At 41.1% G+C, this 288,358-nt stretch overlaps 2 protein-coding genes and 4 long non-coding RNA genes across 10 annotated transcripts in view; 3 read left to right on the plus strand and 3 right to left on the minus strand.

Moving 5' to 3' along the window:
* Positions 1–102,075: 102,075 nt before the first annotated feature.
* Positions 102,076–199,156, minus strand: LOC111772961 (uncharacterized). Its single transcript, XM_070264124.1, has 4 exons — positions 198,778–199,156; positions 182,278–182,451; positions 102,805–102,922; positions 102,076–102,271 (listed from the first exon to the last, which is right to left on the minus strand). The coding sequence occupies exons 1-4, from the start codon at positions 199,154–199,156 to the stop codon at positions 102,262–102,264; spliced, it is 681 nt and encodes a 226-aa protein (XP_070120225.1). The 3' UTR covers positions 102,076–102,261.
* LOC138923520 (uncharacterized) lies at positions 160,559–161,186 on the minus strand. The gene is made up of 2 exons (XR_011437213.1): positions 161,067–161,186; positions 160,559–160,970 (listed from the first exon to the last, which is right to left on the minus strand). It is a non-coding gene; the product is annotated as an uncharacterized lncRNA (long non-coding RNA).
* Positions 164,132–171,134, plus strand: LOC111772964 (uncharacterized). Its single transcript, XR_002807165.2, has 4 exons — positions 164,132–164,239; positions 165,028–165,185; positions 168,053–168,543; positions 169,639–171,134. It is a non-coding gene; the product is annotated as an uncharacterized lncRNA (long non-coding RNA).
* LOC111772963 (uncharacterized) lies at positions 165,181–175,672 on the minus strand. The gene is made up of 4 exons (XR_002807163.2): positions 175,414–175,672; positions 173,106–174,425; positions 170,157–170,376; positions 165,181–166,202 (listed from the first exon to the last, which is right to left on the minus strand). It is a non-coding gene; the product is annotated as an uncharacterized lncRNA (long non-coding RNA).
* HS3ST1 (heparan sulfate-glucosamine 3-sulfotransferase 1) lies at positions 197,777–227,722 on the plus strand. 5 transcript variants are annotated; one of them, XM_070262700.1, is made up of 4 exons: positions 198,307–198,476; positions 198,649–198,751; positions 208,378–208,514; positions 226,346–227,722. In XM_070262700.1, exon 4 carries the CDS (start codon positions 226,455–226,457, stop codon positions 227,388–227,390), a length of 936 nt encoding a protein of 311 aa, XP_070118801.1. In that variant the 5' UTR covers positions 198,307–198,476; positions 198,649–198,751; positions 208,378–208,514; positions 226,346–226,454; the 3' UTR covers positions 227,391–227,722. The 5 variants fall into 5 exon arrangements, with proteins under 5 accessions (XP_070118802.1, XP_001501008.2, XP_070118801.1 ...); XM_001500958.7 differs by lacking the exons at positions 198,649–198,751; positions 208,378–208,514 and adding an exon at positions 198,928–199,214 and having other exon boundaries at positions 198,192–198,476; XM_070262699.1 differs by lacking the exons at positions 198,307–198,476; positions 198,649–198,751 and adding an exon at positions 207,116–207,149.
* Positions 227,723–283,372: 55,650 nt separating this feature from the next.
* The window catches only part of LOC111772720 (uncharacterized), a 9,083-nt gene continuing 4,097 nt past the window's right edge, over positions 283,373–288,358 (plus strand). The window contains exons 1-2 of the long non-coding RNA XR_002806727.2: positions 283,373–283,442; positions 287,902–287,998. This is a non-coding gene — a long non-coding RNA (uncharacterized lncRNA). The remainder of the gene's footprint in view (positions 283,443–287,901; positions 287,999–288,358) is intronic.

Below are 288,358 nucleotides of genomic sequence, written 5' to 3' on the forward strand. Positions count from 1 at the left end.
TGAAGCCCGGAGCATGAAGGTGGCATTGTTCAAGATCACGAGAAAGTATAAAGTTTGGACTTGGGCATGGACCAGTTCCTAAGCCTGAAGTTGTTCCTCTCTAGCGATCCAACCACTTTGGACCTCGTGCTGGAAACCGGAGTTGGAATTTCAACCCTTCCACCAAACTGCCATGTCCCAATAGATTTGTCACACCTACCACCACACACACCACTTATTTGAGCCTCCATTTCCTCAGGAAGGAAATGGGAAAGATCATAAGTAGCTCCCAAGATTGCAGAGGGAATTGCATGGAGTCACATCTATGAAGTCACTTTTTCCCAAAATTTCATTATGAAATTTTCAAACATACAGCAAAGCTGAAAGAAATTTACACGAAATACCTGTATACTGAAAGTCTGTGATTAGTATGTTACTATTCTTGCTTCATTACATAGTGGTCCATCTACCCATCATGCTATTCAGTGTGTTACTTTTTTGATGCGTTTTCAAGTAATTTGCATACATCGATACACTTCCTTATATATCTAAAGTTGGTTTTAAATTGCCAAAGAACTTTACAAATGCGTGGATTATCATTCTTAAAATTATGCTTCTTATTGTAATAGCTTCCTCCCATTAACTCTGTCAAATCGAATGGTAACCTAGACCAACTGCCTACTTCCGTTATGATCTTATTTGGCTATTCTGCTCTGTTATTGGATGGCCATCCCTAACAGGTAACAAACAAACACAAAAAAACACAGTTCATGCTGGTCCTTCCTCTTGGCCTGCTGAGGTACAAGCTCTCTTTGGAAGACACATCTACTTTTTGATTTCAGCACCCCCAATCCAGTCTGCCTCCCCTTCACTTCAGCTTCTTGTTCCATATCTGACCATTTCCCCAAATATGGTGAAAATAATATGTGCTCCATGTGGAGAATTTATCAAAACATTCCTATTTATTCAAACAGGGTGGGGCAGAAGAGGAGGAGAACCAAGTATTTGCCATGTATTGTGTCAGTTGCTTTATATTTTATTCTATAAAATATGAGCAAATAATACATTCACACATCTTATATACAATATGCAATATAATTTTTATAATTATTTATTATATTGTAGAATATATAATTATATGTACTTACATATTGTATTTATATTGTCTAATATAAAGGTATGCAATATTTATATATTATAGAATATATTTATAATAATATTATGTAGCTACTAAATAAATATTAAATAAATAAATGTATATATTTACCTTTAATTTATATATAAATAAATATATTTCTTTTTTGAAGAAGAAGATGATTAGCCCTGAGCTAACTGCTGCCAATCCTCTTCTTTTTGCTGAGGAAGGCTTGCTCTGAGCTAACATCCTTGCCCATCTTCCTCTACTTTATATGCGGGATGCCTGCCACAGCATGGCATGCCAAGCGGTGCCATGTCCGCACCCGGGATCAGAACCGGCAAAACCTGGGCTGCCGAAGTGGAACATGTGCTCTGCCACTGGCCCGGCCCCTAAATATATTTTTTTACATGACAGTCAATAAATTCAGAGATTACCTTTATTTCAGTGAAATGTTGAAAAAGTAAAAAGGAAAAACAGACAATTGCCAAATCTTGAAAACAGCAGGATAGAATAGACCAAGGCCTTTGACTTCGTTGGGAAAATTGAAACTACTTACATCAGGAAGGTGGAAGAAAGTCCAGGAAGGTGGAGGAAGGTCCTGAACCTTAAGAAGGCAATTGGCGTGATGTGGGAGTTTCACCGTAGCTAGCCAGAGAAAGTAATCATTGACTGCCATCATCATCCACATGTCACATTATATTGTTATCCGAGGACAAGAATGCAAATATAATTCTTTCTTTCTAAACATACATATTTTAGCTTCTATGTAGTTGCTAAAGAATAAAGTGAACAGTCACGAATTCTAGAGAAGCACTCTGATTCACACATTGACATCTGGCCTCGCTCCATGCAGTTTTCACAAAATGTACAGCAAACTCCCCAAAAGCTTTCTTAGTGTTGGCAGTGGCACCAGGAGCCAAGCACGAAGTAAAATATTAACATTTCACACAGTGAGTAGGTCACACCATGCGAGTTTCGGAAACAAAGTGCCTCTATTTCCCCAGAGTTTATGCTGATGACAGAGCCTTTTGCATAGCTCATTACCAATGCTCTGATGACTTCTCCCAGAAGAATAAATTGACTTTTGTTGGCATTGAAAAGATGTTCAAAAGATCAAAATAATAAAATCAAGTGACAACAGTCTCTGCAGGAATGAAATGCTTCTGCCCAATGACGCCTGAGCTGGTTGCACAGTGAAGAGGTGTTTCCCACGGAGAGGTCTATGTGTGTTGCCTTTTGCTGGGGGGGCACGGCATCTGAGACAGAGAAGAGGTGTTGGCACAACATATGCCAGATCGCAGGGGTGGCTACATGTCTCCAAAGGAAGGCTGGTGGTACAGGAAAACTTGAAGAATTCCTCTTAAGGATATTGGCACAGTCATAATGAGCATCAAATCTGTCTAGCCCTTCAAGTCATAAGGTACTTCCTCCAGGAGGAAATCCACAAATAAAAGTCCTTGAATTCCTTTGAGATCCCTGACTTCCTTGGAAAATCTGATTTCTTTCTCTATAGTGATTAACCAGAAATGAACTGCCAGAATGGGCACTTCTTAGCAATGCAGAATCCTGGGCATTTTTTTGAGTACTGATATATGTCTATTGTTTTCTATACATTATCTCTAGTCTTCTTCTGGAGCCATCAAGTTAAATGCTATTATCCCCCTTTTACAAGCTAGGAGACAGAGGCATCACAGAGAAAATCAACCTGTTCAAGGTCACACCATATTAAGTAACTACATGGTGGATATGGGATTAAACATCAGATCTGTCAAACTCTAAAGCTTGGGCTTTTCCAATATGGTATGTCACGGTTGAAAGAATGCTTACTAATTACTATATTTCTATATGTTCTAGGAATATGAGGTATACAGGAGATGTATTTTAGAGCAATTCTCAAAGCTTAACATGCATGCAAACCACCTGGAGATCTTGTTAAATGCAGACTCCGATTCAGCAAGTCTGGGGTGGGGCCTCAGATTCTGCATTTCTAGCAAGTGTCCTAGTGACATGGATGCTGCTGATCAAAGGACCACACTTTTAGAGCAAGCAATCTGAACAAATAAGATCTTAAGCCCTTTTAGACACTGCACTTGGGAGTATTTGCATAAAATAGGCTTTATGGCAGGAGGGGTTTGGGGCGGTGGTTCTTCTCAGGATCAGTGTTTTTTGGGTCATCATTAAAGATAGTGTCTAAATATATTTTCACACCAGGCACATTGAATTTCCCTTTATTAAACCCATCTACAGAGATTCATTGGCTGTCTACAAAAATAGTCATGGCTAACATTTGTCAGGTGCTTTACAGCTTAAAAAATGTCTTGACATGTGTCATCTTATTTAATTCTCACAAAAAGAAAAAAAATAAAGTAGGCCTTATTACTGATATAATCTTAAGGTGATAATATTAAGGTTCAGAAAGATGAGGTGACATGGAGCTGACTTGTGTCACAGATTTTATTAGGATATTCAGTTTTTCTGAATCCCAAAATTATACCAAAGCATAATTTGCAAGACCTTGATGGTAGCTGTATTAATAGGGCAGCTAGGGCTGGAGTCACAAAATATCACAAACTGAGTGGCTTAAACAATAGAAATGTATTGTCTCTCAGTTCTGGAGGCTAGAAATCTGAGATTAGGGTGCTGGCAGGGTTGATTCCTTCTGAGGACTGTGAGGGAGAAACTGTTCCATCCCCTCTCTTAGTTTCTGGTGGTTTACTGGCAATGTTTGGTCTTGCTTAGCTTATAGACTCCTCACATCCATCTCTGCCTTCATGTCCAAATGGCATTCTCCTCCTGTGTGTGTCTGTTTCCAAATTTCCCCTTTTTATAAGGACATCAATCAGCCTGTTGGATCAGGGGCTCACTCTACTCCAGCATGACCTCATCTTAATTTAGCTAATTACATCTTCAACGACTGACCCTACTTCCAAGTAAGGTTGCATTTGGAGGTACTGGGGGGTAGGACTTCAATATAAGAATTTGGGAGGGCACAATTCAACCCATATCAGTAGATGTTGCCTGGTCCCTGTTTGAGAGTTGTTCATGATCCATCCAGGCAGACAACTGTGCACATGTCCAAATCATTACACCCAAAACGCAGGAAAGAACAGGTCTCCAGTGATTCTTGAAGAGTCTGGAGGCGAAGGAGACAGTGTTCTCCTGGGTAGACAAAGACAGCTTTTCTAAGGTGGTAACCCAGGCTACCCTTCACGTATGAGTAAGATTCAGAAAGACAGAGAAGTGTAGAGGATTCCAGGCATGAAGAACAGTGTTTGCAAAAGAAAGCAGGAAAGTCAATCCCCAAACATGCTCTGAGAACAGGAAGTAGAGACATTTGTTCCTATAAATTATAAAACAAGAAAATAAGATGAGAATTAAGTAACATTGATTTTATATTTATTTCTGGAGATAAAAATAAAACAGTTCCAAGGTCTGGTCTTAGTCTTTACTATAGGAAAACTAATTCCAGTATCAGAGGGGTAGACTTTTTTCGTTCCTTTCTTTTAAACATAAAAAGAATGTTTGTAGAAACATGTGTACTAATGTCTTAATAGATGTCTGTGTTATGCTGGTAAAAATAGAGAACAAGCTACTGTCTGAGGCAAGAAAGAACAATTGTTATTATTGCATTCTAGAACCGTGCTGACTTTTACATTGAGAAAGGATAGCTAATCTTTTGTTGGATTAAAACAAACCCAGTCATTGTTTACAAGCCTGTGGATTTAAGAGCAGAGGTTGTCATTTTAATTGACAGAGGATTCTGAAACTCCAGCAAGAGGATTTATTTAAAATCTTCTGGACAGTCTCAGAACTTACAGTCCAGTGTGTGAAAACAACCCTTTCTCAGTTCAGAGAATGACATCTTTGGGGAGTTGTCTTTGAAAGGATGTAGTCACCAACATTGACAAAGAAAGAAATGTTCACACCCTGAACAGAGATTATCTCACAAGATAAATAGCCATGCCTCGATTCAGACAGAAATGCATTTTGACAGGGTCAGAGACTCTCTTCTCAGTCCTCAGGCTGCAGTTCCCTGGGACACATGAGGTTCCTTGTTTGAGTCGAAGAGCTAAGGGACTGGTGGAGAGAGAACTCATTAATTCTGTCAATACCCATTCCTCCCCTCTTAGCTTTTACAGACTGTCTTAAGTAAAAGATGAGCTTTTCTCCATCTTCTTATTCTCTTCACAGAATGATTTAAAAACGGACCTTTCTATTTTCAGCTAATATCATCCTCTTTATCTAATATTCATAGGCCCCATAAATCTACCCCTTCTCCACTCCTCCCAATGTATAATCAATTTTTTCCCAGCATACAGCCTCTCTATAATCAAATTGGTTGTAGATCTCTCATCACTTTGAATGCAATATGCTTTCTTGACTTTTCACAATTGTTTTTAAGTTCTCCTCAATTGAAACCTCTATTCATGATCTCTCTCCCCGTTTCCCTTTACATCCATCTTACCCTAGTCTAGGATGGCCCATGTGTTGCACACGTTCCAGCACTACCTAGGCCAGGCCGGTGACAGGCATTACCAAAGGATCACAGCATTCTATCCTGCTAAGGTCAGATGGGTGCCAACGAGATTTTTTTTCATTAATACAATTCTCCAGTCCCTCTCTTCCCACTAAAAGAAGCAGGAAGATTTGGAGTTGACAGAAAGACAGAAGTGAAAGAATGGTGAGGGTGGGAGTAGGGGTTAAGATGATTAATGTGAACACGATTTTGTAGAACATTAAGGAAGACATTATGGGTAGAGTGAGCACATATGTCAAATTTGTGAGAAACACAATGAGGGTTAAATTGAATGACAGGAAACTGACACTCAAATCCAGAAGCAGCATTCACTAGCATTTTTAACTATTAATTACATACCATATGGTGCACCAGGAGTTTCATATATGTATTCTCAGTTATCCCACCCAGTAACTTGAAGGGCTATTATTGCCCCCAATTTGCAGACAAGGAGCCTGGGTCCTAAATAATTTAATTACCTTGCCCAATTAATAACAAGTGAATCAAATGCAATGCTCTTTCTACTATTTAGGAAAGTGGAGACTGTCAACAGTTAACTTAGTTTCCTTTAGCAGCTTGTTAACCTTCTTGCTAACATTTGGAGAATTTTATTTTGGTCAAGTTCTACTAAATTGTTTAAAGAACTCCTTAGTCAAACTAAATAAAATGAAGTATGCACTTGAAAGAAGGGAAGAAAGAAGAGTGATAATTTATGGTAGAATTATATTAATGTGAACTTGAAATTTTCTAAACTAGAGACACTATTTTACTGCTACTCAAATCTCAGGAAGGAAAAGACACCATTTATACAGAGTAGAATTTTCCTGTTCATTTATAGGCAAGTCTACACAAGTCGTGTCTGATTAATCATCCACTATTCAATTTAAGGTCCTTCCAATAGGCTTTGAGAATTGCAGACATTCATTATTTTACTCAATATAGCGGAGAAATTTGACATAAAATTTTATCACACATGGTTTCTAGTCATGTTCTCGAGCATCAGTTTCTATAAGGAAACTCACAAACTTCAAAGAAGAAAAAGAAGTCACCATTTAGCTCAGTAAGAAAGATGTGGACCAAAACTCTAGACATGGTGTTCAATCATTGAACAAATATTTATTGTCTGACTGTTGTGTGTCAGGCATTATTCTAAATTCTTGGAATACGAGAGTGAGCCTGGCCCTCATGGCATTATATTCCATCAGGATAGGACAGACAATTAAAAAATGACACAATAAATACTTAAAGTTATATTAGAACACAATAAATACTGTGGGAGAAAGAAAATGTGAACCAAAGTAAAGGTGATCAGGAGTGCTGAGGTGGGGAGATCTTTGCGATTTTAAATAGGATAGTTGGGGTAGGTCCATCAAGAAGACGCTGTTTGAATGATGTCTTAAAGCTCATTTGAGTTAACCATGCTTGGAGGAAATATTGTTAAAGTTTCTCTTATAGGCTAAGATGGACTGTCTTGAATCTATCAGGAAGACATCTGGGTTTAGGGATGGTCATTGAAGGGAATTCAGTTAAAGTTTGGTGAACAGACTGGCCTGATGGGCAGACTGAGCTAGTAATCTACACTAACAGGCATAAAGAAGCACAATCAAGTGGTGACAAATGAATTGTAGACAAGAAGAGAGTTAAAGGTCAGAGCTGGAGCAGCAGTACCAAATATCAGGCCTACAGGGTCGCCTGGCTTTAAACAGTAACAAATGACCTAAGATCAGAAGCTAAAAGAATTAGGAATAGGTCATAAATTAAAATTCGTAATGAATTGGAGAGTTCAAGGAGTCTGATTTTATCCTGAAATTGTTGGGCTGGCAAAGGTGAATTGATGAGGTTAATTGGTGGCAAAATAACCCAAGACACCCTAGATAGCTAGCTGCCTTTCATTTGTCTACAGTAGCAGTACAGGAAGGACAAGTTGATGGATGAAAGTTGGCACATGCAAAGGGATCCAGGGCAAGGAATGAGTATGCTTGAGAGAGTAACGTGCTAGGCAAATGTCACAAAGTTAGGTATGAGCCTAAAACTATGATCCTGTTTCCCTGAGGCATATGATGATGATCCAGTTTCCTCTTTTAAAGATACTTGGTCTTATAAAATGAGGTTGAATATCAAAGAAAAAGAGACAGACAGAGAGACAGAGAGATTTCAGTAGAGAGGACCAGACCACATAAAGGCAGGGGCTTGACTCAGGCACAGGGTTGAGGTAAGGAGAGCAGAAGGGTGGCTGAGAGATAGAAACATGCAGCTCAGCAGGGCAGGATGCTCAACTGAAGTTCTGCAACGTGAACAGTGTTAGAAGATAAAACAGGTACCACAGAGCCCCTGAGAAGTAGAGAATTTTGACATCGCCATAATTAGTTCCTTACGATGTAAATCCAACCACTTTCCTAAGGTAGACTTTTTTTCTTTTAATCCTACATTTCCTCATCTCCCTCTCCATCTCTCTGGTGAGGGAAGTGATGCATCCTAGCCTTAGTTATAACAGCAACTTTCTGATCCAGCAGCCTCTGGATTCTGGCGAGTGCAGCCCTTTCCTTGGTGAGCCAGTTCTGCAAGAATGGCTCTGGATGCCCTCTTGGAAGCTCAGCCTAGAGCCTACTTCTTCAGCTCCCTTAATAATTCAGTGAGCTGTCCATATCCCTTCGTAGACAATCTTGCTGTTTAAACAACCTGAAGTGAATTCTGTTTCCTGAAACCAAGAACTCTGACCAATCCAATGGTCATAAAATCTCAGAAAAGAAACTATAGCGCAAGACAATATTGACTCAATTTTCTTTTATCTGCACTTGGTCCCTGTGCAGCAAGCTTAGTCTGATAGTTAAGTTATTTGATTTGTGACCAAGTCAAGACATAGGTCTCTCCTAAAAATAAAATGCCTGTGTAGGTGCTTTAAATTATAGAACTAGTAATCAAAGTGATACATAGGATCCAGAAGGAAAGGAGTGTAGAAAGAAATATGTGTGGGTATTGAAAAATTACTTCTTGGTCACATAATTCCAAATCACAAATACCCTTATGAGCATATTATAGATTTCTGGATTATTGTACTATTAACCAAACGAGATCATTTACTGTCTGACTAGACTGTTAAAATTTTAGAATAAGAAAAGGAATATAAAAAAGGAGAAGGATCTAGAATAAGAGAAGGGGAAGAGAAAGAGGAAGAGGAGACAGAGGAGAAGGGGAAGAAATCGTAGCAGCCATGTAATCAAATTTAGCAACTGGAAAATGGGCCCCACTGTTTATCGCAGCAGCCGCTGCAATTTTCACTTTTGCATACAAGGCAACCAAGGCCCAAAGCACACAGTTAAGTAGAGGTAGAAGATAGTGTCTTTTTGTAGGAGAGGAAACAGTTCTGTTCAGTTCAGTAACTATTTACTGAGTACCTGGTGAATCCCTGTCACTGTGCGGAGTGCCAGCAAACAGGGTCCCTAAAGAACTTGCAAGTGGTAGGGACTATGGTTACCATTTTGGGTATAAGTAGAGGGAGCACAGGGCTCTTGAGATTGTGAAAGATATCAGAGTAAGGTGGCAACATCCTAGTCTGCTAAAAAACACTTCGTTTTTTTGTGCATTGCCCTAGCTTTATTAACATTAGTGCTCCATTTCACTCCCAAATTGTTTTGATTTGGAGGATAAATGACGTGTCTCCTCAAATCAGATATGCCCCATAAGGAAGGAAGAAGCATGACCACATAAGTGATTCAGAAGATGTTGGAGAGAGTAACCATGGTCCTTGTATCCACCAGTCCCATACTAGCGACTTGCACTTGAGGAGGAAGCGTAAATGTTTGATGTCCTCCAAATTACACTTGATGAGTAGAGAGGGTGACCACTTTGTCTGTAATACGTCCATAAGCATGGTCTCCTCTATGTCAAAGCAGAACAAGGAAGGGTCTGCCTTCTTAGAGCATCTTCTCATCCTCTTTGTTTATCTGGTATACCTGTGCAGGAAGGACTAACCTTTCCAAAGCAGTAAGCACACCTAGATAGGGTCCAAAATGTGCCTTCCCAATGGAAGTCTGCCACTGTGACAATCTCTGAGTTCCAAATTTTCTTTGAGTTCCAGAGCCACTCCACAACATCACTGTAGTCATTTGACCCACAGACTTGCACAGCTCTTTCTTTCTTCTCAAGTCACCTGAGTGTGTAGGTGCAAAGATTTATATTTGAGCTGGGAAGTAAGAGCAATATTTCAACCACAGTCAGGAGCCATGTTATCTCTTCTAGTTTTTAGCAAACTTTGTCCAAAGGGCTGCAAATTTATAGTTGTTGTACTTATTAGACTTACCTCTTTGTTCCCATTGATTGACATCAAAATAAGCAAACACTCTGAATTTTATTAAATCAATTTTATTAGTAAAATACTAGCTCTCTTCATTTTACTCATTGCAATTCCACTTCTCATTAAAAGATAAAGAGGTTCTGCTGCTATGCTTTGAACATCAGTGATCCAACCTGCTAATTTTAATATTAAAAATGTAAAACCCCAACAGTTGAAGAGACTTCTACAATGTCACACAAGATATAGTTTAAGTTGGTTCCCAGAGGAAACTGTTTTTGTTTTTCCTCTTTTTCTTTATTTCTCAAAAAAGAAAAAAAATCTGTGCTTATTTACACTGCATGGGAAAAGCGTCATTAGCATTTTGCATTTTTTGGTAGCTTTTCTTCTTTCCTGGGGATTATTCTACATCTGAAAGGGCATTATTCATCAATGAATAATGAGAAAGTTTTCAGGAAACCTCTCCATTACAGCCCTGCTCCCATCGCATCATCTTTACCCAACCCGCATAGGCATGGAGTGTATGACTGAGGCCAAGGAGTAACTGCAGACTCTGCAGGCATTTTCTTATTGGCCTCAAAGTCACATACACACCAATAGTGACAGCCATTCCTGCCTGCCATGGCTCAAAGAGATGGCTGTCGTCATTGACTCCAAAAACTAACACGGCAACTTTTATTCAAGAGCACTCTTCAAATGGATGTAATTGAACATGTAAATTGGATTTACACACTCAGATTTTTGGGAACAGGGACTATAAACAAAGCGTCCCACTTGCATTCACAAAATTACGCTGGACTGTACATACAAATCAGCTCGCATTGAATCTTTGAAAATGACATCACATTTCTTCCGGATTTACCACGCACTCCATGCTGGATAACTAGAACAAATTGTAGTCACCAGGCTCAGCTGAAAAAATATGAAATGCCCCAATGGTGATTTCTCCTCCCTCCTCACGAGGGGCTTGGCAGGTAATGTATTTACAGACTGTTTAAAATGTGATGCCAACCAGGTCCCTAAATTCTCCTCCCATCGGTGGTGTAGTCGGGATAAATCACACCCTTTGGCATTTGCATTGATACAACAAGAACATACCATGCAGCACAAATAACCTCATTTCCATAAAACGGCCTTTTAAAATTAGAAAATGTATAATTCATTTGGGGTAGTTATTACCGCTTTTGGACTAGAGGGATTTAGACTTGTATTTAAATGCAAATAACTGTATTTTTTCCCAGTTACACATAGGAAGCCACAAAACTTAGGAAATCTGAGATATATCCTTGTCCTTAACTATAAATTCAGGATTACAATATAGATAACAAAAGATATTTATGTGATCCATTATGGTTTGCAGCAAACTTTCACATCTCAGATGGGGTCCTCCACACTCCATGAGACAGACTTCCCATTTTACATATGAGGAAACTGAGGCCCAGAGAAGTTAAGTGACTGCCCAGGCCCACACACTCAGGAAGTGGCAGATTCAGTGCTTAAACCTTGATTGGAAGACAGAAGGGACAAAAATAGACACCCAGAGAGATTCAAGAATGGGAACAAGATAGCCAGAAAGAAGGTGGAAGTGAGAGAGAGCGAGGAGGAGGAAAAATTTTAAAAGGGCAGAAAACACCCAGGTCAGAAGAGGCCAGGCAAAGGATCTTAAAGAAGGCATCACTTGGACGGCCGCCCATCACCAACCCGCTCTGTGCTGTGCTCCAGCTCCCAGGTATTTAAGGAATGAAGGGGAGCAGAATCCTGTGGTGATTCACCACCAACACGTCTGACCCTAGAGCCCTGGCTCTTTCTATTCAACCATGCTACCTGTGTCTCCTTTATTCCAGAAGGCTGTTTCTCCTGTAGTCACCTAGACAGGGAAAAGTATGTCCAGGTACTCCCTGGAAACATTGGGCTCCTGTGTCAGGCATTAAGGCTGTAGTTCCACAAAGGAGCTTTGTTTCTGGCTTCTGGGTCTTTGCATATCCTAAGAAGTTCTGGATTCTTCCCTGTGCTAACTCCTCACCGCCCTAATTCCTCCTTCCTCTGACAAATTTCTTCTTGTTCTTCAAGTCTAAGCTAATGCAGGAGTCCGCTAGGAAAACTTTCCTGAGATCTCCTTCCACCAACCAATTTAGATGACAGCTTTTCTTTCTCAGCCCTCATAATTCAGTGAGAGCCCTCTGAATTTTCTCGAAAAATGCCTGCTTCATAGTAGCCTTCCCCAAGGGTCAAGCTCCTCAAAAGCAAGGCTCTTTTCTTGTTGATCTGTATGTCTCCAACAGGTGTTACAGAGAATGACATATAAAAAGAATTCTATACATATTGTTGAATCCCAATTCTGTTGATGCTATCTGAATGATTCTGGACAACTACTGAATTTCCCTGAACCTCACTTTTCCCATCTGAAAAATGGAGCTGTAATATGGATAAAGCGAAGATTATACACACTATTAAAGGTAATATGCCTGCTACGCAGAAGGGTATCAACAACTGACAGCTACCATAAATACTACTGCTAATATTAAGTCAATGAATGTATGTTTGAATACCAGAGATCCTGCACTTGGATTCTTTTCTTTTACCTTTGGTTATCAATTTGGTATCAACTGTACTTCTTTCTGTGCAAAATGCCCCCTCCAACCACATCCTCAATTATGCCACTATTACCAACACTGTCCTCCAGGATAGAATCACATCGTCACCCAGGACCTTTTTTTCTCTAGCCTCAATGTCAATTCCAACATTAACATTTTATAATAAATGGATTTCACGGAGGTATCCAGTTGTCAGTAATGACTTCAGTTACCATCATTCTCCTAGAGCCTGAATTTAACCCACCAGGTTATCCTTTTCTCTGTTCTTCATTTTCTCATTGCCCAAATGAAGAGGTTGGATTAGATAGGTTCAGGTTCTTTTCCAATTCTACCTTCTTATTCTGAAAAAGAAATTGGGTTTGATCAAAGAATTTAATAATTCAAAAGGTAGTGACTAATACTTGATGTAGCAGTGAAATCGAAAAGCTTCCTGGTCCAAAAATTAAGAGCAAGAGGAAATACCTGCTTTAACGTGAATAAGACACTTTCTGAATCTTCTTTCCTCATCTGAAAAATGGGAGTGAGAGAAAGCATGATCCTCATACGGGTGTGCTGCTGACCTCCAGGGGGCTACAGAAATTAGGTAGGCATTTTTCTTGTTACAGTGACACTTAGTGGGTGAAGCTAGGGACAGTAAACGTCCTTCAATGTATGGAACACCCTGGGATATTGAAGAATTATCCCACTAAAATTGTCAGGAGTGTCCCAACTGAGCCACCTTAGCAATGTTTGGATGATCTCTATAGGATATTCCTATATTTTAATATTTTGTGAAAGGCTAATTGAAATAATAAACACAATAAATTTGTGTTTAGAGAGGATTTAGTTTTGCAGTACCCTGACTTTCATGATATAGCATATCACTCTAATTAACCTTGAAATTCCACTCTTGGTCTATATCAAAAAGCACTGACTTTTTCGCCTTTCAGCATGTGGTTTCCAGAAAATGTTGTGCACCTTCATTTCCTGTAACTTTCCCCTCATTTGCCTACATCAAAGCCTGATCACATCCTGGAGCGTCAAATATTAGAACTGGGAAAAGTGTAACAGCATCTATCTCAGACTCACTCAGTGTTTTCATTCTATCATTAGGCTGCTTGTGGCCTCAGTTCTAGGAATAAAAACTGGAAATGGATCATTTCCACCTCTGAAATTGCTGATTCTCACCTTTACACCTTTGTCTTTTTTAAAACTAGGATTGAATTTTCTGAGTATCTGCTCCATGCCAGACACTGTGCCAATAGCTTTGCAAGCATTATTGTTAATATAATGACACTTTAGTTGTAGGTTATTCCTCCATTCTCAGGATGAGGAAGATAAGTTTTGGTGAGGTTTCTAAATTTTCTCAAGGATACAGAGATACTAGTGGGGGAACTAAGTTTGAACAGCTCTGCTTGATTCAAAATCCATGATTTCCAAGTACATGGCATTCTACTCTATAATTGGGACAGTTGGTACAACTTCTCTCTATTGGAAGAGGCATAATGTCTACCTAAAAGTAACCATGTAAAATATTGATGCCCAAGGAAGAGCTGGGCTGAAGCTATGCAGGGAGCAGCGGGGCAGCACATGTGCTGTGTGTATGCCACTTCCTCATTTATATCACCAGCCACTTTGTATCTTCAGGAATTCTCCACTCCCAAGTTAAGAATATAGTCTCTCATTCTGAAAAATTGCCTCTTGTCTGAGGAGGGGAACAAAAAGAAAAAAACTTCCTAGAAGTTAGAGAAATTCAGCTTTCAGATCAATATAAGAAACAACTTTCTGACAGTCAGAGTTGGTGTTGTGGAGTTAAAATAGCTTGACAAATGAAAATACAAAGACTGCTGTTGTTGTTGTTGTTGTTTTGTTGACAGCAGGGGTAAAAATCAGCTCTACTGTTTACTAGCTTTATGACCCTGAGCAAGTCCCATAAGATTTTTGAGGCAATATTTTCTCATCTATGAATTGGTTCACGGTACTTATTTGAACACATTTGTAACTAAATAAGATACAAAAAAGGCATTAAATGCCTTGATCACCTGTCATGGGATGCCTCTCTCTCTGCTCTTGAAGGGTTGGCAGTTCCCAGAATTCTACCCACTCACTTCCATTCTTTTTTTTTTTTTTAAAGATTTTATTTTTTCTCTTTTCTCTCCCCAAAGCCCCCCGGTACATAGTTGTATATTTCGTTGTGGGTCCTTCTAGTTGTGGCATGTGGGACACTGCCTCAGCGTGGTCTGATGAGCAGTGCCATGTCCACCCCCAGGATTCAAACCAACAAAACACTGGGCTGCCTGCAGCAGAGTACACGAACTTAACCACTCAGCCACGGGGCCAGCCTCTTACTTCCATTCTTTTGTTTTCACGTGCTACCTCTGAGTGATCCCATTGCTTTCTGATATTCCTTATCTCCAGCCTTGAACTTGAGAATTGTGTATCCAGTTGCCAGCTAGACCTTTCCATTTGGTTACCCCCAAGTACTTCAAATGTGAAATGTCATTATGTGAACAAATCGTATTCACTCTTCCTTTGTCTACGCCCATACCTTAATCCCAAGAGTGGCAAAACCATTCAGCCCAATCCTAATTCTGGAATCATAGGGTCTTTTTCCATTCCAAATTTTTGTTCCTTATGGACGTAGACTCCTACAACAAGGTATCCAGCATGAGTAAACCTGAATACCTCCAACGGTAGAGAAAACAGACATTCACAATAAAGTGTGAGTGCTGGGGATGCAGGCACAATACAGAGCAAAACTGTGCATGGAGTTCTAGAAAATACTAGTTGTTCAATGGGCTAAACTGAATTGATCTCAACAAATAAAAGTCCTTTAACTGTTTTCAAAAGTAGTGTTTTCTTTAATACTGGAGGAATTCTAACCTCAAAATACATGTTAAATTTGTCTACGGCTGACCATCTCCACTCTAAACAATACACTACCATCTCCCCTGTGGACTTCAGTCATTGCTTCCTCAATGAATTGTCTCCTAAGTGACTAAGTCACCTGGCCAACTCTACTGGAGGCCAGGACCCCTCAATGCAGACTTGGGCAAAGGATCACTGTTTTAGTCAGCTTGGGCTGCTATAACAAGATACTGTGGACTGAAGCACTTAAAGAACAGAAATTTGTTTTCTCTAAGCTCTGGAGGCTGGACAGTTCAAGATCAGGGCACCCTCATGGTTGGGATTTTGAGGATCCTCATCCTGGCTTGCCGACTGCTGCCTATTGTTGGAGTCCTCACATGGTGGAGAGAGAGCTCTGGTCTCTATTCACCTTCTTATAAGGACACTAATCCCATCACGGGCACCAACCTTCATGACCTCATCTAAACTAATTTCCTCCCTAAGGTCCCATCTCCAAATGCTATCACATTGTGAGTTAAAACTTCAATGTATGAATCAGGGGGGTGGGCACAAACATTCAGTCCATACTAATCACTTTCTCACATTCACTCCATACCAATCATTTTCTCCCAGGCTGTTGAGAAGAGCAAGGTAACACAGCAGGTTCTTGAGAACGAATATCCAAGACTGTCTGTTCACCCAGTGAAACTATTGATCTCAAAGACTTTGCAGACAGTTGGAATCCAAGTAGAAGATAGGAGTCAGAGAGAGTCAGAGAAAGAGATGTCAGTAGGGCTTGGAGGAATATTTAGAAGAGAAGATGATGCTTACTATAGAGCTCAGAAAAACCCCTATAGCATTGGGAGTGAATGGAATGAGAACTCTCGGGTGTATTTCCTATCTCAGAGAAATGCTGACAATATTTAACAACAAGAAAAAAGAAGAGCCCTGATTAGTAGCGTTTGCTAATTTCCTGGTGTAGATTTCCACCACTCCTGCCAGTCTCCACTCACTGGCCTGTGCCACTCCTGAAGACCTGGTTTTCCTAAGAGAACCTTAAGGAAGAGCATGAACCACAATACTAAAAACATAGGTTCAATGTGATGGAGAGAAAAGCAAGCTTCTCATTCCTAATCTATAAAATAATAATTTTATGAATTATAAGAATAATAGGAATAATTTATTATTAAAAATCATAATCCATAATTATTAGGCATTTAGAATGTGTTCAGCACTATGAAAAAGACTTTCTATGCATTATGTTACTTAATCTTCACAACAGTTCAGTTAGGCAAGAATTATCATTAACTCATTTTACAAAAGGTGAAAAAAGTCCTACAAAGGTGAAAGAACCGACACTGCTTTCCAGTTGGCAGCAGAGCTAGGGTAGGAATTAATTTTCCTCTGGGTCTGGAGCCCTTACTCTCCCCACCACACTCAGTGTCTTCCCCAGAAGGCCATGTTGGAACACCTCCCATGACCCAGCTGCCTGCTTTCCAGTCTGCTTCATCGGTAAGACTGCTATCTCCCCGGTTCCTGCATTTCCTGGAAGAATTCTGAGTTGCTGCTGATGCTCTCTTGTTATTGCTGCCCCAGAAAGAGATCAGAGCCTTGTATGTTTTCACATAACTCTGTATCATGGGCTGAATTGTGTCCTCCTGCTAAATTCATACGTCAATGACCATGTTTGGAGATAAAGCTATTAAACAGGTAATTAAGTTAAAATGAGTTCATTGAGATGGGCCCTAATCCAATACAACCGGTATCCTTACAAGAAGAGGAAATTAGGACACAGAAACACACAGAGGGAAGACCATGTGAGGCCATAGGGAGAAGACGGCCATCTGCAACGCAAGAAGAGAGGCCTCAGAGGAAACCAACCTGCCAATGCCTTGACCTTGAACTTCCAGCCTCCAGAACTGTGAGAGAATAAATTTCTGTTGTGTAAGCCACCCTGTTTGTGGGCACTTTGTTTTGGCAGCTCAAGCAAACTAATGCAGCCTGGGTTATCCATACTTACATCAAATTCCTTGATAACAGAGTCTGTTCCAGATGGGAAACTTCTGGTGGCACGTTGCACTCAATTCAACCAAAATGTATATAACCCTCTCAGATTGATACTGGGATAGCCTAAGAGGACCACATAAAAGTGTAGTGAGGTGCCCTGAGCTGGGGGTAAACCAAAGTGCACAAGGGAGGTGGGGTCAAGAGGAGGGTAACGGACTCACATATTGTACAAGTCACATCTGCACTGTCTGTGCCAAGCACTAACCTAAGCGCTGAAGGTGCATTATCTCATCTAGCTCCTACTTTAGAGACAAGGAAACTGAGGCATAGCAGGGGCAAAGCACTCATGTAGTTAATGTAAGAAGTGACATATGCCTGGTAATATCCCAAGTCTATCGAGAAACCCGGGTTTGGCCATGACTCCAGGCTTCCCCGAAAGCACAGGATGGAGGCAGAGTTTTGTAGGAGTGATTGCAGTACAGTGGAAGGTGAAGAAGGAGGGGAGCACAGCATGTCTGTGGGACAGATGAGACTGAGGGTACTTCTGCTTTGTGGATCTGAGAAGGACTCAAGATGAGTGTAGCTTGGGATCTGGGCCTTACAGTGAAAGTTCACTTTGACTGACTTAGAAAGAGAAAGAGCATTTCTGTGAGTCAAAACTCAGTGGCTTTCCAGGGAATGTTCAGCATCCGGTGGGGCTGGCTTGGACAGTGGGGTGGGAAATAGTCAATGGAATGACATGGCGAAAATTGTGAAGATTCTACTCACTCACCTTCTCCTCTGCCTGAGCATCTACCTTTATCACCTGTTCTGTGAGCAGGCAGAGCATAATTTTAGGCCCAGTGTCACCCCCTCCCTGACAAGTGACTTTGCTTATAGCTTTTGCACTCCTGGCCTTTATCTGATCTGGGGACTTGTGCCTGCTGATTTGCTTTCAAGCCTCCCCAACAAGTGCCTTAATTTCTGTTGGGGTCTCCACCCCCCTTTAAATGCTCTGACCCAGAAGTCTGTGTTGAGCTGTATGTGCCTCTCAGAGCAGGACATTGTCTTACCGACATTGTAATAAGGCCATTCTGATGCAACGAATAATTTGGTGTGGTCTTTACAATGCTTCTCCGACCTTCACTGCAGCCCTGTTGAGGCTCATGGGTGGGATGAAGGATGGGAGGAAGTGAGGAGAGCTGCCAGAGATGGTTGGGGGTTAAAGATGGGCTGGAAACGGAGTGGCTGCCAGGATGTCTATTGGGTATAGGAGTAATTATTATTTCTGAAATTCCAAATGCTTAATGGTTTGCTTTTTAGGCTAAATCACAGTGTTCTTCCATTATGATGGCTTTCTTAAAATCCTATGCAGTTCTTATTACCTCTGTTGGGGCATTCTGTGACCACTTGCTTGGATAATTCATTTTTTTTCTCTCATACTCTGGTTACAGAACTATCAAGTTCACCTACCAATTTAGGAAACACCCTCCTGAAAAATGTCATTTTAAAGTCTAACTTATGAGGCCAATTGTCCCCATGAGTAGTGGCTTGCAGCTCTTGATTTCCATTTCTCACACACACCCTTGGGCAGGAAGGTGGCTCATTGGTACCAGGGTGTTGTCTTTGAGCTGTAAGAGGAAAGCGGTGACTAACTAACTAACTAACCAGACACTTCCCCCTATTGAGGCCACTTCCTGGTTCATTCCAGCTCTCATACTTCTGCAGAAAATGCTACATCCACCAATGAGAAATGATGAGCTCCTCGCCTTAAGGATTTCAGGAATAAGTGTAATCCTGTAAAGCAGAATGGGCTTTGCCACACCTGTTCTATAATCACATTTTCTATCTCTTCTTGCCTCGCCCATATCTGTAGTGCAATCATTCAGTTTGGGGCAGCCTGGAGTAATAGCAAAAACAAGTTTTCTGGACAGACCTGCGATGTTATCAGGTTGAGGTTGATGTCATTAGCTTGTAGGATTTGGGCACATCCCTTAGGCTCGCTGAGTCTCAGTTTCCTCTCCTATAAAATGATATTAACCATACACACTCCACAGGGTGATTGGAAGTGTTAGACAAGATAATGCACGTCAAGGCTTTAGGTGATATTGTCTCAACACATGACTATGGTTCCAGGATGATTAATATGAGCAATCAGCCTAAAATGGCTACAAGAGAACTCATGTAACATTAGGCCACAGTAATAGAATTGAAGCGACCAGGAAAAAGGCAATGAGAGTTATGTTTAATGCAAGCTGCTCAGCTCAAACCTGGATCCATGTGTCACCTCCAAGAATCACACATCAAAAATGATGTTGGCAGACAGATACATGGTCAGAGGAGAATGGCAAAAGTTGTGGAGGGTCTAGAAGTGAAAATAAAGAACGAATATTTGAAAAAAATGCAGATGGTTAACCTGAAGCAGACAAAACATGGGAGCACGTGAAAGTTGTCATGGATCACAGAAAGTGCCACCACGAGGCAAATGAAGGAAGAATCGGGCTCAGTGGGTAACTAATACAGAACAGATTACAACTCAAAATGTGAAAGGAGTTTCCTAATTTGCTGATCCAGTAAACTCAGAACAAAGCCTCTTAGCCCAAGAGTTTTCCTTATACTACTGAGTCATGCATCTGCATATTTTACTTGTATCTTCCTAGGCAAATGAAGGCATACATCTTTTTACTCAGCAAAAATATCCCTGAATAGCTGTATATACATCAAAAGTGGATATGAATCATCTTTTATCATTGACCTACATTAATCTGCTGAGAAGGCTGTAAATAATTTAACTCTGATTTTCCTGGGACCAGTTCAATGAGCCTGGTGCTCTATTGCCCAATGTTAACGTCTCCTCATTTTTCCTACTCAAGAATATAACTAGCAATTGTTCCCTTTGTTTTCTGCATCACTAATTTCCCCTTTATTCTAGATCAGTCTGATTAAAATTATGTATAATATATTTTTTCCATTCAAAAAATAAAACCCTCACTTGATTCTACATCTTAACCTCCAGTTGTCACCCCCTTTCTTTGTCCCCATTTACAGATAAATTGTCAATGAGTGCTGGACATTCACTCTCTCCAAATCCTTTCCTCCTGTTCCCTCTTGAACTCAACCCATCATTTTGATCACCCCACTACTCCACAGATACTACTCTTGTTTCATGTTCCAAGAACCTCCATATTGCTAATTGAATGCTCAATTCTCAGTCCATCTGGCTTGAATTATCAGCACTCAGTATATTAGACTCCTCCTTCCTCTTGGTCATATTTTCTTTACCTGACCTCCAGGACACCACACTCTCTTGGTTTCTTCCTGGGCAATGTTTCACAGTTGACTTGGCTTGTTCCTCCTCATTCTCAAGATATCTAAACAAGCCTCAGATCTTGTGCACTCTTCATATGGACTTGCTTTCTAGGGAATAACACCCAGATGCATGGCTTCATATGCCATCCCTGTACTGGCAAACCTCAAATGTGCAACTCTAGCCAGGATCTCTCCTTTGAGGCCTGACTTGTAGGTCCAACTGCCTATTTGACATCTCCACTTGGAGGCTGAGGGACATTTTTAATCTTACTTATCTATGACTTACTCCCTGCTATTTCCCAACTCCCACCTCATCTGTGCCTACTAAAACATCTTCATTTTAGTTAATAGCAACTTTGTTTTTCCAATTTTCTAGATCAAAAATTTCAGAGCCATTCTTAACCCTTCTGTTTCACCCTTCCGATTCTCTCTGCCTGACTGTTTTTGAGCTGGGACATCAGTCTTCCCCTCCACTCAGAGAGAAACTTATATCATCTGCTCTTCTGGTTCTCAGGCCTTTGGAACTTCCCACATGGGTTCTCAGGCCTTTAGACTCAGATTGAAGCTGTACCACCTGCTCTCCTGGACCCCCAACTTGCAGATGGCAGATCATGGAATTTCTTAGCCTCCATAATCATGTGAGTCAATTCCTAATAATAAACATCTCTATTGATAGATAGATAGATAGATAGACAGATAGATAGATCCTATTTGTTCTGTTTGTCTAGAGAACCCTAACTAATATATAAAATTTTGTTGGCTCCTCCTTCTTCATAAAGCCAGATTCTGACCATTTTTCACGACCTCCACTCCTTGACCCAAGCCATCATGGGCTCTCTCTGGATTATGGCAATAATCCTAACTATTCTCCCTTTTTTGCACATGAACCAAGAATGCTCTGTAGACAAAAACAAGAGTGATTATTTAAAAAGGTAAATGAAATCCCATAATTCCTCAGCACAAATTCTCCAAGAGGTTCTCCTCTCATTCAAAATAAAAGCCAAATTCCTTTGAATGATCTATAAGTCCCTACATGAACTGCCCCCATGACCTCTCTGACCTCCACTGTCGCCTCCTTCACTCCTCTCCAGCCACACTGGTTCCTTTCTGTTTTGTGGACACACCAAGAATGCTCTTATCATTGAGTTTTACGTAACCTTCCTTCCACCAAAACTGTTGTTCTCTCCCATATTTTCATGGCTTCATCTTCACCACTTTCAAGTCTTTATTCAAATATCAGTAATGCTTTGCCTGAACATCTTTTGGAGATAGATCCACCCTTCCCTAACCCAGCACTCAGTAGCCCACTTAGCTCCTTTATTTTAACTTATATTAGTTTTGGGCACCATCTGGCATATTTTATTTTTTCTTTATTAATCTTCTGTCTCTTTCCCATTATATTATAAACTCAGTGAAGGAGGAAATTTTCCCCCCTTTTGCTCTCTACTCCATCTCTTGCACCTAGAATAAGCCTAGATTAGAGTAAGTACTTCAGGGTACACCTGGGGGAAGAGGAGAAGGCGGTTATGGGAACCCATTGAAAGCTGAAGCTATCAGAGAGGGCTTCCCACAGGAGCAGCTGTATTCCAAAGAGGAATATGATCATTATCAAGCTGCTACTGGGCAGAGAGAGAACCAGAGCAATAAATAGCCCCCCGCTACTTCTCTTCATTTTTATCTCTGTTTTCTTACAGGGGCATCAGATTCAGCAAATCCAATGAGAAGCCAGAGGATAAGGAGCCGGTGTGACACAGTCCACACAAGACTGTTTCCTGGGCTACTTACAAGAGTGGACAAGGTTGGAAAGAGAATCCAGAGGGGCAAGTGGAATGGACCCCAAACTGTCATTCAATAAGCAGTGAAGCAGAAAGAGAAGCAATGCCTTGATTTTAATTATAGAAGTCATTCCTGATTGGATGTTCTTCACTGGAATGCATTCCAGGTGCTTCTGTGATGATGAGGAGAACTTGGTAGGAGACATTGACTCAGGGAGTTTTTTTTTCTTCTTTCATTTCTTTTCATCAGTATCTTTCCAACAAGAGTGATGTTGAGGAGTACGCATTTGACTTGGAACATGTGTTCCAAAGGAATTTTTGATGGTTTGCCCAAATTCACACAGTGCAATAAGTAGAAACATAAATTGGCATTGGGGATGTATATTGCACTCAGACAAAGAAGTGCTGGGAAAAAGAAGTCCCTTACTGAACTCCTGCTGGGCAATTTAGTTAAATGTTCAAATTAAACAAAGACCCAGCATTTCTCCAGCTTCACATTCCCCTTACTAAATAGTTTTCAAGAAATGCTATTGCTGATGGTCATTTACTCAAGTTTATATTTTTCGTACTAAAAACTGCAGGAACTTCTAAATGTTAGCCTATAGTTGAGTATTCATTGAGTCCCGTTCAGTTTGTCACTGGATGCGGTGAGTGTGAAAAACACTCCAAGGAGAGATGAATGTCTGAAATTTTGTTTTGGGACTCACCCCATCACTTTCTAATTGGTAAACTTGAGTGAGTTATAAACTTCTCTGGACCTCATTTCTCATCTGTAAAATGGGAATAATAATACTGTACTTAATTTGCTGTGCTGTTACACGAAGAGTAAATGAGTTAACATCTATGAAGTACTTAGAATAGCACATACCACAGAGTAAGCACTATGTAAATGTTTGTTGACTAGAATAAGTAGATGTCTTTTCAGCTTTCACTTTACATCTTTTTCCAACTGATTCTGCTAATAAAGGTCAAAGTTTCATGGCAGCTTTTGGGAATAATATGGTATGTTATATGAGGATATTTATATTATATTATAAGATTGCATTGCATTCAGAGAATCAAAGCTTTTTAAAATCTAATTCATAAAATAAAAAAACTAATAGGCGTGACAGGCAGAATAATACACTTTCCCAAAGATATTCAGGCCCTAAAGCCCAGAACATGTGAATATGTTTCTTTTCATGGCATAAAGTGCTTTGAAGATGTGAATAAATTAGGATCATGAGATAGGAAAAGTATCCTGGATTATCCAGGTGGACCACAGGTAAGCTTTAAAAGGGGAGAAGCTTTCCCAGCTACTGTCAGAGGGAGAAGTGACTATATGGGAATGGTCAGAAAGATGTAACATTACTGGTTCTGAAGATGGAAAAAGAGGGCCATGAGCCCAGGTATGTGGGTGGCCTCTAGACGCTGCATAGGGCAAGGAAACAGATTGTCCCCGAGAACCTCCAGACATCTTGATTTTAGCTCAACGAGAACTGTGTTGACTTTCTGACCCGTAACTGTAAGAAAATAAATGTGTGTTCCTTTAAGCCACAAAGTTTGTGATAATTTGTTACAGCAGTGAGTAAAAAACTAAAACAGGAGGTAAGGCTTGACTTATCAAGGGGTTCTCACTTTATACAATGTTTCCAGCAGTGCTTGTATATCCATATTAATTTACTTTTATTACAAGGTGTCTGTGGATGATGTTTGTAGTAATGAGTTTGCCCTATCTAAATTTCACTGATCTTTCAAAACTGGGAAAGGTAAGTACCATAATATAGTTAAAAGACAAGGGGCTTTGGTGTTACAGACATCGGGACTCAGAGATTTGCCAAATAATTTTTGAGCATGTGTTCAGTGCAATAATTGCAATAAATAGTAACCAAAAAAGAAAGTATTCACTTTTTTATCTGAAATTCAAACTTAACAGGATGTCCTGTATTTTATCTGGAAACTTTACCAGGGCTGGAACAATAGCTGTCACAGATATAAGTGGACTCTAGGGGTGAGTTTCAAACCAGGCTGAATATTGGAATGTCTTGTAGAGCCTCTACAAATGCCGATGATTTAATGACAATTTAATTATAATCTCTGGGGGTAGGGCACAGGTATGAGTTTGTCTTAAGGTCCTCAGGCAACTCTCAAAGTGCAGCTAATAACGCACACAGTGGTTCTCTAACTTTCTTGTACGTAAAAATCACCCCGGGAACTTAAAAGTTGCAAATTCCTGGTTTCATCCCAAGAAATTGTGATTCAGTAGGACTGGAGGGGAATTCAAGATCCGTTAACAAGTATCTCAGGTGATTTTGGTAAAAGATCTATGACTCACACTTTGAGAAACTTAGTCTTTGCCTCTCTGAACCTGTGGCAATAACGTTAAGCATAGCGAAACTTTGCTGCACAAGTTTTATGAGGATTATATGACTTATGTACACATGCTGTGGAAATTTGCTTAACACGAATTGCTGAAAATATAGTCATCTGATTCATTCTCTTCTCCTTAAGTTTCACCATTGCCTTGAAGTTCTTCTGTATTTCTTTAGCTGTTTTGAGCCCTACCTTTTACCTCTATCTTCCTATAGGACCAGGAGTTTATGGCACTTAGCTTAGTCTAAATTAACATCTTCTTAAGCTATTCTTTGAGACTTCAGGAGTGTTGATCTTGGCTTCCCAATGGGTCCTGAGTTTTCTATTCATAGGTAGAAGCATCAAGGATCGACCCACTTTGGTGTTCTGTTTAACCATCCCAATGAGCCAAAGGCTTGGTATTTTTTTTTTTTTTAATATTTTTTTTATTTTTTCCTTTTTCTCCCCAAAGCCCCCCGGTACATAGTTGTGTATTCTTCGTTGTGGGTTCTTCTAGTTGTGGCATGTGGGACGCTGCCTCAGCGTGGTCTGACGAGCAGTGCCATGTCCGCGCCCAGGATTCGAACCAACGAAACACTGGGCCGCCTGCAGCGGAGCGCACGAACTTAACCACTCGGCCATGGGGCCAGCCCCAAAGGCTTGGTATTTTTATCTCCATTGTCCAAGACAATGCCCTGTCTCCATGTCATTCCCAAGAGCAATGTAAAGCTCGGAGAGAGTTTTCATAGCAGGCTCAAACACATGAAACTCTGCCTTTCTGGCTCCAGGCCTGATGTGCTTTCCATAACCTGCCCTGCCGCTCCTGAAAACAAACCTGAGGCAGATCCTGTTTCTCTAAACGTTTGATGCACTTCCCCCACCCCAGCCCCACTGTCAGTACACATGCCAGGCCAGCAGCATGTTCCTGTGGGCTGAATGACCAATATATTATGGAAAACACACTGAGCACGAAAGAAAGACTTCTTCCTCTTCCTTCATTCTTGGCGCCGGCACTTGCATAATTCCTGCTTGGAAGGACTTGAATCCAAGCAGACAGGCATCCGTCCTTCCATCCCAGGGCCTTCTGGGGCTTGCCTAAATGGCCCAGGCCCACTGCATTGGAGAGTCAGGAAATTACTGGCTGCAAGGTCAACTGGGCCCTTAGAAAAATAGCTCACATTGTTCTGGCCACAGGGGATAATATCTACACGTAGTCTAAGGCTGCTCTGAGGAACAAGAGCAGCACTTATCACCCTCTTTCCCACTCCCACCAAGCAGATATGGTTTCACAGAGTATAGGCAACCAACTAAAGTTTTCCAGTTGATATAAGGGATATTTAATAAGTGAAACATCCTGGATTCTATGTGTGGTTTCCATTTCCCCAGTGTTCTTGTGTCAACATGCATTGTGTATGGACAAGGGCAGAGATTTTGAAGTTGCAAAGATCTAGGTTTGAGCTCTAGCTCTGGCACTTAATAGATGTAAGACTGTAGGTAAGTGTCTTCAACTTTTTTGAGTTTCTATACTATAGGGTGTACTCTGGAGAATGCATTGCCTGGTATTTAGTCCTTACCTAGAAACTAATTCTGAGAAGTGTATTTCTACTGCTCACCATGAAGAAGATTTAGTGGTTTCCAAGGATTCTGACACAGAGAAGCCCACAGCTAACCAAACACCCACAGGTCTAGGAGACACAAGGCCACCTATGGTACCAACCTTGGCAAGCTGAGGCTGGCTGGCACAGGCATGAGCCCTCCTGACACACCTAACCAGCATGCTTCATTTTCAATGAGCCACCAGCTAAGTCATCTGGAATTGTGTGGAGAATGTGACAGTCACGCTTTGTCTGCATCTGACGTCAACTCTATGTCCTCAGGGCACACTCCTGAAACAAGAAGAGTATGAAATATGCTGAATGTAGCAACCAGTACCTGGGAGGCTGTCTATTGAAGGGTGATGAATCTGGACCCAGAGGAGATAAGCCTTGGACCACAGAAACTCAAGGAGAGCAACTTGGAAAAATATAATTCAAAGCCAACACTGGCCGATCCCTAGGGCACTCTCTTATCATCTCTGTATCTCTCAATTTCATTATCTTAAATAAATAAATAATTTTGCATCACCAGGTGGTTGTTATAAAAGAGCACAGGACATTTTTCTATAATCACTAAAGTCTTGTCCAAATGTTTCTTCTCTAAGAATATCCTGGGATGATTATGAATAGAGGCAGAATTACCTACCAAGGCATGGACTGAGTTAGTAATAAGAAAACCTAGTCTCAGTTTTCTCATCTCTGAACTAGTGATAAAATCACAATATTCATAGTAAATATTAAATGAGATTGGATGTCAAAAACCACCTTGTAAGCTATAAAGGACATAAGAATGTTCATTTTTGTTTGTTTGTTTGTTTGTTTTATTATTTTTGTTGCTTGTTTTCTGTCTTCTGTCCTACTACCCAGAGACTAAGGCAGACACACTGGGTCAAAGAATGTAATGCCTGTAGCTTTCTACAGTCTGAGGAGGCCTGGTTGGGCAGGTAGGTGGAGCTAATTAGAATCAGGATTAGGTAACAGAAGCAAGTCTCAACAAGTGGGCTTAATATTTAACTTCCCAAGCTGGCAGAAGGTGTAGGGCCGGTTTGGCAACTGGATCACAAGAGTCAGGGACCCAGTTTCTGTTATGTCAGCACAACACAGGGGTTTTCTAATTAAGAAAAATCAATATGGCACATTGTCATAAATGGTTAAATGTATTTCTTTGAAAAATTTATTGTTTCCAATGTGCGTTAGGCAGTGTGCTAGGCACTTGCAATATAGGAGTGAGCAACACCACCAGTCCTTTCCCTCATAGAACTAGCATAGGAAACACTAGGAAGACAGACATAGAAAACAAAATAACAAAAATGTGGGATAAATGTTTATTGTGGGCATATTGTTTTGCTCAGCATTTCTTTCCTGCAGCCTTCACCATTGCATGAAGTTTGAATGGGTCTGATCCCTCCGCTGTCCCCAGGGTTTATACATGAACAGTAGGAATCAGAATATGTTTGGTTTATGCATGCATATATTGCTTTTCTCTTGAATCAATTGATTCCTCAGGGATTATAAGTTTCAGAGACAAGAAAGACCTAGGACTGCCAGTTGCCCTCTTTCCTTCCACATGGAGAAAGCCTGTCTGATAATGGAACCAATACACAGAGGGAACCATTGCTACAGAGAAAGGAAGAAACCTCACACTATCATTTGAGCCCCTGGATCCAGCAATGCCTGAAGCCAGAAAAACTCCAGGACATTCCTCCTAAACTAGTTGGAATTGGGTTTCTGTATTTTACAACAAAAAGAGATCTGACTGATAAGGGTTATAGTAGTGGAAATGCAAAGTTCTTTGAGACTAAAGTGATTCTGGGTCAGAGAAAATGCCAGAGAAAGTAAGCTTTAAGAGGAGGGCTAGTTTCCCAGGAGATGAAGTGAGGGAACACTGAAGATCCAGATCTGAGGCAGAGCATGGAGAATTTAAGGACCTTAAAAGTTGTCATTGTGGTTGGAACAAAGTTTGCATGTAGTGTGCACATGTGTGTGTGTGTGCATGCATGCCAGGGAAGGGAGGAGTGAGGCCAGGGACATAAATGAGGATTGACTTTCACCACTGTCACTTCCTGGCCTTGAGCATGTTACAATTTTATTCATCTGTGAGTCAAAAATCCTTATACCTAATTTATAGTGATGATATGAGGTTTAAATAAGAGTAATATGATAATACATGTAAAAACATCTGTCCACTTAGGGGATAGGTTAAGCAAAGAGCCTGAAGCCCCTCCCATGCAGCTGTCTGCTGAATTATGTATAAATGGAGGACAGACGCCCCTGAATGTGGGCCCCAGCTCTGCAAGCTGCCTCTGCTCACTGCAAGAGTCCCTGGGAAGGACCCCCAGTCTCCCAGTATAGAAAAACAGCATCCAAGCTGACCACCAAGCTCAGGCCAGGTAATGGGCAACCCGGGCTGCTGAACAGAAGGACAGCCCAGCATCAATAGAGTGGGAGTATCAGTCACTCAGGAACTTGAGGTACACAGATAGAACCCGTGACGCAAGGTTGACCAGGGAAGTCTCCAAAGGGCTTTCCTGTATCAATAATACCAGGTGGAAGAAGTGACATGTCATGCCACTCCCATTTCTTTCAACCAGGGTGATTGTCCCTTCTCTCCAGAGTGAAACAGTCTGTCCCACATATCAAATAATGCTGATGAAAGTCCTTAGCACGTGCCTGACATAGTGTAAGCACATAATAAAGGCTAACTCTTACCATCATATGACAATCATATGAGAGAACAGTTTAGAAAGGTCATAAGCAATATACAAATATAAGGACTCAGTGCAAAGAAATTCATTGGTTCAACATATTTATTGAGTATCAATGTATGTCAGGTCCATTTCTAGGCATTGGCAAAATAGCTGCACACACAATTATATAAGGTCTGTGTAAATGGAAAGAATAAGCCAATAAAACAAAATCCAAGTTCTAATAAATCTTACCTTCACTAGGAGAGAGAGAGAGACAATAAAAAGTAAATAAATAAATATACCACACAATTCCAGATGGAGGTTAGTGCTATGAAGAAAAATAAAACAGAGCAAAATGACTAAGAGTGAGAGGAGGTCACACTGGGGGAATCTCTTTTAGAAATGGCTATCAAAGGAGGTCCCTGAGGATGTGCAATCTCTGACTGTGGCAAGCGTGAGCTCTAGTGACGTTGGCATGATGAGAATTCACAGAACCAATAGAAAATGCAAAGACCCTAAGACTGGAGTAATCTTGATGTATTGGATAGACTTGAGAGGTGGCAAAAGAGGTGGTGAAAGGCAGTCAGACTTCTACTATATTTTGAAGTTTGAGCTAACAAAACTTACAAATAGATTGATAGCATCATGTGAGGAAAGGAGAAGAGAAATGGAGTCAATATGATTGGTTACCAAGGTGAGGAAGATTAGAGGAGGAGAAATCTTGAAACCAAAGAGTCAAGAGTTTTATTTTGGACATGGTAAAGTTGACAAGCTTATTAGAGGTCAAGGGGAGATGTTGAACTTGAAGTCCAAGGAAAAGGTCAGAGTTCAGGTCATTGGCACAAAGTAGGTCTGTAACACTACAGGGTTGGATAAAATCTCCAAGGGAGAAAGTCTAGATAGAAAGGAGGGCTGGCTATAGAGCCCTGAAAACTCTAGGTCTCAAGGGAAGAGAGAGGAAGAGAACCAAGTAAAGGAGACAGAGAAGTGGCCACTGAAGGAGAAGGAGAAGCATGAGTGTGGGATCCTGAAGGCCAAGTGATGAATATTTTAGACAAAGACTGGCTAAGTGTGCCACATGCTGCTGAGAGGCTGACTACAAAGGGAGCTGGAGAACTGACCTTTGGATCCGGCAAGATAGAGATGGTTAATGACCTTTACAAGAGCGGCTTTAGATAATGGTGGTGGTGAGCTACAGAGAGAACAGGAAGTGAGAAAATGAATTCAGCAAATAAATTTGCTAAAGACCTTTGCTATGAGATGAAGTAGAAAAATGGGGCAGTGTCTGGAGGAAGTTATGAAAGGCAAAGGTTGTTTGGGGAGTATTTTGCTTTTTAAGATGAACGATATAGAGCATATTAATAATTCAGTAAACAAGGATAAATCATGATGAAGGAAGACAGGAGAGAATTTCAGAGGGAAAAAAAGTCCTTGAATAGCAAAGGCAAGTGAAGCCCGATGTACAAGTCATAGGCTTGGCCTCCGATAGGATCCAGGACAGCCCACGTCCTGTTGAAGGTATAGGGTGTGAAAGTGTGGATGACTTCATGTGAGTAGAATCTTACTCTATTGCCTGGATCTGAGTGGACACTGTACACGTCAGTTTCCTCCCATTGTCTAGGTGTAAGCAGAACCTCTTGAATTCTCTAACTCTGTCTACAGCACTCACAATAAATAGCTAGAATTAGGAACTTGTTCTGTAACCCAAGAATGAGTAATCAGAAGAATCATTGACCTTGCTCTGCTCTACAAAGGAGATTTCTATGAGTTCTTTTTCTTTGCCAAGTATAGTATATTTTAGCTGGTAAGTTTCCTGGTAGGCTTGTGCACTCATTGAAAGAAATAATGGAAGTATACCAATCCTGCCTTCCATTTGGGTTCTATCAAAGGGCTGATCAGAAGCACAGTGAAATAGCTGGCTGGGACTAAGTGAGGAGTTCTAAAAATCCCCTGAGTGAAGAGGGAAACAAGGAGAGGAGCATAACAAACTAATTTTTATGAGTGCCCTTCCTTGAAACCCAAGTCTTGGGAAGTTAGCTTAGTAATTACAAAAGTATATTCTTCTTCAAAGAGTTCATGCTTTGGAGAGAAAGGTCAGTGTCTGGATGCAGTTCCACTCCTATGACCTGTGTGTCAATGACTTAACCTCTCTGAGATTCTGTCTCTCTGTAGGGAAAATGCTACTAACAAACATCCATCAGGGGCAGGCTATGAGGGGTTTAAAATGTCCATAAGTAGAAGTCTGGGCCTACAGCTGGTGCTCAATTAAGGTCTATTTCCTTTGAATTCATCTTTTTTTTTTTAAGTTAATTAAGTGTCTCGACCCATTGCTAAATGAGTCAATAAACGGCACTTCAGCTGGCACTCACTGTATTTCAGACAGTTTGGAGATACTACGTGTAATACGGAAACCACAAAATTGTCCCTGCCCTCCAAGGCATGTATGTATATGTACATTATGTCATATATACACATTATATCATAGAAATGTATATATATACATATAATATACAAGCAGACCATGTTTTATTGTACTTCCCTTTATTGTGATTTGCAGATAGCGCGTTTTTTACAAATTGAAGGTTTGTGGCAACCCTGTGTCAAGCAAGTCTATAGGGGTCATTTTTCCAACAGCGTTTTCCTACTTGGTGTCTCTGTGTCACAGTTTGGTAATGCTCATAATATTTAAAGCTTTTTCATTATTATTATATTTGTTATGCGATCTGTGACCAACGGTCTTTGATGTTACTATTGTAATTGTTTCGGGGCACCATGAACTGTGTGTCAAACTTAATTGACAAGTGTTTTTGTGTTCTGAGTGCTCCAACTGTCTCCTTCCTCTCCTTCGCCCTCCCTATTCCCTGAGACACAACAATATTGAAAATAGGCCAACTAATAACCCTACAATGACCTCTAAATGTTCAAGTGAAAGGAAAAGTCACATATCTCTCACGTTAAATCAGAAGCTAGACATAATTATGCTTAGTGAGGAAGGCACATAGGAGCCAAGATTGGCTGAAAGCTAGGCTCTTGTGCCAAAAAGTTAGCAAGGTTGTGAATGCAAAGGAAAAGTTCTTGAAGGAAATTAAAAGTGCTACTCCAGTGAACACATGAATGATAGGAAAGCTAAACAGCCTTATTGCTGACATGGAGAAAGTTTTAGTGGTGAGGATAGAAGATCAAACTAGCCGCAACATTCCCCTAAGACAAAGCTAATCCAGAGCAAGGCTTTAATTCTCCTTAATTCTATGAAGGCTGAGAGACGTGAAGAAGCTTCAGAAGAAAAGTTTGAAGATAGCAGAGATTAGTTCATGAGGTTTAAGGAAAGAAGCCCTCTTCATAACATCAAAGTGCCGGGTGAGGCAGCAACTGCTGATGCAGAAGCTGCAGCAAGTTCTCCAGAAGATCTAGCTAAGATCATTAATGAAGGTGGCCACACTAAACAACAGATGTTCAATATAGACAAAACAGCTTTCTATTGGAAAAAGATGCCATCAAGGACTTCCACAGCTAGAGAGGAGAAGTCAATGCCTGGCTGCAAAGCTTCAAAGGACAGGCTGACTTTCTTGTTAGGGAGTCATGCAACTGGTGACTGCCAGTGCTCACTTATCATTCTGAAAATTCTAGGGCCCTTAGGAATTACGGTAAATCTACTCTGCCTGTGTTTTATAAATGCAACAACAAACAATCATCATATCTGTTTACAACATGATTTTCTGAACATTTAAGCCCATTGTTGAGACCGACTACTCAGAAAAAAAAAGATTTCTTTCAAAATGCTACCACTCACTGACAATGCAGAAATACAGAGCCAGCCCTGATGGCGCAGTGGCTAAAGTTCGGTGCTCACCACTTCGGTGGCCTGAGTTCCCTTCCCAGTCTCAGAACCACACCACCTATCTGTCAGTAGCCATGCTGTGGTGGCAGCTCACATAGAAGAATTAGAATGACTTACAACTAGCATATACAACCATGTACTGGGGCTTTGGGGAGGAAAGAAAAATAGGATGATTGACAACAGATGTTAGCTGAGGGGGAATCTCTCCCTACAAAGAAAGAAATAAATACATTTTGTAAAGCTATTGCTGCCATAAATAGTGATTTCTCTAACAGATCTGGGCAAAGTCAACCGAAAACCTTCTGGACAGGATTCACCATTCTAGATGCCATTAAAAATATTAATGATTCACGGGAAGAGGTCAAAATATCAACATTAACAGGAGTTTGGAAGAAGTTGACTCCAACCTTCATGAGTGACTTTGAAGGGTTCAAGACTTCGGTGGAAGAAATAATTGCAGATGTGGTAGAAATAGCAAGAGAACTAGAATTAGAAGGGGAGCCAGAAGATATGACTGAATTGCTGCAGCCTCATGATAAAACTTTAACTGATGAGGACTTTCTCCTTGTAGATGAGCAAAGAAAGTGGTTTCTTGAGAAGGAAACTACTCCAGGTGAAGATGCCATAAAGACTGTTGAAATGACAACAAAGGATTTAGTTGATAAAGCAATGGCAGGGTTTGAGAGGACTGACTATTTTGAAAGAAGTTCTACTGTGGGTAAAATGCTATAAAACAGCATCATATGCTACAGAGAAATCATTTGTGAAAGGAAACTTCATCTCCGCCTTATTTTAAAAAATTGCCACAGCTACCCCAGCCTTTGGCAACCACCACCCTGACTGGTCAGCAGCCATCAACACTGAAGCAAGACACTCCACCAGCAAAAAGATTATGATTCACTGAAGGCTCAGATGATGATTAGCATTTTTTAGCAATAAATTACTTTTTAATTAAGGACTGTACATTGTGTTTTTTAGACATAATGCTATACACACTTAACAGACTATATTATAGTATACACATAACTTTTATATGCACTGTAAAACCAAAAAACTCTTGGAACTCACTTTATTGAAATATTTGCTTTATTGCAGTGGTCTGGAACTGAATGGGCAATTTCCCCAAGGTATGCCTATATATGTGACTAAAGTACTAGTACAGTTAATGTCATTACCCGTAGCATTTACCTGGACGGCAGGTAGCTGAAATTTTGATATTTGTGGCAATAGACTAAAGAAGACTATATTAATTATGCAATCAGTTACTTGCATGGAGTTTTTTGTGTGAAAGTCCCTATTATGGTGCTATGGTGACGAAGATGCAGTCCCTCTCCCTTTGCAGGATTAGTAACATAAAAATCTTGATCACACATAATTTATTAAGTCATTCAACACTCTTCTAAGCATTGGCGTATAGCAGTAGATAAGAGAAGCAAGACCATTCCTTTATGTATCTTACATGCTAATGGGCAAGATGGATAACATAAACAACTAAATATACGCAATTCACATGCTTAAATATATACCGTAAAACATAGCAAGAATAACAGGACTGGGTTTCAGGTAAATTTTGTCTAACTCCAAAATCCATGGACTTTCCATTATACCAGGGGTAGGGAAACTACTGTCTGCAGGCCACATCCAGCCCAGGCCTTGTTTTTGTAGAGTTTACTGGAACACAGTCACGCCCATCGTTTGCATGTGATCTGTGGTTGCTTTCCAGCTTCGATAGCAGAGTTGAGTAGATGTGAGAGAGACCACAAGATCCATAAACCCAAAAGTGTTTATTATGTGACCCTTCATGGACAAAGGTTCTTGAATCTTGTGTTGTACTATGCTGGGCACAATACAAACAGAGTTTTATTACCAACTACATCAGTGTGGTCGGTTTTGGGGTAAGCAACAGAAAGTCAACTGAACAATGAGAAATTATATGCTCTCATAAAACGAAAAGTTGATGAGCCCCAGATTAAGTAATGTTAGAAGTCAAATGTCATCACCAGGAGCATAAATTCTTTCTTTCCTTCTGTTCTGATATGTTCAGCATGGTTTGTGCTCACTGTCCCAGGATGGCTGTTCATGTTCCAGATGTCACATGGAATGATGAGGAAAAATAAGCGTCCATGTCTTGTGTCCCAATTTAGGAATGAGACAAGCCTTCCCAGATGCTCCTGGCAGAACTCTCCTTACTGTGCCATTGGCCAGAATTGTGTAACATGCCCATTTCCAAACCAATCTCTTACCAAGAAGATAGGATGGACAAGAGCAGGCTGAGTTCAAGCCTGATTCACTCCCTGGGGCTGAGGAGAGACCTACTTCCTCCTGAAACAGAAGACTACCCACTACCTGATGAAAATGGGGAAACTTGTCTTTTAAAATGAAAACAGGGGCAGTAAGGACACCAATGATATCTGCTACATCAACTGAAATAATAAATTATAAAACATCTCTACTAAATATTTCAAGTTGAAATAAGCAGTAAAATGTAAGCTCCATGCAGGCAAGGGTTCTTCTGTGTTGTTCTCTGCTGTAGCAGCACTGTTAGAATAGTGCTTAGCATGCAGTAGGTACTCAACAAATATTTGCTGAATTAATTTTTGATTGAGATATGAATGTGTTTTGCAGAGTTGGGTAAGGAACCAAGAGAAGACTAAACGAAAGGCCATTAAATGATGAAAAGCCAACAATGGCAACGTCACATTGCTAAACACTTTGGTTTGAGTGATCTTAGCTATCTACACAAGGCATAGCGAGAAAAGTGAGCACAGGCAAAGAAAAGTTCTAGGTGCTCAGAATGATAATCTAGCTCTAGAGTCATGGAGCTCAAGTCCAGTTAAGTCCATTTAAGTCAGGAAAACTTTTCCCTACTTTTGTCACTGTGTCTAGAATAACACAGTCGATCTGATAGGAGGGTTAATTTATTGTGATTGCTTAGTTCTCTTCTCACATTATATACTGGCAGCAGCCTGGAAAAAGCACAAGAGACCCCCTGGTATAGGTACAGTTGCAGAATAGACCACTTTCAACGAGTATTTATCATGGCCAGCTCTATGCATGGTTAGTTGGTTGTACAGAATTAAAGAATTCAATAACTTGAGGGCTATTACTGCACATAATTGCTGTGTCAGGTATTAGGATAGAGGGGTGAACAAAACAGACAAGGTCCCTGACCTCAGGGAACACATAAGCCAAAAGGAAGGAAAGAGGCCTCTGGGAGGGGTTCCTGGAAAAGGTTACCCCTCAGCTGAGACCTGCAGGATGACTAGGAAGCTATCCGAGTTAAGAAGGGCGGAGGAGTGAGTCATGCAGAAAGAGCCACACACTCAGGCTCAGGGAAGAGTGTGGCATGCTGAGTCTTAGCACATGCCCTCCAAATATTCGGAATCTGGATTAGGAGCCAGGAGAGCTGGGTATGAAGCTTGGCTCTGAGTGAGAGACAAAGTCACTTCATGCAGTCATTCATTGACATAATCTCTCTGAGGTTGAGAGATGCCCCAGCCACCTTAATATTTCGATGTTTAATTTTTTGATATTAAAAGTGAAACCAAAAAAAAAAATCCTCAAAAATATTTCCAGTTAACATTGAAGAGAAAAATATCACTATAATAATTATCTCAAGATCAGATTTATAAAAATAATTCATTAAGTCACTATAGCAGGAGTGGTCAGAAAATGGGACATAACTTTAAATTTCTATGAGAAACTTTTTTCCCCAAATCTGTAAGTTTATGTTACTGAATGTGTAATTTCATTTGGAGGCAATAACAAAGGTCTAAATTTGAGGATATTTATTGGAAGACTCAGGTCTAACGGTAATCATTATAGTACACAAGCTATTCACTAATTTAATAACTATTTGCTGTGAACCAGGAATATTCTAGAGGTCAGTAACAGAGACATTGGTGACAAAACAAGTACGGCACTGCCTTGTGCTCCTGGCAGCCCCATGGGAAAGACAAATATTTAAGAAATATGAACAATTCTATTACACTTTATTATGTTAAGTGCTTTGAAGGAGAAACAACCTCTGTCTAGTTCTCATTCCATATTTATAAAAAGAGGGATGAGAAAATTATATCTCTTAGTTAACCCTAACATTAGGGGTTCTATCAGCTAACCAGTCTGTGGAAAAGAACCTGTTCAGAATGAGTTAAGTAAAAGTCATGGGGTGATGGTCATCAAAGGGACAGACTGACTGCTCAGGAGATACACAAGGCAGAGCTAGAAGCATCCATAGAACTATGAAGTCAGAGTTGGAAAAGAACAGAGAAAATTGAGGAGAACACATTTGCGTTACATAACTTCAAAGATCAGAAAACTACAGCTCAGAAGAGGTTAACAGACCCACCCAGCATGAAGAGTAAGGCTATAGTGCTGGAATCCTAGGAATGGCATTTTATGGAATCAGGTAGACTCTTTGATATTTCCAGAAATACAGGCTAACTGATTCAGAAGGGTCATTTCTCCAGGCCAAGCAAGGCCGTGATGTATGAAAATGTTTCTCATCCAAAAAGATGAACAGAAACAGAAGTGGACTCAGCCTTGACCTTTAGAGGTCATGCATCTAAACCCCAGAGAGAAGGGCATGTTTTGTCCATGAATAATGTTAGCAATAAACAGAAACTGGAAAGGGGGCTGGGGTTATGGAGAAGGGAGGAGGAGGAGGACACTTGTTTTCTGGCATGGATTACAAAATTTATGATCTTAAAGGAGGCAAGCTTGCATGGTACAGGGCTCTCATCCACTGAGCAGAGAAGTTGTTTTCTTGAAGCTCACCCTCGCCTGGAGAGGGTCAGGGCATCTCGTGTTTCTTTCCCTCCATGGCCTCTCTGAACCAGATTTTGGGTCTTTAGCTTCTCAGAGCTGAATCCCTGGGAGGAGTTGAGAGCCAAGATGAATGAGGCAGCCCTCCAGGTGGGTTTTCCTGATGCATAACTGGATGACAATCATTTGCACTTTCAGGAAAATGAAGAGACTCTGACTTCTTTTTATCCCCCAACTGATTTAAAAGGAAGATGTGTCATTTCCCTTTGATACTACAGCATAAACTTCCTTAATAAAGATATGCTGCTTGACATTGAAATGAATCTCAGGAAGTAGGTTTGTTCATTAGGCTTCCAAGTGTCTTTTCATTTCTGTCATCAATTTTCACTTTCCTCTTCAGCCTTTCTAAACATTCCTGGTTAGATATTCATCCAAACACACACACACATGCTGACTGGATACTGTCTATTTCTTATCTTATATTTCTACCATCCCAATTTACAACAACACAAACTCTAGATAGATTCTGCACTAGCTAACATTTTCCAAGTTCCTCTTTTAAGAAAAGACATGATCCTGTCATTACAGTTTTCTACCCCACGTCACGAGGTGTGGTGAGAGTTTGCCCTGAAATGTATCTATGCTCTTTCAAAATAAGCGCATGAAGCATCTGTTAAAACGCAAAGCTTTTCTTAGAAGTTTAGACTTCTCAAGTTTCTTTCAGATCCATTATTTCACCTCATTCACTCAATCTAACAGTGGTACATAATTTACCTAGGAGGAAATGGAAGCCCCAAATTTCTAAACAGCTTAGGAACTGAGGCCCAATGTATCTCAATTATTTGCTGAAGGCAATTGATCTAAGTGTGAAGACAGGTAGGCTGTCACTCAGGACCTGGGATAGTGAAGACCACAGCATATATTACACTGCAGCTTATTAGGAAGAAATAAATAAGTTAGTAAATAAATAAATGGTTAAATGAAAACAAACTCAACAACTACCGTAAGGATACCTTCCCTGATTACCGTAAGGATACCTTCCCTGATTACAGAAAATAATCCTGTAATTATTCACATATCTCATTTCAACCTGAAAAAATTCCAATAAACTAGCAAGAGAAAAAAAGCACTTAATTTCAAAAGGATAGAATACAGAATCCAAAGTTAGTATGAAGTGATCACTTGATACTGGAGTTAATACTTTTTGTGTCTTTCTCCTGATTTAAACCACGATTGTCTTGATGTAAAAGATTGTTTTATTAATTTCCGGAGCCCAGGATCAATAAATTGAATAAATTAGAGGATTAATTTAGAATGAGGGAAAAGTTTGGTATTTTGAGGCTATGATAAAGACTGGCTAAGACCCGATTCTTTCCTAGTATCTAGGACTGTGTACCATGAGTCTTTATGGAACTGACCTAACACCATGTCAGAGATAAAAGCAGAAGCTTTAGAGTTCAGAAAGACCTGAACTTAAATCCCAGGTAAGCGACTTGCTAAATGTCTGTGCAGGTTTCTTGACATCAATTAGTACCCAGCCTCAGCTTCATTTTTTAAATAAAGATAATAATACTTCCTTCGTGGAAATGTTATAAGGATTAGGGATAATATATTCAATGTATCTAGCTAACTGATAGGCATTTATATACCCTGCCCCTAGTAGAGAATCACAGGATTAATCTCATTAGCAAACTCCTTTCCAGAATGGAAATCTACCGGGTCTGATTCATTCTGTAAAAGGCATTGACCTGATTTCCTCCTCAGCCATTATTATGAGATCTTAGATAAGTCATCAAAGTCTTCTGGGCCTCCCTTGCTGTATAAGAAGAATAAAGAAATGGAAAAGAGGAATTGGATTTTATGACCTCAACCACCTCTTTCAGCTCCTGACACTCATGGTGATATAATTTTGGTGCATGTCTCTATTTTCACATGTGAAATTTATGGGGTGGAGAAAGTTTTCCTAGTTATTTATACTGTGCTTCTTGGAAGTCTAGACTCCATTTCACATCATCACGTATGATTTCCGACAAGAACTGGACTGTTTAGCTGATCTCTGGAGGTGGAGGGAGATGGTGTTGACAGACTGCCCGGATAAGATACCAAGATGTTAAAGAATAAAGTAGGTGAGGACAGAATCAGGAAACAGGAACAGACCTGGATGAAATCTAACACTGTACCTAAGAGAGTAAATATGGGAAATGGGTGAGGAAACCTGCTGAGTAAATATACTGACGGGCATTACCAAAGAGAATAAGTTAATAAAAGTTGATATTAAAAATGATGGGGAAATTGGCAAATAATCCAACTTGCCCTACCAGGAAGAAGACGTTTTTCGTATTATCCTCTGCACTAGTACTTAATTTTATCTCAATGTTTGGTAGGACCTTGTCAGCAAAAACTTTATGTTGCAAAGGGAATGAGGACCATGGAGCTGGAAAATACACATGGAATTCTACTTCTGTTCTCCATATACTCTTCCTAATTTTGAGTCATCGAATGAAATTTTCATTCAGTGTCTATTTCATTCAGGGCATGCTCTGTGATAGCCACTGCAGGAGATAGTAAAGTAGCCCACTAAGGTTTGTAACATATACACCCAACATAGAATGCCTCTGCAGAATAAAATTTATCAAGGGCAGTTCTAGGTTACAGACAGTCTTGGGGCTGGAGGAATTGGTGTAGGTGTCTGCTTCACACAGTGGATCAGGGACCCAAGATGATAGCAGTTCTGCCACCTCCAGTACGAGGCTTCCCTGAATCGAAGAAGAACAGGAAGGAGCACGGGTGGGAGGTTTCCAGGGACCAGGCCTGGATGCAGCCCACATGCTTCTTCCACATTCCATTAGGGTGAAGTCTGTCTTGTGGCCACACCTAAACGCAAGAAAGGTGGGACGATTTGGCCTGGCTCTGTGAGCAGGAAGAAGATAATGATTGCGGTGAGCCAGCACACTGTGCCAGGGGGCAGAAGGAGATTTAAAGGAAAATTCAGCACGGTTGTGGACACAAGCATGTGAAATTTCTTTTATACACGGCCCAGCGACTCCCACCAAACCAGGGAGACCTATAAGCAAAGGAGACTGAAAACATCAAGTGGGGGATAATTAGTCTGCAATTAATATGCTTATACATTAAGTGTAATCAAGGAAATCCTTTATAGAGTAAGAAGGAATGAAATGGACCTAAGAGATATGTTTGATATAGGAAATTTCACTGAATAGTCCACAGGTGATTTTAGCAAAACACGTCTAAAGTGAATATAGTCTCTCCTGCCCCGCTACAGACTCCTCTATTAAACTTTCAAGAGAGCCAGAGGTGAAAAATAAGTCAATGCAACTCTTTGTTTAATCAAAGAGAGCAAACCTCACATTGGATAAAGTCTTCAGCCTACAAGACCTACTGGGTCCAGCCCCAGCCGAACAGGGTCTCCTGAGGGATGGATGGCATCGGCGAAGGAGGAGGCAGTGAGACAAGGAGTTTGGTGTCCAAGTCTAACTTGATTTTGTGTATGTATGGTTTATATAGGGCTCAGGGTATGCAAGGATGATTTCATGAAACAGTCCCAGTACATATTTTTGGCTCGCGTAAGCGGGTTTTTGCAAGGTAGACAATAGTCCTAAGAGTAATTGATTGCAAAGGTAGACAATAGTCCTAAGAGCAATTGATTGTGTGTAGGCCCGGGGGGAGTTAAGCTTCTGTAATTCTTTACTTCAAGGAGGCCACCCCCAGCGGCCTCCTGACTCAATGGGGCGTGGCAACCACCGTCCTCCCAGAGAGATCTGTGGGGGCCACAGATTTCTTTGTTCTCTCTCCACTCCCATCGCTTCACCTGACCAAAGGACGAGTTAGAATGTTCTTTCCCTAGAAGATGTTTTTTTCCCCAGAACTTTCCCTAGAATATCATATTGTATCATTCTTATTCCCAGGGCCGGGCTGACTTCCCCTGAAATAACCCCAGGTGCAGAACACAGTAAGCAGAAGCAGGAAAGTCAAAAGTACCAGGGAGACTTGGTGCAGGGGCAGCCTGGTAGATTCCCTTGAGGGTCGCCATGAGTCCCCTCATCTCTCTCCCGGACCGTGTCACAAGGCAGAGGCTCAGCTTGTAGGCTGACGGCTCCCAGCAGTGATCCACTCATCAGACAGACTGTCGCTGTCCGCCTGCTTCGGGTAGCATCCCTGTCACTCTCCAGCCCCTGGCCTGCTCTTGGCAGTCACAGACTGCTTCTTTACAGTCTTTCTTCCCTCCACAAATACCAAGGGCAGGAACTTTTCCTGTCCTGTTATTGCTTTGTTTCAATGAATGTTTGTTGAATGCATTTTACAGACTGAAGGTCTCGCTGATTGACTGAGTGAGTGAGATCATTCTTTGTGGAGCTGAACAACATAGATGAACAGAAAGTCAAAGCCGGGATGGGTATGGGATGGGCATTAAAAATAACTAAGTCCAAATCCTCTATATTAAAGAAATGGAGGCTCAGGGGAGGGAACCAATTTTTTAGAGATGACATAACAAATGTCAAAACATGTTTTCAAATACAATATAGTGACTTTCCAACATGTTATCACAAAATTAGATTATCATTTAACTGTGGACAGATTTTGGGGGCTTTTTTTTAAATTACTGTTATTTAATTGTTGTTTAATTGTGTTATTTCCTCTTATTGGTGGAATCTATGTGTTCTTGGTTGCCATGGTACATTATCGGATCATATTTCCTTTTGCAATGCGACGTGTCTAACAGGGGAAACAAATCTGAAAGCTACATGACTGAAAAATATCCTTCAAATATAAAGATAAAATGTAAAGAGTTATCAAAACTAACGAAACAGGTAAACATCTCCCCCTCACTCTCAGGTAGACAAATGGGAAAAGGACACGAGCACAAAACAAGAAATGCAATGGCCCTGGAAGGGGTTCAACTTCCTTGTGAGTCAGAAGCATGTGAAAGTGAGATATTTTTCTTAGTAAACTATATTTATTTTAAAAAGAGAGTGATACAACCCATGTGTTTATATATGGTATAGTTTAATAGTTATATATATGTGTGTGTATATAGTTACTAGTTTTACATATAAATATACCATTTACCCATGATATATTATGACTGGTCCACGAGAAAAGTATTGAAAAGAAGCTTCAAAAGAGCTAAAACTCCAATGAAAAAGCTGGTGGGAATGTTTCCGTGGGAATGGTACCTTAGTTTTAATCCTATTTCAGACACAACTGCACTGCACGGTCCTTAAGGACTCAGATGATTGTAGGCTCTATAAGACAATGAAAACCCTTTGCCCACTTCCTGGTCTGATTTAACTAATAAAAAGATGAGAAAGATTGAGCTTTGAAACCAGCATTTACAATACAATGTGTTAGAAAGAAAATGTGAAATTACGGAGAAGGAGGTTATATTGGATGAAAGAATGAGCTAAATTTTCTGGGCCTCAGTTTCCTAATCTAAAATATGAATATGACTGGCATTTTCCAATGATCTTAGTAACCTTTCAAAATTACACTTCATTTATGGAACACAAAAAGCATTTCAGAGAAAGCAACACACACTTTTTTTTCTTCTAAAGATCGGCCCTGAACTGACATCTGTTGCCAATCTGTTTTTTCTTCTTCTTCTTCTTCTTCTGGCCCAAACCCCCCAGTACATAATTTATACTCTAGTTGCAGGTCCCTCTAGTTCCGCTGTGTGGGACGCTGCCTCAGCATGGCTTGATGAGCAGTGCTACATCCGCTCCCAGGATCCGAATCAGTGAAACCCTGGGCCATCAAAGCTGAGCAGGCAAACTCAACCACTCGGCCACAGGGCCAGCTCCTGCATCCTTTTGATTCAAATTATCTTTTAGCAACAGTTACAAAGGAACAAATTTTCTTAGTATTAAAGTTTAATCTGCAATCAGCATTGAATAATATTACAAATATGAAGTGAAAATATAAGGTAAGCTATACGATTTAGGGATCAGAAACTGTTGGATAGATATTGAACATACTGTGGTTGGCAATGATTGGATGACACTGGATGCTATGTGCTCCTGTATCAGGAGATTCCATGTGACCTTTTGCATTTCTTAGGTATAGCTCAACTTTTGTTAAAGGCAGATAGTCACGTATACCAAGAATTACTCTCTTAGTACATTTAATGCATTTTCTTACATTTATTTTGAAAAATATATTTTATAAGAAAAAAATACTATCACTGATGACTTTTTTTTTTCTCCTAGAGTCCATTAACGTCTCTTGGAATTCAGGTGATCCACATCAGTTTTGTATTGCTGGTCACCAAAATTTCTCATTTCTCTTTTTATTCCAAAATAGAAGATGGCAGGGCCCAAAAAATCTTTTGTAGATATAGAGCTTATAAATAGAAAACTCCACTCATTGGTAGGAGGGATTTGTCAATCAAAGTATGTATCCATCAACCCCTCCAACCATTCATCCATTAAATCCATGAGAAAACAAATATTTACTGAGTCTGTACAAAGTCCAGGCCCTCTCCCATGCTCAGGGATACACACTACAACAATAAAATCTTTGTTCTCTTAGTGCTCACATTCTAGTGGGATATAAAGAATTTAACCAAATAGTTACATGAGTATGTAGTTACAAATTGGGATAGTACTATGAAGGGAGAGAACAAGAACTTACAGCAATGTAAACCAGGAAATCTGATCTCATCTAGAGAGTTCAGGGAAACGTGGTTTGTTTGAGCTGAGATAAGAAGAGAGGAGGAGGGGTCAGCCCGGTGGCACAGCCGTTCAGTTCGTGCGTTCTGCTTCTCGGCGGACCGGGGTTCACGGGTTCGGATCCTGGATGCGCACATGGCACCGCTTGGCAAGCCATGTGTGGTACGCGTCCCACATATAAAGTAGAGGAAGACTGGCACGGATGTTAGCTAAGGGCCCGTCTTCCTCGGCAAAAGGAGGAGGATTGGCAGCAGATGTTAGCTCAGGGCTAATCTTCCTAAAAAAATAAATAAATAAAATAAAATAAAAAAAGAAGAAAAAAAAAAAAGAAGAGAGGAGGAATGACCAGGAATTAATTCTGCTGAGATTTACTAGCCTCCTTGCTGTTCCTCACATTCAAAGGGAACATTCTTGCCTTAAGGAATTTTGCGCCTATTTTTTCCCTTTGCCTGGAATGCCCTTATCTGGATATCTACAAGCCTAATTACTTCAAGTCTTGCTTAAATGTTAACTTCTCAATTAAAACTACCATGATATTTGCTTTTAAAGGGTAATCTGTAGCCCCCCCAACCTCTGAAACTCTTAAGTTCCTCTTACACTACTGTATTTTTTCCCATAGTAACTACTAACATCGTAATTTTACTTTTTTTGCCCAATTCTCTGAATTAACCTACTAACCATAATTATCTTAAGGGAAACTATTTTCTCTGCTTTGCTCATTGATACATTCAAAGTGTTTAGAATGGTGTTTGAATATAGTTGGATATTAAACAAAAGTAAAGTCAATTAATTAATTAACTGTTAAATTAAATAGTTGTACTGAGTCAAGGTGAATAAACAACACAACAAAATGTTTGAGAGCCAGCTACAACAGTATTCAGAAGAAAAGTTACAGCTTTAAATTAATATATTAGGGGAAAAAAGAGTTACAATTAATTATCTTACTTCCTATATGCCAAAGTTTAAAAAGAAGAATAAAATAAACGTAAATTATATTTATAAAAAGGAAATAACTAAGGTATGAGAGGAAATAAATAAAAGTGAAACCTGAAATAAATTGAAAAAATCAGAAAAAGCAAAATTTGCTTCTTTAAAAAGATCAACAAAATTGATGAACTCATAGCTAAACTGACCAGGGGAAAAAAAAAGAGGAACAAAACCAACAAACATCAGTATCAGGAATGAAAAAAATAGATCTCACTGGAGATTTTACAGATATTAAAAAATAGTAAGGGATTATTATGGCCAACATTAAATCAAGAAATTCAACAACTTAGGCAAAATAGACAAATTTTTTAGCAGACTCAAATAACTAAAAGAGCTACAAGAAGAAATAAAAAATCTAAATACTTGTATATATGTTAAGGAAATTGAAAAGCAAAACCCATACCCAGAGGTCTTCACTTGAGAATTCCGTTAAATATTTACAGAAGAAAAAATACAAATTATACACAAACTCTTTCAGAAAATAGAGGAGGAAGGAACACTTCCCAATTCATATTATGAAGACAGTCTAACTTGGTGAGACACTGTAGCAGGCAGAATAATGCCCCCCATTCTAAGTCCACATTTAAATCCCCAGAGCTTGCGAATGTATTACCTTATGTAGCAAAGGGATTTTGCAGATGTGATAAAATGAAGGATTTAGAGACGAGGAGATGAGGAGTTGATCCTGGGTTATCCAGATGGGCCCAAAGTAATCACAAGGCTCCTCGTAAGCGAAAGAGGCGAGACAGGACAGTCAGGATCAGAGAAGGAGATGTGACAAAGGAAGCAGAGGTCAGAGTCATGGGGGGCTAATGACCAGGAAGGTGAGCAGCCTCTAGAAGCTTGAAAAAGCCAGGAAACAGATTCTCCCTGGAGTCTACAGAAAGAATGCAGCCCTGACGACACCTGGATTTTAGCCCAGTGAGGCCTATTTTGAACTTCTGACATTCAGAACTATAAGGTAATAAGTTCATGTTTTAAGGCATAAAATTTGTGGTAATTTGTTACAGCAGCAATATGAAACTTACACAGCCATATCTGTGGTATACTTGCAACCATTCCTGGAGATTAGTCCAGAACCCAGCAATTCTGTAACCGTTCTGTTCCTTATATCCCTTTGTGCTTAGAGTGTTTTCTGTCTCTTGCCCTGAAGCCTGGTTGATTCAGAAATACAGTGGCCAAGGTGTGGGGAAAGCTGGTCTTCTAGGCCCATTTCTATTGTTCCTTTGCTCTGTGCCCTTGAGTATCATGCAACTTCTTTAGATCAACATTTTTAATCCAGAAAACAAGGGTATTACATTAAATGAATATTTTTGAAATGACAATACAGAAGATTAATTTATGTGGACATGAGTTCTTTTTATTTTTACACCTACAAATACGTCTTTGTTTTCCAAGCACAGCGAGTGACGCTGATTTTCCCGATATTGTAGTATCTTGAAATTTCCTTTAAAATAAATAGTCTAGAATTGTTTAAAAGAGAATGATTTAAATAAAATCACTATATAGATATACAGAGTACTTCGAAATGACTAAAATGATGAAAGTGATATGAGATAAACGGAAATTTAAAAAACAGCAGGCTAGGAGCCGACTGGGTGGCGTAGTGGTTGAATTCTCCCACTCCACTTCAGCAGCCCGGTGTTCATGGGTTCAGATCCTGGGCGTGAACCTAGCACCGCTTGTCAAGCCATGCATCCCACAAAAAGTAGAGGAAGATTGGCACAGATGTTACCTCAGGGCCAATCTTCCTTACGAAAAAACCCCAAAAAACAAACAAAAAAAACCAGTGGGCTACAAAACATCTTGCTTCTTTTCTCTACTTACTTAATCAGTAACCAATTTCCTCATTCATTTATTTATTCATTAATTATATAAATATTCATGAGCATCTTTCAAGCACAAGGCCCCAAATAGGAACACATTAGGGTAATAGGAATGAATGTGATAGAGTCCCTGAGCCAAAAGACCTCGGAGTCTGAGACAGGGGACAAACGCAAGTTTAAAATGGTAATGCACTAGGCTTAGAACTTGCATGCGAATAGGCACATGGTCCTGCCAATTTCCACCTTTAGAACCTTCAGTTTCTCTTTGAATTCATCCTCCTCACAAGTTTCCAGAGTGATCAACTTAAAACACAACTCTAACTATGGCATTCCTTTTCTTTATACCAGTACATGACAAACTATGGTTTTAAGACAAGTGACGTCCACTGTTGATTTTTCGTAAATAAAGTTGTATTGAAACACAGCCACACCCATTCATGTAGGCAAAGTCTGTGGCTGCTTTCATGCCACAATGGTGGAGTTAAGTAGTTGTGACAGAGACAGCAGAGAAATCTAAAATATTTACTATCTGGTCCTTTATTTTAATAGAAATTGGCATCCTTACCTTTAAATCTTTCCATTGGTGTCCTCATTATGATCAGCTGAAATTCAAACTCCTTAATATAGCATATGCAAACTTTCCAATATCTCCTAGCATCTTCCTGAATATACCTAACAAGTCATCCATAGTCTAAAACATACCTTTTCAAGATTTCTTGCCTAGGAAAATAGCATTCTTTAGCCTAAGACTCTCTCCTTCCTTCTCTATGTGGACAATTCCTACTCAATCCTTAAAATCCAAAACCAGATTCATTTCCTCAATGAAGCCCTCCCTGACTTTGCAAGGAAAACTGTGATTTCTTTATTTTTGCTTTCTCAACAGTCCATGCCCCTAATATGAATGTTCCAATTATTAGAATGTCCTTAGAATATTCTAATTATTCCTAAATAACTTCATTGCTTTTGTTATAATGTTATATCCCTTAGAATAAAAACTTCAAGCAGACATAGTAGGAATGAAAACCAAAAATGATCCCAAATAACACAAATGTAATTATCTCAGAAATAATCACTATCAACAATTAGTGAACATCATTTTAGCCATCCCTGTATGTGTGCTTGTGGAAATAAGGGTAAATAGAAATGATTTTATGAAAAATGCACATATATGACCTGATCATATTCTAATAAAAAGCTTTGCCTTAACTTTACCTTGTATTTAGCAGAATACAAAAAAATTCATGAAACTGAAGGAATTGTTACATTTCAAAATGTTTTTTCGTGTTGATAAGAATTTATAATACTTAAAGATCACACTGCTATTTTTTTCTTAAATTATAAGATGCTATAAGAGATTAGAGTATTTGTTATGGGCTGAATTGTGTCACCTCAAAATTCATTCATTAGAAGCTTCGCCTGCAGTACCTCAGAATGTGACTGTATTTGGAGACAGGACTCTTAAAGAGGTGATTAAATAAAAATAAGGCCTTTAAGGTGGACCTTAATCCAAGCTGACTGGTGTTCTTATAAGAAGAGGAAATTTGTGCGGTTTCTTTTGTTTTTAAATTCTTTTATTGCGGTCATATTGGCTATAACATTATGTAAATTTCAGGTGTACATTTTTATATTTCAGTTTCTATATAGACTGCATCGTGTTCACCACCAACAGTCTAGTTTTTATCTGTCACCATATTTATGTGCCTCTTTCCCTCTTTCCCTCTCCTCCCACCTCCTTCCCCTCTGGTAAACACCAATCTGTCCTCCTTATCCATGTGTTTGTTTATTTTCTGCATATGAGTGAAATCATATGGTGTGTCTTTCTCTGTCTGATTTATTTCACTTAGCATAATACCCTCAAGGTCCATCCATGTTATCACTAATGGCACAGTTTTGTCGCTTTCTATGGGTGAGTAGTATTCCGTTGTATATACCACAACTTCTTTATCCATGCGTCCATTGCTTGTCATTTCATAAAGTCACTGTTAAGTTTAATTTCTCAAGAAAAAGAGCCAATTTGAACACACAAAGAAATTTCAGAGGTATGCACGCACAGAGGAAAGACCATGTGAAGACACAGCAAGAAGGTAAGCCATCTGCAAGCCAAGAAGAAAGATCTCAGAGGAAATCAAACCTGCTGACACCTTGACCTTGACCTTCCAGCCTCCAGAACTGTGAGAGAATAAATTTCTATTGTTTCAGTCACCCAGTGTGTGGTATTTTGTTATGGAAGCCCTGGAAAACTAGCAAGGTATTTTTACTGCATTTTAACTCCGAATTCCTCTTACTTCTTATAACAACAAAATCTCCTGAATTGTATTTGTTATGATATTTTTTACATTTTCTGGTTTAAACTATGTATGTGTTGTCTTATATCCAACATTCTCACTCTGTTTAGGTAGAGTTTTATATTCAGATAAATTGATTTCACTGTCAGTCATCTGACCATGTGTTCTTCTTTTGAGAGTTCTCCATTTTGGTATGTCTCTTGTTTGACCAGGTTTTGTCATCATTTTGTACCCCTTTTCAAAGAGGGGTAACAGGTGCTATATTCCCTGATTTTTTTCTTTATGATTGAGATTGTCTGTCTGTCGCCTTTATACTTAAAAAATTACAGTGTTGCAATTTCTATCCTTCATTTGGTGTACATAGTCTACCAGCCTCTAGCATTAAATTGTTGAAGAGTCTGAGGTCAGCCAGATGATCCGACCATGTAGGTTACTTGATATTTCTGTATCACACTCTATCCTCTAGCCCGACTCAGGGATACAGCGATCCCTTTTAATGTGTGGATTGTAATCTTTAATTTAGGATAGCTTTCTTTTTATATTATATAGTTGGATATTTGTTGTTGTTCTACATTGTATCATATGGTGATTCAGAGAATGGGATCCATAACCAGGACAGACCACCTGGGGTCACATCTATGCATCTCTACTTACTTGACATGTGACCTCGGAAAAGTACTTAAGCTCTCTATACCTCTATTTCTCTCATCTGTCAAATGAGAATAATATTAGCATCTACTACCTAATGTTGTTGTAAGAATTAGATGAGTTAGTAAATGTAAAATAGTACTAAATAATATTAGTTATTGTAATAATTTATGTATTAATTTTTCCTTAACTTCCATGTCTATAATGTTTTCACTGACATTTAACACTGCTTTTTGCCACTTCATTTTGTGTAATTTTCTTAAACCTATTTGATTGTGTTTCTAGTCATGTTCATTCTTCCAAAAAAAATCCCTTAATTAGAATCTAGTTGTTGGAATCTAGTGTTGGGATCTAGTATCATTGCTCCCTTTCCTCCTATTTAGCCCAAATTTACCCCCATCAGTGTGCTTTAGCATACAGATTAGGTATTAGCAATTCTTTTAAGTTAGAGATAGTAAATATTTTAGACTTTGTAGGATATGTATAGTTTCTGTTTCATACTGTCTTAGTCCGTTCAGGCTGCTGTAACAAAATACCATACGCTGGATGGCTTATAAACTGCAGAAATGTATTTCTCACAGTTCTGGAGACTGGAAGTCTGAGATCAGCATGCCAGGATGGTGGAGTGAGGGCCTTCTTCTTGGCTGCACACTTCTCCTTATATCCTCACATGGTGGAAGGGACCAGGGAGCTCTGTGGGATCTCTTTTATAAGAGCACTAATCCCATTCATGAAAGCTCTGTACTTCCCAAAGGCCCCACCTACTAATACCGTCTCATTTGGCATTAGGATTTCAACATATGAATTTGGTGGGGGGGGGGAGATCCACAATATTCTTTGTTTTTTTAAAACTATTTAAACATTTAAAAACTATTCGTAGCTCAAGGGTTTTATACAAACATGTGGGTAGACGAGATAGGCAGTCATTTGCCCACTCTTGGAGGTCTTAAACAATAATGATGTAGGGCGTCTGTGTGTGGGGGGAGATGTTCCTCTCCCTGCAGAGCACCTCTCTTACAGATCTATACAATGAGATTTGGCTTCAGTTACAATATTCTCTATTTCTCCCTCTGTCTCCTCATTTTTCTAGATCCCGTTAATCTAATCAAAGGGTCATTGGATGGGCATTTTAGGACTGTGGCACTTGCTTTGAAAGAAATCCATCCCCTGCCCAAAACCTCAAGAGGTTACTATCAGTTAGCATTATGTCCACATGTGTCCATATTGGGCACATATTCTTCATAAGATTTATTGTGGAGTGATGGTCATTCGCTCTTATAGAAGTCAGAGTGTTCAGTTTTCGTTGCTGTTCATAGTAAATTTCCAAAGAGATGAAAGCGTAAATATTCCTTCAGACTGACATCCTAAACCAAAAGGAGCATGGCCAGGTCTTTTCAAGTCTGTATCCCGTACAAGGTGATATGGTTTTTGAGTCTAAAAAAGACATAATGTCTTGAATCTGAGTGCTCAATAAAGTTTAGTTGAATGAGTTAATGCACAAATCCCCATCACTTCACAAATGCAGAATCTAAGTGAAATACGTAGATTTGGAGTCTAGTCCAGAAAACACCAATCACTCATTTGACCTCTTATATTTCAGGGACCTCTTAAATAAAACTGGCTCCTGTGGGGCCGTCCCGGTGGCGCAGCGGTTAAGTTCGCACATTCTGCTTCTCCGCGGCCTGGGGTTCGCCGGTTCGGATCCCAGGTGCGGACATGGCATCGCTTGGCATGCCATGCTGTGGTAGGCGTCCCACATATAAAGTAGAGGAAGATGGGCATGAATGCTAGCTCAGGGCCAGGCTTCCTCAGTTAAAAGAAGAGGATTGGCAGTAGTTAGCTCAGGGCTAATCTTCCTCAAAAAAAAAAAAAAAAAAAAAAAAACCTGGCTCCTGCATACATATCCTCCAATGGAATCTCCTTGTGCCAGCCACCCCCACATGTTCACTTCCTTCCTCTGCAGCTAAGCTTTGGATACCCAGAAGCAAAGACAAGCCTGAGAGAAGAAATTAGGTCTCCAAGGGGCAGATGAGGGCTCTAGAGAGACCCAGAGAAGGGCTGCAATTTTCAAACTGGGTCATGGGACCTTAGGGACACGTTGGTGGTGTGGTTCTGCTGACAGACATCCCAGCCCTGAGGAGGTGTGGGCAAACTGGTTTCCATCTCCATTTTAAAACTATGTTATGCTCTAAATGTCTCTCCAAAGTAATAGTCTGCTAAGCTTGTTTTAAACTAGGAAATGATTTGCAACCTGGAAAATAAGCAGGTATATTAAAGTTATAGGCTAGTACTTGAGGTTTAATGAGTCATCTTATCATGTTATACAAATTTCAAGACAACGCCAGATGAGGTGGGTCACTCTCTTAAGATTACCCTCTTATTACTCTGTTCTGATTGAAGAAAATGACAAAAATTCTCTCTTGCAGATGAACGATATCAAACTCTTGTGCAATTATTGCTTTCTCTCTCAGTTTCTGTGTCTGCCTCTATCTGTATCTCTGGGGTTTTTTCTGTGTGTGTAGACATGTGTGTCTCAAACACATCTTATTTGTCACTGTGGAATCAGCTCTTGTCCCATTACCCGACACGTATTTTCATTTTATTTAAGACATTAAAAGTGTTTGGAGAACTAGGAAATGAATGAATGTATAATTATCAGAGAAAAATAGCAGTAACCAAGAGGGAGGAACTTGGAAGGAGAAATAGAGAGCTTCATTCAGTTGCTTGATAGTAGACAGAATTTCCATGCTCGAATAGTATAGAAACATGGCCATGAAGACTGTTACAATCCAGTATTCTTTAAGCCTGTGAACACAGGACTACTGCCATGTGGAAAGACTTCGACTAGTGTCACATGAATGGCTGAGAGAGATGTTGAATAGATGTGTTGTTGCAGACTCTCCCTTCAGTGATTGTCCTGATTTTTTGGTAAATATTGCTAAATATTTCAATTTGCTAAGTACTTCTAGCCACCTCCAGTTAGAAGGAGATCGGAGCTATATATCACCTTTCTAAAAAGTTGACAACAGTGCAATGTATTACAACAGAAACAAATTTTAGGCAAAATTCTTCTGAATGTTCACTTATAGGCACTTGGCACACACACACACACAAAGAGCATCCCAAGGTTGATGCATCAATAATTTGACAGATCAAGCTTTGATCAGATCAAGCAATAGAGATCTTTAATATCTTTAATATGTGGAATGGCCAAAGAAGTCTCTAGATATAAACATCTGAAGATGATTGGCCATGACGTTCTTGAGCTGCTGGATTTCCACCCCTCACTTGGGCAAGGGCACTGCAGCTCATGGTGCCTTTCTGTAAGTTTTTAAAATCTTGAATACTACTCATTTCATCAATGAAAACTTATTTCTAACATATGCTAATTAATGGGCCATCTTGTATAAATTTTGATAATGATATCTGAAGCACTTTTAAACAGCTACTTTGTGATATTGCTTCCTGATCCAGCGCTTCTAAAGCAATTTAATCGCCACTAAATATACATTAAAGTTAATTTCTGTGTATACATATACAATGCATTGTTTATCCTAAAATGTTTTAAAGTAAATTGCCACACGAATGACATAATGTATAAAAATTCAGGGAGGAAAAAGCTCAAACTGAAGCAAAATTCTGAATTAGTTGTGATCTAGTCATCATTCATTCATTCATTCATTCATCCAGTAAATATCAATTATGTGCCAAGACAAAGATTACTGAATTCATCATAGTGGCTCTTTAGCTCTTTAAATATAATATGTTGAGAGTAGTGCCTTTTAAATTCATGCTTCAGTATTTTGATAAACATATTTTTATAGAAAAAATGAAAGGAGGAAAAGTATATTGATGTTTAATTCAAATAGCTACCTCTCAAGGGCCCTGGGAAAACTTTTCTGGTCACTAAGCAAAACCAAGTCATCACTACCTATTGGTTGCACTATACTGGTTTGGAGGACATGAACTTGCCGTTGGATTATTAGACTTCTAAAATTAAGCATATTGTTTGATAGAAAAATCACAGTGGGGGAAGATCTAACCTGTTGGGTGACAATTGTCCCTGGGCTTCCGGCATTTCTGAACATTTGAGCAGAGGCACAAATAGCATTTTTGTTCTAGACTATCATTTCAAGAATATTTGTGTAAAAAACAAGCTTGGAAGAGAGATAGGGTCTCCCTCTGAAGCAGATTTGTTTACTGACCAAGGTAATGAAGATAGTCTTTTTCTATGGCAAACGTTGAACAGGTTCTCTCACAGCCTCCTTACATAAAACTGAGGTTTCCTAATCTCAGCGTTTCTTTTCTGGAACACACCCTACTGCATAACCAGGCAGCACCTTCCCCTTATTTTGTCACCCTCTGGGAACTGGGGCTCAGGAAGCCAGCACAAAAATATTATTCTTGCTACTGATATGGCTGTGAGTAACGCACTCTTTTGTCTCTGACCCAGGAGTTTTGTGCTTTCTGCAAGTTTCCATGAAGGTTAATTTGTTAGTTTGCAAGTAGAGTAACATCTCAGACCTTTCATAGTTCTTGACAGACCCCCTACCCACAATTATCCCAAATATAGGAAAGAGTAGAGGCCATCCACACTGCTGCTTCCTAGTTTCCAAAAACAACTGATGTAAAATTGGCTCAAAATGAAAAGTGTAAAATGACTTGCAAGTCCACTGAAAATTCAAACATCCATTTTACTGCATCCAGAGACACTGTGGAATGGTGCAAAAACCACCATATGACTGAGAATACAACGACCATGAGTTCTAATCCTGATTTTGCCATTCACTAGCCAGATGAACTTGTATAAATCATTTGCCTCATAAGGACTTAATTTATTCTTCTACTTCATAGGGCTTTTGTTAAATTAAATCATAATACCTGTGTAATTGGGTAGCATAGACCCTGATACATACTTAATAATTGATAATTTCCTTTATTCCTAATTATTTTCAAATTTTTGGCACTTGCTTTAAAATCCTCATTATAACAAGTTATACTTTCATACATATATACATACATAGTTATATATTAAACTCTGATTATCTATTCAGCATCTATTCTCCTTTTCTCCTTCTCCTTTCTAATAGAACCCTGTTTTATTCAAAGATTCAATTATCCTTAGTTACAGAGATGGATCCCAATTAGCCTAAAACAATATATGCATCATGTTCCTTGGTGAACATTACTGATCCAAGAGTGGACATTTCACCAAAGATAACCCAATCAAACTGAAGGGAAGAATTTATGTTCTATGGTTAATAAAGATGTTATGGGTTAAACTGTGTCCCCCTAAGACATATTGAAGTCTTAAACCCAGTACCTCAGAATGTGACCTTCTTTGAAAATAGGGTCCTTGCAGATATCATCAGTGAAGAAGAAGTTATACTTCACTAGGGTGGACCCCTAGTCCAATGTGCCTGGTGTCCTTCTGAGAAGACAGGCATGTGAAGAACAAAGACCCACAGGGAGAAAGCCATGTGACAATGAAGTCAGGGGTTGCATTTATGTGGCTGCAAGCCAAGGACACCAAAGTTTGCTGGTGAACCAGTAGAAGATAGGAAGATACAAGAAAGGCTTTCCTTAGAGATTTCAGAGGGACTATGACCTGCTGACACCTTGATTTCAGACTTCTAGTCTGCAGAACTGTGAGACAGCAAATTTCTGTTTTTTTAAAACCATCTAGCTTGTGGTACTTTGTGGTGGCAGCTTTAAGAAGCATACAGAAGATTTCCTCTTTGTCTTGGAGAAGAACAGAAATGGCAGCTATCTTGTAACCTTGAGGGGAGCATGGTTACAAACCTGAGGACCAAGCAGATGTAAGAGGAAGAAGAAAATTGAGAGAATTGTGATGGAGTCCTGACCCTCCAAGCCGGAAATCCTCTCAACTTTTAGGCTTCTTGAATGAAATGATTCACTTCCTTATTGGACAAACCAATTTGAATGATATTTTTCTGATATTTTCAATGGAAAACATGCAAGCACACTCATAGATATACAGATAGTATATTATATATAAATATATTGGTTACACACACAGATCCTGGCCCTTGATTTATTCACTATTTATGGTTGCTTACTATCTGTGTCATTCTCTGTTTTATATAAGAAAATAAAGAAACATTGTTTTCCAACTCACTTTAATTCCTTGAGGATCAGTATTAGGCTTTCTTATTATGCAAGATGCAGAGTTATGAATGTGATTGGTATTGTGTAAACACAGATTCTGTTTTAGCACCTACCACTCTACTTTGTAATTATTCATTAAATTCTCCAGTCTCTCTGTCTGCTCTTGATGCCAGGGAATATGTCTTAATGCTGTATTCAGAGCAGTAGGCTCATAGTATTTAATAAAGCAATGTAGATTGAATTAATGAAGAAAAGTTGCAGTTCTTTTAAAGAATATTGAAATATTATTATTAACTGCTCTCCATTTTTTTGGATTTCTAGTCCTCTACCTTCAGTCTGTCATTCACAGCAACACAAAAACAACAATGACATGCTCCACTTATCTCTGGAGTCTTATGCCTCAAAGTTGCCAGGCAGACTCGGGATCGGAAGAAGGATCCGAAGTTCTTCCTCTACTGGTAGTAGCATTCATGACAATAAATTCGAATTTTTCCATGAGGAAGAACCAATTTCCTTTCTTTTTGAGTTTTATGAATGCTCAGTTATGGATATACAGTGATAATATTGCAAAGCCTTCTTCTGCCTGTCGGGATTTTATTTTATGGAAATCTATAGTAGAGCACACCAGGTCCCTTCTCGTCTAGACCACTTAGATTTTCCTACTTCCCTCATTTCTCCTGTCCTCCAAATTGTCTGTCATCCTAGCTTGCTGCGACTTTCCTGCTTCCAGCAGAGAAAATCCCAGGTCCCAGGAAAACCCTCAGACCCAGGCAAACTGGGACTGTTGATTGCCCCTCTTAGTTACTCGACTTTCCTCTATTTGACTGTGAGAGGCACGAGAGAATTGAGTGTAACATTTATTTCTGCCTGGCACATGGTTGGCATAGTTTTAATAAGTGGATAAATTTCATGGCTGAATAAGTCATCATGACATAGAAGAGCTTTGGCATCAGGAAGATGGGGACTGAAATCTCAGATCAGTGCTGTATTATGATGGAAGGTGACTCCATGTTTTACCTCTCTGAGCCTCAGTTCCACCCTAAGCAAAAGGATGGGAGAAGAGGCGTGATAAGAGCCGCCTCATTAACTTGTGATAGAAATAAGACCAGACTAGCAGCTCACCAGTAGCCTTTAAAATCCTTGAGTGCAGAGGCTGTGCTGTGTGAATTATGGCCAACTTAGTGTCTTAGTCAGCTCAGGCTCTTGTAACAAAAATACGATAAGCTGGGTGGCTGAAACAACAGACATTTACTCCTCACAGTTCTGGAGGGTGGGAAGTCCAAGATCAAGGTGCTGGCCAATTTGGTTCCTGCTGAGGACCCTCTTCCTGGTTTGCAGAAGTGCCTTCTTGCTGTATCCTCACACAGTGGAGAAAGTAATCATTTCTCTATTGTCTCTTCTTATATAAGCACTAATCCCATTCATGGGAGCTGCTCCCTTATGACCTAAACACCCCCTAAAGGTCCCACCTCCAAATATCACCACACTGGAGATAAGAGCTTTAGTATACGAGTTTGGGGAGCACATAAACATCCAGTGCAGAGCACTCAGTATCTGGAACATAACAGGCGCCCAGTAATTGTGCAGTTAATATAATAACATATGCAAAATACCTAGAGCATAGTAGATGTTTGCTAAATGGCAGTTATCATTAATGGTGTTATTATTGTCATTACAATTAATGAAAAGTATGTGTCTTGAGCCCCCTGAATGTACAAGTTGCTGTGATTAGGAAAGTTGAACCTGGGGAAAATAAGTTATGTTTTGGTTATAGAGTAGAAGTCCTACACTCCTACCTATAAGGCAAAGCACAACGCAACTCCCAATTAGAGCATGGAGTTCCCTGCATAGAGTCTGCATCCAATGAGACAAAAATGAGTTAATAGAAAAAATAACTAAGGAAAACCACAACCTCTTGAGCTTGCACAATGAAATGAGCACAGTGAAAAGCTAGAAGGGTCCCAAGTTCAGAGTTCCCATTCCAGTCGTACCCATATTTGTTGAGTGGCCTCTCAGGAGGTTGTTTTTTTTTAACCGTCTCTGGCTTCAATTTCCCTATTTTTCAAACTAGGGTACTCATTCTCACTTTCTTATTTTCTTCTATTATTAATAGTAACCAGATTTTCAGACATCAAATTTCCCAGCTACTAAACTTCTTTCCTTGTCATTCTTAATACTGCTCAAAAAGGTTAAGTGTGTGCTCGTTAGAAAAGCAGTGTATGCAAGTCAGAATCCATGGCTTCCACTGGTTACACAGTGAGAGAAAACAAAAGAAAACCTCAAACAAGAACCAGGCAAACTAGGCCTTCTGTCTTTTTAATACCTGCTTTGGAAAAAACAAAATCAAAACAAAACAAAGCCAAACACTTCCTTGTTAGTGAACAAACTTCCTGTTGCTATGGTTAAGCTGTTCTTTTCTCCAAGGATCACGGAGAGGGTTATTAAGTTAACAGAACTCTAAGTTCCTGGAATTTACTCTCAACAGCCCCAGTGTGTTGAGATAGGTGTACTATGGAAATAATTACAGAAGGACAAGGTCGGTGTAAACTACCAAGCTATCTGCTTGTGAGACAAGAGATGGTAATGAGTACAATTCTTAGGAAATCCTGCTTCTCCTGAAGTATTTCATAACTGTGGTGGTTGCTCTTGGTCCCTGCTGTATTCTTGGTCAAACCTTCTCATGGATAAAAAGCAAAAACAGGAATCTATTACCATGAAAGCGGGTGAAAAAGAAAGCCTGGACCATAGACAGCATCCCCACGTTCTCCCAAGTGCAGTGAATCCTTCTCTTTCTGTTGACCATTCTCTTGTGCATTAACCACTCACTCCACAGATATTTATGGCGCATTATCCACATACAGAGCTGGTGCTGAGATAAAATGGAGAGCAACGTTAGACATGAGTTTTGCCTTTATACAACTTACGAAGTGAAGTAGATCCTCACCAAATAATTATCAAGACAAGTAGGAAAGAGTAAGTGGGGCAACTGCTGCATACAAAAGTCCACTGTTCCTGTGGGGCTTTTACAAGTGGATCCTGCCCAGGTCCTGACCAGTCCAAGAGCTCAGTGAAGATTTCCAGGCAAAGAGCACCTTCGTCTGAGTCCTTAAACAGGAACAGGAATTAGGTCAATGATGAAGAGACAAAGCAGATTTCTGGCACAAAGGAACAACATGTGGAAAGGACTTAGGAGTGGGGAGTAAGCAGAGTACAGAGAGCTGAAAGAAGGCCGTGTGGCTAAGGTCAGGAATGAGGTATGAAATAATAAGAAATAAGGTATGAAATGAGGCTGGCAGAGTGGGTAGATGTCAGAGTAAGAACTAGAACTTTGAGGCCCATTTCAAGGAGCATTAGCACTTATCCTACAACACTAGGAAGAAAATAAAGGGTTTTTACAGAGGGTGCTATACAATAATGGTTACATTTTATAAGTCTACTCAGGCTGTATGGAATTGATTAGCAAAGGACTCAAGTAGATGGCAGTAGACCAGTTAAGAGATCATCATCACCGTTGGTTAGGTTAGTGAAGGGATGGTAGAAATGGAGAGAAGTGGGTGGAATTGAGAGATCTAGAGAGAAAATTTACTGGAGTGAATTTTGACAAATTCACACATTGCAAGACTGTGTGAGGTTTGAAGACTATGCTAGCACCCCTCCAGGCACAACAACGATTCAATTGCTATCTCAGGTCAAATCACATGACATCACCATATTTGTAGGTCAAAGAAATGGTTGAATATTGACAATTTCACTGGGTGTCATTTTTCTCGACAGGCACACTTTGTTTGAAATCCATGGAGATTCAACACAAGTGAAACATAAAATGTGGAAGTAGATGAGGACACAGTCTTTTCCTCTTTTAACACTTGAAGCAGGATTTCTCCTGCCATGGAAGGTTAGGCCTCTAGGGTCACCAAGGGTCATCAGAAAACCTGATTCAACACCTTTCTTGTATGGATTAGAAAATTAAGTTTCAGAAAGGGTAAGAGACCTGAAAACTAAAGAAGATAAAATCATATGATGTGACATAATGAAATATAAAATAAAACGAAAGAGATGCCCTTTAGCAGTAGCTAGTACTAAACCCAGGGATATTGCAGAATGTTTCAAACAGCATACACTGACCTCTAGGAGAGTGGTTTGCAACCTTAGAATGGCAAAGATAGAGTTAACTGTCTTTCTCAATAGCCAGAAGTGGAACGCTTAGACGAGTCAGGATGACTACAGAGCTGAGGTGGATATGGCTGTAGCCAGCGGGTATTTTGAGGTTTTGTCAGTTCGTTCTTATTTTTGTGACAGAGCATCCCAGCATAGCACTCTTTTTTCAGAGCACTGTTGCCACACATCTATTCAAATAAATTAACACTCCCATCTCCACTGACCCATTTGTCAGAAATGCCAAAACGTGGGCTGACCCGTATGACCTTTTTACTGAAAAGTATATATAAAGAGAGTCATTAGGCCTCATGCTGACAAGCCAGGACTAAAAATTATCTTTTCTTTTTCTTTTCCGTGTTTTTCATAATAACAACAATTGAACTACACCTGCCATTCTGGAACATAGACTCGGTTCTGAGAAGAGGAAGTGCACTTAGACGGGGTGTTTCCGATTCTTCAAGCAACCATTAAGACAAGATCTTGGTAAAAGAGGAGAAATGAAATTCATTGCACACTTATTTTACACTAAATTTGGAACATAAGTAATTTCATGTGACATCCATAACCTCTTGTCAGCAAATGAAACTCAAAGCAGTTAACACGCCAGACTCACAAGGCTGAAATGTTACCGTTAAGACTCCAACCAGGTCCCTCTAGTTTAGGGAATAGTGGCTTATCATTCCACCCTGTGCCAGAAGGAATCTAGCTAGCATCCTTCCCTGGAAATCAGTTACTTGTCTCCAGAAATTCACTCTTTTTATAATCCTTTAGACTTAACAGCAGAGCTTCCACATTTGTGGAGACTTTGGTTAGGGATCTTGGAGGACACACACAAACACACACACACACATATACACAAAAGGAAGGAGGCACCATTAACTTAAATAATTAACCAGAAGATGAAGACTCTGTCCTAACAAAGCATGTAGTTTTGGCATCAGGCCAATACTCTTCCAAGCGGGCTGGTTGTGACGAACTTGTAAACACAACCAAGAAACAAAATTGACACAAGTCCTCTGCTAAATTATCCAGTATTGACACTGGAACATCCAGGCTATGAAATATGCAGGAGATGCAAGGTTGAATCAAAGTGCATTCCTTAATTTGCACCACACTAACTGAACAGTAAAATGTGATTTAATTTACTATATAATTTGCTTGTTCAACAAACCTGAAAGATAACTCACTTAGTGCCACTTTGCTTATAAGTAAGTCGGTAACTGGCGGTGTTCTTTCAGCGAATAGCTTTGTTGTTGATGCCAGAGAAAGCTGTTTGAGTGGAAAATACACAAAATTAAGGGTCTGCTGCTATAGTATTTGCAATGCACTCCTTTTGTCCTCATCAAGTTTATTTCTGCAAAGAGGCAATAACAGCCATTTGCTTTTCTAACTTGATGAAGTCGCTAAGTCTTGCTCTGTGGCACACGGCTAGGGAAGATGCATTCAGCCAAATTTAGAACCATTTGGAACTCACGAGTTGTGAATTTTGAACGAAACTTGAATCTTTTAAAAGCTCATCTGTTCCACAGAGCCTGCCAGCTCTGCTCCCAGCCTTGCAGCAGTGCTGAGCAGGGGTCCTCAAGTTCCTCGTGCCTTTCACAAATGTTCGATTGGGGTGCTGTGTGATGCAAAAGCTTTGATGCAGTGAGATGGGTATATGACAAAACCCTGAAACCTACACCATAAGAGGTGAGATTTCCCAAAGTTGAAATAAGGAGTCTCTTTTGTGGTTTGCCAACTTTTAAAATATCTTCTTCATGTCTCTTGAATCCATTTGTCCTTTCTGTGCACTAACATCATTCTAGGGTTGACCTGCATGAACCCATATCCCCCAGAGCCTCAAAACTGGTCTCACTTTCACAGGTTTCTCCCACCTACAATTCGTGGTGCACACTCTAATCAGACTCATTTCCTGGACTCTCTGCTTGCACATGCCCCATGCTCAAAGCCCATTCATTTGTTCATGTGCTCACTGGTTCTCTCATCCCTGAGCCTCTCCTGAGCAGCTCTTGCCCATCAGGTACCATGGCTGCTCTCTGGGGTAGGCAGCCCTGAGTGGACAGAGGAGCAAGGACTAGCTTTGGTTGCATGCACATTAGGAGTGAATTTAAAAACTTACTCATTCTCCCAAGTGATCTGTGCCCGGAGAAGGGAGCTGCAGTGCAGTGCTGGGGGTGCAGGGAGGTCTGATGAAGGACACCCAAGGCATGAATTTCGGAGAAGGGCTGTTCTCAGGGAGATACTGGAGTGCAAGGGAGGCTAGGAGGGCTGTCTCAGCAGAGAAGTGGCCTGTGCAAAGGCCGGGAAGAAGGAGAGGGCAACAGCAGCTCAAGTAACTACATTTGAGTCACAAACTCATCCACGAGGTGGGTGGGTGTGTGGGTGTTAACAAGCAGCAAAGTGGTGTTGACGACCAAGTGCTACAAGGAGAGTGGAAGAAAGTGAAGCTGAGAGGAAAGCAGGTGCCAGTTCATGAAGGACTCATCATAACCTGCTAACGAGTTTGGACTGTGTCCTGAAGACAAGGAGTTATTTTACCCAATGACTCACTCTCTCCTACAAAACACAGTGCAGATACCTTTGCCCAGCATTCAGAGCTCTCTATAATTTGTTTCCAGCTACCTAGAAAACCTCTCATTGTTTCCCTCAGCAAACTTCTTTGCTTATCTAACAAATATATGTTGGACATGTCACAGCCCCCTGACTTCTGGTGTCTACATATTTATTATACACTGACCTCCACGTGGAATCCCTGGCAGCCTCCTTTCATCAGGGATGTGTGGCCTCTCCATGTTTCCTGTGTTTATTCATTAAATAAATACTGTGCATCTAGCCAGGCATAGGGTGAGGAGTTAAGAATTCATTTAATAAATGTTTACCAAGCTTGTACAAGACAGATACTATCCTACGTGCTGAAGTGATGTTGACGAATAAAATAGATGAAGCCACTGCCCTCATGATGCAAGAATGATCTTTTGGTGAGGAGACAAACAAGCGTATGAGCAATTCAAACTGAGTCCAACAGATAGTAATATGATGGGACTGGTACAGGGAGCTATGCCAATCCTCGGAGAGAAACCTAATTTGTACCTGAGCAGTCAAGGGAGGCTTCCTGGAGGAAATATTATCTGATCTGAAACCTAAAGGATTAGTAGGAGGTAGCAGAAGAAGAGGAGAATGAAAAGGAATCCTAAGCTGTGGGAAAACCACACACAAAAATCAGGAGCTAGAGAGATGATGGAACACCTAGACGACAGAGTCAGTCCAATACGGCTAGAGTGTGAAGTGCAGAGGGGAGAGTGCAGGGCTGTAAAAGGAGAGGGAAGAGCAGAGTGGCTGGAGATGATGCTGGAGAACAGTGATACAGGTAAAGTCAGCCTACACGCTAAGTCTTGCATTGTCCTATCTCACTGTGTGTTTATAAAGAGGCTGACTAAACAAGAGATGAGTTGGGAGGTTGGAGTCGAGCATAGAGAAAGAACTCTGTCTGGTTTTTCTCTTTAGGTTATGGATTTTCACTGAAAAGACTGAAGGGCAAATGCTGTAGTGATAGTTTCTATCTGTAAGAAACGCTGTTGACGTCCTGTCCCACGTCCCTCAGTCCACCTGAGCTCACTTGCAGTTGCAGGACAAATTTTTCTTCATGGGGACAGATTCCTACCTCTAGGATCTGCATCTCTGTGGCTCTTAGGCTGTAGCTTTTAGCCTGAGAGTTTTTTCTATAACCAAGGTGACTTTGTCTAATGCATACAGGAGCAACCAAGAAGTAGGGAAGAGGTGAGGGGGGAGCGTCCCTCCAGGGAATCTCATAACCCGTGGAAGGTGAGAGTCAGCAGAGAAGATCCCAGTCTCCTCGAACTCCAGGCTCCAGGTTCCAGATTCTCAGCAAGATCGGGTCGCATTTGCCCACGGCAATAACTGGCTTCTTATTGCACCCCATATTGCTCTCTTCTCTTCCCTTTCTGACTTTGCCATTTCCTCATTTTTGATTCCTGGGACCACTTTCCAAATAAATTACTGATATCCAAATCCTTGTTGAGGGGTCTGATTTCAAGGAAACCCAAACTAAGATACATAAGCTTGGATCCTGTCACAGAATCTACCATAGACATCACTGTGGAATTAAGTTCCTGAGGCTCTTACCATCTTCTAGAACAACCGTCACAGTCTGTAAGGGTGATGAGACTAGGCATGAGTACCATGTTGTGAAACTTTTCTTTCTGTTGTATGTGTGTGTGTAAAGTACTATGATACAAAGTGCATTCATTACTGAAGCTCATGGTCAATTGGGTTTATTACAAAACTGCTATAGAAGATAACACTGCGGACATGGGGACCAAGTGGAGATGGTGACAACCATCCAGAGAGGAGACATCCAAGGCCTCAACAAGGGTAGTAATGGTGATGATAGATAGGAGGCAACAGATTGGAGAGCAAGTTGGGAGGACTTGGTTACTCTCTATCATGGTGGCTTGAAGTCCTACCTCCCTCCAAAATAATATGATTGACATGGTGAGAATGATAATACTGTGGTGAGAGTTACGCCTATGGCCTAATGAACCTGCTCGTGATGTGCCCAGGAAATCAATTTCGTGGGAATAACTCATGCAAAGCAAAACATACAAAGAGTGCTAGGCGCTAAACATGCAATTATAGTATTCTGAGCTTTAGAATTATGTTTGGGTATGTGGTGCACAATCTCTAAAATATAATTACTGAGGAACATCGTTTAATTTGTATCAGTCACAATTTACGGCTTGTCTATGTTTATAGAAATGATTATGGTTTGAAGCTTCTTGTGCCTTCCTTGATGCATAAAAAGTGATTATCAAGCCTTCAGTGGCAGCAGCCTTCCCTGAGAATTGGCAGCAATGGGCCCTTTAATCAGGAACAAGATCATTCAGAGCCAATGTATGCAAATATGCAATCTCCGAACAACAGTTAACTTTTCATAATGAGACTGTTGGAAAGAACTGTAGTGAGCCACAGCAGAAAGTGTCCACCTAACAGAATGCCAGTGATCCATGGTCACTGAGAATGGAATGCTGAATTCACTACCGTGTCATTTTGTCATATCAGAACACAAGCCAGTTTCTGCCATCAACTTGTTGTTTTAACACTATCATTGTTTCAAATAAACCATAACAGAATCCACTGCTAGCCCTTTTTCAAAAGACCTGATGAAAAGGCACCTTAAAAAGCTTTCATGTTGAAGGGACAGGTGACTTCTGTATAGACTACATCGTGCTCACCACCAAAAGTCTGGTTGCCCTCTGTCACCATACACATGTGCCCTTTAAGACAAGAAATAACAAACGTTGGAGAGGATATGGAGACAAGGGAACCCTGTACACTGCTGGTGGGAGTGCAGTTAGTGCAGCCACTATGGAAAACAGGATGGAGATTCCTCAAGAATTTAAAAATAGAAAAACCATATGAGCCAGTGATTCCACTTCTGGGTATTTATCCAAAGAACACAAAAACACTAACTTGAAAAGATCTATGTTCATTTCAGCATTATTTACAACAGCCGAGACTTGGAAGCAACCTAAATGCCTATCAATGGATGAATGGATAAAAAAGATTTGGTCTATAAATATCTTTATATATATGCATATATATATGTATGTGTATATATACAATAGAGTATTACTTAGGTAAGTCTTTTAACTGCTCTGGGCTCTAGGTTTTCTCATCTCTGTAGTAATGGGGTTGAACAAAAAGGCATCAAAAGACCCCACCAGCTCCCATATATGATGACTGTGTATGAAAAGAAGTATGGTAATTCTTTGAAAACCCATTCAGTGTGAGTACACACAATACACACACACACATACACTTGCACGTGCATGCACACATGCACATGTACCAATTTTTGGCTGTGAAATCTCAACTTATATGTGATTTTCTTTATGCATAAGAAAGAAAAAAGAATGTAGACAATGAGCCTGCATGGCCTCACCTTTAATGTATCATTTAGAAAGAGTTTAGCTGTGGAAAATTGTCAAAAACTTTACCAGGATGAAATCTGGTAGAAAAAAACGGGAATCTTAGAAATCTACATATTATAGTGTGGGACTCCCCCACGCCCCTGCTACTCCTTAAAAGCACTCTGTCTGGTCAACTAGCAGGCTCCACGCCCTGTTCTTTGGTGGATAGTTAATGCTTTATTTTTCACAGGAGTAAAGCAGTTGGAGAGAGAGGAGTGTAACTGCTCTTAAAAGGATGCCCATCTCTGAACATTGTGATTATGAGGCATTTAGATAGCACTTCACAGGTACAAAGTGCCCCCCAATCAACTCCTTACTTTTATATGAGCTAAAAGCTATTGAATTTGTCATTCCACGCCCCAAAGTGGGTTTGAAGACAGCAAACACTTTCTTGCAGAATCATTGTGTAAGAAGCCACTTCCCTGTAAGTTTCTGAATAATAATAACTCCCTGGGGTTGGGGTGATAGGACAGGAAATGCAATTTTAAATAGGTGGATCAGGAGGGTCATTAGAAGGTGACATTCTAGCAAAGGCTTGGAGGGGAGAGAAACGTAGCCGTGTAGATACTTGAAGCAAGCACAATCTAAGAAGTGGGAAGACCTAAACAAAGGCCCTAAGATGGAAGCCTACCTGGTGAGTTTGAGGAACTTCAAGGCCAGTGAGGCTGGAGCTGACTAAGTGAGAAAGGAGTAGGAAGATCGTTCAGAAAGGTAACAGGAAAGTCAGATTACAGGGAATCTTGGACATTGTAAGGTTTGGCTTTTACTCTGTGTTACACGAGGAGCCACTGAAGGGTTTTAAACAGCGAGTGATGTAATCTTTAAAAGCATCCCTCTGCAGTCAGTGTTGAGAATGGTCTGCAGGGGGACAAGAATGAAAGGAAGATAAGTTAGGAGGCAGCTGTAGTCATCCCGGCAAGAGGGCATGTGGCTCAGAATGGGTGGAGCAGTGGGTAAGGGGAGAATTTTGAAAGCAGAGTCAACAGGATTCCTTAATGGTTTGAATGTGGGATATGAGAGAAAGAATCTAAATGACCCCAAGATTATTGACCCGAGCACCACAAGAGTGGCACTGCCACCAACTGAGATGGGGAAGAGCATAAATCATGGAGGAGAGGTCAGGGGTCAGGTATGGAAATGATATGTTTGAACAGACAGTTGGATACCCAAGCAGAAATTTCCAGTAGACAGTTGAATATATGAGTCTAGAATTTAAGACTGGGCTTAAGTTGTTCATCACCATAAGCATCCAGGCGGCATTTAAAGCTGCCAGACTGGATGAGAATGACAAGGAAGGAAGTGTGGAAGGAGAAGAACCAAGTGTAAGACTGGAACCCTGAACAGGGTCAAGAGGTGGGGAGAAGACATCAGCAAAGTAAACTGTGGAAGAGTGGCCCCTGGAGGCAGACATGAAACCAGGGGAGGGTTGTGTCAGCGGCCGTGTGAGACAAGAATTTCAAGGAGGAAGAGAGACTGACTGTCAAATGCTGCTGAGAGGTCAGATAGATGCATCCTGAGAACTGATCGTGGAATCAGATTCAATGCGTGTACTAAGGAGTGGAGTGTGGGGCAAAAGGCCGAACAAGAGAGAAGGAAGAGAAGAATCAGACACAGAAGCAAAGACAACTTTTTCCAGTCATTTTACTGCAAAGGGAAAAGGGTTGGTATCTGTCAGGAAGAATGTGATCAGGACAATGTTTTGTTTGTTTTTGTTTTTGCTTTGTTTTTAAGATGAGGTAAATAGTGCATGTTTATCTGCTGATGGGAATGATGGAGATAGAGGGAACATTTATGCAGAAGAGAGAAGAGAGACTCACTGGAGCAATGTCCTTGACTCGGTGATGGGACATGGGACATTGTGTGCATGTAGAAGGACTGGATGTTGATAGGTCCATCTATGGTGATCCCCCAGGAAGTCAAGGCATCTGGATGCAAGAGCTGCTGGGTAGACAGGTGTGGGGAGTGCCACTGGTTGACATTCTTTATCAAATCAGCCATTCATACTCCACTGCCGTACAGTCTCTGTTTATTGTTATTCCACTGATTCTCCAAGGTACGACCCACAAGCTGCTTTATTTGTACCTAGAGTGTCAATTACCTTTTGGAGTGATTAGAAAAATCCTAAAGTCTGGCTGGATTTTTCTATCAATTACAACTAAACATATGCTTAAGGCACAAGCAGAGCAGGCATGAGAGAAGACAGAGAAATTCAAGATCAGGAAACTTCTCTAGATCCATGAACACTCGATATCTTTCCACTTGTTGTTGTTTTCTTCAATAGGCTTTGAAGGCATTAAGCCAAATGAGATCAGACAGAGAAAGACAAGTACTGTCTGATCTCACTTATGAGTAGAATCTAAAAATCCGAGCTCAGAGAAAGAGCAGAATGGTGGTCACCAGGGGCTGGGAGGTGGGGAGGTGGGGACATGTTGTCTAAGGGCACAAACTTGCAGTGAGAAGATGAATCAGTTCTGGGCATCTAATGCACAGCATAGTGATTATAGACAGCAACACTGTATCATAAACGTCAAAGTTAGTAACAGACTAGATCCCAATTGTTCTGACCACAAAAAAGAAATGATAATCATGTGACTTTATAGATGTGCTAGCTAATGCTAAGGCAGTAATCATATTGCAATATATAAAGTATCAAATCGATATGTTGTACACCTTAAACTCACACAATGTTATACGTCAATTATATCTCAATAAAAATAAATAGTAAACAGATAAACTTGTCTAGAACTGTGCAGCTAGGAAATTTATTTTTAAAAAACAATTTTAATTTCGGAAGTTGAAAATAATAAAATTTTATTTTGAATTGCATATACGAAGAGAGTCACCATGTATTTTTAGTTCAGAGAAACTCTGGAAGCCTTAATTTTCCCCTGCCCCAAAGCTGCATGCTCCATTCCCAGAGTGGTAGCCTACAGACAGCACAGGAAGCCACATTGCTGTAGCTGGTGGCAGAAATAACTAGAAGTACAAGTTTGATTCATGTCAGAGGAAAGAAGGTGCAAATGATATCAGAGGAACTGGAGCTCATGCCAAAGGTGAGTGCACAGCTGTGGAGCGGTGGAGCCAGGAGCATCAGCAGCAGATGAGAAAGTCAGGAAAATTCTGACCCTCTCAATCTCCTATGGCAACCCTTCCATAAGATCTGCACATCTGGGATAAAAGTCTAAACCCTCCTCTGACACACAAGACTCATCCCTTGCTTACTTCTCAGGCTCACCCTATCGCAGCATCCTTGAATTCTCCATTTAACCCGAGGGGCGTATTTTCTCACCTTGAGCTGTAAGAACATGCCGCTTTCTCGACCTGGCACGTCCGTCACTCTCTTACCTGCAGGTCGCAGCCCCATAGTGACTTCCTGCCAAAAGTTTCCTTGACACCTCAGCAATCTTGGAACCATTTATGGTTCCATATATTATAAATATTTACATTTATATAGGGCTTACTATCAGTGAGTTAATCCCCCAAGAACTTTACAGAGATTAACACACTGAATCTTCACAAACAACCATATTGTTGTTGTTATTATTATTATAACTACTATTATTGCCTTCATTTTGTAGGTAAGAAAAATTAAGCATAGAGAAGCCACGTAGTTTTCCCAAAGTCACACAGCTTGTGAATGTCAGAGTCAGCATTATCAAGGTCACACCCAGACAGTCTCTCATGAAAGAATGTTTCAATTATAATTTTCAGAATTTTTATTTCATTTTAGTGTTTTCACATGAAAAAAGTCTTGTCACTAGGCTTGTGTTTGGTTGTAAATAATTAAACTCTATCCCCTAAAAGTGGACAAGAGTGGCCCATTTTGTAAGTCAACCTCAATTGGCACCCCACGCCATCTCAGGTCAGGTAAGAAAATAAAATATGTTCAGTTGAAAAATTTAGAGTAATGATAGAAATGTGCACTGATTGCGTTACCCTCCTATCATCCAAAATCACAAATCCACAAGTACTGGTTACTACTACTGTGTTGGCTAAATGGAAAAGTATTTCAAGCATATACCAGTTCATATATACTTTGGTTGGATTTATTTTCCTTTAAGATACATAATTCTACTCATTATTTATTCATGAGTCGTCCAGTTCCTGGCCAAAAGCGCGTGATTTTAAAGGCCCTATCGACTGAGCTAGCCGGGAAGGAACCCTGTCATTTGTGACAACATGGATAAACCCGGAGGACGTCACACTAAGTGAAATAAGTCAGACACCATGAGACAAACACTATATGATCTCACTTATATGTGGAATCTAAGAAAGTCACAGAAGCAGAGAGTGGAATGGTGGTTACTGGCGCCTGGGGGTGGGGAAATGGGGAGATGTTTGTCAAAGGTACAAAGTTTCAGTTATGCAGCATGAACGAGCTCTGGAGACTTAATGTACAGCATGGTGACTGCAGTTAATGACACTATATTATATATTTGAAATTTGCTGAGAGAGTGAATCTTAATCGTTCTCATCAAAAAGAAAAGGTAACAATGTAAGGTGATGGATATGTTAATAACTTGATTGTGGAATCATTTCACAATATATATATATCTCTCAAAACATCGTGTCGCACACGTTAGATATATTCAACTTTTATTTGTCAATTACACCTCAAAAAAGCTGGAAAAGGGGCTGGCCCGGTGGTGCAGCGGTTAAGTTTGCACATTCTGCTTCAGCAGCCTGGGGTTCGCAGGGTCGGATCCTGGGTGTGGACATGGCACCACTTGACAAGCCATGCTATGCCAGGCATGCCACATGTAAAGTAGAGGAGGATGGGCATGGACGTTAGCTCAGAGCCAATCTTCCTCAGCAAAAAGAGAAAGATTGGCAGCAAACGTTGGCTCAGGGCTAATCTTCCTCAAATAAATAAATAAATAAATAAAGCTGGAAGAAAATGAAAGCCTTACAGTTATTAAAAAAATAAAGGCAATTATAAGGGCTTTACCTGGCAGGGCTTAGAGAGGAAAGCTGCCCTCCCCACACAGGACTTGGGGCACAGCCAGGGCAACATGTGCTTGGTCTCAGAAGGGAGTTGCAAAGACTCAGGCCCCTCTGGCTGATCATGCTCTTTGCATATTTGCATTTCCCGCCTGGGATTCATGGTCTTTTTATCTGAGGCCTTCGGCCAAGGTCGCCTTCAAGCACCTCTGCCAAGGCATCCTTATCGGAGAAGGAGGGGAAAACCTTAAAGACACTTTTCCCCAGTCCCCTCAAAACTCAGCACTGTCACTCTTAGCCCTCCCCCTACTCTTCCCCTGGCCCGGGGTCCATGAAACTGTAGAAGCCTTTCCTTTAGGGCTCCCTGGACAAGGAGACAAGCCCTCCTTCTATCTGAGCCACCTGACCTTCCACAGGTTTGCTCTTTCATGAGGGGAGGAAGAAGCAACAGGGGAAGTCAGCACTTACTCTGATTTAGACCCTTGTTTCTACCATCTCAGCAAGTGATTAAAGCCTTGATTGTTACTTCCATTTTGACTTGTTGCTTTAATCAGCCACTCTGACAACCGACAAGTGAGCTCCTGAACATTCTTTAATGAACATCACTGAAGTCCTACTAACAGGTATTATGAATACAAAGATATCTATATAGTCAACATATTCTAGGCTTACACAAGGACAATAATCTAGGACAGGATCTCTCAACGTCAATATCGTTAACATTTTGGACCAAATAATTGTAGAGGGGATGGGGAAGAGGCTGCCTTGTGCTTTGCAGGATGCTTAGTTTAGCAGCATCTCTGGCCACTGCCCACCAGATGCCAACATCAACCCCTTTCCCCAGTTGTGACAACAAAAAATGTCTCCAGCCATTGTCAAATGTCTGCTGAGGGGCAAAATCACCCCAGTTGGGAAGTATGAGTCCAGGAGTTCATGCCAAGCATGGATCTAAGGTACCATATATTTTTTTATATAAATTCTAACTTCACAAATTTCCCATGAAGCAAGTGCCGTTATTCTCCACTTTTCATATGAGATAAATGGAGCATGGGTTTGTTAAACAATTGCCCAGGGTCATAGCTAGGAAGAGGTAGAGGCTGGATTTTAATCCAGGCAATATCCCAGCATCAGAGCTCTTTCTCTAAACTACCATGCTGCAAGGTATGAAAGAATGTGCTGGGCATGTCAACAAGACTTACTCACTAGAGGATCAGGGAAGGCTTCACAGAGGAGCCACCATTGTCCTGGGGTTTGGTAGAATTACAATCCCACAAGCCAAAACATTGTGCACACATTCAGCATCTGGAGCCAACAAAAATTCCCACTGCTCCTCCTTTGTCAAAGTGTTTTCACATCCACTCTTGGCCTGTATACATCTTGCTCACCTATCTTTCTTTCATGCACTAAGTTCCACTTTCCCTACAAGGATGTTCCTGAGACTCCCTAAGAGGAAACTCATGACACATCTTGCTTGAATTATTCATTCAGCAATGACCAAGTTCAGCCTTCTGGCAATTCCCTCATTGTTTTGTATCTCTTGTATAACTTGGCTTGTCATCTCTTATCAAATCCTTTTGGGTCAGGTGCTATGTGTGGGTTGATGGAAAGAACATTTACTGTGAATACGAATGTTGTGGGTTCGAATCTGAGCTCAGCCACTTGTTAGCTGCATTCTCCCTGAGCCACAGTTTTTCACCTATATAATGGAAATGATAATACTCAATTTATTAAATAAGACAAAATACTTACGGTGCAGTATCCAGTATATAGCACATACTAGGTCTTTATTAAAGGGCATGTCCTTTCTCCTTAACATTTGCCTTCCTGTGATATCATGCACAGTACTCAGAAAGGTGCTGCAAACGTCTTGTGAAATGATGAAAGATTTGCTAAGACATTATCAGAGTGATGCAGATGAGCTCAGTGTTAAGAGAAAATAATAGTACAATAAATTTCCTGATCAGGGAAAAGACAGAGGAAGAAATTGCATAGGTGCAACAATCTTTCCGGGTCCTTGTTGTGAAGCCTCATCTAGACACCCACACTTCCAACTGCAGACTTCTCCCGCCTCTGCTAACATGCTCAAGGCACACCCTGTGGAGTTTACCAGGAGGGGAAGAGAGAAACTGGAGGCTCAAAAATATGAGAAACTGAGTTAATTCAGAAGAGAAACAGATATTGCTGGCACTCCTGAAAATTAGTGTGACCCAACAGGAGAGAGAACGGGTGATCTAAGTCTCTGTTGGCATGAATGTTACTGTTGGCACTGTATTTTTGTTGTTCATTTTTTTCCCAGTAATTTTATTGAGATCTTAATGGCTTATACCATTGTGTAATTTCAAGTGTACATTATTATTTATTGATTTCTGATTAGACATCATTGTGCTCACCACTAGTAACCTAATTTTTGTCCGTCACCATACATACATGCCCCTTTACCCTTTTCTCCCACTCCCCAACCCTCTTCCCCTCTGGTAACCACCATTCTGTTTTCTTTATCCGTGTATTTGTTATCTTCCACATATGAGTGAAATCAAGCAGTGTTTGTCTTGCTCTGTCTGGCTTATTTCGCCAACAGTGTTTTTTTTTTTCTTATTAGTTATATGTTCTCAACATTTAAGAGAGTTTTGAGGACAGATCTATTTTAAGTCTTACCATTTGACTAGTCTAGCCATTTGATCTTATGCAAATTACTTAACTGCACAGCCTCAGTTCCTCATTTGTAAAGAGGAGAAAAATGCAGCAGATGCCATTAGTATCCCCCCCGCCACTTCTGCTCAGCCTCAACCTTTAAGAAAGATCTATAGAAACCATCCTGCAACTCCTGCCTGGTCTCTTTCCTGGGCAGAGCAAGCCCCTGGTGAGTGCCCCTGGAAGCCTCCTTACCCAACCGTGGCTGGAGAGTTGGTGGAGGAACATGTGCTCACCTTCCTCCCTTGGCTGAGATAACTGAAGCAATTTACATTGTATCCCAGAAATCTCCAACTGCATTCTCTAGTCCCACAGGGTTAATTTGCTTGATAGAATACCATTTATTGATTGATTGATTGATGAGAAAGACTGGCCCTGAGCTAACAAACATCTGTTGCCAATCTTCCTCTTTTTGCCTTACAAAGATTGTCCCTAAGCTCAAAATCTGTGGCAATCTTCCTTTATTTTGTATGCGGGATGCTGCCACAGTATGACTTGATGAGCAAGCGCACCATTTATTTACTGCCTTCTTTTTCTTGTCTCACTTCCCTCTTCCCTGCTTATACTTCCTGTGATCATTTTTTTAATAAACCACTTGTCTCATGGTCAGCTTTTGGGAGGAACTCAAACCACAACAGAGAATAATAGTGCATAACGCCCGGAGGTGATTGCATATCAAAGGCTTAGCACACTTCCTAGCCCGTTGTATCATCAGGGTGCAACAAGAGAATCAGAAGCAGTAACAGTGACATATACTAAGATTTCTTGCAAGAAATTGGCTATGTGATTGTAGGGACTGGCAAGGCAAGTCCAAAGTCTGTAGGACACACCCACCAGGAAGGGCAGGCTGGAACTCTCAGGCAGGAGCTGAAGCACTCTCCACAGGCAGAATTTCTTCTTCTTCAGGGAAGCTTCAGCTCTGCTGTTAAGAACGTCCAACTAACTAAATGAGGCCCACTCAGATTATCCGGGAAAAACCTCTCTTACTGAAAGTTAATTGATTATGGACTTTACTTAGATCTACAAGCTACTTCAGAGCAATATCTAGATAAGCGTTTGATTGAATAAGTGAGAACTGAAGACTAGACAAGTGGACCCGTTAAAAGACCATCACACCTACGATAAGCGCTCAAAAATGTGAGACTATTAGTTATTCACTTATATCCGATAATAAAAATAACAATAATTCATTATATAACATTTGAAAGAGGAAAATGGTATAAATACAAAATAACGCCCTTCCTTAAGTCCTCCATGGAAAGATCATTATTGGCCATACATTTTACACACACAAACTATACCTCTGTTTTTGCCCCATTAAACTACTTGTATCCTCCCCTTGCCACTATAGCGAGAGCACTTCCTTACCTTATGTAATATTTTATGACTCTATTTTAATTGCTAGGAAGTATTTTATCTATAAGTATCATATTTTATTAATGGCATACCCTTTGGTTGGGTATGTGGGTTCTTCCCACTTTTTAATTCTTTGATGGACCTCCTTGTACATAAATTTTGGCCTGCATATTACGTCTGCATATTATTATTTTAGGATAAGTTTCGAACTACTTAGTAATGAATCTTGCAGTTTCTTGACCTTGATTCTGCAAAAGAATAAGCCTTGACATGCTAAGGCATATCCATCGGACGCAGTGATTACCCTCTCTCCCACACACCTAGGATGGTACTAGTTCTGGACTGTCCCTGGGAGAAATTGGGAAAGAGTATACTTGGTTGGGAAAAGCTGGTAGAAGATTTGCAAAATTGACCTAATTTGTTTAAAAATCTATTCATGCTGGGGGGCCGGCCCGGTGGCACAGCGGTTAAGTTTGCACGTTCTGCTTTGGTGGCTGGGGGTTCCCTGGTTCGGATCCCAGGTGCAGATATGGCACTGTTTGGCAAGCCATGCTGTGGCAGGCAGCCAATATATAAAGTGGAGGAAGATGGGCACAGATGTTAGCTCAAGGCCAGTCTTCCTCAGCAAAAAGAGGAGGATTGGCAGCAGATGTTAGCTCAGGGCTAATCTTCCTCAAAAAACAAATCTATTCATGCTGGAATTTCTAGCCTGTGCCTTTTCTTTACAGAATTTTCTTAACAGAATTTTTAGAAGTATTTTGTGTTATTTGTAAGTCTAGAAAGTAAGGGTAGAGGATAGATCAGTTCTTGTTGGATATCAGGGATGGGGGAGGACCTGACTTTCACCGGGAACACAGGGAGTTTGTCAGGTCCTGGAACTATTCTGAATCCTGATTTTGGTGGTGGGTAAATAAATCTATGTATGTGTTAAAATCCATAGAACTGTACACCAAAATAAGTCAATTTTATTGACTGATTTTTTTAAAAAAAGGAAAAATGGGAAAAGTGGAATGATAGACAAAAAGGGAATGAGGCTGTAGATTTTGTGCACAAAGATCAAGGCATATGCTCTTCTTAAAGTTTAATGCCATAATTTGGAGCACTTTACATTTCAGATCTTCCTTCTGACTCCTTTGATTTAGGGCCAATGGTGGTTTGTATCATCATTTACAACCAAGTAGAAATTATGATTGCACTTTATAAAAAATTTCTTTAAATGAACAAACTGTCTCAGTAAAAAGATGAATCTTTTCTACCTTGATTATTTTCAAGTGAGGATTTGTTTACATTTTCCATATTCATTTGCTAAGCTTTTTCTGAGTTTATAGTTAGATTAAATCTTTTAGCTCGATATTAAATCATACAAAGATATAGTCATCAAGAATTGTGTAAGGAATGTCAGTGTCATGTTAAAAAAATATGGAAACTCAGTAGAAATTTTAATGTTATCGTAATGAAAAGCATGGTCTGTACATTTTACTTGCTTTTGTAAGTCTGGTCGGCAGACACTGAAAGTCTAAGGGGCCTTAGTTTGGACACAAGAGATCTAATCCCTTCGTTGTCCCTGACCATCCCCTTGGAGAGATCCCAAGCAAAGCTGCTACAAAACGACAGCCAATGTTGATGCCTTCATTGAGCCAATGCTCTAATAACCTCCTGAAAGCTGCATTCACATGGTATAAAGTGATCCTCACCTGTTATCAAATGGCAGCTGCTAGTCAATGGCTCTGTTTCTGTTCACCTGTACGCTTATCTCTCCATCATGGACAAAGAATCTTTGAAATTGTTTCTCACCTTTGAAGGTATTGGAATCTGTAAGGTAATGAAACTAATGCTAATGGCTCGTAAGATTCACAATAAGTAGACAGCGGGGTCCTCTTCAAGGCTCTCCATTTTAAGTGTGTGTCTCTGCTCTCTGCCCTCCCTCCCTGCCTGGGACTAACTTCAGAAGGTTCTACTTCAAGCCCTTTCAAAACACTGTCTATCCAGTGATTTGTTTTGGTGGAAGAAGAAGAAAGATGAGCACAATGGCAAGATTTCAAGTTAGCCTTACAGTGATCTTTTAAGAGGCAGAAAGACCCTTCTGTCGCTTGTCTCTGCTCTGTCTCTGCTGCGATGCAAGCCCCCACCACCTTGCAGTAATTGCCTCACGAGTATCTGCCATCCGCTCCTGCCACATGGATGTGATTTCTCCAGGATGGGTGCAGATCATGTGGGCAAAGGCAAATCTGAGACAGAAAACTGCAGCCTCTAGCAGGTCTGACTTAGAGGTGGGGACCCCATGGGAGCTTAAGTGTGTTCCAGATGGTGCAGTTAAGGATAACCTTGACACAAAAGAAGTGAGCAAGACCAGCGTAAGACCCCCAAGCAGAAACAAAATAAGTGTTTGTTATAAAGCCAATTTTCTGATTTAATCATACTCTGTTTATTCTTCTTTGATTCTCCTTGATGCTATAATCAAGGCTCAATAGAGACTTAGGAGCCCACCAGTAATACTCCTCTTTCCTTCCTGAGTTTGGAAACAAGCATAAGAAAGACACAAGAATCAGAGAGATGAAGATCCAAACCATCAGCTGTATTGCTTATTAAACTGGGATTGAGGGACTCAGACTGAGGCCAGGTGAGCTTGCTAATACTTCCTCCTGAATTAGACAGGTTCATGCACATAGCCACCAGCACAGAAGGGCTACTCCAGGCCTCACCTGGAGGGCATGACTGGGATCAGACCAGAACACATGTGTTCAAAACACAGAGGAAAGTGAGCTATGCAAGGATGTTCAGCTCCTCTACCAAACTCACCAATCAGAGAGGCAACCCCTCCTCCCATGGAGAAGAATGAGTGAGGGAAGGAAAAGAAGCCAGGAGCCTTACCTGAGCTGAAGGCCCCCGTATGGTTACCACCACATGAAGGAAATTAACGTACATCCTCCTCCTGCTTAACCAACCAGCTGAGCCAAAGACTTTGTAGGCAAGAGACACACAAGACAACACTTTGGCTAAAAGAGAACATTACTTCTGGAGGGCAGCTCGGTGGTGCCAACAGATGGCAACGCCCTCAAGGACAATGTGAGAATAATGAGAATTTAATTGCTAATTTTGGGGATTCAGAGTTTTATACTGTGACATTGTGGTGGAAATGTTAGTGTGTTAATAGCAGAAAGGAAGAAATCAGCTCTCTATCCTATTACACCCCCAAGGGAGACGGCTTTCGGCCACAGCTGTTTTGATATGCCCCTTGGAGTGTGGGGTAGTCTAGGCAGGAGCTTAGGACTCCCATGGGGTGCCTGCCACCAGTGGATTCTGTATTAATAAGGATGTTGTAGCTCCCCCTTGAGAAGTTTGGGGCAAACTTTTCCTCAAAAATAAAAATCTATTCATGCTGGAAGTCTAGATGGGAGCCAGCTGGTGAGTGTGGAGTGGCGTGTCAGAGGTGAGAACTTTGCCTTGAAAAGTCTGCAACAAAAATGGCATTCTTTGAAGTCCCTTATTTGTTCTGTCTTGAAAACTCATGAGATTTTAACAATCTCTCCCACAATATTTCTGTTTTTGCTTTGATATAAAAATGGGGTTTAAATTACCTACCATTAAGTAAAATTGACGCTTTTTCGAAAAATGTGGTATGTTCTGCCCTTGGAACTGCATATCCCAGGCAGGTTGCTGATAACTTCCCACACCTCATCCCATTGTACACGCTCCTGTTCTGAGAGGCGCTGTTTATATACAATTTTCACTTACCCACCCATCCAACAAATATTTGCTAAACACCATAATGATTTGTAAGACCTTCTATGTCATAAGACGTAGTCCAAGTCTCAAGGAGTCACGACTTCTAATAGAGAAGTTTAAATTTTCATTTATAATAAAATACCAAATGTCAAGTGTTTGTTCCAGTGATTGGTGCCTAGTGGGCATTTTTTTTAAAAAGCTATTTTTTTACTAGTCTCCTGTTCTCTCAACTAACCTCATGATAGTGGTAGCTGGAAGATACATAAGGTCCTTTCAAGTGACGAATTACTGAATTAATTTACTCTATTGTTTGCTTATTCTGGTGTATCATGTTTAAAAATGTTAAGCCTGTGGTCTGAAAACCCATGCAAAACATCACTCCTATGAAAAAAACTCACTTGATTAATAGAGATTTAATTATTTCTCAAAGTATTAATTACTTTTGAATAGAGAAAAGACCTGGGGGATATTTAGAGAGCTTGTTTTCAGAAATAAAATACCCATGGAGGTATTTAGTCCTCCTCTGAGAGTTTTAACATATCGTTTGTGCAATGACGTTATTAACACTGTTAAGAGCAAAGAAAATTTCAAGGGATATAGTAGTTATCCAAAGCACGTCACTCAAAATGAAAGTTAAGTAAAACTGTACAATATTAAGAATCAGAATATACCTCATGTAAGAATAACAATATCATAACAGCTTGTGAAAATATAGCTTTACTTATTCATGATTCTATTAATAATATAATAATCACTTAGTACGTTTTGTGTACATTACTAAATATATTACATTCATTATGTCACCTAGTACTAACACTTACCTACTGAGGGATACATACCTATTCTACAGATGAGGAAACTGAGGCACAGAGATGGATGCTCCTGGACTCATGCAGGGATGGAATTGAAATTAAAGAAAACATGCCTTCTCCAACTCCAGAGCCAAGTTCTTAACAGTCGTGTCACACTATCTCGTTTCATCCAATCTCATTTTCTAGAGGAGCAAATTGAGACCAGAACAAGAAAGTGACCTGTAAAGATTATGAAGCTAATTAGCGTCATAGCCAGACCTAGAACTCAGGTCTTCTCACTTTAGAGCCATGATTACTCAAGAATGATGGTCTGAATTTATCTCCTTATGCAGAGGAATGTTTTTATAAATATTAGTTGTTCTGCAGCAGTGAAGAAACTATTCTTGGGATCATCATTCACATAAAACCCCACTCATTCTGGTACCTGGGCAGAGTCTATGTTCTCTAAACATGGGGCCCCAACAGAATGTTCATCCTGGCTGTTTTCCCAGCCTCACACTTGTGGGCCATCTGCTTCACTTCAGATCCTTCAAAAAGCTGTTTCTATCCACTCCTTTGCCTACTCTTTGGTTACTCTATCCCTTACGTGAATTACTACAGTGGCCTCCTATCTTGTCTTTCATGGATGTGGAATCAGAAGGCCTGGGGTTTACTTCAATTTCTGCCACTTTGCACACTCGAGTTTGCAGCCAACTCCCTGCGAATGTCAGTTTCCTCACCCGTATATGGAGATAAAAGCCCCCCCTTCCAGTGCTTGTCATGGTGTGCCATGGTACGGGAACTCGATCTAGGTTTATTGCACTAATGAATAAACGAAGCAATTCATATTTAGTAATTTGTAAACTATTCATCACTTCATGTTAGTTGTCATCATATGCCTATGCTTATTCCCAATTTTGTTCCTTATCCTTGAGTAACTTTCCTTATCCTCATTTATCAATCGAAATTCTTTCCATCCCTCAAGACTAAGGTGCTATGGTCTGAATGTCTGTGTCCCCCCAGAAATCCACATGTTGAAATCCTAACCTCTAAAGGTGATTGTATTAGTAGGTGAGTCTTTGAGAAGTGAATAGGTCATAAGGGTGGAGCCTTCAAGAATGGAATTAGTGCCCTTATAAAAGAGACTCCAGCAAGCTCCCTATCCCCTTGCGCCATGTAGGGATACAATGAGAAGTCTTCAACCTGGAAGAGGACCCTCCCTCAGCTGGGCTGGCACCCTGATCTTGGACTTCCAGCCTCTAGAACTTAAGAAATAAGTTTCTTTCGTGTATATGCCACCCAGTCTGTGGTATTTTGTTATAGCAGCCTAAACGGGACTAAGACATAAGGTAGCTTTGTTCCCTTTGTCAGCCAATACTAAACAGCCTTCTTCATGCACCTATCATGCCTTATGAAGTGGTCACCTGGGTGCATATCTGTGCTCCTCTCATTAACATGAGCCAAATAGACCTGTCTGTGATGCCAGCACGTGAGCTCAGCCTGATGATTCCAGCCTCATGAATGCTGGCCTCCTGTTGACAGATTGCTAACCAGGTGTGTGACCTTGGGCAGGTACCTTACTTCTGAGACTCAAGCCCCCCAACCATAAAATAAAGGTAATTCCTAAGTAGTAGGGGGGTTAAAGGGGCAGCTGAGGAAAAGGTAGAGAGCAAATGGTTAGCTCCCCAACCCTTCCCTGAGCTCTGCTTCCTCTCATCCATTCCCCTGCCGCACAGCCTATTATCCCTCTGTAACCTTCCTGAGGGAATAGATCACGGCTTATAACTTGGTGCACTATTACATGCACAATAAATTCAGATTAACTGCCGTTTGTGAGGTTGAACAGATTGGACAGAGGAGCACGTCCAGAAGAAGTATTTGATGCTAACCTGGGCATACTTTCAGCAACCCATTGACAGTCATTTATTTCACAGCTATTATGTCATACAAAATGAAAAGATGAAGCCGTTGACCTCAGGGAACCCACTGAGTAATGGAGAGTGGGGTATACATAGTATTGCTCAAGGTCTACTGATGGTGGAACGTACTCCGGCATCTTCGTGAACATGGATGTCACTGTGTCAATGCGGACAAGTTGTCTGCCCAAGACCTTGGTCACTTAATTTGTAAAAACGAATAACAGTGCCTTCTTTACCCAGTGGCTGGGAAGCTTAGATAGACTAATGGCATGCGATCGTTATAAACTGCAAACGTTATATCACAGGCCAGCAAACTAGAGCCCACAGGCTAAATCTGACCGGCCACCTGTTTTGGTAAAGGAAATTTATCAGAACACAGTCACGTCCATCCATTTACATTTTGCCTATGGCTGTATTAGTGCCACGAGGGCAAAATTGAGCATCTGTGACGGGGACCGTATGGCTCACAAAGCCTAAAATATTTGCCATCTGTCCCTTTGTAGAAAAAGATCACTGATCACTGTTTTATATAAAGCTGAGGTATTATTGTAATTATTAATATTGTTCTCATGACCACTTATGGAAAGACACCATGATATAGTGGCAAAAGCATGGGTTTTGTAGTCAATAGTCTTAGGTTACAACGCCTTTGGGAGATAGATGACTTCAGACACGCCCCTTGACCTCTCTGAGTCTGTTTCTGAGTGGTAGTAAGAGCACTTGTCAACTGACTGGATGTGAGGGTGAAGCGAGGCCGTGTTTGTAAGCTATCTGATACGTAATAGCAACTTCTAACCAATTTTAAGTTTTTCTCCCTTTTGAATTCAAAGGCCAACTTTTACATTAACTTTTTTTTTTCTCACCTTGCTTCACTCCTACGAGTGCCTCCTACCTATCACAATATGGATCCTTAGGTCAGTCCTGTTGATTCGGCAACTGATTCTCATAACAGTAAATGACCAAAACACGTATGTTTAGATAACACTGGGTTAAAGGTAAACTGGTTTCTTTGCAGCAGAACTGTCAGAGCCTTTAGCATTCTAATGCATATTGTAAACATCTAAGAATAGGATAAAGTATATTTTGGCTCTGACCTTAGACCTTGGAATAGTTTTTGATGAAGCCCTGGCAGCATCTCGAGGGACTGGTATTCCTGTTCTGCAGAACGGGCACAGGAAATGCCGATCTAGTGTAAACGCTTCCAGTTACTGCATTCTTGAGAGAACAAGGATGAAGTTCTTAGGTCTCTCCTGCTTACTAGTAAGAGCCCTAAGACTAGAAACCAGATGTCTCCATTCCTAGTTCGGCTTTATGACTCACTAGCATTGACTCATTTAGGCAGTAAGTACTGCGGTTACACCCCAGCTCCAGAGTTGGAATTACTGAGTTTGAAGCCCGGGTCCACAATTTACTACTTGAATAACTTTGGAAAAGATGAGTGCTAGCGGCACCTATCATTGGCTTGGTGTTAGAAGTAAACACATCAGTGTGCACATGGAACCCAAGGCCTAGCACACAGTATGTGCCTGACCGATACTAGCTGGATTTTTTCACTGCTTTACTCATTTATTAAAAAGCACTTATTTAGTATCCAGTACTTATAGGAATGGGTAATACAAAAATAATACTTTATGGTTGCAAAATTCCTTAAAGTGTGTTTATGGGCCTCTTGCCTACCTGAGCAGCCACAGCTCCTATATTCCAGTCCACATTTGTGTTTTTGTCTTAATTAATTCTCCACACAGATTAAACGGCCGATGGTCCTCCATACTGTCTGCTGTCTCTCAGCCTTGAGTTTATTCATCTGCTTTTCTTTGCACGAAGTTCCCTTCCCCAGCTGTCTTCCTGACAAGCCCCTTCAATCCTTCAATGTTCACTTCAAGTATCACCTCCTCCATGAAGCCCAACCTGGCTGCCCCTGATTCATGGGCTCTTTTGCTCCTTGTCCTGAGCTTCCCTTGCAGCTATCAAAAGCAATAACTTTCTTTTCTCTCACAGCCCATGTACTGCAGAGCACAAATGTAGGGTAGATATTCTCCTTGCTTCTCATTGCTGCTTCAAGATACCATTCCTTCTGTCTGTCAAAAAATCCATGATGGCTCCATTAAAATACACGTCATCAGATTACACCACACTTACCTCTCTTTGTGCCAACTATCAACCACAATCCAGTCATTCTTCTTCACTTGTTGAAGAATTTGGTATCTGGTCACCTTCTTTCTCTCTATCATTTCTCCTGATTACCATTTCTGTTGATTTCAATATAACTGATGATGGATCCAATGACTGGAGATGTAGAATTACTTGTCTCCTTTCACCTCTTCTATGCTGTCTTGAACCTACTTCGGTGAAGAGTTTGTTCCCACCACTACAATGAAACTATAGTTATCAGAGTGACCAGCAACCCCCGGGTCAGCAGAGCTAATGATCCAAATTCAATCCTCATCTTGGCATCTCGGGACAAAGTGACACGATTGAGCACTCCACCCTTCTTGGAACACTCTCTTACTGCGTGCTCAGGAAATTGCAGCCACTTGATTGTCTCCCATCGTGTGAGCAAGCAGTCTATTCTCATGAGACTCCCTTGCTGTCTACTCCTTCTTTGTCACCTGTAAATCCTGGTGTACTCTGGGCTCGGCCCTTGCACCTCTTCCCTTCTCTAACCATATGCTCTTCCTAAGTAAGAATTCCCATGATTTTAATACCATATATGTGCCCACAACTCTCAAATTTATATCTTCAGCCTTGACTGCTCCCCAAGCTCCAGATTCACGTATCCAACTACCTACCTAATGACTAATTGATCAGATCAAAACCTTGATTACTTTTTTGTACCTTCCACATCCAATCAATTAGCAAGTAACTCCAGTTACTTCCAACATATGCTGTGATGAATTTGACCACTTCTCAATGCTCCACCACTGCTACACTGGTTCAAGCCACAGTCATCCCTCATTGGATGCTGCAACGCCCTCCACGCTTGCTCCCTTTTTATTTATTTTCATTTAACACATAAATCAAATCATGCCACTCCCCTACTTAACACTAATGAAAACACTCAATCACATTGTAAACAGAATTCAAGCTCTATTAGTATGGACAACATCCTACATGGTCAGGACCCTGGCAGTACTTCCAACTTCATTTCATACCATGTAGTCCACTCAATCTATTCTGATTACTGGATTTACTGTGGCCCTGTAATTCACAAATACATTCTTGTCCCAGGACCTTTTCAATCCCTGTTCCCGCTGCCTCCCCCTCATTATTTATAAGTCTCTGACCCTTAGTTTCACCAAACTTGTCACCACCTTCAATTAGTTTCTGTCTCTTTATTCTCATTTATTTTTCTTCCTAGTGTTTATCTCCAAGTACAATCATGTCCTTTATCCATTTGCTTATTTATTGACTATTCATTACACTAAGATAAATAAACTTTATGAAAAATAAAGACTTATCTTTTGAACTAGGTTAACACCAACAACTTGATTAGCTCATAGTGTGTGCTCGAAAAATGTTTGTTGAATAAAAATTAATAACCAACTATGTGCCAATAATATCAACAATACAGATTGATAATAGTTATAACATTTTATCAGGCGTGACCATTCTGTCGCCTGTGTTCCTCATTTTACTGTGAGGGTGGGGGCTCTGACTTATTCATCCTCAGTGCCTTCAGCAGTTTATGCCATACGTTAGATCAGTAAATATTTAATAGATGAAATTATATTTACTGATCGCTACACTTTGTATCATTTGTGTCTCAGCAATCCAATGGAAGAGTCAGGGAAGTTGCTATTTTTTTCCATTTGCAAGAGAAGAAAAATACCAAGAAAAGAGAAATGTTCAGCTCATATCCATGTATACAATAGAGGGAATGGGAAATGCCAGATGAAGCTGGAAATATAGATTGCAGCCAGATGGGGAAGCGCTTTGAATACCATGCTTGGAAATTTGGACTTTATCCTGTAATATATTGCAAAACAGTTGTATAAATTACCAGTATAATAATCACATTCAGTTTCCTATACTATGTAACAGTTCTGAGGCTAAATTCTCCATTTATGACATCTAAACAATCCACTCAACCGAAGAACTGGCAAATCTCTCATCTATCCTGTGCTGTGTGGCTAGCCAAGTACTTCCCTCATTTAATTCACATGAAACTCTCAGGGGTTTCCATCTGTGCAAGGTCTAAAAAATTAAATCAGACCAGAATATCTTCTTTAATAAACATCTAGTAGTCATTTACTTATTCATCCATCCGTTCACCCATTTACGTGATTATTCAAATTTATTGAGCATCTATCATACGCTAGGAACTGTGCTAGAAGTCATGTTAAGATTTAAAAATGGTTTTACATATAAAAATATATATTAATAAATATTTAAATATTTCAGAGAGATAGACTTGATAGCCATCATTCATATAGCAATTTACAATTTATAAATATATTTTTAATATAATTGACTCATTCATTATATAAAATATATGGAATGTTAACTATGACCTAAGCACTGAGTATATAAAGATGAGTAAAAACTCCCTGTCTTCTAGGAGTAGGCTTATCTGTGTCAGCATGGGTGGGAATGCACACAAGGAAAGGGCAGATATTAGCCTGCAGCATTCACAACAGCCTCGGGTGGGAGGCACCTTCATCGTCATCCACACGTTACAGAGGAGGAAACTGAGAGTTTAGCAGGAAGCCAAAGATGACATTGTTTGTAAATGGTAACACTAGAATATGAATATGATTTATCAGCTCCCAAATCTCATTCCTCTTCTTCCGTTCCTCAGCAATTCAATTCGAAAGCTGTGAGATGCGGTAGAGCAACACTGGCATCCACACCTGCTTGGGGAGAGCCATTATGGCCCAGAAAACATCTCTATTCCATGATGTCTGCGGCGTTAACAGAGAACAGATGAACGCTGGGGATGATTCAGTAGCTGAAGGCTGGAATCAGCTGAGTTTGCTCACCTATAAAGGACACTATTGGGACATTGGAAGTTAATGCTTGCTGTCAACTGAGGTCTCATGTGTGGCTCTCAGACAGAATACCTATACATGCCCACTACACCTGGTGTCTCTGCTTCCCCAGGACATGGTGACCAAGTCCCAAGAGTGAGCATCCCAAACCGACCAGGAGGAAGCTGTATTGCTTCTTATGATGTGATCTGAGAAGATGCATAGCATCAGTTCCTCCATAGCCACAGGCCCCCTTGTTTCAAGGGAAGAGAACACAGATCCTGTCTCTCAACAGTAGGCGAGTCAACAACACATTGTAAGAGCAGCACGTGGGGTGGAAGATGTGTCTGGAGCCATCTTGGAGAATAAAAGCTGTCACAGATGCAATGAGAAGAACACAACATCAATTTTGAGATATTCTTGCTAAAAATGTATAATGTGAAACTAAACATGAGGCAACATGAGACAAATCCAAATTAGGGAATATTGTAAAAATTGTAACTGGCCTGCAATCTTCAAAAGTATCAAGGGCATTGGGCAGGTCCAGTGGCCCAGTGGTCAAGTTCACACATTCTGCTTCAGCAGCCAAGGGTTCACCGGTTTGGATCCCGGGTACAGACCTATGCACCACTTGTCAAGCCATGCTGTGGCAGGCTTCCCACATATAAAGTAGAGGAAGACGGGCATGGATATTAGCTCAGGGCCAGTCTTCCTCAGCAAAAAGAGGAGGATTGGCAACAGATGTTAGCTCAGGACTAATCTTCCTCCAAAAAAAAAAAAAGTATCAAGAGCACGAACTTCAAGGAAAGAAGCATGAATTGTTCTAGCATGAAATAGGTTAAAGAGATAGGGGAACTAAAGGCAACATGTGATTCTGAATTATACCCTTTCGCTATAAAGGACATTATTGGAACATTTGGAAAACTTCAATGGAATTAGAAGATGAGACAGTAATAATGTATCAAGGTTAGTTTCATGACTTTGATAAGATTATTATGGTTATGTAGAAGATTGTTCTTGTGTAGGGGAAATTACTAATTACTACACTATTCAGGGAAGATAATGCATCAGGTCAATAACATATCCTCAAAGTTCTTTCTTCTACGTTCACAATTTTTCCATAAGTTTGAGATTACTTAATAAAAAAACGTGTTTTCATTTTTTTGATTAATCAAACAGCAGCTGGATGCCCAAGGTCATTTGCACCAAAATCATAAAGGCAATTGAGTCTATCTTTCTTCAAACCAATGGAAATATGTACCAAATCTCCACTTCCTTTTTGAGTATGCAAAGACCAAAGAGAAGAGGAAAATTAAATCAAAACCTTAATGAGGTATGTTTCCTATCAGATTCTTCCGTTTCGTCTTTTGTTTTTTACTTGGAAGAGAACTAGTGGCTGCCTTGTGCTCCTCTAAGAAAGAACAAAACCTGTTTCCTAAATAATTCACACTTTGTATTGACTGACAGCACAGCAGGTAATTTAGAATAAAAAATTTAGAACAATCAATGTGTCATAATAAGGTTTTGCTGAAGAATACACACAGAGTCAGGAAGTTGTAGCAGTCTCTCTATTTTGTGTGATTCTCTGTTTAGAAGTTCTGCTTTTCAAGTCAGATTGTGTTTAGATTTTTCCAACTCCTGAAAATCACCTTGTTACTATGGATAAATCTTGTTCTTAATTGTTCATTAAATTGTTTGTTCTTATAAAGCCACAAAATCTCATTTTTCAATGTAAAAAATCTCATTTTTTAAAAGAAGAAGAAGACATCATAAATAAAGACAGTTTGAAAAAAGTAACGATTTTAAAGTCTCTGCTCTAACACGGTTATTTATATATTTTTCTCAGTTCTTATCTGCAGTCAATATCTTCTTTGAAGTTGTATAGCATCCACACCATTTTTTATTTTTATTTTTTTACTTAATGTTGTGTCACAAATTGTTATCCATATTGCATATTGTTGTCATAACTGTCATTTTTAGCAGCTAATAACTCATCTCCCTGGTGCAGACTGGTTCACTCAGATTTCTCTCCCAACACAAACCTTACTCTTAAATCAATCCTTGCCTTCTCAAATTACCCCCAATTTCCTGACAGTGGTCTCTCCTTCCTCTAAACATTTGCCTCATTTAATGTGTTTCTCTTAGTCAACACTCCTCAGATATTACTAGTGTTGGAAGATCTTTTCTCTCCATCTAGAGTTCTGCTGTCCAATTTGGTAACCCCTAACCACATGTGGTTATATACATTCAAAATGAAACTAATTAAATGTAAATTAAATTTAGAATTCTGTTCTTCAATTGCACTTACCACATTTCCACTGCTCAGTAGCGTGTGTGACTAGTGCCTACCATCTTGGACAGTGCAGATAAAGCACATTTCCATTATCACAGAAATGTCTAATGGACAGTGTTGCTCCAGACTGTGAGCATCTTAAAGGCATATCTTTTAAGACATAAGTCTTGCAATTCCAGGTGCAGGTAAAGTGTATGGAAAGGACATTCTCATTCAGAGGACAAATTGGTACAAATACTTTTGAGAATAATCTGGTAATACTGAGTGAATTTGAAAATGTACAACATTTACCAATTCTACTTTTCCACGTCCATGTATATACTCTAGAAAAAAACTCACGCTCATATGCATAAAATGACATGTACCAAAAATTCATAGCGGTATTGTTATAAAGGCAATGTTAGAAATAAAATCTAACTGTCCATCAATGGGAGTCTGAATAAATAAAATGCAGGATATTCATCTGAGAGGAAACTACACAGCGCTTGAAATATATAACATAAATACTATTTGTATCAGCCTAGAAGATAGAAAAATATATAATAATGAGTAAAAAAACCAAAATGTTTGCAATGTGATGTCATATTATAAACATTAAAAATATACGCAAACAACACTATAATTTGTGTATGTATATATACAATGCTGTAACAGTATAAAAACATGGACAAGGAGAACATGCAACAAATTCATGATACTACTGCCACTGGTCAAGGTGATGGACAAGCAATGACTAGGGACAAGAATTAAGGGATGTAGTATTTGTAAAAGTAATCATCCATATTATTTATATTAAAAATGTTTAAATATGAAGTACCTATGACAAAATGTTATTATTTGTTAACTATGGGTGGTGAGCAATTAGATATCCTTTAGGTAATTCTCTCAATTGTCTATCCGTGTCTGACCTCCCTACTTCCAGATAGCCTTCTATCTTCTCATAACTAAGAACGGTGGAATAGTCTTCCAACAGAGCAACATCTTTCTCTTTTCTCTAGTCAAAAAAGTATTACTTTCATTCAAAGGGAACAGGATCTCTAAGGTGATAGAAAATAGTAAGTGAGGGACAGCGAAGGCCCAGGTCAATAGTTCTCAAAGTGTGGTCCCTGGACCGGCAGCATCAGTGTGAACTGAGAATTTGTTAGAAATGCAAATGTTCAGCCCTTACTGAAATCTACTGAATCAGAAACTCAGAGTGTAGCTCAGAGCTGTGTACGTTAAGGTCTCTTTGTGATTTTGATTCATGCTTCTGTTTGAGAACCACTCTTCTAGGACAAGGGTAGGCAAACTTTGACTAGAAGGGCCATATAGTAAATATTTTAGGCTTTATGGGCCAAGAGGCATGGGGACCAGAGCCTTCTCCTTGAAAAGAGAGAGGGAGCAGGAGAGGGTCCTGTGTGAGCAAGAGTTTTAATGTATGGCAACATGTTCATTGGTAAACCTGGCTCAATCACAGTTGGGAGAAATTTGATAAGCAATTCTTCCTTCTTTGGGGTAGATGTGTGTGGAGCTCAGAGGGCATGTATTTGGGGGGCTTTCTTTCCTCCCAACAGAATTCTCTCTTCAAAGGAACTCAATGTGGATATGCAATATATAAATGATGCAACACAGAGCCTCAAGTAGGGACAGAGATGATGCCTCTGAACATCTTAATTAATCTTCAATGACAGTGATGGATTTTATTGAGCCCAGTGATCCTGGAAAACAGAGAAGCTTAAGATACCACTCTACCCTTTTGGGTTCCAGGAGAGGACTTACTGCAAAGAATTACTCTTCCTCATACTACTTAGATGAGAATCCCAGATGCTCCCTTTGCTTACCACTGAAAAACTAGACACAAATTCTCTCCAAGTTCTCATTTTGTCTCATAAATAATTAGCAGAAATCTAGCACGAGCAAAGTTGGAATCCAGGACTACCTACAGACCCATGTTCTTCCCCTTCTGTAAACCCTTCATTAAAGTTTTAACATGGGATGTTAGAGATCTCAAGGGATTCTTAATCTAATGTTCCTAAATTCCAGGAATATTAAAGGATTCTCTTGAGTTTTAATGAAAATTTATTTATCTTTGTGATCATGTTTTTCTCTGGGGAAAAGATACAGAGCTTGCATCAGATTTTCCAGAATTTTTAAGACTCTTGATTGAAGCTGAGGGACTTCCAGAGTGGCAAATTAAGAAGTTTCCCACCCTCTAGCAAAGCAACAATTTAACTGATGAAAATTACATTAAAAAATTATTTAAAAGAAGATTCTGGGAAGATGGTAGAGTAGGAAGCACCAAGAATCTCTCTCCTCACCTATAGGACAATTGTGTTGGCAGAATCTGTCTGATATAACTCTTTTGGAGTGCTGAAGTCTGTTACAGGCTTGTAACTTCCAGGGGAAGTCTTGGATGGTAAATTGCAGTTAATTTTGGTCAATTTCAGCTCCTAGCACAATAGCAGCTACCGCTATGGCAGGCAGCCATGCATGCATTCCAGAAAGAGCTTGCACACAACTTGTGAGAACCAGAGTGGGCAGAAGGAGCTCTGTCCTCCAAATATCAGGGTTCTGTGCTCTGATCACTCATTGCTGCTTCTGATAGCAAAGACAGAGAAATAGGCAGTTGGCCATTCATTGCTGTTGCGTCTACCCTCATCGTTGCAAGCCCTTCCCCTCTGGCTAAAGTGATTTCCAGTGGGTTCAAAAGACTGATGCTTTCAAAAGACTTTCCCTTTTCTGTCTTTTGCAAGCCAGACATTAAAGACTAGGACATTCAAAAGCAATTGCACATAAGGGGAAAATTAGAAAATCAATGTGCATGCTTGGGGAAAGGCTCAGCCTCAAAAAAGACTTGGAAAACCTTAAGTTTATACCCTACACTAATCCTTAGCACAAAGATAACCTAAAACAATCAAGAAAACAAAAACAAACACCAAAATATCCCCAGCAAATCTTAGGGAAGGAGAAGAATTTTATTTCCAGAGTTACCATATTATTAGATTCAAATGTCCAGTTTTCAACAAAAAATTACAAGATATACAAAGAAACAGGAAAGTATGGTCCATTGAAGGAAAAAATAAATCATCAAAAACTGTCCCTGAAAAAGAACTGATGGTGGCTCTATTAGACAAAGACTTTAAAACAACTTTCTTAAAAATACTCAAAGAACTAAAGGAAGATGTGGAGAAAGATTTGAAACGGGCAGAAGAAAGAGTTGGAGAATGTGAATATAGGACAATGGGAGTTATCAAAACTGAGGAACAGAAAGAAAAAAGATTGAAGAAAAGTGAACAGAGGCTGAGGGACCTATGTGACAACTTCAAGTGGACCAACATATGCATTGTAGGAATCTCAGAAGCAGAAAAGAGAGGGAAAGGAGGAGAGAAAATATTTGAAAAAATAATGGCTAAAAATTTCCCAAATTTGATGAAAGATATGAATATAAACATCCAAGAAGCTCAGCTAACTCCAAGATGGACTTAAAGAGACTCACCTCAAGACATATTATAGTCAAACTATTGAAAACCAAGATTAACAGAGAATCTTAAAAGCAACAAGAAAGAAGATGCTCAACATCACTTATTGGGGAAATGGAAGTCAAAACTACATTGAGATACCATCTTGTACTCTTTAGGGTGGCTACTATCAAAAAATAGAAAAAAAAAAACCCACCCACAACAAAAAAAATAACAAGTGTTGGCAAGGATGTGGAGAAACTGGAACCCAAGTGTGCTTTTGGTGGGAACACAATCTGTGGAAAAGAGTATGACAGTTCTTCAAAAAATTAAAAATACAATTACCATATTACCCAACAATTTCTCTCATGGATATATACCAAAAAGAATTGAAAGGAGGATTTCGAAGAGATATTTTTACACCCATGTTCATGGTAGCATTATTCATAATAGCTAAAATGTGGATGTAACCCAAGTATCCAGTAAGAGATGAATGGATAGAAGAAATGGGGTATTTACATACAATGCAATATTGTTCAGATTTAAAAAAAAGAAAGTTCTGACATATGCTACAACGTGGATGAACCTTGAGGACACTATGCTAAGTGAAATAAGCCAATAACAAAATATTGTAGGATTCCACTTATATGAGCTACTTAGAATAATCAAAATCATAGAGGTAGAAAGTAGAATGGTGGTTGTCAGGGACTAGGATTGGGGCATGGGGAATTGTTTAATGGGTATGGAGTTTTGGTTTTACAAAATGAAAAGAGTTCTGCAGATGGATAGTGGTGATGGTAGCACAATTTTATAAATGTATTTGATAGTACTGAACTATACACTTAAAAATGGTTGAGGGTAAATTTTATGCTACGTGTATTGTACCGTAATAATAAAATTGGGAAAAAATCATTTGAAATCTCGAACTTGTCTTAAGGGCACACAGCAAATGGAGGAAATATTTAATCAAGAAAATCTACTAAATCTTGATAAGAAAGAGACTCTGACATTAGACAAATAAATACAGCCAAGAATAAAAGTGGGACATTACTAGTGATCTTAAGTAAATAAAATTATTATTAGGGTACTATAAAAAACGTAATGACAACAAATTAGGTCACTTAGATGAAATGGAAAATTCCTAGAAAGACACAAAGTACTAAAACTCAAGAAGAAATTGAAAATCTGAATAGATCATAAAAACAAAGAGATTAAATTAGTACTTTTATAAATTTTCCATTAAAGGAAAGCCCAGACCTAGATGGAGTTACTTCATTTCACTTCTATCAAACATTCAGATAAGATTTAAAACCAATTCTTCACAAACTCTTCCATAAAATACAAGAGATGGGGACACTTATCAACTCATTCTATGAGGCCAATATTATCCTGATTCCAAAACAGAAAAAGATAACAAAGAAAATTGCAGACTAATATTCCTTATGGAAATAGACACAAAGATTCTCAACAAAATACTAAAGCAACCAATCCAGCAACATTTATATATATATACACAAAATTTACACATACACACAAAATATATACATACACAAAAATAATATATATATATTTATATATATATATATATGTAAAATTACACCATGACCAAGTTGGATTTATCCAGGGAACTCAAGTTTGGTTCAACATCTTCAAATTAATTAATGTAATGTACCATATTAATAGAACAAAGGATAAGAACACAAGATCATCTTAATAGGTGCAGAAATAACATTTGAAAAACTCCAATGTCCTTTTCAGGATGAAAATACTCAACAAACTGGAAATAGAAGCTAATTTCCTAACCTACTAAATGGTAGCTAAGAAAAATCCACAGCTAATGTCATACTTCATGGTGAAAGACTGTTTTTCCCTTAAGATCAGGAACAAGACAAAAACAAATATGTCTGCTTTCATCACTTGTATTCAACATTGCCCTGGAGGTTATGGCCAGGATAATTAGTCAAGGAAATAAAATGCAAGACATTCACATTGGAAAGGAAAATCTAAAACTATATTTGAAGATGGCATAATCTTATATATGGAAAACCCTACAAAATCCACTAAAAACACAATTAGAACTATTAAATTAGTTCAGTAAAGCTGCAAGATACAAGAGCAGTATACATACAATAACTGTATCTCTACACGTTGACAAGCATCCCAAAAATAAAATTAGGAAAACCACCCCATTCATAATAGCATCAAAAAGAATAAAATACTTCAGGCACAAATTTAATATTAGATGCAAGATGTGTACTGAAAACTACAAAACATCATCGAAAAAAATTAAAGAAAACAACTTAATGGAAAGACATCCCATTGTCATGGAACAGGAGATTTAATATTGTTAAAATGGCAACACTCTCAATCTAGTCTACATATTCAATCCAATTCCTGTTGAAATCCCAGTCATGCTTCCTTTTTTTTCTGCAGAAACTGACATCTATCCTAAAATTCACATGAAACTGCAAGACATCAAGAATAGCCAAACAAACTTAAAGAAAAAAGTTGGAGGATTAACACTTTCTGACTAAAAAATTTAATACGAAGCTAAAATATGCTAGACAGTGTAGTACAAGCGTAGGATAAGCACATACATCAGTGGAATGGAATTCAAGTCCATAAAGAAATCCTTACATTTATACTCAATTGATTTTCAACAACAGTGGAGAAAAAATTCCGTGGAGAAAAACAGTCATTGCAAGATGTGGTTCTAAGACACACCCAAAAGAAGGAAGTTAGACTCCTACCTCACAACATACACAAAAATTAACTCAAAATTCATCATAGGCCTAAACGAAAAAGCAACAACCACAAAATTATTAGAATAAAACATAAGTATAAAATCTTCATGACTTTAAGTTAAGCTATGGTTTCTCATACTACACCAAAAGCGACAGCATAAAATGAAAGAACAGGCAAATTTCATATCATCACAATTAAAAATTTGTAATGTAAACCATACCATCAGGGATTGAAAAGGCAGCCTGCAGAATGGGAAAAAATATTTACAAACCATATGTCTGATAAGGGACTTTTAAGTAGAATATATAAAGAACTCCTATAACTCAATAATAAAACTACAAGTAAAAGAATTAAAAACTGGGAATGGATTTGAGTTATTTCTCCGAAGAATATATGCAAATATCCAATAACTATAGAAAAATATTCTTTACCTCATAAGTTATTGAAGATGCAAATCAAAACTATAAAGAGATAGCACTTCATACTGATTTGTTGACTATAGTATAAAAGACAAGCTAAGTGTGGCTGACGATATGGAGGAACTGGAACCCCCGTGAATTGCTGGTGGGAATGTAAAATGGTACAGCCACTTTGAAAGAGTTTGGCAGTTCTTAAAAATTTTAAGCATAGAGTTACCATACGATCCAACAATTTTCTCTTAGGTATGCATGCCAGAGAAAGAAGAAAAACTTGTGTGCAACCATTCATAGTAACATAGTTCATGATAGTCAAAAAGTAGAAACAACCCAAATGTCCATCAACTGATGAATGGATATATAAAATGTGGTATGTTCATTCAGTGAGATATTGTTTGACAATAAAAAGAAATCACATACTAATACATGCTACAACATGAATGAACCTTGGAAAAACTGTGCTAAGTGAAAGTAGTGACAAAAGACCACATAATGTATGATTACATTTCTAGGAAATGTCCAGAATAGGTAAGTCTATAAAGACAGAAAATAGATTAGTGTTTGCCTAGGGCTCCGGAGGAGGAAACAGGAAATGACTTAATGGGTGTGGGATTTGTTTCAGGGGGACAAAAATGTTCTAAAATTAGATTGTGGTAATGGTTGCACAGACCTGTGAATACACTAAAATACACTGAATGATACACTTTAAATAGGTAAATTATATGCTTTGTAAGTTATATTTCGATAATACTGTTAAAAAAAATTGCAGTGAGTGGCTGAAATGGATCCTAGACCTTGACGAGGAGTGACGGAGAAGTAGTGCACCCTCATTAACGAGAGATTAGCACAGATTAGTCATTAAGACTAAATTAACCAAATGCAACAATTTGGCAGACTCCTGACAGCTGGACACCCCTTCATCCCCGAAGATTGGTTTAACTCACATGCCACTCCCTTGAGTTAATTTTTTCTTCCCATGTTGCCTCAGGTCCATCTTTCACAAACTCACCACATGGCACCATATGTTAAGCTGCTACCTCCCCCACCAGGTGGACATCAATCATGCCATATGTAGTTCTGTTTCACTTGTGTTCACCAAACACATAGTAGTTTCTCAGTAAATGAAAACGGCAGGTGAGGTCTTCAACCAGTGGTTGAAAATATGTGTCCAGTTGGCTACAACTAGGCAGAAGATATGCGTTGCTTCAGGTACACAAATGTTTAGTAAAATAAACTACATGTTAATATTTAAATATTGCGCATTTCCACATAAAATTCAGATTTCTAGACTGTTAAAAATTTGCAGAGGGGCCGGCCCCATGGCCGAGTGGTTAAGTTCGCGCACTCCTCTGTGGCATCCTGGGGTTTCACTGGTTGGGATCCTGGGCACAGACATGGCAGCGCTTGTCAGGCCACGTTGAGGCGGCATCCCCCATGCCACAACTAGAAGGACCTGCAACAAAGATATACAACTATGTACAGTGGGGATTTGGAGAGATAAAACAGGAAAAAAGAAAAAAGAAGATTGGCAACAGTTGTTAGCTCAGGTGCCAATCTTTAAATAAATAAATAAATAAATTTGCAGAAAACTGAGTCTCCATTCCTGCATGGTAACAGTTGCTGAATCCTAATTTGTCACAAACTCTACCACTCCTGTCTACACACCTAGCCATTTAAATTTATTTACATTTTCTTCCTGGCCTATGCAAGCAGTGGATTATGTGAGTTCTATGTTAACATGTCAAGTGTTATTCAGCTTTTAATGGAGAAGGAATCCTGTTTTACTTTATGGAAATTGCCTCAGAACTAAGACTGGCATTAGAATGTCCCCAGAGTTCCCAGATGACCTATGATTGGGATAAGTGGATGAGTCATCAGAAACTCATGCCTGTTGTTATGCATGCCAATATCAAGGCTGTAACGTGTACCTTCCACCTGTGGTTACCAAATAATTTAGTAAATAATTGATCATACTTTTTTTTACTTAGTAAAATTCCCCTAAAGTAATTTTTTTGTTTGTCTGTTTTAATGCTGTCTGGGTTCTGCCAGGAAGTCCAGAAAATTTCCCTCAGGAGGTGGGCTGCCTCGGAGGCCATTCTCCATTCATAAATTCCCATCCTTCAGGCCGACTCATTCTCTTTCTGCCCCTGACCCTGTGATTCAACCACTTTGTATGAAGAGAGCTAAGAAAAGTGATCCCAGTCAGTCCTGTGGCTTTAAGCACTTTCTGAATTACTTGGTGACTTCTATAGCTGATGACTTTCTAACTGTGCATCTTCCACCTGGAACTCTACCCTAAACTTGGGACATCCTGTGGACATGTCGCACTTGAGCTCTTGATATCCCCCAAACACACTCCTCCTGTAGCCTTTCCCATCTAGGGAATGACAACCCCATTCTTTCAGCTGCTCAGGCAAAACCTTTGGAGTCACCCTTGACTCCTCTCTTGCTCTCACTCTCCACATGTTGCTCATCAGCAAATCATGTTGGCTTTATCTTCAAAATACATCCAGATTTGATCATGTCTCCCACCTCCATTCCTGGTCCATGCCAGCCTGATCTATTAACTGAAATATTGGAAAAGCCCCTGCACTGGTCTTCCTATTTCTGTCCCTGCCTCTGTCCCCCAAGTCCCTTTCAGTGTATTATCAAAACAGCAACCTGAGTGATTCTTTTGCAATGTGTCACATCTCACTCCTCAAGCACTGGCTTCCCCATTTCCCTTCAACTATAAACCAATAAACTTACAGCGACCTTTGAGGCCACAGATTACTCAAACTTCTTTCCCTCTCTGATCTCTTCCTCTGTTATGTTCCCTCCCTCCACTCTAGCCACCCGCCTCCCTGCATGTGATGAAAACCATGGAGTATTCTTTTCTCAGATAAGTGCATGGCTAGTACTCCTCCTGCTTCCCCTCTTTACTCAGATTTCTCTTTCTCTGTGATGCCTCCCTGGACACTCTCTTAAAAATTGTACTTATAAACTGATTCTCCATAATGAATTTACTTTTTTGGCCTACCAGTTATCACTATCTTTATATTTTGTAATATATATATATATATGTACACACACACCCATACATATAAATATTGTTTTGCTTATATTTAGGAAATTATATATAAACATTTGTATTTCATACATATATTTAATACATTATGTATAAATTATATATGAATGCATGGTTATATATTATACTTATTCATATAGTTTACTATACATTTTACTTATTCATCATGTTCACTGTCTGTCCCACCATCTCAGAATATATAAGCACCATGAGTTGTTAGTTGTGTTTCCTACTGAGTCCCCAAGGCTGAGACTGAGAGCTGGCACCTAAGGAGGTGCTCAAGGAATCAAATTAGTCACTTCCATCCACACCCCATTGGCCAGAACCCAGTCACATGAGCCCCAACCTAACTGCAGGGAACTCTGGGAAATACAGAGGGGCAGAGAGAGGTGCGGAACTCCAGCCATCTCTGCCATATCCAGGATTTAAGTATAAGTAGTACTTGTCCAGCCCTTCTCTTTAACTTACCGACCCATACTGCACATTTCATGTGCAATGCTATGCTGCAATGCCCTTTTTTGTGTTCTGGTTCTTTCCTTCTAGTAACATACACTTTTTTACCTTTCATGATCACTTATCTAGGAGGTTCTTAAAGGCTTGGCCTGCATTTTCACGTTTGTTCCTCACCCTAATGACCCTCCAGTCAGAAAGGCAGTGCTGGTAACCACAGCCAGAAGGACAGCCTTTCCTTCCTCTTTTGTGAGGGAAAGAACCATTTCCTTCTTTGAATAAAGGCAAATTCATTTCTTATTAGAAACTTGGCAGCTCCCCAAATGTTCCCACAAAAGAACCCTCCTTGTAATGCTCCCTGTGCTCCTTTCCACCCCAGGACTTCCTCAGGCTTGAAACCACCTCTGTCAACTGCCTGATTTTAAAATAACTGACTTGCCTAGGGCACACTGAGCTTGAAATTCACCTGTGGGCAGAGTACAGACATTAAGAGGCCAAAGCTACCAAAAATTTTAAAGCATTCCCATACAAAGTGATGAAAGAAGAAGGGAAAATTTTCATGTTCTCTAGACACATTATTACATTCCAGCAATTCCAAGTTCCAAGAGAGCAGGGGACCTCTTCTCTGCTGTCATCCCACAGAGCCTACACAGTGCCAGGCATACAGTAGGAGCATAGTTCATATTTGTTGAATGCTTGAAATGAATGCTGGTCACTGTCTTTCGTTCTACAAAGGCACAGTCATATTCATCCATGAATAAGTTTCACAGATAAATCTTATCATTCTATTCTGCAGACAAGAAAATGGAGATCCATAGATGCAATTTCTCAGTGTGGGAAGAGCTTTCCGATGCCTTCACAGGAGATATGGAGAGAAGGGTCTGCAGATCTTCTTCCTGTTCTCTTAGAAAAAGGGAGGTAGGCACCCACTCAACCACGTGTACACCACAGCCGCAGACCTATATCTGTCTGCCCATCTATAGAGAGATTAATAATGACTGTGGTAATCTGAGCAGTCATCTTTGACCCAGCACTTGTGCATGCCAACCGTTATGATTTTCGGTCTTTCTCCTCAATTAATCCTCATCTCAACCCTGTGTGAAAGATACTACTATCATCTCTATTTTTCAGTTGCAGTTAAGTAACTTCCTCTAGGTCACACATATCAAGGTGTTCCAGGGGAAATTTCAACCCAGATCTGTCTGATTACAGAGGCCGAGATTGCAACATCAATGCTGGGCACCATCTCATGGGGACATAGACACAAAGAAACAAACAACAGACACACATGCAGAGATACTCCTTGCACCGAATCCTTGGGGGTTGTTTAGGCAGATTTCTGAGGGTCCTGCAGGTTATGGAAAAAGACTCACTGGTTGTAATTCCCCATCTCACTCCCAGGAGAGTGCCCAGCATAGAGACACCCAGAGGTACAGCAGGAAAGGAAGACCAAGGTCAAAGTTGGAACTCCTACCTGGCAAGTTGGTTCCAAGCCACTCCTTAACTAATCCATCATGTGCATAGCTTACTATAAAGCCATTTCCTTATTAATGCCCCCATTTCCTCCCTCTTCTATTTATTCTACTGGTTTTCCAGTAATGGGGAAAGTGAAAAGGAACTAACATTTACTACACATCTATTTTGTGCCTAAAGCTTCACATGTATTATCTCAATTAAGAGCCTTTGCGAAATATGTACAATTATCACCGTTTTATAGATGAAGCAACTGAGACTCCAAGAAGAGACTCGACAGAAATCACACACGTAGGTAATGGCAGAAGACTGTGTGACTACAGAGCCTGTGGTCTTCCTTACACCTCGTAAAAGTTGTTAGGCTTCTTACAAACTAAAAATGACTATAAGAGATTGAGTACTGACTGTTTTGCAATATTATTCTGAGCTCTCGACCTGAAGAATTGCGTTGTATCCTCGCAAAATCCTCCAAGGTGGTTCCTATTATTTGACAAAGGGTGATGATGAAGATAACATTGCTGAAGTAACTTAGCAAACGCCATGCAGCTGGAAAACTGCAAAACCAGAATTCAAATCCAGGCAGCTAATTCCAGCACCCAGGCTCTTATGCATTAGGATATGTTCCCTCCAGAATTTCATGTGTGCGGTATAACTAGCACAATAGCCTGCAGAACAAAGAAACTAGTTCAAAGCAACATTTAACTCCATTCTCCCTGGACATCAAAGGAGCCATTTCTCTGGAGAAAAAACAATTGTCATAAAATATGCATATTTGTCCATAACCATTTTTACCTTTAAGACGGCCAAATGAAATATAACTCTGAACGGATCCTTTGTAAAAACAACGCTGTCTTTTGAGGGAAAAATAAAAAGCATAATTGTTGTACAGTGAGAAAGATTTTGTTAGTTGTCACTAAGCCTGCCTTTGCCTCAATTATTTTGCTATATCCATATGAATTTTTGGTTAGAGCAAGTCAGGAGTTACTCTAGAAGATTCTTTGCCATCCAGATAACCTGTTGGCTATATGTTTTGCTATTTGTTCAGATCTATGAATGATTTCTGTATTCTTAAATTCTTGTTGATATTAAATTGAGTTAGGGAGGTTCTGTTTTTATCCACGGTGACAATTCTCTCTTATTATCACTAAGAAAAGATTATCTAGAACCGTCCTAGGAAACATGCATGAGAGAGATGCCTCCCAGAACAAAATCCTAAAAGGGGTCAGCTCTGAGCTTGCCAAATGGAGGGGATGTTGCCAGTACCTCTATTCAAGTAAATCTTCTCCAGAAGCAGCAAGCCAAAGCCAGGACAGAGGGAGACAGAGGCAAATGTAACAACTAAGAGCAAAATTTGAGTAGCAGACATTAAGAGACTATGGAGAAATGTGTACCAAGGAGATAATCAGAGCAAAGGTAGCAGGACAGGGACATGCAGGAGAGTTCAGAACAGAGGCTGAGAAACACTGAGATTTATCTTTTTAATTCTTTTGGGAATTACAGACAGGGGCAGAACTCAGCTTGTGCAGCTGATATGTTGAAAAAGCACCAAGGGGACGTAAGGGGCTTGCACAGCTTGTCTTGAGTGAGGGACTGCTTGACCCTGGGGAGGACTCAGCTTGTGCCACGTGCAGTAGAAGCCATTTTAGCAACTTCACGTGATCCTGGAAGATAGAGATGGAAAAAACACAAGGAGGGAAAGGTCAAGCAGGCAGAAGGGAGTAAGAGGGAGATGGATTTGATCAGACTCTATGCTCTAGCTGTCTAGAAACCTGACTGCTGACTGGAAGGAGCTATGCCCTTGATGGCCATGGCCTCTGAAGAACCCAACAGCCTCAGCTGTGCTGAGACAAGCTTTCTCCCAGAGGACAAAAAGTCACCTTTCCTCCCCCTGCCATGTGAGAGTCTTTGCCACGTACAGCCAAGCATTCTTCCCTTCAAGGCCCGATAGAGCAGAGGACCTTGTACCCAAGCAGGATTCACAATCACTGGTAGATAAGGGCTAGCATTCTGTTACTAATCATGTCTCTGACCTGAACAAGCCTCATTTCAAGTTATAGTTCCTAAGTTAATAATTGCTGAAAACAATGCAATGCCCTCTCCAACTCTGTGACCAAATCAGTAGCTATGCAGCTAAGAAACACCATTGATTTAAAAATGAAAAATACTGCTTACCTGCTGACATAAGAGAACTTACTGATTACAGGCCCTGGTCCTGGAGGAACATGAGCGGGCTATCAATTCCCGTTTAGCCATGTACATGCTGTGTGATCCTGGGAAAGTAACTCTTGCTTCCTGAGCCCAACCTTTCTCCTCTGTAAAGCCAGGAAAAAATATCTATATCAGAGACTGGCTTGAAGAGTGAAATATATGATAAGATATATCAGCAAAGTACTTTGCCTCGTGTCTGACATCTGAAGCCTGGAATGAATGATGAGAGGTCTTCGTCTTCTAAGACCAGCTTTGAAAATATCACTAAAGGTGCTTGTTACAGTTATTGTTGATAATGACAATGATGATATTTCGCTTGTTTGTTCCTTTCAATCCATTAATGGAGCAAAACTATTTCCTAGGACAGGAAAAACTGTGGCAAAATCATACACAGTGCTTACTATGAGTCAGAAAGAGCCCACGGTGATGTCGCAGCCCAAAGACCCAAACCCACAAAAAAAGCATCAGCATCTTCCTCAAGAGTTAGAAGTCATTTAAATAAGACCATGCCTGAAGAAGACTATTTGTCTCATGAGGTAGAGAAGGGTCTTACATATCACTCTATATGAAGCATGATGTTTCAAAGAAGTATATAGTATTACCTACTTTTGTTTTCACCTTTCATTTTTAAAAGTGTCCAATTTACACAATAATTATAGGGTCACATAAATTGTGGCCTCCTGTTACAACTAGTTGAGTCAGTCTGGAATAGATTGTGAAAGAGCCAAACGAAGCTGAAGTAAACCTTCAGCACTAAGGGAAAGGCTGCAATTCTGCCACAGTGATTGAGCAGCAAATTTGGTTCTGATCTTCCTGGTAGCCAGGGCAAAAATATCACATGATCAGTTGTTATGGTTCTCATTTCTATAAAGAAAAGAGATATTGAGCCTTTGGTAAAAACAATTTTGTACATGGAGATTCCTGTAGGGGACAGAGAACAATTAAATGGATTATGAAGAAAAGTGGCAATTCGGAAGCAGTATTAGTGAATTTGGGTATTCTGCTCCCCTCTGCTGCTGAGTTTGGGAGCCAGCCCTGATGGCCTAGTGGTTAAGTTTGGTGTGCTCCACTTCAGAGGCCCAGGTTTGGTTCTCAGGTGCAGACTTATACCACTTGTCTGTCAGTGGCCATACTGTGGCCTTATCTATCTTTGTATCTTATCACATACAGAAAAAAGAGGAAGATTGGCAACAGAGGTTAGCTCAAGGAGAATCTTCCTCAGCAAAAAAAGAAAAAGAAAATATTTGGTAGATTGAAGGAACAGACCATGGAATTCTACTTCTATGATGTTTCCTGGGGTTCAGAAATATACAGAAAAATCAAAGACTTGTTCCACGGCCTTCTAAAAGTCAGTATACAACACTATGAGTAAAATGAATATTCAGCCTAAGATAAAAGTGTGTGGAATGGTAAATTTGACTCAAAAGGGAAAAATTGAAAAAAAAAACCCAACAAACCAACCTTCATCCCGAGAGATCTGTGGATGTCTCAGTACCACATGTTTGCTATCTATCCCTTAATCTGAATCTATGCAGGTCCCTGAAAAGTATGTGATTCCTGGATCCTTGAAAGACAGATGTAGGTAAACTCTAAAACTCCAACTTAAACATCCATCAGTGGAAAAGAATTCAGTAATTAAAAGAAACGAACTAGGTTTATATGCACCAACACAGACCTTCAACAAACATTTTGTTGAATGAAATCAAAGCTAATTAAAGAAAGAAAACCATTGTATGATAATATTGGTATAAAATTTTCAAAACTTCAGCATATGGTTTATGGGTTCAACGCATAAACATTTGACTGGTAAATTACACATCAAATTCATCCTAATCGCTGTCTCTTGGGAAGGAAGGGCTGATATGGAACGGGACTAATCAGTGAACTTCAACTTCACAGTCATATTTTATTAACAATGTGTGAGGCAAATCTCATAAAATGTTAATACCTGTTAATTACAAATGGCAGGTACACAGATGGTTGTTAAATTATTCTCTTTTTGCTTCTGTATCTCTCCATTTTTGCTTTTCCAAAGAATAAAAGCATACTTGTCTGATAAGTTCACATTAAGAGCTGAGCACAAGTGCTCTGGGCCACTTGTTAAACTGTAAACCCCAGCTCAGGGAGGCGTTCCTCCACCTGCCGCTGACTACACAGCACTGGCAACCCTCAGGTTCAGAGCAGTCCCAGATAAGACCTCCGTGCCTGGAAGAATGAGAAGAACACCGTGGAAGTAGATGTTTTCTGAGCCTTTGTTTGACCCTCCAGTGACAACCCCAGAAATATTTCAGGGTAATTTGGAAGCAGCCTGGGTTCATGTGATGACTGCATCATAGATCAAGAATTTTTCTGGAAGCTTCTTTTTGTAGAATCTATAGAATAATGTGCAATTATTGGTTCAACTCATGAGTGGGCAAGTATTTAGTAAATTCTTCAAAGTAGTAACTGGTAACAATATCCAGATTTCTCTGATTCTGAACCTAAAATACCTTGTGAGGAGAAATGTATATGTTAAGAAACTAAAATCATTAGGTTGTCATTTGCTTTTTCAAGGAAAACTGGGTGTGGGATGGGGATTCCCATCTTGAACATGTAGGTGTATATCTGCCAACAGTTTGGGCACGTTGGAACACACCATCTTCTCCCTGGAAACTACCGCTGTCCCCATTGTCAAGTGTGTTAATCAGCTAACTTTCACTCACTCTTCAAAGCCCATGTGTTCACCTCTACGAAGCTCCACTCTCTCCCACTCAGTCCCCAGGTTTGGATAAAAGATCCAGAACACTCTGTGAATGTCTTCTTCTTAGTATTTCTCAGACGGCTCTTTTATTTTCTGTTGGCAGTGAATATGCAAGGCAAAAAGAAGTTTTTAGTTTTTGAATATTAATGGATTTTTCCAAAACTATTTGACAGTCATACATGCATATATTGATTTTATTGCATTATCGTTTAACTTTATGTAGAATTAAAGGAAAACGTATCCCGTAATCTCTTGAGTAGATGTAGTTACAGAAAGCTCGGCCTGCTGACACTGTTATCTAAGGGGACAACCCATAGCCTCTGCTGTCCAGTGGCTGTGCCTGATGGGCCAAGGGTGAGCACTTAACAAAAAGACAACCCATTCTTAGGTTGAACTCTGGTCTATGGCCAGAACTGACACTCATAGTAGTTAGCATTTCGTTATGGCTCAATATATACCATGTACTAGACTAAGCACTTGCCAAACATCATCTGATTTACTCCTCACAACAATCCGATGAGGGTGAGAACCATACTTATCCCTATATGACTATGAGAAAATTGAGATTCTGAGAGTTTAGCAACTTTCTTAAGGTCACAGAGTTAATAAATGTTGGAGCTAGATTTTTATCAGCTAGATTTTTGGGACTTCAAAGGTAAATTCATATGACCCAGTGTGAAAAAGATGAGTCTTGACAACAAATTCCTCTGTAACAAATGCTGAATTTGGCAACACGCAGAGATGGTGGCCATTATAATGGGGTCAGAAGCTGAGAGGATGACTTTAGGTAAAGCCATGTCCAGTGAGGCCATAGGAAATCAGGAGAAAGTAGTAAATTGGGGCAAGCAAAGGAAGTTTCATGCTAGAGAGATGAGAACTGAGAAGATGTTCAGGAAGGGGAGCCAATGAGCATTGAGAAGATCCATGAGTTTCTCTGGCTGAGGGTCCTGGGCCATTTTGGAGGAGGACTCTTCCTGCACTGGTCTCCGTGAGGATCTATCCCTGACTTTAAGATTTCTATGACTCTTGCTATCCACATATATGTACCATTCCCAAAACATCGCTTTCAAATAGAACTAAAAGGCTTAGAGGAAACTCATACATCACTACACTTAATGCTCTCATGCCTATGAGGAGTCTTCACTATCTCCATTTTACAATCTAGGAAACTGAGGCTCAGAAAGAGCAAGTCACTTGCCCAAGGTCATAATTCAAATCTAAACATGACTGACTTTGAAACCTACTTTTGTGGCTTCCAAAATGCTTTCTAAGGATGATCTAAAGAATAGGATGCTAGGGCATCCCTGGTTGAGATAAATGCTGTGAGACGGGGAAATCAGGACATTTTTGCCTCTCACTGGTAAAGCAGGCTGGAAACTGACTCAGGAGAGACTCTGGATCACTATGGCCAATGAGAATTGAGTGCATTCAAGAGCAAGCCAAGCATGTGTGTGCAGGTAGCCGGTACACGTGTGAGCACAGGATTGCATGGATCTCTGCGGAAATGTGAATACATGGATGGACCCGGTTGTTTCTGTGGGTGGACGCGTGTACGAACATGTGTGTGCACAAATATGAGTAATGTGATTTTTTTTAATCTATAAGAGGAACTTTATGATTAACAGCAACAAAAAAAACCTATTGAAAAAAATCAAAATCCCCTATCAGTTAGAGATCTGGCCTAAACTCATCTCCCTAAGGTTTTGTAGAATACGTCAACTCTGCATTTGCTCTGCTCTCAGTCTAGATTAGATAGAAGAATTGCTTATTTTACAGACCTGGAACTTTGTAGGGTGTTTTATCTTCTTGCTGAGATATTCAATTGTAAAGAATTAGAAAAATTTCCAGGGACCCTTTATGAACATCTAACAAAATGAATGCAGGAGCATCCCTAGCATACACACAGGACTTTGTGGTTCACAAAGCACTTTCACTCTTATAATTTTATTTAACCTACATAACAAATTTGTGAAAGAGGCATTTAAAATTGAAAAAACTGAGGCTCAGGAATATTAAGTATCCCATATGCAGCCCAAGGGATATATTGAGTGATATGGGGTAGAAATAGAATTTTAAATTAGGCCTTCCTTCTCCCAGGTCCACACTTCTGAAAGTGGGCTCCCAAAATATTATCTTATTTTACTTATTTCTTTCCCAGTCAACCACCTTCTCTTCCTTATTTTTAATTAGTTTCTGCCCCCAAAGTTTGAGTCTTTTGGTAAAGTGAGGCTTTCTATCCTTCATGGTGAGAAAGTCTCCTTTATCTCTTCATTTTATCATTGTGGCCTAAAGAGATGCCTTCAGCTGGCCTATAAACTCTTTCTGAGGGCTCCCTGAGAGCTTTCCCTGGTTTCCGTAAGCCAGAGCAATTGAGCAATGTACAGATTCCATCTGCAAGAAAAACTTTCCCATGGACCCCCTAGTGTTGGCTGGATAATTTCATGATGCTATAACTTAAATATGCATACATATAATCACCTTATGCTTACAGCTCTTATACTAGTATAAAATCTAAAAATATTTACAAGCTAATCACAAACAAAACTATAAAAGCATTATACTCCAAATGATCAACATCAGATTCACATGTCAGTTGATATCATTTTGCTGAAACTAAAAGTGCTATTAAAAGCAAGTATAGTGATGGCTGCTTTGGCGAAGTGTGTGTGTGTGTGTGTGTGTGTATGTGTGTGTTCTGTCTTTATCATTTTGGTGTGATTTAATAATTTAATTCTTTTAACATTTGCCTCTATTCAACTTATTATTGTGAGTTGTGGTGTCGTTTAATTCTTATTTGAAATAAACACATCATTTCCATATTAAGTTCTACTCCGTTTTTTTCCCCCACAATAAAGGTAACACTAGTTGATGACGATACAATAAAAACCACCCACAGATGAGGAAGAAAATTGCTTGGGGTGTGCGGTTATAAAGTAGTCCTCCAAATAATCTAGAACAGACTGAGATTAATTTTGAAAAATTATCTTCAACCTTATCACAAAAATACTTTTTTAACAAAACTGGTAATAATCTTTAGAGAAAACTCAAGAACAACAGTTGAAGAAAAATAGCTCTAGAAAAATGAATATTGACGTGTGTCAATTCCTAGAGTCTAAAACTGTTTGGTTAAATAAGATGGAGACTACAGAAGGTACTTTCCAATAAATTATCGTATGTAATACCCAAAGAGTCTTGTGATGTAGTTAGTTTATCACCACTTGATAATTAGTTTCTGATAAATGCGATAACGTGTCTAACATCAAAAAAACAGTGGATATCAAATCCAGGACTAGAGCCAGTTTTTCTGGCTCGAAGAGCATAGGTCAGGTACGGCTGCTTAACAGAACAGCGTGGGAGCTGGCAGAAAAAGGCTTCCTGGAAAATCTTAGACCCCAAGGCAGTGTCAAGACGAGATTTGTAAGGACTCCTTCCAAAAGAGCTAATGCACCCACCCTCCCAAAGCTTCATCATCCTCAGAGACCAGCGAGACCCAGCTGTGGCCAGGGAAGGTGCTTTACAGCAGGCAGCTATGCCATTTATGCTGTAGCCTCTGGGGAAGGAAGCAGCGTGGCAACAATGAGATCCAGAGCAGTAAATGAGACCTGGGTGGGACTCCTGGAAACAGAGCTCGGAGGTAGGCTGCTCAGATCCACCTTGAGAAAAATATAAGCGTGAAGGGGCTGGGCTTGAGTCCCAGCCTTGATCTGCCAGCTCTCCAGGGTAGAAATTCAGCAAAAGATGGGCTCAACTTCCAGATGGTAGGGGAAGGGCCTCTGAAAATCCCTCCTCTAAAAAGCAATGAGAATGCTGGCAAAAATCGCTAAAATCTACACTTTCAGAACATGAGCTTTTGACAATCAAAGGAGTGTTTATTCAAGAAAAATGGCTGAATCTAGTAAGAACAGAGAGCCTCTGGCATTTTAAATTGCCCTAATACGATCATCCTCTCCCCAGCTCTTGAAAGCCAAGAGCTTCGCAACTATAGCAGCTGTGACAACCAGCAGCCTACGAGACACTGGACGGGGAAGAACAGGTTGGACTGCCCCAAAAGCCCTTCCCTGGGGAAGTATCACTGTTCAACTGTCTGAAAGCTCGCTGAATAGTTCCGTTCTCAGAGCTCGCCTTTGCTTGGCCTGACCAAAGCTAGCTCTGTGCTAAGAGCCCTACCCACAAGGTATTTGGAAAAAACAATTAGCCATAAGCATTTGATATCACAGCTGCACCAGTGACATTACTAGTTGGTGTTAACAAGAGGTTGACCAAAACACTTAAGACTTAGTGGCTTAAAACAACACACATCTATTATCTTACTGTTCTGGAGGTTAAAGTCTGATGTCAGTCTCCCTGGGCTAAAATCAAGGTGTGGGCAGGGCTGTATTCCATCCAGAGGCTCTAAGCAAGAATCCATTTCCTTGCCTTTTCCTGTTTCTAGAGGCTGCCTACATTGTTTGGCTTGTGCTCCCCTCCTCCAACTTCAAATGCAGCAGCTCCGCATCTCCTTGACTATTCGCCCATAGTCAAATCTCCCTCAGACACGCTCACGCTGCCTCCATCTCTCACTTTTGAGAACTCCTGCAATTACAGTGGGCCCACCACCTTAATCCAGGATAATCTCCTTTTCTTAAAGTCAGCTGGTTAGCAACCTTAATTCCATCTGCAAACTTAATTTCCCTTTGCCACAACACATAACTTATTCACAGGTTCAAAGAATTAAGATATGGACAACTTCATGGGGGTATTATTCCTTTTACCACACCCTATGGCCCAGCAATTTCACTCCTAGGTATATCCAAGATAACTGAAAATATATGTCTGTAAAAACAAAAAGGTGTACAGGAATATTCATAGAAGCATTATTTACATAGTCAAGCAGTAGAAATAATCCAAAAGTCCATCAAGTGGTGAATGGATAAATTAAAGTGGTGTAGTCACACATTAGAATATTATTTGGCCACAAAAATGAATGAAGTTTTAACACGTGGTATAAATTAGATGAACCTTGAAAACATTATGAGAATAAAAGACATCAGATACAAAAGGCTGCTTATTGTATAACTCCATTTATATGCAATGTCCAGTAAGGCAAGTCTGTACAGATAGAAAGTAGATTAGTGGTTACCCAGGAATGAGGGGAGGGAGGCATAGGGCTTGGCTGCTAATGGGTGTCGGGTTTCTTTTGGAGGATGATGAAAATACTATGGAATTAGTGATGATTAATGTTCAGCTTTATGAATATATTAAAATCACTTAATTGTACACTTTAAAAAGGAGAACTTTATGGTATGTGATTTAGATCTCAACAAAGATGCAACAGAAAATAAGATTAAAAAAATCCAGATATAGGATCCGGCCCGGTGGCGCAGTGGTTAAGTGCGCATGGTCCACTTTGGCAGCCCGGGGTTCGCGTGTTCGGATCCCAGGTGTCGACATACGCAGCACTTGGCAAGCCATGCTGTGGCAGGCGTCCCACATATAAAGTAGAGGAAGATGGGCACGGATATTAGCTCCGGGCCAGTCTTCCTCAGCAAAAAGAGGAGGATTGGCAGCAGATGTTAGCTCAGGGCTAATCTTCCTCAAAATAAATAAATAAAAAATAAAATAAAATAATAGAAATAAAATTTAAAAATCCAGATACAGATTTAGAGCCAAAGCCTAAATAGGCAATAAAGAGAGTGACTTTTTCTTTGGGTATGGGAAGGGGATTTTCTCAAACCATTTCTCCCTCAGGAACTGATTACAGAAACTTTGAGAATGATGGTCATATGGACTCTCCCCGCGGGTCATTATCTCATCTCCCCACCTCTGTCTCCACTAAACTAGCCTTATTTCCCTTATTTTGCAGGAAGAGAGGTCAGGCAGTTTGCTCATGACCACACTACTAACCGGCAGAGTGTGGCATTTGACAGAGTTGTCTGGTTCCACAGCCTGTGCTGTTTCCACGACAGTAAGCAGCTTCTGAGCAGTGTGCGGTCACCACCTCTTACAGGAACCCAAGCCAAAATGACAGCAACTTCATAAGACAGTTTTGCCACTAAAAGAACACTTCTCCTAGCCACATGTCACTGAGGATATAACCATAATACACATTAATGATAATGCAAGTTACTCACCTGCAACTCCGTTCTGAGTTTAGCCTAAGGTCTTTGACTTGGCTCATGCATCCATGATTATTATCCTGACTGAAGGGGGTTTCTTAGGGCTCTCAGAGACTAAGTCAACAACAGACAATGCCATTGATAAGTTTTTCAACATTTCCCTTTATTATCAATTACTATTCATGAGTTTCTAGAAGGTTCACATCCCAGTATTTGAGAAATGCTTTATGAAATGACTTGTGTAGAAGGCACAGAATGTGTTTGCATGGATGCAACTTTTACTTCTGAGGTTAATTTCTAAATTTATTTGATTCACATTTCATTAACCTACTGGCAGAGTGATATACAAGTATGTGACCTTGGTCCTCAAACCCAACCATTGAGATATTAGTATTCACTTATTATATGGGTAGGTCACCTAGTTGGAATGATTCTGTGTCATTAGGCTGCAGGAATGACAGGCAATAAATGAATAATATGCTGTCCTTCAAGAGAATCCAAAAAGCCTAAAATCTTTCCCTCCAGCAGTAAAAGTGACTTGCCCGTCTTGAGCAAACACGTCATCAATACTTTTGGCATTCTTCCAAAGCTTTTGGGACATGGGCCTTCTGTAATGACTTCTACTTCAAAAGTTAATTGCCCCAGTGTGATAAATCATTAATGGTGCCCTGGATTGTGTGCTCACTATTCTCAACAATATGGGCACAGTGAATCAGTCACCATAATCGAGTAGGCAGAGTTTAGACCTTAAATGGACTTCTGAGGTGACCTGTTCATAAAACATTAGGGATCACAACAATCATCCAAAGTCTGACATCCTAGTTAAATAGATGAGGTCCAGAAAGGTTTGCACATGTGTTTGAGGCCCCATATCTGATTAAAGGCAGAGGCATTTTAGAATCTGTCCGTGAATTTATTTCCCAAACATCGTTGAGTGTCAGCTGTGTGCTAAAGCTGGGGATACTGACCAGCTTCCGGGACCTTCCTGGGGAGACAGCAGGTGGATCAATACCCATGGTGCAGCACTAGAGGGGCCCTGTATCAGTCTGCCTGGGTTCAAATCTCAGCAAGTCCACTTACTAGTTGTGGTACCTTAGTTCTAAGATCTGAAAATTGGGATGAATATTACAGCCACATCTTAAAATTGTTATATGAGTTAACTGATATACCTGTGCAATTTTTAGAGCAGTGCCCAGTATACTGTAAGCAATTGATGTATCTTAGCTATCATCAACATCAACATCATCATCCTCATTCTATGTACCATGATAAAGTTAAATACAAGGTTTTAAATCAATATTCAGATAAGAGACTCATAATCCAGCCTGGAAAGCAGAACCAGAGTTGAAGGGGAAGAACAAGGAAGATATAGCAGGCTGAATAATGTCCCCGCAAGACAGTCCTAATCTCTGGAACCTGTAAATCTTACTTTATTTGGAAAAAAGTTTTGCAGATGGAATTAACGTAGGATCTTTAGAGACGCTGAGATTATTCTGTATTATCCAGGTATGCCCTAAACATAATCACAGGTGTCCTTATAAGAGAGAGGTAAAGGGAGATCTGACACGGAGACACCCAGAAGAGAAGGCAATGTGAAGACAGGACTGAGAGACATTTGAAGAAGCTAGCCTTAAAGATTGAAGTGATGCAGTCACAGGCTAAGGAGTGCTGACAGCCACCAGAAGCTGGAAGAGACGAGGAGCTGATTCTCCTCTAGAGCTCCAGAGGAAGTGCAGTCCTGCTGACACTTGGACTTGGGCTCTGTGACACTGATGTCAGACTTCCGGCCTCCAGAACTGTAAGAGAGTAAGTGTGTTGTTTTAAGTCACCGAGTTTGTGGTATTTATTACAGCAGTCACAGAAAATAAACACAGAAGGCTTCCTGGAAGGAGGGATTTTTGACACGTATACCTCAGGATAAGTAAAAATTACTTGGGCAAATAGGAGAGGAGAGGAAAAAGGAAACCTCTGAAGAGGCTCTGAGCTCACAATTTCATAAAGCTGGAGTGAGAATTGTCTCTAGAAGAGTTGCTGAAGATGAGGCTAGAGGACCTGAAAGAAAGATGATCAAAATCCTTACGTGCTTGAGTTTGAAGTTCATTCTGAAAAAATGCTGTTAGAACACAGTCATTTAACAAAGGATGAGGAATACACAAGCCCAGTTCTTACCAGAGAAGTAGGAAGAGCCCAGTGTTTCTCCTTGAAGAGGGAGCAGGTAACCCCTAGTTTATAATGGGGCACGTGGAGGGATGGGCAAACCCAGTGCATGTAAACATGCTCCTCACCCCAATTCCTGTCTCGGGGAAGTTTCTTAGGAAATGGGGACCGCTTGAGTCTCAGCGATAACAACAGCTACAGAAATAATGCAGTATCCCAGAAATAGCGTCTTTCAGAGCCACGTCTGAGACAAACACCTATCTTGGTGATGCCAAGGTGATAAGCAACAACTTTTGGTGCTCAGGTAAAAGAGGAGGAATACCATCAGGTAAGCACAACTCGACCCTCTGATTAATTAGGAGAAATTGAGTTGATACTTTCCTCAAAGGGCCTATTTTAAACTTTAATAGAAATGAAATATGTGCCCTTTCTGGGTTCTTTTTATTTGTCTCTTATTTTAAATTTCAGTTTGATTAAGAAAGAATAATATCTATAGCATTAGAAAAAGTCCATGGGATATTGTTTATGCTGTTAATAATTTTAGTCTGCTATACGGCAGTGTTGGGACCCTCGATGTGTGTATGTGTGTGTGTGTGTGTGTTTTTTTTTAAATCGATTCCAAAAACAGCATTGATATTTTTAGAGGTTGTAATTCCTTTTAATTTGACAGGAGCCAAGTTTGTTCCCAAAATGACCTTTACTGGACTTGAGGATACATTGCCAAAAGCAGGGTAGATACATATATTTTCAATAAAAGTCATGTGATCTGAAATCAGTGGGCAGTCACTTGTCATGTGGTTGCTTTCTTCAATAACCTGTGTGACTCAGAAGTATCTACGTGTTGGTCATGACTCTGCTGGAAGTGAAGTAAGGCAGGATCACCTGATACACGCCAAGCCCTTCGTGAGTGTTGCGTACACATTACCTCAAAGTTTTCCAGAAACCCTGTACCGTACTCATTTAACGCTTTACGTTATAGGAAGCCTAAGCTTAAAGAAATGAGTCAGTGTTCTCACATGTATCCATGGGGCTAGAATTCAAAGTCAGTTATTGCATTTAAACTTTTGCTGGTTGAAAGAGAGTTATAGTCCTGGATTCCTTGTGTCAGGAGTAATGAAAAGGACATATGGAGATCCAACAAAGTGCCAGGATATAGTCCCTTGAGGTCCCATCACTTCTAAAAGTGCAATACACTCCTGAGTTCATTGCAAAGAGAATAATGGTTCTTCATCCTTTAGGACATAAGAGCAACACTGGAGATTTAACATGACCTGTTTTTTTGAGGTTTGTCAGGAAATATTTAAATGTACACAAAAGTAGAGTGAACTGTTTGGTAAATCTGCATATCTACTACCCAGATTCAACAATTGTCAATTATTCTCCATAATTTATTAATCTGCCCTATTGTGGTAGTATAGCAAATCCAAGCCTCCATTTCATTCCTACATTCTTCAGTATGTATGTCTAACAAACATGGAAACATAATCTCACAAACTATAATACCATTATAACACCTAATAAAGTTATCACTAATTCTTTGGTATGATTAAATACTCAGGGCATACATAATCCAATTTCTCTGCTTGTCTCCACAATGTCTTTTTACACTGTTTTTGTAAAACATATCCACAAAATACATCCACAAAACCAGAAATCAATATCTAGTCATTACATTTATCTACTAAGCCCCTCTTTTTTTTTCTTATACTATTAATTTATGAAAAACAGATCAGTTGCCTTTCAGAATATTTATATTCTGAGTAATAAACTTTACAGTTTACATGGGACTGTTCTAGTTTATACGCCACCCTGCAAAGAAGAATTTAATAGTACTTCCTTTAACTTTCAAGAAAATCTTGGTGTGGGCAATGTGATCATCATATATTCTTTACTCATTTCTTTACTTATTGTGATGGTATTTAACTGGTTTCTTTATGTCCTTTCTGCTTGTAAATGTACGTTAGATCTGGGGCTATGATTAGATTAGGATTCAACTTCCCTTGGCAAGCACATCTCACAGACAGTGCTGTGCCCTTCATATTGCTTCATATTGCCCACAATAATGAGATGAATCAAGTTCCGCATTGCTGAACCTGACCAGTGGGTTCAAGTATTAATTCCTCATTCCTTCTTATAAAGTTCCAGCTCAGCCTTTCATCCAATGGTTTCATCCTGAAGCAATTATTTTATTATAGTTTCTAAATAGTAATTCTCTAATTTCATGCACGTTTTAGTAGTGTACAATAGTTTTGGCGGGATGGTGGGTGTAAGGGGCAGGGGAATGTGGCATTAAGGGAGTAGGATTTCTTTCTTTCTTTCTTTCTTTTGAATGGGAAAAATTGTGTATCTCAAGCGTTTTAAATACTCAATATGTCTCAGTCAGTTGCATTTATTCTTTTGTTTAATGCTTAAATTACCCCATCTTTCACCAGTGGGAACTCTTTTCAGCTTGAATTTTTGGTCCTTCTGAAAGCTCCCGGCACAGTAAAATATCTAGTGCTTGTTATGTTTCTCAACCATTTCTCCAAGGAGCACTGGTTACTTTTAAAAAGGAAATGTAGGGGCCGGCCTGGTGGCACAGCAGTTAAGTGCCCACGTTCGCGTGTTCGGATCCCAGGTGTCGACATACGCAGCACTTGGCAAGCCATGCTGTGGTAGGTGCCCCACATATAAAGTAGAGGAGGATGGGCATGGATGTTAGCTCAGGGCCAGTCTTCCTCAGAAAAAAGAGGAGGATTGACAGCAGTTAGCTCAGGGCTAATCTTCCTCAAAACAAAAAAAAGAACGAAAGAAAAATTAAAAAGGAAATGTAATAGAGAACACAATTTGGAAAGTAAGTGTGCTCGTTGACTGGGATGTCATTGCTTCTAGGTTTTGGAATTGTAAAGAGTTTTCTTTTAACAAACAAACAATTCATGAGTTTATTCTTATATTCCAGTTCAGATGTAATATTTGAACCTTTTTGACTTATCTTTGATTTTTAGATTCATATCCTTTATTTTTTTATGTGGAAAATCTTGGTAACCAACAACATTAAGATAATTACTTATGTGTTATCTTACAATGTATTAAATTTTTTACATAACGATACCAGTATCACTGCCAACAATTAGATCATGTATGTATTCTAAGATTTTTTGGACAATCTCTTTGTCCTTGGAATATATCCCATTAAGTATGCAGAATTAAAATACAGTTTCCTAAAATAACTTGAAATCCTACTTTTTCTGTATGTAGTTATATTACCAACTTGATAATAGTTTCATTTGTCTTAGCTTGCTTTGAATTTTTAGGAATTACTTTTTTTCTTTCTTATTTAGTTTTGTTTTTTGGATCTGTAAAACACATTTTATATTTCCAAAGCCAAAACTATATAATAAGATATATGCAGATAATTTTTACTCCCTTCTCTTTATCGATACCCATATTTTATTAGTTTTTGGCTTATCCTTTCAACATTTAATTTACAAATACAAGATTTTACATACACACACACCCCACATGCATATATATGTAATATTTCATGTTTTATATTACTTAGCTTTCTTACTCAAAAGTTAGCATAGTGTGTATGTCATTCTGCAACTCACACTTTTGTGCTTAACAATATATCATGCAGATCTCTCCATATCAGTATATAGATAGCTTCCTAATTTCTCTTTTATAACTTTATGATGACTGTTCCATTGTCTACATATAACATAGTTTATTCAACTGATATCATATTGATGGACATTTGATTGCTTATTTATTTTTCTTTTTGCAAACAATACTTCAACAAATAATCTTGTACATACATCGATTCATATTTTTTTTCACCCAGATGTATCTCTGGGTGAATTGTGATGTCACCTTTATAATAACTAAATTCCAGATGTTATTTTTGTTTAGGAATAAAAACAGGGCTCATGAAACGTACTCTTTGTATTCTCTAAGGAGTCTATTTTATTCACTTGTTTATTCATTCTTTTATTCCAAAAATCTCTAATGTGTGTTCACTAAGCTCTAGGCATCATTTTAGTCACTGTTGATGTGTCAACAGGCAAAAAGCCCTGCTCTCAAGGAACTTATATTCTAGATTGGGAAGGTAGACATAAATAAAATACACAAATGAGTTATATAATGTACTTGAAGATGATAATTGCTATGGACAAAAATTATTCAAAAAGAGAGAGAAGTGCTAGGGTATATGATTTTACATAGGGTGTTCACGGAGATCTTCAACCTCAGAAGGTGACATTTGAGCAAAGATCTGAAGGAGGTAACGGACCAGTCAATCTTCTAGTCGGAGAGAACAAAGGCCTAGAGACCAAAGCATGCTTGTCATGTTCAAGGGGCGGAGGAAGGCCTGTGTGGCTGCAGTGCCAGGAGTAAGGAGAGGCTGGGGTGTGGTGAGGTCAGGGACTTAACAGTGGCCAGATCACATAGACCTTTCTAAGGAAGGTTCCTAAAGCAGAAACGTGACATGATCAGACTTATTTTGTAACAACATCACTCTGGCTGCTGTGTTGGGAACAGATGATAGGATGGTAAAGATGGAAGCAGAGAGATCAGTTAAGAGACAATTGCAACAACCAAAGCAAGAGCTAATGATGGCCTGGGTCTGGGTAATATGGTGAAAGTGGTGAGAACAAGGCAAATACTGGATATACTATTTTGAAGAAAGGACTAAAGATTTCCTGAAGAACTGATAGAATGTGTGACATGAGAAAAGGAGACAAGTATGACACTAAGAGTTTTTTGATTATTTGTTTGGCCTAAGCTCTTGGAAAGATTGAATTTCCACTGTCTGAGCTGGATGAGATTGCAGAATACCAAGTTGGGGTTTTGGGAGATCAAGAGTTATCTTTGCACAGGTTAGATTTGAGATGTTAATTCTATATCCAAATGGAGATGGCCAGTAGCCAGCTGGGCATACGAATTCAAAGTTCAGGAAATAGGTCTGGCCTCGAGATATAACATTGGGAGTCTGCAGCACACAGTGGGATTTAACACCATTAGACTGACTAAAATCAACAAGTGAGCGAGTATACATAGAAGAGAGAAGAGAATCAGTGACTGAGTACTGGTGTGTTCCAATGTCAGGAACAGAGAAAGAACCAGCAAAGACTGAGGAGGGAGGAAGGAAGAATGGAGGGAAGCCAAGGAATTCTGATATCTTAGAATCTGACGGAAGAAAGTATTCAAGGAGGAGAGGATGATTAACTATACCAAATGCTGTTGGTAGGTCAAATGAGAATGAACCATAGGATATAGCATCCCGGAAGTCATGGGTGACTTTACTAAGAGGAGTTTTGGTGAAACGTAGAGATGAACATGTGATTAGAGCATGTCAATGAAATAATGGGAGGGGAAAAATTAGAACTATTAAGTAAATGTATCAATTTTGAGAAGTTTTCCTATAAAGAGGAGGAGAGGAATGTGACAGCTGGAGGAAGAAGTGGGATCAAGAGAGATTTTTTTTTAAGATGACAGAAATAATAGTGGTTACGTTGTTGATAATGTTCCAGAATAGAAAGAGAAAGATAATGCAGAAGAAAGAAAGGGAAAACCAATGCAGTGCTGTCCTTGAAGAAGCACAGAGAGATGGCATCTAGTACACAAGGGGAAGGCTTAGCCATAGAGAGGAGCAAGGACAATTTATCTCTAGAAATTAGCAGGAGTAAAAATAGAGTTTATGAGTATGAATGATGGTACCTGGATATGAGTTGAGGGAGTTCATTCAAGAGATTCTTCCGATCTTCCCAGTGCTTCCATTTTCTCAGTAAAATTAGAAATGTGATTATTGGCTGAATGTGAAGAAGCAGGTGGAGGTACTGGAGATATGAGGAGAGAGGAACTGGTATGAATGAATTTCAACTGCATTCTTCAGTGCCCTTCACATTCTTATGCTCCAATAAACAATATGTAAGTGAACAAGTTTGTCCCATCCAACTGGAAGTGCCTCTGTTGGGCAGTCTGTTGCAAAGTAACCTCCTAAGTGATTAGTATTGACAATATCAAGCATATTCATGGTCACCTGAGGCTAGAATACTGCCCCACACCATGGTCAGTTATAATCAGAGTAGTGGGATTGTGTGGCACAAAGCTCAAGAATTGCAGGCAGAAGTAATGACGCGCAGCCAAGTCCTCAGAGGGGCAATATGAGCAGGGCCAAAGCCATGCACTGTCCACTTCTGACACAGAACCTGTGCTCTTTCTCTTGCACCACCATGCCTCTCTCTTGTCAGTATCCTTCTTACAGCTTCTATTTTGAGGCTTTTTATTGTAATGAAAGTCAATTTGAGCAGTTCCAAACGAAGCATTCAGCTTCAATGACAATGACTCATTGATCCATGGCCTCTTGTCTGAGGCGTCAGCGAGATGTGGTATGTGAAAAGACGGTTAAGTCATGCTGGCCTCTGAGTTCCTGTCGGCTGGCTAATTAGGAAAAATGTTTAATGCACTAAGAATCTCAGGCGGAGCCCATGCCCGGTTCAAGCGATTTTCATTTGGCCTGCAGGTTGGATGTTGGACTCCCAGGGTTTAGAGTGTGAACTGTCATGGATCCCAGATCATTCACTTTCCTTTTGTTCCAGTTACTTTTGCCAAAGAAGAAAAGCAAACTGCACACCTTCAGTAATAAATGGTACCAACCTATGACCCTGCTTATGGAAATTCCACCACTAATAGTTTCAAGAAAGTGTATTTGCCTGTTAATCTACCAGGCAAAAATAAAGAGATTCCAGATATTTTCAGAGATATGATAATGTACTGGAAATTTCAAAAGAAAACTACATCTTGGGTGGAATGGGGACCAGGAAGATGGGGTGTCCTCCTGAAAAAAGAGTGGGAACTGGAAGATCTGGGATGTGACGTCATGTAATGTATACATGACCTTAGCAAGTCTTGGAACTTTAGTTTTCTCATCTGCAAATGAGGATAACAACATAAAGACTCCCACAGGAATTTGTAAGAATCTGTTGAGATAATGCATGCAATGAAATCTTTAAAATAATACGGTTTTCTATAAATAAGTTTGCTCTCTGGCTCCTATCTAAATTATAATCCTTTCTCTGTAATATCTCTTGAGAAGAAAGGAAAGATGGCAGGGAGGGAGGGAGAGAGAGAATGGAGAAGGGAGAGAGGGAAGAAGGAAAATAATAAATGTGTGCTGTTATAAACCACTAAATTTATAGTAGTTTGTTACAGCAGCGGTAGTAACCTCTTACACCAACCAAAGACGTCAAGACCAGCAACCTACCCCAGGATTTCTGCAAATGCTACACCTGGAGAAGTAAATGTGTCACATGTTCAGACTGGCCAAGAAAAATGGCCAGGCTTCCCTTTGAGTGAAATTCATTCCTTGTCACAGAAAAGCAAACTGTATGTCTAGGGGATTGGAATTGGCCACCCCAAGATGTGTCTCTTTGACATGAGGATTACTTTGAGCTGGTTACCTTTAAAAACTGCAGACATAAGAGAAACTCTGAAAAGTAGAAGTTATCCTTTGTAAGAGACACTTACATTTGTAAGGGAAATCTCCATCTGTAAAGGTGTCTTCCTCTCTGTACCAGGAAGAAGACGGATGAATTTATCTCTAAAAGCTCTTATGACTGCAGAAGGCAAGGACTTCAATCTGCATAATAACCTTACTCTTGTTTATTTTTTTAGTAATCTCCTATAGGTGACTCCCCCCACCCCCGACATCCTCCTTTGTAGCTGAAGATAGTATTTAAGATGAGAACCTCCACCATTTTGGTGAGTTGCTCAGTTTTCCTGAGTCTCTCCCATGTATATATGTTACAAAGCTTTGTTTAATTTTTTCCTGTTATTCTGTCTCATGTGAATTTAATTCGTAGCCCAGCCAGAAGGACCTAGTGGATAGAGGAAATGTGGTCCTCCCGTACATATGCAAACAAACTGAGTCAGGATCTTGAAAGAACTCTGAGGGAAGAGATGCCACACCATGGATGATTTGGAGGGTCACTGGGGAGACAGGGCAGGGCTGCTCATTGGCCATGTGTTAAAGCCACCAAAACCTGAAAGAGGAGGGAGCTGGCCATATCTGAACAGTCAGCCAGTATAAGAGGAATAGAGAAAATAGAAATGATTTCAGCAATTCCATGGAGTTTGCATGTAGAACTTGAGGACAGAGAACAATGATAACAATGGCTAATCACTGACCCTCATGTGTGCCTGGCTCTGGTTAAAGTCTTCTTGGGTGTTATTGCTTTAAACCTTTGGCATCAAATCTTTACATTTGCTGTACCATTAATTCCTCACAATGTCCCCGTGAGGTTAAGTGGAAGCTGATGAGGTCATGTACTGGGCTAGGGACAAATATATGTGCAGTGACACATGCCTTAAGAACACGAGCACAAACAAAGAGTTAATTGTTCAGAGGAGAAGCTGGTTCCCCTTAAGGACACAGAAAACGACCATCTGTTTTTCCCATGGTGGGCAGAGAATGTCTCATCTCCTGGTGCCTGCTCACATTGCTATTACCACCTGGATGTCACCTCGTTTTCACTCTTTTCACATCTACCAGTTCTGCTCTGAGTTCCACTTTCAGATTCTCTGCTGACTGATACTGTGTGTAACCTTCAGAAAGCTAATTAAACCCCATATCTCAATTTCCTTGATTGGCTTAAATAGCAGTTAATTGATCAGAGGTTTCTGGAGATTAAAGAAAACTACCCATTAGTCACAAGGAAAAGGCTCTCTGATTAGTCTGATGACAGGAGGCTTTCTAAATGTAAAGCACGACTAAAGTCCCTGACAGTCTTCCTGTCAGACACCAAGCCAGGCTGTTCCCTTAGCCAACCATCTCAGTTCTGATTTGTGCTGACAGCCCTAAGTGGGAAGCAGATTGAACAGGGAGGTGTCCATTGTGCATCATTTAAAATGCCAGGTCTCTATTTCCATGACTCATTATTTCACCACTGAAAATTGCCTCATGGGAAATCCATCTCTTTCTTCTTGGCTAATCCCTGTGTCTTTTTTTTTTTTTAGAGTTTCTGGCTTGCTTCATTTCAGGACTTATCGTATTTGTGGGGTGCTGTAGAACACATTGACCGCATCACATCATGGATTATTCTCCACTGAAAGTCTGCAGATCCCCTAATTCCAAAAGGCAATGGCAATAGTAAGGAGAAGTTCCAGGGTGAGACAGAGGGTTTCTCAAAAAACAAAACAAAACAAAAAAACCCCAATAAAATAGGATTAGCAAAAATGTGTCAACCAGGCCTGGATGAAGAACCCAGTGTCATGGGAAACCCAATAGCTTTAGGCTAAGTAATCTCTTGCTGCTTATGTCTCCCCACTTATCTTGATGGAGGAGAATGAACATTGAACAAGGACCTGCCACATGCAAGGTCTTGGGCTACAAATTTTATGTGCTATATTTTATTTAAGTTTACTTAGTTCTCCCAACAAGGTCTCAGTGCTGCTCTCAGTAAACCCATGACTCATTATCTCTGTTTTGCATTTGTGAGACTGTGGTTGGAAGAGGTTAAGTCAGCCAGTTGCATTGCTGATAAGAAGTTGGTTTTGAAACCCTATCTGTCTGATACTGAAGTCTGACCTTTGCCAGGACATAAGATTGCCTCTAAAACACTGTATTTGTCTGATTTCAGAGATTCCTAGGGCTTTGAAAAAGAGAGTACATCCCCAGGCCAGGAACCAAGAGAGAAGCTAAGTCATTCTTATGTAAGATCACAAGTAATTCTCAGAAAAACCCTAAAATGACAATGCTATCAATCTCCTAATTTTGGATAGGAGGAGGCCAAGGCTCAGAAGTGAGGTCATCTGCAGGCACAGATGGCAAGAGCTAATGCTGGGTGTTTACCATATCCCCAAACCTGTTTTTTCCACTTTTTAGTTTTACATCACTCTTCATCCATTGCATAGCCAAGACACCCACCTAGATTTGGCCCCATTCTTTCAGCCTTTGAGAATCAATCATCCAAAATACCAGCTATTCATTCCCTGCTTTTGTCAGATGTTCCTTGAGAAATTGAGAGTGAACCATGGAGCTCTGAGTCTTGTGACATTGTCACTAAGTCCAAGCAGCTCAACATTCAAAACTTATCCTAAATCAAGGATGGCTCATGAGTTTTTGTTTTTTCCATCCCCCATCACATAAACTCTCTCTGTAAATCCTTATTGCTTTACCTTCAATGCATCCTGCACCAGCCCTTCCAACCACATCCACCATGATCACCATGCCACAAGTCTCCAGACCCCTCCTTCATCAGAAATGCCTGCCTAATCTCCCTGTTTTCTGATCTTTTCCCCCTCTGGTAGTCAATGCCAGTTACCTATCCAATATCCATCTCTCCTCACTTCTTCTCCACTAACAGAACCCGAATTTTGTTTGAAGCTGTAGCATGTCCGTAAGAAGAAAAACTTCCAAACTCCAATTCACAGCCTTCCTTGATGCTGAGGGCAGACATTTGATACTGTTCTGACCAATGAGATGTGAGCTGTTGTGTCCTTCTGATTTCTAGGAAAGCTTCTTTCCCCCAACCACAGAAACTTCCCTTCTTCCTTATTATCCCTTTCTTCTTTCTAACTGGAGTATGGAACCAACATCTGGGGGCAGAACAATTATCTTATAACCCCTATGATGAGAACTACGTGCTATAGATAGTGGAATAGAAAACAAGAAGAGCCTGCATCCTTCGTGACTTCATTGAGCAATTGCACAAACCTTAGGCTGCTTAGGAAACTCAGGCTTGATTTGCCTTCAGCCTAGAAGAAGGGAGAATAAATACAGTCATGAGTTACTTAATGATGGGGATTATATCTGAAAAATGCATTGTTAGACGATTTCAACGTTGTACGACCATATAGTGTACTTACACAAACCTAGATGGTATAGCCTACTATACACCTAGGTTATATGATACTAATCTCATGGGACCACCATCATATATGCAGTCCATTGTTGACCAAAACATAATGCAGCACATGACTGAAGCAAGATAATTCTGTGGCCTCATGACTCCCACATTAAAGTGTCAGAAACTTTCACATTCTAATATTTCTGTCTTCTAATTCTAATTGTGATTTGATGTCACAATCATCATTTAAATTTACAGGTGATAAGCTTTTAAATTGGGTTTTCATGTACTCAATTAGCTAAAATCATTTGGTCTGTCATCGTAATGGATTTGTCATCTGTCAACTCGGCTAGACTGAATTACGTTTCCCATGTTTCCCTTTCCTGTGTGTTTCCAGTTAGGGTCAGCCACAAGGAAGATTCCTGAGATATTTAGAGGGTAAAAGAAGAGCAGCGGCCATTTTGTAGTTGATACTCAGTTACCAACGTGCTGACTCACTTCATGGGCTTGAAGCAAGAGCTGGGTCTGCAATTTCTCTACCCTCTCTTGGATTCCTCCTTCAGTTTCTCTGACTCGTAGGTCAGGTATGTATGTTTTGCTCTGTGGTGAATGGCCATGGTTTCTGCAGGACACCCTTGTCACAACCCATGTCAGAGGCAACAAGAATAGACACGGGTTTCAGTCCATCCTTGCGGGGTTCCATTTCATGCTGTGGGTTCGAGCTGACTCTTGATCTTCCCTTCCTGGCTATGTTCCTTGTATGCTTCAAGCTCCAGCATCAGATACAGAGACAGCCTTGTACACACTGCTTAACCAGCTACACAGTTGCATACAAGCCTCTCCCTCCTCACCCCTGCCTCCCCTCTCTCTCTCTCTCCATATATATATATATACACTCTAGCAAGTGACAGAGCTAGATTCAAACCCAGAAATGGGGATTCTAGAGACCACACACTAACTATTACCTGAAATCAGTCTTGTGTAAAGTTAACAAATAGAGCCCATCTTCCCACTGAGGGTTATTTCTTGTAATCTTTTCCCATAAGAAAAGTAGGTTTCCTAGGTGAAGCAGGATATTTAGGAGAAAGAGAACAAAATGCAGCATTCATTAAGCACTCTCTGTGTTGTGAGACCTTTGCTAATTTATGTGGCAGATACAAAATAATTATATTTCCCTCTCTCAAGAGTTTACAACCTAGTAAAGAATGCTGACCTGGCACCTGCTGAGATGCTGTTTCCGTCTCAGACTAACCCAGCCTGATACCATCTGGCCGGCCCCAATATAACGGAGTGCTAGTCCTCTTACACCCTGAATGTGAGATACCAAATGCCCCCGCCTTGAATCCTTTTCCATTCTTCCTCCTGCTTTATTCCTATATTTACCTAGCTCCTGATATTTAGCTTCAAGCTTTATTTCTGATTCCACAAACCTGACAATGGGTTTGGCAAATCTCTATGACGCTTGACAGTCTCCCACTGGGTTAGTTTTCTCTTGATCTCCAGATCCACTTGCCCCTGGCTGACCTGTGTAACCAATTAGTGTGTTCAGGCTCTGACCCTCGTGATCCAGTGAAGGAGAACTGCTCTCTCAACCTCCATCCCAACCAGAAAGCTTCAAACCTATCTACTCATGAATAATGCCAGGGAGCAAAACAAGGAAGAGGTGGGTAGAATAGGTAAAGTGCTACATTCAGACTGACTTCAGTAAGCCAGTCTACAGGTTCCCTATCTAAACATTCCCTCTTGAGCTAATTATGAAGTGAGATTTAGGCAAAGAACAAAACCGTGAGTAGATGCTCATAACAGGAGAAACTATGGGTAAATCTCACATAAAATCTAAGGAGCTAGGAGAGAGTCAATAAGAGATAAGCCAGTTGACATGCCAGGTACACAGGTATATTATATAGTTTATAATTATATATATTTACATAAACCCCAAATTGAAGTAACAGGGAGAGACTCAACATAGTACACGGCAGAGTCCAACGTAATTCTGATGGACTGTCTTACTGCCTCAGGATCATTTTTGAAGGGTCAAACACACACTCCCAACTGGGGGGGGGGGGGGGGTGGGCGTGGATCATCTTAAATGACTCATCATGCATCCGCCATTTTGTTTATACTACCTGTTTTAAACTCCATGGCTGTGGTTAGGACGATGGGGAATAACAGCTACTATCTGTGGGTCAGCGTGCTGGTGAAGGCTGAAGGGTCACTTGGACGTCTTGCCACAATGACATGGTAGAGAATTGAGTACCCTACTTGAATTCACAGGATCAGTATAGTAGAGCTTTGTTATTACCTATTCTTCAGAAATATTTTTTTCAAGTTTTTAAGGTTAATTCTATCTCTTTGATCAGCATTTTGTTTCCTTGAAAAAGAATGCATGTCACACAGAGAGAACAGCATCGTTACGGAGATAACGCAGTGGGCCAGGAGTCAGGAGCACATGGAGTCTACTTCCTTCCTTAACCCCTGACTCACAGTGTGACCTTGAGCAAATCGCTTAAATTATCTGTGCTTCTTATTCCTCTCTTTGGAAAGTAAGGAAAACTTAGCCTGTGTTATGAGTAGTGTAAAGGAAAGAGAGATAAGGCTGTAAGGACTTTAAGTTGAGTAGTAAGAAAAGTACTGCAGGGAGAAAATTGCCATGCACACACATAAAATGTAATTTCTGGTTAAGCCTGAGAAAGCTGGGTGAAGTTTCCTTGATCTTATGCACAAAGGTACAAATTAGAGGATTCTTGACCCAATTCAGGATTTCTTTCATTTCTAGATTTAAGTTTTAGCCAAAATGTGATTGAAACATATTTTTACTCAGCCTTATATAATAACTCAATCACAAAAACAAGAGAACTGAAATTTCTCCTTCCTGACTTGAAAGTTAAGTAATGTAGAGGTCAGATTGCACCTTTAGGTCTGAGTTTCCCTAAGCAGAAGAAAGACTTTTATTGTCCTATCTTTCTACATTCACTCTCTTAATATGCATTTGCTGGACACCCATAGTATGGCAAATGTGTCATGAGGGGAAATGTAGCACTGATTCTCATTCTGGCTACTCAAAGAGTAGTCCATGGACCAGCCACATCGGAATCACCTGGGAGTTGGGTAGAAACGCAGACTTTCAGACCCAACACAGATGCCATCTCCGAGCCTCCCACCTCCAGTTGAGGAAGCATCCTCAGTCACTCTTTAACATACAGATTGGCTTTCTCTGTTTCATAGCACTATCAGGACCTAACTTTATCCTCAAAATTTATTTCTGGTTATATGTTTATTTTCTGTTTCTTCCTCTAAAATGTAAGCTCTCTGAAGGCAAAGATGAGGTCTCTCTTATTTGCACCAATACCTAGAACATTGTTTTGCGTGTAGTGGGTACTTACTGTACATCTGTTGTATTGATCTCTTTTCGAATGTGAAGACGCAGCCTACTCTAATTATGTTTTCTTATATCTTAAAGCAGCTGCCCTGTGTGGTTAGCTTGAGAGATAACATTTCTTGGTAATTAGGGAGCACTGTAGCTTCTTTAACAAGAGCTAAATGTTTTTATGAACCATTTGAAATATGAAGACAAGGCTTCTTGTTTACATGCCTTAGTTGTTCTTTTCTTTAAAACATTATACATAAAATTTGCTTGCACAAAAAAAGACGTTGCATCCAAAAATAGATTTTGAAACAACATCGTTATGTATTCATCAAAAACAAGAAACCATGTGTTTCATCTTGTTGGATATTTAAGAATTGTCTCTGCTCAGTGACACCGTTAACGTGAGGAATTGGAATGAGAATTGTTCTTGTAATAAAAGTAGTGAACTGAAAAATATTAAATCTAAACATTCTCATTCTATTTACCAGAATCAGTATAGAGAAACAAGTGTCTGAAACAATCTCTATGGTACCAGTCTGGGAATGGAATGTAAGCTTCATGAAGGCAAGGGCACTAGTCTATTATTCACCACCATTCTATCCCCTTGCTGTAGCTCAGTGCTTGGGAAATAGTAAGAGTTTAGCATATCTTTGTTGAATGAATAAATAAAGTAAAACCCTATTATAAAGGGTACTATTGGTGTTGTTGGCATGGAATCATTCATTTCACAGCACCTGCTATACACCAAGCACTGAGTTAGTGGCTTGTGATAAAGAAAGCAATAAAAGAGTATCACTTCATGATAGAGAATTTGAGGGGCTTTCTGTAGACCTTGACCCTTATGCAAGTCCGGCCTTTGTGTAACCTTGGGCAAGTCACATAACTCCTACGAGCCTCTGCTCCTTCATAGGAACAAGGAGAGCACAGGACTATGAAACAATAGTAGCTACAGTGTAGGTGGCATGAACTGTGAGCCTGACACTTCAATGGGTTCTCTACACATGTGATTCAACTTAGTCTTCACAACAGGTGTACAGAGTGGGTATCATATCCTCATTATTACCGAAGCCTTGGAAAGGTTATGACACTTTCCCACTGCTTCAAGTTCAAGGATTCAGAGATTGAACCCACATCTTCCTGACTACAAAACCCATGCTTTTGACACTGCACCTTATGCCTCTCTACCTAGAATGACTACATACCTAAATTTGCTCAGTAAAGTCCTAGACCTGCCTGGTCACCACACCCCCAGTGGTTTTCTCACTTTGGGACTCAATGGTCCCTCTCCACTAGAGACAATCATCATGTATGCTCTGCTCCCCCTCTGACTTCTGCCATAGCCTAGAGAGAGTGAGGAAGCAGACGGCCATGGAGAAGCTCAAGTGGGGTATGATCACTGCCTTCAGTCAAAGGAATCTGAGTAGTTATCAATTCTTATGCAGAGTCACGTGTCCTGGAGATGAACAAATCCAAATACACTTGCCAAACTGAGAATGAGAGCGCTAAAGTGGTGCCAATGATAATAATAATAACAACAACAATAAACACAACAATTGGAAGATTAAACATAGTCTTCCAATCTGGATTATGTAACTAATTGAGTGTTTATTCAGTAAACAAGCCCTTATTGAGCATTTACTGTTAGTCAGAGAAACTGAGGCACCTTATATACTATCTTTTTACTTGAGTATCCTAATCTCTGAGACTCTTTTTTCTCTCTTATCTGTAAAATGGGACTAACAATTCCAACCTGACAGAGCAAAGTGATTATCATTCAAAGAGAAAATGCCTTGAAGGGATCAGCCCCTAGCTCCGTAAATGTTCACCTCCACCCCCTTAAGCCCAAGTATGTTGACATAGATATTTATTTTTATATTATTTATTTATTTATTTATTTGTGGTAGGAAGATTGGCCCTGAACTAACATTTGTTGCCCATCTTCCTCTTTTTGCTTGAGGAAGATTGTCCCTGAACTAACATCTGTGCCCATCTTCCTCTATTTTGTATGTGGGACGCCGCCACAGAATCGCTTGACAAGCAGTATGTCAGTGCCCACCTGGGATCTGAACCTGTGAACCCCAGGCCACTGAAGTGGAGAATGTGAAATTAACCACCATGCCACAGGGCCAGCCCCTGAAATAGTTATTTATAAAGGTCAGTGTGTTTATGTATTTGTTCATTCAACAAACATTTATAGCATACATACTATGCATTAGGCACTTTTCCATGGCTGGAGATTTAGGGCCAAGTAAAACAAAGGAAATCCTTCCCATTATATTGCTGATACTCTAGTGAGACAAAGCAGGCAAAAATATAGTTAATATATAATACATCAATAAAGGCTGTGAAGACAAATAGAACAGCTGAGAGGATGGGATGTAATGGAGGGGATTTTACTACTTCAGACAGGGTGATGATGTAAGGCTTCTTTAAAGGGGTGACCTCTGAGCAAAGGTGTGAAGCTAGCAAAAGCACCAGCTATGCAGAGACTCTGAGGCAGAGTTCCAGCAGGGAGAAGACACATGCAAATGGGCTGAGGTGGGAGCAGGCTTGTTGAGACCAGGGAACAGCAGGAAGGCCTGTGTTGCTAGAGCTGGATGAAGAAGGAGAAGGGAGATAGAAAGAGAAGTCAAAGAGAAAGTCATCAGGGCTGCCATGCACAGGGCCTGTGGGCCATGGCAAGTATCTGGGGTGTTGTTTGGATATTATTCCAAGTTTAATAGAAATTGGTGGAGTGTTTCACTGAAGATCAGTTTGTAAATGAAGAGCATGAAGCCAGAGCAAGAGGCTGGGTAGATACTGGATACCAGAGAGCATGAACTCAGTGCCAAAAGCTATTCCCCAAAGCAAGATGGATAAGGATAGACCAGAATGAGAAGCCAGAATAGCACAATGGGAGATTCCAAATCCAAAAGTACATTTGAAAATGTGCTTTTATGGGGCAGATATGAGGCCCCAGCTGGCAGACCCATCCAAGATCTAAGACCAGAGACGTGAGGTGTGACATGATCAATCCAGATGAATCTAGCAGTTGTTCCAGAGATTTCCTTTCTAGGCAGGTGTCTTGAGCAGGAGGAAGTCAAAATCTACTGCAGGCTATGAGCCAGGCCTCGGGCTAGTGTTTCACAGACGTGATTTCATTTAAATCTCACAACAGCCCTGTTTCGTAGAGGTTCCAATTCAGACTTTACAAGTGAGGAGCCTAAGATGGGGGCAGGGTAAGTGATTTGCCCAAGGTCAAAGGAAGCCTTGGTTCCCAGACAAGGAAGCCCATCTTCTTCCTACATAGCCCACGACATACTTGGGAACCTGCATACACTTCCTATTTGCCCCTTCCATCATTCAGGGAGAAAACCTGCCAAAGAGTGATTTAACAGCAGTAATAACCACCTCCCAGCTGCAAAGGCCTTTCTTTGCAGTTTACCTGGCTCTTTCACATCCGTTATCTTGTGCTTCCTATGAACCAGTTCACACCCTCACTGACACTTATTTTCACAGGCTTGCCAAGGACAGGATGTGATAAATACCCTGAACAAGGAAACATTTAGCCTAAGCTAACTATTATCGGCAGCGTCTATGACGAATGATTTAATATAATCCTGAAAAGCCCAATGTGATGACGAATTTATGGTTGAAGGTTGTTGGAAATTTCCTTTGTAAAAAATTATGTGGAAGTAACTCGATTAACTTTGAAAGAGAGGAAAAAAAGCCAACAAAAATACGCTCATAAAGACTTACTCCTCCTTGCAGGGGTAGCAATAAAGATAAGAATTACAACCTCAAAAGCAGTTAGAGAGGGAATGAACATGTTTCACTTTGCATACTGCATGCAGACAATGAATCAGTGTGGGAAACATAAACGGGAGGGTTCTGGGACACCTTGAACATGGGCAAACTCTACGTTCAGCTGGCTAGTCCTGTATCTCCAGTTAACAGGTGAGGAAGCTGAGGCAGAGGTATGATGATTTGGGGTCTGCTGAGTCAGGATCTTCTCCTCGGCAGGGAGGGAAATGCACCTTGGTACGAGGAAAGGACATGAGCTCTGGGGTCCAACTGGCCTGGGCTTGGGGCTCCATTCTGGGTTACTTGGGACAAATCACCTAACCCCTCTCAGAGTCTGATTCTTTAGATGAAGAATATGGATAATAATGCCGATTTCCTAGGGTAATAAAAGGTAAATGGCTTACTGTATGTAAAATAGCCAGCATAATGTCCAGTGTACTGTAGGTTCACCCAAAATGTTCATTTCTTCCTTCCTCTGTCTACTTATATTGTCAGCCCCCAAGGAAAGCCACATCAAATCTTTCCCAATTCTCTCCCCAAACCTGTCCCCAACCAAAGAAAGCTATAAGATTGACCTTGACCCCATAGGAAAAGCACGAAGCCTTATACGATATGTTTGTAAATATATAAGCTCCAGGATTCTATTCTGAATTATCCTTAAAAAAAGTGTTAAATGTTCCCCTCCTCGCTATGATTGTTTGGCCCCCATTGCTGTGTTTGTCTCCACTTTCACGAAAAGCAGTTTAATTAGTGGCCTGGTACAAGGCTTCCAGCCCATGGCTGGGGGATGCTGGAGGAAGGGACCTGAAAGATCAGTTAGTGACATTTCTGACAGATGGAAATCCTACCGTATCATTAGCACGTCTGCAAAGATACAGCTGCCTTTTCTCTGTGACTCCGGCTCCAGTTACAAATTCTGATTCTGTGTGGTCAGGACTTTCCCCATACCTAACCTAGAGCTTTTCTTTATCCTTCGCTCCCTTTCAGCATTACTCCTTTTGCCCTTAAGGATAAAACGAAAACTCTGTAACCTGGCCTTCAAGTGCCTGGCAACCGTCTCCAGCCTCCTCATGGACTCTGGCCCCACTCTCCTTTCTCTTCCTTGAACACATCATGCCCTCTCCCACTCAAGGCATTTGTCCCCACTCTCACTTCCTCCTACAGTGTCTCTCCCAGAAGTGCTTTCACCCTGCAGGTGTCTGCTCAAATCTCACCTCCTTAGAGGGACATTCCAAGTGGGGCTCCCTTCCACCTCTTCCTTTATCACGTCCCCAGATTAGTTCTTACACACAGTTTATCAAAGATCTGTACACATCGCCGTTTATTTACTTCCCTATTTGTTGCATCAATTAACTAAAGTGTAAGCTTAAAGGGCGTGTTAGTTTCCTGGGGCAGCTGTAACAAAGTACCACAAACCGGGCGGCTTAGAACAACAGAAGTTTATTGTCTCATGGTTCCGGAGGCCAGGAGTCTGATATCAAGTTGTCACACAGTTGGTTCCATGCCTCCCTCCGTTGGTTCCACGCCTCCCTCCAGCTTCTGGCAGCTGTGGGCAATCCTTTGTGCTCCTCGGCTTGTAGATGCATCACTCCAATCTCTACCCCATCTTCACAGGGTCTTCTCTGTGTCTGTTTGTCTGGCTCAAATCTCCCTCTCCTCTCTCTTGCAAGGATACCAGTTATTGTATTTAGAGCCCACCCTAAATCCATGAGGATCTCATCCTAAGATTTTTAACTTAATTACATCTTCAAAGACCCTATTTCTAACTAATCTCACCTTCATAGGTACCGGAGGTTAGGACTTGGACATCCCTTTTCGAGGGAAGGGCATAGTACACCCACTACAGAGAGCTAGCACCTTCTCTTTGTTAGGGATCACTTGAGTCCCCGAACCCAGCGTAATGCTTGTCCCCTAACAAGCTTTCATTAAACGTGTGTTGAATGAATGAACACTGTCACTTTAAGACTTTCCCTCTCTGATCCTGAATCTTTGCCAGGTGGCCCCCCAATCCTGAGAGCTGCAGCTACCCCACCGCCCAAGCTTCCCACTGCCTCTATCATCATGGAAACTCCACAGGAAGCCAGCCCCCTGGCAGGAGCAGCCCAGCAGGACTGCGTAGCTGTCCCCAGACAAGCTGCATGGCATGGTGCCATGCATGCTGTTCAGAGAGACAGAACAGGCGCTCTTTCTGCTGGGCTCCAGTGACAAATGTCAGGGCTCTTTCTGCTTGCTCAGATGACCTTCCTTCCCTCAAGGACATTGGACATGGTGGACTCATGGTCACAAACACCTCCTCCCATCTCCACGCAAACTTCACCTGTTGAATTTCCCTCTCCTGAATCTTTGTTTCTCCCCATCCTGTGGGAGAAACATCCCTCCTTTATCACAATCATCAAATTCATCCCCATCCTAAAATCCCTCTCTGTAATAACCACCAAACCAGAACCCAATCTACTTCCTTGCCTTATTGTATACTTTCATAAAATTTATATTTCTCCTTCAAAGGACATAACACACAATACATAATTATTAGGGTAGTCACTTGTATAATATCTGACTTCCTGAACAATCTTTAAGCTACACGAGGGCAGACCTCTGTCCATTCTATAAGGAGAATGCAACCCCAATGCCTGGCTGCTAGAAGGCGCTGAACACGTGCAACCGACTACTTGAATACATACTGCACACTCTCCGTCTCGCCTCTACTTTCCTCATTCACTCTCCAACTTCCCAACACTCTGCATCCTGGATTCAGCCCACCACTTACTGTAAACTGTTTTCATGATCCATATTGCCATCCACAACAATCTTTGTTTCCCAATATCCAGTTTATCACCATTCTATTCATGCTACCTATAAATATCTGTTGCCTTCATCCACATCTCTACCTTTCCATCATTCCATTTGGGTGGGTGGATTCCTACCTGTATCAGTCTACTAAAGATGCCATAACAAAGTACCACAGACTGGAGGGCTTAAACAACAGAGATTTATTTTCTCATAATTATAGAGGCCAGAAGTCCATAAAATGGTGGTAGGGTTGGTTTCTTCTGAGGCCTCCCTCCTGTGCGTCTCTCAGTGTCTTCAACAATCTTCTTTCTGTATGTGTCTATGTCTTAATCTCTTCTCCTTATATGGGTGGATTACTGCCCATCCCAAGGAACTTATTTTAACTTAATTATCTCTTTAAAGACCCTGTCTCCAAATATAGTCACATTATAAGGTATCAGGGGTTAGGACTTCAACATATGAATTCAATTTGTTTCCTTTCAATCTACTCCACTTCCTTAGAGAAGTTTTCATTGATATTCCAAATGAGGTCAGAATCCCCCACGACAGTCTATTATAGCATCCTACACTGTGTATTTACAGTATTTACCATGGCAGTAAATTTATAGATGTGAGTGTGTAATTATTTGATTCACGTCTATCTCTCCACTGGACTGTGAACTCCCTGAGGGCAACGAATATGTCTGGTTTTGCTCACCATTAATATCTCCAATTCTCCGGTCATTCTTATCTTCTTCCTTTTGATTTCTGAGATACCACTTGATTTTCCATCTCTTCCTACACCTCAAGCTCTTTCAGAATTCTTCACTCTCCTCTTGCTTTTGACCCACCGCTTAAATTTTGTTCCCTTGAGGTTGTATCTTGGTCACAGTCTCTTCTTGATCAATGAGCTGTATCTAGGAGATTGTTAACCCTCTCAAGGCTTTAGTAAATGTCATATCCTGCCAATGACTTCCAGATTCCTTTCTCCAGTGTGGTTCTTCCTTTATTGTTCCCTTTCTATATTTTCTACTTCCTACAAGTTATATCTAGCTTTACCAACTCCTCAAAGACATATTCAATGCAGAAATAGCTTTACCTTTTAATCCACTCCACCTCTATTCCTTAGTTTAGTAGATGACACCAATATACATGCAGTTTCTCAAGCAATAAAATATATCACAGGAGCCTATTATAAACATAAAATATAAATATATAAAGATTATGACTGAGTCCAGCTTATCTCCCACATCCCAAAAACAACTCTGTTGACTCCTTCTGTATATCCCTTGATTCACTTTTTATGTCTCCATTTCTTATGTCTTAAATCAGCCACCCATTCTACCTCCACTACCACAAGAACATTTAACTAATGAAAATCCAAGTCACTCCTCTGCTTAAAACCTTTCAATAGCACACCATTACAAAAGAATACATATCCATCTGTTTATCCTGACACACAGGACCCTCCATGAACTGAGACTCACTCATTTCTCTAGACTAATTTCATACTAATCTCTATTTTTCCGCATGTCTTCACCTACATTAAATTTTTCACTTATCTTTGAATAGGTTGGACTCCTCTATGCCTCTGTGTGTACCTCTCAGATCCCACTTCAGAAATGTATATTGGGAGAAGCAGTTATTAGTTGTCACCCTTCATTGATAATGGTTTCAGCTACAGAAAACTGCTTTGTCCAAGGTCATACTTCCTTCCATGGGGCAACCTGCCTCTAAGGCTGATCAACACAGGGTATAAATTCCCAGCTACCTTGCCCCAACTCAGGACATCTCTGATGAACCATCACAACTCCAGAGCTCCGCTGGGGTTGGCTCAAAACTTTGTTGGGGCTGAATCACAGTTCAACTTCTCCCTCTGCAGACTTCTGCTTCCCCTCCCTCCCTTCCACAGATGTAGATCCCAAGGGAACTCCCGGAAAACACTCCTGCACACTAATCTCCATGTCTGCTTCCCAAGGAACCAATCTTCGAGACTGACTATTCCAAGATGCTGTGCCCTCTGCCTAGACAGCATTCCTGTTCTATCCTTGCCTGCCAAATTCCTATGCATTCTTCACATGCCAAGTCAAATGTCATCTAGATGCACATTTTGGTTTTCCTTTATATCAACACATATCACACTGCATTATAATTATTACACAGATATTTTCTGTTCCTGATAAACTAATTCTGTGCTCTGCAAGGATATGTAGTAACTATCTACTGTTGTGTAACAAGTTGCCGTAAACTTAGTGGCTTAAAATAACACCTATTTACTATCTGACAGTTCTATAGGTCAGAGATCCAGATGACTTCAACTAAGTTCTCTGCTTAGGGTCTCCTAAGACTGAAATCAAGATGTCAGCCAGCCTGGCTCTTAACTGGAAGCTTTGAGGAAATCCACCTCCAACTCAAGATGGCAGAATTCAGTTGCTTGTGGTTGTAGGACTGAATTCCCTGTTTCCTTGCTGGCAGTCAGCTCAGAGCTACTCTATGCTCTTAAAAACTAACCACATGCCTTCTCACGTGGCTCCTTCCACCTTCAGAGCCAACAGTAGTGCATCAACTCAACTCCTTATATTTTGTAACTCCCTGAGGTCCACCTCTGTCTTCTGTCACCAGCCAGAGAAAGTGCTTTGGAGGGCTCATGTGATCAGATCAGGCCCACCAAGATATCATCCCTTTTTTAGGATCAATGCTGTCATATAATCACGAGTGTGTTATCTCACATTCACAGGTCCTGAAGATTAGAACATGGATTCCTGGTAACCATACCTAAAAATTCTGCCTACTACTGACGGAAAGAACATATTATTCACTGGGTGCGCTTCTCAGAACCTAGCAGAGCTTCTGATATAAAAGATAATTGATGCTTGAGTTAATTTTTAAGTTGAACTGACTTCAGTTTCAATTATTACCATGTTTTTAAATTATCTGTTTTAGTTGCATGCATAGTGAAAAAAATACTTTAAATAGCGAATAAGGAAATAAAATAGCAATACAGAAGTAACTGCAATCCTTTCATGATGAACACTGATCCATAGGAAAAGAGACTAAAAAAGGAAGAAAAAATGCCACAAAATAGAAAGAAAGAAAACCTCTTGAAAAAGGAAAGTGGAGTTTTGCATATTTTACAGCTGAGTCTATCAAATTTCAAGCTCAATAAGTAAATGATAGTTCTAAGTTAGAAAAGTTGCCTTACTATTAAAATGCTTTGATTATGTTAATGACAACAGGTTTTCTAAACCTAAATCTGCTTAAACTTCAAACAGAAATCTGGTTTGGAGCTGTAGAAAAGCAATGCTTGCTAGGGTGCCCTAAAGTGTGCTGTGATGAATTAGCGTTTTTGATTTGGAGGTGAGGCTATTTTCATACATGTATTTGCGCATTTGTTTATGTAAATCATCACAGTGTTTTCAGGGTTGCTGTCTCCCTGTATATATGCCAAGACTCTAATACTTTTTGGCGATTATGGCCTCCTTCCCTTCTGCTGATTGCAGCCTGAGCTTCATTTTGTGCTAAGGCATATAAAGTGATGACAAAGGTGGACAATTGTTTCTGGCTGCAGCTCACCCAAATAAAACTGTTTCAATTGATTCAGAGCACTTATGTCAGCCAAGACCCTATACTTCTTGACACTGCATTTTTCCCAGTGAATAATAAATCACTGTGTTTCCAACAACAGCCTCTCTCCCTCTGCCTTTCTCTCTTCTTCCACCATTAGTCATGCTGGTCTAGCTCACCACCTGTCACTTGGCATGCTTCTGCAAATACTGTTACCCATGTAGAAATGGATTTGGTTTCACTGAAGTTGGGAACACACCTGTGCTTACTTGGGTCTGCAACCCACCAGCTGTAATCCCTTTAAAGGTATTTTTTGGCTGTTCCTATGTATTCCATCTGCTCTTTCTTGGCGTGGATTTTTCAAACATTTCTATCATTAGAATTCTGAATTTCAGGTAATATAAATATGCCTCACAACAAAATGCATAAGTAGATAAATACATGGTGGGTAATCTCGAAAGGAAGATTAATGTTAAGTCATTAACTTGTGTATGATTCATATACCTAAGCTCCTTTAATTCTCCCAACAAATCTAATGAGGGAAAATTATGCATTATCCTCATCAAATAGGTGAGATAGTTAGACTTAGGAGAAGCAACTTACCTAGATCGTTCACCAACTAAGTGAAAGATCCTGGACTCCAAATAAGGAGTCTCTGATTGCAAAGCCCCTGTAATTGTCCCTTTAGAAGTCACATTTTCTGCTTAACCATGCTGCTTTCTTTTATCCATTCATCCAACATTCAAAGGATCCCTACTATGACCCAGACACTGTGCTGTTGGCAAAATATTTGTAGCGGCAAGCACACAGTCCTGTCCCACAGATGCTGGTAGACCAGCAGAATGAATGCTCATGTAAGTGAATAATTATAATGCAGATTTTTAAAGGTGCTGCAAGGAAAGTAGGTCTCAAGGTAGATCTATCTAGAGTTGCTCTTTGAATGTAGTAGTCACTACCTGTGTGTGGTTATTTAAATAAATAAAATTATTCTATAAGTAAAATTAAGAATTCAGTGTCTCAGTTGCACCAATCAAACTTCAAGCCTCAGCAGGTACATGTGGCTAGTGTCTATTGGACTGGACGGTGCAGATTATAGAACATATCCATAGTTGCACAATGTTCTATTGGACAGTGCTAGTCTAGAGGATCAGAAAAGGTTCATTGAAAGTAGTTGCTGAGCTCAGACTTGAAGACTAAATAGGAGTTTCCAGACAAACAGTAGAGGCAGGAAAATTCTGCGCAGAGGAAACCAGATGCGCCAAGGCAAGGCGATGGCATGAGAAGATGGATTGTCCAATAAGCAGAAGGTAAATAAGAACAATTCTAAATGTTTAAGGGGTGTCCTGGAATTTGGAGTATAACATGGATTGACTGGAAGGCAGGGACCTCTTCCTTGATAAGCTTCTATGTTATTGCATGACATAGAATGGAATTTCTTTGTTGTAGGATGGAATGTGGCTTTTCTCCTGCGGGCCAGTAGTTTTCAAATCTTTTCAGTAACTTGCCCTTTTGCTTCTCAAATGAAATATTATTCAGAATCTCTATACATAAGGCAGATAAAAATAGAGCTGCTTCATTAAAATTTGGGTAGAAGCTTTCCTTCTCAGGCACACCTGGGCCTCTGGGACACCCTCACTGAAGCCTGAGGCTCTGCACAGCTCATGGAGACACCACAGAGCCACTGGAGAATTTTGAACACAGGACAGATGATCTGAAACAGTGTGTTGGAAAATTCACTCTGTCCATTGTGGAGGACTGGTGGGCAGAAGTAAGAAGGAAGCAGGGATGGACGACTACAAAGGCAAGGAAATAGATGAAAAAAAAGATGGTAAGTACCATTTTTAATTAGAGAAGAAAGAATGATCTCCGGATCTGAAGGAATCTGGTATACACGGAAGAGAAGAAACAGACCCACTCCCATTTTTTTGTTTTCTTTCTCTCGAGCAATTTGGTGGCTGGTGGTATCATTTTTCATGATGTGGAATTCTAGAAGGACATTTTACTTATTGGATGAGGGGTTTAAATTCTCTATTTTTCAAAAAACAGCAGGGTGGCGAGAATGGTGGTTTGCATTTGGGCCTTGAGTTACTGCTCTGCCATTCTTTCAGCCAGAGGGAATATCACAAAAATCCTCATATTCACTTCAAGGAATAATATATATCTTATATCTTTATCCTTCCCCATAGCAAACACCAATGAGAAACAAACAGGCCGCAGAAACTCAAATCACAACCAGCATTTTGTCAACTGATTATATAGCAGTTAGTTTAATGCTAACATTAATCAAGATCTGATTGCTCCATTGTGAGAAACAAGAACTATGTGCAGAGATTAATACACAAGATCTGGTTCAGAACATTTCTGCAGAAACCCCCACGCAGTCATTAAGAAGAATGCCAAATGAAGGTTATTGATCCGTTGTGTTATTGAGAAACAACATAATTGATATTTTGGATCTTAATCGTTGGTTCCAAAATAAAAGAGACAGTTTGTATAGATCATTAGTAAAAAGTTTTTTGTTTTTAACATTTAAACCAAAACATTGAGTTCAAATGTTACCCTGCTTCAAAAAAACATTGATTTACTTGTCAAGAGATCTTTATTTGTGCTTAACATTATCATCTTTAGACAAATCTGAAGCTATACAGTACAAAGTTTGGAGTCAGACAGTTTCCACTCATGAGCTTTGTGGAATGAGGGCTGTCATTCAACCTGTCTGAGCCTCAAAATTCTCTTTTGTAAAGTGGTGTTAATAATGCCCATCTCACAGATTTGTTGGTAGGATTCAGGGAGAAAACCAATGTTGGAGAGTCAGTGTAGCACATTGTTTAGTAGCAAAGACACTGGATCCAAACTATTGTATTTGAAACACAGCTTTGCTACTTATTAGCTGTGTAAACTTACACACATTAGTTAACCTCTCTGTTCCTCAATTTCCTCATCTTCAAAGAGGGATAACAGTAATAGGCATCTCTGACAGAGTTGTTGTGGAATTAAATGAATATATCAAAAGTTCTTAAAAGAGGCCCCCGAAAATTATAAACATTATGTAACTGTTAACTGTTTTGATTGTTATAATTTAAAAGTGTTTAGGCACATAGTTAATTCCTGATAAATATTAACTGCATCATTTTCCCCTCTAAGCAGTAGAAAACCCAAACTAAATCTCTTGCCTTTGCTTCATATGTAGCATGAGCAGGAAAGGAGGCAACTTGAAGGAAAGATTGTTGGTCTGCATGCCTCGCCTATTTACACACAGAACTTCTGGAAAATATTTCTTGCCTAATTCCTAAATATGACTAGACAACACAGAAACACCAGAAATGTGAAGAAACCACAATGGAGAAAGACCAAGATTAACTAATCGGGAAATAAAGACCCTAAGAGAAATAGATTGTTCTAACCAGGAAACAGATTCCAATTAGCATCCTAACACAAATATAAGGAACTATTGCTTTAAGAAAACAAAAATTAGTTGCATGAAAAAGAAACCATAAGATAACAAAAACAGTTCTTGGAGTTAAAGAATATATATGGAAGATAAAATTAAAGGGAAAAATATACAATGGTTGAAGATAAATTCAAAGAAATAGCACAGAACTTAGAGTGAAAAGGATAGAAAAAAATTTGAGAGAAAAGATGAGAGACAATCTAGTAAGCCCAGCATTGGACTGAAAGGAATTCTGGAAAGGAGTAATAGTGATGAGAGAGGGAATGATACTGCTGAAGAAATAATACAAGAAAAGTTTCCTGAACTGAAGGAAATAGAATCCTCAAAAGAAAAGGGTCCAAATCATGAGATGCAACTACACATACATTAGAGTTGCCAATGTTAGAAAATAAATAAACAAAAATGGAAAATACTACGTGCTGGTGAGGTTGCACACCAACTGGTACTCTCACATATTGTTGGTGGGAAACATAAAGGTAGGTTTACTTTGGAAAACAAGTTGGCAATATCATATAAAGTTAAACATTTAATTACCATCTGACCCAAGAATCTTAATCCTAGTTAATTACCCCAGAAAAGTGAAAAATATGGCCACAGAAAAACATCTAAGTAAATGTTCATAGAAGCTTTATTTATATGATATCAAAAAGCAACCCAAATGACCAGAAATTCCTCAATTGGTAATCGGATAAACAAGTTGTGGCTCATCCAAACAATAGAATATTATAGCAACCAAAGGAACAAATTCCTGATATATTCAACAGCATGGATAAATCTGAAAAGTATTATGCTAACTTAAAAAAGTGACACACAAAAGCCTACATACTATTTGATTCCATTTATGTGACATTCTTAAAAAGGAAAAACAACAGAGACAAAAGCAAAGAGAACCTGGAGACAGAAATACCAAAGGCTGGAGATTAAAGATTGAGGATTAAGAAGGGTCAGAACAGCTATAATTAAGAAGACAGGAAACAGCAAGTGTTGAAGAGGATATGGAGAGAAGAAAACTCTCATACAGTGCTGGTGGGAGTGCAAACTGGTGCAGCCACAATAGAAACAGTATAGATATTCTTCAAAAAATTAAGAATAGAATTACCATCCAATCTGGCTATTCCACTGCTGAGTATTTATCTGAAGAACATGAAAACACGAATGTGTAAAGATACATGTACCCTTATGTTCACTGCAGCATTATTCACAATAGCCAAGACTTGGAAGAAACCTAAGTGCCCATCAAGGAACAAATGGATAAAGAAGATGTGATATATACACAATGGAATACTACTTAGCAAGAAGAAATGATGACATCTGGCCATTTGTGACAATATGGATAGAACTGGAGAGTATTATGCTAAGCAAAATAAGTCAGAGGGAGGAAGTCAAATACCATAGGATCTCACTCATAAGTAGAAGATAAAAATAACAACAAACAATCAAATAGAGACAGAGATTGGATTGTTGGTTACCAGAGGAGAAGAGGTGGGGAGAAGGAGGGTGAAAGGGATGATTAGGCACATGTGTGCGGTGATGGATTATAATTAGTCTTTGGGTGGTGAACATGATGTAATCTACACAGGAATCAAAATATAATGATGTATACCTGAAATTTATATAATGTTATAAACCAATGTTACCACAATAACAACAACAAAAAAATTTTAAAGTGCCATGGGGACTGGTTCACCATAACCAAAAGTGATTTAGGAACATGTCAGCAAAAACAGTCCCAAGAAAACTGAGAATATAGCGAGCTGAACTAGGGAATGATGGAATATTCTATATAGGGTCTACCTACAAAAAAGCACCTAAATTCATTTTATTAAATATTTATTGAATACTTTTACTTTGAATTTATTCCATTATATGTTTATAGTGCTTAATAATGCACTTCATAAGGCACCTGTGATAAAACAATAATTAAAGCCAACATAGTCTCTGCTCTCAAAAAAAAAAAGAGGGACTGGAGACAGAAATGCCAGAAGCTGGAGATGAAGGATTGGAGATTAAGAAGAGCCATGAAGTGCTGGAAGTATCTTATATCTTGATATGGTGGTGAATTTATAATAGTATATGTTTGTGAAAACTTATCTAAATATACTTCAAAAGAATGGATAGAATTACTTGTGAATTCCTCTTCAATAAATCTGAACTCAATAAAAAGAAAAAGGCCTACTCAATGAAAAGCAAGAGAACTCTATAAAAGGCCTACGTTAGATATGTCATTAAGAAACTTCAGGAATGGTGTCAGCAAGATGGTGGAGTAGAAAGCCCTGAATGCTCCTTCCCCTTACAAACACATCAGTTCAGCAACAATTCATAGACAAATTCTCTTTGTGAGAAATCCAGAAACTAATCAAAAGGCTATTGCACCCCAGGAAAATGTTAAACCAGATTCACAGAGGCCAGTAGGGAGAATCAGGACACCCTTTCACCAGAGGCCCTACCCCTGGCACAGCACCATATGATAAGATATTTCTCCAGAATAGATAATGTGTTAGGTCACAAAATAAATCTTCACAAATTTAAGAAGATTGAAATTATACCAAGTATTTTTTCTGACCACGATGGATTAAAAATAGAAATTAATAGCAGAAGGAAAACTGAAAAAATCATAATTATGTGGAAATTAAACTCACACACTTGAACAACCATAGAATCAAAGAATAAATCAAAAAGAAAATAGAAAATACTTTGAGACTGAGGAAAATGAAAACACAACATACCAAAACTTATGGGATGCATCAAAAGGAGTATTAAGAGGGAAGTTCATAGCAATAAATGCCAACATTAAAAAAGAAGAAAGATCTCAAATGAACTACCTAAATTTACATCTAAAGGAATTATAAAAAGAAGAACAAATTAAACCCAAATTTATCAGAAGGAAAGAAACAACAAAACTTCAGGCAGTAATAAGTGAGATAAAAAATAGAAAAACAATAGCAAAAATCAACAAAATGAAGAGTTGGTTTTCTGAAAAGATAAACAGAATTGACAAATCCTTAGCTAGACTAAGGAAAAAAAGGGAGAAGACTCAAATAAACAAAGTTAGAAATGAAAGAAGAGATTATTACAACTGATGCCACAGAAATAAAAAGGATCCCAAGAGACTACTGTGAACAACTACATGCCAACAAACTCAATAACCTAGAAGAAATAAATTCCTAGAAACATACAAGCTACTAAAACTAAATCGTGAAGAAACAGAAAGTCTGAACAAACTTATCAGCAGTGTGGAAATTGAATCTGTAATCGAAAACCTCCCAGGAAAGATAACCCTAGGGCCATGTGGCTTCATGGGTGAATTTTATCAAACATGTAAAGAACTAATGTCAATCCCTCTCAAATTCTTCCAAAAAACTTAAGGGAAAGAAACATTTCTAAAATCATTTTATGGGCCCAGGAATACTCCAATACTAAAGCCAGGAAAAGACACTACAAGAAAAGAAAACTACAGGTCAATATCCCTGATGAATATAGATGCAAAAATCCTCAAACTATATCCAACAGCATATTAAAAGAATCACACACCATGACAAAGTGAAATTTATCACTGGGATGCAAGAATGATTCAACATACAAAAATTAATGTGATATACCACATTAAACAGAAGAAAGAATAGAAATCACCTTATTGTCCCAATAGATGCAGAAAAAGGATCTGACAAAATTCAACCCCCTTTCGTGATAAAAACCCTCAACAAACTAGAAATAGAAGGAAATTACCCCACCAAAATAAAGGCCATATATGACAAGCCCAGAGCTAACATCATACACAATGACAAAAGATTGAAAGCTTTTCCTCTAAGGCCAGGAATGAAGCAAGGATGCCCTCTCCTACCTTGTCTATTCAACATTGTACTGGAAGTCATAGCTGGAAAATTAGACAAGCAAAAGAAAGAAAGGGACAGGAATCAGAAAGGAAGAAATAAAATTGTCCCTCTTTGCAGATGACCTCATCTTATATACAGAAAACTGAAGACTCCATTAAAAAAAAAAAAGACTCTGAGAAGTAATAAACAAATTCAGTAAACTTACTGGATACAAAATCAACGTACAAAAATTAGTTGCATTTCTGTACACTAACAACAGATTTCTGAAAAAAAATTAGGAAAACAATCCCATTTACATTAGTACCAGAAGGATAAAGTACTTAGGAATGACACTCTGTTCATGGATTGGAAGACGTAACATTGTTAACACGTCCATTCTCCCCAAGGTGATCCGCAGATTCAGTGCAATCGCATTATAATCCCAAAAACACTTTTTACAGAATTAGCAAAAACAATTCTAAACTTCCTGTGGAGCAACAAAAGACCATCAACAACTAAACTGATCCTGGGAACAACAAACTTGGAGGCATCATGTTTCTTGATTTCAAAATGTATCACAAAGCTACAGTAACCAAAACAGCATAACACTGGAATAAGGACAGCCATACAGAAGTGTGGAACAGAACAGAGAGGCCAAAATAGATCCATGCATCTATGGTCAACTGATCTTTTACAAGGGTTCCTATAATATACAACGGGGAAAGGATGGTCTCTTCAACAAATAGTTTTGGCAAAACTGGATATCCACATGCAAAACAATTAAATGGGACCCTTACCCTATACCATTCACAAAAAATCAACTGAAAACGGATTAAAGACTTGGAACAGCAAAATTCCTAGAGGAAAACATAGGAGGATTCTTCAAGATATTTGTATTGATTTCATGGTTATGGCACTGAAACCACAGGAACAAAACCAAAAATAAACAAATGGGATTAGTTCAAACTTAAATCTTCGCGGCAAAGGAAAAAATCAGCAGAGTAAAAAGGAAATCTATGGAATGGGAGAAAATATTTGCAAACCGTATGTCTTAGACTGTTCAGGATGCTAAAATGAAATGCCACAGACTGGGTAATTAAATTGATTTCTCACAGTTCTAGAGGCTGGAAGTCTAAGATCATGGTGCCAGCATAGTCAGGTGAGCGCCCTGTTCTTGGTCACAAATTTCTCATTGTATCTTCACATGGCAGAAGGGGCTAGAGAACTCTCTGAGGTCTCTTTTATAAGAGCATTAATGGGATTATATAACCTAATATAACCTCTCATAACCTAAGCATCTCCCAAAGGCCCCACTCCTAAAATCATCACGTTGGGCATTAAGATTTCAATGTAAGAATTTGAAGGGACACCAACAATCAGACCACAGCACATACATCTGATAAGGAGTTAATCTCCAAAATATATGAGGAGCTCCTACAACTTAACTATGAAAAAAAAAAAATCCAAAAAAACCACACCTAATAATTTGATTTTAAAATGGGCTAAGGACTTAACTAGACATTTCTCCAAAGAAGACGTGCAAATGGTCAACAGGTAAGTGAAAAAGATTGCTAATCATCAGGACAATATAAATCAAAACCACCATGAAATAGAACCTAATACCTGTCAGAATGGCTATTATCAAAAAAACAAAGACAAGTGTCAGCAAGTGTGTGGAGAAATTGGAACCCTTGCACACTGTTGATGGGAATGCAAAATGCTGCAGCCTCTATAGAAAACAGTATGGAGGTTCCTCAAAAGATTAAAAGTAGAACTATCATATGATCCAGCAATCTCACTTTGGTATTTATTTGAAAGAACTGAAATCAGGATCTTGAAGGAATATTCACACTCTTATGTTCATTGCAGCACTATTCACAATAGCCAAGATCTAGAAACAGATTCAAAGTGTGTTTATAGACAAATGGATAAAGAAAATATGAGGGGGGGGGTATGTGCGTGTGTATGTACATATATATATATATACACAATGGAATACTATTCATCCTTTAAAAAGAAGGAAATCCTGCAATATGCGATAACACAAATGAACCGTGAAGACATTATGCTAAGTGAAAAAAGCCAGCCACAGAAAGGCAAATGCTGCATGATTCCACTTATAGGACGTATCTAAAATACTCAAATTTATAGAATCAAAGAGTGGAATGGTGGTTGTCAGGAGCTGAGGGGAGGTGGATATAGAAAGTTACTAATCAAGAGGCATAAAATTTCAGTTAAACAAGATGAACAAGCTCTAGAGATGTGCTGTACAACATTGTACCTATGGTCAACAATACTGTATTACATATTTAAAATTTTGTGAATAGAGTAGATCGCATGCTGTGTTCTTACCACAATAAAATAAAATTCAAAAAAAGAAATTTCAGAACACTAATGACTAAACACAGGGCCTGCAAACTTATATAGAGAAAAATAGGTTATCTACAAAGAAATAAAGGTGAGAGCATCCTCAGACACATCAGGAACACTGGATGTCAGAAAACAATAAGGAAAGGATGTTAAAGATAGGAGGGAAAAATAACTTTCCAATTCAGAATTTCATATGTAGCCAAACTGTTAGGACCAATAAGAGTGAATGAAGTTTGTAACCCACATACTCACCCTTTGGAAGTTACTTGAGAACATACAACAGCAAAAATGAAAGTAGAAACTGAGAGGAAGACATGGCTTCCAGGAAGGGGGGAATTTAACCCAAGACAGCAGTAAAGGGAAGCCCAGAGAATAGGTGCTATGAAGCCACTTTAGGGAACAAACAGTCTGGATTCAATGAGGATGACAGAAAGAAAGATCCAGAGGAAAAAAGGATTAATCAGAGTAAGAAGAATGCTTGATAGTATAGAATGAGAGGGGTGACATCACCAGATGGTAACACAGTTCATTCCTGACTTCACCCCCCCTCACAAGAAGAATAACTAAAAACTATTCGCGGACAAGACAACACTGAGAAAACCCTAGAACTTGGGGGTGAGGCTGAAGCACCCCTTCACCAAGAAACTGAGAAGGATTGGGCATAAGCTAAGAGCACAATTTTCAAGAAATCTTTAAAAAGAAAAGCCATTGAAAACTTTCAGAAAAACAAGACTGTATAAGGATATCATGATCCATATTTGAAGCAACTGTGTAATATTGGAACAGAAACTCAGTCAGCTTCAAGAGGAACATTCAAGTGGATTCCAAGCACATGGATATTCTTCATATATATCCATACACAACATCGGGAACAGGACAAGACGGAAGATGCTTCGATTTAGAGAGGTAAATGAAAAATGATGCTGAAATCACATAAAACAAGTGCTCAAATTCACTCAGACAACTCACTGAGTTAGGAAATGAAACTGAGCAGAATTACATGTTTGTAAAACAAAAATTAAATCTGAGTAATTGCTATAGGAAATTGATCTTATGTGTAGGAGTTAACGTTTCTTCTTTTGTTATCAAAATGTAAGCAAGGCGCATAAACTAAATTAAACAAGAAATTGTGTAGAATTAAAACGAGGATTTGCTGGATATGATAAAAACTTTGGAAAGCATAAACATTACACGTTTCCCCACTTCCCCCGTCATTCAAGTTAAATTATTACACAGGAAAAAGGGTCGCGTTTACCCCTGAGCCTGGGTCCTCCCTCACTCCTCCCTACCTCGGCACGCAGCACTGTCCTTCTTAGCATAACACAGTGTGAGACACTCATCTTAGCAAGATCTTCATTTACCGACGTTACTCACTGCCAGCTGGCGCTGATTCTGTGAGTACACATATGCTCTTTTTTCAAAAATGTCTAGCCTGGTCTCAAGGTATCATATTGGCCCACCAGAATGAAGATTATTTTAAGACCAGAGAAAGTTTCCTTTTCTTTATTAAATTCTTTAAGAGAGATCTATTCTACTCGAAAATAAAATTCTTACTGAATTAACTAGGTTTGCTGGTCTACAGTACTTTTCACATGTGTCTAGATCATATATATCATGTTCCTCCATTCACCTGAATAGTGTATATCCCAATAGTCATCTCAGGTAAGGCAGATGAAGGAGAAATTTGCCTAAAATGCCATAGTTCACTTATTCAGCCATCCATCAGTCATGCAACCTTTAGGGATTGAGTACCTAATGTATGCCAGGCATGGTGCTGCATATGGGCACACAGTAGCAAGTGGATCCTTATGTGATGAGATTTGTTTTTGGAAAAACTCACAGTTGGCTGCATGGTCAACAGGCTAGAGGGTAAAAGAGGACACAGTAGAAGGAGATTGGATGCCTAATTGACAGATGATGAAATGTGTAAAACCCATGGGACCTGATGTTGAGGGAGAGGAAGAAGGAGGCATCAAGGACACCTCCTAGGTGTCAAACTTCTTACCTGGATGATGTTCTAAGGAGAGCTTCTAACAACAATCATGTTGGGTACCGAAGAAAATCCTTTTTCAGGAAATCCCCGAAAAGCCTCTCCTTGGGCTGGGGTATTGCCACAGGCACTTGGTTTATCTCAAGAGTTTCCATGCTCATAAATTCATTCAACTTCAAGACTGCCTAATCACACTCTTGTATTTTAAGCTTATTATGGAAGAAATTCAAACCACATGAGTGTTTGTCTATAAGCCAAAATTTGCTCAAGATAAGCCAGTAGTAACAAGTTCACTTCAGGCCTACTTGCTCTTTAACATCTTTGATCTTTGATGATTTAAGGGAGAAGGTGGCTAACAAACATCCAAGAGTTCTTTCCAGATGGAAAACGAGGATTTTTCTTTTTCTGATTTCCCCTTAAACTTGTCATTATTTGGTAGAGGTAGTCAAAATAAACACATTATGCTTCAAAGGAGCCAGCACATAAGAGCCCAGATAACAGTGAGATGAATCTACTTGTCTCAGTAGACACACACTCTGAACACAGACGTTCAGGAAATGAAGAGTGGGCACTAGTGATAATGTATTGCATCATTTCTTTGACCTCAAGATGAAAGCAAACAGGAGAAGCAAAATGTGCCACTCACCAGGCTGTAAAAATGGAACGTGCCACACAGCTCTGATCTATCATATGAATTCTGTCTTTGCCAGAAATATGGAGCATATTCATCAGGACGCCAGCTATTCCTTGCCCTGTCTATGTGTCCTTGTGAAAGAGGGATGAAATTAAGGAATAGGAAAGAAGGGTTTTAAATTTAATTTAATTTAGCTAATATATCAAGTCATATTCATTGAGCTATTCCAATCTTCTGAAAGGACAAAGAAAAATGAACACTTGGTTTTCACTGTGACAAACTTTGGATGTGTCTCTTTACTACTGCTCACAGCAAACTTGAGAGGATGCAACTATGTTCCCCATTTTCAGATGAGGAAAACAGAGTTTGGCAAGGTTATGGAACTTGCCCAAGGTCACATAGGTAGGATTTACTAGGGCCAGGACCTACATCCAAATCTAATTCTAAAGTTCACGTGGTACTCTAAATCTCAGTAGTAGATGCTCTATAAATACAAAGCTGTATGACTACAACAAGTGTAAATAAAACAGTACAAGAATGGTAGAACATGGCTCACATTTGAATGCTAACCCAATGATGCTTAGTGTAAAGCTAGGAGATTTCACAGGTGAAAACCCAGGAATGCATAGTGAAAGGCGTTTGTTCTTTGGAATCAGACAGACCCCAGTCCTAGTCTCAACTCACCTTTACTTGCCCTGTGACCTTGAGCAAAGTGCATACCCTCTTAGCTGTAGATTCCTCACATACAAAGTAAAGTTTTCCCCATTTCAGAGTTTTCGTGAGGATTAAATGAGATGATGTGATTAAATTATCTGACAGTGTGTCTGGTACAAAGCATCTCTCCCCAAATTATCAATTTCATGTCACTAAAGTTAGAGACACTGTGAGATGGAGAAACTGAAAAGGAATTCACCAACCAAGTTAGTATCTAAATGACGAGTTGTAAGAGTTCACGTGATAAAGTTAGTTATAGACCCACCTATATGTATGTACATAAACATACACATATGTGCACATTTGAGTTTTATATTTGCTAAAGAATAAGTTCGTTTCAAAACCCTTCTATAGTTATACCTGTCAGAGACCTAGTTATCTAGTGCTTTACCAGAAAAAAAAATGTAAATTTCCTATTAGTGTCACCAGCTCGATGGGTGATGCACACATGGACATTTCCAGGTCAAGTCCCAGGACAAATGAGTGTAAACTCAGCAACTGGAAAAACATGATAGCCAGCTTCAAAATTCTTGTGATCACAAAATTGACACTCAAACACAGTCTTTCAGGGAAAGAGGTCATCTCTAGTTAGGTAAAAGCTATTCTCCATTTAAAAAGCAATAAATTCCAAAAAAAAAATAACTAAAAGTGATAAATTCTAATTATAAATTTTAGAATATACCAAACAAAGAAAAGGGCAATCCTAGTGCTCCCAAGAAATATTCCCTCTTCCTGTAATGGTTGTTATGCCGAGTTTGTTTACATTGTTATAATTTTATTATAGAGACTCTGCCATTTTACCCAGGCTTTTCCTTCAACAGCACAAAGGAATTTTTAAGATTGGTTAAATCTCTGAAAACAGACTGCACTATACAGAATATCCTACTAACCAGCTCTGTGTCCTTGAGCGGGATGCTCAACTTCTTTAAGCCTCAAATGTTCACACACAAAGTGAGAATAATAACAACTGCCACCTTATTATAGGACTGTGTGAGGATAAAGTGAGATGATCCATGTAAAACTCTTAGCAGAGTACTCGGTAGAAAGTAAGAACTCAATACAATTATTATTAGTTATAGCTAGGAGGACTTTTTGCAATTGCAAATGACAAAAAAAATTTTTTTCCACTGACTTCGGCAAACGGAAGCACATTTACTTTTGAAATGGAAAGTCCAGATGTAGACTTGGCCAGAGGCTCAGTCAATAAGGCGAGCCTTACTCAGAGACAGTCTCTGCCCATCGGGTAGCAAGATGGCTGCAGTGCTGCAGGTGCTAGCCTGGCTCCCCCAACTCCAAGGCCAGCAGACAGAACCTCTTTCTGTTTGCGCCTGCACAGGTCCCAGGATTCCTTTGGATTGGACCAACTTAAGTCACTTACACACTCAAAACAATGATTGCTTCTGGGGGAATTCAACACTTTGATTGGCTAGTTGTGGTAGGCTGATTGATGGCCCTCCAAGGCTGTCCATAATCCCAAGAACCCATGAATGTGATATCTTATGTGGCAAAAAGGACTTCGCAGACATGATTAAATTAAGGATCTTAAGATGGGAAGATTATCCTGCATGACCTGGGTAGGCCCCATGTAATCATAAGGGTCCTTATAAGAGGCAGGCTGGAGGGCCAGAGGTCAGGCAATGTGACAATGGAATCAGAGATTAGAATACTATGGCCGGAAGCCAAGGAGTGCCAGCGGGCTGTACAAGCTGGAAGTGACAAGGAACATATCTCCTCCTAGGGCCTCCCAAAGGAACCAGCCCTGCCTGCTTTTACACTCTGATTTCAACCCCATGAGAACCATTTTGGACTTCTGACCTCCAGAACTGTAAACCATTAAGTTTGTGGTAATTTATTACAGTCACACCAAGAAAACAAATACCTCAGTCTTGGGTCACAATCCCCGCCCCCCTGGGGTGGGGGGTGGGGCTCAGATCGCATGGAGGAGAATGGAGGAGGAATACCTCTCCAAAAGGAAAACAAGGATTCTGTTATTAGATGAGAATGAGTATTGGGGCAAAAGTCCACAACATCCACATATCAAAATTGGCTTTGTTGCTGAAACGTTTTGCTATTGTTATTTTTTTTTAATTCTGCATAAACAACATTACAATATCTAAATACATTCTTTTTTTAAATTTTATTTATTTTTTTTTTTCTTCTTCTTCTCCCCAAAGCCCCCCAGTACGTAGTTGTATATTCTACATGTAGGTCCTTCTGGTTGTGCCATGTGGAACACCACCTCAGCATGGCCTGACGAGCTGTGCCATGTCCATGCCCAGGATCCAAACTGGTGAAACCCCGGGACACCAAAGTGGAGTGCATGAACGTAACCTCTCAGCCATGCAGCTGGCCCTATACAATAGCTGAATACATTCTTGAGTAGCTTTGTCACCTTCTGTACTTGCACATTGGATCCTTGAAAAGAGGTATCTTTTTTGTTCATCCTGAACATGCATGATGTTAGGATAACAATAAGTTGGGGGTGACCTATATAGCAAGTTGGCGTGTTGTTTTCCTATTAGTATCGATCACATCACATAAAGGTATCTGATAATAGTAATGAACATGGTCAGACAAATGCAAAACAAACTCAGTTATGTCACTTTAAGTGCTGGGCCTCCTTCTTTCACTAACAGGCTTGTTTATCTTCAACACTGCTTTCCTCCTTTGCCTCTTGGGCTGCATAGAGGCAGGAATTGAATGAACAAAGTGAGCTTAAAGCCACCTTCTGGTTTCATGATTCTATAGGTCACTCTATGGTAGTGGCACTGATTGCGAGGGAAGCTCAGTGTCTCCTTTGGGACATGAGGAGCTTGCGGGAGGGTTGAAGGGTTCTGAGTTTGGGAGTGTTAGGATAATATTAAAAATAAAGCTTGTCAAGAGGCCAGAAGCACTCAATTTCAGGGCTAACTGCACCATCCCCCAGTTTTCTCTTCTAGGTAGTGAAAGAAGAGTGTGACGGACTCCATAGCTAGCACAGTAGAGGAGGTTCTTAGTGAGGAAATGGGCTGGGAAAAGGTTATCTTTCTGAGAGTGGTGAAAGTTGTATATTAAAATCATCTGGGAGATTTTCTTTAATTGAAAATTGAACAATCTCAGAGCCCCTCATCCAAATTAATTCTGAATATCAGAATTCAAGGTAGAAGGCCTTGGATAATGTGATGAAAAGTCTTGCAGGTGATTTTGATACATCCCCATTCTCCAAGGCCACTCCTGAGAATCAGGGTCTAGATTATATTTAACTTCTTTTTCAGTTCTCTGTCTTGATTCTGACTTACCACTCTATGCACTGTTTTTCCATGTAAAGGAACTCAGTGGACACTGGAGAAAGATGTGGAACTACCACCACCAGCCTACTTTCTACCTACTGCCCTTTTCTAGGCCAGAGTGTAGACAGGGCTCTGTGCCACCAGGCATGTCCAGGATTCAGAGCACTATCCCAGCCCTGAAACAAACTCAGCCTGACAGGCTTAGGTGACAGAGGCTGCCCCAGGCCTCAAAGGTAGAATCCTGAGTTTCCCAGACAAATACATACAAGTGAGAAGTCAAATTCTGCAGCACAACCTGCCGTCTCCCATAGTGAGATCCTGGGCACTACAAAATATGGCAGGTTCAGAAACTCAATTTTCCCTGACAGTTCAGCATCAGGCTCTGACAAGACAAGCTGCTTCATTATCTGCCTGGGAAAGAGGAACAAACAATTTTGTTGAGTCAGTAATAGTTGATGCGGGTAAATGCTTTATCCAGGGAAATGTTTGTCATCTAGCGCCATGTTGGGCCGTTAACAAGTCATTTCCAGGACTGTTCTAGAAATGAAACCATCTTTATTTGACATGGTGTCATTACCACTATTTGTTACCCCAACCAAACATTCAAATCATTGAGGGATTGAGTAATTCAGCAAATGAGAAGAAACTAGAAAGCTAAATATAAAGAGCAATTGGGCCATAGGAAATCTCTGCTTCATCGAAGACATTAACTTTTTAAAGGAAGGATAATTTAAAAATTAGAAGACAATGTCATGATTTTTATAAGAAAAGCAGAGGTCGAAAGAGCTATATTGAGTGATTATGTCAAAAACTGTTCTGGGGCCGGCCCCCTGGCCAAGTAGCTAAGTTCACGCCCTCCACTTCTGCAGCCCAGGGTTTCGCTTGTTTGAATCCTGGGTGCGGACACGGCACCGTTCATCAGGCCAAGCTGAGGTGGCATCCCACATGCCACAACTGGAAGGACCCACAACTAAAAATATACAACTATGTACTGGAGGGCTTTGGGGAGAAAAAAAAGGAAAAACAAAATCTTTAAAAAAAGCCAAACAAACTCTGCTATATCCTATTAATCTTAACAACAAAACTTAGCACTGTGTTGATTTTATAGATGAAAATGTTGAGGACCAAAAAGCCAGAAAGCATTAAGTAAAATGATTTCCCCAAGTTCTCCTGGTGTATAAGTGGGAAGAAGAAACATTTCTTCCCTTTCTAGCACAACCTTGGTATGTCTCTTGGTTTAAACTGAAGAATATTTGCACTCCCATGCAAAACACTCTGTGGGCTCTTTCCTCACAGAGTTGAGGAAATGGTGGTGTCTAGAGCAGAGCCTTAGTCATAACCATAAGACACCCTGTGCCTGACCACAGGCTTATCTGGGACTCTTTGACAAGTCATATACATGATTAGGGACTTTTGCTTCCTTCCCCTTGCAAGAGAGAAATCTACATCAAATTGGGCAAAGTAAAAGAGAATTTGGTGGATGCATTTTGAGGCATATGAAAAGGGATAAATAACCTAATGGGAGAAATGTAGAGTCTTTCAGAAAACTGGAACCAGTGCTCAGAATGCTGCCAGGATACATTCTCTCTCTCAATCTCTACCTTCTTTGTTTCTATGGTCTCTGCATCACCCTCACTGTCTTGCCACAGACTGGTTTACTCCATGTACCAGGAAACCTGTCTCCTAACCTCTGGAGAGCAAGTCGTCCACGTTCATTCCAGTCACAGATTCAGAAATCAGCTCGCCTTGTGTTGGGCACCCACCCTTGGACAATCACCTGAGGCCAGATAGGTAGCTCAGACAGGCAGGGTAGCTCCTATGCTGACAACACAAATCAAGTGGAAAAAGAGAACTTTCCAGAACAGGGAGGCTACTGGGCTGGCAATACCATTGACATCCAGGGCATAATAGAGGTGCACAGCCACAAGGTAAGGGAGAAGCTTCCTGGAAGTCTATTGTAAATATTTCAATGTCCCAGGAACTCTGTTACATTTTCAAACTCCAAGTAGGTGGTTGTCAAGACTTCAGAGCATGCACACACTCACTTACTCATTCCTCAGACATTTACTGGTGCTAAAATAGAAGGAAAAATAAGAATAAGATATGATCCCTACCCTCAGAGTTTACTGCCTGCCGGGGAAACAGACAAGTATACTAATGATGTCAGTATTGTGAGCCGAGTATATTAATGAAGGTCCATAGAGGGCAGTGTTTTTCATGCTGTATGTTGAGACCCATTGGCAGGTCATTAAATCAATTTAGTGGGCCTCAGACAGCATTTTAAAAAAAGAAATAAAACAGACCAGAATATATCAGTGTACATTGCACAGCAGTAAAGATGCAAGGATCTGGTGAAACGATTGGGTTTCAATTGTGTGGGAGGCTGTGTATGTGTAGGTTTATACAACCAAGTCATGATGTAAAATACATTTCTTACTTTGGGCCATTGTCAAGAATCTTTGAAAGACACTGATATGATATGAGCAGGAACACAGAGAAGAGACATCTAAACAAGACTAGGAGGAGGTAGAAGAGGAAGAGGTTTCTGAAGAAGAGAGCTCTTAATCTGAATCTTGGAGAAAAGGCAGTGATTCCAAGAGGGAGGGCAGCTGTGAAAAAGGCACAGAGAATTGAGAAAGCAGGGCAGATTGATGAAGCCTTGTGGCAGAAAGCTGTTGGAAGATGGCTCATGCATTACAGTTTGATTCCTCAAGCCACTATCCCAGGACTGAGAGCTGAGGGTGTAGAATGGAGAGATGGGGCACATTCTTATAATTGAAAATACAAAGTCATGAGTGACAATGCTATTATTAGAATAAAATGCTATAGGGGCCAGCCCTGTGGCAAGTGGTTAAGCTCACGCCCTCCATTTCGGCAGCCCAGGGTTTCCCGGGTTTGGATCCTGGGCACGGACATGGCACCACTCACTACGTCATGCTGAGGTGGCGTCCCACATGGCACAACTAGAAGGACCCACAACTGAAAATACAACTATGTACCAGGGGGCTTTGGGGAAAAAAAAGGAAAAATAAAATCTTAAAAAAAAGAATAAAATGCTATAAAAGTTTAGAAATGTCAAAGGTTGCTTTTGCTTAGAGAAGCAGAGAAAGCTTCATGAAGGAGGGACCATTTTTGAGTCATCTATGAATACCTTATGGGTTTGGCACAGGGATCAATAGTTTGTTTGTGTGGTTGAGTTTGGTGAGTTAGGTGAGGAAAGAAGGAAACCTTCCCAGAAAATTTCAGAACCAAAGAGGAAGAGGAGACAGAATAAGCAATACCCCCACTCCACAAGGAGGCTGACTTAAACCAATTGTAGTAGCTCTTTAAGCGAGTTTGAGATACAATACCAAATAAAATTTAATTCCCTATATGACACTCAAATATGTGCATTGGAGGGAGGCAGTCTAGCATCATAGCTAAGAGGCTAAGACCTGCAATCAGGCTGCCAGGGTTCAAACTTACTTGCTATGTGATGTTGGTATGGTTACCTAACCTTTCTGTGCTTCTGCATTCTCATGGGTAAAACTGATATCTACAGTAGCAGCCATGGACGTGTGTTGCCCAGATCTTCTTCAAGAAAGAACTTGTTCCGCTGAGAGTAGTGTCGTTAGCTACCAGCCTTCTGCTGCAGCATCACTGGGATCCACTGCAGAATACAAGCTGAGGTCATGCTCATCCCAGGAGCTCTTAGTCAATGACAGAGCATGAAGGGAATACTAGGGCCTGGATATTTGTCTAAAGTGAGATTCTGTTAAAAGGCAAGCTTTGCTTTGGATATTCCCCCTTGGGTTTGCCAAGACTTCGTCAAAGCTGCATCGTTGTCAGAGGCTCGCTCTACCCAATCCTGCTTCCTCCAAACTCTTCCCTTTCAGAGGTGTCAGATCTGCTTTGTGGTCCGAAGCCGTTTCTCACGCAATCCTGCTTCCTTACTCTTTATCTTTCACACGCAAAATGCCCAAGAAGCCTTTTGCACTGTCTGACCATCTCTTTCCCTGAATGGACACAATACCTAAGTATTGGCTGCCCAGGTCTCAGTCTTTGAACTGTTACTCTTTCTACACTCATTTCATAGATGAGCTCACTTAGTTTCTAGAGTTTTAATGCCATCTCTTTATTGAAGACTCTCAAATTTGTGACTCCAGCTCTTGAGCAGTCTTCTAAACTCCAAACACTTATATCCAATTTCTATTTAACGTCTCTGTCAGCTTTCCAATGGGAACTGAAGACTTAATGTGTCCAAGTCTAAACTCTTGATCTTTTCTCCTAAATCTGTCCCTTCTTCAGTCTTTTCCATCTCAGTAAATAACAATTCTATATTTATAGTTGCTGAGGGCAAACACTTTGGTGTCATCCTTATTTCTCTTTCCCTCATAGCACGCATCCAATCCATCAGCAAATCCTGTGGGTTCCACCTAAGAATACATACTGAAACTGACCAGTTCTCATCACCTGCACCAGTACAACGCTGTTTCAGGCCACCATGTCCCCTTCTCTGGATTATTACAATAGCCCCGTATTTGGACTTCCTGTCTCTACCTTTGACCCACTCACTCTATTCTCAACACAGAAAACAGAGTACTCTTTTAAAATGTAAACCAGATCATGTCATTTTCATCTCAAAATCCTCCAACAGCATCTCCTGTCACTCAGAATAAAGCCTTAATCCTCAAAATAACCTATAAGACCCCATGTCATCTGGCCCCGCCTTCAGCGTCCCCTTGTTCACTCAGGTCTTTTATTCTCACTACACTGACTTCACTGCTGACCCCCAAATTCTCCAACATGCTCCCACCTTGGAATTTTGTACGCCTTATTCCCTTTGCCTGGAATATCTCTCCCCCAGATATCTGACTCTCTCTCTTACCTCGTTCATGTTTCTGTTCACACATCCCTCATTGGTGATGCCTTCCTTGAGATCTCTGTGCAAAATTGTATGCCCCAGCCTTCCCATTTCCCTTCTCTGCTGTACCTGTTTATAACTCTCTTAACATCTAGCATAATTGATTTTTGTCTTATTTCTCTGCTCTTCTCCACTAGGATATAAGTTCCAGGAGGGTGAAATTTTACACTTATTTTATTCCCTACAGTATCCTTAATACCTATTTGAATGTCTTGTATGTGGCAGAAACCCAATAACTGTCTGGTGTACAAATAAGTGAATTAGGATAATAAAAGTGCTGACATCATACAGGGGTTGTGATCTCTGCTAACTGATGTAAATTACTTAATACAGTGCCTGGCACGTAGAAGCAGTCAACAACTATGAGTTTGTGTTAATAATATTAACAATTCTTAGTCACTGCTGCCTTATGTAAGGTGGACACTTAAATGCTGGTCTCCATGCTGGGGATAAAATTTGACAGCAATGATTAGATGGGGGGCCACGGAATCAAGATGTCTCTCTATAAAACTATTTGTTGAGATTCCTTAAGAGATAACTTTAGGATAATACATCCCATGTAGGTGAAAATTACTACAATTCACCCACAAAATGAGAGCTCTAAATAGTTTACTATATTCCTAACAAACGTTTGTACCATAAAGACTGCACAGTAGATTTCTAGGGTAAATGTCACTCTCTTCTCGATCACGTGAACAATTTTAGCCAGGTGTAACTGAAAGACAAGACTCTGGTTTGGTTTGCCTGGATCTCCTCTTTCATTGCCTAAGTCTTGGGACTATGTCCATTTTTTCAATAAATAGTTTTGGAGTGCCTGCTATGTCAAGGCAGTCTGATTGGCAAGGGAGATTCAGCAGCTAATGAGACAGGTTTCATTCCTGCTTTCATAGAGCTGACACTTTATTAGGGAAGAGGGATAATTAACTAAGGAATTACAGCAGGTAAGTATTAGAATAGTGGAAGTACAGGATGACAGAAGCAAGTAACTTAGCTTGAGTGGGAAAGAAAATGGGGAAGCTCACTCTTTGCTTCTCAGAAGAGGTGATGTTTAAGATGACGTGTGAAATTATCCTGGTAAAGATTTAAAGAAAAGCAACTTCTGGCATAGAAGTTATCCTGGTAAAGAGAAGGATGGTTCCAGGCAGATGGGAAATATGTAAAATGGCTTGGAGCCTGGAGAGAACATGAGGCCTCAAAATCTTGGAAGTTCTGGAAGGTGTTCTTGAAGGCAAAACAAGGCTTATCTGCTGTGTCACATGAGTGGCTTTTCCCTAATGAATAGTTTCTCAGACTCTATTAGTAATTGCAGAAAATCTTTAATCTTTCTTTAATACATGCTCAAAGTTAATTTTAAATATTAATAAAGATTTTATTTTTCTACAGTACACTCTGAATATGTCTCTTGATCACTTCTAGACCCCAGCTAAGATTCTCTCTCTGTCATCATGACCCTGCATTTCTCTGCCTCACTCAATTATTCCAAGAGCCCACAGCTGGCCTTGAGCTTTGTGCTGACGTTGTGGCTGGGCTGAAGTATACGCTTTGTCCTCCTCCTCTTCATGAAAAGAGTAACCTGCTGCTGGAGGCAGAGCTGAACATAGATCCTGAATGTAGGCATGACGTGGGAGCCTCGATGCTTCCTTCCACTACCAAGCCCGAAACAGGCTGCTCTACAGGGCACTGGATACACTGGCCCATCCCAGGAAATCTACAGCACAAATGAAGAGATGAGGCAGGTAAATATAAAAAGACAATTAACAACACAATGGAAAATGTGAACTCCGTGAGATGATAAGTGGGTTACCCAAAGAGTGTAATAGGAAATCAAGAGAGACAGGGGCCATCACAATCAGGAAAGGCATCGCTGAGCAATAACAATTTGAAATGGATCGTGAAGGAGTAGGATTCTGGTAGATGATAACAGCTGGATAGTCCAACACAGAGGGAGGCAGGGTCGGGTAGGGGACAGAGAGGCAGTGGAGAGAGAATAAGTAAGGAAAGATTTTAGAAACTGCTGTTACTGTTCTGGGGCTCAGAAGAGACTCTCTTGAACCCAGCAATCTCTCTGTTTGCAAACTTACACTCATTCATTCACTCAAATGGGCATGCAGTTATTATACACCTAGGATTCTGCAAGCTTATAGGATAAGATTTTAAATCAAACCAAGGAAATAAAAAACATTTAAAGAGTAAAGGCATGATTCATAATAGTCAGCTCTTTTACAGTTTGAGCTATTTAAGTTTGAAACTCAAGAAATTACATGTTTAAGTGCCTAAGCAGTCTTGAGTTGACTTTTAATTAACCTCTTTTGCCTTTTCTCATCTAGGAAAATTGAAAAATATTTTTATAGTCCAACAGAAACTTACCTTATAAAAGAATTACGCAAATTTGAAAGTCACTTATAATAATCTTTCAAAACATGATGTTTGCAGCTAAATGAAGCCAAATTGTATTTATTCCTTATCAGTCTTAGTTATCTTGGTATCTCTCTCTTATTAATAAGATTCAGACAAAGCCTAGCCTCCCAGTGCAAAGAAAAAGTGAAAACCACAGTGATTTAAAAATGATTTTCTCTAATCAAGCCACATCTCATTATTCATGATTCCTTTTTTTAGATTTTAATGTTTGCAGATGCTTTTTGTGGGAAAGATATTTAAAACATGTCCTCCCAAGTGTGCACCCACCTCTTCATGCAGATTATTCTTCCTCTGTCCTTCTGGGTTGGAGGGGAGGATTTATTTATTCAGCTTAACCTGAATCTTAGCAAAGAAAAAGAGGGCATTCCCTTTTCTTTATACCACCCCCTTTTCAAAAGAACAATAATAGGTTTGCCTAAAAACAGATACAGAGGCTGTGCTATTCAATTTTCATTTTTATGATGGTAAGTGGAGTCACCTAGCCTTCTTGGCACCCTAAATAATGAGGTTCTTACACCTCCCATGATGACTGGTCACCAAAAAGGATTCCCTATTGTTTCAGTCTGGGTAGGCTAGGCCGTGCTGCAGTAACAAATAAACTTTATGATCATGGCGGCTTAGCACAGCAGAAGTTGATTTCTTCCACACACTGAGTCTAACGCGGTTTGCCTGGGATGCTCCTCCATCCAGTGACTCAGGGATCCAAGCTCTCTTCATCTTATAATATAGCCTCCTTAACATGTCACTTCTAAGGTCACTTGAGCCTGGCGAGAGAGAGGAAAGAAGCACACCAGCTTGTAACTGCCTCAGCCTGGAAGTAACATGTGTTATTCTGTTTCAGATTCATTGTCCAGAAGGAGTCACTTGGCCTCAACCTAATAGCAAGGCAGAGTGGAAATGAGGGAGAATGCATGGAATATTTGGTGAGAATTAACCATCTCTGCCTCAGTTACATGATTAGCTACATTTTGTTCTATGCTAAGCCAAGTCCAGAAGAAGCACTAGGAGAATGGAGAATTTCAGCATATTAAAATCATTGTCCAGAAGTAACCAGGCATACAAAGTATACACGTTCTGGAGACAGAGCACACTTATTGCCTGGCTTGCCACCTTCCAGCAATAAGAACTTCGGCAAATCCCACCCTCTGAGCCTCAATGTCTTCATCTGTAAAATGGAAAGAATACAAACATAGCAAGGCAGTTGGGAGGATTAGAAGAAATGACTGGGAAAGATCTGGAAAAGTGACTAGCAAAGACTATGTTTTAAAAGTAGCAATTATTATTATTGTGTTTTAGTGATAATAATAAAATGATGATATCATTATCATTATGCAAAATAATTAGTTTGTTATATTCAATTTACCAAAAATAATGAGAACAATTTTGAAATGCAAGCATCTCTGAGACTTCCTAGGGGAGTTCCAAATCAGCTTTGACCCTGCATTTAATTTACTTTTAGCATAGAATGTAGCATATTATTACCTTTAGAATTTCTCATTTCAGATGAAAAAAAAGTCAAGCTTTTAGAGTAATTGCAAATTTTTTAAAGAGACCTCAGTGAAAGCAGAGAGGTGAGTTTCCATGGCAATCTCTGAACAACGCAAAGGGAAGGGAAGAAGAGGGGAGCATTTAATGAGCACTTACATGATGTTAAGCAGTGTGCTTGGCACTTTACGGAAAATATCTGTCTAAAACACGGGAAAATGCTGTGAGGTCATGGTTTTAGGGAAGAACAAGCGGACTCCAAGGTAGAGAGACTTACCTCAGTTAACCGTTTAGAATGTGGCCCAAATGGGGTCTGGCCCTCCTTTGCTGCACCGTTGAGTTTCCTGCGATTGCACCTTCTTTCTGCTGCTCACGCTCTATGCCCCATGTTTCCCAGGCTTATTCCTCTTTGTTCCCAGACTTCCTCAAGGCTTCCCCAGGGTTAATATACAAACCTCCCTCTCCAGCCCGATCTCTCACCAGCACCTCAGGCCCCTATTTCCTTCTGACAATGAGATAAATATCCTTAGATAGATTATCTTTCCTACTCAGAGAGAGTCTTCCTTGTGGCAGAAAGCCTATGAGAAAAGTTGAAAGAGTGATGGCAGGGTGAAACCACCATGCTACAACCAGCCTACTACGGACCAGCTGTGCAAGAATCATCAACGGAAGCCAAATCTGGGGGGAAGTTTGACGAGGGGCAGAATATCTGCGTGGTCTCAAAGGCTCTCTGCACAGATTGCTTGTTAGCTGAAAGGCGAAAAACAGTAACTGCACAATGGAGAAATGGGATGAGACTTGGTGTGATCAAAATTGACCTTAGCAGAGAGGAGCGGATGGACATCACATGCCCCTGGACGTGATGCATTGAGAAGGAAACCCCATCACCTATGAGTAACTTGAATCTAATCACAAGGAAACATCAGACAAACCCACACTGAAGAACAGTCTACAGCCGGCCTCGATTCTTTAAAAACGTCTGGGTATGAAAGTGAGAAGGACTGAGGAACCTTCTAGATTAAAGGAGAGTAAACAGACATGGCCACTAAATGGAGCAGATCCTGTACTGGACATGTAAGTGCTTAAAGGACACTATTGGGACAATTGACAAACATGGGATATTGGAAGGTAAATTAGATGTAAGTATTGGAACAATGTTAAGTTTCCTAAATGTAACAAGATTGTGGTTATTTAAGAGAATATTCTTATTGTTAGGAGTTACACACTGAAATATTAAGAAGTAAAAGGGCAGACTGTATGTAACTTTCAAATGATTCAGAAAAACAAATAATCATTTTAGAATTTATAATTTACACACAGGTAAGTATGTATATGCAGATCTATGTGTCTCTATAAATGTTTGTTTATACATATATAGAGAGAGAGAGATGATAAAACAAATGTGGCAAAATGGTAAAAATTGGTGAATCTGGTAAAAGTACATCCAGAAGTTTTCCAGAGAAAGAGACTATATTTCCAGCAATTAAATGAGCTTTAGAAGTTTAAACAAATTGAAGTTTCTATTAATAGCTAGCAATTACTGTTTGCCCCTTGTTTGCTATGGGTTCTCCTAGGCAGGTTATCGGTATTCTTTCTAAACTTTCTTAAGAGCTCTGGATCTGGAAATTATGTCTTCATTTTCATGTTTAGATATGAGGAAAGTGAAACAGGCTACTCAATGCAAGATGTGGTGGAGTCCTGGATTTGAATTTGTTTTGGGTTCACTTCCTTTCACTGTGATGTCAGGAGCCTTCAGGTACTCATGGGCCATATGGAGAGCGGTGAAGGAAGATAGACAAGCAACTAGATACCGTAGTGTGGTGTTAAATTCTTCCAACCAGTGTTTATTGAACATCTGCTAGGTTCCATGAGTTACACTAAGCTCTCTGGGACCAGAGCTGTGGACAGCAGAGACCCGGGCCTTGCCTCCCAGAACTTCCACTGCAGGGGATGTGATGGACACTAGTGAGCATAAGCGCTACGGAAGCACAAGGAGGGGCATCTCATCCAGACCAAGAGGGTAAGGCAGGCCTCTCAGAGGGGAGGTGACTGCTGCCATCACGGATTTTCAGAGATGGGAGAACCTGTGAAATCTTGCTTATCCCTGTGTTCTAAAGACCTGGCACATAGGCATTTCCCTAACTAGTGAATCTGGAAAAAGGACATACAGGTGTTCTCTCTTGTGTATAGCATGTACTACTCCTAATTGATAGGATGAGTGAGTGAATGAATGAATGAATGAGTGAGTCAGTGAAAGAGTGAACAAATTTCCACCTGTAACTGCAAGGAACCCAGTGGGACGAGCTCTCCCAGGAGGTTATTCTCTCTCTCATCCTTCCAAGGTCACCAGAGTGAGTGGGTCAGCTCCAGCAAGTCTTTCCCTCTTTGATTGGGCAGTGAGAAGGATTTGGGGGCGGCAGCATGGTGACTAACCATAGCCATGGGGGTTCCTGCTGCCCCTGCTTCTGTGTTCTGATTTCAGAGGAGATGAAACGCTTTATTAAGAAAAGCCATTTAGGTCTCTCTCTTTTCCTGAGTTGCTCAACCTTTTTCAGACCCCGATATTCACAGAGGAGAACAAAGCCGCCTTCCCGAAGCTGTACTTTGGGTTTTGTTCTTGCTGAAGCCATGAGAAGCCAGCAGCCCGCGTGCCTCTGTAGGTCAGAAACAAGGGCCCTTTGGCTCTGTCCAAAGATCATAATCTTCGTAGTAACAAAGCAATATGCTTTCAGTTTTACTCAGTGCTTTCTCTTTCATGATCTCATTTCATTTACAGAGCAGACTTACGGAATGTTGGAGACCCTGATGGCTACAATACTTGGGGATTTCCACACCCTCTTTGGTGAAGTCCCAGGAAACTGTGAAGGAGCCAGGGGCCTGCCCTGTCGGGAGGAGCCCCCCTCCTCGGGGCAGGAAGCCGAGCTGGCTCATTTCTCTGCCCTTTGCTCAGCCAACCATGCCAACTGAGCTGCTTGCTTGCGCTTGTCCCATATATTGCAGTTCCAGTGACATTTCTCTTGAAAAGTAGATCTTATAGCTGGAAACAAAAGTTTGGAGACTATTGATCAGTGGCAATACCTTCATATTTTTGGTAAAGAAATGCAGGTCCAGAAAAGGAAATCATTGGTTTAAAATCACAAAGTTAACAAGTAGCAGAGCAGAAACTAAGCTCCTGTCCTGGGTATCATTTCGGTTTCTACTCTAGGGCATTCGATTGCTGCATCTGGCAAAACCAGTCACAGGAAATGGAAAGGTCCAATGTTCTGGCCCAAAAGGAGAGAAAAATGACAATATTTTTTTTTAAATCCCTGAAAGCTGAGGGTTCTGGCATGCCCCTCCTCCCGTGTGCCTATTGGGTCTGTGTTCCCTGATGCTGAGAAGGCCCGGTGAGTCACCCCTCCCTCCCAGAGCCTCACTTTCCTCCCCGGAAACTGACCTGGGGAAGGTGGCTCACCACCATCTCTTCTGGATTCCAAATGTGCTTCAGGTTAGGAAATAACTAGCAACGTTTACCCCCGTCCTGACTAACTAAAGATTGAATACCAGGCTGAACTGAAATCATGGATGGGAACAGTTTCTTTCTAATGTAAAACCATAAGAAGAACTCCTTATGATGTCCAAGTTGCTCCCAGCTGCGGTGCCAGGGAGCACAGAAAGACCTACAATCACCTTCCCGGGAAGGGAGTCCATTCCCACCCCCACCTCTCATGCTTTCAAAAGCCACAGAAGGGAGAAAGACCCTAAGCTTCATGAGGTTCCTTTGAGAAGGGGAACTCAGGTCTATTTTAGCCCCTCCCTGTGAAGAAATGGAGGGCTGAGTGGCACTCCCTGAGACCACTGCCACCAGAGTGACACTGCCTGCCATCTAGAGGCACTAGGGCAGGAAAGGGAGGCCAGCATGGTGGCTGAAGCTGAATCACCAGCTCCAGGAGGGCAAAGGGTCAATTACTTGCAAGCATCAGCAGACTCAACACACTTTCGAACACATCTCTTCCTCCTGTAGAAAAAAATGATGTTGCCTTATAGCTTCCTCACCTCTAACTCCTTGGAATGGATTTCATGCTATCTGTTCCTTCCATGCCAGTAATCTCTCTCTCTCACTCTCTCTCTGGCCAAAAGAATACCACTTTTTCCTGTTCAAACCTTGCAGAGTGCACCAATTATATATGTTAAAAATGATGACAACAGTGAAATTACTGAAAACCATAAAAAGCAATTAAAAACTAAAACCTTGAAGTGCTGATGCTCCATGAAATTATACTGATTTGATAGATTCCACAGTTGGACATTGCCTTCCTCTGTCATGTGAACAAAATGTTATCTTTTCATTTTAAAAGCAGTGATTATATCGGTATTTTTTTAATGACATCTATGGGTTGTTTCCTTTCTGTAAATATAGAATGTTCATTTGCATAGTCACAAAGGAAATTAGGAAATGTCTACTCAATTTTTACAGCTCATGACGTGTACTAATATTCCCAGTTTCTTTTCTACTCTGCCTGGTTGAGCAAAAGATAAATTTGTGTCGCTGTTGTTTGTCATATTGCAAGATGATAATGTTTACCAAATAAGCAAATGAAACGACCTATCAAATTTACAAATGAACTGTAGGTTAGAGTTGACCAAATGCCGTCACATTTTTTTTTTTAATGTACTTGTTTTGAAATTAACCTAGGTTTTACTCTACTCTCTCACAGCTGCTGAATCTGTGAACTTGAGCGTGTTACCTTACCTCTCTGAGCCCCACTTTCCGCATATGTAAAATGGAGATAGTACTAGTATTCATGGGATCGTGGGGTGGACTGAGCAAGAAAATATGCAGTTTAGTGTGATGCATGCACTATAGAGTAGGCCCTCAATAACTGGGATTTCCTTTAATTTCACTAGAACCATGCATTGACCTGATGAGGTTTGGAGTACAGGTGGCAAATGTTGTAATTCCTGCTCTGCAGTGGAGATGACTGAACTCAGAGAAATGAAATGAACTGACCCAGATCTCACAAATGACTAAGTATCACTTTAAACCATTGGTTCTCTGGGCTAGCCCGGTGGCTAAGTGATTAAGTTCACGAACTCTGCTTAGGTGGCCTAAGTTTTGCTGGTTCGGATCCTGGGCATGGACATGGCACCGCTCATCAGGCCATGCTGAGGTGGCATCCCACATGACACAACCAGAGGCACTCACAACTAGAATATGCAACTATGTGCTGGGGGTGCTTTGGGGAGAAGAATAAGAAGAAAAAAGAAGATTGGCAACTGATGTTAGCTTAGGCACCAATCTTTAAAAAAAAAAAAAACACACTGGTTCTTGATCAAGGATAATTTTGCCTCCAGAGGACGGTTGGCAATGTTTGGAGACTGGAGATTGTCACAATGGGGTAAGTACACTATAGGCCTCTAGTGGGCATAGGTCAGAGATGCTGCTAAACATCCTGAAAGGCACAAACTTAACTCCCCACAGCAAAGAATTGTCCAGACAAAACTGTTACTAGTGCCAGGGTTGATAAACCCTGGTTTAGATCCATGTATTCTGACAACAAATCAAGAGTTCTTTTCAGTTCACCTTATATTTCCCAAAATACACCAAAGCACCTTGTAAAACTAAAACACTATTTTTGTTATTTAAAAGACAGAGTAGTATAATAGAAAACTTTAAGATTGACATATCTGGGTCTATTCTCAGCTCTACCACTTACTAACATTTCTTCTGAGTGACCTCAGGCAAAATTAACTCATCTGGGTGCTGTTTTCTCTGTTTGCAAGATGTAACAGGCTACTTCAAAGGTTACAAAAAATTTAAGTAAACAACTGTGTGATGTTAGCACATAGCAAGGGTCCCATTCACGGCAGCTACAATACAATTATTGATATAGTTGACATAACATTTATGGATGTGAGTGTAGACAAAAAGGATAACTTTCATTTTTGCAATAAAATTTATGTGTACCTACTAGGTGCTAAGCACTGAAGATACCAAAATGAGCCAAACAGAAAGGGCCGTACTATGATGGAATTTACATGCTGAGGGGAAGTGGACAACATATAGAGCTAAAGAGAGAAATCTAAGATAAGTACAGATGGTGACCAGGGAGGTCTTCTGGAAGAAGGCAACTGGAGTAGAAATCTGAAGGATAAGAAAGCATAAGAGTGAAGTGAAAAAGATCATTGAAAGAAGGAATAATAAATGCAAAGGCAGCAGGCAGGAGGTGTTTGAAGAAAGTAAGCAAGGAGTGTTGGAGCATAGAGCAGCCAGAGGTGGGTGGGAGAGCAAGGGTCTTTCCACCTTGCAAAGAACCATAGGGACTGTAAGAGAGATAAGGAATTGTCACTTTTCCCTGAATAATGCCCATTTGCAGGCTCCCACCTCCAAGACTGAACCCAGAGTCCTGCCTGGAACAAAAATCAATTAACTTTGAGTTCTGATACAGACTGTCTGTAACGGAACCTTACTAAAGGAAATATAACTTTCTCAGTTCCTATAGGTTCAATGGAGATCAAGATCCAAGCTTGGCCTACTTTCCACACGACTGAGGTAGAGACAACTCAGGGTACGATATATTGAATGTTGAAATATTCCTCTTCCGGCCCCAGCAAAGTTTGGAAAAGAGATCAGTGGCAGAAACAGACTGAGAAAATAAGATGGTGTGGTCCACATTCCTCCCCAGTTTGGGGTTTGGCCCGGGCAAGAGTGAGGGCTTTAAAAACATTCAAAAAGGTTTGGGGGAACTCAAAACATAAGGAAGAAACTGATGACATGATTCTCCAAGCAGAGCTTCAGAAAGCTGTCAGCCCACAGGAGAAATACTTCATGTGGCCACATTCAGCACGGACAGAAGTGAGGTTGAACTATTGGTAGAGGGAGAAAGCAGGACTGTGGGCCTGAGAAAGCATCACTGACTCTCCAAGGCCTGGGAGAAAGTTATAGGGGTCTAGAATTTCACCACTGGTATAAGGAGGGGATGGAATATTACTGAGAGTGCTGATGGCTTACCAGAGTCATGACTTGAAAGAGGACACAGTGTGTGAGAACTCTGGTCCCTCAGTAGAAAAGCCAGGACCTTGAACTCCAGTCATGGCAGTCCAGATGCTGACCCCAGGGCAGTCTTCGGTTCAGAGTGCATACCAGACTAGTCATTGGCTAATACCAGTGCAGACTCAGATGACTCTGCATGGATGTATGAGCCCATCTTCCACATGAACCTTGACATCATCTTGAAGAAAAATAGGAGTATGAGGAAACTAATTCAAAGACAGGACATTCAACTCTAAGGAAATGCATTACCCCAAAAATGTCACCGGAATTATTGGACAAGACTCAGTTTTCCGGATTAAACTAAATTTAGATTCTCCTCCATGACCCAGTGGAGTACACATACTAAATAAGAAATAGAAACAGAACGATACTTTTTGTTCTTTTTCTTCACATTTTAGTGTACTGTGAATACAGATGACCCCACAACAGAAAAAAATAATTAGTTGAGTTGATGTCAATATAGAAGGTTCCCTAATTTGAGATGAGCAGAAACGCAAAATTTTTTGTTTCTCTAAATGAAAGAGGAAAATCAGGTTAATATCTGATGGGAAAAGAGACTGTCCTTTGGAAGAAGGCCAAGCCCTCCTGAGCCTGTGGATGCTTGATCTTGTATTTTGAGTCTACCTTTTCCTCCTCTTTATCTTTGAGGTTGATTCTCATTGCCTGCCCCAAACTCTGTCTACTGGCCTGTTCATTGTTGACTTGCCAGTTCCCTGACTAGGAAGGGCCTGACTCCAGTAAGAGCTGCCAATTGTAGACCCAGGGCTTATGATTAGGGTTGCTAGATAAAATATAGGATGCACAGTTATGCATTTCATTTGAATTGCATGTAAACAACAAATAATTTTTTGTATAAGTGTATCCGAAATGTTCCCTACAAATATTGCATGAAACATGCTTTTACTAAAATAAAATATTGTTCATCTCAAATTTAAATGTAACTAGACATTCTATATTTGTATTTGTTAATCTTGCAACCCTACTCTAAGCAATGGCAAACCTAGATCCCATGCCAACTTGAAGGAGAAATGGGTAGCCACAACACCATTCATCCACACTGTGCCCCATATAGACTGAGAGACAGGGCAGACCTCACTTTTAGTACTCACAGATGTAAAATGTAAATGTAAATATAACCATAAATGTAAATATATTAAAAACTGAGGTTTTGGGGGAAAAGTGACCTAGAAGGTTGAAAGAGGTTGAAGCTACCCTGGGTCTCATCATGGAAGGAATAGTGCCTTCTCTTCACATCAACATTGTTAGACCTCACAAGGATCTCATGGGTAGGCATCATTATGACCATTTCACAAATGGGAAGCTAAGATTCAAGGAGCATAGCAACAGTGAATCATAGTGAAAAGTGAACTACATTTATAGTCAGTAAGACCAAAATTTGAATTTCAGCTTTACCCGGCTGTTACTACCAGAAATATCTTAACATTTTTGAGTCTCTGATTGTCATATTTGAGAAAAATAATACACAGACCACTGAGCAGAGGGAGTATTTCATGTATTGATGTATACAAAGTACCAAATAGCACTTAGCAAGCTACTCAAGAAATGAAAGCCACTGGCATTAATTTCTATGAGGTAAGTTTTCCATGAACCATGATGCCATGACTGAAATCAGGGACCTGGTACATAGTATAGTCATGGACACATGGAGTTACTTAATAAAGAAGATTTGAATTAATGTCTAGTACTCAGATAATTCCTTCACATTAAGCATTGAGCTCCTCTATTGCCCTATTTTCAAACACAAATAGTAATGAGATACAGTAGTAATATCTTGAATCATGAACTCTTTTAATGAATTAAATTTATTGAATCAACTTTCTCATCAACAGTAGGCTCTGGCTCAGGGACATGCCCTGGCTGTGCTATAAAAGTCTTCTTGGGGAGTGGACCCAAGCTTTGGTCACCTCTGAGTAAAGATGGGTGGAGAGAGTACTAGAAGAGGGGTTATCATCAAGAACAAAGGCAAAGACATGGAAAAACCTGGAGCACAAATGAGACTAGTGAAGATCTGTGAGTCATTATAAGGATAATTTTGATGCAAACCACTTTGGTGGCAGATTATCTTCCACAGTCCCCACTTCTTTAAGAATTAAAACAACCGCCACAGTATTTCCCAATGAGGCAGACTCACTGTTCATTTGCCATCTGGAATCTTAGTCTTGCAAAGGAGTAAAGTTAGTGAAATATATATTTGAATGAAACTCAGCCTCCCTCTTTTACACTGCAATGAACAGTCAGGAGTCCTGGGAGGTGAGAGGGGGGAGGGCTGAGTGTGAGGGCCATGAGTTCACACCACATCTCCCCTCTGTGCTGAGGATTGTTGCCATGACAGCCATTCCCAACTCCAGACTGCCTTTGGAGTCCTGCTAGGTAGGTGGCTTACTCCTGAAGTGGTTTTTGCGTATGTGGAAAATCAAAGTTACTACTTGCTCTTTCTTTAATGTCCAATGTAATTATAACTATAGTAAGTGAAATTTCTCTAAACATTTAAACTTGCATAACTAATAAATTAAAATGTAAGCTTTACTAATCCTCTTATACATTTAAAAGTTAGTTACAAACCTTAGTCAAGCTCTCTACCTATCTCAATAAAAGCATAAGCCTAATGTGCCACATTCCCTTAACTGCTTCAAACACCTTAAAAACAGACGTGATATTCACAAATTATCATATTGATTATAAAATGTATTGTTATATTTATACTCAACCTGTGAGAAAGTTAGTGATCCTATAGACTTAGTTAATTTCTTCATTATTTACATACTTTAATATATTTTAATGCATCTTCCCAGGTTACAGTGACCTATCAAACAAAAAGATTATGGTAGAACAGCTGACATTGTTGGGACTTCCAAAGTGAATAAAACTCTAGCAGCTATTTCTTACCTGGGCTCCTCTTAGAATCAAGATTGACTCATTGTGTCAATGAGACCATCCACAGCCATGCCTTTTCCTGCAACTTGGTGTCTCTGCTGTCTTCTTTCATCACATCCATGTCATAGGACATGTTATAGGCTGAATTCTGTCCTCCCAAAGATTCATAGCTTGAAGTCCTAACCCATAGTTCCTCAGAATATAACTGTATTTGGAGTCAGAATCTTTAAAGAGGTAATTAAATGAAAGTGAGGTCATTATGGTGCACCCTAATCCACTATGACTGGTGTCTGTACAAGAAGAGGAAATTGGGACATAGACACATACAGAGGGAAGATAATGTGAAGACACAGGGAGAAGATGGTATCTATAAGCCGAGTGGAAAGGCCAGGAAACAGATTCTCCCTCTCAGCCTTCAGAAAGAAACTGCTGACACCTTGATCTCAGACTTTTAGCTTCTAGACTGTGAGAAAATAAATTTCTGTTTAAGTCTGTGGTGCTGTGTTACAACAGCCCTAGCAAACTAATGGAGGATGTGTAGCCTTGATTTACAATTTAACTCATTATATAGTTTTTACATCTCAGTAAAATCAGTTGAGTCATCTAGAGGTTTCATTTTCTAGGAGACAAGGGGCTAAGTTGAACTATCAGCTCTTCTTTCTAAATTTTGAACAATCCATCATATGGCAACCCACTGCCATGCTTTCCACCTAGTTCTTGTCCATGGTCCATTGAGGTTATAGGCCCTTCTGCTCTTTGTGCAATTCCCATCCCCTTTAAGAACTATTTTGCCTATCCCTCTCTATTATGCACAGAGGTAGGTAAAAAAATACACACATGCATCTGAAAAACAGAACATCATATATGTCAATAGTCCCCTACTAATTTTGGTTAACTTAAAAATTGTATTCATTCTTCTTTTGTATCATAATTATCATCTTTAATGAACTTATTTTGTCTTGGAATGTCATAACCTTCATATAGATTCAATTCATTCCAACTAGCTATGGTTAATATTCTGTTTTGATATTCAAACTGTTATAACTTGGCAAGCAGAAGTTTTTAAAAACTATCTCTTTTGTCTTTTCAGTATGACCCTAGATATTTTTTAAAGTTTTCTTGTCTTCTGGCAGTCAATGTAACTGAAAATCCATGCAAACTTTTTTCCATCCCAAGACATGGAATCCATGGATCTCCAAGGAGTCTCGATTCTCTCTAGCTCAAGAACCAGCTAGGATTGGAGGATGAGGTGTGGCTGCTCAGTGTTGATGCCTTCCACGTGAGTGCTGGAGGACAGCAAGACGCAACTGCTGGATCACCCTGGGGTTAGAACTGAAAAAACTATTTCTAGTCAAGGTCATGAAGTCCACAATTACATCTTTAATTTAGCTTTAAGAATGATAAATTATTTTATTTCCACTTTAATATGCCTAACTTAGATAGATTTTAAACCATCACTCCAACTATAATAGTCTCCTTTTATTTTTACTTTCTACGTATTTCTCATCCATCACCATTTGTAATCATTTTATTGACCCTGAAGAATTCAAAGCACCTCAAAAATTGCCTCTATTTATCCTCCCTCAACTCTCAGTATAGATACAAATTAATTGAGCCCCTCATATACATGTTGTGGCATCGACGCTTTCAGGTCCCATAGAGATATTTTGCAAGCTTAAGGCCTAATTTTCTAAGGATGTAATGTATAGGCTGAATGACCTTTACCCACTCTCCTCTCCTCTCCTCTCTGGACCTTACTCAACTCATCTATATTTTTTTCGAACTAAAAAAAGAAAAAGAAATGGCCAGGTCTCAAATTCTGTGATTCAGGAAAGAATTAGGTCCAGGATCAAATCTGCTTCATTAACTAAAGGATTTTTACAGGATAAACATGGAGGGAAGGGCAAGAGAGCTGAGGACGATACCATTCTTACACCACCAAACACTGAACACCACTGAGCCATTCTTTTCCCACCTGAAGCTGCAGATTGAAAGAGTTAAATGGTGTAAAAGCACTTTACAAATTTAAAGCTTGTGCAAATTGTCTGCCTTTTTACTGCGAAACACCACTCACGATGATGATTGAGTTAATTCAGGCATTAAGCTTTTAAGGCGCTCACCCGAGTGTCGAAAGGAAAGTCTTTACAAAGTCCACGTATCCTGGATTTCCAATTCAGTGCTCTATCCACCAGATTATGCAGCATTTCAAATACGAAAATGAATTCCATGGATGAGAAGCAATCATTCACCCATGGGCCAGCCTCTCATCTTTCCCCGCACACCTGTCGGGAGGAGATTTGACCGGAAAGGCCCCACTTACCTGAGATAAAGGACAGTCCACTAAGGACTGTGACGCTGGGTGCTCTGCCCTAAAGCAGGGTGGCAGACAGCTGCATTAAAGTTGCAAGGCACGCAAGCCTTCCTGGACTGTTTTATTCATTCCAGTTCCCAGGGATAACACTCCAAACTCTGAGTTAGAGGTGCACCTTTGTTCTTATTCTAATATAACCAAAGAAAGCAAGCTCATGATACAGCAGTTTAATTAGAGTATGCAAATTACTGTGCTCCCATGTCCTCTCGTGGGCGACGTCACACCTTATTTACAGGAGAAGAGAACACAGCTCAGAAAAGGAGGAGGATGGAAACAAAGCAAGCAGTCTATGTTCCTCCACAACAGCGTGGGTGGAGGGCCAAACACTGGCTGCCATGGTTGCCATCATGCAACATCATTCACTCTGTTTAGCTTGTGGAGGACTTCGGTTAAACCACGTCTCTTTGACATGCTGGGAAAAGTAAAGAGCAGGCATTGCAGACAGTGCCTGATTTTTGCAAATTTACTTTTGACATACATACATTAAAGTATACTTTTTTATGTGCGGTTTTATGAAATTTGACAAATGTCTAGAGCAGTGTAACCATCATCACAATCAGGACACAGAACAGCTCCATCAATGCATAACTGCTTTGTATTCAAACCCTTTGTATTCAAATACTCCATCGACCCTGTAACCCTGGCGACCACTTCAGTTCTCCATCCCTATAGCTTTGCCTTTTCCATAATGTCATACAAATGGAAATCTGGCTTTCTTCACTTGCATAATCTTTTATGTACTTTGGATTCATCCATGTTATTGTGTGTATCAGTAATTTGTTCTTTTTATGGCCCCGCGGCATCCTATTATATGGATACACCTGTGTTTGCCCATCCATTCATTAGTTATAGGACATTTGGGTTGTTTCCAGGTTTTGGTGATTACCAGTGGAACTACTATAAACATTTACATACATGTTTTTGTGTGACGTAAGTTTTCACTTCCTTGGGTAAATATCTAGGAGTAGGATGGCTGAATCACATGATGAGAGTGGGTTAACTTTATGAAAAATTGCTAAATTTTTTTCCAAAGTCATTGTACCATTTTGTATTCCCACCAGCAACATATGAGAGCACTAGCTTGTCTACAGCTTCACCAACACTTAATATTGTCAGGTATTTTTATTGCTTTATTATAGCAATTCTAACAGGTGTGTAAGTGGCATCTCACTGTGATTTTAGTTTGCATTATCCTAATGACTAATGATGTTAAGCATCTTTTCATGTGCTGACTTGCCATCATATATTTTCTTCAGTAAAATGTGGATTCAAAACTTTTACCAAATTTTAAATGAGTATTTTTCTTATTCCTGATTTCAATAAAGGATTTCTAAGCTTACAATTGTTTATAAACTAATTTTGTATTAAGTAAAAGCTAGCCAAGATTGTTATAAACAGAATTTGAATCAAAAGAAAGCTAGATTTTAAGAAGCTTAAATATTTATAGTTCCACAACAGTGCTTCTCAAAGTTTTGTGGGCAAATGAATACCTGGGGATTTTGTTAAAAATGTAGGTTCTGGGGCCGGGCCGGTGGTGTAGTGGTTAAGTTCTCGCACTCCACTTCAGCGGCAGTGGGGTTTGCCAGTTTGGATCCTGGGCGTGGACCTACACATGGCTCATCAGAATAGAGGAAGACTGGCACGGATGTTATCTTGGTGGTGATCTTTCTCAACAACAGCAGAAGTAGATTCTGATCCAGGAGGTCTGGGATGGAGCCCGAGAATCTGAACTTCTAATAAGCTCCTAGGTGGTACTGATGCTGCTGGTGCCTGCATCACATTTTGACTGACAAGAGTCTAAAAGACCTTGATTCAAATTCCACTTTATAATCCCAAATCTGACCAACACTCATCATGTAATTAAATTTTCTTTTTCTTTTGGAAGTAAAATAAAAATGAAATTAATAAATACATCAAGATAATTACATCTCTCCCTTAGGACATAATGCATACTGTTAGAACTTGCAAAGGTATGTCACAAAGTCCCTGTGCCAAATATCTGTCCAAAAATTATGCTATCATGTTGTTTAATTTTGCTACTAAGGAACATAGAAAGATCTTCCCCTTGAAGTTACTCCAGTGAAGAAATAGTCATATATGTCCCATATTTAGAATCAATTATTTTTTTGTCCCCAAAATACTTTGATGTGGTCGCTGGTTACAGTAAAAGCTTTCTGTGTTTTTCTCCCCATAAACAATGATGTGAGAGTGGGTGGGCAAAGTCCAGATACCCCAGGACCTTATTTAAAAAGGCCCATAAACAGAGATCAGGAATTAGTGTGGGCACTATCTAAATGTTACTAAATATTGCATCAAATACAAAATAAAATGACAGTAGAAAAACCCTGTTATTGTCTAAGTCTCTTTGAGGCTTGGAATTTCTGTTGCATTTCTGCTTTTAAAGGAATCAGAATCGTCTTTGCCCAGAGAAGGATATCATCTATGATTTTGGCAAATGCAAACATCTGTTTTTAAGGGGATTGTATATACTTTAGAGAGTAACCAAGATAAGTCATTATTAAAAAGAAAATATTAGAAATTTCTATTTTCATTCATTTTTAAATTTAAAAAAATAAGAAAATTCCATTTGATCAATGTTGAGTAAATCAATTGACACATGGATCTTCATTTAGTCCTTATATCGTAGAGTGGAAGATAAAGAATTCCATTTTGGACATAACTTTGAAATATCTGTGAGATATGCAAATGGAGATGTCAAGTACACAGTTAGACCAGCAATCAAGAGAGAAGGAAGGTTGCACCCATAAGCCAACTAGGTGTTAGAATAGAGAGGGGAGTGGACGGGATCACTTCTATAAAAAAGGAAGGCATAATGCAGGGGAATTCTAACATTTACAGCTTTAGCAGGGGAGGCAGAACAATCCAAGAAAACTGAGAAGGAGGTAAAAGAGTCAAGAATGCAAGAGAAGCAGGAGTGTTCCCAGGAGAAAATGGTGTCTAACAAAATAGTAGACAGAGTGTTGAGGAAGACTGATTATCCACATTAAATGCAGCTGGAGGGTTTAGTAAAATGAGGGCAGAATCTGCTTCCTGGATTTGGCTATAGGGAAGGACATCTTTGGTGACCTCAGCAAGACAACAGCCATTTCCAAAGATCATAGTGCCAACTGCAAGCGTGCAGGGCCAGTGCCCGAGGAAGTGCATTCTGTTGCTGTTGTTCACAGAAGCTCATTCTATTTTGGTGTTTAGAAATACACGCATGGTCCGAGTGAAATTTTTGGAAATTAAAGAAATGCAAAAGGTGACAAACAAGAGCACATTTTAAATTAATCATCAATAATCCTATCACGTAAGGCAATCCCTGGAATAATGTTGTGTGTCTAATTCCTGAGTTTTCTCACTTAGTAGATGTCTATTCTTTTAATCTATTCGGTATAATTGTGATTATATTTCATGCACTGATTTTTTCACTTCACTTTTTAACAAACAAGTTTTAAATGCTTCGTAAGCATAGAATGTCATAAAGTGAGCATACCATATAGATTTTCATCCCATTTAGATTGTTTCCAATTTGAAGACTGTTATAAACAAAGCTGAAATGAGCATCTTTCTATATAAACCGTCTCCGCAATTATTTTGGATTATTTTCTTACAGAGAATTGTTCTTAGGGAAATTTCTGGGTTACATGTTAGGAGCACCTTCAAACTCTAAAGATCTTTTTTTTTTTAAAGCCATCAGCTTTTTTTGTTTTTTTAAGTATGCTTTTTCGTGAGGAAGATTGGCCCTGAGCTAACATCTGTTGTCAATCTTCCTTTTTTTTTTTCTCTCTAAAGCCCCAGTATGTATATGTTATGTTCCACGGACAGAACTTCTAATTTTTTTTCTCACAATGCAGAATATTATTTTTCCACCTCTTCCTCCAAGGATCTAGAACTTTCCTAATACTGAGCAATAGAACATCACTGCCAAGAAAAGGGAGGGATGTGGAAGGGGGAGAGACAAACAAACTGGAAGGGAAGGGAAGAAGAGGGCAGGGGAGTGGAGGGCAGGAGAGGAGAGGAGAGAAGAGGAGAGAAAGCCATTTGCTACCAGTAATTTCAAGAAAGCCATTGAGTCTTGTGTAACTTACATTTTTCTCCAGATACTTGCATTTTCAAAAGCTGGAGCAATGGCATAGTAAACACTTGTCAATTTCAGTTCTTCCTAACCCCGGTCTCCCATTTGGGAAAGCCCTATTAGCTGGAGTCCTGGTGAGAAACACCAGCCCCTCGCCAGAGAAGGAGAAGCAATCACAGCTCTTCTATCCTATCTTGGGTCTACAGGAGGCTGGCATGCAGATTGGGCCCAGTAAGTTGACTATCAATTCTGGGGTTTGGATTTTGAGAAAGAAACACAATCACGTGGGAACAGAGGTCACTGTCATCATTGTGGTGGACTGAGCAGGCCAGCCCATGCCTCTGTTGTGGCCTCTGCTGCGGTCTTTGATGGGCTACCCTCCATGGTGATCACCCATCTCTACGTGTGGTCCTCCTGCCTCTTATTTCTATGAGCCCCTGATATCCCTGAGTATCTCTCTTTCACCAAAATTAGCATGAACCAGTCTTTAGTACTTGTAAAGAAGAGTCTGTCTGAGCCCAGTAAGCAGGACCAGGCCACATTGAGGATTTTGGACTTTATCTTTAGAGAAGTAGGAAATTACTAATGGGTAAAAATTTTTTCAGCACATGACTAATTATCCAAGGAGGGCGGAAATGGAGGGCTGGAGAAGGAATGGGAGTTAGGTAGAAAAAGTGGTAGCAAGAGCTGAGGACACACAAAAGTGAACTCCAAGAAGGTAAGGAGCAGAATTCTAGAAGGCTGCTTGGAGTCGCTAACATGCTGAGAACAAGGGCATTCTCACTTTCACATCATCCACAGGCTCAGGACACCGGGCAAGTAGACAAGGGACAGAGAGGCTCCAAAAGTACATGACTGGAAGCAGTTACAAGGACAGATGAGGATGCCAGGAGAGACATTTTATGCAGCTTACATGCAGACTCCAGAGCTGGGTTTTGTCCACTTGATGGGGCCAAAAAGAAAGAACAATTTGATAATAATCTGTTCTTCTGATGGCTCCTGATTGCTCAATGCTCCTCTCCAACATGTTAGAAAGGAAAGGGCCACACCAGCATACAGACACCTCTCCCTGCTTTGAGAAGAGAGTTTCCTAAACTTCACGGATAAGATTCACCTGCAACTCGGGCTAAAAATGTAGCTTCCCAGGCTCTGCCCCCAAGAGATTCTGACTCAGAGGGTCAAGGGTGGAACCTGAGAATGATTTTTAACAAGTTCTATCATATGATTCTTGTCATCATGGAAGTTTGAGAAACACCACTGCAAACTCTCTTATCTGATGAAGATATGAAATAGACAGCCAGCAGAGATTTTCCTGGTCATCTATGCTATCATCCCTGAAAAGGGTGTTTTGAAGGTTTGATTTTGCATGTACTGGCATCTCCTGGAGGGCTTGTGAAAATACAGATTGCTGGTCTCACCCCCAGATTTCTGATTCAATAGGTCTGGGTTGGGGACTGAGAATTTGTATTTCTAACAAATTCTCAGGTGATGCTGAAGCTGCTGGTCCTGGACCACATTTTGAGAAGTATTGACCTAAAAGGAACACAATGTCCGTGGGTTTTCAACACATCGGAGGTTAGGCCATAGTAATTATCACTCATCAATTCTCTCAAAGGAAACCCTCCTCCCTACAAACAGCCCCTCAGAACAAGACAGGGGATCCCCTATGCATAATTACACACCCTGAGGACCAGAGACGAAGACCCCCCAATAATACATCAGAAATAAAATCTGAAATCCTCAACATGATCAAATAGACTCCTTGATCCAATCCAAACCCTAATCCTCTTTCAATTGAATAAAGAGTGAAGTAGGAGGTTGAAAGGAGATGGATGCCTGTACAGAGGTGATGTTTCTACAGTACAGCCTTGGGAGACCCGGGGCAGAATCAAAGTGAGGAAACTGAGGCAAAAACACCAGGGCCTTGCGACACATTCCTGCATGTTAGGGAGAGGACAGCTGAGATGTAGGGGAGACCATGGTGCTGGAAGTGATGTCAGGGTGGGGACTGGGGATTTTTGACAAAACCAGGCCAGAGCATCCAGCCTGACTCTGCCAGGCTCTCGTGGGACCACAAAACCCAGTACATAGGATCTACCTTCGGTGGGGCTTCATAAATGCCAAACAATGCAATGTTCTAAGTGCTTTTCATGAAAGAACTCTGTTAATACTCTCAGGAACCCAATACATAGGTACTACCAACATCACCCTTTACAGATTAGGAAACTGAGACACAGAAAAGTCAAGTATCTTGGCAAAAGTCACAAGGTGAGTACTCACTGGAGCCACATGTCAAATCCAGGCCATCTGACCCCAGAGGCTACAGGCCCAACCCTGACAAGCTGCTGCTTCTTAACAGAATACATAGTTCTTGATCATCTGCTACCTCAAGTCACTATTTTAGCCACTTTGCGTGGGCGTTAGAGGAGGGAGGTGAAATAAAACAAAAAGGATACTTTCCCTGTCCTGAGAAAGATGATAATCTGGTAGGATGGACCCACGCATTCACAGCTGCATCTACAACAAGGCAGATTACAAGTCCAGGCATCTATGTCCATTTAAAGGCTAAGGGGACACAGAAGAGGGATCTGTGGGAGTAGGTGGCACTTCTTGGAGACTTGGTGTTAGAGGAGGTCTTTAATGTGGGCCCAAAATAGACTGTAAGCAAAACAAACAAACAAACCAGTCCCTCCAAGGTTGGCGCTTGCAAGAGAATATCTAGGAGGAAGAAGCACCTGGTTCTGAGGCTGCGACCTCATTTTTCAGACTCTCCTTTGCTTCGCATCCCTCTCTGGTTCCTGCTGTCACCATCCTGCTGGCGCAGAGGGTAATCACCTTCTTCAAATACTCTGGCCCAGATACTGAAGACCTTTCCATTATTAACTCCCCACTGTACAGCTGAGGACAAGCTGGAATTAAAAATAATGAAAATCAAAAGGGCTTTTACCAAACACTCAGGAGGAGAAACAAGAAAATAAATAGTCCCATAATATCAAAACTTTGTCTAAGAGAGCTGCTCCACCCACACGGCACCCTGGGGGAAAGGATGTCTTGCCTGACTCCTGCTCTTCTTAGACCCTGGTCTGTGGACTTATCAGATACCATTTTCATCCCTGCCTGTTATCTGGGCTCCTCAAAGTCTAGACAGGAGATGGAGAATGATTTCCTTTGGACCTGGGGCCTGTCCTGTCAGGTCCAGCCTCCTGTGTTCTAACTCACCTCTTCTCTGAGTAATTGGAAATGACTGACTTTCTCTTCTGGACTTTAATTTCTCTATGGCCTTTCAAAGAACACCATGGTTTCCTCATCTGAAATCAAGTCTGGACGCTGCCATTAATTAACTGAATAAATTTGATCTAGGCATTTAACCTTTCTGAGTTCCTGTTTTTCTGTTGGTAAAATTAGGGGTTTGAATTAGTGGTTGGCTCAGTCCCATTTCTGATCTCTCTATAATTCTAGTGCCATCCTTGGGCGTGACTCAAGTTGTTCACAGCATATATTTTGCCTCAGCAGTAATACATTAACGGAAATTGCCCAAATCTGAAAGGTCAAGTCCAAGAGGAGGGCCCATGTCTCTAAGCTCAAAGATCCCTCTGCTTTTAAAGAACAAGTCTGAGTGAGTAGGTCTGGGCTCCTGGATTCTCTGGCTGCATAAATGTAGTATTTAAAGTACGTTAGGACTATGGGAATCCAGGAGCCCCTGCTGTCTCTGACAAGCTCAGTTGCATGTAAAAATAGCATGGCTGGTACAAACACAAAGGCCAAGTCATCAGCTTCTCCCTCCGGCCCCAGCCTTCAGTCTCTGAGCCATCAGAAATGAGGAGCAGGATTCAAGCTAGCCTCACAACACCAAGCACTTTCTCAGGAACTACAAACCACGGCCTGGGGTCACTCACCAATGGGCCATCAGCACATGTGTGCAAGCAACTCTTAGCCAACCATTGGGACTTATGAGTTCCTTGTTGTATGTGAAGATGCGCACAGAATTTTAATACAATGGTGATAATGATAAAGCTCATGCTCAAAGAGGAGAAGAACCCCAGTGGAAATAACAAAATGGCTTAAAGTGACCCCATTGACATCTATTATTGTGTTGAAGGTCACACTACTGGCTGGAGGCTTTTTTCAACATTAAGGGCCTAGAAAATTAGATGCTTCTCCTTTGGCAGGAGGTCTGGAACCAGACCTGGAAGATATAGATATAACAGAACCAAGATGGAAATGCCCCCCAAGGAGAGTACAGGAGGGACCAAAACTGGGAACTCTGCTCCGATGGAGAATCAAAATTAGGAGTGCAGGAGAGCAGAAGGAAACATTCAGACCTGGGTCTGGAACCAAGGGATCCAAAAGGTAGGAAAAGAGGAGAACTGGGACCACTGAACGAGATGGAAAGCAGGTCATTCTGGGCAAATGGTAGGAAAAAATCTCTATCATCTCAAGTTGGGTATTAAGGTGGCCTTTTAACATCCTAATGGTGTGGTATATGGGTCTCATCAAAGGTTCTATATGTCAATCCACCCTGCCAAAAAGAGACAATGAGTGAGTGTTTTCTGGGCTTCACGATGTCATTGGCTTCCAACTGAATTTGTTTTCTACCACCTAATTGCATGGTTTATTAGTTACATATTGCTGAGTAGCAATTTACAATAAACAGCATCTTAAAACAACATACATTTATCACATCACAATTTCTGCGTACCAGGATTTCAGGTCTAACTTTGTTAGGTTCTCTGCTTCAGAGTCTCATTTGAAAGCTGCAGTCAAGGTATTGGCCAGGGCTGCAAGCTCACTTGAAGGTTTGACTGAGGAAGGATCCTCCTCCAGGCCCACGTGATTGCTGGCAGCAGCCTGTTTCTTACGGGCTATAAGACGGAGGACCTCAGTTTCTTGCTGGCTATCAGTCAGAAGATACTTTTGTGTCCTTGATTTGTGCTTTGCTCCACAGGGCAGCTCACAACATGTATGGCTTTTTCATAGCAAGCAGGAGAGAGTCTCCTAGCAAGATAATGTCGCAATCTCTTATAATGTAACAGTGTACATGCGATCACATGTATCTGATCACCTTTGCCATCTTCTAGTGGTTTGAGACAGGTTAGAAGACACATCCACACTCAAGCAGAGGGAATTACGCAAAGGAATGAATACTAGGAGGTAGGGATCATGGGAGCCACCCTAGAGTCTGTCACACATAAATAGAGCTGCTTGTTGGTGCTCAACACTATTCTTCCATTCTCCTTGAGAAATTAAGTGAGGACATCATGGTATTGGTGATGAACTATAGCCGTGTGCCACGTAACGATGTTTTGGTCAACAACAAATACATGATGGTGATTTCATAAGATTAGTACCACATAGCCTAGGTGTGCAGTAGGCTGTACCATCCAGGTTTGTGTAAGCACACTCTATGATGTTTGCCCAATCACGACATCACCTAACAACACATTTCTCAGAACATATCCCTCTCTTAAGCTATGCATGCCTGTGCATCACATAGTTAAGTACAGGCTGCTGGACAAGACAATGGGGCTCTTTAATCATGCCAGAGTTGATGGACAAGGTTGTTTCAACTTTCCTTTGGCTTGTAGTTGTATTTCCAAGCCAAGAAATCAAAGCCTTCTTTTTCCCAATAGACACAAACCACAGATCAGATGAAATGAGGTAGAGAATTTAACAAGAAAAAGTGTTAGGATCTATATTTGGGTCCAGTAAACCTATAGCACAAGTTGAGGCAGCACTTGGTAATAAAGGCTTGTGAATAAGCCTTAAGGGATTTGGTTAACTTAATATGAGTCAGCAATGGGATGTGTCTGCCAAGAATAGCAAAGGCTGTGTTAGACTCAGTGTAATTAGTCCAGATGGAGGATTAGTCCAGAGGAGATGACCCCTTCTCACTTTGTGCTGCTCTGACCACACATGGAGGCTGGTGCTAATTCCGGACCCCAATTTCTAGGAGGGACATGGGTAAATTAGAGTGTTGGCAAATGAGAGCCCCCAGGATGTCGAGGAGGTTGAAACCATGGAACAGAACAAAGAGGATGAGGACCGGGGATATTTAATCTGCAAAGGCAAACAAGTGCAGGGTAGCATTGTTTTCAAACACTAGTGGGCTGTCTTATGAATGAGGTATTTGATAGTTTTATATGAGCCCAAGGGATAGAACCAACACTCACTGTGAAAGTCCTGGAGGATCAGATTTCTGCTCAGAGTGAGAAACATTTTACAATAGGTGCTGCTGCCATAGCAGAGAATAGATGCTTAACATTGGAGGTCTTCATCGAGTCGTTCAGTCATTCAATAAACATTTATTAGTTCCTACTCACTGCCAAGCATCAAACTATGCAGATGCCCAACAAAGAAGATGCATTTCCTGCCTTCCAGAAATGTACCTTGAATAAGACAAGTAAACAAACAATTTCAATGTAAGAATAAAAGACTGGAAGTAATAAACAACCCTCAAGCCTCAGACATTTATTTCTTGTTCAAGTCACATGTAGGAGACCACAGCTCAGTTCCTGTGGTTCCATGTGCCTTTTTCTTCTGGGCAGGAGGATGAAGGAACTTAAGACAGGAGAAGAGCAAGACAGCTGGTGGAAACTTGTGATGTCTTTGAAAGCTTCCCCTCAGATGAGGCTAATCTGCTTATATTCCATTGGCTGAAGGATGACACACTGCCAATCAGTGGACAGAGAACTAGTGTCTTGCTACAGGGGGCACTGCAAGTCACATAGCAACGGCAAGTGTGATAACCCTCTACAGGAAAGCAGGAGCAAATAATCAGGAAAAATAACGGTTTACTACAGTGCCCTCAGAGACATTCTGTAGGAGTTGAGAGGACAAAATATTTCTTTTCTCCAGAAGAAATCAGAGACTTTATGGAAGAGGCAACTCTTTAAAAGGGGGCTTCAAGGCTAGAGAAGATCACCCTTCACAGTCTTGGGCCAATCACTCTCCCTTTTGAAAACCACTGTATATTCACACTTACAGTCATGCGCCACACAATGACATTTCAGCCAATGACGGGCCACTAGACGATGGTGATCCCATAAGATTTGTACCATATAGCCTAGGTGTGTAGCAGGCTATACCACCCAGGTTTATGATGTTCATACTACAACAAAATCTCGTAACGACGCGTTTCTCAGAACATATTCCTGTCGTTAAGCATCACATGACTATATATCTTCCGTGGGATAACACATTTCAGTGTGAATGATTACCAATTCGTTAGCTCTGGTCTAAGTGGGATAGGTTTCTTGCCTGGGGAGAGAAGTGAAAAAATAAACAAACTTTCCACTCGGTGAGTGAGTGAAATCTACAGGAATTTAAATGAGGTAAATGAAATTTAACAGTTGAGAAATTACAACTATGAAGAACTAGGTTAATCCAGGAACGAACGGGAGTGAATCAAGAGAAAAAATAAGAAGCTGAATTTAATTAAGGGACCTAGAAGGAAGATATTAGTAGCTGTTCTCCATGAGGAATAATAAATGAAAGATTGTCTGTCATTTTGGGTTGTAAAGGCCTAAATTACCATCCTCCTCACGCCTCCCTCTTCAGAAAAGAATATATTTAATCTATCGGTGAAATTTTCACAGATGGAGGGAGCAAAAGCAGACTGATTACAGTTTGCTTATAAGAAATTCTTATTCCCTTGGCCACTGGGAGAAAGTAATTTCCAACAGGGTAGAAGAGAAAAATTGTCCCTTTTTTCCTAAGTGTTGCTGGTGGACTAAGGGAAGTTGAATGAGGCAGGAACGGGCACTTAGCCTAAAATGCTTCACTGTTCACATTTCATGTCCTTTAATTTTTAATACATTTTATTTCTGTGTTCAGGGAGGTTTTGTTTTCTCTAACCTCCTGGTATAAAATCATTCTCTGAATACTTTTGGGATTAAATACCAAATTCCAATTGTGCCAGGCAAGGACTGGGAGAAGGAAGGTAACTTCCATTTGAAAACTACCTTGTTCTCCTCAGAGGAAAAACACAATTTTAATATTTTAAAAATAGTGTGGTGATGGTAATAAAATCACAACAGCATTTTCCTTTAAAGCTACCATTGGCGCCCTGAGTGGGCATCATTAGAGGTGAATATGGTGAGCTCCAGTCTTTCTGGATGTGTAAAGTCACTGGTGTGCAAGACAAAGTCTGGTGAATGAAAGTTAGAAGGCCTGTTTGGAGTTCTGCGTCCACAACCTGCTAGCAGCGGGATCTTGGCTAATAACAATAGTAAACCTTCATTGAGCACTTATTATTTGCCACATATGGTTCTAAGCTTTTACATGTATTGGCTCATATAATCTTTGTAACAACATGATGGAAGGTAGGTATTATTATTATTCCCATTTTATAGACAAGAAAACTGAGGCATAGTATTTTGCCCCAAATATGTAAAGATCTTCTATAAATCAATAACAACAGGAGAAAAACAATAGAAAAATGAGCCAAAGACATGAATAGGCACTTCATAAAAGAGAATATCCAAATAGTCATCAAATATAGGAAAATGTATTCCATCTCATTTGTCATCATGAAAGTCCAAAACAAAACCAAAATGACACACCACTACATAATCAATATAATGCCTTAGATTAAACAGTCTGACGGTACCAAGTGCTGGAGAAGAAGCAGAGCAATGGAAACTCACAGGCTACTGGTGGGAATGAGTTGGCCCAACCTCTTTGGAAAACAGTTTGGCATTAACCACTCAAGCTGGGCATTTGCAAGTCCCACAATGCAGCAATCGCACTCCCAAGAGTTCAGCAGACACACATATTTCACCTGTGCACAAAAAGCAGCCACAAGAGTGTTCAGAGCATGATTTTGGAAAGTCCTAAACTGGAAACAATCAACAGTAGGATGACTCAACAGTATCAACAGTAGGATGACTCAGAACATTCAGTATATTCATACAACACAGTACTGCTCCACGAAAGCAAGAAACTTCTGCTCCATGCAATAGGACTGATGAATTTCACAAACAGGGTTGAACGAAAAGACGCAGACACAGAAGAATACTGAATGATTGCATTGAAATCAAGTTCCAAAGTTTGAAAAATTAAAGTCTAGTGTTCAAAGTCAGGAGAATGGAGGCTTTGGGGAAGGACGGAGGGTGTGGTGATGAGGAAGAGGCAAGGGGCCCTCGTGGAGTCACCTCAATCTTCTTCACCCTGCCCTGGGTGGTAAACAAGAAACTATCTGTACATCTTGAACCCACGTCTTTGTTCATGGTTCGAGAAACGGGTACAAGCAAGTGTCGCTCTACTACTGCTCTTCTTCAGGATTCCATGCACCACCAGACAAAAATTGGTTTGTTTTCTTTAAAAAGTAAAGATGGAAGTATTACACACGTATTGATTTTTTTTAAATCAAAGACCCAGCCCCTGCTTGTACTTGTTCCTCAGAAATTAGGAACCCAAACGTGCAATAAATGTTGTGTTTAATAAAGTTAAATATAAACAACTTTGAATACTTAGAAACACTCTAATGCAACAAATTGGCAATTTCAATTTCATTTTTTTTATTTCACCTATTATTTACTCAGTCTTAATCCAGGAATTGCCTTTGGGTAGTGGAATTATTAGGATTTTTTTTTCTTTTTCTTTCTAATTTTCTGTGATTTTCCAAATTAGCTATAATGAACAAGTATTACTTTTAGTAAAACAAATGCAAAAGTAAACTTTAAAATTCGGCTTAACCCTTGACTTGTGAGTTGTGGAGATTTAAAAGTAACACACAGTCCCCTCTGGTGTATCACTCTGTGCCTGCCAATGTTTCTTTCTCTCCTCAAGTTTTCAGTAAATTCAGTAGAGAATTTTGCCATTTGAAACTCCTCTATTGAAACCAAGCCCGTACTTCCTGGACTCAGGCCCAGATCTCACCTCTTTGTGAAGCCTCGCTTCCCTGACAGCCAGTTGGAACCAAAACCCCCTTCACCGTGAGTTCAAATATCTGATTTCTCTGAATACGTCAAACATTTTGAGGGTTGGGACACATTCCTAGAACACAGTAGTACCCATCTCTTGACTCACTGAATGATTTACTAATTGATAAGTGCCTCAAAATTTGATTCTAGTGTTTTTTACTTTCTTTATTCTTTATTATAACATATAATTACAAAGGTAATGTGAAACTTACACGAAAAAATGTTATAAAACATGACTCAGGTGCTGTTTCAAAGATTTTAAGCAATAACATATTGTATTTCCTTGACTGGAAGATGTTTTGTGTTTTTACATTTTTTATTTATGAAATTAGGATTATCTCACAATTGATGACCTTTTAACACGGTTGGCCAAACTGTTGTCATGACGCTGATGTCATCGTCTGCTCACTGACGGACTTACTGGTTGGGGCAGGCAGCCTCTCCACTGGCCTCCATGATCCATGCCTCCTTGAGTTCATGCTTTTGAGTGACCTTGTCCCATTAAGTGTGGCTGGACCTAGGGACTTGCTTCTAACAAAGAGAATATGGCAAATATGACAGGATGTCACTTCTGAGATTAGGTCATAAAGCATTTTGCTTTCCAACTGGCTGTCTTCCCTCTTTTGCTGTCTTGCCTGTTCATTCTGATGAAGCCAACTAGCATCTGATGAACCACGTTATGGAGAGGCCATGAGGCAAGGAACTGAGGGAGGCCTCCAGAACAGTCAGCAAGGAACAAGGCCCTCAGTCTGGCAACCTGCAAGAAAGTAAATCCTACTGACAGTAGAGTAAGTGAGCTTGGGAGCAGATTCTCCTCCCCTGAGCCTTGACGTGACTGCAGCCGTGGCAAACACCTTGATTAGAACTTGAGATGTTCTGAGCCAGTGGACCCAGCCTTTAAGCCGTGCCTGGCTTCTTGACCCACAGGAAGTGAAACAATAAATGTGTGTTGTTCTAAAGCACTAACTTTGGGGATAATTTGTTACGCAGCAATGTATAACTAACACATCCAACTGGCATCACTTCAACTGAGATATTAGCATTATTTGAAGTATATGTGGTGAATTTAATTGTTTTAAAATGTGTTGAAAAAATACACTAAGAATTTGCATTGGAATGAAAAGAGAGCATGTATGCAAAAAGAATAGAAACAGAGCACCGGGGTATAAATATGACTTTATGAGGTCAATGTTCTTATTTGTAGGAATGACCAGGGATTCTATATTTCTCTTGCAAAGCAACAACCAAGTGCTGATGGGACTTGACTCATTTTTTAGGGCTGCCATAACACAGTAGCACAGACTGGATGGCTTAAACAACAGAAATGTATTTCCTCATGGTTTTGGAACATAGAAGCCTAAGATCAAGATGTGGGCAGGGTTGGTTTCTCCTGAGGCCTCTCTCCCTGGCTCGTAGATGACTGCCTTCTCCCTGTGTCTTCACGTGGTCTTCCTTCTGTGTGGATCTGTGTCCTAGCCTCCTCTTCTTACAAAGACACCAGCCATATTGGACTAGGGCCCATCCCAATGAACTCATTTCCACTTAATTCCCTCTATAAAGACCTGATCTTGAAATACAGTCACATTTTGAGTTACTGGGAGTTAGGATTTCAACATACAAATTTGGAGGGGCACACAATTCAACTCACAACATAAGGTAACGTATTCACACGTTCTGAGTGTTAGGATGTGGACATCTTTGGGGGCCATTATTCTGCTTACATCAAGGGTGGATGATGAAAGAGGAAGCACAGAGAATTTCCTTCATGCTCCAGCACGAATGGCATGTCACACCCGTGAGTGGAATAGCGCTGGCAAACTTAGAGAATGATGTGCTCTGCACAAGAAGCACCTCCCATTCTCAATTATTTGGAAGGAAATGGGTCAGTTGTTTGATTTTCCGTGGCGCTGGAGCTCTTCCTCCTGCTCTGCCCCTTCAGTGTCACTTGCTTTTCAAGTGACTGCAAGTCAACTCAGGCAACACCAACAGCTCTGGCTTATGGACTATTTGAAATCAGCAACAGAAGGAATATTCCTTGTATTCAGTCAATCAAAATATACTGACCTATGTGCCATGCACGGTTAGTGGCTTTTAGCTTCCTCATCTTACCTAAACCTCAAAATATTGCCTTCTACGTGAGTACCATTGTATTTAGTTTATAAAGTAAGAAATGAGGTTCAGAGAGGAGAGGTGAATGGACTGGAAGGGCAGAAACGTGTACTTCAGTTTGACCCCAAAGCTTCGCTCTGTGAGAACTCTTCTCCTCCTCACCACTGTGATTTTCAAGCAACGACCTCCCAGGCAGATGTTGTCAGTTCACAAGAGGAACCATTCCCTTAAAGGGTCTGTAATCCAGAGGTCATTCAGGCCCTTCAGAAAGTCCATGGGTTCTTGTTTTTTCTAAGAAAGGAGGCGCCGTTTCATTTAATTTCCTTTTACAATAACAATGCACATGGGCATTCGGTGTGTACCCTGTGCCAGGTGCCTCACATGGAGTGACAAAAAGAGGGTGCCATTATTATTTTCCCTGTTTTACAGAAGAAACTGAGGCTAAGTAACTTGGGAAAAGTCCCAGAGCTCATACTGCAGAGCTGGGATCTGAACCCCTGCAACATGGTTCTGGAACCTGTCCTCTGGGGTTTGTGATACCTACTGAATGTCTATTTTGGGGGAGTTCACTTCATGATCTCTTTTTAAGTATGAGTAGGGCCCAAAAGACAGACTATGAACACAATAGACTTATAATAAACCCAGGAGAAGCCCATGGCCATGGTAAAAATTAGACAACAGGACAGCACATAATGAGTGCTAACTGTGGGCAGGAGATAAATGAATTAAGAGCCAGGAGAGAAAGACATCAGGGGAGTCAATCAGTTTTGGAGTTTTAATTCAACCTCAATAAATGGCACCCCTCTTCCCATCCATGCAATAAAGACTAAGACAGATGAAAACTAGCTATGCCCTTCATTACTCAGAAAAGCTAGGTTAGAGATGTAACTATGTGAGAGTCAAGAGGCCTGCTAGCTGAGCTCCAGAACCAGGCACATGTACCCAGGGAGGAAGAGACAAGCTGGCCCAGAACAGCCCTCTCCCCACAGGGCGGACCCAGAGAAGGAGCGGAGAAGCTGAGCAGGTTAGATGCTCCCTGCAGGCTGCTTGCTCCTAAGAGGAAGAGGGGCAGAGCTGATAGAGCATCCATCATTATTCTTCCCCAGTTGGCCAATCAATAAGTCCATTGTCTCCCTAGGCAGGCAGAGTGCTCTGCCAACCAGAACAGCTCCAGGAAGAGGTGAATCTATAAAGGCAGGCTGACTCTAGATAAGGGGCAAGAGCTGGGAAGGGCATTACATCCACTGATGGATGCACCAACACCTTCCTGACTTTCAGCTCCAAGAAGACAGGAAACGCTGTCTCCAGCTCACTTCTGTATCTCCAGGGCCCACCCCACGACCCCACAGAGAGAAAAAGCTGGAGAACCAGTGATACTGGAATGAATGAATGACCATCGACACCAGAGCTGAGACCTGAAGCACCAAAGGAAATCAGGGGCCCCACTGTGAGATAAAGTTTGCAGGGAATTACATCTCCATTACAGCTTTTAAATTTAAGGGCCGATCACATGTGGGCAGAGAAAAACAATTACACCGAGAACTGAGCTTTTAAGCCCAGAATTTTATTTTGTCAATTAGTTTACTAAATGCAATTATAACAGTATCGTGAATATTGGATTTAAACACCATATGGATGGTTAAATTCCTAGAACGTAAGGACATTTTCAAGGCATGAAGAACAACCCCCATCTCTTCTCCTTCATTTAGAGAGATAACATACAACCCCCTGGAGTCTTCTGGCTAGTTTTATACAGTGAATACACTCAGTTAAGAGAGGAAGGAGAGAATTACATCATGAGACAGGAAGAAAGCATAGAAGGACTTGATGTCGACCCGGTTCTAAACCAACATTGCTAGTTGTCTGACCTTCACAAAGTGACTTCACTTTTCTCTATTCACATGTACAATGGGGATATAAGGAGAATGTATTCAAATCTCCTAGCATAAAGCTAATCGAGAAATGCCATGGATTTTATTTACCTCGCCACACCTCTTTCTTGTTTCCCATATGGTTTAATGGATTTTCCCGACTTTGTACAAGTTAGTCATTTTTACATTAGTTTACAAAAAATATTGTTACAAATACTTTGAGATATGCTAATTTGATCATTTTAAATATAAAATGCTACTTTTTTTTCCCATTTAAGAGCTAAGTATTCAGAGCTTCAAAGCATTCTATGAAATACTTATTACTACCATAAAGGAGACAAATATATACATAGCTAGCTCTTATGAGCGTTGTTGTAAACCCTTTCATGAGAAAAGTATACCAGAAGTCTGGGGAAAGAGAACTCTAGCGTCTTTCAAGAGACTTCTCATAGCTTTGGCTCTATTTTAAATCTGGAATCAAAACAAGGCTTAGAAGGGAGACGATGGCACTGCCAGTTTTCAGGGACAATAGGGCCACACTCTAGAGAACTTCAATGGGGCCTCTGAGAGAGCTGCAAGAAACATTCCATTCTGCTTGAAGCTGAGAGTTCAGGGTGCGAGATTCACAGCCCAAATGCCCCTTCGACCTTCCTAATGCATGGAGAACTGGGAGCTCATGGGAATTATCAGAGTGAATTGTAATTTTTCTGTTTATGCATGTCTGTGAGCTCCTTCAGGTAAGAGATTAAATTTTATTCTTCTCCGTAAATCTTGGCCCATATACCTACCACAGGGCTGCTGTATAGGAAGTACCTAGCAAATGTCTCAACTGAACTGATTGGGCAGGAGAAAGAGGAAAAAATCTTTTTTTCTTGAAGAGTTTGAACCTCCCAGTATCCTTGAATAAGGCCTAAAAGAGAAAATCAGCAAGACCTGCTCATCAAAGCATCAGCCAGCTTTGGTCCTAGCAAACTGAAAATCAAAGAGAGTGCCACAATTTCCCACTGTCTGAAGGCATTCCTGAAGCGCTCAGCAGGGTCTAATAATTTGAACAAGGGGACCACTTCAGGCCTGCAATATTGCAATTTTTGCAGCACTGATGTGTGTAATTTGGGGCAAAGTTTGACACAGGATCAGAAATAAAAGCAATATGTTGTATAGAGTTGTTTATCCAACACAACAAATGGACTGGAAGATATGTGTAGGACATTGCATTTATCATCCCTACTTCAACTAAACCAATCAAGCGTCCATCTTCTGCAATATCATCAGCTACACGGGGCCAACTGCTCCTTTAGAAGTCATAAGAGTGCAAGGTACTTTCAGGGACTCTCAAAAATGTCCTAATTTCCTTAAAAATCCGAAGAAAAAATGAGCTTTTAGGTCTAAGAAAATACTGACATAGATCAGAATAATATATTCATTTTTAAACCAATGCATTCATGAAATATAATTTTTAATTAATTAATTAATTTTGGTGAAAGATATGTCCCACCAAAGCAAAAGTTATAAACTCAATCTTGTCACCACACGTGACAAGAGTAAATCTGGTGTCATGAAGGGGATAAAAATCCTGTTTTCAAAAAAACATCAAATAATCTACTAATTGTAGATGGGTGGATTGTTTTCAAGGATATATAGACAACGTTGGGAGTTAGCCCGGTCAGGGAAGCATGGGATGGGTGAGCGGAGTCAGAAGGAACCACAATCCTACATGTTTTCTGGAAATGACCCTCATTTTCTCTCTCACAAGCAGACCGATCTAGCTAATTAGCAAATCAAAAGAAATAGAAACAATCCTAGACCTCAGCACAATCAAATTAGTGGAGTTATTTGAGGATACCACTTTCACACAGTGTAATCACGCTTTCTTTGTTTTAGTCAAAGGAGTGAAAATTATCTTTCAAACCCAATGCCCTCCCCTCTAGCCAAGCAGCTCTGTGGATAGTGGCCTCTCCTATCTGCTCTCATCAGTTTTATACACAATCTTTTCTATGAAGACAGGAATGCACAATGTACAATTAAACAATACTCATCAAGCTTCCCATACAACAAGGACCTTTTAAAAATACATTTGACTTTTAAGGTGATTCAGCAGTAAGAGCCATTAGCACACCATCTAAATCAGGACTTGGAAAGTTTATTAAAATTGGATTTTTAACCTGATCCCAATTTCCTCTGCTTATAAAGAATCCCACTGGACTCCTTAATATTCATGCTATTAACCTGAAAGATTCAAACAGCCATTATGAGAGGAAAGGCTAGGCAGGGTAGCCCCACAGACAGGAGTTACAGATACCATCACATTGAGCCCAGGCGTGAAGAGAAACTGTGGATCCTGAACAGCTTCAGAAACAAGCTCTCTCTTTTTCTCTCTCTTTCCATTTCCCCTTCTCCTGATCTCTCTCTTCCATTGCATATTTGGAGGAAAGAAAACAAACAAAAATAAGAAAGGCAAACAAAAGCAAACCATTCAATTACAGAGAGCACTGGACTAGGAGTCTAGTTTTTACTGGAAGGGTAGCTGCCTTGAATAAATCATCTTCACCTCTGGTGCCTGATTCCCCCCGCTCACTCACATCATGGCTTTAAACTTCTGTGCCTCTGTTCTTGTAAAATGAGGAAATCACAGTTTCTAAGAAGGTCGGTGCAAGAACAAAACGTGCAACTCGTGTACAGCACCTGGAACAAAAACCTGGAATACGTCTCAGCTGGTTGTTACTGGTTGTTGACCGAACTCTTAGGTCAGTTGCTTTGTTTCCGGGACACTTCTTCAGCCTTCATCTTCTGCAGAACGTGGTTTATAACTTAACTGATGTCAGTGAGTTTGGGTAAAGATGCCTTGTGGTGTTAGCCTTGTTTCTGCTTGAGATAAGATTTTCTGCTCCCAGGGGGCAGTGGCCATGTCTTCACTTTCCATCTCTTCCTCAGTACCTGGCATCGTGGTGAACACAGGCTAGATGCTCAATAAACACTTTGCTATCTCAGAATATTAGCAGCTTAGAGATCATCTACTAAAACTCTCTCATTTTCCAGTTGATGACACTAAGTAAGAGGGTCTTAGGCCACACATCTAAGAACGACAGCCACTTTTCCAGTTGACTACTACTGTGTCTCCAGGAGCTTTGAAATGGAAACATGTCTGACCCAAACCATGACTCTGAGGGAAGTGCAGTTTACAAATTTTTTCTTTTGAGAGTATATGCTGTTTCAGACACCATGCAAGGTTCTGGGAGAGACAATTAAATCATGGTCCCCACGATGGTCCCCATGCTTAAAGCATAATCTAATGGGGAAGACGGATCTCTAAGCAGTTATTTTCAATACAATGTTTGCGTCAGAGCTGGGTCTGGTGATACGTAAACACCGGTTAGGAAAGCTAACACAGGCCTAGAAGAGCTCAGGGAAGGCTGCTTGGGAGCAATGGCAAATGCCTTGGCAGAGACATAAAGCTAAACAAGAACAAAAGAGCCAATGAATGCATTCTTATTTATCTAAACATAAAAACATTGATCAGGGAACAATGAATGTTGGCTGAAATTTAAAAATGAGGGAAGCTAAACTTTCAGTCCTCAAATTCTCATCGTTTGCCAGATCTGCAATGAAGCCTCTAACAGAGACTCCGGCTGGGGCCTGGGGTTCTAGCTCCTTCTTAGGATCTGTAGTGGCGAACTAAGCACATTAGTTAACCTGCCTTTGGCTCCCTGGGTGCAAATGGAGTCACTGCCAGCCTTTGCATCTCACAAATGAGTTGTGAGATTCAAACTCCAGGCACAAAACCACTTTGAACTCTTAAAGAAAAGTAATCATACCAACTCAGAACATCAAAGCCACTTCCTATTTTGAAGAACTCACCATCTGCACAGGGCTTAGAAGCTGGTAGGAGCTTAAGGACACCAGTAATTGACAAGGGTTTATCTTAGGCTTCCATTTGACCCACACAACCTCATATATGATTTTACACAGCTTCATAGAATGGGGGAAAAAAAGCACTTCTTTTAAAGCTAATGTAAATTTAAATGCTAAGGTTTTTCAAAGTAGGGCTTTAAAGTGACTTTTTAAAATGTATATGTATATATATGTGTGTGTGTATATATATATATATATTTTTTTTTTTTTTTTTTGCCTAAAATGGGCATGTCAGCATTAGTCTGGCTCAAAGGAATAGCCAGCGTCATTAAAATACCTAAAAGCTTATTTTCCAATATAAGGCTTGGTCTTGGCCTCCCAGATGTCACTGGCTTTATCGGATAACCAGGAAATGCTGACCACTGCTTTACTTTCTAAAAGGGAAGCCGGTGACATTACAGGAGTAAAGGGCTCAGTTTCCTATAGGAACCATTCCTTAGATGGGAGAGTATTTTTAAATTAAGCAAAGTTAATGGAGGATTTTTTAAACTTAAAACGACACATTGGAATTCTCCCAAATATTTACCTTCCAGTATTAAGGTATGGAAGCTCTACTGAAATTTCAGCTAAACTAAATTATTGTGATGTTCATTTAGCATTTTTCTCTTTCTTTTCTTTTCCTTTCTTTTTCTCTTTTTTCCTAACACACTTACTGACCTGCCTTTGAGAGCGACTTGTTTTGGCTCCGAAAAGCGGGTACATAGGCAGCCAAGCTTCTCCAAGAAGATTCTAACCCCACTCCCTTCGAAATCTTAAATCTTAAGTTGAACTACTGGAGGATGCTGTTCGAGTTCTCACAGAAAACCTCCCAGCGACTGGAATCGGGAGAGGAGGCAGGGAGACCCTGCTTAATTTCAGAGCTGACGTTTGCAATTCTGGTGCACCACCAAAAGCACAGCTGAATTCTCCGCGCTCTCCCGGTAAATCTGCATCCACTCCCGGACGAGAAACCGAAGAGAGAGGGCGTGTTCAATGGCGACACGGAGCGCCTGGGAGCCGGCTCCTCGCGCGGATCCCGGCTCAGGCTACCTTGCCGCCGGCGTCCCAGCCTAGCTGCGGTGCGAGCTCGAGAGGATGGCTCCCCCTGCTTCCTGGGCGGCGCAGGGAGCACGAACGCCTAAGGTGGGTCATCTGCCGGGAAAGGAACACGCGGGGGGTGGAGGGGGGAGGGCGCCCGTGGGAGGGGCGCACGTCCCGGGGACTTTGCGGGGCTGGAGAGTTGAGGAAGAGGTGGGCTCCGGATTCGGTCCTACCCTTCCCTAGCAGGGGTGAGGGAATAGGCAGGACTTTCCAGGTTTGCAGCGACGGCAGAGTCATCCAACCCACAATCAGCCCCACCCTCCTGGTCGCCCTGGTCTCCTCCCCCTGGACTGAAACCCAAGGACTCGCGGTGCCAGGTAGGCGGGACCAACTCGTCCAATACCTGTCGGTGAGAGCCGAGAGCCGGCCCCGCCACACTGAGCGCAGAACGGCGAGCCAGGCACCGAGCGGGCCCGAGTTGGGGCAGCACCAGAGCGGGCCGGGCAGCAGTGGGCGCTCGCGATCCTCCTCTGCCCTACGCGGTCTCCCTCAGGGCCCGGCCTTCTCTGTCCCCTCCTCCTGCTCCTGCTCCTCCTCCTGCTCCTCCCCTCCGCGGGACTGATCGCCGAGCCTCCCGCCTGCAAAGTCCCCGGCGCGCGGGTAGCCACGAGCCGCTGCCACTGCCGGGTCTCCGTGGGTGCCCGCGCCCTGCCTTGCCCGCCTGACCCGGGGCGTCCCGAAGCTCGCTCCGCCGGCCGCCGGTGCTCGGCGGCGCTGCCCATGGCCAAGCCCGAGAGCAGACTTCAGGCGCCGGACCGGCTGGACCGCGGCGCGGCTCAGGTGAGTGCGATGCGCGTGGGGCAGGGGCCGCCAGGCTGGAGAGTGGCAATTCGAGGGGCCTTCGAGGTGCCCTGACCTGGCGTCCCGGACTTAGGACAAGCTCAGAGCCCAAGGTGAGTCGAGGCTGCAAGTGGAGTAGATGTAGGAGGAACAAGGAAGAGGAGTCCCGGAATTTTCCCATCCTCTTAACCTCCTGCCTTGACCCCTCAGCTCTGCAAGTCCCGAGGGACTGGTTTTTTTTCCGGGCAGGTGTCTGGGTTTCTGACACTTAGTGGATTGTATTTTTTTCCTTTGCCTAGCAGAGTCAGGAGGTTCACTCCTGTCCTCCGCTTCTCCCTAGGATTGTGCGGGGCAGAGCGCAGCGGAGCCCGGGTACCCCTGGGGCTGGGAACTGGGGCGGGGATACAGTCAGCAAAAAGTAAGTCGACCGAGGGAGCGTCCAGAGTGGGGAAACCTTCATCTGGTTTGCCTTTGCATTCGCTTGGAGTGAAGAAGAGATGGGGCATCTCCCGAGGGGCGGGGATGCTCGGGAGGAGAGAGATTGAAGCGACAGACAGTAAGCAGCCTCTTTCTCCGAATGCCAATTATACACGGTCCTGATTCTTCACGTTACTTTTCACCTATTTTTTTCTGCCTGTTTCTATTTCGAGCACCGTGGGTGGTGGTGGCGGATGAGGGTGAGGGGAGGCGGGGCGCCAACCCGCGGTAGGAGCGCGTAGCCCCCGGCTCAGAACCAGGGGCACACTCTCCGAGCCTGAAGTCTTCAGGTGCGCTCTCCGAACCAGGGGGCGCACCGCGCGCTGCTCCGCCTTCTGGCCCCATCCTGTCCCGGGAGCCAGAGGGCCGGCTTCGAGAGCCAGAGATGGAATGGAGAAGCGGGCAGGCACAGGAGCTGGGATGCAGCGCGCGCGGTGTGGGGTGTGCTCGGCGTCGCGGTTCTTTGCCCGCGCTGGGCATCTTCCACTTCACCCCCTCGGCCGGGCGGGCGTCCGCGCTTCCTCGCACACCCAGGCCCCTCTCTCACGAGGAGGGTTGCTTCCCTCCTCCTGCGCCCTCCGCGTTACTGGACCAGTCGTATCCTTGCCTTGCCTTGCACGAGTCTCGCTCCTCCCCCTGCGTTATCCGCCGGCTATTTTTATCCATTAATTGTACCGAGATATTTTGGGGGGGTATTCTGGGGAGGCGACTCCAAATCCACCGTCTTTGCGCTGCACTTCCAGACGCGGTGCCCTGCTAGTAGGGAGCAGCCACAAGGAAAGGCCAAGGGATCCTGGAGGGAGTGCGCCCGCTCCTCCTCTTGCTGCCAGAGCTCTCAAAACTAAGGCATCATTGGTTCGGCTGTGCCACCCGCCGCTCGCCGGCGCCGGTGCTTGGCAGGCTTCTGTGGCTGCAGCCGGTGCGCACTAAGGATCTTTTGGGTCCCATTCGTGCGTTCTTGCTTTGAGGCCAGGTCTCACCTTATTGTGTTGAGATGAAATGACAACTTTCACTCAAGGGTTAATTCCAGGAATTCCATCTTTAAAAAAAAAAAAAAAGGAAGAGGAGATAACCCAACTTCTGCCTCCTTGCATTTCTAAAGCCCATCCTTTGGCTTTCGGAATTATTATTCTTTCTTTCTGCTTTCTCAGGAAGGATTGGAATTGGGTGCAATTAGAATAAGCCTGACCCAGTGAAATTCCAGGAGATGAACACTTCAGCTGCAAATGCCCATGTTCCTCCTTGTATTTCCAGCGCTTAGATTTTTTTTTCCTCTCATAGGATTGCAGAAATAACATTGAAATGGACTATTGTGTTACATAAGGTTTTCTCCAGAGCTGAGCAGAAAAAGATCAGCTTCCAAAGGAGCCTTTCAGGGCTCCAGTGGGTCCCTCTAACTCAGCTGAGTTTGCTGGGGATCGACAACTTCGTGACTAAGCATTCTTAAGTCAAAGCAGTTGATGGCGACAGTCAGATCAATTGTGGATCCCTTAGTGACTCCACTAGAGCGGTGTTTTTGGGCTGCAGATCCAGGCTGAAACTGCCTGGTGTACAATGCACTGTAGCTTTACGATGGGAGATTTTTAGCTTGGGAATAGGGTGAGAAAGCGGTACCCTGAACTTGCAAATGGGATCAAGTAAAGCCCAGGGCTCTTAGCTTACTTGCTGGTGTGCCTCCTGTGAAGCCTCAAGTCCTCCACCCAGTAGATGTGCGGGAACCCTTTTCTTGGACTCCACAATACAGTTGGGGCTTGTGCTTTTGTTGTCAAAAGAAGAAATTCCCCTACTGGAAAAGCCCTGAGAGCTCTTTGAAGGGAAAAGCAAAGCAGAAGCTTTTATCTTGAATTAAAATTTGATAGTGACCGGAAAGGGACCAGGCATATGGACTGGCTGGTATAAAATTGCTTGATTGGTGCATACTGCCTTTCCCAGACCAGGAAATCTGCTCAGAGTGGCACATACCAAGCGTGAGTACTGAGTCATATTAGCGCTCTTAAGGCTAGAGTTTAGAGAGAGGGCCAGTAAAATGTAGTGATGTCCTGATGGAGCTGAGCCTGTATCCAAGGCCAGGGCCTGCCTCTAAGCCAGGGTTCTTGTGTGAGAGAGGGTCTTGGAGGAGTGAAGGCAACGCTGGAGAGTAGCAACTTTCTAGCTGCTTTGCAGGAAATGCAGTAACTTTCCAGCTATTGCACAAAGCTATAACTTTCCAGCTGATATTGGAAAAGAACTGGATTGTTCCCTGTCACTTTGGTATAAGTATCTTCCTTCAGTTCCACTAATGATCCAGTGCTTGCTAGCAGGGCCGCCCTTTTCCAATGAGGGTAACGGCAAGGGTGCTAGCTGGATTTGGAACCAGCTTCTTGTCCCAGGACCCTAAGCAAGTTATGTTTCCCTCTCTGAGCCTCAGATTCTTCCTCGGCAAAATAGAGATTGAAAGATTATTCTAAGAAAGTGAGAAAATGTATGTGGAGAGCATTTTGGCAATTCTGAAACACTAGTGAAAAATGTACAGGATTACTTAACTCGCTTTTCCAGCAGATTTTGTTTGGTCTATTTTAATGTTAGTATTATTTCAGTTTGTGTATGTCTGTGTGAATTACAAATGCTAAACATTAAATGAGGGAGAGGATTTTGTATAATGGGCCAGTGTCTCTTTGTGCTCACCACACCTGAAATCCACCATCACCAGGGCCTCACTGCTTCTCAAAACCAATCTTTTCTTGTTTTCAGGATCAGAGTTAAATTTTTTCAGAGTTTTTTTTTTTTTCTTTTTAGCTTTAATGTATTTCATATGCCTTAGGAAAATATATGTTTGGAGGAACAGCCCTGAGACTGACTAATCAAAAAAAGGAGGAAAGTTGCAGAAGAGTGTATCAGTTGGGAAAAAGTGATACACGATCAGTTTCCGGAGATGACCTGGGTCTGCCTTGTGTAAATCTGTCATTAGCATAAAGCACTGACTCTCTATTGCATTTTTGGTGTTTAAAATTTGTCCCCAGGACCTATCTAGATGCTTGGCACTTAGTAGATGCTCGGTAAGTATTTTTGAAATAAGTGAATGAATGATTGAACTGAATCTTCACAGCAACTCTCTGCTGTGCACAGGCAGATGGCATCATTTCTATTTTAGAAATTTGGAGTCTGCAGATCAGAAAAGTTAATTAATTTTCTGAAGGTACAAAGGATTCCAGATTGGAGTTCAGGTCTGTCTGTTCTCATTCCACTCCACTGCACTACTTATGTTGCCGCCTCCCTTCCATCGCCACTTAAAATCCTCCTAACCCATAGTGCCCTTTTGCATTTTGGAGGTGCCCAGCAACCGAACAGCCTTCTTACTCCAGGGGCACAACTCTCCCCTCATGGAGGGACTTTTCAGTGGGAGCTGCGGCTCTTTCTCCCTGGTCCATATCTCCAGGCCCTGAAATAGGGCTGAGTTGCCTGATCCCATCTGGGACCTGGAATCTTGAGGGACTAACTAAAGTACTCGAGGACAGTTGAGTGTTTATTTGCCACCATGGATCGTGAATCAAGTGGCATCAGCAGCAGCATCCATATCCCAGGATGTCCCAGGGGTGCCGGTCCCGTGGCATGATCCTGACATGTTTCCTGGTGCCCAGGGTCACTTCGTTCTTTCTCATTTTCCAAGGCTGGCTTTTCAGCTTCTCATCAATTCCTAGAGGTAACCCATAGTCTTCAAGAGAATTCCCTTTCTCTCTGAGTTAGCTAGAACTGTAAGCAGCTGATGCACAGCCTCTCATGATTTGTCTTCAGGCCCGTCGCCCGGCAGGAAGCATTCTCAGCTTCTACTGCCCACAGGGAATTAAGCTCATAGGTTTTTCAGGCCATTAGAATAATATTTACAGGGCCATAGTTTGTCAATAGTTATGTGGAAGCATGAGAGTTCTGGAAAAATGAATACATTATTCTTCCAAGGAATCGCCCGAACATAACGGAAATAGATCCCAGTGGGCATCTTTCCTTTAACTTTTTTTTCCTTCATATTGTGTGCTTTTTGGTAGCTTTCCAGCAGGGGTCGCACACTCAAATGCCTTCGGAGGCCAGGCAAGTAACAGCCTGAGTGAAGCAGGCCTCTGGGCCTGGGTAAGGGGGGCCCTATAGCTCAGCCCCAACAAAGGAGTTGACAGTGGGACACAGGCCCAGTCTTGCCACATCTGTGTGTGTGTGTTTAAAGATAGGCTGTAAGTTCACAAATTTATGTAGAATCTGCTGATATTTAAGTACCAGCAGCTAATTCAATATTTTTAAATAACACCATGTGGGCCCCGCAAAACAGTTCTGTGCATAGGCCTCATCATATCTTTCCCATAGGCCTCTGATTTATGGCCTCCATCCAGCTTCTGGGGATAGAAAAGAAATTGATTGGAATGTGGGATTCAGTGGAATCAGTTACCCAGCATATGGAGACCAGGCTGTATCAGGAGTGTAGTGTAGACAGAGTTCCAGTGAGTTAACCTTCACATTTATGGAAGTTTGTTGTGGTATTCCTTCTCCCTGTCCTAGTGCGCAGGCACAATGATCACATTTATTCCTTTAACACATTTATTGAGTTCCGACCACGTATGGAGCATTGCTCTACTTACTGGTGACACAGTCGAGAATAAAACAGATGGAAACCCTTGTTCTTGCACTTCTTCTAGTGGAGGACATGGATAAAGGCAAGAGAAATAAGTAAGATCTCTCTTATGTGAGACGGTGATGTGCTAAGGATAAAAATAAGTCAAAGGAAGGCCATAGGAAATGTCAGGGGAGCCAGGAAGCTTGAAGTTCAGTCTTTGCTTCAGCATAACCCAAGTTCTACTGTCTGATGTAAAAGATTTTGGGGTGTGGGAGTTTGGACCATGGATTTTGTTCTGGGACTTGGTATTTGGGTAAAACCCTGGTAACAGACTATACTCTTTGTTTTAATGAAATCCACTATTGAGCATATTTATTGGGCATCCACCATGTGCCAGGCACTGGATTAGGTGCTAGACTACATGAATGAACACCACCAATCCAGGGCCAGTATCCTCAAGGAAATTGTAGACCAGCGTGGAAGACATTAATAAATGATCGCAAGAGAATAGATAACCGAGCTGAGTGAGGAGTATGGGAAGGGTGTCTTTACTAGTGAGTTTTGATGCTCAGAACTGACATTCGCCACCTTTTTAATCAAGTCTCTGGTGTGTGCCAAGAACAGTTTTGGTATGTGCTTCTCACCCTAGCTGAAGCCTGAACCCCAGCATCAGTGAAGATTTTTTGAAGCTTTAATTCCTTTCTCTGGCAATGGCATTTTGTATTATTACAAAATTTCATTTTGTATGACAAAAATGAAGTATGTTAAAAATCTGTTCTCAGTGTGAGATGTCCTCGTGCCCTTTGAAACTCTGATGCACCCTCTCCCGAATCTGCCCCAGGCTTTGATATTGATTGACTGCTGTTGCCGGGATAGTTGTGGAGAAGATACAAGATAGTTCCTGTTCTTTTTTTTTTTCTGCTTTTTCTCCCCAGGTCCCCCCAGTACATAGTTGTATATTTTAGTTGTGGGTCCTTCTAGTTGTGTTATGGATAGTTCCTATTCTTGACAAAGTTATAGCTTAGTATGGCAGGCAGATACATTAGTGAGTTTTTGCATAAAAGGTGATGATACATAGTGTTGAGGCCTCTGCCTGTTTCATTAGACATGCCTTTCCTGGGAACACTTCTGCCACCACCCTGTTTCTTTCTTTCATTGCGATACTCTTCCATAGCGTGATTTCATAGCAATGATGTTTATCTGCAGTCATCTTGTTACTTCATTGGCTTATTTGCTGACTAGTTCTCTTGCCCATGAGAATATGTGCTTCCTGAGAGCTGGCATCTGGAGGTGGATGTGTGTTTTTCCCACCAGTTTCTAGAACGGTATGTGTGGTTCCAAGCAGTTGCTCAGAAAAGAAACAAGAGGCAACATTTCTGTCTGGGGGTATTAGAGAAGGCTTCATGGGGGAAGAAATATTTAAGGAAAGAGAGAGACATGAGAGAAAAGCCAAAGAAGAACAGTAAGACAGAGTCAACATTTGTACAGCCCCCGGGCCCTCCTGGAGAACTCATTTGTCCATTTTAGAGATTCCCAGTGTGGTGAGCCCAGGTGAGTAACTGGCATGTTAACACAGATGCTTCTCTGAATACATCCTGGTCATGGAAAAGCCCTCTGGCATGAAAAGAATGAAAATGATTAAAAAAGAATGAAAAAAAAGAGAAAAGAATGAAAATTATAATTTCTTAATTTCATGTAGCATGATAGTACCCACTGTCTCCTTTTTCTCCTGTACCCAGTCCTTCAAGGGAGAGAGGGAGCTCTTAGCATCTTCATTCTATACTTAAGGAAATTGAGGTCTGGAAGTGAAGCAATTTTTCTTAGATCCTCGGAAAGAAGGCTGCAGACCCTGGGTCCATGGCCACAGTTCCCCACCTGCAGTGCGCAGACGGCTCAAGGTGGAGACTTGCTAAATTCCTGGAGGACCGAGTGACCCACATCTTCTATAGGCGAAGAAATATATTTAGATTTAAAACATTCATGTCTCTTTTTATTCATCGAGAACTTCCATTTCAGCACTTTCCAAGATGCATTTCGTGTCTTGTTGAATTTCCTCTAGAATTCCTGCAGATTAGGTACTTGTACGCCCTGCGGTAGGTTGTTTTATGTAAATGTCTTCACTTTTTCGTTTAGGAGAGTAAATCAGAGTCCTGTATCAGCAGTTAAAATACAGTGGGAGAAAGGTGATTTCAGATGCAGCCGAAATGACAAGGCCTGCTCACCTGCTCGCCTGGCTGTGCTCAGAAAAATAAACACTTGAGTGGCAAGGAGTGAACCGGCTGGGCGCCTCCTGTGGAAAACTTGCTTGCACTCTATTTAAATTACCTCTTAAACCAGATTTTCCCCAGCTTCCTGGGTGGGAAGGAGGGAGAGGATGTCAGTTACAGATTTCTGGAATGAGAGTTTGGAGTTATTCTTGTGCTGGAAAGAGCATGGCTTTTGAAGTCACATCTGTTTGAATTTCTGATCTCTTCCTTACTGATGGTATCATCCCGAGAAATAGACAGTTTTTCTGGGCCTCAGTTTTTTTGACATTCTAATGAGGATTAAAGGAGCTTGCCAATATAAAATTCCCAGCATAATGCTCAGGAAACCTATTCTTCTTGTGTAGAGTTGCCAGATTTAACAAATAAAAATACAGTACACTCAGTTAAATTTGAATTTCAGATAAACCACATGTAATGTTTTAGTATAAGTATACCAGAGATACTAAACATTAAGAAGTTATTCATTGTTTTTCTAAAATTTAAATTTAACTGGAAGTCGTACATTTTATTAAACATCCCTATTCTTGCAGTGACGGTTCTGAGCGATTACTTTGGTGAACGTTCTAGAACTCTAGAACCTTAGAAAGTAAAGGGGAGAGTCTAGCCATCCTGAAGGTAAGATGACTTAGCCAGGATATGGTCCAAGGAGAAAAGGAAGGATTATATTCCCTGGCGAGCTAAGCAACAGATCAAACCAAGGCAAGCTCATTTGTTTGCTAAAAGAAGCAAAAGAATTATGGCCCCGACCAGATCTCTCAGTGTGTTTACAAGTGAGCCAGATTCCCTCCCGTGTCGTGAAGCCATGCACCAGATTATTCCCAACACCCTTTGCGAAGAAGGTGCTTCAATCCCCTTGAGGCCCCCAGGGTAGGGTTCAGTCCACTGACGCAGCACCTTATTCAACACAAATATTGCTCTGAGCTCGTTACTGTAGGGCCGGAATTAGAAAGACGAGGCGCACACAAGGGCACCACTGAGTGCACTGAAGGAATACTTTGTGCTTTGAAAACTCACACCTGCAATTGCTTCCTCATCGGCTGAATCCAAAGCTAATAAAACGGTGAGAGGCCCTTTCACAATCGCGCCTCCCGAGGAGATGACCTCAGGTTATAAATTGAACCCGAGATCCCCACTAAGACGCTGGAGTATGTTGTTCTGAGGATGGCTGTGAAAGTGTTGTGTTTCCATTTCAGGTAATAACCTGATGGGGAGCTAAATTAACAAGACTTTCTTGGGTGTGGACTTTCCAAAGCAGAGTAGTTTTATGCTTTTTTCAATGGTGACATTTTGCTCATGCTGAAATAATCAGTTTCTGTTGCATGTCATGCTACTAACTCCTCCTTTAACCTGATCTGCTTACTAGTAGCGTGTTTATATGGAATATGGACAAGAAAGAAGGGAAACGACATAATGGTTAGCCCCTGGTCTTAACCAGCCAGAGGGATCTGGTTAGAATCCACTTTGCTACTTCTCAGCCATGAGGCAGGAGTTGAGTTACTGCGTGTCTCTAAGCCTCCGTCTCTGCCTCTGTTAAATGGGCATAATTAAAATTCTAGCAGAGGATTGCTTAGTGCACATTAAACCAAGTAAGTTATGTTCAGCATTTACACAGTGCGTGGCTCATAGTCAGCATGAAAAAAAAAAAAAAGATGCTGTTAATAAGATGTCAAAGGAAAGCACTGTAGGCCTCTAGATTGCAAGCTCAGTGTCGTGTCAGAGGCCATGGACTGAATCTCGTGCATCGTATTCATAGGGGAGTGTCTGAGTCTTTTGCCGTTTGTTTCTTTAGTCTTAATTTATATAATTCAAACAAACTTTATCATTTCATTTTCTGCGCCAACAGATAAGAAGCAGCAGTGTAGAAAAGTAATGGAAGGAGCTGTTCGGGGAAGACACAAAGTACAGAAAGAGAAAGGGAAGGAGGGAGCAGGAGAAACGAAGAGAACGAAGAATACAGGACAGGACAACTGTTAAATGCAGGTAGAAGGATTCCAAGAACATGAAAGTCCATTGACGCTGTGTACGGGGCAGTGCTCAGGAGTCCTTGATTAAATCCCGATGCAGACATTTGAGTAAATGCCACCCCTATTCCCATTCCCAAGGCTCCTCAGGACCCCAGCTTAATGCCCATGACCTTGAGGGAAGGACACCAAAACTGTAATGGTGAAACTGGAAAGGGCATGGAACGAGATATAACCAGTGAAGCTTGGGCTTTCTCCCTGTTCTATGACAGCATGAAATCACATAAAAACTGAAGACAAGGAACTGAGTGCCATCTTGTGGAGGGACCGGCCACAGTGCCCCTCCTGCTCCTCCTCTTCCTGTGAGGGGTTTGTTTCTTTTGGTTTGGTTTTAAATTCCCATTCATTAAGCGTCAGCTATTATAAAAGAGAGTTTCAGCTGGCTCAATGCCTTCTGCCCAGATGCCTCCCTGTGAGGTGGGCACCGTGCTCCTGTCTCTCTGAGCCCTGACTACACACATGTCACAGGAACTGACCATTCCCAGGGGATGGGTCCCTCCTCCTCAATCTTTCTGCAAGGTGGGAGCATCCTTGAGGCCAGAGCATTTTGGAGTTCACGGTGACTCTGGGCACAAGAGAATGCCCCCTGCTCCAGAAGGGAGTGTATTATTTGAGATATTTGACATTGGAGAAATGATTTTATTTTCCCAAACCTTGGTTACCTTATCTGTTAAATAGAATTATATTTCCTCATGGACATTTGCTGTGAGAATAACATTTTATAACGTACATAAAACACCCATTCGAGAGCCTGGTACTGAGTAAGTATTTATAATGCTGCACTTAGTACTAATCATTTGCTTTTCTCGCTGGTAAGCCTGGTTTTGTTTGGAAAGTAGATCAAGAATGTCACTGAGGATTAGCTGCGTATCACCTTCCAATCTGCCTCCTCCTTCTGGCCGATCCCACTCCAGGTGGTGAGAGGGCCGTGGTGTCCCCGGGCAACCTCTCTCATCACTCTGCTCTGTCATAGGAAGACAGCAAGGTTGAGGAGCTCTCTTTTAATCAGGGGAGGAAATCCCTCTCAAAAGCCTACAGGAGAGTCCCCCATAGGTCCCATTAGCCAAAAAGTTGGTCACCTGCCCACAGCCCAAAATTACAGAAGAGGAAACTGAGGCACACAGACATTTGAAACAGTGGAAGAGGACAATTAATCGACTACAGTAACCTTGAATTGATCCCTCTTGCCTTTGAGCAACTATTACATTCGTGTTTGTACATTGTAATTGGCGATTGATCCTGCTCAGCTTCATAACATCTCTTTCAGTGCTGTCTTCAGCTAAAATACAAATCTTGTAGTCTTCTGGTTTCACTTTTTTTTTTTAACTCCCAGCTTCCCAAATTTTACGACCATTTGCAATCTGCTATATTTCTCTGTGTTGATCTCTCCAGCCCTGACCTGAGCAATCTTTGCAAAACACAGATATAATCAGGTCCCTGCCCTGTCCCCTGATGCAGAATGTCCCATGGATCCCCATTGTTTACAGCGTTAACGTTTGGGACTCCAAACACTGTTAAGTGCAGGAGTTTTTAGCTCAAGAAGAGATCTGGGCCCAGCCACAGCGCTCCATCGCAGTATTCTCTTGGGCAAGTTAGTAATTTCTCTAAACCTCAGGTATTATTCATGATTTCTAGTTACATATTTTTTTCATACACTTATTTATTTAATGTTTAATCTGTTCCAGTAGATGAAATTGTAGGAAGATGAGGATGTTGTCTAGAGCACCCAACCTGGATCGAACCTGAACCAGTGCCTGGCAGATAGTTGGCTCCCAAGAAATAATTGAATGAAAAAACTAAGGACCCCAATACCTCTGTTTCATAGAGTTGTCAGGATTAAATGCGGTGATGCATGTAAAGCACTTAATGCACATAGTGGGTGCTCCAAAGCTAGCTCTTTTGCTATTTTGTTTTTTATAATAAAAATCTTGATGAGATTCGAGTCCTACAGCATGGCATTCACATCTTAATCTTTCAAGCCTCATCCCTCCCCATTCTCTATTCTATACACAAGCTTCATACTCCAACGACAGGACTGCCACCCCTTGTTCCCCCAGATAAACCAGGAATGTGGATGTTTCCACCCTTTGCACGTGCTGTTCCCTCTACCTTGAATCCCTGCCACCCTCTCCGCTTTCTTACCAGGTTCAGACTGTATTATCCTTTTGGGTCTGTTTTGGATGCTCTCCGGGTCCACCTCCTCCCCATTCCATAATAAATCATTATATGGGTGGTAGCACTGTGGATCTGTCTCTTCTGGACACATAACAGAGCTGTACTTTCCTTCCTGTTTGAAGATCCACGGCGTGGCCATGTGACTCTCTATGGGCAGTGAAAGTGGGGGAAGTGACATGTGTCACATCTGGCCTGGAGCCTCAAGAGCCAGCTCATGCCTTATGAGTCTTCTCTTCCCCTCTGGCATGATGACCTGCACTATTCAAGTCAGGAGGGATTCTGTTTTTCTGGGACTCTGAGGGACTTGAGGGAGCAGGGTCCTGCCACCCACCCATGTGGGACAAGCAGCCAAAGGGAGGGGCCACTGAGATGACTGTGTTTATCTCAGCTTGCCCTAGCGTGGCCTGAGTGAGGCAGGCTTGTTCATTTCTCCTGGAGCTCCTTCTCGTTCAGGTGATATTGTTAGAATTGCGTGTTGGCTTGGCTGCATCCCTCAGGAAGCAGCTCCCGGGAGAGCAGGACAAACCTCTGCTCCTCAAGCTTCGCAGCCCCTCGTGTCTGGTCTGGGATGTAATGCACAATTGCTGAATGAAACTGAAACGTGGATTCGTGTGGTGAGAAGCAGGGGAAGGCCCTCAGGTCATGAGATATGGGAAGTGAAAGTGCCATTATTATAAAAAGAAATATCAGTCTTTGAGAGAAGGAGGATGTCGTAGCTCAGATTGCTTGAGCTCAGATGGGCAGCTGTCCTTTGTCACCCCGAAAAGGAGTGAAGACCTGAAAAAATGTTCCTGGGTAGAATCAGTGCCACCTGGAGCTCTGTCCTTTCCCGAACTCTCTCATCGCAGCCATATGCACATCGGCCTTTCCCCGGCCATGTGGGCCCCTGTTCCAGGGCCATCTTTACACTCTTAGTCTTGACGGTGGTGCCTACCTTTTCCTGCTTCTGATCCCCCACCACTGTCCCTTCACTGCACACATTCCAGCAGAAGCAGCAGAAGGGCTCTGGGTGGCATCGGGCCATTTGTTAGGATTCTAGTGACATAGGCCACCGGCCCTGCTGCCTTAAACAATCCCATGTGTTGAGAATTGCTTCACCTGCTGCCTTTTCTTGCTTGAGTGGTTCTTTATGGTCCTCTGCTAAGGATGGCACAAAGGCTAATTATCTCAATAGTTGTCCTTTAAAAACATTAGATTAAGAGCCACAGTATGCTTTTCATTCTGCTTTTTTCTTTGTCATCTGTCTCTCTCTGCATAGCTCTCAGTGCTTGAAATTTTCTGCAGAGTGCTTTTTTCTTACTTGTCAATCTTTGGAATGTTGTGATTTCTTTCTTTATATATGACAGTTATTTAAGCAGACTAGTTGTTAGAAAATCTAAATCATTGCTATTATTCTTCCTTTCTTCTTTTCTTCGAGCTAGTATTATCAAGCTACTATTGATGAGCGAATATTATTGAGCTCTGTTGAGTGTCTACCCTGTGTCAGGTGGGCGAGGGCTTTTTTCTGTCATATCTCATTTAATTTTTATAGCTACTCAACACCGTGGGAAGCATTCCCTTTCTTCAGTTGGGGAAACTGAGGCCCAGAGAGGAAGGTGCTTTTCCATGGGCAAAATACTAAGCCAGGATTTAAACCCTGGTCCATCCGAACTCACTTGCTTTGATCTTCCCACAGCATTCCATTTATTTCTGTATTTTCCTGCTTGTATACTTTAGCCCGGACATCAGTTAAAAGCATTGAACTTGGTTTTTGTCCTCCCCAGACCTGTGAATGATACTCAGGTATTTTTCCCTGAAATGTGTCCCAAACTTCCTCTTCCTGGCCTCCTTTAAGTTGCTAAGATAGTGTCTATGCCATAGCCTCCTTCATATCATTGGGCTGGAAGTATGTGTTTCTATATCCACCTTTCTCCTTCCACAGTGGGCTCTTTGGGAGTTACCGGGGAACCGGGACAATGTGTCCCTGGACAGTGCCTGGGAGAAGGGCTGCAGTCAGGAAGCCGGCTATCTGTGTCCTGAGCAAATGACACATTCTCCCGGGCAGTGTCTGAGGGGAGAAGGAGGGTAATTGTAAGAAGAAATCTTAAAATCCAATTTAGTGACTCACAGTATTGAACATCTTTCTCCCTATGACTCTAAGCTTTTGAAGAAAAATTATGCAAACCTAAACCAGAAATCTCAGCACAATCTTCAAAGTCTCATTTAATTTGAACCATCCTTCTTTGGCCAAACGTACTGTTAGGTTTCAGTTTGGTACCAGTCTGGAGTACACAGCCCGGCCTGCGTGTTCGTCCCAGCTGGCGGGAAGTGAAGGTGGCTGTCAAAGGAGGAGAGCAGTGGGGCCACAGTCACGTTTTATTCTTTTGACACCTCTGGAAACTCATCATCATGGAAGCAGCTTATGGGCTGAAAATTTCCGGATCTCAAGGCATGTGTTAGCTTCATGAATGCATTCATGACCTTAAGGGGGTGGGAGAGTAGCAGGAAGTCTTGAAAACTTAGTTCATTGTCAGAGCCATCACACTTGTGCGCACACACGCATGTACCCACGAACACACATCGGATGTGACAGGTACCTTTCGGGAGGAGTTGGAATAGAGTCACACGAGTGAACCTTCTAAGGTCCCGTCGAGCCCAGCTGACTCCACAGAAGAAGGAACAACGTAGAGAGTCACATGCAGACCTGTTTGTCCTTCTCCTCTCCCCCAATGCCTTTGCCTTTTCCTTCCTGTTCACTAAGAGTTGGAGGAAGAAATATAGTTATTAGAACATGATAACTCATTCCTGTACCATTTTTCTTCTTTGGTTTTGAAACACAAAACAATTTCTATATGTAGCTCTGTTATAATTCTTATGTCACCACACATTAATATGACGAAATGGCTTTACATGTGATGTATGTGTCTCCATCATTCCCTTGTCTGGGCATCTTCCTGCCCTGCGGCCTGTCCTTAGCCCCCTCACAGCCCTAACTCAGTGCAATCACCACATTTTTTGTGCCACTTCCCCTCCATTTGCCCCGCATACCCTACCCCGCTTCACGTGCCTGAGGTCTTTAAGGGAAGGGGCACGATACCAACTTTGTCTCCAGTTCCCCAGGGCCTGGTACACAGGAAGTCTATTTAGGTCTGGACTCTGAATTGTGGGTACACGGGGCAGGCTGATAATTGGGTTTTCTCACATCTAATATTCTTCAAAGGTTGCTTCTTCATTCTTTAGAGAGGCTGAGTGTTATCTGCAGTAAGAACCAAGAAGCTGGTCCTCTATGACAGTTTGAAACCCTCCTCTGTTGTTCTGAGCAATTCCACTCACTCCTCAACCTACATACCTCATGTAGGCAAGCAAAACTCCTAGAGTAAACTGCTTCCATCCAGCCTAGAAGGTCAGTAAGCTGACTCTTTGGATTGGTTGAAGGGAAATCTTGTCCCACCACATGCACCCCCTCTCCTCCCACCCCGGCCTGAAGGGCTCCTTCTAATCATGTATTTTATTGTCAAGGAGAAACTTTTTAAATAATGCTATTTTCTTCAGCTTGTTTTGTTCCAGTGATGGCTAAGCATCTTTTATAGATCGTTCACTGATCAAGCTGATCCACCTCTTAATCAGGTCCTAATTCGATTAATATTCATTGAATGAATGCTGAGTATGATCTGAATAGAACCAGAACAGCAAGTGCAGCTGGGGAGGCCCCTCACAGGGAGCAGTCTCTCCTATTAGAAGCTGTATTATTTCCCCTTAGCCAAAAGACCTCAGCCGTGCCGAAATTCAATATATGTCGCTACCTTTAACCCATGAAACGTTAGACTGATGCTGGCACAAGTGGCAAAACTTTATGATTTACTTGTGACAGTAATTATTTTGTTGGAAATATTGGATAATAGTATCTTGCTACGACTGACACCAGTTTCTTAATTTTCTAAAGCCTTCACATTTGAGATAGATGTAAAGGGAAGATGATCTTAGAATTTATGACCCAGTTGGTTCTTTTTGTAAACAAGGCTTAGAGTATTTCCGCTTCTTGGCCAAAGTCACGCAGAAGTCAAGGCAGACTTGGACTAGACCCCGGCTCCCGATTCACAGCTCAGCACCTCTTGTGCTTTGCTCTTTAAAGCAAGGAAGACTTTGTGGAGACGCATTGTGTGTGCCTGAAATTATCTGTGTTAGTGATACTGATTACCTGAATAGGACCTTTATCAGCTACAACGATGGAAGATGGAGATCTGGGAGTGACGATGAGGACATTTGGTGAGGGTTTTCTATATGCCAGGCCCTCTTCATAGCACTTCATGTAGTCCTGTCTCTTTAATCCTTGTGACAATCCTACGAAACTGGTACTGTTACCATCCCTACATTTCAGGTGAGAAAACCAGGCACACAGAGGTCACGTGACTTGCTTTTAGTCACCCAGAGGAAGTAAGGGGTGGAGCCGGGATTCAAACTCACATTCTCAACCACCAGCCTCCCCTCTCTGAGCTCTTATAATTCATCTCGAGGATTCCTGAATGTCTCTCACTGATTCCAGCTTATTTCAAATATGTTATTTAAGAAATAATACATAAATTATATTTCAAAAGTATGAAATATAAATCATTTTGCATCAGCATTCAGAAAGAATGATCAGGCTGGTGATGATTTAATTTATCATATAGTATTATATTTAATCTGAAGGTATTGAAATTATAACGAAAGATAACAAGAGATCACAGAGAAGGTGGTGTTGAGCGCAAGATGTAGGTGTTGTCCTTCTAGATAGATTAAATGGCATTTAAGGATTTCAAGAGGAATGAGATAATAGGCAGATATTCCCTGTTGAAAGTAAATTCACCATAGATAAATTAATCAGGGGCAAATGAAATACTAATTCATTTTGTAGAATTTGAAGCTTAAGAATATAAAAGGATACTCAACCTGAATAGCATTTTTAAATTTTTTCAGGTGAGGGACCAATAGAAATCACAGTTGTGCTCATGTGTGTGGGGTGGAGGAAAGAACCAGGCGCTCTTGCTTTATTCAGTGCTATCACATGAACAGCAACAATTTAATTCAGCAAAGGAAAAAATATGGGCAATATAAAATGAAAACCAGCTCTGGTGCTGTGCTTTCATCACTGCCGTGCCTGTTTCCCCCACAGCTGCTTGCAGGCAGGGATGTCTTAGTCATTGCTCCACCCCGGTGCCTTTCACGGTGCGTGTCAATACTAAATGCTCACTTAAATGTCTGTTTTTAAATGATCGTATTAAACCAAGGACATGCAGATCCAAAAGGAAAGAGAAAAACAAGCTTTGGGCCAAACCTGAGTAGAAGTTTCCAAGATTTTCTATTAACGTGCCCCAAGTTGGAGCCTGTAAGTGACATTGCTGGGATCCAAGCTCAGGGCTTCATGCTTCATTCTATTGTCAGGGTCTTTTCCCTCTGCCACATTTCTAATTGCCGGAGGCTGAAGCCTCTCCAGTTCTGGCCCTGCTGGTTCCTCCAGCCTCGGATCTGTCTCTATATCCCTGGTCCCTCTTCCTCTACTTAAGAGGACAGTAATCCCATCATGCATCCCACCCTCAGGACCATGACTGAGTCAAAATCTAACCACATCCCAAAGGCTCCACCTCCAAACGCCATCACACTGGAGATTGGGGCTTTGTTGGATGAATCTGGGGGACACGCACATTCAGTGCATGCACTCTGCCTCAAGAAATGAGTCAAATCTTCCCTCTACCTTTGCCCACCCAGAGGAAGGATTTACTTTAGTTTGTACATATTTATTTTCAACTACAAAGTATTCTAACATTCCCTGCACTAACACAAAGGAAGAGCAGATTTCCATGTGTTTGGGGTTCACTGGAGTGGAAATCAGATGTTGATTTCTGATTCATTTCAGCCCCTGCATGCTTGACCTTGGGGTTCCTGTTCTCTACCTACCACAGTTTCCCCTTCTGCAGGGATAACAACAGGACAAAATGATGGCACGTGGCCCTGTGGCCTCTGATGCCCTGTGTGTCGTTCTTGGCCATTTGGGGGAAAATGCACGGGATTCATGGGTGCTTGCCAACTGTGCGGTGATGATAGCTATCCATTTCAGCAAGGGAGGCCCACACAGTCAAAATGGCACCTGTTGGGAGGGTGGGTCACCCCTGGAGCAGGAACTGAAGCCACGCACAGCCAAGGGCACTGAGGTAGCCCAGCTCCTGTCTCCTGTCTGCCAGCACAGCTCCCTTTTCCACTCAGCGGCACTGAGTAATGAGAGGCCCTGTCCGCCCTCCTGTCACGGAGTTCTGCCGTGCACTGCCTGTGCCAGTGCATTTCTGCTTCTAACAAAGGATTCAGTTAGGTCACCACTGCCTCTGTGCACAGCACTGCAGATTAAACATGTTGAGAAGTAACTCCTCCTCCTCCTCCCTCACCACGGCCACACACACCTGGCTGCTCATCATTCATGCAGGGGCATTTATGAAGGACCCACTGCGTGCCCCTTCACAAACAGACAGCCTGAACCGTTCTATGTGTCACTGTCCTTTCTTCCTTGAGCCTCTGCCTGGTTGAGTCACTGCAGTACTTTGGATCATGAACAAATGTGTTTGAATAATTATCATCCCTGGATCCCATTTATACCACACAGCCTTCTTTTTTTAGGGACGAAAATAGCTACCGTGATTTAAGGGCTTGCCATGGGCCAGGCAATATGGCAACATTGTAAGCATCTACATAGACTATTTTATGGAATCCTCACAATCGGTGTGTGGGGCCAGGGCGGTAGATCCAAGGCTCTGAGTTTCAGTACTGTCTGGTGGATTTTAAGTCACAGAGCTGACATTTGAGCTGGGGATTTTGGCTCTAAAATCTCTGCGAATTCCAGCATCTCCCTGCCAGTCCCCTCTGCAGATAATACCACCTCTGTGGCCAGACCCATCCCTCTCTGTTTTGTCTACCACAGTTGTTTCCAGTCCTGGAATTAAAAACAAACTGCCCCAACAATACTAAGAAATGAAAACCAAGGGCACATTGACCACCTCAGCCCAAGACCAAGGGGATCAGAAGCCGAATCTGAACAGGCACAGGCATTCCAGGCTCACGGCGTCCTTGTCATTCCAAGGGTTGTGGGTGGGAGACTGGTTCCGCTGGGAGCTTGCTAGATACACCAACTCTCAGACCTCTCCTCAGACCTCTTGGGTCAGAATCTGCATTTTTGAACTAGATCTCCATAGATGGGTGTGCACATCTGAGTTTAGAAAGCACTGTGCCCAGCGATTGTAATGGGGCAGCCTTAGCTCCTCCGAGGGCAGCTTTCATCCCCTTCCACTTGCAACTCCTTAGCCAGATCCTTCAACCCTAATCTCTCATCTAATTTGGAGTAGAATGTTGTGTGCGTTGACTTCAGACTATCTGTGTGACAGGTTGTATTTATCCTTGTTATAACATGGAGTTCTCAGAGGCTCAGAAACAACAACTGTGATTGAAATCTCCTGGCCCCAAATCCCTGCCACACTATGCTGCCCTCCCAGGCTTGCCCTCCTTCCCTCCATCCTGGAAAGTGATGTTCATTATCCAGGTAACTGTTTGTAAATATGAATCTCCCAGCATTGCCTTGGATGGAAGGGAGCACAGCAAGGCTGGAGAAGGACTGTTCAAAGAGTCCTCTTCTTTTTCAAAGGGAAAATGGGGCCAATTGCACTTCCTTTTCCCAGACAGTGACCGTGGCCCAGGGAAACTTACTGACATTATGTGGACTGACCTTGGGTCTTTTCTACCCTGAACTCGTTTCACCCCATCCTACCTCACAGCAGTTACCATAAGTAAATCCAAACAAAAGTGAATGTCAACATTTGTTGAAGAGTGTCATGTGTAGGCAATTTCAAGAAAATAAATATTTATGTGAGTCTGGAGATATCACTGTCCTTTCACAGACTGACAGGAGCAAGCTAAATCTGCTTCCTTTTTCTTGGTTTCCAAGATGACCTGCCAAGGATGGAAATTTGACACCACTGCAGCAGGCTTTTAAGTAGTCGTATAAAGGGGAGAGTGAAGACATTTTTGACTCCTAAAGATCAACAAAACATCTTATACTGTTGATTGCTCAGAAGTTTGGTTGGATGCAGAAATGACAGTTGTGTTGTTCAAACTGTCTTTATTCAGGTTTCAGTACACTCCAGAAAATTAAATCACTCAACACCTTGGGATCCCTGGAGAGAAGCAGTTCTTGCATGGCGGTATAGGAGATCTCATCCTTTTGCTATCTTATCATGCTCTGGAGTCAGTGCTCCCCTCTGCCTGGAATGCACTCTCCACTGCCCACGGGGAGGCATCACCGTTCAAAGGAAAAGAAGCACAGAGCTTTAGAGTTGGCCTGCGGGATTTTAGTTTTCACACTTCCTGGGTCTGTGACCTTGAGAAGGTCATTTAACGTTAGTAGAGGTTTCCTCATCTGTCATGGGGAAAAAGGCAGGACACTAGCATTTGTGGAATGCCTGTGGTGTGCCAGGCACTGCACCATATATTCGGCATGGGTGATCTTATTTCATTCTTGATGGCATCCATATGAAGTAGGTTTTAGCCCATTTTGCAGAATGGCACATTGAGCCCCAGAGAGGTAAGAAACGTATCTGAAGTCAGTTAGCTATAAGAATTCTAGCCTGGAACTGTCCAATTGCAAGAGCTTCTTTGCTTTGCCACTAATACATACTACTTTCATTGCTTAAAAAATATAAAATACAATGAGAATAAGCACCTCCTAGTATTGTTGCAAGTATTAGAAGGGATAGTTTATACGCAAGTGACTACACACCGTGGGTGCTCAGTAAGTAACCTCTTCCTTTCCAACTTTTTTGTTAAATCCCTTAAAGGACTTGTGGTCGAATATTTTGATCACTTCTGTATCTGAGAGGAGATTCTTGCCTGTGCCAGCTGTGTCACCGTCTTTTCTTGAGGGGCTGGGAAAGTGTCCTGCAGACTAAGGGATCATAGGCATTGCCATTCCTGAGGCACTAACTTTATCACTTGTGAAATAGTCTAGTTATTTCATTTTATCCGTGAATATATTCCAGTGATGGGACTGCGAGAATATATTGTAGTTAATTACATTCGAAATCTAGGTCATGATGTGAATTATGTAATAAGAAGACTTAGGGAGAAAATTAAAATATTTTTGAAGGGTTATTTCACTGCTTCCCCTCCTTTTTTAATTAAAATATTTTCTAGACTTTCAGATGATCTTGTCCAATCACTCTTAGACATTTTGAGACCCCCTTTCAACATCTGGCTTCTGCTTAACTCTCTAGGGATGAAAAACTCACTGCCTTTTGACACAGTCTTTTTCACAGACAGACAACTGCTAAATTTCTTTCTCTACTGAATTAAAAGCCTTTCCCAGTGTGGCCATTTGCCTAACTTTCTACTACATTTGACACATTCACTCAGCAAATAGGATCTCTAGCACCTACTGTGTCCTAGAATGTATGCCAGACCCTGGGTGATGCCATGGAGAGAGGCAGGACACTGATGAGGAGGCGCTGATTTGACATTGCTGGGTGGAGAGGCAGACAGTAAACAAGCAAATATAATTTTGGATAGTATATAAGGAATATAAAATGGGACAATGTGAAAAAAAGTGATTACAAGAGAGCAGGTGGGTTCTTGCATCTGGGAAAGCCAGTATATGAAATGAAATCTGAATGACAAGATAGAGCCAGCCCCAGAAAGCCTGGGACCCAGCATCCTGGAAAGAGGGAGAACAAATGCCAAGGCCCAGAGCAGGCATGGACTCAGTGTGTTCAAAGGAACAGAAGGTCAGTGAGGCTGGAGCTTGGCTTGAAGGAGCAGACTGAGGCCAGAGGGGCAGGTGGGTCCCATGCTAGGGGCTTCCAGGGCCTACAAAGGAGTTTGGATTTAATCCCAAGTGCAAGGGAACCCCTGGCTGGAGACTTCTCCCTGTGTTGCCCATGCCTGGCAGGTGGTCAGCATCTTCACAGTGGGGCCCGAGGAAGCCTACTGTTGCTGATAGGAAAGACTCTTATCTTTTGAATTCTTGAATCTCAGGGCTTGGTTTATCACTGCAGGACCAAGAAAACAGCCTCCCTGATAAAGGGGAGTAAACAGAGGGGGTCTGCCTCTCTTTGGGGGACCTTTAGCCCGTCTACCAGAGAAGGACAGGTTCATTTTGCTCATCCTAGCAAGCGTGGGGCCTCCCAAGAAATCCGGTCCCTCCCCAAAGAATCGGTGCCAGGCATGTAGGCAAACAGAACTGAGAATCACATCAAGGAGCCCAGTGCCTACTGGACCACTAACTCTGGGCATTGCCGAGGAGGGAAAGGGGAAGCGAGCCTTTGCCTGCTCCCACTGAGTTTGAATCTAGTTCTTCCTCTAACTTTCTGCTTTGAGAACACTTCATTGCTTTGAGCCTCGCTTTCTTGTAATGATATAATTTCCCCCTGAGGACTTGCAATGTGCATCACAAGGGCCCTGCGTACCTAGTTGCCAGCCTGGTGTCTGCTCAGTAGCAAGTGCCACAGATGGCAGCTGCCATCATTGCTTTTGGCAAGGGATGTGACCTGGATTCTAGGTGCTGTCGAGCATTCTGTCCATACCCAGGCCCACTCACGGCTCCAAACTTTCAGAAGGTTCCACTTGTTCAGTATTACCTGGTTTGCTTCTGGAGGGAGAATAATGAATTTATCTTTGTGCTGCCTACAAGTTCAAACTTGCCTTCCTGTCCCTTTTCCTGTTTGGGAAGCTCCCGATTTGTGAGGGGGGCAGGGGATCTTCCAATTAAGAGAATGCTTTCCACACTAGAAGAGCTTTCAGATTAAGAATTACAGCTTCACTCAGTGCTCTGTATCTCTCTGCTGTCCACGTCAGTTGCCACCAGCCACACGTGGCCGTGAGATGTGCTGTGAGAGTAAATGTATACACACTGGATTTTGAAGTCTTAATACAAAAAAATGCAAAATAGCTCTTTAATTTTACATAGTGATTTTTTGTTGGAGTGATAACATTTTTGATATATTGGGTTACATAAAATATTTCTTGTTTTAATGTGGTTCCTGGAAAATTTTAAAGTGCATGTGTGGGTCATTTTAACATTTATAATACAAGTGATAACAACACAGGATTTGTCATGGGGCAAGATGTGACGAGGTGTCAGAGACATAAATAAATCGTGGTTGCTCTCACTTTTGGGAGGGGCTGCTGTTACCTTTATGAGCGTCTCTTGATTGCCTATGAAGATCTGAGTTTCTGAGAATGTAGTAAAGCTGTGTGTTACACTTTTATTTACACAATTCGTCTGCTACATAACTACTATGGGGAAGGTGCTGTGGTTAGCATTATGGAGAGGAGAAGGCATTGGTAAAAATAGGGAATTCATCTCATTGCTTAGCTAAAATGTTAGACACATAGCAAAAATTCAATAAATATTTGTTCAATTAATGAAAAAGTGCATGTATGGCTCACCTTCTATTTCTATTGGACAGTGCTGACAGACATCGTCTCATTTTAGTCTCAGAGTAACCATTTGAGGTAGGTGAGTTATTACCATTTTATACATGAAGAAGCAGAGGCTAAGAGAGGTTAAGTCACTTTGACTAAAGTAAAAACTAGAGACAGGATTCCTGACTCCATAGCCTATGTAATTCCTTTTGGCTCTTCTACCGAAAAAAACAAATGAATGAGTTTGACCTTGTGCTGTACACACCCTGACTATCAGCTGACTCTGGAGTTGGTGACCAGGGTGTTGTCACTGCTGGGTAGATTTTTTTGGAATTTTCTTCTTCAGGATCCCAAAAACATTGTCATTATTTCATGTGAAGACCACATGCCAGAGAGACAGCAGTCACAGCAGATAGAGTACAGAACTGGGATTCAGGAGCCACAAGTTCCAGGCCCGGATTTTCTATGTGACCCTGGGCGAGTCATCTCAGAGCCTCCTCAACCATAAAATGAAAGGCAGGAACCTAATGACTCTCTTCTGCTCTGATGTCCATAATTCCATTGTCAAGGTCAGCGTGACCCGGATGTCCTGTCTTACAGGTTCATCTGAGCTTGGGAATCTTTTCTTTTCTGAGTGTTACTAAGTGGCACAGAAATTTTGGCTGTGCCACTGAAAAATTCAGATTATCAGACTACAAGAGGAGGAAGTTGGCTCTTAATGTCCACTGTGTGTCCAATATATTTTATATATATTTAGATCTATATATGTGTGTATATATACATACACATACTATATATTTATATAAAGCTTAAAGTTTCATACATGCACATGCTATACATATATATATAGCTCTTTCTCCATATAACTCATACATACACATGCTTCTCTCTTTCTTTCTCTATATCTGTCATACAACAGTATATGTAAACAAATATGTAATTATATATAAATAAAAATTATATATAAATACATCACGTAGCAAATATATATATATATTTTAGTATGTGTGTATGAGACTTTAGCTAAGTTTTTTTTCCATATACCTCAAATATTTTTGGAATGTAGAAGGCTTAGAATAAATGAATACATTTTTAGAAAGTATTAAAGTAGAAACGAGGAGCTTTTAAGCTATTAACTGCCCAGGTTTTTTTTGCTTTTTTTTTTGTAAAGGACAAACTATATTTAGTTTCTTCCCCCTGCCGTCTGCTGGTATTCTCCTTTAGGAAAAAGATCTCAGATGTGCACTGTGCTCACCAGGATGTCTCATAATAGAGTGGAAAGAGCGTGAGCAGTCAGACGATCTCAGATCCAGCTTCTGACTCTGTCCCTTAGGTGTTGAATGATTGGGATCTGTAGCCATTTCCTGAGTCTGAATACAGAGCTGTAAGATGGGGAGAGCAATACCCACCACCAAGAGTATCGCTGCCTAGTGTGGAGTGGCTACTTTCTCCCTCACTTCACCCACCCCACCCCCTGAACACATGCAAACACATGCTCACACATGTACACACACAAACACATACAAGCACACGTGTACATACATGCACACACAAGCCAAACATGTAAAAGGTAGACATAACTGGTCCATTTGGTCAACCCACATGGGAAGTTGAGAAGGAAATGGAATTTGACTGAAACGTACAGAAAGGTTCAGATGAGTAAGGAAAAGGCCCATTAAATTACGCTCATCCAATTGATACCCAACCTGAAGTGAGTTCGCTCACCCGTTGCACAGCAAGCCAATCTCTGACACCGGGTGTGGTGGAAGAAAGTAGGAATTTTATTTTTGCACAGCACTGAGCAAGGAGAGAGGGCAGCTAATGCTGAAATCCCAAACTCCCCGAAAAGCTAAAAGGAAGGATTTTTATTTGGGGTTTTAGGTAGGGGAGGGGGAGCATATGGCCTTGCTGGTCGGAGCTTTCCCACCAGCCTGTCTTTGGCCTTGAGACACTTGCAGAGAGGAGGGAGCCCGTGACCTTGCTGGTCAGCAGCTTCCCCACCAGCCTGTATGTCTTTGCGGGAGGAGATAATCCAGTTGCTTGTCGTTGGCCAGTGTCTGTCTCCATGGAGGATAGTGGATTCTGGAGCCAGGAAGCCAGAGAGCAAGCAGGGAATGAGTGTTTTGGTTTTAACCCCATATATGCCGGGTTTAATGTGGGGAAACTGATATCAGGGTATCACAATCAGTAGAACCAACCTGGAACCACATCTTGCTTATTCATCCCTCCTTAAACATTTTTATTTCTTTTTTTCTAAATATTTACATCAGCTGATGTTGCAAGTCCCTTCCCCAGTGTTCTGTGGTTCTAGAAAGATTTCCAGCTATTGAATGCTTGCTCTTTAATATAAATTTTTCAAAACAGTTAATACGGCTGATATCTGAGGGCGGTAGATCAATTTGTTTGATCATAAAAATGGAAGCCCTGGATATTGTTCTTCGTTTTGAACAAGTTTTAAATTAATACAGTGAATTTTAAACTTGGTATAAAGAAGATGATGGGCCCTCTTGATAGATAACATTTTTACTGGCTCTGTAAATCTCACAGTCCCCAAACCGGGCCTGTCTCTAACCTTCCCTAACAGTTTAAACATAGATTACTTAAAAGAGAGCATCCAGTCTCCCCTTTCTGTGAGAGGATCAAACACGGATTGTTGCGTATGAGCTCCCTAAAAACATGAGCCCTGACTCATCTGTCTTTGGGAACCCCATGCAAACTCACCCAGTAGTGTCTGTGTCCTTGAGGGACTTTAGTGCCTAAATGTGATAAATCTCAGACAGGTGAAGAGGAGAGAGCCTCAAGGAGGCAGTTGGTGGAAAGAGAGCCCTGCCTTTAGAGGTTTGAATTTGGGCTATGAATTTTGTACCAGACTAAATTTTTGTATCCTTGGGCAAGACTCTCATCTGTAATTGTCCTGCCTTCTTACCTTACACTGTGAGGTTGCAGTGACAGTCAGTGGAGCTGGCTAGGAGACCACTTTATAAAAAGTAAAACTTTGCATGCATGAAAGTTTTTTGCTTGTTCTATTGACCTCACCTGTTTATCCCTCTGGGCCCACCTCAGACATTTCTTCTGCTATGAAGCCATCCCCAGTTGTTTCAGGCAACAGGAATGAACATATGCCCTCACAGTACCCTGCCTAAACGATAATTGTAATATATATTGTCCTGATTGTAGTCAGGTTGTATCAGTTAACTTTTACCAAGATTGTGCTGCAGTGCAAACCACTGCAAAACTCAACGACTTAAAACCACAACAATGCTTTCTCACTCATGAGCCGGGTTAGCTGTGCTCTGCACAACGGACTTGCGGGGTGGCTCTGCTGCATGTGTCTCTCATCTTCCTCCCCGGAACAGCGGCTGACCAGGGCACACTCTCCTCGTGTTGATGGCAGAAGTGCACCGGCCAGGTGAAGCACACAGGCCTCTTAAGGCTGGGGACTGGCCCATTGTTGTTTCTGCTCACACGCCATTGGCCAAACTCAAACCAAATTTCTGGGAAGCACACTGTCCCCACAATGAGGTTACGGGAAGGGCTGGACTCAGGGAGAGGGGAAGAATTGGGACTAAATGTTCAATCCTTCGTAAGGTTTCCCCTGCCCTATTAGAGTAGAAATCAATCTTCCACACAGGTTCACCTGCCCTATTAGATCAGGAGCCTCTGAGGGGGGAGAGGGCAGACACAATGCCTGCTTCTATATCACCTGCCCGAGGCTGGCAGGGAGCAGATATTTCACTGGTGTTTGCTGAGAGCCAAAAGACCATTCCAACCCTTTCCTTTATAGCAGAGGTTGGCAAACTATGGCCACAGGCCCACTCTGGCCATGTTTTTACACAGAGAGCTAAACATAAAGTGTTGGAAAAAAAATCAAAAGAATAATAAAATGTAGTAAGTATGAATTTCCGATTTGTGTCCATAAATAAAGTTTTATTGGAACACAGCCACGCCCGTTCCTTTATGTATTGTCTGTGGCTGCTCTAGAGCAAAACAGCCTACTTGGAGTTGCCATAGAGACAGTCTGTCCTGCAAAGCCCAAAACATTTACTCTCAGGCCCTGTACAGAAGCTGTTTGCGACTCCCTGCTTTGCAGGATAAAGAACCTCAGAGCGCCCCAGGGAAGTGAATGCTGTGCCCAGACTACAGAGTTGTCAGCTGGATTAAGCCCTCTATCTAGGGTTAATATTTTCCCTCTTTGTTTCCTAGTAATTGGCGGCCTGCGACACCAATGTGTCACTGATCAGGAGGCATTCCCTGCGGCAGCGCTCCATGACCCAGCGGCGCCCGGCCCACTGAAGCCACCGTGGTGTCCAGCATGGCCGCGTTGCTCCTGGGCGCGGTGCTGCTGGTGGCCCAGCTCCAGCTAGTGCCTTGCCGCCCCGCCGCGCCCGGGGCCGAGCCGGGCCAGCAGGAACTGGTGGGGAAAGCGGCCACCCTGCAGAACGAGGTCCGAGCTGGCGCGGCCCCCAACGGCTCTGCCCAGCAGCTGCCGCAGACCATCATCATTGGCGTGCGCAAAGGCGGCACCCGTGCGCTGCTGGAGATGCTCAGCCTGCACCCAGACGTGGCGGCTGCCGAGAACGAGGTCCACTTCTTCGACTGGGAGGAGCATTTCAGCCAAGGCCTGGGCTGGTATCTCAGCCAGATGCCCTTCTCCGCCCCGCATCAGCTCACGGTGGAAAAGACCCCCGCGTACTTCACGTCGCCCAAAGTGCCTGAGCGGGTCCACAGCATGAACCCGTCCATCCGGCTGCTGCTCATCCTGCGGGACCCGTCGGAGCGCGTGCTGTCCGACTACACCCAAGTGTTCTACAACCACGTGCAGAAGCACAAGCCCTACCCCTCCATCGAGGAGTTCCTGGTGCGCGACGGCCGGCTCAACGTGGACTACAAGGCGCTCAACCGCAGCCTCTACCACGTGCACATGCAGAACTGGCTGCGCTTCTTCCCGCTGCGCCACATCCACATCGTCGACGGCGACCGCCTCATCAGGGACCCTTTCCCCGAGATCCAAAAGGTAGAGAGGTTCCTGAAGCTGGCGCCGCAGATCAACGCCTCGAACTTCTACTTTAACAAAACCAAGGGTTTTTACTGCCTGCGGGACAGCGGCCGGGACCGCTGCTTACACGAGTCCAAAGGCCGGGCGCACCCCCAAGTGGACCCCAAACTCCTCAATAAACTGCATGAATATTTTCACGAGCCAAATAAGAAGTTCTTCGAGCTTGTTGGCAGAACATTTGACTGGCACTGATTTGCAATGAGCTAGTCTGGGAACCTTTCGTATTGTAAGTTACGGTGTACATCTAGGGGAAAAAACAAGAATTTTAAAAGGGCATTTAAGCTATAATTTATTTGTAAAATCCATAAATTACTTCTGTACAGTATTAGATTCACAATTGCCATATATACTAGTTATATTTTTCTACTTGTTAAATTGAGGGCATTTTGTATTGTTTTTCATGGTTGTTAACATGTGTAATATGTCTCTATATGAAGGAACTAAAATATTTCACTGCAGAAAAAAAAAAAAACTCTGGAGACGCTGTCTTTTTTGAATATAATTAACTTGCCCCCAACTCAAAATAGCTGCCTGTGTTGCATTTATTGAAGAATCGATATTCCTTTGTTACTAAAAAAAAAAAAAAAAAGTGTTTTCCATGGCTATTATGCATCTCTCTCCTCCTCTCCTTTCTTCAGGGCTCGTTTTAATTTTTAATGTCTCACTGTGGTCATCAGATTTATTTTTTACTTGCGTTATAAGTTTTATCTTCGCTAAGATCCCCTCTTCTTCTTGGAGGTGGCAGGTCCACCCACTCCCGACTTCTGCAGGTAGCTGAGTGTGGATTTTAACCCTACGTAAGCTCAGGGTGGACAAAGCAACGTTAAGACTAGAGAAGTAGTTCATAACTATCAAGAGGCCCGTGGCATACATCTTTGCTTCAAAGATTGCTTGCATCTGTTTGTGATCCCAGCAATGGGCAAAACCCACAATAAAGGTGGGTGAAATTGGCAATAAAGGGGATTAAACCATTAGCCTTCAGAATGATCTTGGGGCTGTGCACTTTGCCCAGGTGGCAGTGGGTCTCTAGAAAGCCCCTTAAAATAGAAAAGAGGAATTGTCAAATCTGTGTGTCCTTTCTTGTAGATTCTGTAAAAAACTGACTTAAAGGGGTAGCCCTTTGCTTAGATTGTCAGGCTATTTATTTCCTGGAAGATTAATATGCATTATAGACATACATTCCATATGCATTGAGAAATAAATACGTGTATTTATGTATTTAAAAATCAACTCTGAATTTGGAGTCCTGAAAGTGAAAGAAAATTTAAACTCTCGAGGGTTAAAATTAAAAAAAGAAAAGCACGAAAAGGAGGGTAGCGCATAAGGAGCCCCTTGCACGGCACCTAGAGGGGAGAGGCCCTCTTCCACTTTCACTTCTGCCCCTGAGCAGCTGCGTGGTCGGAGGTGGCCACAGCCCTCTGAGCCTGCTTCCTCATGCAGTCTTCACTAAGCCAGCCTTTTACAGAATTAAATAAATTGGATTTTTTTCTTATTATGAAAGCAAAACATATTCAATTACAGTAAAACAAAAAATACAAACAAGCAAAATAAACACATTTTCTGATATAGTTTATACTTAAAAAAGTATACTTAAAAAAAGTATACTTAAAGCAGAGGAGCGAAATGGACATTATATATAAGAACTCACTGAAATTTCCCCATGCCCAGGAAGTGGGAATTATTTTGGTGAGTTCAAAGAGGAAGAAATAGGCCCAAAGAAGATAAGGAGCTGGCCCGAGGTCATACTGTGTATAAGCCAGGGTTTGGAGTCCACTTAGAGCCAAAACACAGGTTTTTTGTTTATTCTACCCAATTCTTTCTGAGCTCAAAAGGGAAGGCCCAGACTCAGAGAGTTCTTCCTGACTTGACCTGACCTATTCCCTTCCTGGTGCCAAATGTCTTCCATCCCAAGAGGTGTGTCTGAGCCAGAGGACAGGGGCAGGAACAAGCCTGCGTTTTCCTCAGCAGTGCTATCAGAGAAGTGAGTCACCTTGGTTAGTTTCAGCAGCTGCAGCCTGGCCTGACCTTTGCATGGCCCACACCCCACCCCAGGCCATGCACTGACAGCAGAGAGAAGGCCTTCCTCTTCAGAATCCATTAAGGTTGTCTTTAAACAACCAACTCCCCAAAAGGCGTGGCAGAATTAGTTATCACAGGCTTCCAGTTGACACTGTACTTTGCAATCTGCAGAGTGCTTCCCTCTGCGGCTTATCATTGACTCTTGCTTTTATCACACCCACTTCAGAGCTGAAGAAATCAGAGGCCCAGAGAGGTTAAGTCGAGTTTCCAAGGTTGCCTGGGAATTTGGCGACTGAGTGGAGACTCCAGTGTGAGTTTTCTGACTCCCAAGAAGATGCTCTTTGCAAAATACCTAGGAATGCCTGTCCTAACGTGGACAGCATGTTTGAAGCATCCACTACTGGGGCAAGATGTGATGGGTAGGAATGGAGGAAGGAAGGACCAAGCAGTAAGAATATGATCTAGCTCCTGGGGCTGGCACAATTGATGGTAGGGAGTGGTCCAGTGTAAAATGATCAGTGGGTATAAATTTCAATAATTGTTGATTTAGATTATGGAGTCTTGACTAAGGATGTGTTCATGGAGGTCTAGCAAGTGCAAAGGGTCAGGGGTCTTAGTGGCTATGTCTCTTCATCCATTTATGGTACAACCCAGCCAGCAATTTGGAAGGTACAAGGAGTAAGAAGCCATGACTCCAGACCTAGCCCATGCACTTAGATCTCATCTGAGCACTGCCAAATTCAGAGAAAGCCCTAAGGTAGACCTGGGTCTGCCTTCATAGAGACCCCAGTGCAATGGCTCAGGAGTCAGACAGATACCTGGTCCCTCTCCAAAAGCGCCTAATACCGATTCTAGTAACAAAGATAGAGATGTCAGACTGGTCCAGGCCCTGTGGCAGCCAGGGGGCTTCTAGCTGGGGGCCTTCCAGAGAAGCAGCTGAGAGCAGCTGAGCAGACCTTAGCTATTGTATTTGGAATATTCCCTGTGCTTGATGTTGCTGAGTCAGGACAGCTTCTGCCCCTTCCCTTCCTGCAGGAATCAGATAGTGCCCAAATCCTCTTAACACTATTTGGTTATCAGCTCACAGCCTGAAAATTTGCTAGTTTAGCAAAAATGATGATGTTCCTCTGAACACAGGGTGCCTTGCTCTTTCTATCATGTGAGACTGTCACTCAGCTGAAGGGAAATGTAGGACAGAAGAGCCAATGCCCAGGGTGCCCTGCTACTTACAGAGGCGGAATCAGATCCCCACCAAGAGTTCAGGTATTCTTAAAATCATGTTTATCTTTTGAGCCCCTACCATGTGTTTAGCATAGTATGAAACCCTCAGGAGTATAAAAGAAAACACAACAGGAAATGTCATTAAGTGTTCTGGGTTTGAATAAAAAGCACGAGCTAAGAAGGCAAGGGAAATGACATTGACCTGTGTGCGGACCAGCATGTGTTTGGCCCTTCTTATTTCATTCAGTACCATCCCTGGGAGGAATCAACTAGCCCCGTTCTAGAGAGGAGGAAACTGAGGATAAGAAGTGGATCTGTCCTCGTTGTTTTGAAGGAAGAGAGGAATTGCTCACTCCAGGGGGACAGTTGTCCCAGAGATAGGGAGTGATGGCATAAGGATCACCATCAGAAGGTGAGAAATGACAGAGATGTCTCTCATAATGCCATCAATCAGGAGCAGTAAGAGAGGAAGAATCTTTCCAAACGTCGCATGGCAGAGCTATGACCTGGGTTACTTAACTTGTGGACCTCAGGGACCCTGCTCTTTCCATGGGAAAGCATCTTGGAGGAATTGCCATGAAGCTGGAACATGGAAGGCAATGAATGTAACCAGAGCAGGGCATTCTGGACAATGGCAGTTCAAAACTCAAGACAATGGTGATGGGGAGGAGGAAGGAGGGAGGCGAGATGCAGGCTAGGGACTTGTCTACTGGGGAAGCAAATGGGTTAAACACACTGAGAGCTCACTATGTGCCAGACACTTGTGACCTTGACATCTGCTTTCCAAGTGGTGGAAGCTTACTTAGCAGGCACCCCTGTGTCTGTCTCCTGTGCAGGTGCGTCTGTCACATAAAAATAACTATTGTTTACTGCGTACCTGCTACGTGCTTGGTATTTTAAATATCTTGCTTCTAATCCACATAAAAATTCTGAGAAACAGTAAATGGCGTAGTACTAATTTTACAGAGGTGGAAACTCAAACCCAGAGATTAAAGGGCTTGCCCATGATGCCAAAGCCATTGATTGTTACAACTGGAATGTGGTCTCCAGTGTCCTTGCTCTGCTGCTTTTCAATCCATGCAGTCATGAGTAAGAGGAGAAAGAAATAAAGCATGAGTGTCTGTCTAGTAGTCAGAGCCTGTAAGGGAAATGATGGGCATCCAAATGCAAGGATGCAGATAGGGTCATACTGAATGGTCTTCGAGCAAAAGAGTGGCTGGGAGTTGATACAATGGGCACGTGATAAAGCACATTCCTTACTAGCAGATATGTATTTAGGAAGGCTGAGCTACAGCTAAAGACCAGAGCAACACAACGGAGCTTTCCAGATGGCAAAGCAGGAGTGAGGGTCAAAGCTACAGACTCTGAGTGAACAGCTCTACTGAAGGATTGTGATGTAGGAAATGGCCTTGGTTCTTCAGTTCATCCTGATAGCAAAATCTTTATTCCATTTCCCCTAAATTTCCCAATTAGATAACTGCAGAGAAAAGGCAACTATAACCAGCAGACGTGGGTGTGAATCCCAACTCTACCAATGATTGGATGTGTGCCCTTGAGTGCAATTCCCAGAACTTCAATTTCCTTCTCAATATAAATGAACTGATGTTTACTTAACTCTGTTTTTGGGGAAATTCAGTGAGAGAAAGTAGGTAAAACCTTTAAACTTGGTAGCTATGTAGCTTAGTGTTTAAGAGCGTTTAAGACTTTGGGAAACAGACCAAAATGGGTTTGGAACCAGTCAGCAGGCACCCATTGCCTTTGTTTCCCCATCCACTTCCCAGCTACAGGGCTGTTAGTGCCCCATCCAGATCCCAATTACCAGGGAAGCACCCTATCCCCAGCCGCCAGAAGAGTTGGCTGCCAATGGCTCACCCTATACTGTTTTCTGGACTATTCCCCTTAGTTGGCAGGAGCTGCCTTACCTGGAGGGGCCTGGGAAGTTATGCCCACCCTGCTTCTCCACTTTCCTTGGGGTCCCCTGCGACTAATGATTGACTGATGTGGGGAGGGGAAGTGGGAATTTGGGGTTGTGGGGATACAGCCCCGCATCCTGGCCTCTGGGCAGGACCCCCTCTGTGGTAATGCTCCAGGACTCATGCGCCAGGGCTCCTTATGGGTCAGGCTCAGGCTTAGACTTCTCCTGAAACAACACTTTTGCTTAGCTTCTTGCCCTGTTTTATCCTCCATCCCTCATGGCCTTACCCATTTCTTCCATAATCTCATTCTTAGTAAATGACTTGCACAAGAATACAGGAAGCTGCATCTTAGGCTTTGCTTCTAGAGCATCCAATCTAAGATAGTAAACCTGCATTAAATGCCTTATTCTCTCTGTAGTTCGTGTAGATAATATGACCAACCCACAGTGTTATTATAATTCTTCTAATTAAACAGGAGACAGCAGGGAATGAGTCTGTTTTATTGGCTGATACATAAAAGTGCAGAATACAATAGTAAATACAATTGTTACCAAGTAGTAGTCTCCTATTTGGCTTATCAGACAATCAAAATAGTATTAGTGAATCAATACCAAACTTAAACTCCACCTTCATGAAACTCTTGTGGTTCCCACAAACATGAAGGCATCACTCCATCTTACTTAAGTTAGGGTATTGTATCTCTGTTGTTTGACAAGTATTTCATTTAGAGCTAGTATGTGAATGTTTCTGCCTCTTGATTGCAACCGCTGGCACCTAGCACAGTGCCTGCACATGGTAGATAGAAAGTACTTGTTTGTGGATTGAATCATAACTCTAGTCCTGTTGTCAGTTTGATGTGAAGACCCCCTCCGCCATATCCCAGCCTCGTGATCTGGCTGGCCTCCTGGGAATGCCTCTGGGCCAAGCATTGCTAGTGCTTCACAATGCCCTGTCTTACTTAATCCTTACGAGTCCCTGGAGAAATTACCAATCCAAGCTCCATGTTTTTGCTTACCATCATATCCCCAGCAACTAGAACAATGCTTAACACGGGGGTTACAAATATTTATTAACTAAATGAATCATTCTAATGCCCAAACTCTTTCCACTATGCCATACTATTCTACCTCTTCCCAAGTATTGCACCAATGGAGAATCCAGGATTCTCCAAGCCAGCCCATTACATCTCCAAACTGGCTATTAAAATTCACAGTTCCTGTACCTAACCTCTATTCCCCTAGATTCCTCTCATGGATGAGTCCTACCACAGGGTGTCATGGAGAGCAAGTCTCATACCAACTTCTAACGTTGGCACATTGGAAAGAGCACTGGCCTTGGATTCTGAAGACGTGGACTTAGAGGTTTGGCTCAGCCTTTTTCATAGCTATGTGACCTTGGGCAGTTTCCTTAACTTCTCTGAACTTCTGGCATCTTTCTGTAAAAAAGGATAAATGATGCCTTCTTCACAGAGATTCTACGGGTAATACGTGGCAAGTGGACAATGTACAAATACAAGAGATTATAATTCTGTAAATACTCTTCTAATATTGAAAAGTCACTCAGCTCTCATAACTAATGTCACGCTCTATAGAGGGCAATGGGATGATAGCTGAGTATTTACTAAAAGCAAGGTGTATATTATCTCATTTAATCTCCACATCAACCTGTAAGACAGGTACGACTATTAACTTCATTGTATGGATGGGGAATCCAAGGCACAGAGAAATTAAGTAATTTGCCCAACGTCACATGTCTAGTAAACGGTAGAGCCAGATTTGTTCCCTGGGCAGTCTGTCTTCATGACTAGCATACTTAACCTCTGGGCTATACTGCCTTTCAGTGCAAAAGAGAACCTCTTCTCCAACATATCTGCCCATGGAAAGACCTAGAGCACAAAGAAGTCACAACTAGAGATCAGAAACTTAAGACAAAGAGCAAGAAGACCATGGTAGGCAGAACTCATAAATGACCGCCCAAGATTCCCAGCCCTTGGTGTATACACCCTGTGCAATCGCTTTCCTTTGAATGTGGACAGAACTTGTAAATTTGATGAGATATTTACATGATTGTGTGTGTGTGTATTGAAAATAAATTACGTGGGGACCGGCCCCGTGACCGAGTGGTTAAGTTCACGTGCTCTGCTTCAGCAGCTCAGGGTTTCACTGGTTCAGATCCTGGGTGCGGGCCTAGCACCACTCCTCTGGCCATGCTGAGGTGGTGTCCCGCAGAGCAGAACTAGAAGGACCTACAACTAGAATAAGAATATACAACTACGTACTGGGCGGCTTTCAGGAGAAGAAGAAGAAGGAAGAAAAAAAGAAGATTGGCACCTGAGCTAACATCTGAGCCAGTCTTCCTCTATTTTGTGTGGGATGCCACCACAGTGTGACTTGACAAAAGGTACTAGGTCCATGCCCAGGATCCGAACCTGCGAACCCCAGGTGGCTGAAGCAGAGCATGGGAACTTAACCAGAACGCTACCGAGCCAGCATGGTGGGACTTTTTACCAGCATAGTGGGACTTTTTAAACGGTAGCTAGCTCTCCCCAGAGTAAGTGTTCCAAAAGACGATAGCATAAGTTGCAAGCATTACATAGTGAAACTACTCCCACGTTCTATTGTTTCAACAGGGCCAGCCCAGATTCACTGTGGGAAAGGACTACACAGGAGCTAAATAATAGGAGGCACAGTTCACTGCGGGGGGACCTCTCTGGAGACTAGCTACCATACTTGGTTGTTCTTTGACAATAAAGTGGAGAGAATACCTACCTGTTGGCTCTTTGGTCATACTTAAAAGGGAGATTAATATAGGTATAAGCTTTCATGAACCTTAGAGTCCATTATTCTAATGTAAGGTAAATTATAAGTCCTTGAGCCTGCTATGTAATTTCAACTATTTTGACCTAAGGCATTTGGCTATTTTTCAGTCCAATCTTTTGATCAATTGTGATGGCGATTAAGTGATTTTGCATAAATCATTTGTCCCATAAGTAGAATGCAGGCATGTACACCATGTTGTTCCACTGTATTTTGTTATAGCACATCCAAACTATACGAGAAAAAGATACACTTAGGACAAACTATGGACTGGAGACAGCTGGGAAAACTTTGATTTTGTAGGCACAAACCCTGGCAGACCTGCAGGACCTCTTAGATAATTTGTCAAACGTGAAAGAATGTTGCCGAGACATTTAACACTGCATATTGAAAGCTGTGTATAGAATTCAAAAAAGAATGCATGGCAGACTCCATTTCCACTTCCTTTAATTTGGAATTTCTATCTTTAGTAGCAATTTACATTTTCCACACAATTAAAGACTGTACCTGGGTCTGATTTGCACTTCAAGTATCCAATTCAGCTGTGATTTACATTTTTTCTCTATTTATCTGTTTATCTGCTTCCCAGTAAGAAAACTGGGTTTTAAATTTTGACGTTATCGCTTAAAACATGGGTAACACTGGACAAATTTGATTAACCATTTCAGAGGGTTAGTTTGCTCGTATGCTAAATGGGAGTAAGATTTTATTTAAGGAATTGCTGTGCATCCTAAAGGCTGTGAGCACAGCCAGGCACATAGTAGGCATTCAGTACATGTGCATTGGCTGTTCTTTGAAGACCCTCTGTGGACCCATCCAAAGGGTCTGTGATTACAGGACTCACTATTGGTAAGAGAATAGCCTTCAGTGATCACTGCCCCTTGTGGACTTCAAGGCCAACACATCCGAAGTCAATGAGATGTTTTTTATGCCTCTGAACATATACGTCCATATAAATCCAAGCTATCAACAAACACAAGTTTTAAGACAATTATCTGGATAATAAAGGTCTTTGCATTTTCCCAAAATGTCCAAATAATGAAGAAGAAAATGTTCATTGGTCTCTCTTTCTTTCTTCTCCATACGTGACAGATGCAGACTAAAGGTAATTTGAAAAGAAAATTTTTTCCACTAAATAGTTTGGAAATTTACCTTTGACAGAGAAGATCTCCTGTTTTTCAAGGACGTAAAAAGGCTAGTTTTCGATTAGCTGCCATTTCTCTCATTTTTACCAAATTACGCCTTTAAAACTCAGTTTCTCTCCTCTCTACAATGTCCTACTTAATATTTTTTTCTCTTGGGAGGTATAGCAACTTTGCTAAAGAAATTTAAAAGAGTTTAAAAGTTCAAGGGATGTTTTAGTCATGCCCATCTGTTTATTAAAATCCAGTCTTGTTCACGATCATCAGAAAGTAGAAGCAACTCAAGCATCCATCAAAGATGACTGAATAAACAAATGCGATCCATCCATACAATGAAGCAGTATCCAGCCATGAAAAGGAATAAAGTTTTGGCACATGCTACAACATGGATGCACTTTGAAACATTATGCTAACTGAAATAAACCAGACACAAAAGGACAAATACTATATGACTCCAATTTTATGGAATAACTAGAATGGGCCAATTCATAGAGACAAAAAGTAAATTAGAGGTTTTTAAGGCTGCATGGGGAGGGGACAAGGAAGAGTTATTGTTAATAAGTACAAGTTTCTGCTTGAGTACTGACAAAGTTTTGGCAATAGACAGTGGTGACAGATACACAACATTTTGAATGTAATTAATGTTCCTAATTATACAGTTAAAAATGGTTAAATGTCAAATTTTATCTATTTTTATCATAAAAAATATATATATACCCTCTCTCTCTACATATATATATATACATACCCCAAAAAAGGACAAAAGTCCAACCACAGGTTCTATCTTAACGTAATATTTAATTGAAAGCAAGTCACCCATGTTCTTGATTCATTTGCAGTATATGCAGAAGGATTTCCATGAAAGTGCTAACTCTATGCGTTGTCATTGCGTAACTTCTGCAGTTTCCAATTGCTGCATTATTTATCAGTTTATGGATGGGAAATAAGCATGATACTTAATGTGAAGCAGACCTAATTGCACCCACTTTTCATGTGCCTAACTTATGACTTCATTTCAAACCAAATCAATCGTTTACAGTTAGAATGTAAGCCACTGTACACAGTTTTCAGTTTCTCCCACCCTGAGGAGTACAGTATTGCCTCTCTAAATCATTTTATTCCCAATCCCCCTGTGAAATGTGCAGCACCACAACCTCAGAGTAAACTCATCAGCAGTCAGATCTTTCTAGGGTGAAGTCAACCCATGGCCCGGTCAGTTCTGTTTGACAAAAATTCCCCATCACAGATTGAACTCAGCTGACCAAACTGTTTGAATTAAATGCTAAAAAGATGAGCTCCTTAGTAAGCAAATCAGATGACATACTTAGTCTCTATGAAAAGTAACCCAAAGAATAAATTAATGGAGGGGTACCTTAAAATATCATATTTTTGTTTTGTCTGTATACATCAGGCATATAGGCTAACTGATCGAGTAGGTGTCGCTATGTCTCATATACCAACTTCCTGTTAGACATCAAGTGAAAAATTTCTATAACTGAAATAAGAACTACTCTGTGTTCAACTTCGTACATAGAGTTAATCCTACAAATATGTGTAGTCTTATATAGGGACAACTGAACACCTTAGAGTTTAGTTTGATTCCTACAATAGTTCAGTAGTTTAAAAGAAGTCCTTGACAAGGGGGCATTTCTCCTAAAACAGGCATGTAAGTTAGGGAGTTGGAGGAAGTTGGGGCTAATCAAGGAAAAAGACATGACTACAAGAGACAAAAACACACAATGAGCTTTACTGGCTGGCGCTTGGACAGGGTAGCATGGGAGGGGAGGTCCACACAGCATGAGACTATCCAGAGGCTTAGGGTGAGGGGACTACCATCCAGAAGGGGAGGTGGGCAGGGGAGCACCTGGGGACAGGGGGATCCAAAAGGAGCTTACATATCTCAGAGATGTCGCTCAGCAGCATGGCTGGGAGCCTCTGGGTCAGAGAACTCCAAAGGGCTGAGGTTAACTGGGGTACACAGAGCAGCCAATCTCCAAATGGCTAAACACCTGCTTGGTTTGTCTACATTTAAAATAACTATGTGTAAAAATTTGAGTTTGGGGCCAGCGGCCTTTGAGCTAAGGGATCTCACCTGCCATGAAGAAGAAAACAGCCTAAGCGCTAATACACACAGGCCATCTTTGGTTCCTTTTTATAACAATGAGGACCCAGAGTGTCTGCCTTGTATCTGAATGGGTTTCTCACCGGCGCGTGGGCTTCTGTCAACACTGAAGCTCCATCAAGGCCCTTGTGTTTGTTCGCTGTGCCACTGGAACACATTTCCATAAACTTAATGCCTTAAGACAACAGAATTTATTATCTTACAGTTCTGGAACTCCAAAGTCCAAAATCAGTCTCAGTGAGCTAAAATCAGTGTTGGCAAGGACCTGTTCCTTCTGGAGCTTCTAGAGGAGAGTCCTTTTCATTGTCTTTTCTAGCTTCTAGAGGCCACTCTCATTCCTTGGTGAGCAGTCAGTCCCACATCATTTCACCTTTTTTCAGACTCTGACCTCTGCTTCTCTCTTATAAGGGCCCTTGTGATTACGTTGGGCCCACCTAGATAACCCAGAATAATCTCCCCATCTCAAGATTCTTACCTTAATCACATCAGCGAAGTCCCTTTTCCATGTAAGGCAACGCATTCACAGGTTCTGAGGATTAGGGCATGGATACCTTTGGGGTTATTCAGCTTCCCACAGGACTCTACTGAGAACTCTGATATGCCCCAAGATCCAGAATAGCCTGGGGTTTAGGACACAAGATAAAAGGAAGATCAATGGAGTCCCTTCAAGGAAGCCCTGTAGCCACACCAGGGACCTCTAGAAGGGAGTGTAGCTGTTTTACAAATGCATGTAGTGAGGATGGAATTCATGGTTTTAAGGACTCAGAATTCTCCTAGCAGGGGGCTTCTTTATGACCCTCAGCCCTGGGGTAGTTTGAGAGATGGGGCCAGTAAAGGCAAGCTTGTCTTTACTCAGTTTCTTTCCTCCCCAGACCATCCTGTCCTGTCTTCCCTTCTCATAGTTTGTCTTTCAGTCTGCACCCCGAAATCCTAGTTTACATCCTCCGGCACATTCTTTCAATACATTGCACAAGGCCTCTGATGTATGCAAAATGGAGACAAGTGGCTCAGACACAGTCCCTGTCTTGGAGGAGCCCATGGCCCAGTGGAGGAGACAGAGATGTGACTGGAGACTGAGTTCAACCTGCAAGCCCAGACAGAGTGGTAAACAGAGAAAGGAGGTACAAAGGGAGCATGGTGGCCACCTGGATTAGAGAAGGCATCATGGGATAGAGAACATTTGACCTGAATCTTGAAGGATGATCCTGAGTTTGCCTCCATCCCACCATTGGCCACAGCCACCATTCTTCAGTAGATTCTTGCATACATAAGGTTTTCTCAGATTCCAATCCCCGCCATCAGTGTTCTTAATGATAGCTACATATACAAGTCACTAGGGTAGCTTTTTAAAAAGCATAACTAACTAGACTCCACTTTTGGTAGATTTTGATTCACAGGGGTGGGGCTGGGCCTTGGGAACCTGGATTTCTTTTTAAGTGTCACAGGTTATTCTGAAACACACGGGATGATTGAACTTTTATTCTGAAATTTGGATCTCAGAGGTCCAAGGCTTGAGAATGTATCCCCACGTGGTGGAATTGAGGTGGCGTCCACAATGATTGAATGCATGGCCCAGAGTCAGGCTGGGGGCTCAAATCTCAACCTCTCTTCTTTCTCTGTGTGACCACAGACAAGTTACTTAACTCCCAGCCTCATATCATCATCACTAAGATGGCAATGATAATGGCACCTCCCCACTGGGTTATGTGATAGCTGAATAATTTAACACATGGAAGACCCTAAGAACTGTGCTTGCATTATTATGTGATTAATAAATATTCACCACGCTTGCTACCTCATTTTAACTCAGAGCTCCACTCAAACATCACCTCCCTAACAAAGGCTTCCCCTATGCTGTAACTACCTGTAACTTAGTATTTCTTTTACCCTTTTTTTTTCACAGAACTGATCATGACTGGAGAAGGTATATATTTACTTGTAGGTTAAATACTTTTTTAAAACTTTCCTCACTTTTTTCAGTTTGTTTGTGCCCAGTGTAATTCTTTGAATCATTCTATGGATATTAACTAAGCAGCTACTATCAGCCAGGCACTGCTTATGCGACTAGGGATGCAACAGCGAATAAAAAGACAAAGTTTCTTCCATAAGGAAGCTCTTCTGCTGGTGTTGGCTTGTCGACCTTCGCCACTAGAATTCCATCTCCATGAAGGTAGGGGCTTTGTGTCTTCTCTTCATTCCTGAGTCCTCAGAGCCTAGAACAGTGCCTGGCCCACACTGTCAATCCTTAGTGAATGAATGAATCATCTTTTTGTCTGGTACATAGAATCAACACTAGAGAGAAAAGGAGGGCAAACTTTGAAGATCCCTGAAAGAGAGAGAGAACTGGGTGATGGAATGCATCTCATATTGCACCCTCGGGACTCCCTGTGGTCTGGGCTGTGTCCCTCTGATCAGCTGTTGAAAGTGAGACTCGCAGACATCAAACACCTTCTTCAAGGACACACAGCCAGACCGGAGCAGAGTCAGAATTCTAATCCAGGTCCATTTGACCACCAGCTCCATCTCCTTCCACTGTATCTGTTGAGAACAGCACAAACATACTGATTAGTGACTGGAAGAAATAGTGAAGGATTGGCAAAGCCTTCAGTTACATGCACATTCTCTCTACGGTGTGGGCACCACCACACACTCCGTGTAAATAGATACTGAGATTTCTAAACATGCAGGGTTTAGATACCTGAAAAAACAAATCAACTGAGGGTTAAGAAAGAAGGAGGAGAAGGAGGAGGAGGAGGAGGGAGAGAGAGGGAGAGGAAGAAGAAAGAGAGTAATAAAATAGGGCATTCAGTTGACGTTTTGCTCACATCGGTATTTCATCCTTGGCCAGCAATTGTACCCTGGAAGTTGTTTACCATCCTGGAGGGATTTATCAATAGCCTCTTGTGAAGGATTTCTACACAGTCCTCAGTGGAGAGCCAAGAGTCTCCTCCCAGCTGGGATCCTCCCTCCCATTCACTGCTCTCCCCCGAACCATTTCCAGAGTGCCAGCTCTCCGGCCAGTGGCCAGGAGCTCAAACAAACACTGTGCTCTCACCACAAAACCTTGATACAAAGGGGAGGCTGGGTTCTCTAGTTCAAATTTGGGAGAGAGAATCCCCATCAAGAACTTCCTCTCGGGGCAGGCCCCGTGGCACAACAGTTAAGTTTGCATGTTCTGCTTTGGCAGCCTGGAGTTTGCCGGTTTGAATCCTGGGTGTGGATCTACCCTCTGCCTGTCAAACGATGCTGTGGCAGGCATCCCACATATAAAATAGAGGAGGATGGGCATGGATGTTAGCTCAGGGCCAGTCTTCCTCAGCAAAAAAGAGGAGGATTGGTGGCAGATGTTAGCTCAGGGCTAATCTTCCTCAAAAGAAAAAAATCTTCCTCCTTCTTTATTTTTTTTCTTTTCTATTTAAATTTACAAAGATTTTAAGTAAGTAACAACATGCTCTGGATGAAGTTAGTACCTTAAATTTTTGAAATTGTCCTGGGTAGAATCCAGGAAAATAGTCTCTTAAAAGCTATAACCAGGGCCAGCCCTGTGGCCTAGTGGTTAATTTTGGCGCACTCTGCTTTGGCGGCCCAGGTTCAGTTCTCGGGTGCAGACCTATACCACTCGTCAGTGGCCACACTATGTCAGTGGCTGACATACAAAATAGAAGAAGACTGGCAATAGATGTTAGCTCAGGGTGAATCTTCCTCAACAACAAAAAAAAGCTGTAATTATTTTGTTATGCTCTTAGACAAAGAAACTTGAGGAGTCCTTTGCAGCCGTTTTTCCTCTGTACTGAGAGCCATCTATTGACAAATCTCATTTCTTGAAAAGTCACCGTCTCCATCCTGATGGTTTAGGAACAGGGGTTCAGCAGTTATTTGGAAATGCAAATGCATTTTCCGTTTCACGTGTTACAGTGGTCTGTTGTTTGGGTGATGGGAGTAGCTAAGTCAGTGTTGTCTTGGTCTAGAGTTGGGGCGTGGCAAGGGACTGGCGAGAGGAAATCAATTTAGAATGTTCTGCACATGATACTTTAACATTGTAGAAACAGAGATTTTTTTTCGTTTTATTTATTTATTTTTTAATTTTGATTTTTCTTTTTATTGCAGTAACATTGGATTATAAAATTATGTAACTTTCAGATGTACATCATGATATATTACACATTCTGTGTAGATTACATCATGTTCACCACCCAAAGACTATTTATAATCCATCACCACACATGTGTGCCTAATCACCCCTTTCTTCCTCCTCCCACCCCACTTCCCCTCTTGTAACAATCCCTCCAATCTCTGTTGCTATGTGTTTGCTTGTTGTCGTTTTTATCTTCAGAGACGGTTTTGACAGTTTGTTTTTGAAGACTTGCATGCAGGAGTGGAGACATGGAAGGAGCTGATTTCATGAGCAATTTTCTGGAACACTGAGTGGAGCAAGACTCCTTTGGGGTCCAGTGAGAAAGTAGCTCCAAATGGGAGAAGGGCCAGTGTTCACATCTCAGCCATGGGGACAGCAGGAGCAAGTAGCATGGGGAACAAGTGTGCTGAAGTCACCTGGATTCTCAGCGGATTTTGTGTTAGCTAGAGACAAATTTTGGAGTATAAAGCCTTTAGGGTCTAGGGGTGTTGCTATTGCAGAAACCTTAGGTTGTATGACAAAACCCAAGCTTAAGCAGACAAACAACCCAAGGGTAGAGACAATGAGTTGATAATTGTGAGCACGTGATATACTCCTTTTGGGGATTGAAGAAAGAATTGGAAGACGCTGATGAGAGGAACTGAGACCTTGCAATGAAGCCAGGAGGATTTGATGCACTATCGCTTTGGATTAAATGTAAATGTGACCCTGCCTGGACACTGCGGTAACGTCTTTGGTGTATTCTGTCTCCTTGAACCTTGACAGTGATTCCTTAGAGGAGAGGAGACTGAGGCTGGAGTTCAGCCCAGGACTGTCCCGCGCTACAGCTGTTGCTCTCCCCATCACACAGCACCGAGTCTGTCTTCCATTTTGCTCCGCCCTGGTCCCTGTGCCTGCATGTGCATCCTTTTAATATATGCATAATCATATCACATATGTATTTTACTCTCACTACACTAGAGATAATAGACCTTCCTGCCAAAGACCTTGATATATTCATAGCGTACAAAGCAACAACAACTAATGTTTGAAATACTTCATGCCTGGTTCTTCTTCCTATGAAAAATGCTTGGAGTTTGAAAACCCTCGAGATCTTGTTCTGAAGCCCTGGGGGCTGGTAGACTTGAAAGAGTTTCAAATATGGAGAAATTTTTGTTTCCTTGGCAATCTCATAATTCAAATCACGTCAAGTTTTTAAAATGTCGCACTTGCGATGTACTATAGAAAGTCATTAATAAACATGAATGGGTTTTTGAGTTTAGATAAATGGCAGCAAGTAAAGGGATGGGAACATCAATGCAGGAAGCAGGTAGACGTTGGGAGCGCTGCTTCCATAGCTGGCTGGCATTTGCACATTTGCACAGAGTTCAGTTTATCTATGTTGGCTGTTGGCTGTGATCGTCACAGGGGAGGCGTTCCCCACTCACATGCCCTCATGGCTGCCCACTGAAGGGCCGGCATGTGGGCTTTTTGTTTTTGAATGTGGAATTCAAGGCCTTCTGCAAGTTTGGTCCAACTTTACCTTCCTGTCCTCTTTCTCTACTCCTCTACATATTTGGCCACATTTCAAGCCACAACAGTGCCACACAACAGTGCCCAAACAGGCCATACGTTTTCATGTCTCTACGCCTTGCTCAAAACGTTGTCCACCTCTTGCTTCCCAGCAGTGGTCTACGTGCCTTTCGGAGGCCAGCTGGTACACCACCTCTTGGATTTAACTTCAGTAATGGAAGCAATTAAAAGTAGGTCTGCTTTGTATTAGTACCATGAACTGGTAATGCTGAACAGTGTCAGTGATAAAATATTCCTCCCCACAGACCACTCTTATTTACCTCCCCCGCTTCATAGGCCACTGTCTGGGTCACTCATGGCTTCCTCCCCTATGTGCAATCCTCCTACCCTGTGCCCTGTTTCTGCAGGGCTCATTCATCAATTCATTCGTTTATTCATTTGATAAGTATTTCTACAGTTACCACTATATGGCAGACATCGGCACACAATGATGAATGAGAAAGGTGTTCCTGATGTCTTGGAGCTTGAATTCAGTTGGGAGAGATGGAAAATGAAATGAGCACACACGCACACACAGTTCATGGGTAATGACTGCTTTGAGGACAGTAACCCAGCATGAAGTGATCATGACGGGGTGGGGCGCCTCCAGATAAGGTTTTTTTTTTTTTTTTTTTTAAAGATTTTATTTTTTCCTTTTTCTTCCCAAAGCCCCCCGGTACATAGTTGTATATTCTTTGTTGTGGGTCCTGCTAGTTGTGGCATGTGGGACGCTGCCTCAGCGTGGTTTGATGAGCAGTGTCATGTCCGCACCCAGGATTCGAACCAACGAAACACTGGGCCGCCTGCAGCGGAGCGCGCGAACTTAACCGCTCGGCCACGGGGCCAGACCCCCAGATCAGGTTTTTAATGACAGTGATGACAGCTGGAGTGGACTAAGAGGTGAGCTGAGGTATGAGTCATGAGATGGGCAGGGTGGCGAGGAGGGTTCTTAGTAGAGAGAGGAGCAAGTTCGAAGCCCTGAGGTGGGAGAAAGCTGTTACAGGACAATACATGCCAAGGGCCGCGGGTCTGATGTTTCCGCTGTCTTCTAAATGCCACACTCAGGCCTATCACTTCTGCTCAGCTGTGCTCTGCACACATTCCTGATTTTTTTATCTGGCACAGAGCAAAAAGCCTGGCAAAGAAAGAGAATAGGTTTTGTCCCAGTACCATTTCTCTGTGGCTAATTCTTGTGGGTGGCAGAACTGGGCATATGAACCCAGACAGAAGGTTCAGTGTCTTCCTTCTCCAGCATCACCTCTTGCTCTCCCTCATGTGGCCCAGATGAACAAGTCATGCAGCTTGGATAGCTCCCTACCCCTCTAGTCTAAATTGCATTCCTGGAGTTGTGGATCGGATATTTCGACTTCATTGAATCACAGAGCTCTCTGACATCATCTCATCCAGCATCTTAATTCAATAGATAAAGCAACCGAAGCTCAGAGAGGTTGAGTTATTTACTTGTGGTCACACAGCTATTCAGTGGCAATGCTTGAACTAATACATGCATTACCCTTTCCTCAGCACGGAGCAAATGCTGAATAGTGTGAAAGACGTTTTGCATTGACTGTCTTTTCTCAAAAGTCCTAAATGACTTTTAACAGAGGTTTTAAGAGGAAAATCTTTCTCCTTTCTGCATCTCATGCTGTCTCTAGATGCACATGCCTTTCAGAACATACAGGCCCACTTTTCATAGGGACTTTTGGGGACCCTTATTGATATATGTTAGATTTTTCTTGAATGTTTTGCAAGGATCAGACCCATCTACATGTCTGACACAGTGGGCTGCACTTCAAAACTTGATACCCCAAACCTCTGGGTCAGTAGCCGTTTGTGTGACTGATTCAGCATTAGCCAAGACCACAGACAACGCCAGACAGGGTGGAGCTGGAGCCTTAGCAGACTTGCATTGATGACCATCAACCAGCTGCAAGCTGGATGCTCTCCTGTGGCTCCCACGCTATTTGTTCTCTTCATTTTGAAAAGTGGGAAACTGAGGGGCCGTGTGGCCAATTTAAGAAATGTATGAGTAGAGTAAGGAGACTTTTCATCAAGACTCATAGCTCTAGGTGTAGGAGGGAAAATGTACACTCCCAAAAGGCAAGATAATTACTGAGCAAAAATATAGGTGATTGCTCAGATACTCTAGGAACAAGTTTAAATTAATTGTAATAAAAGTGAATGACTATTTCACCTACCAAATTATTAAATAGTTAAATATACATATAATTCATATACATGCAATGGTTAACACCGATAAGGATCTATTGATAGATTAGGATATGCTCCCACAATCTCAAGTTCAAATGGTAAAAACATTCCAGAAAGCAATTGAACAATATGCATCAAGGTCCTTGACAATGAGTAGAGTCTTTTGCTGACTAATTCTGCTGTAATAAATCTTTTTTAAGGAAATAACAATACATGAAGCCAAGACTTATGAACAAAGATTCCACTAAAGTGACATTGTAATTATGATATTTTAAAGTGATATTGAAAGTAACTAACCTATCAAGATATATATATGCTATGTTTTATATATATAAAATAAAAAATTTATTCATTATAAAAATCTATAAAATGAGAGATCTTGCTTCAATATTTTACAAGCATCAGCCCATCTGGCCTAAGGTCTGGAACAAATCCTGGTCTTGGGAAAACACTCTCTAACTGTGAATATTCAAAGCCTCTGGTCAGTAATCACTTGTGTAACTGATTCGGCGTAAGCCAAGACCACAGACAAAGCCAGAAAGTGGTGGAATTGGAGCATTCACAGGGTTTGCATTGATGACAACATCTTGGTAGCCAAGATATGGTTATTCAGAAATTCTTACACATTTCGTGGAACTAGAGGTGGATGATTGTTTAAATGCTTTGGTACCTAGGGTTCATTCTGAGAGTGAAACATAAGCGAGGAGAGTAAAAGCAAAGGACAGCAATGGAAAGTCTCTCCTCCACAGATAGTCGTTGCAACATTATTCATAACAGCCAAAACTTATAAACAAATCAAATAGGAACAACCTGCATATCAGATGACAGGATGTGGTTTAGTGACTTATGGAGCAGACATGCGATGATGTGTTACGCACTCTTTATGTAGGATTTTTTTCAGAAAGCTACACTAAAATATGGGAAAATGCTTATAATGTTAATTGGAAAATGCTGGATAAAAATGTTATATGATTACAATATGTAAAAATACTTTTCTGTACGCTAAGACTATTTCAAATTACTCAGAAAACTGTTAACTGAATGGTTTGTGTGGTGAGGTTGTAGACTTCTGTCTTTCTTCTGTTTCCTCCCTTGCTCCCCCCTGTGAATTTTTAACTGGTTTCTTCAATGAAAATATGATAACATTAAAGACGTACAGTTCGTCTTCAGGGGAAGCTTGAGCACAGTCAATCGAGGACAAATTAAAGGCTATAATACTTTATTCAACACATTCAAAGAGAGCATCCAGCCTCACAAAGGAATGCACATAGGGAGTGTGTTCTCCTAGGAGGTGGTGAGGACTGGAAATCTAAGTAGACTATTAAAAGACGGACGTTTTTTGAATGGAAGGTGTACAAAGGATTATTGAGCTCAGCAGGATGTTTAGGGAAAACACTTAGCTTTTGAATTTGATTTTTCATAAAATACTTCTCACAATTTTTGTCAGAATAGCCTCAGCCTTGAAAGTGGCAGTGTCCAGATTTTTAGGTTTCTATTAAGTTCTGCCTTATGAACTTGAAGAGCCATTGGAAAGACAGGTAGGACCCTTTCTATCCGACTCCAAGGGATGAATCAAGGGGTCCCAGTACCTTAATAAGGAAGACCTTTCTGTTAGTTAGAAACATCTGTGGCAGTCAGGGTACCAATGAGAGACAGATGACAAACTTGAATTGGGATAACTTGAGATGGGCTTATCAATGGAAATAACTACAAAGATATGGGTGGCCTGTAGGGGTACCACAAAGGATAAGGTGATAATCTGGACTAATAAGAAGAACAGGATAAGACAGTTACTGGCATCCACTGGCTTAAGAGGAGCAATGACTTTAATTAGAGACCCATTTGTCCTACACGACCCTTAGGGCAGAACCCAAAGAAATAGTAAAATAAATGTCAATCTATGGAGAGTAGATCTAGAGTCAGACAGAGGACAACCTGAGCACAGTCCAAAAAAGGAAGCGCCAACCTTATAAAACAGTATGTTTTTCATCGTTGCTGTTGGCAAAGAGAGGCTGAAGGATCATTTCTTTGGAAAAATCCAAGCAAAGCATGGTGTTTGTACCAGATGGCTTAAAATTTTCCATTTAATTCTGAGAATTTTTAATTCTAAGATACCTCAACTGAACTAGAAATACATAAATAACCAACACAACTGCAATTGCGTATTATGGTCGCCAGGCTCAAGTCAGGAAAATTGAACTCTTTATCCCTTTTATAGAGCAATAATCTTTTCTAGCATCCACACTGATTGTCTTTGGAAGGTTTTTACAAAGCAGTAAAACCAATGGTATATTTAATTGAAGGATGGGTGCAGCAGGTCAGCAAGCACAACCTGGGATGAATATGTAATTAGAGCAATTTACATTTGTCACCCAAAGACCGGGGTGTATGAGAAGCACATTTCAATAAGGGCTAACATATATTAATGTTTACTATGTGCCAGGCACTGAGCCATGCACTTTATATTAACTTATTTAATCCTGCCACGAGCCTTTTGAACTATGCACTATTATTAGTATCCCGGTCTTGTCTTTGCACGGAAGCAGCCAGGGAAATGTACTGCTCAGATCTCTTGCTGTAGCAAGCACAATCTGCTAATTGTTCTAGCTGCTGCCTCCTTGCGTCCATTACCGTGTTGGCCAAAACCACACTTCCCATGGGCGACTCCCAGCCCAGTAGTTGAGAACGGCAGGGCACTCCACTCCCATTCCATTGAGATGCAGAACTCTTCTAATGGTGCCTGGCTCAAGAACCTCTGTTACCCTGGCTAAATCTTTCTTGAAACCATGCTGCAGTCAAAGATCCTTCTTATTCAAATCTTCTTCCTCCCTTTTCTTCTGTCACAGACATCATATCCACATAGAGTTCTGAAGGCTCTCCATACCTTCTCCCTCCCTGTGATGGACTGAATTTGGCCACCGTTAAATTCATAGACTGAAGCTCTAACTAGCCCCAATGTGACTGTATCTAGACATAGGATCTTTAGGAGGTAATTAAGATTTAATGAGGTCATAGTGTGAATCCCTAATCCAATAGGACTGTAGACTTATAAGAAGAGGCCAATCTCTCTCTTTCTTTTCTCTTTGCTAGGTGAGGACACAGTGAGAAGGTGGCCATTTGAGAACCAGGAAGCGGACCCCCACCAGGAACCTAATTGCCTGGCACCTTGATCTTAGACTCCCCAGCCTCCAGAACTGTAAGAAAATAAATTTCTGTTTTTGAAGCTGCCCAGTCTATGGTATTTTGTTAGGGAAGCCCAAGCTGGTATTAACACACTCCCCCGACGAATTTCTTCTAACATGTTTAATCCTATCTTAGCATCTGATATTCTGTGGACCCAGACTAATGCAGGTACCATCGGGAATTTCCGGTGTTTGCCCAAGTTCACAGAGTAAAATGTAGCAAAGCTGGGGCTCCAACTCGGGCCATCGGACTCAAGGCTCTACCTGCTTACTCATTATGTACACAGCCTCTTGAGTTACTGATCAGCCTAACTGGCCTAGGAACACTTCTTTGGAACATCTTCTATTCTCATTGAACCAATACATTTCTGCTTTTCTCTATTTTGCCGGACTTGAAGTCAGATTTCTGTTGCATCCTATCTGAGGCATCTTCACTCCAGTAAAACATCTCTGCTTACTTTTTTTCATTCCTGGTGGTGGCTTAAGGCTCAGAAGCCCCTCACTCTCACTCTCCTGAGGCAAGTTAGACAGATGTGAGTGTACACAGGTTCCAACATCTCCCAGCTGTGGAAACTCAGACACACTGACTGCCATGAGGCTTTGTTTAATCTGATGGGAAAAGAGGAATATCCAGTCCTGACTCATAGGTCACTTGGAGGACTAAGATAGTTGACATTTAAGGGCCTCGGACGGCATTTAATACATAAAGTCATATTTAAATTATACATCTCACCTCTCTTTGGACTCATTTTTTGATTTATTTGAATCAGTTCCTCATAAATCTGTTGCCCAAAAGTGTACAAAATATTCTTACTGGCGATGATAGCCTTTTCTATTCCTCCCCTGTCATGAGATTTCCGATGGACAGACTCAGGACATTCCATCCGGAAGCTCTGCCTAGACTTGAGATTTCTTTTTTTTTAAAAGATTTTATTTTTTCCTTTTTCTCCCCAAAGCCCCCCGGTACATAGTTGTGTATTCTTCGTTGTGGGTTCTTCCAGTTGTGGCATGTGGGACGCTGCCCCAGCGTGGTCTGACGAGCAGTGCCATGTCCGCGCCCAGGATTCGAACCGACGAAACACTGGGCCGCCTGCAGCAGAGCTCGCGAACTTAACCGCTCGGCCACGGGGCCAGCCCCTAGACTTGAGATTTCTTCATGTGTTCCCGTGAACCAAGAGGAGACATTTTAATTTCCTAGCTTGATTATCTCATTCCCAGAATGTCTCATGAACTTGTTAAGCAAGTCCTAGTTAGTCCCTGAGTTATTATCACAATCTATGTCGGAAGCTCTTTTTCCTGAGAAAAAAAATGAGTCAACAAGGTCATTCTTTCTTACAACAGTCTGATCTTCAATGACGTGTACTCTGTTTCCCCCTATTCCTCATCTTTCTTTACTTGAATACATCTTGAAATGTTAAAAAAACATTTTTAAGTCATTTTAAAAATTGAAAATGAGAAGCAGTGTGCTACAGAATGAACGAATGAATGACTTTTAGAATAGAATGCCCTTTAGAGTAACACTGGTAAGAAATTTGGCTCTGCTGCTAATGAACTGTGTTACCTTAGGCTGTTTCCTTAACTTCTCTGTGTTTGTTTTCTGCAACTAGAGAAGAAGAATGATGTTCTCTTTCAGAGACTTCTTGTGAGGATTAAATGAAATTACAAACGTAAAGTGCCTCCTTGCTGACATGCAGAAGCAGCTAAACAAATGGTCATTGAAATCCTGTGTGTGCGAGCCTGATGTTTTCATTAATTTGGTACCCACACCATATCTTCTTTTTCCAAATTGAATGTTCAAATCTCTTCAGGGTTTCCAAGAACGTCTAGTAGAGAATTCCCGCTGTTTTATTTCTGAGAAAGTCTAGGCTGGCCCATTAGAACTTGGAAGTTCCACTCATGATTGACATCATTAGTAGACACTGTTAGAAGTATTGATTCTTTTTGCTTGTTTTTTTGTTTGTTTGTTTTAAGTAAAAAGAATTATTAATTCTCTCCATCAGATATAGATTTTGTTGAGAAATCAAATCTTAGTATCACGTGTAATACTTTTTTTACTGTATTTCCTTGCTTATCTGGTTTTTAAAGGTCTCCTTTGGAAGATACTAGAACACCTGGAAAGTCCCACTGGATTGTCCCTTAGTTATTACCTGCATTGTGAAATACATACAGCAGGTACTGTTTCCTGTTACTCTAAGTTCTGGAAGAATTATACTATTCTCTGAAGAACAATGTACCTTATTGAATTATCTTTTAAGAGTTTCATTGAGTATGTCATCATTTCTAAAAATCTTTATTTTAATTTTTGTCTTCTAGCTCTCTTTTTAATGTGTCTCTCTGGATGAGAAGCCTGATGTTGACAAGCATATGTATATGCATGTTATGCGCCATGATTCCTTCATAATACTAAGCTCCAGGGGGTTTTTTAGCCCCTGAGTGGGTGAGCGCGTCACAGTGAGATGGGCTCATGGCTGGGGTACAAGGCTCTGTTCTTTTGTTATAACTGGTGGCTTTCATGAACCATGAGTTTGTGCTAATGGCTTTTCCACATACTGTAGTATGACATTTTAGACTTCCTTTCCACATGTGTCACTTAAAAATAAACTAAAAAGAAAATCAAATATTTATTTTAGGCTCCTCCCTTTGTCTTTCTGACATCTCAGCTCCTGAATGGACCCCAGGAAGTCCTTTCAGAACACGGCTTGTCCCTGTGTCTGAGCTATTTCTGCCTTAGTTCCCAACTCCAGTGGAGGCTAGCAGAGTGGTAGTGATCTCGGAATTCTGGCTCCATCACTTGTTAGCTCTTTGAACTTGGGAAAGTTACTTAACTTCTCCGTGCCTCAGTTTCCTCGTCTGTAAAATGAGAATGATAATACCTATTTCAGTGGCTTACTTGGAAGACTAACCAGATATTACATGTAAAGTGCCTAACACATACTAAGCCCTCGATAAATGTAACCTATCACTATTATTATTTTTCATCTCCTTCCATGTTACTGAATTCAAGTCTATCTACTGTGCTCCAAGGCTGTCCTCATTCTTATACAAAGCATTATGACCAACATACTGGATTGGATTTCTCTGGGCCATGCTGGGCCTCACCACTTCTTAGTGACTTTGGAAATTTATTTTATCTGTAACTTACTTTTCTCATATATAAAAGGGGATCACAAAATCATTCAGGGTGTTATAAAAGTTACATGGGCTAATGCATGTTAGGTGTTTAATAAAATCCCCGTGCAGTGTTGATAATTTTTATCAAAATGCATGCAAAACGGAGTACATATAGATAAAGCTTTTGAAACGTTAGTATTTGGGGTCTGCTCTTGTAAGAACCCCACCCCTGTGCCCGCCTGCTGCTCCCTCTTTCCCTCCTGTGGCTGTCAGCTCACAAAGTCACTCACCAGCACTGTTTTGTTCTGTTTTGTTCAGGCCATTGTTCTGGGTCGAGCCCTCACTTTTCTTTGGAGGCTCGTGGCAGAGAGCAGGCACCATTCCTTCTGCTCTTATGCTTTCCCTAGGATGTCAAAATTCATGGAGGGATGCTAAATACGTCGAAACGTGGACAGTGAAATCTTGCTAAATAAAGATTTGTAAGGCACAATTCACCAAATGAATATCTGTGCTAAGTGAATACACATACAATAAAACCTCATTGAACAGGTACAGAATTTAACCAAGTTATAAAATTTATTAACCACTGAGTACAATCATCCGTTAACAGATTAATCGGCTTTCTCTACATTAAGAATGAATTCATCACTGAATGGCCTAATATACTGATCTTTCCTCTCTAAAGACTATTAATACAGCAACACTGAATGTGGAGGGAAGGGAAGTGTAGCTAGTGTCTTTTCCTTTCCTTTTTAACTACCCTAATGATGTACTGAATCTTCAGTGAAGACCCGTATGTAAACTATACAAGAGAAAGGGCACAACGTTTTTTGTTTTTTGCTTGCTTTTAACATTTACTAAATGCCTATGAACATATCTTATTTAATTTTCATAGGAATCCTTGTGGGGTGAGACTCGTTCACCCACTTCAGTGGTTCCAGCTGGGTTACATGCCGCAAAACCTCAGAGCAGGGAGCTAACCAAGGCTGATTCTGCAGACTGGGCTTCCTTCTCTTCCTCCGAGCAGCCTCGTTAACACTGGTAAGAGCCACAAGTGAAGGATGTTAGCCAAACTGGAAAACCAAATCCTTCCAGCAGCCATGTGACTAAGTTCACAAACTTGCTGCCCAAACCTGCTGCCTGTGACCCTGTTCTTAGCAACTTTACTGTCCTCATCTCCAGAGCAAGAATACTGGAAATAGCCCCTCAGCAAAGCGTTCATATGAACACGGCTTTATCACAGGGGAATCACTCTAAGTTAAAGCTAAGGGGAACCTAAGAACCTTCTTCCTTAACACTGCCTAGGATCAGTCAGGGCCATTTTCTTGAAGGGAAACAATTCAAGCATTTAAGGAAAGTAAAGGTGCTTGTGGATACTGAAATTCAGGGCTAGATGTCTACCACACGCTCACTCTCCTCAGTTCCTCATAGATGAGGATAATGAAACGCTATTTCTTATGATTTGTACTGGCCCCTTTGAGTAGCTTGGAAAAAAGAATACTTCAACAGTGTTTGATGCTGAAATAACAACTGTTATGGGTTGAAGTGTAACCCCCCAAATTCACATGTTAAAGTTCTAATGCCCAGTCCCTCAGAATATGACCTTATTTGGAGAGAGGATGTTTACCGAGGTAACCAGATTAAAGTGAAGTCATTAGGGTGGCTCCAAAACAATACGACTGGTGTCCTCTTACAAGGAGAAATTTTTGACACAGAGACAGACAGATATAAAGGGAAGACCGTCTGAGGAGGCAAAGGGAGAAGATGCCAAACTAGTTTGCTAGGGCCGCCGTAACGAAGTACCACAGACCGCGTGGCTTAAACAGCCGCAATTTATTTCTCACAGTTCTGGAGGCTGGAAGCCTGGGATCAGAATGTCAGCAGGGTTGATTTCTCTTGAGGCCTCTCTCCTTGACTTGTAGAAGGCCGTGTTTTCCCTGCGTCTTCACGTGGTCTTCCCTGTGTTTGTGTCTGTGCCCTCTTCTGCTCTTTCAGCCATGTTGGATTAGGGCCCATGCTCATTTTAACTTAGCTACCTCTGTAAAGACCTTATCTCCAAATTAGGTCACATTCTGAGTGGGTAATAAGGTAATAAGGGGTTAGAATTTCAACCTATGAATTTTGGGGTGGACACAATTAACCCCAAAACAACAGTCATCTGCCAGTCAAAGAGACAGGCCTGTGACAGATACTTTCCTCCTTGCCAACAGAAGGAATCAACCCTTGGAGACCTTGGAACAAGAGATTCTCCTGGAACCCTGTTTCAATCACAACTTATGCTCTCTGACCTTGTTCTCCAGGTGGCTATGCCTAAGGAACATTGTAGGAGAGAATGTGGTAGGGTACGTTAACACTTACCTTCCTGAATCTCAGGAAAATACATTTGTTAGAGTGACTAAAATTTTTGGAATTGATAAAACTTGTCTCATTTAAGCTTTTATGTTTAGGATTATAATATTCTTTTTTTTTTTAAATTTTTTATCTATTTCTTTTTTTTGAGGAAGATCAGCCCTGAGCTAACATCTGCTGCCAATCCTCCTCTTTTTTTTCTGAGGAAGACTGGCCCTGAGCTAACATCTGTGCCCATCTTCCTCTACTTTATATGTGGGATGCCTGCTACACCATGGCTTGACAAGCAGTGTGTAGGTCTGCACCTGGGATCTGAACTGGCAAACCCTGGGCCATTGAAGCGGAACATGTGAACTTAACCACTGTGCCACCAAGCTGGCCCCAGGATTATAATATTCTTGATGGGTTTTTTCATAGCAATAAAGCACATTTTCTAATGTTCTAACACGGGAGACTTGGACAATTGCTTTCATGTTCGTGATATCTTGGGGGATCCTCATGTGTAGCGTTATGCAGCATTGAAATTCAGTAGCACCCTAAGGGCTTTAGGTACCCAAGACCTTGCCCATGATTTCTATGGGCTACTATACTTTTGGAACACCAGTTTCTTCTTAGAGGCAGATTATGTTGGTGGAGAGATTGTGCGTGTTGGAATAAACATTAGAAATCAGAGCAGTTTTGTTAAATAGAAATGGGCTTTTGTAACCGTAAATCATAAACATATTAGTTTCTCTTCCCTTTAATCTCTTCCCTAACTGATTGGAAAATATATCATCAACCTGGTTAGAACTGTGAGTAAAGTAAAACTTAGCAGATGCTACATGCTGACCTAAATAGTAGTCCTTTGAAAGTTGTACATGAGCTTTAGATTCTGAAATTTCTTGGTAATTTAAAGATTGTATGTGTGTGTGTGTATCCATCTTGATTCTCAGCCTCTTGTAGGTGGATGGTGAGCACTGGGCTTCAAGACAGACCTGACATTGAACCTGCCGTATTAGTTCACTAGGGCATCATAACAGAGTACTACAAAAGGCGTGGCTTAAATAACAGAAATTTATTGTCTACAGTTCTGGAGATCAGAAGTCCAAGATCAAGGTGTCAGCAGAATTGCTCCCTTCCGAGGACTATGAGAAAGAATGCGTTCCATGCCTCACTCCCAGCTTCTGGTGCTTTGCTGGTAATCTTTGGTGTTCATTGGCTTATAGAAGATCTAATCTCCACCTTCATCTTCACATGGTGCTATCCCTGTGTGCATACCTGTCTCCAAATTTTATTTTCTTGTAAGGACACCAATCACGTTGGGATAGAACCCCCCTAATGGCCTAACTTTAATGTAATTACCTCTGTAAAGACCCTATCTCCAAATACAGTCACGTTCTGAGGTGCTAGGAGTTAGTACTTCGACATAAGAATTTGGGGGGAGAGGAACACAATTCAGCTTATAACGTTTGTCATTACCAGTCACTAGCTCTGTCGCCGGGAAAGTCACTTGACCTTGGCCTTTCTTTAGTCTCAGTTGACTCATCTGTGAGAGGAAGCAAATACTACTTACCTCCCAGGAGGTACGTGAGAATTTCTGATGATCTATGAAAAAGTGCTCTGTGACTACCCAATTGCTAAGTATGGTTATTAGGCCAAGCAGATGTCACCATGCCACAGTAGAACATGCCTGTTGTTGCATGGGGGCATTGTCAGGGCACCTGTGTTTCAAATCCTAATTAGGGAAGTGAACAATTTTTGATAAGCACCTACCATGTGCCAGTATGACTCTAGTTGACCTTATGGGGAACTCAGGTTTGGCTGGCTCTGTCTAAAAAGGGCTGAGTTGGTTGGGCTATAGGCATCTATTTGCTCACAGTGGACGTGTTCCTTTTCTTGACTGAAATATGAGCAGGAGAAACGTGCACTGGGGGAGTAGTAGCCATAGCCATAGTCACAGCCTGTGGGTCGAAATTAGGAATGGAAGAATCTCAAGCAAGAGTTAAAGGTGCTCTTCTTTGGAAGCATCCTGGGCCCTGAAGTCTGCACCAACCCATCGGGGCATCCAAGGATTTTGTAGGTTTGAGACGCCCTGGAAGATGACACCCTAGCAGAGCAATGCTAACCTGAAAGAACAGCAAGGATGGTTGCCATAGCATACACACTAAGAGGCGTGCGCATGGGCTACCTTGATCCTGGATGTCATCAGCTCATTTTTAAACCCCTTGGAGGCTGCTCACAAAATTCTCAGAAATAATTCTGGCATGCAGGGTGCACTTTGAAGGGGCCTGAGGTCATAGGATTATGCTGGGAAGTTATGTCGACAATGCTTATGGATTCCATCTGTGTCCATATGCTGAGAAGACTGGAGAACATCTAAGTTTCCCATTTATCATCTAACGTCAACCTTATAAAAATCTGTGAGATGGTTATTATTTCCCATTTTACAAATGAAGTGACTGAGTATCTTCAGTTAAGCTTTTTGCCTGCATAAGTGTGTCCCAAGTCATTCCAGTATCACCTGCACAGTCTGGGCTACATGTACCCACCACTTCTTTTGTACTCAATTTATACTTCTTTTGTAGTCAATATTTTATTTTCTTTAAAAATTCTTTCTTTCTTTCTTTCTTTTGCTGAAGAAGATTTGCCCTGAGCTAACATGCACTGCCAATCCTCCTCTTTTTTACCTTGAGGAAGATTAGCCCCAAGCTAACATCTGTGCCAATCTTCCTCTATTTTTTTGTATGTGGGACACTGCCACAGCATGGCTGGTGAATGGAGTCGGTATGGGCCTGGGATCAAAACCCGTGAACCCAGACTGCTGAAGTGGAGTATGCAAAACTTTAACCACTCAGCCAGGTACCAGGTCCTCAATATTTTCTTTAAGTTGATTTTCATTTTACTTAGAGTTGCCTTGAGAAACAACATATATGAAATCAAGGGCTTGCTATAATATGTATATATACTATATATGTATGCATGTGTATGTATAATACACAACAAAGTAAAACATGTAATTATTAAAAATTGAAATCATTGCCTAGCAATTCCACACTTAGGTATATACTCAAAAGAATGAAAACATGTATCCATACAGAAACTTGGGTATGAATGTTCAGAGCAGCATTATTCATTGTAGCCCCAAGATGGAAACAACTCCAATGTCCGTCAATGGATGAGTGAATAAATAAAATGTGGTGTATGTATAAAAGGAAATGCTATTAAACCTAAAAAGGAATGAAGTACTAATAGATCTTACAACTTGAGTGGACCTCGAAACATTATTCTAAGGAAAAGAAGCCGACACAATAGATCATATAGTGTATGATTCCCTTTATATGAAATATCCAGAATAGGCAAATCTGTGAAGACAGAAAACAGATTAGAGTTTACCAGGTGATGAGGTGAATGAGGAATGATTATTTGATGGGTACAAGTGTTTTTATGGGATGATGAAGCAATTTTGAAACTAGAGACAGATGATGGTTGTGCAACATTATGAATATACTAAATTCTACTGAATTGTTCACTTTATTATGATTAACTGTGTGTTACGAGAATTTCAGCTCAATTAAAATGTCATCATCCATGTGTCATAAAATTGCCATGTGTATCCACAGAGGCATTAAGCATATACTTTGGGAAACACAGACCTCAGGTCCCTCTGTCTCAAATGAGGGCAACCAAGATTCAAACTGTTTATTTTTGGCTCCAAAGCTCTGCCCTACTTTGCCTGATGTTGCAACAAGAATTGCATTGGAATCCCCCACTTTCACTTCAGCAGAATGCTCTCAGACATAGAGTTCTGCAAATGCATGAGAACAAAGAAGGCAGGTGCAAGACGGGGAATAAAAGGAGAATTGGTCCAAAACTGGGAAGCCCAGTTTCCAGCCAGAGCCACACACAGGGTTCGTGGTCAGTACACAGGTCTCCCCTGCCACGGTTGTCACCTTGGCTGACAGCCGCTCATGGTTTCAAGAGCGGATTCATCATTGTCAGGCAGATTAGAAGTGAGAAGGAAAGTGTGGTGGCCAGACTGCTGTATCACACCTTACACACACTGAGAAGCCTTTTAGTTCCAAAGGATGTTGGCTGCTGAGGATGGAGCACAGGACCGCGAGGGGAGGGGAGATGCTCTTAACAGCCCCTCCCCAGGGAGTTGCAGGAGGTCAAGAAGGAAGCTCCTGCGCATGGGCCCTGCTCTACCAGCCATCACCTTAGCCAACCACTGACTCCAGTCTCCTTCTCCTTCTCTTTAGCATTTACAGAGGCTCATTTCCTCTTGTTTTAACAAAAGATCCCATGATCTCCTGCTCCCGCCTATTACACTTCTTTGCAACTAAACCTTTCCTGAAGGGTTTCCTGGACTGCCTGCCTCTACTTCTTCAGTCTCCCTCATTCCTCCATCCAAAGGTACATGGATTCTATCCCCAGCTCCCCAGTGCTATCTCCATTTTGACATCTGCTTTACAGGAAGTCCCAGCAGTCTTTGACATTACCCATCACAGCCCCCCATTTGATAAACATCCATGATAGCCTCTCCTGGGGCTTGTCTCCTCCTCTGTCCCCTCGTTGGACTCTAAGCAGAGTGAGGCAAGGAAGATAGCTGCTGCATTCAGTATCCAAGCAGCCTGCAGTGCCCGATTCACAGTGAAACTCCTTGGAGGAAAGAGTTAGTGAACACCTCGGTTCTTCCGGGTGGAAGACCTGGATTCCCTTCTCTAAGATGTGATAAACTTTTGAACAGAAGAAATGGTCTGCATCATGCTTTAAATTCCCCTGAAGAGCTTCCAAGCTCTGAAAATTTTGGTTCGAAATCTTCAAATGTTCTGAAAAAGAGGTCCTGACTCTGTGAATCTCCTAAGTAATAAGGAAGCAGATTTCTTCAGTCCTCCATACACCATGGGTAAGAGCTACCCTTGGGAATCAGACTGACCTGGGTTGTCATTTCAGCCCACCAGGCTCTCTATAGGATGGTGACCTAGCTCAACGGGATGCTTGGTTCCCACACTTGTAAATTGGGGAAAATAACTTCTACATAGTAAATACTGACATAATACCCACCTGCCACAATTAAACTAAGTTAAATGAGATTACGTACGGCCAATTTTGTTCCAAAGTGACATACGAGTTTCTGAAAGTCATTACGCTGTGCACATCACGCAATAAAAACCACAGGGCCCGAGGGAAAAATGGAGTTATTGGCACAGCACTCAAACTTCCTCACTGACACATTTTAACAGAAAAGATAGGAAGGAACCTCACAAAAATGGTGGCACAGTTGTACACATTGTAAATGGATGAGAAATAAAATACGTCAATAAATATGGCCTTTGACCTTGAAAAATCCCAAAGTTTGTAGCTTGTGAATGATTGAGAAGCGGTAGAGGGAGAGATATGAAGTTGGAGGGAAAGTTGTGATGTGGGATGTGGAAGGCGGAGCGTGGCTCATGACACACGTGATGGACTAGGGTAGTTGGTAGACGTTCAAGGTGTTGTACACGTGCATTTTGCATATTTCTACATGGCTCTGTTCACATGGATGCAGTTTTCTCTGTTCATCTAGTGTTTCTTGGGGATGAAAATCTGCTAAGCAAACACAAAATTTGTGTTATGCTCAAACTGCTCCCTGATATGTCAATTGTGTTGGAAAACATTAGCGTTAGAAAAATCTGCCTTCTATCAGAACTGACTGGGTCAAGAACCAGGAGAGTCCCCGGCCTGCAGCAAACAGCCAGTAAACGGTTGCTATTTTTCCTTTCTATTGCCCTCTCTTAAAATCTGATCTTCTTGCTGGTAGGCACTGTTTTGTCCACCTTTGTGCCCCCAGTGACTGGCACCCATTAGCCAATCAATAAGTAGGTAGGGGCAGAACAGGTCTGCAGCCTCTGGGGAAGGGGCTTCTGTGTTTGACAGGGGCTCCAACGCAAGGGATGATACAGTGACCCCAATACCTGGTGGCCTGCAAGTTAAAGCAGGTCCATGTCAAGCTGACTCAGTGCTGGACCCTGAGTACTGACTTAGCTGGGAGTTAAGTCTGCAGGTAGAGGGGCAAGTATTTCTCACAGTGGGAAGTGGAGGGTTCCAGAGGTAGAAACTGGCCATGCTGTAGCTCCCCCAGGGCAAATGAGAACTCAGAGATGTGACAATGTCATAAATCTGGTAAGTGACAGAGTCAGGATTTGACTTTGGGGAGAACTGGCCCCGAGCCCATCCTTTTTCTTTCCTATGACTGTTTACCAATGCCTGTGACAAAATCAATCAAATCTACAGGATATTACCATACTAGAGTGGAGTTTCTACCTGCCATTTTACCAGTCCTCTTTAATTCTCAAAACCGTCATGTAATATAAGATTGGTATCCTTGTTTTACAGATGAGAAAAAGTGAGCTCCGAGAAGGAAAGTGACTTGCCCAGGGACACACACAAGGATGTGGACAGCTGGGTGTGTTCTCCTCATTTGGAACAGGGCAAGGATTGTACGGGCTGCCTGTCCTGCAGGGCTGGGGGAGGATGGATGAGGGAGTGGATAATAAACATCAAATGCTGTCTGCTCTCGGCGGAGGGCGCTAACTGTATCATTGCAGAACATCCTTCTGCCCTTTCCCTAATAGAAGCATAAATATGGCCCTTCTTTGCAATGAGCAATTTCCTTGGCTCTGCTGACACAATGGGAAATATTCTCACTGAGAAAATTAAATATTGGTGTCACAGGACTATTAGAGAAACAAATGACACTGCACACTTCCTCCTCCCTTCTCCTGCCGCATCTCCATCTTTTCTCAGGCTGGCATGAAGCCCTGCACTGAGGGACCCAGTGTCCCAGCCATGAGAGCGGAGATTTTTGAGATGTCTGGGACTTGGCTTTGTAAGGTGATTCATCCATTCACTGATTTGACACACTTCTATTTGAAACAGCATGAGGTTTTACCGAGAGCCTGTGATTCAAATTTGCGAGCTCCCATCTGGGCTCTGCTGCTGAGTCGCTGTGAACTTGAACGGGTTATTTACTCTCTCTAAGCTCCAGGATCCTCTGGACCTCTTTCTGCATCTGTGAAAGGAGACCATCACCATCATCATTATAATCATCTCCTGCATTGTGTTGTTCTGAGAATTAATCATGTTAGCATCCCAAGTCTAGAAAACAATGTGCACAGACGATGCAGACACTGAGGGGTGTGATATTCATTTCTTTCCTGGAGGTCCCAGGGCCTGTGCTCAGCAATGTGGGAAACACAGACAGCACCAAGGATAGGCCTTTCTTCATGGAGTTCATTCTCTGGCACGCACGGGAACCCACGTGCCTGACTCCTAAACCTGTATCTCAGAGAACGTTCACCTTTGGAGGGTAAAGAGCTCTTTTAAAGTCTATTTTGCAACCACAGGAAAGTGCTTATAAATTTAGCAGCCAGGTATTGAAAAAAAGTATAATGACAAAAGAATGTCATGAAGTAATAAAAATGTAAAATGCACCTGGATTTTAGTCCACAAAACGTTATTAATATGCATTTGAAGAAATATTAGAACTTATAAGGGCAAGGCATTTTATTTGGGCTGGCACAAATCCTGTACATATATGGGTTCAAGATCTCTCACAAACATCCTATACCTCCCATCCCCATGGCCTACACATTGAGAACTATGTCACAAAACCAATCCCAGAGGGACACCTGCCTTATTTGCCTCTTGAGAAAAGCTAGGGTAACCTACTTCTTTTGTGATGAGGAGATGAACCCAGAGAGGGAATGAAGTGCCCAAAGATGTATGATGATACACAGTAAGAAGACAAAAAATCAGCACCTCAGTGACACATCCAAAGGAAGAGCAGGAACTTTAGGAATAGAGGGTGATGGGGCCAGCCCAGTGGCGCAGCAGTTAATTTCCCATGTTCCACTTCTCGGCAGCCTGGGGTTCGCCAGTTCAAATTCTGGGTGCAGACATGGCACCACTTGGCATGCCATGCTGTGGTAGGCATCACATATAAAGTAGAGGAAGATGGACACAGATGTCAGCTCAGGGCCAATCTTCCTCAGCAAAAAGAGGAGGACTGGCAGCAGATGTTAGCTCAGGGCTAATCTTCCTCAAAAAAAATAAATAAATAAACAAACAATGAAATAGAGGGTCAAGCTACTCCCTAGAAGTATCATTATGAGTCAATCAGGAAGAGATGAACATAGGACCTCATGGACTTTAGTAAGATCAACAAAAAATCCACCAATTGTCTCTAAAGTGAGTGTGGCCTGCACTGCTCCAGTGAGGGAAGAGAAATAGCATAGTGACAACACATTTTACACTAGATTTGCTAATTTTTGCTTCTGCTTTTGCTCAAAATGTACACATCTGGCAAAGTCTAACATCTAAAGTTCTGTTGAAGTAGAAAGCTGATCTTTTGGGTATGGGAGCGTAAAATTCACCTGGAAATAAGTTTTTAGTTTTCACTTTTAACTGATGCTCAAATGCTTATACAAGGCCAGGGAAGTATCTGACAGCAAAAACTAGACAGTTCAGGTGGGGGTTCATGCCACATGTTAAAAGATCACTTACAAACATTAGTCCCTGTATGTTGAAGGCATCGCTGTCACTCCCAGTCCAAGCTACAGTCATTTCTCATGTGATTACAAGAATGGCCTCCTAATCAGCCTCATTACCTTCATCTCCCTTCCCCTCCATCTTACCCCACTGGCATCCTCTATTATCTATGCAACAGCCAGAGAGAGCTATTAAACTTTCCCATCAGATCATGCCACTCCTCTGCTTAAATCCTTCCGATGTCTTTTGTTACTCTTTGAGTCCAATAGAAGCTCTTTACCTGTCTGCAAAGCCCTCCCTAATCTGGGTCCCACCTTCCCCTCTGACCTTGACTTGGACTTCCATCTCCCTTGCTCACTGGTTCTCCTTCTGTGCCTCAAACACCCTAACCTTGGGCATCCTTCTCATCATTTGGATCTCACCTTCAGAGTCACTTCCTCTGAAAGGCCTGTGGTCACTCCTGCCTCTAACATACAGATGCTCACATATGTCATCTTCCGTCACATTCCTTTATTTTATTGTCCTCCTGGCAACTGCCTCTATCTGAAATTATCCAGTTTATTTATTTGCTATCTTTTATATTGTCTGTGGAGACCCTAGTATAAAGTAGGCTCTGTGAGAGCCAAGATCTTGTTTGTTTTGTTTACACCAAATCCTCAGTGCCTGGATCATAGAAGTGTGCCATAAATACTCGTTGAATGAATAAATGACTGCGTGAGTGAGTGAAGTAACTTAGTCGATCTGCAAGGCTTTGGAATGGTCTTGGGAAATCTGGGAAGTTTTATAAAGGAAGAGAAGCTGGAAGACTGGTGTAGACATGAATAGTTACCTACAGAAATCACATGTGTTCAGCTCCTACGGCAGCTTCTGAGTCATCTAACGTTTATGATCTCACGGGATTTCTCACAGCCACTCTAGGAGGTAGATAAGTCGTGCACAGCATCAGTATGTCCATTCCAGATCAGGTCATGAAAATCCCAAGATTATCAGCCTAAATCAAGAAAGTATGGTTGAGAGGAAGGGGTTGAAAGAGGGACAGGAGGCCATTCTCCACGTTGGGGTGGTTCCCAGAAGCTCACAGAGGGCTTCCACCTCCATCTCCCTATCAGCCTTTGCAACAGCTCTGAGAGGTGGCGACTCTCCCTGCTGGTCAGATGAGCACAGCACAGAGGTGAACACAGAGGGTCTGGAGCTGACGCAGGGTGCTTAGGTTACATTCCAGCTCCTCCCATACTTGCATTATGACTTTGAGAGTGTAGTTGAGCCACTTTGTGTCTCAGTTTCCTCTTCTGTAAATGAAGAGGTAATACTCTCATAGAGTAAAGGAGAAGATTAAGTAAATCATCTCATGTATGGACCAAATCTCATGGTCCTACACTATGAGATAATCACAAGACAGTGTGATAAGTCCCACAATAAGGGAGGACTAGGAAGAGACCAGAGGTGATAGAGCTCAGAGGGGGTACCCGGTCAGGCTGGAGAAGGGGGAATGGTACAGGTGTGGGCTCAGGAGTGGCTTTCTGAAGAAGGTAGTACCTGAATTGAGCTTTGTAGAATTAATAGGAATTATACTATCTAATAAACGTAGAAAGATTATTCTGTAGGTGGACGTGGGAGATGGTTTGAATAAAAACATGGAGTCCTGATGAATGAGGAAGGGAGTTGGATGGGCCATAATCAATTTTAGATGGCTAGAGCATGAAGCTCAAGACATCAGTTAGAAGGATGAGTCTCAGAGTACTTTCCAGGGAATGCTAGGGAGCTGGGACATTTTCTTGCAGGTACAGGAGGATTCAGTAAACAACAGTGAGGCAGGGCATAAACAGCAGCGTTTATTCGTACTTTGCCACATGCCAAGCACTGTGTTAAGCACTTTACAAGGAGTATGCCATCTTTACAACCATATGGAGCATAGTAGGCAGATGTCCATGTCCTAATCCCTAAAATTTATGAACATATTACCTTATATGGCAAAAGGGACTTTGCAGGTGTGATTAAGTTAAAGATCTTGAGATGGAGATGTTTTCTGGATTATCCAGGTGGGCCCAATCTAATCACAAAGTTCCTTACAGGAAAGAGACAGGAGGGTCAGAGTTAGAGAAGGAAAACAGGATGGAAGCAGAGGTTGGAGTGATGAAGGGCCGTGAGCCAAGGAATGCCTATGGCTTTTAGAAGCTGGAAAAGGCTGGGAAATGATTCTCCCCTAGAGCCCAAGAACCACTTCTGCCAGTCAATGTTAGATTTCTGACCTCCAGAACTGTAATATAATAAATTTAACCCACTAAGTTTCTGGTAATTGATTTCAGCATCAACAGGAAGCTAACACATGGAGCCAGGTATAAAAAATTATCTTCATTTTAGTGATGAAGAAGCTAAGCCTCAGAGAGATTAATTTGTCAAAAGTCACAATACCAAGAAAAGGCAGAACTGGTGTTGTAATTAAACTGTGCAAATCCACTCCCCAGGACTGCTTATCCTGCACAAACCAACAATTCTTTGACCAAATTAAAAGTAGATTCTTGTTAATTTCTTGCACTCTCCATTCTTGGTAACACCCTTTATGCAATAGTCATGCCCACTGATATGTCATTCTTTACAAAATAAATGAGAATGGAGAGATGTTTTGCTCCTGCCAAAAAAAAAAAAAAGACAAAAAAGAGGGGGAAAACATGAGTTATTAACATCTAAATGAGATTAGAGAATCCAAGTCTAAAAATTCGATTGGGTGATAAAAAGCACATCTTCATAAATATTTAACCTCCGTCAGCATGACAGTAATTAGAGAGCAGAGAGGAGCACGCTGCTGGCAGTGGGCCGGCCCCATGTCTGAAAGGGAAGGCCTCCTTTTGCAGCTTTATAATCCATCCATGAGAATTAAATGATTGAAGTCTAAGAAAATGAAATACTGCATCAGCCACCAACATTTTATTTGATATGCCCCCAAAATGATGCTTTTTAAATTGTTGAACTCCTAGCAAATCTTCCTTCTATTTTAAGGTTATAATGTACCTGAAAGCTATATATAGTCATCTCAAGCCATTCTCCCATTTCACTTTTCTATACTCATTCGTTCTGTCTCGGTGGTGGATTGATTTCAATAATGGTCCCGATTTTTTCAAGCGTCCCTGGATGCACACTTCTTGGTAATGCCCTCCAACATAGACCGACTCCAGGTTTGGCCGTGTGGCTTGCCCTCATCAAAAAGTCATAGCAAACATGAGGCAAGATTCAAAAAGTGCTCGCACATTAGGGCTTGCCCTCTTCCCTCTCTTAGAATCCTGAATGTGGCATGCTTGGGCAAGCCAAAATATTAGATGATAAAAGGCATGAAGTCCAGTTGCCTTATCATCCTGGATGGCAGCCAGCCAGTTGGCACACATGAAATTTGGCCATCTTGTACTGTCCAGCTCCAGAAAACCACCAGCTGGCTGCTGACTGCTGATACATGAGTGAGACCAGCTTAGCTTATAAGAATCATCTGGCTGAACCCACCACAAATCACCGATCTGCAGAATCAGGACCTAACAAAAAAAGATTGTTTTAAGTCACTAAGATTTAGATTGCCTTGTTATTCAGCAAAGAGAAACTAATATACTTCTCATTAGCATTCAAGCATACTCTTGTGTATTCACTATTAAAATTAACACAAGAAGTGATACAAACCAAAGGAAATAAACCCACAGCTCATTCTTGCAAGGCAGCTGCTTTGCAGCCACAAATGTACACCCTTGAAGGGATAACATGTTTGGCGGTCACTAGCTCTCTCTGTCATACTCCCTACCTACTAGGTCAGCCCCAGCTTCACTTCCATAGGCACATTTCTTGAATAGGTTGCCTACTCGTGCTATTCTACTGTTTGCTTCCTAGTCCCTCGATTCACGCTAGTGTGGTTTCCACCCCCACCACTTCACTGAAACTTCTGACTGAGGTCTTTGTTAGGAATCTATTATTTAGTGACAAGCAATAGAAACTCAAATTGAAAAAATTCACAAACTAAAAAGGAAAGTTATAATTAGGATATCTCTAATTATAGCATCTCTAAGATGTAGATCTTAGATTTCTAAGTATGTCTAAGAATGGAGTCCAACAACACCTCAGTCCCACTGGAATCACATCTTGTTCTCTTTGTATCTCACATTTGGGTCTTTCCATATATTTTCTTCTTTCTTCTCTCTTACTGTAAACCGATTGTCTCTAAGCCTGTCCCTGCAAAACAGAAAAGAATGGTGGCAGCCAGTGGCCTCTGGGTTGTATCACTCCCGTTCAAGAAACTAGCCAGGTGCAACTGTCATCTCTTAGATGGATTCCACATTTGCTGAGGACCTTTTCAATTGGCCCAACTTGAATAAGGCACCAATTTATGAACTGACCAGTTGTAACCAGGGTTTGGGGTCACACTATGTAATCACACAGAATCTGTCATGGTAACCATGGAGGCAGAATTTGGGGAGGGAAGAACTGATCTCAGAAAAGGAGAGGATCCCAGAAATGTGGTGGATCTTAGGCATACAAAGCAATGAGTGTCCACTACAATTTGCCTTTTGGTTTCCAATTATATATTCTTTCCACATATACAATTTCAAAAGTTCTCTGCCCTAAATGACCAAAAGCCTTCCCACCATGGATCTTAATAATCTCTAGAGTTGAAGCTTTATTCTTTTCTGTACAATTATATGATTAATGTTTGCCCCACTAACTTATATCTGCGCGAAAGCAGGGGCCACTTTGTCATTTAGCTCAGGTTCTGGCTCATGGCAGGAACCCAATAAATATTTGTGAATAAACACCAAGTAATTTTTGTGTTTGGCATCTAGAAACAATGTCGTGGGCCACTGTGTTCTGATCCACAACATATTATCCCTGTTGTGAGGTGAGCAAAGTGAGACATCAAAATGTTGGCTAATTCACACAAGTTCATACAGCTAATATACAGGAGAGTCTGGACTTCAATCCCTACATTTTGCTTCAAAAAACACATTTTTAACTACTTTGTTCTATGGATTCTTCAAACATATTGGTATACAGTGGTGTTGAAAAAGTAAAATAATGGAAATAAACTTCACCAGGAAAAACAAGGAGGCAAGTTGATGTAGCGTATACGGCTCATTGATTCAGAGCGTAAGTCACATTCTGTTGGACAAATTATAGTAAGGCCAACGACAGGATGAATGGAGCTCATGGGGATAAATTTTCTGAATCATATCTGATCAGAGAGTGAGATTCATGGTCAGCTATACGGCTGCACCCAATTCTGACCACTGTGAGGGTTCCTTTTATATGTAAGCCATCCGGGTTGACGCCGGAAGTCTCTATTATCTACTGAAGAATATTGTTCCTGCTTTAAGCCACACACTGAATGTCTGGGAAGAAAGACTTTACCACCTTAAGAAGACTTCAACATGTTAGTCCTACAAGATGAGGGGCATAAGCAGAAGCCCTTTGGAGAGGAAGACTGGCTCAGATTATCCTAAATCATCTGACTCCTCCCAGATATCCTTAAGGCACATTTCCAGTATCATACACAGTTACCTGGGGTCTCAGATCTCTATGAACAGAAAATCCTTTCCTTAATAAATGTATGTTTTGCCCTGATATTCAATTTTTACTCTAAGGTAGAACAGCTTAAATTGAATAATGTTTTCTTATAATAACTTACAGAAAGCCTTCAAAAACTGCACAATACAGTATGATGACCTGATAAAATGCTCTTAATCTTTAGCCTCAATGCATACACCCAAGAGCAAAAATCAACAGATAATTGTTTATCCAATTAATTCACCACAACACAACAAGAATGGCAAGCTTCCTAGTCCAGAATGAATACTTTGTCATTGTTCCCACTACCTATGACCCTGCCAATTCTGAACATCTGTTACTTATAATACTACCTGCGATGCATGTATGGTGTAGTGATTAAGAGCATGAAATGGGGACATAGAGTATATGTGTGAAGTCCTAGCTCTGCTACTCCCTTTCTGCAGGACTTTAGACTTGACCTCTACTTGACCTCTGTGAACCTCAGTTTCCCCATCTATGATACGTAATTAACAACAGGGCTATTGGGAGGATTTAAGGAGATTAAATAATGTGTGACTTTTTCACAATATGTGTTAACTATCATACTATAAATTAATTTGTTCAAAATATTATTTTTATAAATAACAAAATCACACTTGAACTAGCTGAGAAAAAAATAAGGATATGTTGTAATACAGATTTGTGGAAACTAAGATCAGAAAGAAGCTAGAACATTGGAAAAGTTGGACACACAAACTCATAACACCATCATACATTCTTCTTGCTACAGACAGGCTTTCTCTTTTCTACGGTCTGGATGGAGCAAAAATGGCCACAGTCAACACTTTTTTGGTTTACTTCTCCTCAAGTCAAGATATCAGTCAAGCTTGGCTTGAATATTGATTTAATTCCCAATTGCCAGCTAAATAATCTTATTGGCATGTTTTGGGCCAGGTGCTCATCCTTGACTCAAGCAACTGTGGCCAGGAGGTAGGATGACGTTACATCAGTGGGCATCTCCCAGGGTAACCATATAGGTTGAGGAGGGAGGAGAAGAGATTTTTCACAGAGGGGCAAAGGCGAAGAGGATGGTTCTCAACAGAGAGCATTACTGTGTGAGGTAAAGAACAACAGTTTCCTACTGCAAACTCTGATGATAGCTTCATGGTGATATCTAAGGAGCAATTTTCAGTCTTCGTTTCACTTGACTTCTCAATAGTTGACACAATTAACCAAATTCCCTTGAAATACTGTGTTTCCTTGGAGACTGTGACATATTTTTTATTGTACCCTTTCATTGCCCTTTCCATGCCTACATTCTGTGCATCCTTCACCATCCTATAGTTGTATATTGGAGTCTCAAGATTTTTTTTTCAGGGTACTTTTGTCTTTGTGTATTTCCTTCTAGATGATCTCATCTACCAGCAGTTTCAAAAGCCATCCATATGCTGATGACCCCAGATATGTATCTCGACGTCCAGACTGTCCACTCAACTTCTGCACTTGGATTTTCTCGCAAGCATCTCAAACTAAACATGGCCAAAGCACAACTCTGGGCTTCCCTTTTGAACTTGCTCCTGATTCATTATTCCACTACTTGGTATTTTATGCACATTCTTTCCAGAAACAGGCATAATGGAGCATAACTGACTTCATTAGGGCTTCTATTATATTGAAAGCCCCATTTATAGTAATTCTAGAAGGTTGAAAAGGAATTTCTTGAACTCACAGTAATAATTTAGTGGAAAAAATCCCATAAAATGCCAAAGAGGCAATTCATTTAAGGTCATTAATGTGGGTTTGTTTCTCCAAAGCTGAGATGTTGCCCAATAGCATAAATAAATATAGAAGATATGAAGTCAAGTCATTTATATGTAGCAGCCTCTCCTTAACCATGGGGGATATGTTTCAAGAACCCCAGTGGATGCCTGAAAACACAGATATACTGAACCCTATATATACTATGTTATTTCCTGTGCATACATGTTTGAGGTGCAACAGCAAAACTAAACACAAATTTCTTTTTCTTTCTTCACAATTTCAACACAAAAGATTCATTTTTACTAAAGGTCTTAGCAAACTCAGTATATGATGTTTTTTCTTCCTTTATTGTCAAGAACTTTCAACTTTTCACTTAAAGGAAGCACTTTAGGGCCTCTCTTTGGCATATCTGAATTACCAGCATCACTACTCTTGCACTTTAGGGACATTATGAAGTAAAATAAGGGTTACTTGATCACAAATACTGCAATCCTGTGACAGTAGATCTGATAACCGAGAGGGCTGCTAAGTGACTAACAGGTGGGTAGCATGTACAGGGCAGATCTGCTGGACAGAGGGATGATTCATGTCCTGGGTGGGATGCATCAGGAGGACACAAGATTCCTTCATGCTATTCAGAATGACGTGCAATTTAAAACTTACAAATTGTTTATTTCTGGAATTTTTTCATGTAATATTTTCAGACTATAGTTGACCGTGGACAACTGAAGTCATGGAAAACAAAACCATGGATAAGGGAGGCTACTGTATTGTCTGTAAATTTTCATGAAAATTCTTACATAAATGAAGACTGTGCTGCGATGTTTGCAGGGACATAAATTCCATACAAGTAATAAAATGGCAAACTGGGATTCGAAACACTGTCCATCCAACTCCAAGGGGGATGTGTCCAAAACAAACAAACAAACAAACTTTGAGAGAGTTTTAGAGGCAGGAAATTCACAGAAATGTCTAAGCCATGCTTGAAAAAGTTTTCCAGCCTCTGTGCCTAGGACAAGGTGTGGTACTTAGAAGGAGCTCAGTGCTTGTATGTGGACCAAATAGGGACACACAGCATCCGACAAGTCCCTAAAATCCATCATGGCAGCACAGTCACCCAAGTGAGAATGGAAAATGAGGGTCCTGTAGGCAGTTTTCAGACTGTCACTCGAGAAGAATAGACAAATTAACATTGTGGGGTACATCCCTCTCTCTGTCTGAATTTTTAATTTACAGAAAGCAAAAAGGAAAACACTTTTTCACAGGAAACCCCAATACACTTTCTAAGCATAAATACATTTATTGTAGAAATATATAGATATGTGATTGTTGGGGCACAAAATGGATTTCTATTAGGGAAAGTAAATATTAGCATTTAAGTGACACTATTTGAATCCTGAGTTGACAGAGATGGAAAGTAGCCTAGAAATAGTCCAATTCAACCCCTTCATTTTTCATTTGTGGCAACAAGAAAGAGAAGTGAGTCAAAAGATGAGTCTATGTAGAGAGAGAATTGGATCACCTTGGACCACAGGAATCATCATAAGAACCTCACCTCTTTTATCAATCAACTTGTTAATACAAGTAATATTATTTTGGTACATTTCCTCATATGTCTAGCAAAGGAATCCATTTAAAAAATAATTACATTTCTCATAATTTTGCTTGTTTTCTGATATTACAAAATAGTTAATAATGAACGTGTATTCATGAAATAAAATTTAGAAAATGGAAGAAGATAGAATGATGCTGAGGAGGAGGAGAAAGGATAAATTATCCATAATCCTTTACCCAAATATAGTTATTATTATTATTATTTGGGTATTTTCTTCCATTTCTTCTAAAGGCATAGGTCCAAAGGCACAGGTTAAGAGTGTGGGCTTTCTACCTCAACAAACAAGAAAAATCTCAAATACGTAATCCTAAACTATACCTAACAGAACTAGAAGAAGAACAAACAAGGCCCAAAGTCAGCAGAAGGAGGGAAACAATAAAAATTAGAGCAGAAATAAATGAAATAGAGACTAAAAACGCAGTAGAAAGGATTAATGAAACTAACAGCTGGTTCTTTGAGAGGATAAACAAAATTGAAAAACTCTTAGCCAAACTCACTAAGAAAAATAAGAGATGGCTCAAATAAATAAAATTAAAAAAGAAACAGGAGAAATTACAACAGATACCACAAAAACACAAAGAGTTATAAGAGAATATTATGAAAAACTGCACATGGACAAATCAGATAACCTAGAAGAAATGGATAAATTCTTATACTCATGCAACCTCCCAAAACTGAATCAAGAAGAAATAGAGAATCTGAATAGAGTAATCATAAGTAAAGAGATTGAAACAGTAATCAAAAACCTCCAAAAAATTAAAGTCAAGGACCAGATGGCTTCTCTGGAGAATTCTACCAAACATTCAAAGAAAATTTAATACCTATCTTTCTCAAACTATTCCAAAAAATGGAAAAAGATGGAATGCTTCCTAAATCATTCTATGAGGCCAACATTACCCTACTACCAAAACCAGAAAAGGACAACACAAAGAAGGAAAATTATAGGGCAATATCGCTGATGAGCATTGATGCGAAAACCTTCAACAAAATATTGGCAAATGGAATACAGCAATACATTAAAAGGATCATACACCATGATCAAGTGGGATTTATACCAGGGATGCAGAGATGGTTCAACATCTAAAAATCAATCAATGTGATACAGCACACTAACTGAGGGAAAAAACCCCAAATGATTATCTCAATAGATGCAGAAAAAGCATTTGAAAAGATCCAACATCCATTTATGATAACACTCTCAATAAAATGAGTATAGAAGGAAAGTACCTCAACATAATAAAGGCTATATATGACAAACCCACAGCCAACTTACTTAAGTCATACTTAACAGGGAAAAACTGAAAGCCATCCCTCTGAGAACAGGAGCAAGACAAGAGAACCCACTCTCACCATGCAACATAGTACTGGAGATTTGGGCCAGAGAAATTAGGCGAGAAAAAGAAATAAAGGTATCCAATTTGGAAAAGAAGAAGTAAAACTCTTACTTTTGTGGATGATATGATTCTATGTATAGAAAACCCTAAAGAATCCACCAGAAAACTATTAGAAATAATCAACAACTACAGCAAAGTTGCAGGGTACAAAATCAACTAACAAAAATCAGTTGCATTGCTATACACTAATAACAAACTAGCAGAAAGAGAAGTCAAGAATACAATCCCATTTAAGATTGTAACAAAGGAATAAAATATCTAGGAATATATTTAACCAAGGAGGTGAAAGATATACCCTGAAAACTATAACACATTATTGAAAGAAATTGAAGAAGACATAAAGAAATGGAAAGATATTCCACAGTCACAGATTAGAAGAACAAACATAGTTAAAATGTCCATATTACCTAAAGCAATCTACAGAGTCAATGCAATCCCAATGACATGCTTTAAAGAAATAGAACAAAGAATAATAAAATTCATGTGGCACAACGAAAGACCCTGAATAGCCAAAGTGATCCTGAGAAAAGAACAAAGCTGGAGGCATCACACTCCCTGACTTCAAAATAAGGCTATAGCAACCAAAACAGCATCGTACTGGCACAAAAACAGAAACACAGATCAATGGGACAGAATTGAAAGCCTAGAAATAAAACCATACATCTTTGGAAAGTTAATTTTTAACAAAGGAGCCAAGAACATACAATGGAGAAAGGAAAGTCTCTTCAATAAATGGTGTTGGGAAAAGTGGACAGCCACATCTAAAAGAATGAAAGTAGACCATTATCTTACACCATACACAAAAATTAACTCAAAATGTATTAAAGACTTGAAGGTAAGATCTGAAACCATAAAACTCCTAGAAGAAAATGTAGGCAATACACGCTTTGACATGGGTCTTAGCAGCATCTTTTCAAATACTATGTCTACTCAGGCAAGGGAAACAAAAGGAAAAGTAAACAAGTAGGACTACATCAGAATAAAGAGCTTCTGCAAGGCAAAGGAAACCATGAACAAAAAGAAAAGACAACCCACTAACCAGGAAAATATTTACAAGTCATATATCCAACAAGGGGTTAATTTCCAAAATATATAAAGAACTCATCCAAATCAACAAGAAAAAACAAACAACCTGATCAAAAAGTGGGCAGAGGATATGAACGGACATTTTTCCAAAGAGGATATACAGATGGCCAACAGGCACATGAAAAGATGTTCAACATCACTAATTATTAGGGAAGTGCAAATAAAAACTACAATGAGATACCACCTCACATTTGTCGGAATGGTTGTGATTAACAAGACAAGAAATAAATATCAGAGAGGATGTGGAGAAAAGGGAACCTTCATACATTGCTGATGGGAATGCAAACTGATGCAGACACTATGGAAAACAGTATGGAGATTTTCAAAGAAATTAAAAATAGAAATACCATACAATCCAGTTATCCCACTACTGGGTATTTATCCAAAGAACATGAAATCAACAATTCAAAGAAATTTATGCACTCCTATGTTCACGGCAGCATGATTCACAACAGCCAACACATGGAAGCAACCCAAGTGCCCATCAACTGATGAATGGATAAAGAGGACGTGGTATATATATACACAATGGAATATTGCTTAGCCATAAAAAAGATAAACTCATCCCATTTGCAACAACATGGATGGGCCTTGAAGGTATGATGTTAAGCGAAATTAGCCAAACAGAGAAAGACAAACACCACATGATTTCATTCATATGTGGAAGATAAACAAACGCATGGATAAAGAGAACAGATTAGTGGTTACTAGAGGGGAAGAGAGTAAAGGAGCACATGCACATGGTGACAGATAAAAATTAGACTATTGGTGGTGAGCATGATGCAGTCTATACAAAAAGTTACAAATGATAATGTGCAACTGAAATTACACAATGTTATAAACCACTATGACAATAAAATAATTGAAAAAATAAATAATTTTTTTAAAAAGTGTGGGCTTTCGTGTACGGGAGACAAGTTCCAAATCTCAGCCTCAGGCCTAGCACCTGTCTGACCTTGGATGTGTGTTCTGATGTCTCTATGGTGGTTTTCTCATCTGTGAGGTCAAGATACTAACAGCATCTATCCGATAGGTTTGTGAGGATTTAATTGTAAAGTCTTAGTCCATCCTGGAGACAAAGCATGTAGAGCTCTTGGCTGTGGTTATTTTAATATATGCTTTATAATCTACACTTGAAAAATATATATTAATATCTATAATATATCTTTATATATATGTCCAACATCTATAGACAATCCCATATTCTAATTTAAGATGTCATCTTATGATGAGAAATTTTCATGATATAACATTCACATTCAAATATCATTTCTATGGCTAAAAATAAAGGATATGTGTAATCAATCCTCTTTGTTGACATTTAAGATCTTTCAAAGTTTTTGCAATCACAAATAATGCTGTGATGAATATGTTTATATATACTCTTAGTTCAGAAAGGGGACTATCACATCCAATACTATGGATATTTATAAAGCTTATGATGCATATTTCTGGATTGTTCTCCCAAGGGGTTTCAACAATTTACACAAAAATTAGCAATGCATGAGATCTTTTTCTTTTAGTACACTTGAAAGCATCCCATACTGACATTTCCAAAAAAATCTTTGCAAATTTGGTATTTAAGCAATGAGATTTTATTATGATGATTTCAATTTTTCATGACTTCATTGACTGGTGAGTTTAAACACCTTCCAACTGCTTTTTAAGCAAATTTATTTCCGCAATGGGAGAGAGATTATTTTCTCACTTATCTATAGATGTCCGGGTACTTTTCCTATTGATTTGTTTGCGCAATCTGTTCATTATTGATAACAACCCTCTTCCATGTTTGCTACAAATATTGTTTCTGAGGAATAAATTTCCATTGTCTTTTTATATACCGTAGGTGTCTCTGCCATTACTTTGTTTTAATTTCTACGCTCTCTAATCTGAACATCTCCCTTCTTTGGATTTTATCCACTCCTTCTAGGCTTAGAAAGGTTTTCTGCCTGTAAAGCAGTAAATTTCAAAGTATGATCTTTAGACTCCCATCATTAGAAGTATTAGATGCTCTTGTCAAAATGCATAGAGTAAATCAGGATCTCTTGAGGTGAGTCTCGGAATCTCTATTTGGCAAGCTCCTCATGGCTCATATGTGTGCTAAGGCTTGAGAACCACTGACCTAGTGATCTGAGCTGCTATTTTCTGCTCTTTTTATAATATTTAAAAGTGTATTTAATGGTTAATAGTACTTTGTTTTTGGTAAATGGTAAGTACTTTGTTTCGGTAAGACAATATTTTTTTTTTTTTCAGTGAGGAAGATTGTCGCTGAGCTAATGTCTGTGCCAATCTTCCTCTATTTTGTGTGTCAGATGCTGCCACAACATGACTGGATGAGTGGTGCCATGTCTGCTCCTGGGATCTAAAACTGTGAACCCTGGGCCACCGAAGCGGAGCATGCGAACTTAGCCTCTACACCACCAGGTGGGCTCCCGCTGACAATTTTTTTATTCTAAAAAGTTGAAGAGTTAATTCCTTAGTAAATATAACTTGATAAATTCATCTATTAAATATGAAATTGTTAAGATTTAGGAATTACATTTCTGGTAGGTGTATTTTGTTCATTTCATCTGTATGTTTATGCCTGAGTCAGAATCGCATCCTTTTGATTTTGTAGCTTTATAGAATTTTAATATCTGATCAGATTAGTTCTCCCACAATGAATTTCTGTTTAAAAACAATTCTTTGCTATTTTTACATACTTATTTTTTACAAAATAAATTTGGATTAATCTTTTCTAGTTCGGTGAACAATCTTGTGATTTTGATGGAAATTGCATTCTACTTTAAAGTTATTTGAGAATAAATAATAGAGGCTTTAGTCTTCCTATCCAGAAATATGTTCTACATGCTGATAATTCAAGTATTATTTCACATTTTTCAATAATATTTTGTAGTTTTCCACAAATAGCCCTGCATATTTTTTGTTGAATTTACTACTAAATGTTTTATTCCTTTGGCTATGGTTAATAGGACATTTTCTGATCAAGTATTTTTAAATCCAGCTTTTGCCGAACATATGTCTACCATTCATTCAGTTTTCTAAACTCTCATTGATTCCAACAGTTCTTCAAGTGATTCTTTTGGGTGAAAAGTACCTGTATTAGTTATCTATTGCTTCATAGCAAATTACCTCAAACTGACTGACTTTAGACAACAATATGCCACATTTTCTGTGAGTCCAAGCATCTATACTCGGTTTAGTTGACTCTTCTGGTTCAGGATCGCTCAGAAGCTATAATCAAGACATCGGGCAGGACAATCTGAGTCATCTTAAGGCTTGACAGCAGAATGAACCCCTGCCAAGCTCGCTCACTGGCTTTTGGCAAGATTCAGTTCTTTATGGGTTGTTGGGCTAAACGCTTCAGTTACTTGCTAGCTGTTGACTAATGGCCACCCTCAGTGTGTTACAACATAGACCTTTCCATAGGCAGCTTGCCTCACAAGAGTGAGAAGAGCCAAACAGAGAGAGAAAGAGAGAAAGCCAGCATTTTCATAATTGTCATAACTTCATCTTGGAAGTGATATCCCATCTCTCTTGCCATATTCTGTTGGTTAGAAGTGACTCACTAGGTCAAGTCCAGCCCGTACTCAAGGGGAGGGGATTAGCCATGTAGTGATAATCAGGAGGGTGGGGACCACTGAGAATCAATTCAGAAGTAGCTACTGCAGTAACTTTTGAATGATTTAACAAATGAAGAATTCCAATTACAATTTTATTTCCAATCAACCTACTACATCTACTGCCAGTTAATCAAAACAGCTGTTCATTCTCTCAGCAAAGATGACAAAGATTGGACATGTCCATGTAGGAAGTCCACAGCTGGTTGTCTGAACTTTTGGCTGCTCTTGAAGACCTTCTAGGCTGGGCTGGCCTCAATGTGCACAGACCAGGCCAAACCTAGAGGATGGCTAGCCATCAAGTTATCACATTGGCCCAGGGTCCTACTCTGTAGTCATAGCCTGATCCTCTCACACAATCTCAAGTAGGCAAAATGGAGTTCAGGCTACATAGTTGAAAAATTATGTATAAAATTACAGCATATATAACGTGGAGAATGGTATTTTCCTCCCTAATCTCCAACCCAGGGCTGGATTGCACTTTATTGGTGGAGAACTAAGTTGCTCTTTCTTTCATTTCTTTTGAAATAGAGAATCAAAAGTTCAAGGGGTCTCTCCAGCTTTCAGAATTTGCAGTCCAGGACTCTATAAGCACTACACAAAATGATACTAATCGCTTAAGGGAGTTCTTTGAAACTAAGTGCTTTATTCCATCTTCAAGGAGAAAGAAATGGAGTCAAAGATTCCCTCTTGCAACAATAGACACCTTCTTCTGCACCCATTTGAAAGGAGAAAATCAAAGAAGTGTTAACTGAGAACTGACACGTGCTTGTGCTGGACTGCCAAAATAAGGTGATAATGAACTTCTGAGTTTTAAAAATGTCTCTTCTTATTATCATGTTTATTCTGTCATGATACATATTTCCTGAACCAAACACAGACACCTAACCCCAGATTTTTCCTTTTTTCTTAAAAGTTAGGAGGTTGATTTTAGGGATAATGAGAATGACTTGAATTGAGTAGGAAAAGACCGTGCAATGGAGGTGATATGCTAAGGGGTTTGGAATCCAGACCTGGGTTTGAATCCAGCTGCTCTGCTCCAAGATCACTGTCTATGCAACCCTGCACAACTGCACTGGCTTTTGTCTCTTTCCTTGTCTGTCTCTCCCACTAGACTATAATAAGGTGCCCTAAGGCAGGGACTCGTTCAGTTCACTGTGGAAACTCAAGGGCCTAACACTGTGTTTGGCATAAAGCGAGACCCCAAATAAACATTTGTTGAATAAATGAACGGATGAAAGATTGGATGGAACCATAGCCATCATTAGGTCTGATCAGTAGTTTAGCAATCTGTGGAGTCAGGGCAGGGCACGATAGTGGAACAGCTCTTGGGCTCTGTATTTGTTGCCTCTGAGACTAGATCTCGATCCATGGGCCTCTGGCAAAGCTGGGTTGGACTTCTGTGATCTCAAATGTATGCATATGTTAGACTCTAGATGAGTTTCTTAGGGCTGCCGTGACTAGGTCTATTCCTTTCTTAAGGGAAGGCCTGGTCTTCTCTCTGTCTGTCTGTCTTCCCCTAGGCCTCCTGCTGGCTCCTTGGCTGATCCCTTCAGCATTAGTTTGTTCAGGTTGCCGTAAAAAGCATCACAAACTGAGTGTCTTAAACAAAAGAGACGTATTGTCCCTTAGTTCTGGAGCCTAGAAGTCCAAGATCAAGGTGTTGGCAGGTTTGGTTCCTTCTGCCGGCTCTGAGGGAAGGATCTGTTTGGGCTCTCTCCTTGGCTTGTAGGTAGCATCTTCACACTGTCTTCTCTCCATACTTGTCTACGTCCAAATTTCTCCCTTTAATAAGGACAGCAGTCATACTGTATTAGGGGCCCCCTTGCTCTAGAAGTACATCTGCAAATATCACAATCTGAGGTATGAGCGGCTAGGACTTGAACATAGGAATTTTGAGGAGATATAATTTGCCCATAACAGGGTCAGTGGTGGGTTGAATAATATCCCTCCAAAATTCATGTCTCCCCAGAATCTGAACTTATGTGGAATTACATGCAAATGTAATTAGTTGGAACTGTGAGACAATAACCTTCTGTTGTTTATGCCCGCAGTTTGTGATACTGTGTTACAGCAGCCCTGGAAAACTAACGCAGGCTCCAACATGTGCCTATGGTTTAGATCAGAGAAGCTCAACACAGCCTTACCAGAGGTCCGTGGAGTAAGGTCCAGTCCTAGAGAAACAGAACATTGGAACCTGGTTCCATAGTCAGGGCTTAAAGATTGAGTGTCAGACCCAGGAGGAGAACAGTGACTAAGGGTCAAAAGTGTGGCTCTGGAGTTGGAGTGCCATGTGTAAATGTCTTAACTCTACTACTTATGAAGTCGATGACCCTGAGAGAATGCTAGAGCCCCTTGTGTTCAATCCCATGCCTAGTGAGGATAACAGCCCCTCCCTCCAATGAGCAGAGGAAGGAAAAAAAGAGATAACGTGTGTAAAGTGCTTAGCAAGCACCCGGCTCAAAGTAAACAAGGAATATGCAGGGAACTAGAAACCTGCTCCACGTGGAGTGGCCATAGTGGAGATGTTTAATAGGGGCCTGTAGTGTGATGCCCACATGGACCTCCCAGGCTCGGGCACTCCTGCACCACAGGCAGAAGGACACTAGGCTCTCTCCAGGCCCCGACAGGGTGGGGAAGGAACCCTTGATACCAGTAAGTGGGTCAGGCTTTTCTAGCTGCGTTGGCAGGAGGCAGAGTAGGGCCAGGTGTGGGCCAAGTCCTCAGGAAGCTGTCACATTTTCTGCTTCTGGGGAAGGCAGGAGAGGTGCCAGCCTTCTCCTTACTCAACTCTCCACCCTCAACCAAGCAATGGAAGAGTGAACGGCCCCAACCCTTGCAAAACCAAAATAATCCTTTGCTAAATTCATAGACCTTGTTTTATTCATTTGTTTGTTTTATAAACTCCCAGGACGCTCTGTTTCCACGCACCTCTTCTAATAAAGGCAAATACCATCTCCACAGCAATGATTGGCCCAGGGTTGAGTCCCTTGATCAGAGAGCATTTTGTCTTAGACGAGATGGGGTCCAACTTTGTCTAGTCCATGTAAATTAAACTCCCCTCTCCACTGAGCCCTGGGATAGTCCAGTGATTCTCCAGGAAGCCTCTTTTAATAAGCAGGTGCTCATTTGTTTACTTTACTTCATCATTTCTTATTCCCTTTTTTTTTTTTGGCCTTATTTCCCTGGAGTTTTCTTCAATGCTACAGCTCCCGACTCCATTAAGAAGACTTCAGGGAATATAGAAAATTACTTGAGAGGATAAGAGGGTTTGGCACCAAATTTTACTTTTTGAGAAATTTAGCTAACCACAAATCCCCCACTCAGCTGCGCCATAAACAAGTTTAAATTCCTTCCACACTCGACAGCCTTTGTCACCACCGCAGATGAGCTCTTCAAGGAAAGATGGCGAGAGGTGTCATGAGGCTGCTCACTCACCCCTGGAAAAAATGATTCGGAATGAGAAACTCATCCCAGGGAAGTCATGTGGCTCTCTCAAGGGCCCTGAAGTCAGAGTCAAAACAACCTCACCCCATACGCTGCAGTCCTGTTGGCCTGCCATTCTAAACCAGGGTCATGACAGAAAATGAGGATTAGCATTCCAGGTCTGCAATCTCTGCAGAAGCCAGTCTCTCTGCCTATACAGCAGAACGAGGAAGCCCGGGCTTCCTGAGACCCACTGGCTTCAATCCAGGGCACTGGGGGTTGGTACCTTGTCATCCTAGTCACAGTAATAATCTTGATAATGATACTAAGCTTTACGCATTTACTTACTGAAACCTATGGTGTGTCAGAGACTGTGCAAATTGTTTTGCATATGTTTTCTTAAATGCCATGCAATCTCTGCAGAGTTGCTATTATTATGACCACTTTACAGACAGAGAAACTGAACTTGTCCAAGGTCACATAGCTGCATTGATCAGAGGTCCATCCCAGGCCTGTTCAGCTTACAGACCCATGATCCACAAGCTGCCGTTTCTTTGGAAGGCAGTAAAGGAGGGTGGTTTGTGCTCAGATCTGGGGCCAGATGGCTGGTGGCCTTTGAATACCTAGTCCTCTGGTCACTTGCTATATGACATTGGACAAGCCATTAAATTCTGTTTCTCCATGTCCTCATCTACAAAATGGGCAGTCATTTGTTCATGCCTCCTACAACCATTTAGTGAGTGCCTGCTATATGCTAGGTGCTGAAAATACAGCAGAGAACCATCCCTGAACTCTGCCGCCTGGGATTGGGAGAAATGGGGAAAATGAACAAATTCATAAGTGAGCTATATTGCACATTATGTAGCTGTTAGGGTTATGGGGGAAATAAAGCAGGGAAGAGGGATTGGAATTCAGGGGTAGGAATAAAGGAGTGGTCCCATTTTATAGACAGCATCTGTTGAAGGCTCACTGATAGGGTGAGCAAAGACCTGAAGGAGATACGGAAGTAAATCATGCAGACAGTTGTGGGAACAGCATTTCACACTGATGGAAGAGCAAATGCAGAGGAGCATACCTGGCACATTTGAAAAGAGTGAGGGAGGAGACAGTGTGACTGAGGCTGAGTGAGCAAGGGAAGAGGGGGTGAAGATGGATTCAGAGACGGGGGCAAGATTGTTCAGGGCCTGCGGTCCTTTAAACCTGGTTTTCACTCTGAGTAACATGAGGAACTCCTGGAGGGTTTGAAAAGTTGACTGAAAGGATGTGACTTCTATTTTCAAAGTTCCCCTCTGGCCCTTAGGTGGAGCATGGACGATAGGACAGTGAGCTCAGAAGTGGGTGACAGGAGCGAGGAGGTTGCAATCGTAATTCAAGAAAGAGATGGCGGTGGCTTGGGTGAAGGAGATGTGGTAGCTGGGGAGGAGGGGTGGAATGGTCAAATTCTGGATGGAATATGACTAATAATGGACTGCACTTCATAGAATTCTTGTTGCAAGGAGTAAATGAGTTAACACAGATAAAGCATTTCCAATACTGTCCTAAGTAAGTGTTAATGGTGTTTCTCCTTATTGATAGAAATACCGTTATTGATGATAACACACTATGAAATTGCTCTTGTAATTGTAACCAATAGTTTCCCTTCTTCCTTCCTTCCTCTCTTCTTGCCTTTCCTCTTTCCTTAATTCCTTCTCCCTTCCTTCCTTCTTTCTCTCCTTTTTCTTCCCTCTCCCCCACCCCCTCACGTATTCATGTATCCCATTCAAGGACAGATTATTATAATGGTTCACCATGTGAGGTCTGGAATCATACAGATTTGGATTTAAAGCCTGGATATGCCATTTAACAGCTGTGTTACCTTGAGTAAGATTAAGAATCTCAAATTCTCTGAGACTTGGTCTCTTATCCTTAAAGTAGGCATAACAATGGTACCGACTGCAGGAAGTAGATTTGAAGATTGAGTTAATTTGTGTAAAACTCTTTCTCTAGTGCCTGGTGCTGTAAATTCTCAGTAAAAGCTGGTTTTTATTATTTATTGTATTATCGAATCTGTATTAGCAGCTAATAAGCATTGTGTTATATGTAGAGGGTATAAAGATATATTTCCATAATCCCAGTCCTCTAACTGCTTTGATCCAAAGGAAGCATCCCCGGAAAGCAGTCCTGGGAAGTAGCATAGAGTAGTAACAGATTAATCTTACAGAACAGCATAGCAGAGGACAAGATGCTGTGCTGCTAGGGCACTATCCAGTGGTACCTAATCCAGCCCAAGAATTCAAGGGAGGCCTCCTGGAGGAGGTGCTATTTAAACTCAACCCTAAGGGATTAGTAGAAGTGAGCCAGGAAAGTTGGAAGCTGGGAGAGGTTTCCAGCAACTTTTTGGCAAAGGAAGCAAGATGAGCAAAGATCTTGAGGCGGGATACAGCATGACCCAGTCAGAACCGCTGGCTGTTCTGAGAGCAGTAGAGAATCCCTCTGCTGACCAGGTATTTGTTAAACTGGTGAAATGAAGGGAACATTTGGAAATTATGAAGCTGAATTTCTTCCTTCACAATTATTCTATTTGGGTAGATTCGAGTTTCAGAAGGAACTAATGATTATAGCACCTGTCTTAGCTAATGTCCAAATAATGATGTCAGTCACGGGGAAGGAAAAACAAATTCACCACCCTCCCCCATAAACACCTCCTCTTCCTGGGCCCCACTCCTCTCCCCAACGGTCTTCCTAATAGCATCAGTATCATCACCCAGCAGTGAAACTCAGTCTCTTTTCCACTTCCTCCTCTGCATCCTCTACCCTTCCTGCCCCACAAGGGCACACACACACACACATCCCCACAAGCAATCACACACAGCTTCATTTAACTATTGTGTCAATTCCACCTCCATGACATCTCCTGTCTTTTTCCTGTCCTTTCTGATCCCACCGCCATGCTCCATGTTTAAGACATCAGTCAACTAGATTGTTGCAGTAGCTCCACAATTCATCTTCCAGTCCCTTCTGCTCCTAGGACAGGTCAGTGGTTAGAAGACCATTGCTATCAGATTAATCTTTAAAGCAGAGGTCAGCAAACATACTCTCTAAAGGACCATATAGTAAATATCTTATGTTTTGTGGGCCATAGGATCTGCGTTGCAATGACTCAACTCTGCCATTTAGTGCAAAATCAGCCATAGAGGGGATATAAAGGAATGGGTGTGGCTGTGTGTTAATGACAATTTATTTACTAAGACAGGCAGAGGCCAGATTTGACCCTGTTTTACAGCAAAACTCTTAGCTTCACCTCACAACTGCTTCCCATATCTTTCAGAATAATGTCTTTAGCCTCAAATTAAACAGCTCATCTAGTGCTTCAAACTCTCTCCTCTCCTCATGGGTCTCAAACTTCCGGCCCCACTAAATATTCCCCATCTTCTGAACATGCTTAATTTTCTGTCTAATTTTGGTGCCCTTCCTTCAAAATTGGCTTGTTAAAATCTTGTTGATCTTTCAGGGCCATTTTTGACACTGGATCCATCTCCCAAGGGTCTTTTTCACAGTGAGAGTTCATCCCAGATGGTCAACTAGAAACTATTGGGCATCAATATTTTAGCTGGTAGGCCTCTGTGGGGAAGAAATTTTGTCACCTTGAATAAGACACTACCACTCCTGCTCTTGTCTGAAAATTCTTTGATATACCTCCTATTGAGAATCAGGGTCTATGACCACTCCTCTTGAATCTGGACAGGCTCTGCGATTACTGTGACCACAGAACATGGCAAAAGTGAGTCTGTGTCAGTGTCCAGACCCAGGCTTAAGAGACTGGAATCTTCTTCTTTCTGCCATTTGGAACCCTCTCCCTGGAAGCCCTAGGCAGCCATATAAAGAGTCTGACTATTCTGAGACCATCCATCATCATACTGAAGATGCTGGATGTTGGCGCTCAGGTCAATAGTATTAGCTTAACCCAGCCACACTTGTCAAGGCACTAGATATGTGAATAAAGTCATCTTGGGTCACCCACACTGGCCCATCCACCAGTCAAGTACCTGTATGACCCCTGTTATCACCACATGGAACTGAAGAATCATCCAACCAAGCCAGCCCAAATTCCTCACCCACAAAATCATGAGCTAAAACAAAATGGTTGTTTTTGTAAGCCATTGTGTTTGGGGCTAGTTTGTAATGCAGCAATAAATGAGCAGAAGCTAGGCTTCTGGGTTAGCCGCTTTCTTCTCCTTAAGTCTTCCCAAGTCAAGAGACTCTCCGCATTCTCATTGATTTTGCAGCTGTTCTTCCTACTGCCTGGAATGCTCTTCTAGTGTTATTATTTCCTTGTATTCTTTACTTTTTGGCCTATGAAAATCCTCACTTTATTTTTACAGATCCATGTGTAACATCACTTCCCCTGTGAAGCGTTTTCTGATTTCTCCCAGCAATTATTCACCAATTCTTTGACATTCTCCCAGCACATGGTTTATAAGTTCGTTATGGTAGTGGTCGCCTGGTTTGGTGAATTTTTTTTTTAACGTGGCTGCCTTCGCCAGTGGGCTATGATCTCCTCAGAGGCACACACCATGACTTACTCATCTACACAGCTCTGTCTTTGGTATGGTTGCTGACAGTTAGTAGCCACTTACTAAACATTTATTGAATGAATGAATGCAAAAGCTGGGATTTGCACTCTGATAGTTGACATGTTAGACAAAAATGTTGAAGGAAATCTTCTCATTTACTGACAAATCTAATTCAAACTTTCCCATTCCTCATCCCAAAGGAAAAGATCAAAAAGTTTAGCTTATTTCCAGCATATAACAACGTATGTCAGGAATGAAGATTGAAGCTAGGCTTTGCTGTGAGCACAAGTAAACCCTAAATCTCACAGGTTTAGGATGGCAAAGATTCCTTCCTCATTCATGTCCCAGTTCAACACAGATTCGGCAGCTCTCCTGAGCAGATACCCTCCAATGATGACTCAGGAATTCAGGCTTCTCTCGTAGAATTCTGCCAATGTTGGAGTTCTCTCCTTGTAGGCAAGCAGAAAGGAGAAACGGGCTGTGGAGAAGATGCACCACTTTTAATTGCTTGAGACAGACTGACACATAACTTCTGCGCACATTCCAGTTGGCTGGCACTTAGTTACATGATCTTCACCTAAATACCAAGAGGACCGGAAAAGGTAGTCTTTCTGTGCAATCCAGAAAGAGGAAAGAGTATGGCAAATACATATTGTCTCTGTTACAGAGATTGTATTAGTTAGCTTTTGACAAGCGACAAAAAATATCAAAACCTAATGGCTTAAAAGAATCATTTATTTTTGTCTTACTGTTATGTGAGTCAGCTGAGTGACCCTTCAGCTCTGGGATGCATCAGCTAGGACTTGATGGTGTAGAACAGTAGTTCTTAACTGGAGACAACTTATACCCATCGCAATCACCTCCAGAGGACACTCGACAATGTCTGGATATATTTTTGGCTGTCACAACTGGGGGATTTTATTGGCATTTAGTGGATAAAGGCCGGAGATGCTGCTGAACATCCTACAATACGTAGGCCAAGCCCCTACAACAAAGAACCTTCTGGTCACAAAAGTTAATAGTAGCGAGGTTGAGAAACCTCGGTCTAGAATGACCTAACTCAGAAGGTACAGGCTGCTCAATCTAAAGAGAACTCAGCTGAGATGGCTTAACTCCCTTCCGTGGGGTCTTCCATCTTCCAGTAAGGTGGCAAAGTCTTCTTTACCTGGAGGTTTCAGGATTCTAACGAGTAGTAAGAGAGAACAAGTTGCAATACCAAACACTCTGAAGTCACTGCTTGGGTCTGTTTGTTAATGTCTCATTGTCCCAAACACTTTATCTCCTGAGGGGAAAAGCTGAAAACGTGGCCATTTTTGCAATCTAAACAAAGATCTTGTGTGGAATTTGGGTTGTATCTCTAGCGTATACTCTCAATCTCTGTTTAATAAATACTTGTGATAATTCAGTGCATTACAACAACGTGTATTTGTGAGTTTCTCTTTTCACAGAACATTCACAGTGATTTCTGGTGATTCAGACTGTGGGCTCTGGCGTCGAACTGCCTGAGTTTGGATCCCAGCTCGGTCACTTCCTACTGAACATAGGGTAAGTAGCATAATCTCTCCGTACTTCTATTTCCTCATCTGTAAACCAGGAATAATAATAACAGTAAGTCCAAAAAGGGCTTTTGGGAAAATGTAGTGATATAATACATGTACAATGACTCTCCAGAATATGGAAAGCGTTCAATAAATTGCACTTAATTACTAGTAGGCAGTGCTGTTTCTCTGACTCAGAAAGGGGACACACATGGGTTCTAAGTCCTCTGTTCAGGTGGCAGGACTTTGTTTTTCCTTTTCTCCTGCTTTTTCCCAGATCACAGATAAAGAAGTGGCAATGACAACTCTCTATTTTTAGCTTCTCACGAGGCAAGTGCTGAGCCAGTACAATGATTCTCATTTAAGT

This window comes from Equus caballus, chromosome 3 (assembly GCF_041296265.1).
Source record: "Equus caballus isolate H_3958 breed thoroughbred chromosome 3, TB-T2T, whole genome shotgun sequence".
NCBI classification, from domain to species: Eukaryota; Metazoa; Chordata; class Mammalia; order Perissodactyla; family Equidae; genus Equus; species Equus caballus.

Coding starts and splice junctions, on each gene's coding strand:
- LOC111772961 (XM_070264124.1), bottom strand. CDS start 199,156: ATGGGCAGCGCCGCCGAGCACCGGCGGCCGGCGGAGCGAGCTTCGGGA. Junction 182,452..198,777: donor CTCTCGGCTCTCACCGACAG/GTATTGGACGAG, acceptor TTTTAATTCCAG/CTTGTCCTCAGCTGTACAGT. Junction 102,923..182,277: donor GGTCGCAGCCTCAGAACCAG/GTGCTTCTTCCT, acceptor CTGGCTTTACAG/AGGAGAAAGGTTGGGCTCAG.
- HS3ST1 (XM_070262701.1), top strand. CDS start 226,455: ATGGCCGCGTTGCTCCTGGGCGCGGTGCTGCTGGTGGCCCAGCTCCAG.